The following is a 288,358-nucleotide window of genomic DNA, read 5'->3' as shown; positions in this document are numbered from 1 at the left end:
TGTATAGAGGGGATGTAATTGGGTAGGATAGCTTATGGAGGATATGTGAGTGCTGTATAGTGGGGATGTAATTGGGTAGGATAGCTTATGGAGGATATGTGTGTGTGCTGTATAGAGGTGAAGTAATTGGGTAACATATCTTATGGAGAATATGTGTGTGCTGTATAGAGGTGATGTAATTGGGTAGGATAGCTTATGGAGGATATGTGTGTTCTGTATATAGGAGATGTAATTCGGTAGGATAGCTTATGGAGGATATGTGCGTGTGCTTTATAGAGGGGATGTAATTGGGTAGGATAGCTTATGGAGGATATGTGTGTGCTGTATAGAGGAGATGTAATTGGGTAGGATAGCTTATGGATGATATGTGTGGGATGTATAGAGGGGATGTACTTGGGTAGGATAGCTTATGGAGGATATGTGTGTGCTGTATAGAGGGGATGTAGTTGGGTAGGATAGCTTTATGGGGGATATGTGTGTGCTGTATAGAGGGGATGTAATTGGGTAGGATAGCTTATGGAGAATATGTGTGTGCTGTATAGAGGGGATGTAATTGGGTAGGATAGCTTATGGAGGATATGTGTGTGCTGTACGTGTAAGCTGTACAGAGGGGATGTAATTGGGTAGGATAGCTTATGGAGGATATGTGTGTACTGTATAGAGGGGATGTAATTGGGTAGGATAGATTATGGAGGATATGTGTGTGCTGTATAGTGGGGATGAAATTGGGTAGGATAGCTTATGAAGGATATGTGTGTGCTGTATAGAGGGGATGTAATTGGGTAGGATAGCTTATGGAGGATATGTGTGTTCTGTATAGAGGGGATTTAATTGGGAAGGATAGATTATGGAGGTTATGTGTGTGCTGTATAGTGGGGATGTAATTGGGTAGGATAGCTTATGGAGGATATGTGTGCTGTACGTGTGTGCTGTACAGAGGGGATGTAATTGGGTAGGAAAGATTATGCAGGATATGTGTGTGCTGTATAGTGGGGATGTAATTGGGTTGGATAGCTTATGGAGGATATGTGTGTGCTGTATAGTGGGGATGAAATTGGGTAGGATAGCTTATGGAGGATGTGTGTGTGCTGCATAGAGGGGATGTAATTGGGTAGGATAGCTTATGGAGGATATGTGTGTGCTGTATAGAGGGGATGTAATTGGCTAGGATAGCTGATGGAGGTTATGTGTGTGCTGTATAGAGGAGATGTAATTGGGGAGGATAGATTATGGAGGATTTCTGTGTGCTGTATAGAGGAGATGTAATTGGGGAGGATAGACTATGGAGGATTTGTGTGTGCTGTATAGAGAAGATGTAATTGGGTAGGATAGCTTATGGAGGATATGTGTGTGCTGTATAGTGGGGAGGTAATTGGGTAGGATAGATTATGGAGGATATTTGTGTGCTGTATAGAGGGGATGTAATTGGGTAGGATGGATTATGGAGGATATGTGTGTGCTGTATAGAGGAGATGTAATTGGGTAGGATAGCTTATGGATGATATGTGTGGGATGTATAGAGGGGATGTACTTGGGTAGGATAGCTTATGGAGGATATGTGTGTGCTGTATTGAGGGGATGTAATTGGGTAGGATAGCTTATAGAGGATATGTGTATGTGCTGTATAGTGGGGATGTAATTGGGTAGGATTGCTTATGGAGGATATGTGTGGGCTGTATAGAGGGGATGTAATTGGGTAGAATAGATTATGGAGGATATGTGTGTGCTGTATAGTGGGGATGTAATTGGGTAGGATAGGTTATGGAGGATATGTGTGTGCTGTATAGAGGGGATGTAATTGGGTAGGATAGCTTTTGTAGGTTATGTGTGTGCTCTATAGAGGAGATATAATTGGTAGGATAGCTTATGGAGGATATGTGTGTGCTGTATAGTGGAGATGTAATTGGGTAGGATAGATTATGGAGGATATGTGTGTGCTGTATAGAGGGGATGTAATTGGGTAGGATAGCTTATGGAGGATATGTGTGTGTTGTATAGTGGGGATGTAATTGGGTAGGATAAATTATGGAGGATATGTGTGTGCTGTATAGAGGGGATGTAATTGGGTAGGATAGCTTATGGAGGATATGTGTGTGCTGTATAGTGGGGATGTACTTGGGTAGGATAGCTTATGGAGGATATGTGTGTGTGCTGTATAGAGAGGATGTAATTGGGTAGGATAGCTTATGGAGGATATGTGTGTGCTGTATAGAAGGGGTGTAATTGGGTAGGATAGCTTATGGAGGATATGTGTGTGCTGTATAGAGGGGATGTAATTGGGTAGGATAGATTATGGAGGATATGTGTGTGCTGTATAGAGGGGATGTAATTGGGTAGGATAGCATATGGAGGATATGTGAGTGCTGTATAGTGGGGATGTAATTGGGTAGAATAGCTTATGGAGGATATGTGTGTGTGCTGTATAGAGGTGAAGTAATTGGGTAACATATCTTATGGAGAATATGTGTGTGCTGTATAGAGGTGATGTAATTGGGTAGGATAGCTTATGGAGGATATGTGTGTTCTGTATATAGGAGATGTAATTCGGTAGGATAGCTTATGGAGGATATGTGCGTGTGCTTTATAGAGGGGATGTAATTGGGTAGGATAGCTTATGGAGGATATGTGTGTGCTGTATAGAGGAGATGTAATTGGGTAGGATAGCTTATGGATGATATGTGTGGGATGTATAGAGGGGATGTACTTGGGTAGGATAGCTTATGGAGGATATGTGTGTGCTGTATAGAGGGGATGTAATTGGGTAGGATAGCTTATGGAGGATATGTGTGTGTGCTGTATAGTGGGGATGTAATTGGGTAGGATTGCTTATGGAGGATATGTGTGGGCTGTATAGAGGGGATGTAATTGGGTAGAATAGATTATGGAGGATATGTGTGTGCTGTATAGTGGGGATGTAATTGGGTAGGATAGCTTATGGAGGATATGGTGTGTGCTGTATAGAGGGGATGTAATTGGGGTAGGATAGCTTATGGAGATATGTGTTGTGCTGTATAGAGGGGATCTAATTGGGTAGGATAGCTTATGGAGGATATGTGTGTGCTGTATAGAGGGGATGTAATTGGTAGGATAGCTTTGGAGGTTATGTGTGTGCTCTATAGAGGAGATATAATTGGTAGGATAGCTTATGGAGGATATGTGTGTGCTGTATAGAGGGATGTAATTTAGTAGGATAGCTTATGGAGGATATGTGTGTGTTGTATAGTGGGGATGTAATTGGGTAGGATAGCTTATGGAGGATATGTGTGTTCTGTATAGAGGAGATGTAATTGGGTAGGAAAGCTTATGGAGGGTATGTGTGTGCTGTAATGTGGGGATGTAATTGGGTGGGATAGCTTATTGAGGATATGTGTGTGCTGTATAGTGGAGATGTAATTGGGTAGGATAGCTTATGGAGGATAGTGTGTGTGCTGTATAGTGGGGATGTAATTGCGCAGGATAGATAATGGAGGATATGTGTGTGCTGTATAGAGGGGATGTAATTGGGTTGGATAGCTTATGGAGGATATGTGTGTGCTGTATAGAGGGGATGTAATTGGGTAGGATAGCTTAAGGAGGATATGTGTGTGCTGTATAGTGGGGATGTGATTTAGTAGGATAGATTAAGGAGGATATGTGGGTGCTTGTATAGAGGGGATGTAAATTGGGTAGGATAGCTTATGGAGGATATGTGTGTGCTGTATAGAGGGGATGTAGTTGGGTAGGATAGCTTTATGGAGGATATGTGTGTGCTGTATAGAGGGGATGTAATTGGGTAGGATAGCTTATGGAGAATATGTGTGTGCTGTATAGTGGGGATGTAATTGGGGAGGATAGCTTATGGAGGATATGTGTGTGCTGTACGTGTGAGCTGTACAGAGGGGATGTAATTGGGTAGGATAGCTTATGGAGGATATGTGTGTGCTGTATAGAGGGATGTAATTGGGTAGGATAGATTATGGAGGATATGTGTGTGCTGTATAGTGGGGATGAAATTGGGTAGGATAGCTTATGGAGGATATGTGTGTGCTGTATAGAGGGGATGTAATTGGGTAGGATAGATTATGGAGGATATGTGTGTTCTTGTATAGAGGGGATTTAATTGGGGAAGGATAGATTATGGAGGTTATGTGTGTGCTGTATAGTGGGGATGTAATTGGGTAGGGATAGCTTATGGAGGATATGTGTGTGCTGTATAGTGGGGATGTAATTGGGTAGGATAGATTATGCAGGATATGTGTGTGCTGTATAGTGGGGATGTAATAGGGTAGGATAGCTTATGGAGGATATGTGTGTGTGCTGTATAGAGGGGATGTAATTGGGTAGTGATAGCTTATGGAGGATATGTATATGCTGCATAGAGGGGATGTAATTGGGAAGGATAGATTATGGAGGATATGTGTGTGCTGTATAGGGGGGATGTAATTGGGTAGGATAGCTTATGGAGGATATGTGTGTGCTGTACAGAGGGGATGTAATTGGGCAGGATAGCTTAGGGAGGATATGTGTGTGCTGTATAGAGGGGATGTAATTGGTTAGGATAGCTTATGGAGGATATGTGTGTGCTGTATAGTGGGGATGTAATTGGGTTAGGATAGCTTATGGAGGATGTGTGTGTGCTGCATAGAGGGGATGTAATTGGGTAGGATACTTAGAGGATATGTGTGTGCTGTATAGAGGGGATGTAATTGGCTAGGATAGCTGATGGAGGTTATGTGTGTGCTGTATAGAGGAGATGTAATTGGGGAGGATAGATTATGGAGGATTTGTGTGCGCTGTATAGAGGAGATATAATTGGGGAGGATAGATTATGGAGGATTTGTGTGTGCTGTATAGAGAAGATGTAATTGGGTAGGATAGCTTATGGAGGACATGTGTGTGCTGTATAGTGGGGATGGATAGCTTATGGATGATATGTGTGTGTGATGTATAGTGGGGATGTAATTGGGTAGGATAGCTTATGATGTTATGTGTGTGCTGTATAGAGGGGATGTAATTTAGTAGGATAGCTTATGGAGGATATGTGTGTGTTGTATAGTGGGGATGTAATTGGGTAGGATAGCTTATGGAGGATATGTGTGTTCTGTATAGAGGAGATGTAATTGGGTAGAAAAGCTTATGGAGGATATGTGTGTGCTGTAATGTGGGGATGTAATTTGGTTGGATAGCTTATGGTGGTTATGTGTGTGCTGTATAGTGGAGATGTAATTGGGTAGGATAGCTTATGGAGGATATGTGTGTGCTGTATAGTGCGGATGTAATTGCGCAGGATAGATAATGGAGGATATGTGTGTGCTGTATAGAGGGGATGTAATTGGGTTGGATAGCTTATGGAGGATATGCGTGTGCTGTATAGAGGGTATGTAATTGGGTAGGATAGCTTAAGGAGGATATGTGTGTGCTGTATAGTGGGGATGTGATTTAGTAGGATAGATTAAGGAGGATATGTGTGTGCTGTATAGAGGGGATGTAATTGGGTAGGATAGCTTATGGAGGATATGTGTGTGCTGTATAGAGGGGATGTAGTTGGGTAGGATAGCTTTATGGGGGATATGTGTGTGCTGTATAGAGGGGATGTAATTGGGTAGGATAGCTTATGGAGAATATGTGTGTGCTGTATAGAGGGGATGTAATTGGGTAGGATAGCTTATGGAGGATATGTGTGTGCTGTACGTGTGAGCTGTACAGAGGGGATGTAATTGGGTAGGATAGCTTATGGAGGATATGTGTGTACTGTATAGAGGGGATGTAATTGGGTAGGATAGATTATGGAGGATATGTGTGTGCTGTATAGTGGGGATGAAATTGGGTAGGATAGCTTATGGAGGATATGTGTGTGCTGTATAGAGGGGATGTAATTGGGTAGGATAGCTTATGGAGGATATGTGTGTTCTGTATAGAGGGGATTTAATTGGGAAGGATAGATTATGGAGGTTATGTGTGTGCTGTATAGTGGGGATGTAATTGGGTAGGATAGCTTATGGAGGATATGTGTGCTGTACGTGTGTGCTGTACAGAGGGGATGTAATTGAGTAGGAAAGATTATGCAGGATATGTGTGTGCTGTATAGTGGGGATGTAATTGGGTAGGATAGCTTATGGAGGATATGTGTGTGTGCTGTATAGAGGGGATGTAATTGGGTAGGATAGCTTATGGAGGATATGTATATGCTGCATAGAGGGGATGTAATTGGGAAGGATAGATTATGGAGGATATGTGTGTGCTGTATAGTGCGGATGTAATTGCGCAGGATAGATAATGGAGGATATGTGTGTGCTGTATAGAGGGGATGTAATTGGGTTGGATAGCTTATGGAGGATATGCGTGTGCTGTATAGAGGGGATGTAATTGGGTAGGATAGCTTAACGAGGATATGTGTGTGCTGTATAGTGGGGATGTGATTTAGTAGGATAGATTAAGGAGGATATGTGTGTGCTGTATAGAGGGGATGTAATTGGGTAGGATAGCTTATGGAGGATATGTGTGTGCTGTATAGAGGGGATGTAGTTGGGTAGGATAGCTTTATGGGGGATATGTGTGTGCTGTATAGAGGGGATGTAATTGGGTAGGATAGCTTATGGAGAATATGTGTGTGCTGTATAGAGGGGATGTAATTGGGTAGGATAGCTTATGGAGGATATGTGTGTGCTGTACGTGTAAGCTGTACAGAGGGGATGTAATTGGGTAGGATAGCTTATGGAGGATATGTGTGTACTGTATAGAGGGGATGTAATTGGGTAGGATAGATTATGGAGGATATGTGTGTGCTGTATAGTGGGGATGAAATTGGGTAGGATAGCTTATGGAGGATATGTGTGTGCTGTATAGAGGGGATGTAATTGGGTAGGATAGCTTATGGAGGATATGTGTGTTCTGTATAGAGGGGATTTAATTGGGAAGGATAGATTATGGAGGTTATGTGTGTGCTGTATAGTGGGGATGTAATTGGGTAGGATAGCTTATGGAGGATATGTGTGCTGTACGTGTGTGCTGTACAGAGGGGATGTAATTGGGTAGGAAAGATTATGCAGGATATGTGTGTGCTGTATAGTGGGGATGTAATTGGGTAGGATAGCTTATGGAGGATATGTGTGTGCTGTATAGTGGGGATGAAATTGGCTAGGATAGCTGATGGAGGTTATGTGTGTGCTGTATAGAGGAGATGTAATTGGGGAGGATAGATTATGGAGGATTTGTGTGTGCTGTATAGAGGAGATATAATTGGGGAGGATAGATTATGGAGGATTTGTGTGTGCTGTATAGAGAAGATGTAATTGGGTAGGATAGCTTATGGAGGACATGTGTGTGCTGTATAGTGGGGATGGATAGCTTATGGATGATATGTGTGTGTGATGTATAGTGGGGATGTAATTGGGTAGGATAGCTTATGATGTTATGTGTGTGCTGTATAGAGGGGATGTAATTTAGTAGGATAGCTTATGGAGGATATGTGTGTGTTGTATAGTGGGGATGTAATTGGGTAGGATAGCTTATGGAGGATATGTGTGTTCTGTATAGAGGAGATGTAATTGGGTAGAAAAGCTTATGGAGGATATGTGTGTGCTGTAATGTGGGGATGTAATTTGGTTGGATAGCTTATGGTGGTTATGTGTGTGCTGTATAGTGGAGATGTAATTGGGTAGGATAGCTTATGGAGGATATGTGTGTGCTGTATAGTGCGGATGTAATTGCGCAGGATAGATAATGGAGGATATGTGTGTGCTGTATAGAGGGGATGTAATTGGGTTGGATAGCTTATGGAGGATATGCGTGTGCTGTATAGAGGGTATGTAATTGGGTAGGATAGCTTAAGGAGGATATGTGTGTGCTGTATAGTGGGGATGTGATTTAGTAGGATAGATTAAGGAGGATATGTGTGTGCTGTATAGAGGGGATGTAATTGGGTAGGATAGCTTATGGAGGATATGTGTGTGCTGTATAGAGGGGATGTAGTTGGGTAGGATAGCTTTATGGGGGATATGTGTGTGCTGTATAGAGGGGATGTAATTGGGTAGGATAGCTTATGGAGAATATGTGTGTGCTGTATAGAGGGGATGTAATTGGGTAGGATAGCTTATGGAGGATATGTGTGTGCTGTACGTGTGAGCTGTACAGAGGGGATGTAATTGGGTAGGATAGCTTATGGAGGATATGTGTGTACTGTATAGAGGGGATGTAATTGGGTAGGATAGATTATGGAGGATATGTGTGTGCTGTATAGTGGGGATGAAATTGGGTAGGATAGCTTATGGAGGATATGTGTGTGCTGTATAGAGGGGATGTAATTGGGTAGGATAGCTTATGGAGGATATGTGTGTTCTGTATAGAGGGGATTTAATTGGGAAGGATAGATTATGGAGGTTATGTGTGTGCTGTATAGTGGGGATGTAATTGGGTAGGATAGCTTATGGAGGATATGTGTGCTGTACGTGTGTGCTGTACAGAGGGGATGTAATTGGGTAGGAAAGATTATGCAGGATATGTGTGTGCTGTATAGTGGGGATGTAATTGGGTAGGATAGCTTATGGAGGATATGTGTGTGTGCTGTATAGAGGGGATGTAATTGGGTAGGATAGCTTATGGAGGATATGTATATGCTGCATAGAGGGGATGTAATTGGGAAGGATAGATTATGGAGGATATGTGTGTGCTGTATAGTGCGGATGTAATTGCGCAGGATAGATAATGGAGGATATGTGTGTGCTGTATAGAGGGGATGTAATTGGGTTGGATAGCTTAACGAGGATATGTGTGTGCTGTATAGTGGGGATGTGATTTAGTAGGATAGATTAAGGAGGATATGTGTGTGCTGTATAGAGGGGATGTAATTGGGTAGGATAGCTTATGGAGGATATGTGTGTGCTGTATAGAGGGGATGTAGTTGGGTAGGATAGCTTTATGGGGGATATGTGTGTGCTGTATAGAGGGGATGTAATTGGGTAGGATAGCTTATGGAGAATATGTGTGTGCTGTATAGAGGGGATGTAATTGGGTAGGATAGCTTATGGAGGATATGTGTGTGCTGTACGTGTAAGCTGTACAGAGGGGATGTAATTGGGTAGGATAGCTTATGGAGGATATGTGTGTACTGTATAGAGGGGATGTAATTGGGTAGGATAGATTATGGAGGATATGTGTGTGCTGTATAGTGGGGATGAAATTGGGTAGGATAGCTTATGGAGGATATGTGTGTGCTGTATAGAGGGGATGTAATTGGGTAGGATAGCTTATGGAGGATATGTGTGTTCTGTATAGAGGGGATTTAATTGGGAAGGATAGATTATGGAGGTTATGTGTGTGCTGTATAGTGGGGATGTAATTGGGTAGGATAGCTTATGGAGGATATGTGTGCTGTACGTGTGTGCTGTACAGAGGGGATGTAATTGGGTAGGAAAGATTATGCAGGATATGTGTGTGCTGTATAGTGGGGATGTAATTGGGTAGGATAGCTTATGGAGGATATGTGTGTGCTGTATAGTGGGGATGAAATTGGGTAGGATAGCTTATGGAGGATGTGTGTGTGCTGCATAGAGGGGATGTAATTGGGTAGTATAGCTTATGGAGGATATGTGTGTGCTGTATAGAGGGGATGTAATTGGCTAGGATAGCTGATGGAGGTTATGTGTGTGCTGTATAGAGGAGATGTAATTGGGGAGGATAGATTATGGAGGATTTCTGTGTGCTGTATAGAGGAGATGTAATTGGGGAGGATAGACTATGGAGGATTTGTGTGTGCTGTATAGAGAAGATGTAATTGGGTAGGATAGCTTATGGAGGATATGTGTGTGCTGTATAGTGGGGAGGTAATTGGGTAGGATAGATTATGGAGGATATTTGTGTGCTGTATAGAGGGGATGTAATTGGGTAGGATGGATTATGGAGGATATGTGTGTGCTGTATAGAGGAGATGTAATTGGGTAGGATAGCTTATGGATGATATGTGTGGGATGTATAGAGGGGATGTACTTGGGTAGGATAGCTTATGGAGGATATGTGTATGTGCTGTATAGTGGGGATGTAATTGGGTAGGATTGCTTATGGAGGATATGTGTGGGCTGTATAGAGGGGATGTAATTGGGTAGAATAGATTATGGAGGATATGTGTGTGCTGTATAGTGGGGATGTAATTGGGTAGGATAGGTTATGGAGGATATGTGTGTGATGTATAGAGGGGATGTAATTGGGTAGGATAGCTTTTGTAGGTTATGTGTGTGCTCTATAGAGGAGATATAATTGGTAGGATAGCTTATGGAGGATATGTGTGTGCTGTATAGTGGAGATGTAATTGGGTAGGATAGATTATGGAGGATATGTGTGTGCTGTATAGAGGGGATGTAATTGGGTAGGATAGCTTATGGAGGATATGTGTGTGTTGTATAGTGGGGATGTAATTGGGTAGGATAGATTATGGAGGATATGTGTGTGCTGTATAGAGGGGATGTAATTGGGTAGGATAGCTTATGGAGGATATGTGTGTGCTGTATAGTGGGGATGTACTTGGGTAGGATAGCTTATGGAGGATATGTGTGTGTGCTGTATAGAGAGGATGTAATTGGGTAGGATAGCTTATGGAGGATATGTGTGTGCTGTATAGAAGGGGTGTAATTGGGTAGGATAGCTTATGGAGGATATGTGTGTGCTGTATAGAGGGGATGTAATTGGGTAGGATAGATTATGGAGGATATGTGTGTGCTGTATAGAGGGGATGTAATTGGGTAGGATAGCTTATGGAGGATATGTGAGTGCTGTATAGTGGGGATGTAATTGGGTAGGATAGCTTATGGAGGATATGTGTGTGTGCTGTATAGAGGTGAAGTAATTGGGTAACATATCTTATGGAGAATATGTGTGTGCTGTATAGAGGTGATGTAATTGGGTAGGATAGCTTATGGAGGATATGTGTGTTCTGTATATAGGAGATGTAATTCGGTAGGATAGCTTATGGAGGATATGTGCGTGTGCTTTATAGAGGGGATGTAATTGGGTAGGATAGCTTATGGAGGATATGTGTGTGCTGTATAGAGGAGATGTAATTGGGTAGGATAGCTTATGGATGATATGTGTGGGATGTATAGAGGGGATGTACTTGGGTAGGATAGCTTATGGAGGATATGTGTGTGCTGTATAGAGGGGATGTAGTTGGGTAGGATAGCTTTATGGGGGATATGTGTGTGCTGTATAGAGGGGATGTAATTGGGTAGGATAGCTTATGGAGAATATGTGTGTGCTGTATAGAGGGGATGTAATTGGGTAGGATAGCTTATGGAGGATATGTGTGTGCTGTACGTGTAAGCTGTACAGAGGGGATGTAATTGGGTAGGATAGCTTATGGAGGATATGTGTGTACTGTATAGAGGGGATGTAATTGGGTAGGATAGATTATGGAGGATATGTGTGTGCTGTATAGTGGGGATGAAATTGGGTAGGATAGCTTATGAAGGATATGTGTGTGCTGTATAGAGGGGATGTAATTGGGTAGGATAGCTTATGGAGGATATGTGTGTTCTGTATAGAGGGGATTTAATTGGGAAGGATAGATTATGGAGGTTATGTGTGTGCTGTATAGTGGGGATGTAATTGGGTAGGATAGCTTATGGAGGATATGTGTGCTGTACGTGTGTGCTGTACAGAGGGGATGTAATTGGGTAGGAAAGATTATGCAGGATATGTGTGTGCTGTATAGTGGGGATGTAATTGGGTTGGATAGCTTATGGAGGATATGTGTGTGCTGTATAGTGGGGATGAAATTGGGTAGGATAGCTTATGGAGGATGTGTGTGTGCTGCATAGAGGGGATGTAATTGGGTAGGATAGCTTATGGAGGATATGTGTGTGCTGTATAGAGGGGATGTAATTGGCTAGGATAGCTGATGGAGGTTATGTGTGTGCTGTATAGAGGAGATGTAATTGGGGAGGATAGATTATGGAGGATTTCTGTGTGCTGTATAGAGGAGATGTAATTGGGGAGGATAGACTATGGAGGATTTGTGTGTGCTGTATAGAGAAGATGTAATTGGGTAGGATAGCTTATGGAGGATATGTGTGTGCTGTATAGTGGGGAGGTAATTGGGTAGGATAGATTATGGAGGATATTTGTGTGCTGTATAGAGGGGATGTAATTGGGTAGGATGGATTATGGAGGATATGTGTGTGCTGTATAGAGGAGATGTAATTGGGTAGGATAGCTTATGGATGATATGTGTGGGATGTATAGAGGGGATGTACTTGGGTAGGATAGCTTATGGAGGATATGTGTGTGCTGTATTGAGGGGATGTAATTGGGTAGGATAGCTTATAGAGGATATGTGTATGTGCTGTATAGTGGGGATGTAATTGGGTAGGATTGCTTATGGAGGATATGTGTGGGCTGTATAGAGGGGATGTAATTGGGTAGAATAGATTATGGAGGATATGTGTGTGCTGTATAGTGGGGATGTAATTGGGTAGGATAGGTTATGGAGGATATGTGTGTGCTGTATAGAGGGGATGTAATTGGGTAGGATAGCTTTTGTAGGTTATGTGTGTGCTCTATAGAGGAGATATAATTGGTAGGATAGCTTATGGAGGATATGTGTGTGCTGTATAGTGGAGATGTAATTGGGTAGGATAGATTATGGAGGATATGTGTGTGCTGTATAGAGGGGATGTAATTGGGTAGGATAGCTTATGGAGGATATGTGTGTGTTGTATAGTGGGGATGTAATTGGGTAGGATAAATTATGGAGGATATGTGTGTGCTGTATAGAGGGGATGTAATTGGGTAGGATAGCTTATGGAGGATATGTGTGTGCTGTATAGTGGGGATGTACTTGGGTAGGATAGCTTATGGAGGATATGTGTGTGTGCTGTATAGAGAGGATGTAATTGGGTAGGATAGCTTATGGAGGATATGTGTGTGCTGTATAGAAGGGGTGTAATTGGGTAGGATAGCTTATGGAGGATATGTGTGTGCTGTATAGAGGGGATGTAATTGGGTAGGATAGATTATGGAGGATATGTGTGTGCTGTATAGAGGGGATGTAATTGGGTAGGATAGCATATGGAGGATATGTGAGTGCTGTATAGTGGGGATGTAATTGGGTAGAATAGCTTATGGAGGATATGTGTGTGTGCTGTATAGAGGTGAAGTAATTGGGTAACATATCTTATGGAGAATATGTGTGTGCTGTATAGAGGTGATGTAATTGGGTAGGATAGCTTATGGAGGATATGTGTGTTCTGTATATAGGAGATGTAATTCGGTAGGATAGCTTATGGAGGATATGTGCGTGTGCTTTATAGAGGGGATGTAATTGGGTAGGATAGCTTATGGAGGATATGTGTGTGCTGTATAGAGGAGATGTAATTGGGTAGGATAGCTTATGGATGATATGTGTGGGATGTATAGAGGGGATGTACTTGGGTAGGATAGCTTATGGAGGATATGTGTGTGCTGTATAGAGGGGATGTAATTGGGTAGGATAGCTTATGGAGGATATGTGTGTGTGCTGTATAGTGGGGATGTAATTGGGTAGGATTGCTTATGGAGGATATGTGTGGGCTGTATAGAGGGGATGTAATTGGGTAGAATAGATTATGGAGGATATGTGTGTGCTGTATAGTGGGGATGTAATTGGGTAGGATAGCTTATGGAGGATATGTGTGTGCTGTATAGAGGGGATGTAATTGGGTAGGATAGCTTATGGAGGATATGTGTGTGCTGTATAGAGGGGATCTAATTGGGTAGGATAGCTTATGGAGGATATGTGTGTGCTGTATAGAGGGGATGTAATTGGGTAGGATAGCTTTTGGAGGTTATGTGTGTGCTCTATAGAGGAGATATAATTGGTAGGATAGCTTATGGAGGATATGTGTGTGCTGTATAGTGGAGATGTAATTGGGTAGGATAGATTATGGAGGATATGTGTGTGCTGTATAGAGGGGATGTAATTGGGTAGGAAAGCTTATGGAGGATATGTGTGTGCTGTACAGAGGGGATGTAATTAGGTAGGATAGCTTATGGAGGATATGTGTGTGCTGTATAGAGGGTATGTAATTGGGTAGGATAGCTTATGGAGGATATGTGTGTGCTGTATAGAGGGGATGTAATTGGGTAGGATAGCTTATGGAGGATATGTGTGTGTGCTGTATAGTGGGGATTTAATTGGGTAGGATAGCTTATGGAGGATATTTGTGTGCTGTATAGTGGGGATGTAATTGGGTAGGATAGCTTATGGAGGATATGTGTGTGCTGTATAGAGGGGATGTAATCGGGTCGGATAGATTATGGAGGATGTGTGTGTGCTGTATAGTGGGGATGTAATTGGGTAGGATAGGTTATGGAGGATATGTGTGTGCTGTATAGAGGGTATGTAATTGGGTAGGATAGCTTATGGAGGATATGTGTGTGCTGTATAGAGGGGATCTAATTGGGTAGGATAGATTATGGAGGATATGTGTGTGCTGTATAGAGGAGATGTAATTGGGTAGGATAGCTTTTGTAGGTTATGTGTGTGCTCTATAGAGGAGATATAATTGGTAGGATAGCTTATGGAGGATATGTGTGTGCTGTATAGTGGAGATGTAATTGGGTAGGATAGATTATGGAGGATATGTGTGTGCTGTATAGAGGGGATGTAATTGGGTAGGATAGCTTATGGAGGATATGTGTGTGTTGTATAGTGGGGATGTAATTGGGTAGGATAGCTTATGGAGGATATGTGTGTGCTGTATAGATGGGATGTAATTGGGTAGGATAGCTTATTGAGGATATGTGTGTGCTGTATAGAGGGGATGTAATTGGGTAGGATAGCTTATGGAGGATATCTGTGTGCTGTATAGAGGGGATGTAATTGGGTAGGAAAGCTTATGGAGGGTATGTGTGGGCTGTATATTGGGGATGTTATTGGGTAGTATAGATTATGGATGATATGATGATATGAGTGTGTGCTGTATAGAGGGGATGTAATTGGGTAGGATAGCTTATGGATGATATGTGTGTGTGCTGTATAGTGGGGATGTAATTGGGTAGGATAGATTATGGAGGATGTGTGTGTGCTGTATAGTGGGGATGTAATTGGGTAGGATAGGTTATGGAGGATATGTGTGTGCTGTATAGAGGGTATGTAATTGGGTAGGATAGCTTATGGAGGATATGTGTGTGCTGTATAGAGGGGATCTAATTGGGTAGGATAGATTATGGAGGATATGTGTGTGCTGTATAGAGGGGATGTAATTGGGTAGGATAGCTTTTGTAGGTTATGTGTGTGCTCTATAGAGGAGATATAATTGGTAGGATAGCTTATGGAGGATATGTGTGTGCTGTATAGTGGAGATGTAATTGGGTAGGATAGATTATGGAGGATATGTGTGTGCTTTATAGAGGGGATGTAATTGGGTAGGATAGCTTATGGAGGATATGTGTGTGTTGTATAGTGGGGATGTAATTGGGTAGGATAGATTATGGAGGATATGTGTGTGCTGTATAGAGGGGATGTAATTGGGTAGGATAGCTTATGGAGGATATGTGTGTGCTGTATACAGTGGCTGTAATTGGAAAAGATAGAATATGGAGGATATGTATGTTCTTTATAGTCGGGATGTAATTGGGTAGGATAGCTTATGGAGGATATGAGTGTGCTGTATAGAGGGGATGTAATTGGGTAGGATAGATTATGGAGGATATGTGTGTGCTGTATAGAGGGGATGTAATTGGGTAGGATAGCTTATGGAGGATATGTGAGTGCTGTATAGTGGGGATGTAATTGGGTAGGATAGCTTATAGAGGATATGTGTGTGCTGTATAGAGGGGATGTAATTGGGTAGGATAGCTTATGGAGGATATGTGTGTGCTGTATAGAGGGGACGTAACTGGGTAGGAAAGCTAATGGAGGATATGTGTGTGCTGTATAGTGGGGATGTAATTGGGTAGGATAGCTTATGGAGGATATGTGTGTGCTGTATAGAGGGGATGTAACTGGGTAGTATAGCTTATGGAGGATATGTGTGTGCTGTATAGATGGGATGTAATTGGGTAGGATAGCGTATTGAGGATATGTGTGTGCTGTATAGAGGGGATGTAATTGGGTAGGATAGCTTATGGAGGATATCTGTGTGCTGTATAGAGGGGATGTAATTGGGTAGGAAAGCTTATGGAGGGTATGTGTGGGCTGTATGTTGGGGATGTTATTGGGTAGTATAGATTATGGATGATATGATGATATGAGTGTGTGCTGTATAGAGGGGATGTAATTGGGTAGGATAGCTTATGGATGATATGTGTGTGTGATGTATAGTGGGGATGTAATTGGGTAGGATATCTTATGATGTTATGTGTGTGCTGTATAGAGGGGATGTAATTTAGTAGGATAGCTTATGGAGGATATGTGTGTGTTGTATAGTGGGGATGTAATTGGGTAGGATAGCTTATGGAGGATATGTGTGTTCTGTATAGAGGAGATGTAATTGGGTAGAAAAGCTTATGGAGGATATGTGTGTGCTGTAATGTGGGGATGTAATTTGGTTGGATAGCTTATGGAGGATATGTGTGTGCTGTATAGTGGAGATGTAATTGGGTAGGATAGCTTATGGAGGATATGTGTGTGCTGTATAGTGGGGATGTAATTGCGCAGGATAGATAATGGAGGATATGTGTGTGCTGTATAGAGGGGATGTAATTGGGTTGGATAGCTTAAGGAGGATATGTGTGTGCTGTATAGAGGGGATGTAATTGGGTAGGATAGCTTAAGGAGGATATGTGTGTGCTGTATAGTGGGGATGTGATTTAGTAGGATAGTTTAAGGAGGATATGTGTGTGCTGTATAGAGGGGATGTAATTGGGTAGGATAGCTTATGGAGAATATGTGTGTGCTGTATAGTGGGGATGTAATTGGGTAGGATAGCTTATGGAGGATATGTGTGTGCTGTACGTGTGAGCTGTACAGAGGGGATGTAATTGGGTAGGATAGCTTATGGAGGATATGTGTGTGCTGTATAGAGGGGATGTAATTGGGTAGGATAGATTATGGAGGATATGTGTGTGCTGTATAGTGGGGATGAAATTGGGTAGGATAGCTTATGGAGGATATGTGTGTGCTGTATAGAGGGGATGTAATTGGGTAGGATAGCTTATGGAGGATATGTGTGTTCTGTATAGAGGGGATTTAATTGGGAAGGATAGATTGTGGAGGTTATGTGTGTGCTGTATAGTGGGGATGTAATTGGGTAGGATGGCTTATGGAGGATATGTGTGTGCTGTACGTGTGTGCTGTATAGTGGGGATGTAATTGGGTAGGATAGCTTATGGAGGATATGTGTGTGTGCTGTATAGAGGGGATGTAATTGGGTAGGATAGCTTATGGAGGATATGTATATGCTGCATAGAGGGGATGTAATTGGGAAGGATAGATTATGGAGGATATGTGTGTGCTGTATAGGGGGGATGTAATTGGGTAGGATAGCTTATGGAGGATATGTGTGTGCTGTATAGAGGGGATGTAATTGGGCAGGACAGCTTATGGAGGATATGTGTGTGCTGTATAGAGGGGATGTAATTGGGTAGGATAGCTTATGGAGGATATGTGTGTGCTGTATAGTGGGGATGAAATTGGGTAGGATAGCTTATGGAGGATGTGTGTGTGCTGCATAGAGGGGATGTAATTGGGTAGGATAGCTTATGGAGGATATGTGTGTGCTGTATAGAGGGGATGTAATTGGCTAGGATAGCTGATGGAGGTTATGTGTGTGCTGTATAGAGGAGATGTAATTGGGGAGGATAGATTATGGAGGATTTCTGTGTGCTGTATAGAGGAGATGTAATTGGGGAGGATAGATTATGGAGGATTTGTGTGTGCTGTATAGAGAAGATGTAATTGGGTAGGATAGCTTATGGAGGATATGTGTGTGCTGTATAGTGGGGATGTAATTGGGTAGGATAGATTATGGAGGATATTTGTGTGCTGTATAGAGGGGATGTAATTGGGTAGGATGGATTATGGAGGATATGTGTGTGCTGTATAGAGGAGATGTAATTGGGTAGGATAGCTTATGGATGATATGTGTGGGATGTATAGAGGGGATGTACTTGGGTAGGATAGCTTATGGAGGATATGTGTGTGCTGTATTGAGGGGATGTAATTGGGTAGGATAGCTTATAGAGGATATGTGTGTGTGCTGTATAGTGGGGATGTAATTGGGTAGGATTGCTTATGGAGGATATGTGTGGGCTGTATAGAGGGGATGTAATTGGGTAGAATAGATTATGGAGGATATGTGTGTGCTGTATAGTGGGGATGTAATTGGGTAGGATAGATTATGGAGGATATGTGTGTGCTGTATAGAGGGGATGTAATTGGGTAAGATAGCTTATGGAGGATATGTGTGTGCTGTATAGAGGGGATCTAATTGGGTAGGATAGATTATGGAGGATATGTGTGTGCTGTATAGAGGGGATGTAATTGGGTAGGATAGCTTTTGTAGGTTATGTGTGTGCTCTATAGAGGAGATATAATTGGTAGGATAGATTATGGAGGATATATGTGTGCTGTATAGAGGGGATGTAATTGGGTAGGATAGCTTATGGAGGATATGTGTGTGTTGTATAGTGGGGATGTAATTGGGTAGGATAGATTATGGAGGATATGTGTGTGCTGTAAAGAGGGGATGTAATTGGGTAGGATAGCTTATGGAGGATATGTGTGTGCTGTATAGTGGGGATGTACTTGGGTAGGATAGCTTATGGAGGATATGTGTGTGTGCTGTATAGAGAGGATGTAATTGGGTAGGATAGCTTATGGAGGATATGTGTGTGCTGTATAGAAGGGGTGTAATTGGGTAGGATAGCTTATGGAGGATATGTGTGTGCTGTATACAGTGGCTGTAATTGGAAAAGATAGAATATGGAGAATATGTATGTTCTTTATAGTGGGGATGTAATTGGGTAGGATAGCTTATGGAGGATATGTGTGTGCTGTATAGAGGGGATATAATTGGTAGGATAGCTTATGGAGGATATGTGTGTGCTGTATAGAGGGGATGTAATTGGGTAGGATAGCTTATGGAGGATATGTGTGTGCTGTATAGAGGGGATCTAATTGGGTAGGATAGCTTATGGAGGATATGTTTGTGCTGTATAGAGGGGATGTAATTGGGTAGGATAGCTTTTGGAGGTTATGTGTGTGCTCTATAGAGGAGATATAATTGGTAGGATAGCTTATGGAGGATATGTGTGTGCTGTATAGTGGAGATGTAATTGGGTAGGATAGCTTATGGAGGATATGTGTGTGCTGTATAGAGGGGATGTAATTGGGTAGGATAGCTTATGGAGGATATGTGTGTTGTATAGAGGGGATGTAATTGGGTAGGATAGCTTATGGAGGTTATGTGTGTGCTGTATAGTAGGGATGTAATTGGGTAGGATACTTTATGGAGGATATGTGTGTGCTGTATAGTGGGGATGTAATTGGGTAGGATATATTATGGAGGATATGTGTGTGCTGTCTAGTGGGGATGTAATTGGGTAGGATATATTATGGAGGATATGTGTGTGCTGTATATTGGGGATGTAATTGGGTAGGATAGTTTATGGAGGATATGTGTGTGCTGTATAGTGGGGATGTAATTGGGTAGGATAGCTTATGGAGGATATGTGTGTGCTGTATTGTGGGGATGTAATTGGGTAGGATAGCTTATGGAGGATATGTGTGTGATGTATAGAGGGGATGTAATTGGGTAGGATATATTATGGAGGATATGTGTGTGCTGTATAGTGGGGATGTAATTAGGTAGGATATATTATGGAGGATATGTGTGTGCTGTATATTGGGGATGTAATTGGGTAGGATAGTTTATGGAGGATATGTGTGTGCTGTATAGTGGGGATGTAATTGGGTAGGATAGCTTATGGAGGATATGTGTGTGCTGTATAGTGGGGATGTAATTGGGTAGGATAGCTTATGGAGGATATGTGTGTGATGTATAGAGGGGATGTAATTGGGTAGGATAGCTTATGGAGGATATGTGTGTGATGTATAGAGGGGATGTAATTGGGTAGGATAGCTTATGGAGGATATGTGTGTGCTGTATATTGGGGATGTAATTGGGTAGGATAGTTTATGGAGGATATGTGTGTGCTGTATAGTGGGGATGTAATTGGGTAGGATAGCTTATGGAGGATATGTGTGTGCTGTATAGTGGGGATGTAATTGGGTAGGATAGCTTATGGAGGATATGTGTGTGATGTATAGAGGGGATGTAATTGGGTAGGATAGCTTATGGAGGATATGTGTGTGATGTATAGAGGGGATGTAATTGGGTAGGATAGCTTATGGAGGATATGTGTGTGCTGTATAGTAGGGATGTAATTGGGTAGGATAGCTTATGGAGGATATGTGTGTGCTGTATAGTAGGGATCTAAATGGGTAGGATAGCTTATGGAGGATATGTGTGTGCTGTATAGTAGGGATGTAATTGGGTAGCATAGCTTATGCAGGATATGTGTGTGCTGTATAGAGGGGATATATTTGGGTAGGATAGCTTATGAAGGTTATGAGTAGATCTGGAATCTGATAAGTTTGTTGTAAGAAATTAGTATTCAAGGAACGCTTGAAGCTTAAGAGACTAGAGGAAAGTCTTATTGTGCGTGGGAGGGCATTCCACAAAGGAGGTGCATCCTGAATTGTGTCCTGTAACTTTTAATGGGAGCAGATCTTGCATGTGGATGAGAGATGCAGAGCTGAGAGTTTGGTTTTCGAGATGTTTTCAGAAAGGTGAAGAGATGAATGTTAGTGCACACTTCCCGACATTCATCTCCCTTCTTCCGGTAGGGAGCTGAATGTCTGTTTACAGTGGGGGGCATGATCAGGCGATGATAATATATTGGGCGTGGGGCCAGTGGCGTGACCGCATCATTGTTATCCTGCAATGCTGCGCTTAATGGCATTGCGAAGCAGGGGGGCTGGTCCACGATTCTGCAATTCAACGTGAATCGCGTCATCGACCAGCCCCGCTGTGGAGGGGGGGGGTTCGGTGTGATGTGGGGGGGTGCAGGGGAGTGACAGTGGCTGGGAGATTTGCCTACTTTTCCGGGGGGCCGGGAGCGCAACCCGATATTCGGGAGACTCGTGGCCATCCCGGGAGAGTAGGCATGTATAGTATGTGTTAGTGCAGTTTGGTTAATAACTTTATGTGTAAGTAAACGTATTTTATATATGATAGAATACAGGCAACCAATGGAGGCACTGATGGAGCGCAGCAGCAGATGATGAACTTTTAGCGAGGAAGATCAGCCTCGCAGCTGCATTGAAAATGGATTGTAGGGGTAAGTGTCAGTTTTGGGGATGACAGTAAGAAGACTAGTGCATTAATCTATGCAGGCGATAATGGTGAAATAGATTAGACTTTGTGCAGTGGTTTGTGTAAGATATGGTCGTATTCTGGATAGATGTTTTGTAGATGTACAGTATGTAACGGGATCCGGTCTATAAATGGACTGTAAAAAGGTCGACAATCTCTAGATAGACACCAGATATTAGACAGTCAATAAGTCGACAGGGACAAAAGGTTGCCAAACTGAAGGTCGACATGTAAGAAGGGCGACCGGTACAAATGTTCAACAGGGTCAAATGTAGACACAAATTGTCAACACAAAAATGGTCGACACATTTCTTTTTTTTTAAGGGTTAGTGTTAGGGTTAGGTTTGGGGTTAGGCACATACCGGAGGGCTAGGAACTTACTTGAAGGTTAGGGTTAGGAACTTACCCCAATGGTTAGGCTCCAGTAGGGAGGGTTAGGCACTTGCCGGAGGGTTAGGGTTAGCTACTTACCAGAGGGTTAGGAACTTACTGGAAGTTTAGGGTAAGGTACTTACCGGAGTGTTAGGAACTTACTGGAGGGTTAGGAACTTACCGGAGTGCTAGGGTTAGGAACTTATTGGAGGGTTAGGGTTAGGCACTTACCGAAGGGTTAGGGTTAGGAACTTATTGGAGGGTTAGGGTTAGGTACTTACCGAAGGGTTAGGAACTTACTGGAGGGTTAGGAACTTACTGGAGGGTTAGGGTTAGGCACTTACTGGAGGGTTAGGGTTAGGCACTTACTGGAGGGTTACGGTTAGGCACTTACCTGAGGGTTAGGAACTTACTGGTGGGTTAGGCACTTACCGAAAGCTTATGGTCAGGCACTTACTGGAGGGTTAGGAACTTACTGGAGGGTTAGGGTTAGGGACTTACTGGAGGGTTAGGGACTTACTGGAGGGTTAGGGTTAGGGACTTACTGGAGGATTAGGGTTAGGGACTTACTGGAGGGTTAGGAACTTACTGGAGGGTTAGGGACTTACTGAAGGGTTAGGGACTTACTGGAGGGTTAGGGTAGGCACTAGAAGGGTCAGGCACCTTCCCAGATGATTATTCTTAGGCACCAGGAGGGTGGGTTAGGGTTAGGCACCACGGTTAGAGTGAAGATTAGGGTAGTGTTACATGTGCCGCTGATTGGCTCTCAGCGGTTATCCTAACTACCTGGACTCTGGCTGCCACATGCAGTTACTCACCTGTTAATAGTCTCGTTACCGGACCTCAGCCTGATGGACCAATCACAGGAGACCTCTCCCTGTATTAGAGATTGTGGTCAGTACCTGCCTGCCGGTGATATTACTATTTCCTGCGCCTAGTGGAGCCTCACGTGGTCGCTGTATAGTTCCTCACTCCCTAACCTTTGTTCCTGTGTCCAGTATCCTGCTATGGCATACCCTTACTCATAGACTCTGTCCTCGATGTCCTGTCCCTGCCAATCCTACTCCTGTGTCCTGCTGGATTCTGCCTGTTCCCGTGTCCATTCCTGCTATGTGTCTGTGCCTTACCAAGACTCTCTAGCTTACCTTCTGTGTCCCCTCCGGTTTGTGTCTAGTCCAGCGTGTACCTGTGGCTTAATCCTGCCTGTTCAACTACATAAAGAACTGGTTCTGCTACAACCTGCATCCTGAGTAACTGGTCTGCCATAATCTAATCCATTTCCAGCATTGCAGGTTCAACAGTATTCCCACCTGCATCCTGAGTAGCTGGCCTGCCACAACCAAGTTCATATACAGCATTACAGGTACAACATTATTCCTACCTGCATCCTGAGTAGCTGGCCTGCCACAACCAAGCCCATATCCAGCATTACAGGTACAACATTATTCCTACCTGCATCCTGAGTAGCTGGCCTGCCACAACCAAGCCCATATCCAGCATTACAGGTACAACATTATTCCTACCTGCATCCTGAGTAGCTGGCCTGCCACAACCAAGTTCATATACAGCATTACAGGTACAACATTATTCCTACCTGCATCCTGAGTAGCTGGCCTGCCACCACCAAGCCCATATCCAGCATTGCTGCTCTGACAGTGTTCCAGCCTGCATCATGTAAAGTTGCTACAGTCCAGATCTGCATCCTAAGTGATTTTGTGCATATCCACCTGTGCCACGTAATTACTTCCAGCAGCAGCAGTCTCCAGCACACACCTGCATCAGCTAATTACCCCCTACCCTGCCTGCTGCTTTACTCCAGGTAAATTATTCTCTGTGTATCCCTGCCTATTGCATGAGCCCCGTCTGCGAGCTATAGGGGTCTCATGCAAATAGTGGAGGTACATTCATAACAGGTAAAAAAAAAAAAGTGTCGACCTTTTTACCCTGTCGACCATTTGTACAAGTCAACCTCCTTACATGTTGACTTTTAGTGCATCGACCTTTTGTCCCTGTCGATCCATTGACTGTCTAACATCTGGTGTCGATCTTTTTACTGTCGATCTTTTAATCCTCACCCGTATGTAACATGATTTGGAGAGATACTTAATTTGGGAAACAGAGGACGGCTCAGAGACCAGGAGACACCTAGGCAGTGCTTGTGGGGTGAGTTTTATTGTCCAGTTATCAACGGTGACAGAGATATCAGGCTGGTAACTACTATAGGCCGGTGTAAATATATACTGACTTCTATTGTGACAATGTTGTTTTATGCGCCGAGATGATGTCTAAGATGATATAACTGAGACATTTAGTGACAGACACATAGGGGCAGATTCAATTACCCGCGGGACTTCTTCCGCGAGTAATTGTGGGGTGACAGTCCCGCGGCGCGGGGTTAAGCTATTCAATAGAATAGCTTTTTCCCCGCGTACAGAAACGGGACTTCCATGCGAGAACTGCGGAATCAGTGTGTTATTATTGCTCAAGGCCGAATAGGGTGGCCTCACGCTGATTTTACCTCGCACCTACATGAGGTGCGAGGTAAAAATCAAACAGCGGACACCCGCGCATGGAATCCCCGCTAAATGAATCCCATCCAGCGCGCTAATTAGCCGTGGGGTAAACCCCACGGCTAATTGAATATGCCCCATAGTACACAGTATACAGATAGTGATACAGACATAGTAGACACACAGTATACAGACAGTGATACAGTATACAGACAGTGATACAGATAGTGATACAGTATACAGACAGTGATACAGACATACTGAATGCTGCCCCCTGTGGTAACTGTACAGGTACTGCGGCCCTTTCCTGCTGGTGCTGAATACTGCCCCCTGTGGTAACTGTACAGATACTGCCGCCCTTTCCTGCTGGCGCTGAATACTGCCCCCTGTGGTAACTGTACAGGTACTGCGGCCCTTTCCTGCTGGAGCTGAATACTGCCCCCTGTGGTAACTGTACAGGTACTGCTGCCCTCTGCTGCTGGCGCTGAATACGGCCCCCTGTGGTAACTGTACAGGTACTGCTGCCCTCTGCTGCTGGCGCTGAATACGGCCCCCTGTGGTAACTGTACAGGTACTGCGGCCCTCTGCTGCTGGCGCTGAATACGGCCCCCTGTGGTAACTGTACAGGTACTGCGGCCCTCTCCAGCTGGCGCTGAATACTGCCCCCTGTGGTAACTGTACAGGTACTGCGGCCCTCTCCTGCTGGCGCTAAATACTGCCCCCTGTGGTAACTGTACAGGTACTGCGGCCCTTTCCTGCTGGTGATGAATACTGCCCCCTGTGGTAACTGTACAGGTACTGCGGCCCTTTCCTGCTGGCGCTGAATACTGCCCCCTGTGGTAACTGTACAGGTACTGCGGCCCTTTCCTGCTGGCGGTGAATACGGCCCCCTGTGGTAACTGTACAGGTACTGCGGCCCTTTCCTGGTGGCGCTGAATACGGCCCCCTGTGGTAACTGTACAGGTACTGCGGCCCTTTCCTGGTGGCGATGAATACGGCCCCCTGTGGTAACTGTACAGGTACTGCGGCCCTTTCCTGCTGGCGATGAATACTGCCCCCTGTGGTAACTGTACAGGTACTGCGGCCCTTTCCTGCTGGCGCTGAATACTGCCCCCTGTGGTAACTGTACAGGTACTGCGGCCCTTTCTTGCTGGCGCTGAATACTGCCCCCTGTGGTAACTGTACAGGTACTGCGGCCCTTTCCTGCTGGCGCTGAATACTGCCCCCTGTGGTAACTGTACAGGTACTGCGGCCCTCTCCTGCTGGCGCTGAATACAGTGTTATGGTGTTCTCTGTAGAGCGCTGCGGAATGTGTGTGAGCACTATATAAATAACTGGTAATAATAGTAAATGGTGGAGAAATAGGTAGTGATAATTAGGTGTAATTGGAGGGTAATGGAGAGTACGATGGGGAGTATGTGGTATATAAGTGCTGCAGGTATTACACAGTATAATAGGAAGGTATGTGTAATAGGTAGGATAATATGGTATATAATGGCTATCGGTATGTTTTGCTTACACCAGTGTTTATTGCTGATGGGGCGGGATAGTTCCCGGCAGCCTTGGACAGGGATAAATAACTCTATTGTCTCAGTAATCAGAGCCTAATGTAAGGAAAACACAACTAATTGTGCTGCGGAGGAGTGATGGGAAAACCGCGAGCAGAGAGGGTGTAACCTGTTATTCCTCCCCCACCGACTAATTATAGTATTATATCATCACATGCTAATGTATACTGCACTATATGGTGTCATTATAGTATTATATCATCACATGCTAATGTATACTGCAGCGTATGGTGTCATTATAGTATTATATCATCACATACTAATGTATACTGCAGTGTATGGTGTCATTATAGTATTATATCATCACGTCACCATAGGGATCACAGAGTAATGTATACTGCAGTGTATGGTCTGTATGGTGTAATTATCCCTAGCGTGTGCCACCCACACGGCTGTACTACACTCTTATCCCTAGCGTGTGCCACCCACACGGCTGTACTACACTCTCTTATCCCTAGCATGTGCCACCTACACGGCTGTACAACACTCTCTTATCCCTAGCGTGTGCCACCTACACGGCTGTACAACACTCTTATCCCTAGCGTGTGCCACCTACACGGCTGTACTACACTCTCTTATCCCTAGCGTGTGCCACCCACACGGCTGTACTACACTCTCTTATCCCTAGCGTGTGCCACCCACGTGGCTGTACAACACTCTCTTATCCCTAGCGTGTGCCACCCACACGGCTGTACTACACTCTCTTATCCTTAGCGTGTGCCACCCACATGGCTGTACTACACTCTCTAATCCCTAGCGTGTGCCACCTACACGGCTGTGCTACACTCTTATCCCTAGCGTGTGCCACCCACACGGCTGTGCTACACTCTCTTATCCCTAGCGTGTGCCACCCACAACATCCTGACTACCCGTATATACATTAGGCGTAAATTTACTAAGAATTGTGTTGGTCCCGATTTGCATTCTTGGGTGAAAATATCGGGAATTTATGATCATTAAAGTCGGGTGATTTGTGTTAGTTTTGGGTTTGAATTCGGGTGGTTTAATGCCGCTAATTCATCTATTTTTTGCAATAGAAATGATATCACCATCGACTCTATTCAGAAGTACTTTTCACTCTTTTATTCCTAAATCGGGAATTTACCATTATTCGTTTTGCTCAATTCGGCCGTTTTACACTCAAATCGGGGACTGAATAGAAGTTTTATTTGCACCACCTCCAGAGCTGGGAGTTGCATTCCAACATACACAAATTAGTGTGATTTGTGTATGTTTATGAAAGGAAAGTGTGTTGTAAGGGTTAAGTTTAATGGAAAAATTGATGTGGGGTCCCCCCAAAAGGCTAACCAGATCCGCTCTTGCCAGCCAGTCCTGGTTCTTAAAATTACGGGGAACAAAATGATTAGGCTTCCACCGTAATTTAAGAACCAGCACCAGGTTTTGGCCAGTCCTGGTTTTAAATATAGGGGGGAAAAAAATTGCGTAGGGTTCCCCCTATATTTAAAACCAGCTCCGGACCCAAACTGAAACTCAGACCCAAACTCAGGGGAGGTGGGGACCCCCGAAAAAAGGGGTTCCCACTCTCACTTAACCCCTAGCTTGGTTTGAAGCCCGGGGCTCTTCCCCGCAACCTTGGAATGGTGGGTACGGGGGTAATGGGGTGGCCAAATAGTGTGACTATTGTACTTTACCTTGGAACTACAGGTGTCACGTGGTTCCCATCCAATGAGCGGGCACTAATGTAAAGCCGCCGCTCATTGGCTCGCGGCCTGGGAGTAATGACAGCTCATTTCCATGAGCTGTCATTCGTGTACGGGTAACTACTTCAGCATGTACTTATAGTTAGTCCGTGTCCATAATGGATTTCTGCAGAGAACATTGTGGGACAAAAGGTGAGTATTGGAACTTTTTTGCAGGTACATCCATGGATACTTTAAGTTGATAAGGTGACGTGGACATCGGGTAGCAGGTAAGTATGTGAGTGTGGTAGGTGTGCATTAAACTTCTACTTCCTACGGTGTGTGAGTAATGTGGTTTTTTAACTATTTATTTTACAGTGGAGATACAGGTACCGCACATCAGCTGGCACTTGTAGTTTAACAAGTGCCAAATGGCTGGCATGTTGGCACCTGTAGTTCCACGGTAAAATACAATAGTCACACTTTATTTGGCCTCCCATTATCCCCGTACCCATCGCTCCAGGGGTGCGGGGAAGAGCCCCGGGCTTCAGACCAAGCCTGGGGTTAAGGGAGAGGGTGGACTCCTTTTTTCGGGGGTCCCCACCTCCCCTGAGATCCCCAGCTTGGCCTGACCGGCTTGGGCTGAGAATGCTTTGGCCACGGAGCGCTGGTGATTGGGTCCCCAGGCTGTGGCATTACACCCCGGTCGGTTTGGGTCCGGAGCTGGTTTTAAATATAGGGGGAATCATACGCAATTTTTCCCCCCCCCTATATTTAAAACTAAGAATGGCCCTGCAGCCTGGTGCTGGTACCTAAATTATGGTGGAACCCTACTCATTGTGTTCCCTGTAATTTTAGGTACCAGGACAGGCTGACAAGTCCGGGACTGGTTAGGCTTTTTTGGGTGGGTGGGGGGGGGGGGAACCTCACGTCATTTTTTTTTTTTTTAACAATTTAATCCTTAAAGTATAAAAAAAATGAAATAAACAAGCAGCCTGCACATATTTCACTGATATGTGCAGGCTGCTTGTTCGGGAGAGAAATTTGGGCGGTTAAATCGGGTCTTCAAAACGGACAGGATCGACCAAATACACCATCAATCAAAACGATCCTGTCAAAAGCGGGAGCTTGGTATACTCCTGACTTTTTTTTATTTTTTAAGTGAAAAAAGCGGCCGTTTTTGACCGATTCTATCCAAGTTGAAAAATGGGACAAATTGGGACCAAATGGAATCTTAGTAAATTTACCCCTAGGACCCTAACTCTCGGTGACGGACACTGAGGGCCTGATTCAGACCCGGTCGCAAGCACTGAGCGCTCGCAACCAGGTCGATGGTGGCCCAGAGCACTTGCGCACGACTAAGCCGGCTCCGTCGTGCGCATGCGTGAGACCCGGATAGCGACGGGCAAACAGTCGCTCCGGGTCTCGTACCAAAGGGGGCGTGCTGTCGATGGTTGAGTGACAGCTCGCCCCCTTTGGTAGGCGGGTCGGGAGGGTGACTGGCCAAACGGAGGCGTTCCCATGTGAACGCCTACCGTTTGGGGCCGGTCCCACTGACCTCACAAGTGATGTCAGTGGGGAGATTCTGGCTCTGTTAGAGCTGAAATCTCTCTGGGGCTTGCGGCAATGAGACCCTACCACAAGGGTCTCGTCGCAAGCCCGATGGTCGTGATGGTCTTGACCATCGCGACAATCTTCCTGGCCGCTCGCAATAGCTGTGGGTGGTCACCCACAGCTATGCGAGCGGCCAGGATGCTGTTTAAAAAAAAAAAAAGACCGGCCCTGATTCACAGCGAGCGCTCTGTCAGAGCGCCCGGCTCTGAATCAGGGCCTGAGTGTGGTGCAGTCCCTATCACACACTGTCCCTATACTCCCCAACAAAGCATCTACACACCAACAATGCAGTTATAGCTATAAATGACAATGGATCAGTACAGTGACAGAATAAACAGGTACTGTACCTTACCAACTGCCTATCTATTATGTGAGATGCAATACTAGGTGACAAGGCCACATAACATGGAACATGTCCTATTAACGGGGCTCACACACTAAACTGGCCTCTGGTACCCATCTAGATATGCACCAATTACTATGATACCGGGCCTAGTGCCTGTTTATCAATGGGACCGAACAATGGCCCTCATTCAGAGCCGCATGTTAACAACAGTACGCTCGTTGCATTCCGATGTTGACTAACCGCGCATGCGTCGGTGTTACACTGCGCATGTGCGTACGGCAGATTGCGTTTTTTTTTTCTCTCGTTCCTAAAATAGCGTACAGGAAGTGACATGTCAAATGTGATTGACAGAACAGGGCGTTTTTGGGTGTTGACGGGGGTGGAGATGAAAAAACGCAGGCGTGGCGAGGCGTTTTTGGGGCGTACATACATTAGCAGATGCGAACGTCAAATGTGTTCGGACCGTCTCATACGTCACTGGAACATCCGCTTTCCCTTCAAAATGCTCGCACAGCTTAGGGTCAGGATTACTCGACCACATTGGCGATGGCCTTCTCCTCCGTCCCGGGACTCCACGATGGTGCTGCGATTAATCGCGGCTGGTCAGTAAAGTAATTAGTGTTGAATTGAAAACCGGCTTGGTATGTGTTTGGAAAGCAGTTTATTGGGATAGCACAAAAGCGTACGCAGGTGGAAATCAGAGCTGCTAATGTCATGATTACACAATCAATTAGCGTACATTTGTGGTGTTTGATTTTGGCCACAATTTGTTGGTTATGGCCTATTGTAACAATAATGTCATCATGTTTTAATTAGCTCCCCTTTTTTTTGGTTTACTGTGGAATTTGCATCGCTATGTGATTTTTGAAACGTTCCTTAAAGAGGCCTTTTTTTTGTTTTAAGAGGGTCAGTTTTTGCCTTTAGGGCCAGGATTAAATGTAACCCATTTGTACAATAATGTCACAATACAATGTCAGTGTTTTGTTTTAAATTTATTGTTTAAACACAAACAAATTGGCCTAATATTTTTTGGCCTTTTTTTGTGGCAAAGATATTTGTTATAAAAAAAAAAAAACCCAAAAAATAAGCCAAATAGGAGTAGAATGAATAAATCAGAAAGAGAGGGAAAACATGCACACGCAGATATGAGTACAAATAAGAAATAGGACAGACAGGAAAACATGCACACGCAGATATGAGTACAAATAATAAATAGAACAGACAGGAAAACATGCACACGCAGATATGAGTACAAATAATAAATAGAACAGACAGGAAAACATGCACACGCAGTTTGCCCCACAAACACAAACATTAAAACCACAATACATAACACTTACTTGCCAGGATCTGCATGCGAAAGCATGCCAGCAAGCGGGGCGTTCGCCGTTGCAGGTCGGACCACCTGCGCTCCAGCTGCCCGATGTTGCGGCGTGAGCCGAAGGACCGCAGGCGGGACCGTGCCTCCGCATACGCGGAGCGCTTCTGCCGGTTGGTCATGGGTTGAGGTTGGCTGGTGATCCGGCGATCCATGACCTCCGTAAGCACCAGCAGCTCACGCCTGGTGAATGCGGAGGCTCTCATGATGGCAATGGTGTTTTTCTTAAAAAACATTTTTGATAAAGTGTGTAAAAATTTACTGATTGGCTAATGTATTTTGGAAATTAACAGGAGCAATTTTATTGGTTAGTGTATGAGTCATGTGTTCGACAGGGCCAGAAATCTCTGGAGAGTTAGGATAGGCTTGATGCAGTGACATGCGTAAGCAAATTTAAATAAAGAAATGAACCCAGGGAAATATGCGGGGATACACAGCAATAGAACAATTGTTTAATTGTGGTTCACATGTTTTTTGAACAATAAAAGCGAATGTTTCATCCGTACGTATTCTGCGGGTAAACACAAACACGGACAAGAGTAAAGTTTCTTGCATTGTGTTGAAAAAAAACAAACAATTAAGCTAATTGATACATTGATTGGCATGATACGATTGATGGAGGTAGGCAGAATAAAGGAGCAGGTAATCGACATCTGACAAGGCCACTTCCTGTTTATACTTGTGCGTGCGTTCCTTTCAAGCCATTTCGGGGATGTACGCTCGCTATTTCATACGCTCGTTAGTTAGAGGAGGGGTCGTCAGAGTTTAGGGAGGAATTTTAGATGCGAACGAAAATACGAGCGAGCCATTGAATTTAAATATTTTTGTACGTACGCCTAACGGACGTGCGCCCGCTTGCGAGTGGGTCTGAATGAGGGCCAATATCTCTAGGGCATGATGCGCTCTGCAGCCTCTGGCCTAATGCCTGCCTATTAATGGGGGTAAATCAATACTTATGGGGGCCTATTGCCCGCCCAAAAGGGGCCAATAATAATATGATACAGGCCCTAATGCCATTGGTGGCTTGGTCCTACTGCCTGCCTATCCAGGGGCCAAATATGCTTCCTATAGGGCTTAATACCCACCTATCAAAGGATATCAATACCTATGGGGCCCATAGCCTGCCCAACAGGGGCCAATACCAATACGGGACCTAAAGCCCTTTGTAGTTTGGGCCTGCTGCCTGCCTATCCAGGGGCCAAATATGCTTACTATAGGGCCTAATGCCCTCCGTGCATTGGGCTTGCTGCCTGCCTAACAAGGGCCTCGAATAAAGCTACTGGGCATACTGCCCCCTTATCCCCTCCCAAGCCTAATGCCCACCTACAGCGCTCCAGGCCTAGTGCCCTCGGGCCTGGTACCCAAACTCTGGTGGTCATGGGGGGATACAAAGCAATGGACTTACCAGTCCTGTAGTCTTTGGTTTGTAGCCTGGTTCAGCCATGACCATCGCACACTCTTCGCTGGAGGCAGACCTCACCAACTCCGCACTTCCACTGTCTTAGGGACCCCAGCAATCATCACCCAAGGAGCAGTGACAGGGGACAAGCGTTTATTAGTGGCCGCTGCTGCCATGGGACTCAATCGGGTGTCAGCAGTCTGAGCGTCACCTGGGTAGCGGCATCCTGTGTATAACTCTGAATGGCCGCTGTTAGCTCAGGACGTCCAACATTTTCTTAGGGTTCTCTGGCTACTTCTTCTTCGTTTTGCTTTTCCTCGCTCTCTCAGCGCTGTTAAACTGCTCCCCACCACCATGTGCCAGATGTTATAAGGCAGCGATAGCCAGAAGGGTGATGGTGGGCGAGCAGCGAATAGTTCGCCATCTTGAATTTGCGCCGCGGTCAGCTATGATTGGCTCACTCACATGGGTTGGGTATGAAATCCCGGCAGTTGAGATGCCTGTCAAAATGCCGACAGCGGCATCCCGATGCTGGGAATCCTGACAGGAGTTGGGTAAGCATATTGACCCTCCTCCCTTCTCCCCCTAACCCTCCCTTCTTGCACCCTAATCCTAACCCTCCCCACCTCGGATCCTAACCCACCCCGTTACTGCCTAAACCTAACCCTCTCCCCTTAGTGCCTAACTCTAACCCTCCCGTGGTGCCTAAAGCTAACCCTCCCCCCCCCCCCCATGGCTAATGGCACCCCGGCTTACCATCGATCAGGATGCTGTCTGTCATGATTCCAGTGTCTGTCTGTGGGCTGGCGTTGGGATTTAGCCGACATATGTTAAATCAAGGGTCGGGATTGCGACGGTGAGATTTCAACAAATGGCGTCCTGGTCGTCAGTATTTTATTTACCTCCCCACTCCCAGTGCCTTGTCTGATTGGTGGGGCCTGAATCCCTGCATACTCAGGCCTGCCGTTATTATTCACTCCATCACTGCACCCACAACCGCTGCCGACCTCAGCAAGGCTGTTGTGAGGAGGCTGGGTCCTTCAGGAGTCAGGCCTGCCATTATGCCCGTGGTTCATGTCCCACCGAATCTGGAGATTGGGTTCATTCCGATTCCTGGCTGCCACCATGCCTGGGACCTCCATTAGACACCTGGGGACTCAGGCCCACCATCCTGCACCATGCCCGGGACCTCCATTAGACACCGGGAATCAGGCCTGCCATCCTGCCCGGGACCTCAATTGATATGCTTAGGGAATGTTCTGGGAACCTCCCAACATTGTAACTTACCTAGGTGGCCGAAAAGGGGGTATGGCTTGCGCACAAAGGGGCAGAGTCTATGAAAAATGGGACGGAGTTTCGCGGCTTCCCCCATTTTCGGCACTTTGGGGACGTGCCCAGCACTCTCCGAGATGCTGGGCAGCCCATACACAAGAGAACAGATGCTTGCACACGGCATCTGTTCTCCTCCTGCACACCCGCTGCTCTGCTCTGCATGTGCTCTCCCCAACTAACCCCCCCCCCCCCCCACTGAGGGACACTGTGGGCTGGATGCGGGACAGTTGGGAGGTTTGCTTTAAGCCTGTGAGCTAGCAGACCTAAGCCCATGAAAATTGGGTGTTTAAAACTATGAAGTGAAATGTTGGTAAACGATTGTGTAACTTCCTTTTCTACATGTATCCCGGAGCGCTGCCACGCGGCCTCTCTATGTATCATTTACCATCTTGGGTTATGGTGGACAGCAGCCTCTGTGTAGCTGACCCTTCCTGGCTAGTTTAGTGACGTATAGCCCATCGCATACTTGCCTACTTTTGAAAAAGCATTTGAGGGAGATTGTGAAAGTAACACCTATGAGCGCGGGGAAGTAAAGTGGGCGTGTCCTGCTACATCTGAGAGGCGTGTCATCAAATTGATGTACATCCACATGTAAATGAGCCCCAAAAGCAGTTAGTAAGATCTACTTGTTGATGAAAACACTCTGATACTTCTCAGACAATACATGTAGCCATAGGGATCATTGGCCCTCATTCAGAGCCGTTCGCTATTTGTGGTCGTTCGTTCAAAAACAAGGGGTGGCTATTCAAATGATCCGTTCGCAAATTGCAGTCTGTTCCCACCTCTAAGTCTGAATGAGCGAGCAAAACATACGCTCGTTTTTTTGATAAAAACGCCCCCTGGCCGCTCGCACCATACGTCATGTCCGCTATTTATTAGATTAATCGAGTACATCGTACAGCGTATGAACGGCTCGCTATTCTTGTGGTTGGTGTTTTCAACCGCTATTTTGCCAGCAGTTCTGAGTTAAAAAAAACCAAGTGACGTGGGCAATGACGCTGCTGTATTAATTATGCACTCCCTTAAAACGCCCGTTTTGACCTTTAAGCACGCCTGCGTTCGGATCACCACTCCCCGTTTTGAAGCACCTTCCCCTGTTACCACCCACATACGCCTCATTCTGTCACTCAAAATAGCAGGCCCTCGCTATATTGCGTACCAACGATTTTCGGCCGCGCTGACTGGTTCGCGCATGCGTACTAAAAAACGTACGCATGCGCAGATGTGCGAACATCGCTCGGAACGAGCGTACTGCCGCTAGCGAGTGGCTCTGAATGAGGGCCATTGTGCCTTATAACCAATGCAGGGAAATTATACTAATGATCCCATTATAATGTATATATCTCTGTTTTTTCTTTTATATAACAGTGTCATAATGGGGGTAAGGTAAAATGAGGGAGATTGGTAGACTCTTCAGGGAGATTGCTACTATTTCAGGGAGTCTCCCTGACAATCAGGGAGAGTTGGCAAGTATGGCCCATCGGCGCCGCGCAGCAGCACAACGCCATCTTCCCATGTGGGGGCCAAGCTTTGCATTCTGGAGCTTGGTAAATCTGACAGCATCACATCCCCCATACAAACCCATACAGACCTATGGGGGCTGCGGTGCTGTCATAAATGGAGGCACCACAGCAGATATCGGAGCCATCCCTCCATAACACATTCGGGGGATACTACATTTCTGCGAGTATTCCATGTAAACTGGTGTTTTCGGGGAATGAGCTGCAAATATTTAATGATAAACCACATAAGGAGCTGCTGCCTGTTCCTGCGTCTCTTACTATTGTCATGGAATAGTAACATGTTCATTCAGAAAGTCCATGAACAGCTTATTACTCCCGCAATGTACACAGCGAGATATGGATGGACGTCGGTGGGTCTGGGGTATTCATTATTGGGCCACGTTACAGGAGAGCAGAGACAGTACCACAGGATGAAGATGGATTATAGCGCTCACCTACCTGTACAGGACACAACTATTAGTGACACGGGAGGAGGGGGCTAGCGGGGGTAACTACATGTATACTGAATCCGTCCCCGCAGAGCCCCTCCCCAGATTACTGCCCACCGTGCCTGTTTCTGCCATGTTTGGTGTCTCTGCCTACCCAGCACCTGCAGCAGCACAGAAATGGCTCCGGCTGCTTTATTACTAGAGGCCCATCTGCGCTGTCCGCACACCACTTAGAGTGTAAGCTCCTGTGCTAGGTCCATCTCTCCCTTCTGTATATAAGGTAAACATGTCATCTTCCCTCACTGTACAGTGCTGCTTGTACAAATAGCAGAAAGTGTCCTCTCTATGCGATATACTGAGTTCTGATCACAGTACCGCACAGCTGCCAGTCAGGATGGAGACCCCAGGCTGTGAGAGGAGCGGGGTCTACAGCCTTATTTGGTATAAATAATATCACATCCAGAGGAAGCCATGGCGTCTCCTCCCCCCCAGACAGAGATATTTCTGGCAGTTCCTGGACTCTGAGAGAAATGCAGACCCCCCACCATATGCACACGTGTCATACATGTACACAGGCCGCTTCCTGCTGTTATTCTATACACAGAGAGTAACCTACACTGCCTAGGAAGCTGTCTCTCTGTGCTAATGTGGGTCAGCCTGTCTGTCCAATTGTGCTACTGTCAGTCAATCTGATTCTTTTTGGTCTATTTACTAAGCAGTGTTAGGAGACAGAGTGAAAAGTGATCAGGTACCAGCCAATCAGCTCCCAACTGTCATCTCACAGGCAGTGCTTCGAAAATGACAGTTAGGAGCTGATTGGCTGGTATCTTATCACTTTCTTATCACTTTTCACTCTGTCTCCTAACACTGCTTAGTAACTAGACCCCTATATGTGTTAGTCGGTCTGTCTGTGTGCTGGGTATGATAGTCTGTGTGCTGGGTATGATAGTCTGTGTGTCGGTCTGTCTGTGTGCTGGGTATGATAGTCTGTGTGTCGGTCTGTCTGTGTGCTGGGTATGATAGTCTGTGTGTCGGTCTGTCTGTGTGCTGGGTATGATAGTCTGTGTGTCGGTCTGTCTGTGTGCTGGGTATGATAGTCTGTGTGTCGGTCTGTCTGTGTGCTGGGTATGATAGTCTGTGTGTCGGTCTGTCTGTGTGTCGGTCTGTCTCTTTTTTGGCAGGATGCATGACGCATTGTAATTTGCATGTGATCCCGCCCTATCGGTGTTAGTTACGTCGGTATGCATGAAGATAATCACAAAGGACAGCTCCCTCGGTAAGAGCTGTCCTTTGCGAGAGAGGGGCTTCCAGGTCTATTACCCAGAAGTCCCTCGCGGGGGGTGCTGGGAAGGATCTGATTGGACTCCTCTCACATCACTTTGCGAATAGAAGCCCATAGGCTTCTATTGGGCAATGCCACCTAAAGATGGTGTTGCCCACCACAGCCAAGCCCCTGTATTCTCCCGCACTTCCCTGGCAAAGTGGACCAGTCCGGAGCTGGCCGATGATGCGATTCACACCACCCACCATTGCAGCTGCCACACCCCCTGCAGCGCCTACCTGGCTGCCCCCCTTGCTGGAGCATATATGCTTCGGGGAGGCTTCATGCCCTGTTCAAAGATGGCCACCGAGATTACTACTGAGCATGTGCAGAGGCCATCTTTACTGAGCATTGTGAAGACAGTGGTCTCATACTTGGCTATAACAGTGGTTCCCAAACTTTTTCGAGTCACGGCACCCTAGACTATCGGCATTTTTTCTATGGCTCCCCTGGGCCAAAAGTTTCTTATTGAGAAATTCAGCAAAAACTGAATGAAGTAAAATGTGCTTCTATGTCACCCTTAGGTGCAGTCATGTGCTGGGGGACAGGGATGTGCTTCTTTATGTCCACATTGTGTGATTGGCAAAACCAGTGCTAACTGCTGCCAATCACACTGGCTAAAAATCATTTTATTTGGTACTGGACCACCAACCAGAGGCACCCCTGCAACAGCCTTGAGGCACCCCAGGGTGCCACTGCATCCAGTTTGGGAACCACTGTCCTATGAGATAAGTATGAGACTGCTATAAACATGTTCCAGCATTCTACCTGTTCTCAGCATATACTCACCAGCTGGTGAGCTGTATAGGACCCCGTTTCCCAACTACACCAGTATACATGGTACGGCTGTACCCGCTGTCTATCAATACCCCAACACCACTGGGTAAGTAACTGGGTTGTTCATAGTGCGAGTCGTGTGTGCCTTCATAACTCTGCAATATCAACACCACACACACACACCATCCCCAACACCTGTACACACACCATCGCCAACACCTGTACACTCACACCATCCCCAACACCTGTACACACCATCCCCAACACCTGTACACTCACACCATCCCCAACACCTGTACACTCACACCATCCCCAACACCTGTACACACACACCATCCCCCACACCTGTACACACACACCATCCCCCACACCTGTACACACACACCATCCCCCACACCTGTACACACACACCATCCTCAACACCTGTACACACACACCATCCCCCACACCTGTACACACACACCATCCCCCACACCTGTACACACACACCATCCCCCACACCTGTACACACACACCATCCCCCACACCTGTACACACACACCATCCCCCACACCTGTACACACACACCATCCCCAACACCTGTACACTCACACCATCCCCAACACCTGTACACACACACGCCATTCCCAACACCTGCACACAGACGCCATTCCCAACACCTGCGTACACACGCCATCCCCAACACCTGCGTACACACGCCATCCCCAACACCTGCGTACACACGCCATCCCCAACACCTGCGTACACACGCCATCCCCAAAACCTGCGTACACACGCCATCCCCAACACCTGTACACACACCATCCCCCCAACACCTGTACACACACACATCATCCCCAACACCTGTACACACGCACATCATCCCCAACACCTGTACACACGCACATCATCCCCAACACCTGTACACACGCGCCATCCCCAACACCTGTACACACACACCATCCCCAACACCTGTACACACACCATCCCCAACACCTGTACACACACCATCCCCAACACCTGTACACACACCATCCCCAACACCTGTACACACATCATCCCCAACACCTGTACACTCACACCATCCCCAACACCTGTACACACACGCCATCCCCAACACCTGTACACACACATCATCCCCAACACCTGTACACACACCATCCCCCACACCTGTACACACACCATCCCCAACACCTGTACACACACCATCCCCAACACCTGTACACACACCATCCCCAACACCTGTACACACACCATCCCCAACACCTGTACACACACCATCCCCAACACCTGTACACACACACCATCCCCCACACCTGTACACACACACCATCCCCCACACCTGTACACACACACCATCCCCCACACCTGTAGACACACACCATCCCCAACACCTGTACACTCACACCATCCCCAACACCGGTACACTCACACCATCCCCAACACCTGTACACTCACACCATCCCCAACACCTGTACACACACATCATCCCCAACACCTGTACACACACCATCCCCAACACCTGTACACACACCATCCCCAACACCTGTACACACACGCCATCCCCAACAACTGTACACACACGCCATCCCCAACACCTGTACACACACATCATCCCCAACACCTGTACACACACCATCCCCCACACCTGTACACACACCATCCCCCACACCTGTACACACACCATCCCCCACACCTGTACACACACCATCCCCAACACCTGTACACACACCATCCCCAACAAATGCTGCAGAAGACATCACTGATATATTCTGCACCGATAACTATAGTACTACATAGTCCCCATATTATAGTACTATATATGCCCCATACTATAGTACTATATATGCCCCATACTATAGTACTATATATGCCCCATACTATAGTACTATATATTCCCCATACTATAGTACTATATCATCCCCCATACTATAGTACTATATATTCCCCATACTATAGTACTATATATTCCCCATACTATAGTACTATATATTCCCCATACTATAGTACTATATATTCCCCATACTATAGTACTATATATTCCCCATACTATAGTACTATATATTCCCCATACTATAGTACTATATATGCCCCCATACTATAGTACTATATATTCCCCATACTATAGTACTATATATGCCCCATACTATAGTACTATATATTCCCCATACTATAGTACTATATAATCCCCATACTATAGTACTATATCATCCCCCATACTATAGTACTATATATTCCCCATACTATAGTACTATATATTCCCCATACTATAGTACTATATATTCCCCATACTATAGTACTATATATGCCCCCATACTATAGTACTATATATGCCCCATACTATAGTACTATATATGCCCCATTCTATAATACTATATAATCCCCATACTATAGTACTATATATTCCCCATACTATAGTACTATATATTCCCCATACTATAGTACTATATATTCCCCATACTATAGTACTATATATTCCCCATACTATAGTACTATATATTCCCCATACTATAGTACTATATATTCCCCATACTATAGTACTATATCATCCCCCATACTATAGTACTATATCATCCCCCATACTATAGTACTATATCATCCCCCATACTATAGTACTATATATTCCCCATACTATAGTACTATATATGCCCCCATACTATAGTACTATATATTCCCCATACTATAGTACTATATATTCCCCATACTATAGTACTATATATGCCCCATACTATAGTACTATATATGCCCCCATAGTATAGTACTATATAATCCCCATACTATAGTACTATATCATCCCCATACTATAGTACTATATATGCCCCCATAGTATAGTACTATATCATCCCCCTACTATAGTACTATATATTCCCCATACTATAGTACTATATATGCCCCCATAGTATAGTACTATATCATCACCCTACTATAGTACTATATATTCCCCATTCTATAATACTATATATTCCCCATACTATAGTACTATATATTCCCCATACTATAGTACTATATAGGCCCTGATTCAGACCCACTCGCGAGCGGCTGTCCGCTCGCAAGTGGGTCGATGTTCTGCACTGAGCATGCGCACGACGGAGGGAGCTCCGTCGTGCGCATGCGCCAGACGCGACGAGCGAAGGAAAGTCCTTCGCTCGTTGTGTCTGATCAAAGGGGGCGTGCTGTTAATGTTGATTGACAGCACGCCCCCTTTGGTGGGCGTGCCAGGGGCGTGCCTCCCTGACGGGGGAGTTCCCACGGGAACGCCTCCCGTCAGAAGCCGGCCCACTGACATCACTAGTGATGTCAGTGGGAGTGATTTTGGCTCTGATAGAGCCAAAATCACTCCGGAGCTTGCGGTTGAAAACCTCAACCGCAGGCTCTGGCTCGCAGTTTCGATGGTCGCGATGGTCAAGACCATCGCGGCCATCAAACTGCACGCTCGTATAGGCTGTGGGTGGTGACCCACAGCTATACGAGCGTCCAGGAGGATGCTCCATTTTTTAGGAGGGCGGCCCTCATTCAGAGCGTGCGCTCTGCTCAGAGCGTACGGCTCTGAATGAGGGCCTATAGTCCCTATACCATAGTATTAAACGGACCCCATACTATATTACTCTACAGTCCCCATACTATAGTACTATACAGTCCCCATACTAATGCTAATTACCGTACATTTATACCCCTTACTGTATGCTAATCACCGTACATTTATACCACTTACTGTATGCTACACAATTCATTTATACCGCTTACTGTATGCTAATCACCGTACATTTATACCCCTTACTGTATGCCAATCACCGTACATTTATACCCCTTACTGTATGCCAATCACCGTACATTTATACCCCTTACTGTATGCCAATCACCATACATTTATACCCCTTACTGTATGCTAATCACCCTACATTTATACCCCTTACTGTATGCTAATCACCGTACATTTATACCCCTTACTGTATGCTAATCACCGTACATTTATACCCCTTACTGTACGCTAATCACCCTACATTTATACCCCTTACTGTATGCTAATCACCGAACATTTATACCCCTTACTGTATGCTAATCACCGTACATTTATACCCCTTACTGTATACTAATCACTGTACATTTATACCCCTTACTGTATACTAATCACCGTACATTTATACCCCTTACTGTATGCTAATCACCCTACATTTATACCCCTTACTGTATGCTAATCACCCTACATTTATACCCCTTACTGTATACTAATCACTGTACATTTATACCCCTTACTGTATGCTAATCACCGAACATTTATACCCCTTACTGTATGCTAATCACCGTACATTTATACCCCTTACTGTATACTAATCACTGTACATTTATACCCCTTACTGTATGCTAATCACCGTACATTTATACCCCTTACTGTACGCTAATCACCGTACATTTATACCCCTTACTGTATGCTAATCACCGTACATTTATACCCCTTACTGTATGCTAATCACCGAACATTTATACCCCTTACTGTATGCTAATCACCGTACATTTATACCCCTTACTGTATACTAATCACTGTACATTTATACCCCTTACTGTATGCTAATCACCGTACATTTATACCCCTTACTGTATACTAATCACCGTACATTTATACCCCTTACTGTATGCTAATCACCCTACATTTATACCCCTTACTGTATGCTAATCACCGTACATTTATACCCCTTACTGTATGCTAATCACCATACATTTATACCCCTTACTGTATACTAATCACCGTACATTTATACCCCTTACTGTATGCTAATCACCATACATTTATACCCCTTACTGTATGCCAATCACCGTACATTTATACCCCTTACTGTATACTAATCACCGTACATTTATACCCCTTACTGTATGCTAATCACCGTACATTTATACCCCTTACTGTATACTAATCACCGTACATTTATACCCCTTACTGTATACTAATCACAGTACATTTATACCCCTTACTGTATGCTAATCACCCTACATTTATACCCCTTACTGTATGCTAATCACCATACATTTATACCCCTTACTGTATGCTAATCACCGTACATTTATACCCCTTACTGTATGCCAATCACCGTACATTTATACCCCTTACTGTATACTAATCACTGTACATTTATACCCCTTACTGTATGCCAATCACCGTACATTTATACCCCTTACTGTATGCCAATCACCATACATTTATACCCCTTACTGTATGCCAATCACCGTACATTTATACCCCTTACTGTATGCTAATCACCGTACATTTATACCCCTTACTGTATGCTAATCACCCTACATTTATACCACTTACTGTATGCCAATCACCGTACATTTATACCCCTTACTGTATGCCAATCACCGTACATTTATACCCCTTACTGTATGCCAATCACCGTACATTTATACCCCTTACTGTATGCTAATCACTGTACATTTATACCCCTTACTGTATGCTAATCACCGTACATTTATACCCCTTACTGTATGCTAATCACCATACATTTATACCCCTTACTGTATGCTAATCACCATACATTTATACCCCTTACTGTATGCTAATCACCATACATTTATACCCCTTACTGTATGCTAATCACTGTACATTTATACCCCTTACTGTATGCTAATCACCATACATTTATACCCCTTACTGTATGCTAATCACCATACATTTATACCCCTTACTGTATGCTAATCACCATACATTTATACCCCTTACTGTATGCTAATCACCATACATTTATACCCCTTACTGTATACTAATCACCATACATTTATACCCCTTACTGTATGCTAATCACCGTACATTTATACCCCTTACTGTATGCTAATCACCGTACATTTATACCCCTTACTGTATGCTAATCACCATACATTTATACCCCTTACTGTATGCTAATCACCCTACATTTATACCCCTTACTGTATGCTAATCACCGTACATTTATACCCCTTACTGTATACTAATCACCGTACATTTATACCCCTTACTGTATACTAATCACCGTACATTTATACCCCTTACTGTATGCTAATCACTGTACATTTATACACTTTACTGTATACTAATCACTGTACATTTATACACTTTACTGTATACTAATCACTGTACATTTATACCCCTTACTGTATACTAATCACCGTACATTTATACCCCTTACTGTATGCTAATCACCGTACATTTATACCCCTTACTGTATACTAATCACCGTACATTTATACCCCTTACTGTATGCTAATCACCATACATTTATACCCCTTACTGTATGCTAATCACCGTACATTTATACCCCTTACTGTATGCTAATCACCGTACATTTATACCCCTTACTGTATGCTAATCACCGTACATTTATACCCCTTACTGTATACTAATCACCGTACATTTATACCCCTTACTGTATACTAATCACCGTACATTTATACCCCTTACTGTATACTAATCACTGTACATTTATACCCCTTACTGTATACTAATCACCGTACATTTATACCCCTTACTGTATACTAATCACCGTACATTTATACCCCTTACTGTATGCCAATCACCGTACATTTATACCCCTTACTGTATGCTAATCACCGTACATTTATACCCCTTACTGTATGCTAATCACCGTACATTTATACCCCTTACTGTATGCTAATCACCCTACATTTATACCACTTACTGTATACCAATCACTGTACATTTATACCCCTTACTGTATACCAATCACTGTACATTTATACCCCTTACTGTATGCCAATCACCGTACATTTATACCCCTTACTGTATGCTAATCACCGTACATTTATACCCCTTACTGTATGCCAATCACCGTACATTTATACCCCTTACTGTATACTAATCACCCTACATTTATACCCCTTACTGTATACTAATCACCATACATTTATACCCCTTACTGTATACTAATCACCGTACATTTATACCACTTACTGTATTATTATTATTATTATTATTATTATCGTTTATTTATATGGCGCCACAAGTGTTGGGCAGCGCCTTACAAGGTACATATCCAAAAAGTGACTTACAGTAAAATACAATACAATGAAGGACAAGGACATGGATAATATACATTGATTTATAGGTGGCCATAACACCCACATAAGCAGCAAAGCATAGGCACCAAGTGTTAGGTGTCCTAGTGGTGAGTAAGAGGTAGATGAACATATAGTAAGGAGAAGCACAAGAGGGTAGAGGGCCCTGCTCGCAAGAGCTTACATTTTCAAGGGGAGGGGCAGACAGATGGGTGTGATACAGATGGGGAAGACAGGGAGGAGGGAGCATGTAGTAGCAAGTTAGGATGGGAGCTGGAAAGCGTTGATGAAGTAGTGGGTCTTGAAAGCCCGTTTGAAGGATTGTAGAGAGGTGGAGAGTCTGATGGGGAGAGGGAGAGAGTTCCAGAGGTGGGGAGCGGCACGGGCAAAGTCTTGGAGGCGGGAGTGGGAGGAAGTAATCTGCTGGCATGAGAGGAGGTGTGCATTTGTTGAACGAAGAGGGCGGACAGGAAAGTGAAGGGAGATGAGGTCAGAGATGTAAATGGGAGAGGAGTGTGTGAGGGCTTTGTAAGTGAGTGTGAGAACCTTGAATTGGGCTCTGAAGGGGAAGGGGAGCCAGTGGAGGGCTTGTAGGAGAGGGGAGGCAGATGTAGAGCATTTGGAGAGGAAGATAAGCCGTGCAGCAGCATTAAGGATAGACTGGAGAGGAGAGAGATGGGATTTGGGGAGGCCAGATAGGAGAAGGTTACAGTAATCCAATCTTGAGATGACCAGTGAGTGTATTAACGTCTTAGTTGCATCCTGGGTGAGAAAGGGTCTGATCCTGGACTGTATACCAATCACCGTACATTTATACCCCTTACTGTATGCCAATCACCGTATATTTATACCCCTTACTGTATACTAATCACCGTACATTTATACCCCTTACTGTATGCCAATCACCGTACATTTATACCCCTTACTGTATGCCAATCACCGTACATTTATATCCCTTACTGTATGCTAATCACCATACATTTATACCCCTTACTGTATACTAATCACCGTACATTTATACCCCTTACTGTATGCTAATCACCATACATTTATACCCCTTACTGTATGCTAATCACCATACATTTATACCCCTTACTGTATGCCAATCACCGTATATTTATACCCCTTACTGTATACTAATCACCGTACATTTATACCCCTTACTGTATGCCAATCACTGTATATTTATACCCCTTACTGTATACTAATCACCGTACATTTATACCCCTTACTGTATGCCAATCACCGTACATTTATATCCCTTACTGTATGCTAATCACCATACATTTATACCCCTTACTGTATACTAATCACCGTACATTTATACCCCTTACTGTATGCTAATCACCATACATTTATACCCCTTACTGTATGCTAATCACCATACATTTATACCCCTTACTGTATACTAATCACTGTACATTTATACCCCTTACTGTATACTAATCACCGTACATTTATACCCCTTACTGTATGCTAATCACCATACATTTATACCCCTTACTGTATACTAATCACCGTACATTTATACCCCTTACTGTATACTAATCACCGTACATTTATACCCCTTACTGTATGCTAATCACCGTACATTTATACCCCTTACTGTATGCTAATCACCGTACATTTATACCCCTTACTGTATGCTAATCACCGTACATTTATACCCCTTACTGTATGCTAATCACCATACATTTATACCCCTTACTGTATACTAATCACCGTACATTTATACCCCTTACTGTACGCTAATCACCGTACATTTATACCCCTTACTGTATGCCAATCACCGTACATTTATATCCCTTACTGTATGCTAATCACCATACATTTATACCCCTTACTGTATACTAATCACCGTACATTTATACCCCTTACTGTATGCTAATCACCATACATTTATACCCCTTACTGTATGCTAATCACCATACATTTATACCCCTTACTGTATACTAATCACTGTACATTTATACCCCTTACTGTATACTAATCACCGTACATTTATACCCCTTACTGTATGCTAATCACCATACATTTATACCCCTTACTGTATACTAATCACCGTACATTTATACCCCTTACTGTATACTAATCACCGTACATTTATACCCCTTACTGTATGCTAATCACCGTACATTTATACCCCTTACTGTATGCTAATCACCGTACATTTATACCCCTTACTGTATGCTAATCACCGTACATTTATACCCCTTACTGTATGCTAATCACCATACATTTATACCCCTTACTGTATACTAATCACCGTACATTTATACCCCTTACTGTATGCTAATCACCGTACATTTATACCCCTTACTGTATGCTAATCACCATACATTTATACCCCTTACTGTATACTAATCACCGTACATTTATACCCCTTACTGTATGCCAATCACCGTACATTTATACCCCTTACTGTATGCTAATCACCACATTCATTTATACCCCTTACTGTATACTAATCACCGTACATTTATACCCCTTACTGTATGCCAATCACCGTACATTTATACCCCTTACTGTATGCTAATCACCACATTCATTTATACTGCTTACTGTATACTAATCACCGTACATTTATACCCCTTACTGTATGCCAATCACCGTACATTTATACCCCTTACTGTATGCTAATCACCACATTCATTTATACTGCTTACTGTATACTAATCACCAGGGGCGTATCAGGGCATGTCAGGGGAGTGTCATGGGTGTGTCACGGGTGTTTCTGAGCTGTTACATTCCCAACACATATCCATTGCTCCAGGGGCCATGTTTAGTTGGATATGAGGAGATTAGAGTAGACAAAACAAGAAAAAGAAGGAAAAACTCTGTTTGGTGAGCACTCTTATTTTAGAAAATATTGATAAATTAATGCATAACTTTTATTGAAAAACTATTCGATTAAAAATATATTATTACCGGCAGCTGTATATGATAACACAAATCAAATATGGTATGTCTCACATAGAAAATAGGTGAAAGAATACAAATAACCAAAAAGTATAAAGACATGAAAAAGAGAAAATTTATTCAAAATGAAAAGATAGAGTCCTGATTTACAATTGTTTTCTATGACTGTGTGTAAATACAAAATCATATACATAAATCAATCCTTATGCATCTAAGGCCAGATGCACAATAAACGTAGCTTATATATCAAAAAAAGTCACATAACATAATTAGACATATATCGAAACATAAAAGATAATGGCGAAATAAAAATAAAGATAATATACATATATAGCCTCTATGGCATCATTGGAAAAAGTACCAGTTTGTATCTATAGTGCCCTCATTAATGTGAAATATCAGAATAGTCAGGGTAAAGATGCCGTTTCTCTAGATTCTACTTCTCCCTACTTGACCTCAAGTCATCGGTAGGGATTGAGAGATCACCTGGGAACGGTTTGACCTTTAGAAACAACAGAATAACCGCAACGTTTCTCAATATTTCGCTTCTGCTGTTGGGGGTCTTACAAAGAGCATTGGACCCCCAATGAGAGAGTTACTCTGATTGAGATTGTCATCAGTTAATAGAGAGGATACAAGAAAATATAAGAGTGTTATATATTAATAACTATTAAATTTCTACAAATATATACAATAATAGCTTCTGATTAGTGATTACCACAGGGCTAACAATACCATGTGCATATGTATAGGTGTCCTCTTGGTTAATTGTTAGGAAAAAAAATAATCTGTATGTCGGACATAAATCATAATAGACCAAAAATAATGAAAGAATATGAGCTTTAAAAATTCAATTGCCTATACAAGGTAATAAATAATTGCTCTCTTTATACATAAACAACCAATTGAGAATATTATGCTAGGTTCCCTAGGCATATATTAATTTTAATATGTTCTCAACATAAAAGACAGATAAGACAATGTTGAGGTATATTGTAATGTCATTAAATGATACGTTTTTAGTAATATCTGTGCAATTAAACACACAATTATACCATATAACCAAACAGATTTAAACATAAACACATATTAAAACCTGTGCAAAATTTCTACGATGAATCACCTACACATTGCATATAAAAGTATGGTAATATAAATGAGTATCAGATCAGGACCATTTAATCCTTTAATACAAATTTAGTGCCATTGTACATATAGGGTTAACATAATCAGCAATAGATGCTCACACCCAAAAATACTATGGTAGGTCATAGAGCAAAAACCCGTATGAGTCCGTGTGAATGAATCAAGTGTAAGTAATACTGACCAAACAAGTGTATGATAAAGGTGTGAAGAAAATACAAAGGGTACAAACTGGTAGTTGGAGTGTCATGCGCTGCGCGCACACAGACACCCGTCCTGCCGACTCGCGTTTCGCCGAATGGCTTGTTCACGGAGGAGACAGCTGCAGAAGCCGGTCTCCGTTGCCTTAGATTAAGTACTACAGGGGACCAATCCCAATACGTTATGTCCATAATGACAGGACAAAACCAATAAGAATCCTAAGAGTACTAGAGCAGTCAGAGAAGGGGGTGTGTAAATATCCTCCTATCTCTATGTCTCACATTGATTGTAATGGGACAGCAGGTCAGTTGATTTCCTGTGAATATCAATGAAGGGGGTGTGTAAACGTTCTCCTCTCACTTAGCCTTATAGTAATAAGGACTGGTCACATGTCCTGCCGGCATTCATGTTGCCGCTATAATACACTGGAAGTTGTGAAATCCGTGCTAAAATTAGCAAGTTTTTAGCCATCCTAAACTAGTGAATGTTATTCACTTGTTTATAGCATATTTATTTTTATTTCATTTTCATATTTATTTAATTTTTAATTTCATCTATATGATTCACATTATACACATCATGTTATATTTATATTCACTATTTTGGCAACTTTGTGCATCCATCTTATTTAGTTTTATTCTATCAGTAAAACATTTTTTTATTTTATTCACCCCCCTTTTTTTCATGTATCATCACTTTATATTTTCATTCACCATTTTCACATAATCACCATTCATATATTATCTTCATTGTATCACATCGAATATTTACTTGATCATCACTTCCACAATAAATAAAAAATGTTTTGGTCATATTCACATAGGCATTATATTTCATTATCTGTCATTATTATTATTTTATTAATTTCTATTCAATACTTATTATTTTATTACTTTTTTAACACCCCTTTTTATTACTACTTAATAGTTCTTAATAGTAGTTATGATAGTATACAGTCACTTTCCTCTTTTTTAGTCCCAAGGGACGGTCTTACCATACTATAAACAAGTGAATAACATTCACTAGTAAGTTATGCGGAAACCTGCTAAATACAGCACAAGACCGCACAACATTAGTATAATTATACTCTGTTTATGAATATACGGGAAAGATGCTTGCCTGCCCTCCCCCATCATAGAATAGGGTTATAGGAGGATTTCTGTATGTTTCTCCTTTAAATAGATTTGATATGTCGGGACTCCGTTCGGCTATCTAATCTGTTACTATGTACTCAGCGTCTGATGATGACGCTGTCCCTAAACTCATGGCAGCAGTGACTAGTCACTGTAATCATTATGCATGTGAACTGAATATGGGGGTCACATATACAGCAAGAACTCCTGTATTTTCTGTACTCCTCCGGTCCCGATTTTACGAGGACACCTTTTAATAGGTAACCCCCCTTTTTTTAGTTTCATCATATTTGCTTATGGAGTCTGTCACTTTTCAGATTAGGATGGCTAAAAACTTGCTAATTTTAGCACGGATTTCACAACTTCCAGTGTATTATAGCGGCAACATGAATGCCTGCAGGACATGTGACCAGTCCTTATTACTATAAGGCTAAGTGAGAGGAGGACGTTTACACACCCCCTTCATTGATATTCACAGGAAATCAACTGACCTGCTGTCCCATTACAATCAATGTGAGACATAGAGATAGGAGGATATTTACACACCCCCTTCTCTGACTGCTCTAGTACTCTTAGGATTCTTATTGGTTGTTTGTCCTGTCATTATGGACATAACGTATTGGGATTGGTCCCCTGTAGTACTTAATCTAAGGCAACGGAGACCGGCTTCTGCAGCTGTCTCCTCCGTGAACAAGCCATTCGGCGAAACGCGAGTCGGCAGGACGGGTGTCTGTGTGCGCGCAGCGCATGACACTCCAACTACCAGTTTGTACCCTTTGTATTTTCTTCACACCTTTATCATACACTTGTTTGGTCAGTATTACTTACACTTGATTCTTTCACACGGACTTATACGGGTTTTTGCTCTATGACCTACCATAGTATTTTTGGGTGTGAGCACCTATTGCTGATTATGTTAACCCTATATGTACAATGGCACTAAATTTGTATTAAAGGATTAAATGGTCCTGATCTGATACTCATTTATATTACCATACTTTTATATGCAATGTGTAGGTGATTCATCGTAGAAATTTTGCACAGGTTTTAATATGTGTTTATGTTTAAATCTGTTTGGTTATATGGTATAATTGTGTGTTTAATTGCACAGATATTACTAAAAACGTATCATTTAATGACATTACAATATACCTCAACATTGTCTTATCTGTCTTTTATGTTGAGAACATATTAAAATTAATATATGCCTAGGGAACCTAGCATAATATTCTCAATTGGTTGTTTATGTATAAAGAGAGCAATTATTTATTACCTTGTATAGGCAATTGAATTTTTAAAGCTCATATTTTTTCATTATTTTTGGTCTATTATGATTTATGTCCGACATACAGATTATTTTTTTTCCTAACAATTAACCAAGAGGACACCTATACATAAGCACATGGTATTGTTAGCCCTGTGGTAATCACTAATCAGAAGCTATTATTGTATATATTTGTATAAATTTAATAGTTATTAATGTATAACACTCTTATATTTTCTTGTATCCTCTCTATTAACTGATGACAATCTCAATCAGAGTAACTCTCTCATTGGGGGTCCAATGCTCTTTGTAAGACCCCCAACAGCAGAAGCGAAATATTGAGAAACGTTGCGGTTATTCTGTTGTTTCTAAAGGTCAAACCGTTCCCAAGTGATCTCTCACTCCCTACCGATGACTTGAGGTCAAGTAGGGAGAAGTAGAATCTAGAGAAACGGCATCTTTACCCTGACTATTCTGATATTTCACATTAATGAGGGCACTATAGATACAAACTGGTACTTTTTCCAATGATGCCATAGAGGCTATATATGTATATTATCTTTATTTTTATTTCGCCATTATCTTTTATGTTTCGATATATGTCTAATTATGTTATGTGACATTTTTTTATATATAAGCTACGTTTATTGTGCATCTGGCCTTAGATGCATAAGGATTGATTTATGTATATGATTTTGTATTTACACACAGTCATAGAAAACAATTGTAAATCAGGACTCTATCTTTTCATTTTGAATAAATTTTCTCTTTTTCATGTCTTTATACTTTTTGGTTATTTGTATTCTTTCACCTATTTTCTATGTGAGACATACCATATTTGATTTGTGTTATCATATACAGCTGCCGGTAATAATATATTTTTAATCGAATAGTTTTTCAATAAAAGTTATGCATTAATTTATCAATATTTTCTAAAATAAGAGTGCTCACCAAACAGAGTTTTTCCTTCTTTTTCTTGTTTTGTCCATGTTACCTAACTCTAGTGAGCACCACCACTGCATTGTGTATCTTTTTTCTGGTTTCAGATATTTATTGATAGGATTTGTGGTACTAATAATTATTTTGTCATATACAGTCAGTGCGACGATATCCCATTTCCATTTTCCCCATAGTTTTGAGATTAGAGTAGACCCCTAGGCTACCACAAATGTCAATGGCGTGACCGATGTTGAAGTGTTAAGGTGCCCACACAAATAGCGATATTTTACCCGAACTGGCCGATTCCGATGCATTGGAATGACACATCGTGTAAAATATGGCCAAATCCTGAGTAAATCTTGAGTCCCCACTCACGATCACGATGCGATGCGCCTCCCCGCTGGTCGCACATCGCATCGTCAGATCTGCCGAGCTGTAGGGCAGATCTGACAATCTAGGAGGCGATGCACTGTGACAGTCTAACTGCAGGAGAGATCGTGTGTCACATTGGCAGCTTTTTCATACCAAATCGTGTGCAGCACTGCCGAGGAACTCCCGGGGAGAGTTCAGGGGGAAATCGTGTGCAGGTCTGCCGAGGAGCTCCCGGGGAGAGTTCAGGGGGAAATCGTGTGCAGGACTGCCGAGGAGCTCCCAGGGAGAGTTCAGGGGGAAATCGTGTGCAGGTCTGCCGAGGAGCTCCCGGGGAGAGTTCAGGGGGAAATCGTGTGCAGGACAGCCGAGGAGCTCCCGGGGAGAGTTCAGGGGGAAATCGTGTGCAGGACTGCCGAGGAGCTCCCGGGGAGAGTTCAGGAGGAAATCGTGTGCAGGGCTGCCGAGGAGCTCCCGGGGAGAGTGCAGGGGGAAATCGTATGCAGGACTGCCGGGGGGAGTTCAGGGGGAAATCATGTGCAGGTCTGCCGAGGAGCTCCCGGGGAGAGTTCAGGGGGAAATCGTGTGCAGGACTGCCGAGGAGCTCCCGGGGAGAGTACAGGGGGAAATCATGTGCAGGACTGCCGAGGAGCTCCCGGGGAGAGCCGAGGAGCTCCCGGGGAGAGTTCAGGGGGAATTCGTGTGCAGGTGTGCCGAGGAGCTCCCGGGGAGAGTACAGGGGGAAATCGTGTGCAGGTCTGCCGAGGAGCTCCTGGGGAGAGTTCAGGGGGAAATCATGTGCAGGTCTGCCGAGGAGCTCCCGGGGAGAGTACAGGGGGAAATCATGTGCAGGACTGCCGAGGAGCTCCCGGGGAGAGCTGAGGAGCTCCCGGGGAGAGTTCAGGGGGAATTCGTGTGCAGGTGTGCCGAGGAGCTCCCGGGGAGAGTACAGGGGGAAATCATGTGCAGGTGTGCCGAGGAGCTCCCGGGGAGAGTTCAGGGGGAAATCGTGTGCAGGACAGCCGAGGAGCTCCCGGGGAGAGTTCAGGGGGAAATCGTGTGCAGGACTGCCGAGGAGCTCCCGGGGAGAGTTCAGGAGGAAATCGTGTGCAGGGCTGCCGAGGAGCTCCCGGGGAGAGTGCAGGGGGAAATTGTATGCAGGACTGCCGGGGAGAGTTCAGGGGGAAATCATGTGCAGGTCTGCCGAGGAGCTCCCGGGGAGAGTTCAGGGGGAAATCGTGTGCAGGACTGCCGAGGAGCTCCCGGGGAGAGTACAGGGGGAAATCATGTGCAGGACTGCCGAGGAGCTCCCGGGGAGAGCCGAGGAGCTCCCCGGGAGAGTTCAGGGGGAATTCGTGTGCGGGACTGCCGAGGAGCTCCCGGGGAGAGTACAGGGGGAAATCGTGTGCAGGACTGACGAGGAGCTCCCGGGTAGAGTGCAGGGGGAAATCGTGTGCAGGACTGACGAGGAGCTCCCGGGGAGAGTTCAGGGGGAAATCATGTGCAGGACTGCCGAGGTGCTCCTGGGGAGAGTACAGGGGGAAATCGTGTGCAGGACTGCCGAGGAGCTCCCGGGGAGAGTGCAGGGGGAAATCATGTGCAGGACTGCCGAGGAGAGTTCAGGGGGAAATCGTGTGCAGGACTGCCGAGGAGCTCCCGGGGAGAGTTCAGGGGGAAATCGTGTGCAGGACTGCCGAGGAGCTCCCGGGGAGAGTACAGGGGGAAATCATGTGCAGGACTGCCGAGGAGCTCCCGGGGAGAGCCGAGGAGCTCCCCGGGAGAGTTCAGGGGGAATTCGTGTGCAGGACTACCGAGGAGCTCCCGGGTAGAGTGCAGGGGGAAATCGTGTGCAGGACTGACGAGGAGCTCCCGGGGAGAGTTCAGGGGGAAATCATGTGCAGGACTGCCGAGGTGCTCCCGGGGAGAGTACAGGGGGAAATCGTGTGCAGGACTGCCGAGGAGCTCCCGGGGAGAGTGCAGGGGGAAATCATGTGCAGGACTGCCGGGGAGTTCCCGGGGAGAGTGCAGGGGGAAATCGTGTGCAGGACTGCCGGGGAGAGTTCAGGGGGAAATCGTGTGCAGGACTGCCGAGGAGCTCCCGGGGAGAGTTCAGGGGGAAATCGTGTGCAGGACTGCCGAGGAGCTCCCGGGGAGAGTTCAGGGGGAAATCGTGTGCAGGACTGCCGAGGAGCTCCCGGGGAGAGTTCAGGGGGAAATCGTGTGCAGGACTGCCGGGGAGAGTTCAGGGGCAAATCGTGTGCAGGTCTGCCGAGGAGCTCCCGGGGAGAGTTCAGGGGGAAGTCGTGTGCAGGACTGCCGAGGAGCTCCCGGGGTGAGTGCAGGGGGAAGTCGTATGCAGGACTGCCGAGGAGCTCCCGGGGAGAGTTCAGGGGGACATCGTGTGCAGGACTGCCGAGGAGCTCCTGGGGAGAGTTCAGGGGGAAATCGTGTGCAGGACTGCCGAGGAGCTCCTGGGGAGAGTTCAGGGGGAAATCGTGTGCAGCACTGCCGAGGAGCTCCCGGGGAGAGTGCAGGGGGAAATCGTGTACATATCGTGTACATCTGCTGATCGGGAACACATCACTGTGTGTGGGCACCTTCACAGTTACCAATGCGGGCATGCATGACTATCACCGCAAAGAATCACTCTCGCTATGACCCAGAAGCGCCTCCAGCGTCCTTCTGCGCATGCAGAGGGGGTTGCTCGGGGGTATCCAATCGGATCCCTCTTACAGCACTTTTGCTTCTATGGGTAACGTCGTTCAGAAGATGGAATTACCCACCGCAACCAAGCGCCGCATTCTGGGGCTTAGTGCATATGAGAAATGTGGTCACTCCTGCGTTTTCGGGGGTGGGCCGCATTTCTCCCCTTGCTGCTCCCCGCACGAGGCTCATCTCATTATAGATAACGGAAATGCAGACTGTATACTGTATATATTATTCTGATTCCTGTAATTGTCAGTTATACCATAATAACACCCTGCTAAGACCCCATCACCGACCCTTGGTCATCGCATAATATATAAGCGCCAGATAAAGCACCAAGCGGTAAATAATAAGAGACTCATACACTGCTGAGCTGTTCAGTCACAATACAGGATCATTTGCAGTGAGTGGCCTGATCACAAGAGCTTACAATCTAAAGCTGGGTACATACTGATGGATATATTGGCTGATTAATTGGTCAGCCAATATACAGTATCTGGTGCCCCTCGGTCAGTGTGTACCAGCAATATGTCTGTGATTGATGTCGTTCACAGACCTGTCGCTTCGGCTGTGCTGCAGATATTTCTGTCCATCTTGCAGTCTGCCGACCGCCCATGCACATGCAGAAGATGCCGCGGAGAGGGTGGCGGGAGCCGCGGCCAAGAGCAGGTGATGGTTGGTCAGTGTGTATGAACGACCATCATCAGCAGATATATATGTGCAGTGTGTACCCACCTTACCATTACTGATGATGATGAGAGAGCAGGTGATGACCTGTGAGATATATATGTGCAGTGTGTACCCACCTTACCATTACTGATGAGAGAGCAGGTGGTGGCCTGTGAGATATATATGTGCAGCGTGTACCCACCTTACCATTACTGATGATGAGAGAGCAGGTGGTGGCCTGTGAGATATATATGTGCAGCGTGTACCCACCTTACCATTACTGATGATGATGAGAGCAGGTGGTGGCCTGTGAGATATATATGTGCAGTGTGTACCCACCTTACCATTACTGATGAGGAGAGAGCAGGTGGTGACCTGTGAGACATATATGTGCAGCGTGTACCCACCTTACCATTACTGATGATGAGGAGAGCAGGTGGTGACCTGTGAGATATATATGTGCAGCGTGTACCCACCTTACCATTACTGATGATGAGGAGAGCATGTGGCCGCCCTGTGAGATTAGGTGTCTCGGTAGCATATGGTAGTATGTGCCGTCTTTGTGGAATATTAATGAGAGTTTGGCTGGTGTCCGGTGTCTCCCATCAGTACAGGAAGCGTCTGCTGTCTCCTCACAGACTCATTCCATATCTGTCTAAGTGTATATATACTAATAATCATGTCTGTCTGAGATGTAGCATGCCGGGCATCGCAGGGGCATCACAGGGACACGAGTGAGTTTTTCTCATAAAGGGCGGGATGTACTAAAAGTGAAAATGTGGTAAAACCCTTGAAAATGCCGTCTCCAGGGGCTTTACTGCAATCCCCAAATGTACTGGGCACCAGAATGCATTGTCCCAATAGATAACCTCACCCGTTATGCTATAGAGGCCTATGGGCTTCTTATCGGGACGCTCCCCCTCGGATCCCTCCCATCACCCCCAGCAGCCTCCTGTGAATGCGCAGATGGGCGCTAGAGTGACTTTTGGGTGTTAAGCCAGGAAGTCTCTGTCCGGAGCCATCGCAAAGGAAAAGCTCTAATCGGGAGAACCGTCTTTTGCGATATTCTTAGTACATTTGGGTGTTTGGGCAGGATGTACTAAGAGCGTTTGTCAGTGGTCCATGGAATCGTGTTTGATTATGTGCGAATTCAGGAGTATTTGGACTGAAATGAATAAGTGCCTGTGAGCTGCGTGTTTAGCAGAAGCGCTACACAGATCACGTCGCTATGAATGAACAAGAACGCAAAGGACAACTCCCCCCGGTAAGAGTTCCCCCCCCCTCCCCCGGTAAGAACTATCCTTTGCAAGCGAGGAACCTCCGGGTCTTCATACAGTGATAAAGGCTGTTTTGTGCTGTCACACCCTTATCACATTATTTTAGTATCACCTATAGTTCTTACAGGGCAATTGGAGTAGAATTCGTAAAATTCTACTCCAAACCCCTAATTATCACTTATTAGTAGTAATCAGATCACATTTCCCATAACTGTAATGGGAAATGTGATCGGGCCAAAGTTACTTAACATAAATTGTGAAAAAATACCGGGGAAAGCCCTGTGATAATAACGTTACCTGGAGGTGGCGTTATCCAGGGTCTCCCCCGGTTACCCGACTTCTGCTCCGCTATGACGGGGAGAGCAGAGCCCGGATCGGCCCCAGTGCAGATTGTAGTGTGATATTATCGACAATTCGCTTTGTGAATCCAGACAATATCACAGGGATTTATTAAAATTCCCTTGCAGGGAGAGAGCTTGCGATAAAGCTCTGTCCCTGCGAATCCCCTACGCAGTCTTATCACCGTATTTTTCAGAAGAAATACAGTGACAACCGGCCGCCACTACCCCCCTGCGACCACCCCCCCTCCCCCACCTGCGGCCCTTCCCCTGTTAATTTTACTTTCCTCCAGTCAGGTCATCAGTGCTCCGGTGATGTCCTCCCTCCGGTCAGTTGGTCTCCCATCCTGCACTCTGACCAGGTCAGCTGTCCTATGCAGATGCAGGATGGGAGACCAGCTGACCGGAGGGAGGACATCACCGGAGCACCGATCTCTATATATTTTTTTGGGGCAGTGATCAGGGGTCTGTTTAGACCATACATGCCTACCCTCCCGGTTTTTGCGGGAGGCTCCCGATTTTTCGGGTAACCCCCCGCACCCCCGGAAGGGTAGGCATTTCTCCCGCATTCTGCCCACTTCCTAGTGAAGTGGGCAGAATTAGGAGAATACCGGCGGCAATCGCGGGTCTCCGTGAAGGGGACGGGGCTTAAGCTGTGATTCTGCATGAATCACAGCATTTGGCCCCGCCCCCTATGTAAATTGTGCCCAATCGCGGCAATTTTACCGTGAGGGGGCGGGGCTTAATGACGCGAATCGTCAAGCCCCGCCCCCGTCGGGCCCCCTGCTGCATCTCTTACCCGGGCTTCTCCCGGGAAGAGAATGTTAAAGGTAGGCAACCCTAGTTTAGACCACACAGCTGATCACTGGGGCCGGCTCCGGGCTCTGCTCTGCATGTTAGAGCGGAGCAGGAGTCCAGTAACCGGGGGAGACCCTGGATAACGCCACCTTAGTAACTACCAGGCAGATCGGATTTCCCATTACATTACATTACATTACATTACAATTATGGGAAATGTGATCTGATTACTAATAATAAGTGATACTTAGGGGTTGGAGTAGAATTTTACGAATTCTGCTCCAATTGCCCTTTAGTAACTATAGGTGATACTAACATAATGTGATAAGGGTGTGACAGCACAAAACAGCCTTTATCACTTTATATTAGTAATTATAATGATAATAAATAGAGCCCAGTCAGAGAGGATGCGAGACACAGGGTGACTGTGAGAGACAGTCAAAGAGGATGTGAGAGACAGTAAGAGAGGATATAAGAGAAAGTCAGAGAGGATGTGAGACAGTAAGAGAGGATGTGAGAGACAGTGAGTATGTAAGTGGCAGTCGGAGAGGATGTGAGAGACAGTCAGAGAGGATGTGAGAGACAGTCAGAGAGGATGTGAGAGACAGTCAGCGAGGATGTGAGACACAGGGTGACTGTGAGAGACAGTCAAAGAGGATGACGGAGACAGTCGGAGAGGATGCGAGAGACAGTCGGAGAGGATGTGAGAGACAGTCAGAGAGGATGTGAGAGACAGTCAGAGAGGATGTGAGAGACAGGGTGACTGTGAGAGACAGTCAAAGAGGATGAAGGAAACAGATAGGATGTGAGAGACAGTCAGAGAGGATGTGAGAGACAGTTAGCGAGGATGTGAGATACAGGGTGACTGTGAGAGACAGTCAAAGAGGATGAAGGAAACAGAGAGGATGTGAGAGACAGTCAGAGAGGATGTGAGAGACAGTCAGAGAGGATGTGAGAGACAGTCAGCGAGGATGTGAAACACAGGGTGACTGTGAGAGACAGTCAAAGAGGATGAAGGAGACAAAGAGGATGTGAGAGACAGTCAGAGAGGATGTGAGAGACAGTCAGAGAGGATGCGAGAGACAATCAGAGAGGATGTGAGACACAGGATGACTGTGAGAGACAGTCAAAGAGGATGAAGGAAACAGAGAGGATGTGAGAGACAGTCATAGAGGATGTGAGAGACAGTCATAGAGGATGTGAGAGACAATCACAGAGGATGTGAGACACAGGGTGACTGTGAGAGACAGTCAAAGAGGATGAAGGAGACAGAGCGGATGTGAGAGACAGTCAGAGAGGATGCGAGAGACAGTCAGAGAGGATGTGAGAGACAATCACAGAGGATGTGAGACACAGGGTGACTGTGAGAGACAGTCAAAGAGGATGAAGGAGACAGAGCGGATGCGAGAGACAGTCGGAGAGGATGCGAGAGACAGTCGGAGAGGATGCGAGAGACAGTCGGAGAGGATGCGAGAGACAGTCGGAGAGGATGCGAGAGACAGTCAGAGTATGTGAGACACAGGGTGACTGTGAGAGACAGTCAAAGAGGATGAAGGAGACAGAGCGGATGCGAGAGACAGTCGGAGAGGATGCGAGAGACAGTCGGAGAGGATGCGAGAGACAGTCGGAGAGGATGCGAGAGACAGTCGGAGAGGATGCGAGAGACAGTCGGAGAGGATGTGAGAGAGTCAGAGAGGATGCGAGACACAGGGTGACTGTGAGAGACAGTCAAAGAGGATATGAGAGACAGTCAGAGATGATGTGAGACACAGGGTGACTGAGAGACAGTCAAAGAGGATGAAGGAGACAGAGAGGATGTGAGAGACAGTCAGAGAGGATGTGAGACACAGGGTGACTGTGAGAGACAGTCAAGAGGATGAAGGAGACAGAGAGGATGTGAGAGACAGTCAAAGAGGATATGAGAGACAGTCAGAGATGATGTGAGACACAGGGTGACTGAGAGACAGTCAAAGAGGATGAAGGAGACAGAGAGGATGTGAGAGACAGTCAGAGAGGATGTGAGACACAGGGTGACTGTGAGAGACAGTCAAGAGGATGAAGGAGACAGAGAGGATGTGAGAGACAGTCAAAGAGGATATGAGAGACAGTCAGAGATGATGTGAGACACAGGGTGACTGAGAGACAGTCAAAGAGGATGAAGGAGACAGAGAGGATGTGAGAGACAGTCAGAGAGGATGTGAGACACAGGGTGACTGTGAGAGACAGTCAAGAGGATGAAGGAGACAGAGAGGATGTGAGAGACAGTCAAAGAGGATATGAGAGACAGTCAGAGATGATGTGAGACACAGGGTGACTGAGAGACAGTCAAAGAGGATGAAGGAGACAGAGAGGATGTGAGAGACAGTCAGAGAGGATGTGAGACACAGGGTGACTGTGAGAGACAGTCAAGAGGATGAAGGAGACAGAGAGAATACGAGAGACAGTCGGAGAGGATGCGAGAGACAGTCGGAGAGGAGGCGAGAGACAGTCAGAGTATGTGAGACACAGGGTGACTGTGAGAGACAGTCAAAGAGGATGAAGTAGACAGGATTTGAGAGACAGTCAGAGAGGATTTGAGACAGTCAAAGAGGATGCGAGAGACAGTCAGAGAGGATGCGAGAGACAGTCAGAGAGTATGTGAGAGACAGGGTTCAAGAGACAGTCAGAAAGGATTTGAGAGACAGTAAGAGAGGAAGTGAGAGACAGTCAGAGGGGTTGTGAGAGACAGTCAGAGAGGTTGTGAGAGACAGTCAGAGGGGATGTGAGAGACAGTCAGAAAGGGTGCAAGAGACAGAGAAAATTTGAGAGACAGTAAGAGAGGATATAAGAGACAGTCAGAGAGGATGTGAGAGACCGTAAGAGAGGATGTGAGAGACAGATTATGTAAGAGACAGTCAGAGAGGTTGTGAGAGACAGTGAGTATGTCAGTGGCAGTCAGAGTGGATTTGAGAGACAGTAAGAGAGGATGTCAGAGAGGATGCGAGAGACAGTCAGAGAGGATGTGAGACACAGGGTGACTGTGAGAGACAGTCTAAGAGGATGAAGGAGACAGTCAGAGAGGATGTAAGAGACAGTCAGAGGGGATGTGAGAGGCAGTCAGGGTGCAAGAGACAGTCAGAAAGGATTTGAGAGACAATAAGAGAGGAATTGAGAGACAGTCAGAGGGGATGTGAGAAACAGTCAGAGAGGTTGTGAGAGAGAGTCAGAAAGGGTGCAAGAGACAGTAAAAGAGGATTCAAGAGACAGTGAGTATGTAAGTGACAGTCAGAGAGGATGTAAGTGACAGAGAGGATTGTTGAGAACTGAGAGGGTGTGAGACTCAGGGTGACTATAAGAGACAGTCAGAGAGGGTGAGAGAGAGAGACAGAGACAGGCGTGAGATGAGAGGCTGGGAGAGAGCTCAGGGGCACCTTGAGAGAGAAAGTCAGAGAAATGACAAAGTTTGGAAAGAAAGTGGAAGAGGCCGGAGGGAGGAGGGAGGTGGAGGGAGAGGAGGGGGTGAGAGGAGGAGGAGGAGGAAAACCATTATACAGACATTGTACATTGTACAAGGAAAGAGAGGACAGAAGTTCCCAGTCACCCAGAGACTGATGACAGGACTCACAGATATGGACAATCTGAACCTGGACACGTACAATCTCTCCCTTATCACAGCCAAGGAGGATATACTGAGTGACAGGACCTCCACTGACTGGTGAGACACTGGGAGGGGGCTGCAGGTACAGGGGATGGGGGACTGGGGAGCTGGGGGGGGGTCACAGGATGGGTGTACAGAACAGAGAGGGAAGTGAGAGCTGGGGGAAGGGGGGTGGTCTCACAGGATGGGGGGTAAGGAGTAGGAGAGGGATGTGAGAGCTGAGGGGGTGGGGGTCACAGGTACAGTGGAGGGGGGGCAGGATAGCTGGTGGGTCACATGATGGGGGTATAGAATAGGAGAGAGGGAGAAAGCTGTGTGGGGGGAATCACAGGATGGGGGGTATAAAGAATAGGAGGGGAAGATGAGAGCTGGGGAGGGGGTCACAGGTTGGGGGTATAAGCACAGGAGGGGGAGATGAGAGCTGGGAGGGGGTCACAGGTTGGGGGTATAAGCACAGGAGGAGGATATGAGAGCTGGGGAGGGGGTCACAGGTTGGGGGTATAAGCACAGGAGGGGGAGATGAGAGCTGGGGAAGAGATCTTAGGATGGGGGTCTGGAACAGGAGAAAACAGGGTTCTTCAGGAGTGTTGATGCATATTAATATGTATATTGTATATGTGAGGAGGGACCGGTGTGTGTGTGTCAGGGTGAGGAGGGACCGGTGTGTGTGTCAGGGTGAGGAGGGACCGGTGTGTGTGTGTCAGGGTGAGGAGGGCCCGGTGTGTGTGTGTCAGGGTGAGGAGGGACCGGTGTGTGTGTCAGGGTGAGGAGGGACCGGTGTGTGTGTGTGTCAGGGTGAGGAGGGACCGGTGTGTGTGTGTCAGGGTGAGGAGGGCCCGGTGTGTGTGTCAGGGTGAGGAGGGACCGGTGTGTGTGTGTGTCAGGGTGAGGAGGGACCGGTGTGTGTGTGTGTCAGGGTGAGGAGGGACCGGTGTGTGTGTGTCAGGGTGAGGAGGGACCGGTGTGTGTGTCAGGGTGAGGAGGGACCGGTGTGTGTGTGTGTCAGGGTGAGGAGGGACCGGTGTGTGTGTGTCAGGGTGAGGAGGGACCGGTGTGTGTGTGTCAGGGTGAGGAGGGACCGGTGTGTGTGTCAGGGTGAGGAGGGACCGGTGTGTGTGTGTCAGGGTGAGGAGGGACCGGTGTGTGTGTGTGTGTCAGGGTGAGAAGGGACCGGTGTGTGTGTGTCAGGGTGAGGAGGGACCGGTGTGTGTGTGTCAGGGTGAGGAGGGACCGGTGTGTGTGTCAGGGTGAGGAGGGACCGGTGTGTGTGTGTGTGTCAGGGTGAGGAGGGACCGGTGTGTGTGTGTGTGTCAGGGTGAGGAGGGACCGGTGTGTGTGTGTGTGTCAGGGTGAGAAGGGACCGGTGTGTGTGTGTCAGGGTGAGGAGGGACCGGTGTGTGTGTGTCAGGGTGAGGAGGGACCGGTGTGTGTGTGTCAGGGTGAGGAGGGACCGGTGTGTGTGTGTGTCAGGGTGAGGAGGGACCGGTGTGTGTGTGTCAGGGTGAGGAGGGACCGGTGTGTGTGTGTGTCAGGGTGAGGAGGGACCGGTGTGTGTGTCAGGGTGAGGAGGGACCGGTGTAGGGTGCAGGGGGCCAGACTGTGGTCTGTGTTAGGAGGTGTATACTGTGCAGATATATAGGTGACAGTAAATGGAAGAATTAATGTATCTATTCCTTTGTTATAATCACTTAGGGGGAGAATGAGGGTAATTATTAGTGTCAGCGGGGGCACCTATCTTGCCAGTTTATACATGAATGTGCGCGGCCTGATTGACAAACCACCGTGATAAGTACTGATATAGATACGCGGCGGCTTCAGTTGCGCCAAACAGCCCCTCTCAGATCGCCAGGTCCCGGATAACTCAGCCGTAGCCAGCGTCTTTCTCGCTCAAAATGTGCGTCATTCACATAAATAAAACAACTGGGAGACAAAGCTACTTCGCCAGATTGCGCCAATTAACTTCATGTGAAACGTTTGTACATCTGTGTACGACAGACTGAATCTGAACACGCAGTGCCGCGATGCCAAGTTCTGTTCCAACTTTCTATGTCTTTAAAATGAAATCCTGTGCAGGTAAAGTCTGAGCCCAGAGTCTCTAGTACACGGTCAGCGGCGTTTCCCTGCTCAGCTACGCCAATAAGAGGCAACATTTATAGAAAAAGATATGGTACAGCTGATGCTGGGTGTATGAGGGCACATCTGTAATCTGCCAGGTACCTCACGCTGTATGGTACATAGATGCTGGGTGTATGAGGGCACATCTGTAATCTGCCAGGTACCTCACGCTGTATGGTGCATAGATGCTGGGTGTATGAGGGCACATCTGTAATCTGCCAGGTGCCTCACGCTGTATGGTGCATAGATGCTGGGTGTATGAGGGCACATCTGTAATCTGCCAGGTGCCTCACGCTGTATGGTACATAGATGCTGGGTGTGTGAGGGCACATCTGTAATCTGCCAGGTGCCTCACGCTGTATGGTGCATAGATGCTGGGTGTATGAGTGCACATCTGTAATCTGCCAGGTGCCTCACGCTGTATGCTACATAGATGCTGGGTGTATGAGGGCACATCTGTAATCTGCCAGGTGTCTCACGCTGTATGGTGCATAGATGCTGGGTGTATGAGGGCACATCTGTAATCTGCCAGCTGCCTCACGCTGTATGGAACATAGATGCTGGGTGTATGAGGGCACATCTGTAATCTGCCAGGTGTCTCACGCTGTATGGTACATAGATGCTGGGTGTATGAGTGCACATCTGTAATCTGCCAGGTGCCTCACGCTGTATGGTACATAGATGCTGGGTGTATGAGGGCACATCTGTAATCTGCCAGGTGTCTCACGCTGTATGGTACATAGATGTCTGGTGTATGAGGGCACATCTGTAATCTGCCAGGTGCCTCACGCTGTATGGTGCATAGATGCTGGGTGTATGAGGGCACATCTGTAATCTGCCAGGTGCCTCACGCTGTATGGTACATAGATGCTGGGTGTATGAGGACTTCTGTAATCTGCCAGGTGCCTCACGCTGTATGGTACATAGATGTCTGGTGTATGAGGGCACATCTGTAATCTGCCAGGTGTCTCACGCTGTATGGTGCATAGATGCTGGGTGTATGAGGGCACATCTGTAATCTGCCAGGTACCTCACGCTGTATGGTGCATAGATGCTGGGTGTATGAGGGCACATCTATAATCTGCCAGGTGTCTCACGCTGTATGGTGCATAGATGCTGGGTGTATGAGGGCACATCTGTAATATGCCTGGTGTCTCACGCTGTATGGTACATAGATGCTGGGTGTATGAGGGCACATCTGTAATCTGCCGGGTGCCTCACGCTGTATGGTGCATAGATGCTGGGTGTATGAGGGCACATCTATAATCTGCCAGGTGTCTCACGCTGTATGGTGCATAGATGCTGGGTGTATGAGGGCACATCTGTAATCTGCCAGGTGTCTCACGCTGTATGGTACATAGATGCTGGGTGTATGAGGGCACATCTGTAATATGCCTGGTGTCTCACGCTGTATGGTACATAGATGCTGGGTGTATGAGGGCACATCTGTAATCTGCCAGGTGCCTCACGCTGTATGGTACATAGATGTCTGGTGTATGAAGGCACATCTGTAATCTGCCAGGTGCCTCACGCTGTATGGTACATAGATGCTGGGTGTATGAGGGCACATCTGTAATCTGCCAGGTGTCTCACGCTGTATGGTACATAGATGCTGGGTGTATGAGGGCACATCTGTAATCTGCCAGGTGCCTCACGCTGTATGGTACATAGATGCTGGGTGTATGAGGGCACATCTGTAATCTGCCAGGTGCCTCACGCTGTATGGTGCATAGATGGGTGTATGAGGGCACATCTGTAATCTGCCAGGTGCCTCACGCTGTATGGTGCATAGATGCTGGGTGTATGAGGGCACATCTGTAATCTGCCAGGTGCCTCACGCTGTATGGTGCATAGATGCTGGGTGTGTGAGGGCACATCTGTAATCTGCCGGGTGCCTCACGCTGTATGGTGCATAGATGCTGGGTGTGTGAGGGCACATCTGTAATCTGCCGGGTGCCTCACGCTGTATGGTGCATAGATGCTGGGTGTGTGAGGGCACATCTGTAATCTGCCAGGTGCCTCACGCTGTATGGTGCATAGATGCTGGGTGTGTGAGGGCACATCTGTAATCTGCCAGGTACCTCACGCTGTATGGTGCATAGATGCTGGGTGTATGAGGGCACATCTGTAAGCTGCCAGGTGCCTCACGCTGTATGGTGCATAGATGCTGGGTGTATGAGGGCACATCTGTAATCTGCCAGGTGTCTCACGCTGTATGGTACATAGATGCTGGGTGTATGAGGGCACATCTGTAATCTGCCAGGTGCCTCACGCTGTATGGTACATAGATGTCTGGTGTATGAAGGCACATCTGTAATCTGCCAGGTGTCTCACGCTGTATGGTACATAGATGCTGGGTGTATGAGGGCACATCTGTAATCTGCCAGGTGTCTCACGCTGTATGGTACATAGATGCTGGGTGTATGAGGGCACATCTGTAATCTGCCAGGTGCCTCACGCTGTATGGTACATAGATGCTGGGTGTATGAGGGCACATCTGTAATCTGCCAGGTGCCTCACGCTGTATGGTGCATAGATGCTGGGTGTATGAGGGCACATCTGTAATCTGCCAGGTGCCTCACGCTGTATGGTGCATAGATGCTGGGTGTATGAGGGCACATCTGTAATCTGCCAGGTGCCTCACGCTGTATGGTGCATAGATGCTGGGTGTATGAGGGCACATCTGTAATCTGCCGGGTGCCTCACGCTGTATGGTGCATAGATGCTGGGTGTGTGAGGGCACATCTGTAATCTGCCAGGTGCCTCACGCTGTATGGTGCATAGATGCTGGGTGTGTGAGGGCACATCTGTAATCTACCGGGTGCCTCACGCTGTATGGTGCATAGATGCTGGGTGTATGAGGGCACATCTGTAATCTGCCAGGTGTCTCACGCTGTATGGTACATAGATGCTGGGTGTGTGAGGGCACATCTGTAATCTGCCAGGTGCCTCACGCTGTATGGTACATAGATGCTGGGTGTAGGAGGGCACATCTGTAATCTGCCAGGTGCCTCACGCTGTATGGTACATAGATGCTGGGTGTATGAGGGCACATGTGTAATCTGCCAGGTGCCTCACGCTGTATGGTGCATAGATGCTGGGTGTATGAGGCTGTAATCTGCCAGGCGCCTCACACTGTATGGTACATAGATGCTGGTTGTATGAGGGCACATCTGTAATCTGCCAGGTGTTTCACGCTGTATGGTATATAGATGCTGGGTGTATGAGGGCACATCTGTAATCTGCCAGGTGTTTCACGCTGTATGGTACATAGATGCTGGGTGTATGAGGCACATCTGTAATCTGCCAGGTGCCTCACGCTGTATGGTACATAGATGCTGGGTGTATGAGGACTTCTGTAATCTGCCAGGTGCCTCACGCTGTATGGTACATAGATGCTGGGTGTATGAGGGCACATCTGTAATCTGCCAGGTGCCTCACGCTGTATGGTACATAGATGCTGGGTGTATGAGGGCACATCTGTAATCTGCCAGGTGCCTCACGCTGTATGGTACATAGATGCTGGGTGTATGAGGCACATCTGTAATCTGCCAGGTGCCTCACGCTGTATGGTACATAGATGCTGGGTGTATGAGGACTTCTGTAATCTGCCAGGTGCCTCACGCTGTATGGTACATAGATGCTGGGTGTATGAGGGCACATCTGTAATCTGCCAGGTGCCTCACGCTGTATGGTACATAGATGCTGGGTGTATGAGGGCACATCTGTAATCTGCCAGGTGCCTCACGCTGTATGGTACATAGATGCTGGGTGTATGAGGGCACATGTGTAATCTGCCAGGTGCCTCACGCTGTATGGTGCATAGATGCTGGGTGTATGAGGCTGTAATCTGCCAGGCGCCTCACACTGTATGGTACATAGATGCTGGTTGTATGAGGGCACATCTGTAATCTGCCAGGTGTTTCACGCTGTATGGTATATAGATGCTGGGTGTATGAGGGCACATCTGTAATCTGCCAGGTGTTTCACGCTGTATGGTACATAGATGCTGGGTGTATGAGGCACATCTGTAATCTGCCAGGTGCCTCACGCTGTATGGTACATAGATGCTGGGTGTATGAGGACTTCTGTAATCTGCCAGGTGCCTCACGCTGTATGGTACATAGATGCTGGGTGTATGAGGGCACATCTGTAATCTGCCAGGTGCCTCACGCTGTATGGTACATAGATGCTGGGTGTATGAGGGCACATCTGTAATCTGCCAGGTGCCTCACGCTGTATGGTACATAGATGCTGGGTGTATGAGGGCACATCTGTAATCTGCCAGGTGCCTCACGCTGTATGGTACATAGATGCTGGGTGTATGAGGGCACATCTGTAATCTGCCAGGTGCCTCACGCTGTATGGTGCATAGCTGCTGGGTGTATGAGGGCACATCTGTAATCTGCCAGGTGCCTCACGCTGTATGGTGCATAGATGCTGGGTGTATGAGGGCACATCTGTAATCTGCCAGGTGCCTCACGCTGTATGGTGCATCGATGCTGGGTGTATGAGGGCACATCTGTAATCTGCCGGGTGCCTCACGCTGTATGGTGCATAGATGCTGGGTGTATGAGGGCACATCTGTAATCTGCCGGGTGCCTCACGCTGTATGGTGCATAGATGCTGGGTGTGTGAGGGCACATCTGTAATCTGCCAGGTGCCTCACGCTGTATGGTGCATAGATGCTGGGTGTGTGAGGGCACATCTGTAATCTGCCGGGTGCCTCACGCTGTATGGTGCATAGATGCTGGGTGTGTGAGGGCACATCTGTAATCTGCCAGGTGTCTCACGCTGTATGGTACATAGATGCTGGGTGTATGAGGGCACATCTGTAATCTGCCAGGTGTCTCACGCTGTATGGTACATAGATGCTGGGTGTGTGAGGGCACATCTGTAATCTGCCAGGTGCCTTACGCTGTATGGTACATAGATGCTGGGTGTAGGAGGGCACATCTGTAATCTGCCAGGTGCCTCACGCTGTATGGTGCATAGATGCTGGTTGTATGAGGCTGTAATCTGCCAGGCGCCTCACACTGTATGGTACATAGATGCTGGTTGTATGAGGGCACATCTGTAATCTGCCAGGTGCCTCACGCTGTATGGTACATAGATGCTGGGTGTATGAGGGCACATCTGTAATGTGCCAGGTGTCTCACGCTGTATGGTACATAGATGCTGGGTGTATGAGGACTTCTGTAATCTGCCAGGTGCCTCACGCTGTATGGTACATAGATGGTGGGTGTATGAGGGCACATCTGTAATCTGCCAGGTGCCTCACGCTGTATGGTACATAGATGCTGGGTGTATGAGGGCACATCTGTAATCTGCCAGGTGCCTCACGCTGTATGGTACATAGATGCTGGGTGTATGAGGGCACATCTGTAATCTGCCAGGTGCCTCACGCTGTATGGTACATAGATGCTGGGTGTATGAGGGCACATCTGTAATCTGCCAGGTGTCTCACGCTGTATGGTACATAGATGCTGGGTGTGTGAGGGCACATCTGTAATCTGCCAGGTGCCTCACGCTGTATGGTACATAGATGCTGGGTGTATGAGGGCACATCTGTAATCTGCCAGGTGTCTCACGCTGTATGGTGCATAGATGCTGGGTGTGTGAGGGCACATCTGTAATCTGCCAGGTGCCTCACGCTGTATGGTACATAGATGCTGGGTGTAGGAGGGCACATCTGTAATCTGCCAGGTGCCTCACGCTGTATGGTACATAGATGCTGGGTGTATGAGGGCACATCTGTAATCTGCCAGGTGTCTCACGCTGTATGGTGCATAGATGCTGGGTGTGTGAGGGCAGTAATAAGAGATGATAGTTATTGGGGTATTATTGCGGGGTATGATATAGTCCCTATGCCATGCTCTGCTTTCCAGGGGTAACACAACAAACAGCTTGCACGAAAAGTTTATAATAACCTTATAGTAAGTTGTGTGAAGCTATTTCAGTATGTTTATATGCACTAGAACATTAAGGCTTTATTATTCTCTGCTTTATTGGTTAATTTGATAATGTGTAGATTGTGACACAGAGATACCTGGACCCTCAAACTGAATAACCCCCAACACCTACTCAACTAGGCTTCACCACCAGTGACACCACTATTCACTACTATAGTATATAATGTGTGCATAGTGACCTACTGACATAATTATTCACTACTATAGTATATAATGTGTGCATAGTGACCTACTGACATAATTATTCACTACTATAGTATAAGGTGTGTGCACATTTATCCACTGACACCATTATTCACTACTATAGTATAAGGTGTGTGCACATTTATCCACCAACACCATTATTCACTACTATAGTATAAGCTGTGTGCACATTTATCCACCAACACCATTATTCACTACTATAGAATAAGCTGTGTGCACATTTATCCACCAACACCATTATTCACTACTATAGTATAAGATGTGTGCACATTTATCCACTGACACCATTATTCACTACTATAGTATAAGATGTGTGCACATTTACCTACTGACACCATTATTCACTACTATAGTATAAGGTGTGTGCACATTTATCCACTGACACCATTATTCACTACTATAGTATAAGATGTGTGCACATTTATCCACTGACACCATTATTCACTACTATAGTATAAGATGTGTGCACATTTACCTACTGACACCATTATTCACTACTATAGTATAAGGTGTGTGCACATTTATCCACTGACACCATTATTCACTACTATAGTATAAGATGTGTGCACATTTATCCACTGACACCATTATTCACTACTATAGTATAAGATATGTGCACATTTATCCACTTACACCATTATTCACTACTATAGTATAAGATGTGTGCACATTTATCCACTGACACCATTATTCACTACTATAGTATAAGTTGTGTGCACATTTATCCAATGACACCATTATTCACTACTATAGTATAAGCTGTGTGCACATTTAGCCAATGACACCATTATTCACTACTATAGCATAAAGATGTGTGCACATTTATCCATTGACACCATTATTCACTACTATAGTATAAGATGTGTGCACATTTATCCACTGACACCATTATTCACTACTATAGTATAAGATGTGTGCACATTTATCCAATGACACTATTATCTCCTACTATAGTATAAGTTGTGTGCACATGTTTCCAATGACACCATTATTCACTACTATAGTATAAGGTGTGTGCACATTTATCCACTGACACCATTATTTACTACTATAGTATAAGGTGTGTGCACATTTATCCACTGACACCATTATTTACTACTATAGTATAAGGTGTGTGCACATTTATCCACTGACACCATTATTTACTACTATAGTATAAGATGTGTGCACATTTATCTACTGACACCATTATTTACTACTATAGTATAAGATGTGTGCACATTTATCCACTGACACCATTATTTACTACTATAGTATAAGGTGTGTGCACATTTATCCAATGACACTATTATCTCCTACTATAGTATAAGTTGTGTGCACATGTTTCCAATGACACCATTATTCACTACTATAGTATAAGGTGTGTGCACATTTATCCACTGACACCATTATTTACTACTATAGTATAAGATGTGTGCACATTTATCCACTGACACCATTATTTACTACTATAGTATAAGGTGTGTGCACATTTATCCACTGACACCATTATTTACTACTATAGTATAAGATGTGTGCACATTTATCTACTGACACCATTATTTACTGCTATAGTATAAGATGTGTGCACATTTATCCACCAACACCATGATTCACTACTATAGTATAAGATGTGTGCACATTTATCCACTGACACCATTATTCACTACTATAGTATAAGATGTGTGCACATTTACCTACTGACACCATTATTCACTACTGTAGTATAAGATGTGTGCACATTTATCCACTGACACCATTATTCACTACTGTAGTATAAGATGTGTGCACATTTATCCACTGACACCATTATTTACTACTATAGTATAAGGTGTGTGCACATTTATCCACTGACACCATTATTCACTACTATAGTATAAGATGTGTGCACATTTATCCACTGACACCATTATTCACTACTATAGTATAAGATGTGTGCACATTTACCTACTGACACCATTATTCACTACTATAGTATTAGGTGTGTGCACATTTATCCACTGACACCATTATTCACTACTATAGTATAAGATGTGTGCACATTTATCCACTGACACCATTATTCACTACTATAGTATAAGATATGTGCACATTTATCCACTGACACCATTATTCACTACTATAGTATAAGTTGTGTGCACATGTTTCCAATGACACCATTATTCACTACTATAGTATAAGGTGTGTGCACATTTATCCACTGACACCATTATTTACTGCTATAGTATAAGATGTGTGCACATTTATCTACTGACACCATAATTTACTGCTATAGTATAAGATGTGTGCACATTTATCCACTGACACCATTATTCACTACTATAGTATAAGATGTGTGCACATTTATCTACTTGCACCATTATTTACTACTATAGTATAAGATGTGTGCACATTTATCCAATGACACCATTATTCGCTACTATAGTATAAGATGTGTGCACATTTATCTACTTGCACCATTATTCACTACTATAGTATAAGATGTGTGCACATTTATCCACTGACACCATTATTCACTACTATAGTATAAGATATGTGCACATTTATCCACTGACACCATTATTCACTACTATAGTATAAGTTGTGTGCACATGTTTCCAATGACACCATTATTCACTACTATAGTATAAGGTGTGTGCACATTTATCCACTGACACCATTATTTACTACTATAGTATAAGGTGTGTGCACATTTATCTACTGACACCATAATTTTCTGCTATAGTATAAGATGTGTGCACATTTATCCACTGACACCATTATTCACTACTATAGTATAAGATGTGTGCACATTTATCTACTTGCACCATTATTTACTACTATAGTATAAGATGTGTGCACATTTATCCAATGACACCATTATTCGCTACTATAGTATAAGGTGTGTGCACATTTATCTACTGACACCATTATTTGCTACCAGTGTGCGATGTATGCACACTTACTGACACCATCCTGTAATAATATACTGTACATGTGCACACTTATCCACCTTTTATATACTGTACGGGTATGGGTGGGTGGTGTGGATATATGTCAGGTAAGTGGTCAGGGTGTGTGGTACAGAAAAAGACATAGCATGTAGAAAGCTGTCAGAAAGAGATTTATTAAATTCTACAGGTTGGATCTTTGTTCAGGGCAAAGGTTTCTGTGTCATAGCTCAGTGACTTATAGAGGGGAGGGGAAGGGAAACCAGAGAAAGAAGAGAATGAGCAACATACATGGCAGAGACATTTATACCGTCCTCTGAATAGGATATACTGTAGTTACTGAAGGATTTTAATGCAAAGGAAGAGAATAATGAGGAAAGGAAAAAATACGTACGAGAGACAAACGATATGGGCAGAGAATGAAGGAACAGGAGAGAGAGTGTGAGAAGAGGAGACAGAAGGAGGAAGGATTAGAGATAGTGGGCCTCATTCAGAGGCGGTCGTTAGATGCAAGCGGTCGCTCTGAATCAGGGTGGGCCGCTTGCATCCTGAACAGCCGCCTCCTTGTCGATCGTTAAGCTGTGGGTTACCACCCACAGCTCTAACGACGGACATGGGTGATGGTTGCGATGGTCAAGACCATCGCTACCATCGGGGCTTATGACCAGACCCTAGGGTAGGGTCTGGGCACTTGTACACCCCAGGGAACTTCCTGCTCTGTTTGAGCAGGAAGGTCCCCACTGACATCAGCAATGATGTCAGTGGGGCCGCCCCCAAACGGCAAGCATTCTGACTGGAACGCCTTTGTTTGGCCGGGCACGCCCCCGGCCTTCCCAGCAAACAGAGCGAGCTGTCACTCAACATCGACAGCTCGCCCCATCTGCTACGAGACCCCTAGCAATGGAGCGCCCGTCGTTAGCCAGGTCATGCGCACGACGGAGCCGGCTCTGTTGTGCGCATGCGCTGTGGGGCAACATCGAGTCGGTTGCGAGCGCTCAGCGCTCACGACCGACTCTGAATAAGCTCAAGTATGTGGGAAGAGTATGAGAGGAGGAGATAGACTATGAGGGAAGAAGAGACAGAGTATGAGGGAGGAGAAGAGAGAGTATGGGAGAGATAATGAGAGAGGTATGAGGGAAGATGAGAGAGAGAGAATGGGAAGAGGAGAGCGTGTGAGGGAAGAGAAGAAAGAATGGAGAGAGTATGAGGAAGAGGAGAGAGAGTATGAGAAGAGGAGAGAGAGTATGAGAAGAGGAGGGGAGTATGAGGAAGAGTAGAGAGAGTATGAGAAGAGGGGGGGAGTATGACAGAAGAAGAGAGAATAAGATTATAGAGCATGTGAGGGAAGAGGAGATAGAATGAGAAGAGGAGAGAGTATGGGAAAAGGAGAGAGAGAATATGGGAAGAGAAGAGCGCATGGGAAGTGGAGGGGAGTATGAGGGAAGCAGAGAGAATAAGAGAAGATTATAGAGCGTGTGAGGGAAGAGGAGAAAAAATGGAGAGAATATGAGAAAAGGAGGGAGAATATGGGAAGAGGATGGAGAGTATAAGAGGAGAGAGAGTATGAGAAAAGGAGAGAATATAGGAAGAGGATGGAGAGTATAAGAGGAGAGAGTATGAGAAGGAGGTATTATGGGTAGAGGAGAGAGAATGAAGAAAGAGGAGAGAGAATGTTGGATGAGGACAGACTATGGAGGTGAGAGGGTATAGCAAAAGGAGAGAGAGAGAGACAGAATTAAAAAGAGAATATAAGAAGAGGAGATAGAAAGTATGAGAAGAGGTGAGAGAGTATGGAAAGTGGAGAGAGTATGAGGAAGAGGAGAGAGTGTTTAAGAATAGGAGGAAAAGTATTGGAAGATAAGAGACAGTATGAGGGAAGATGAGAGAGAGTTTGGGACGAGGATAGAGCATGGGAAGAGGAGAGGAATTATGGAAAGATGAGAGAGAATGAGAAGGAGCGTATGAGGGAAGAGAAGAAAGAGTATGAGGGAAGAGAGTATGAGAAGAAGAGAGTATGAGAGAAGAGAGTATAGAGAAGAGAGTATGAGAAGGAGAGTATAGGGAAAGAGTATGAAGAGGTGAGAGAGTGAGAAGAGGGGAGGACATGAGGGAAGAGGAGAGAGTATGAGGAAGAGGAGAGGAAGTATGAAAAGATGAGAGAGTGAGTGTATGAGGGAAGAGAAGAAAGAGTATGGGAAGAGATAGTATAGGGAAGAGAGAGTATGAGGGAAGAGGTGAGAGAGTATGAGAAGAAGAGAGTATGAGGGAAGAGAGTATGAGAAGAAGAGAGTATAGAGAAGAGTATGAGAAGAAGAGAGTATAGAGAAGAGAAGAGAGTATGAGGGAAGAGGAGAGTATGAGGAAGAGGAGAGGAAGTATGAAAAGATGAGAGAGAGTGAGTGTATGAGGGAAGAGAAGAAAGAGTATGAGAAGAGATAGTATAGAGAAGAGAGTATGAGGGAAGAGGTGAGAGAGTATGAGAAGAAGAGAGTATGAGAAGAAGAGAGTATGAGAAGAAGAGAGTATGAGAAGAAGAGAGTATGAGAAGAAGAGAGTATGAGGGAAGAGAGTATGAGAAGAAGAGAGTATAGAGAAGAGTATGAGAAGAAGAGAGTATAGAGAAGAGAAGAGAGTATGAGGGAAGAGGAGAGAGTATGAGGAAGAGGAGAGGAAGTATGAAAAGATGAGAGAGAGTGAGTGTATGAGGGAAGAGAAGAAAGAGTATGAGAAGAGATAGTATAGGGAAGAGAGAGTATGAGGGAAGAGGAGTGAGTATGAGAAGAGGGGAGGGAATGAGGGAAGAGGAGAGAGAGTATGAGAAGAGGGGAGGGAATGAGGGAAGAGGAGAGAGAGTATGAGAAGAGGGGAGGGAATGAGGGAAGAGGAGAGAGAGTATGAGAAGAGGGGAGGGAATGAGGGAAGAGGAGAGAGAGTATGAGAAGAGGGGAGGGAATGAGGGAAGAGGAGAGAGAGTATGAGAAGAGGGGAGGGAATGAGGGAAGAGGAGAGAGTATGAGAAGAGGGGAGGGAATGAGGGAAGAGGAGAGAGAGAGTATGAGAAGAGGGGAGGGAATGAGGGAAGAGGAGAGAGAGTATGAGAAGAGGGGAGGGAATGAGGGAAGAGGAGAGAGGGTATGAGAAGAGGGGAGGGAATGAGGGAAGAGGAGAGAGAGTATGAGAAAGAGGAGAGGAAGTTTGGAAAGATGAGACAGAATGAGTGTATGAGGGAAGAGAAGAAAGAGTATGAGAAGAGATAGTATAGAGAAGAGAGAGTATGAGGGAAGAGGTGAGAGAGTATGAGAAGAGAGAATAGAAAGAGAAAAGAGTATAGAAAGAAGAGAGTATGAGAAGAGGGGAGGGAATGAGGGAACAGGATATGAAGTATGGAAAGATGAGAGAGAATGAGTGTATGAGGTAAGAGAAGAAAGAGAGTGTGAGAAGAAGAGAGAGAATAGAAAGAGTATAGAAAGAAGAGAGTATGAGAAGAGAGGAGGGAATGAGGGAATAGGAGAGAGCGTATGGGAAGGGGAGAGTATGGGAAGAGGAGAGAGTGTATAAGAATAGGAGAGAGAGTATTGGAAGAGGAGATAGAGTATGAGGAAGTGTAGAGGGAGTATGGGAAAAGGAGAGCGTATGAGAAGAGGAGGTATTATAGGTAGAGTAGAGAGATTGTCTGATGTAGAGAGAGAGAGAGAGAGAGAGAGATGGATGAGGACAGACTATGGAGGTGGGAGAGTATAGCAAAAGGAGAGAGAGTAATGAGAAGAAGAGAGAATATAGGAAGATGTGTGAGAATGAAGAAATTGGGGAAATAATGTGGGAAGAGGAGAGAGAATGAAGAAGAGGAGATAGATAGTAGGGAAACATTGTGAAGTAGAGTAGGGACAGTGTATGATGGGGGTAGACAGTAATAAATAGGGATAATAAGATGAATGGTAACCGGGCATGGAGGGGAGCTGGGGATAGTAGAGGAAGAGCAGAGTTAATACTGGAGAAGCTACATGTTAGGGATATAGATATGTTCTCTTTTACTAAACAAAACAAAATGTATCTCAGACGCTATAACAAAGACCTACTTTTTCCTGCAGCTCTTATTTGGAGAGTACTCAGCCCTTAAGTATTAGTCAAACAAGAAAAGGATAAGAGCGCATGGAATATTGATCATTTTAATATGGCATTAAAACATTAAGATATAATATTGACATACACCAGCCGGTATATAGAAAAACCCCAATCAATTAGCAGCAAAAATGCATTAAATTAGTCTTAGTGACATAACATCTTGTCAATCTAATTATTTCCAAATTTATGGCCTATTTAAAGTATCCAATTATCAGTTTTACTATTAGCAACGATACCTTACAATATATACCTCTACAGTGCACATAAAGGTTAAATAGCAGTAATTTATATTAGCAGCAATTTTCTGAGTCCACAGTCCATTGCAGTGATCTATAGAGCATATGTACGTTCATGTTATTGCCCAAACATTTCTAATGCTGGGCATACACTATACACTTATCTGTCACATATCTGTCTATCACTAATGCTGGGTATACACTATACACTTATCTGTCACATATCTGTCTATCACTAATGCTGGGCATACACTATACACTTATCTGTCACATATCTGTCTATCACTAATGCTGGGTATACACTATACACTTATCTGTCTATCACTAATGCTGGGTATACACTATACACTTATCTGTCTATCACTAATGCTGGGTACACTATACACTTATCTGTCACATATCTATCACTAATGCTGCGTATACACTATACACTTATCTGACACATATCTGTCTATCACTAATGCTGGGCATACACTATACACTTATCTGTCACATATCTGTCTATCACTAATGCTGGGCATACACTATACACTTATCTGTCACATATCTATCACTAATGCTGGGTATACACTATACACTTATCTGTCACATATCTGTCTGTCACTAATGCTGGGCATACACTATACACTTATCTGTCACATATCTGTCTATCACTAATGCTGGGTATACACTATACACTTATCTGTCACATATCTGTCTATCACTAATGCTGGGTATACACTATACACTTATCTGTCACATATCTGTCTGTCACTAATGCTGGGCATACACTATACACTTATCTGTCACATATCTGTCTATCACTAATGCTGGGCATACACTATACACTTATCTGTCACATATCTGTCTATCACTAATGCTGGGTATACACTATACACTTATCTGTCACATATCTGTCACTAATGCTGGGTATACACTATACACTGATCTGTCACATATCTGTCTATCACTAATGCTGGGTATACACTATACACTTATCTGTCACATATCTATCACTAATGCTGGGTATACACTATACACTTATCTGTCACATATCTGTCTATCACTAATACTGGGCATACACTATACACTTATCTGTCACTAATGCTGGGCATACACTATACACTTATCTGTCTGTCTATCACTAATGCTGGGTATACACTATACACTTATCTGTCACATATCTGTCTATCACTAATGCTGGGTATACACTATACACTTATCTGTCACATATCTGTCTATCACTAATGCTGGGTATACACTTATCTGTCACATATCTATCACTAATGCTGGGTATACACTTATCTGTCACATATCTGTCTGTCACTAATGCTGTGCATACACTATACACTTATCTGTCACATATCTGTCTGTATATCACTAATGCTGGGCATACACTATACACTTATCTGTCACATATCTGTCTATCACTAATGCTGGGCATACACTATACACTTATCTGTCACATATCTGTCTATCACTAATGCTGGGCATACACTATACACTTATCTGTCTGTCTATCACTAATGCTGGGTATACACTATACACTTATCTGTCACATATCTGTCTGTCACTAATGCTGTGCATACACTATACACTTATCTGTCACATATCTATCACTAATGCTGGGCATACACTATACACTTATCTGTCACATATCTGTCTGTCACTAATGCTGTGCATACACTATACACTTATCTGTCACATATCTGTCTGTATATCACTAATGCTGGGCATACACTATACACTTATCTGTCACATATCTGTCTATCACTAATGCTGGGCATACACTATACACTTATCTGTCACATATCTATCACTAATGCTGGGTATACACTATACACTTACCTGTCACATATCTGTCTATCACTAATGCTGGGTATACACTATACACTTATCTGTCACATATCTGTCTATCACTAATGCTGGGTATACACTATACACTTATCTGTCACATATTTGTCTATCACTAATGCTGGGCATACACTATACACTTATCTGTCACATATCTGTCTATCACTAATGCTGGGCATAAACTATACACTTATCTGTCACATATCTGTCTATCACTAATGCTGGGCATACACTATACACTGATCTGTCACATATCTGTCTATCACTAATGCTGGGTATACACTATACACTTATCTGTCACATATCTGTCACTAATGCTGGGTATACACTATACACTTATCTGTCACATATCTGTCTATCACTAATGCTGGGTATACACTATACACTTATCTGTCACATATCTGTCTATCACTAATGCTGGGCATACACTATACACTTATCTGTCACATATCTGTCTATCACTAATGCTGGGCATACACTATACACTTATCTGTCACATATCTGTCTGTCTATCACTAATGCTGGGCATACACTATACACTTTTCTGTCACATATCTGTCTATCTCTAATGCTGGGCATACACTATACACTTATCTGTCACATATCTATCACTAATGCTGGGTATACACTATACACTTATCTGTCACATATCTGTCTATCACTAATGCTGGGCATACACTATACACTTATCTGTCACATATCTATCACTAATGCTGGGTATACACTATACACTTATCTGTCACATATCTGTCTATCACTAATGCTGGGTATACACTATACACTTATCTGTCACATATCTGTCTATCACTAATGCTGGGCATACACTATACACTTATCTGTCACATATCTGTCTATCACTAATGCTGGGTATACACTATACACTTATCTGTCACATATCTGTCTATCACTAATGCTGGGTATACACTATACACTTATCTGTCACATATCTATCACTAATGCTGGGTATACACTTATCTGTCACATATCTGTCTGTCACTAATGCTGGGCATACACTATACACTTATCTGTCACATATCTGTCTGTCACTAATGCTGGGTACACTATACACTTATCTGTCACATATCTATCACTAATGCTGCGTATACACTATACACTTATCTGTCACATATCTATCACTAATGCTGGGTATACACTATACACTTATCTGTCACATATCTGTCTATCACTAATACTGGGCATACACTATACACTTATCTGTCACTAATGCTGGGCATACACTATACACTTATCTGTCACATATCTGTCTATCACTAATGTTGGGTATACACTATACACTTATCTGTCATATATCTGTCTATCACTAATGCTGGGCATACACTATACACTTATCTGTCACATATCTGTCTGTCACTAATGCTGTGCATACACTATACACTTATCTGTCACATATCTGTCTGTATATCACTAATGCTGGGCATACACTATACATTTATCTGTCACATATCTGTCTATCACTAATGCTGGGCATACACTATACACTTATCTGTCACATATCTATCAGTAATGCTGGGTATACACTATACACTTATCTGTCACATATCTGTCTATCACTAATGCTGGGTATACACTATACACTTATCTGTCACATCTGTCTGTCTATCACTAATGCTGGGCATACACTATACACTTATCTGTCACATATCTGTCTATCACTAATGCTGGGTATACACTATACACTTATCTGTCACATATCTGTCACTAATGCTGGGTATACACTATACACTTATCTGTCACATATCTATCACTAATACTGGGTATACACTATACACTTTTCTGTCACATATCTATCACTAATGCTGGGTATACACTATACACTTATCTGTCACATATCTGTCTATCACTAATGCTGGGTATACACTATATACTTATCTGTCACATATCTGTCTATCACTAATGCTGGGTATACACTATACACTTATCTGTCACATATCTATCACTAATGCTGGGTATACACTATACACTTATCTGTCACATATCTATCACTAATACTGGGTATACACTATACACTTATCTGTCACATATCTGTCTATCACTAATGCTGGGTATACACTATACACTTATCTGTCACATATCTGTCTGTCTATCACTAATGCTGGGCATACACTATACACTTATCTGTCACATATCTATCACTAATGCTGGGTATACACTTATCTGTCACATATCTGTCTGTCACTAATGCTGGGTACACTATACACTTATCTGTCACATATCTGTCGGTCACTAATGCTGGGCATACACTATACACTTATCTGTCACATATCTGTCTATCACTAATGCTGGGTATACACTATACACTTATCTGTCTATCACTTATGCTGGGTATACACTATACACTTATCTGTCTATCACTAATGCTGGGTACACTATACACTTATCTGTCACATATCTATCACTAATGCTGCGTATACACTATACACTTATCTGACACATATCTGTCTATCACTAATGCTGGGCATACACTATACACTTATCTGTCACATATCTGTCTATCACTAATGCTGGGCATACACTATACACTTATCTGTCACATATCTATCATTAATGCTGGGTATACACTATACACTTATCTGTCACATATCTGTCTGTCACTAATGCTGGGCATACACTATACACTTATCTGTCACATATCTGTCTATCACTAATGCTGGGTATACACTATACACTTATCTGTCACATATCTGTCTATCACTAATGCTGGGTATACACTATACACTTATCTGTCACATATCTGTCTGTCACTAATGCTGGGCATACACTATACACTTATCTGTCACATATCTGTCTATCACTAATGCTGGGTATACACTATACACTTATCTGTCACATATCTGTCTATCACTAATGCTGGGCATAAACTATACACTTATCTGTCACATATCTGTCTATCACTAATGCTGCGTATACACTATACACTTATCTGTCACATATCTGTCACTAATGCTGGGTATACACTATACACTGATCTGTCACATATCTATCACTAATGCTGGGTATACACTATACACTTATCTGTCACATATCTGTCTATCACTAATGCTGGGTATACACTATTCACTTATCTGTCACATATCTATCACTAATGCTGGGTATACACTATACACTTATCTGTCACATATCTGTCTATCACTAATGCTGGGTATACACTATACACTTATCTGTCACATATCTATCACTAATGCTGGGTATACACTATACACTTATCTGTCACATATCTGTCTATCACTAATACTGGGCATACACTATACACTTATCTGTCACTAATGCTGGGCATACACTATACACTTATCTGTCTGTCTATCACTAATGCTGGGTATACACTATACACTTATCTGTCACATATCTGTCTATCACTAATGCTGGGTATACACTATACACTTATCTGTCACATATCTGTCTATCACTAATGCTGGGTATACACTATACACTTATCTGTCACATATCTGTCTATCACTAATGCTGGGTATACACTATACACTTATCTGTCACATATCTATCACTAATGCTGGGTATACACTTATCTGTCACATATCTGTCTGTCACTAATGCTGTGCATACACTATACACTTATCTGTCACATATCTGTCTGTATATCACTAATGCTGGGCATACAATATACACTTATCTGTCACATATCTGTCTATCACTAATGCTGGGCATACACTATACACTTATCTGTCACATATCTGTCTATCACTAATGCTGGGTATACACTATACACTTATCTGTCTATCACTAATGCTGGGTATACACTATACACTTATCTGTCTGTCACTAATGCTGGGTACACTATACACTTATCTGTCACATATCTATCACTAATGCTGCGTATACACTATACACTTATCTGTCACATATCTGTTTATCACTAATGCTGGGCATACACTATACACTTATCTGTCACATATCTGTCTATCACTAATGCTGGGCATACACTATACACTTATCTGTCTGTCTATCACTAATGCTGGGTATACACTATACACTTATCTGTCACATATCTGTCTGTCACTAATGCTGTGCATACACTATACACTTATCTGTCACATATCTATCACTAATGCTGGGCATACACTATACACTTATCTGTCACATATCTGTCTGTCACTAATGCTGTGCATACACTATACACTTATCTGTCACATATCTGTCTGTCTATCACTAATGCTGGGCATACACTATACACTTATCTGTCACATATCTATCACTAATGCTGGGTATACACTATACACTTACCTGTCACATATCTGTCTATCACTAATGCTGGGTATACACTATACACTTATCTGTCACATATCTGTCTATCACTAATGCTGGGTATACACTATACACTTATCTGTCACATATCTGTCTATCACTAATGCTGGGCATACACTATACACTTATCTGTCACATATCTGTCTATCACTAATGCTGGGTATACACTATACACTTATCTGTCACATATCTGTCTGTCACTAATGCTGGGCATACACTATACACTTATCTGTCACATATCTGTCTATCACTAATGCTGGGTATACACTATACACTTATCTGTCACATATCTGTCTATCACTAATGCTGGGCATACACTATACACTTATCTGTCACATATCTATCACTAATGCTGGGTATACACTATACACTTATCTGTCACATATCTGTCTATCACTAATGCTGGGCATACACTATACACTTATCTGTCACATATCTGTCTATCACTAATGCTGGGCATACACTATACACTTATCTGTCTGTCTATCACTAATGCTGGGTATACACTATACACTTATCTGTCACATATCTGTCTGTCACTAATGCTGGGTATACACTATACACTTATCTGTCACATATCTGTCTGTCACTAATGCTGTGCATACACTATACACTTATCTGTCACATATCTGTCTGTATATCACTAATGCTGGGCATACACTATACACTTATCTGTCACATATCTGTCTATCACTAATGCTGGGCATACACTATACACTTATCTGTCACATATCTATCACTAATGCTGGGTATACACTATACACTTATCTGTCACATATCTGTCTATCACTAATGCTGGGTATACACTATACACTTATCTGTCACATATCTGTCTATCACTAATGCTGGGCATACACTATACACTTATCTGTCACATATTTGTCTATCACTAATGCTGGGCATACACTATACACTTATCTGTCTATCACTAATGCTGGGCATACACTATACACTTATCTGTCACATATCTGTCTATCACTAATGCTGGGCATACACTATACACTGATCTGTCACATATCTGTCTATCACTAATGCTGGGCATACACTATACACTTATCTGTCACATATCTGTCTATCACTAATGCTGGGTATACACTATACACTTATCTGTCACATATCTGTCACTAATGCTGGGTATACACTATACACTTATCTGTCACATATCTGTCTATCACTAATGCTGGGTATACACTATACACTTATCTGTCACATATCTGTCTATCACTAATGCTGGGTATACACTATACACTTATCTGTCACATATCTATCACTAATGCTGGGTATACACTATACACTTATCTGTCACATATCTATCACTAATGCTGGGTATACACTATACACTTATCTGTCACATATCTGTCTATCACTAATGCTGGGCATACACTATACACTTATCTGTCACATATCTATCACTAATGCTGGGTATACACTATACACTTATCTGTCACATATCTGTCTATCACTAATGCTGGGTATACACTATACACTTATCTGTCACATATCTGTCTATCACTAATGCTGGGCATACACTATACACTTCTCTGTCACATATCTGTCTATCACTAATGCTGGGTATACACTATACACTTATCTGTCACATATCTGTCTATCACTAATGCTGGGTATACACTATACACTTATCTGTCACATATCTATCACTAATGCTGGGTATACACTTATCTGTCACATATCTGTCTGTCAGTAATGCTGGGCATACACTATACACTTATCTGTCACATATCTGTCTGTCACTAATGCTGGGTACACTATACACTTATCTGTCACATATCTATCACTAATGCTGCGTATACACTATACACTTATCTGTCACATATCTATCACTAATGCTGGGTATACACTATACACTTATCTGTCACATATCTGTCTATCACTAATACTGGGCATACACTATACACTTATCTGTCACTAATGCTGGGCATACACTATACACTTATCTGTCACATATCTGTCTATCACTAATGTTGGGTATACACTATACACTTATCTGTCATATATCTGTCTATCACTAATGCTGGGCATACACTATACACTTATCTGTCACATATCTGTCTGTCACTAATGCTGTGCATACACTATACACTTATCTGTCACATATCTGTCTGTATATCACTAATGCTGGGCATACACTATACACTTATCTGTCACATATCTGTCTATCACTAATGCTGGGCATACACTATACACTTATCTGTCACATATCTATCAGTAATGCTGGGTATACACTATACACTTATCTGTCACATATCTGTCTATCACTAATGCTGGGTATACACTATACACTTATCTGTCACATCTGTCTGTCTATCACTAATGCTGGGCATACACTATACACTTATCTGTCACATATCTGTCTATCACTAATGCTGGGTATACACTATACACTTATCTGTCACATATCTGTCACTAATGCTGGGTATACACTATACACTTATCTGTCACATATCTATCACTAATACTGGGTATACACTATACACTTTTCTGTCACATATCTATCACTAATGCTGGGTATACACTATACACTTATCTGTCACATATCTGTCTATCACTAATGCTGGGCATACACTATACACTGATCTGTCACATATCTGTCTATCACTAATGCTGGGTATACACTATACACTTATCTGTCACATATCTGTCACTAATGCTGGGTATACACTATACACTTTTCTGTCACATATCTATCACTAATGCTGGGTATACACTATACACTTATCTGTCACATATCTATCAGTAATGCTGGGTATACACTATACACTTATCTGTCACATATCTGTCTATCACTAATGTTGGGTATACACTATACACTTATCTGTCATATATCTGTCTATCACTAATGCTGGGCATACACTATACACTTATCTGTCACATATCTGTCTATCACTAATGCTGGGTATACACTATACACTAATCTGTCACATATCTATCACTAATGCTGGGTATACACTATACACTTATCTGTCACATATCTATCACTAATACTGGGTATACACTATACACTTTTCTGTCACATATCTATCACTAATGCTGGGTATACACTATACACTTATCTGTCACATATCTGTCTATCACTAATGCTGGGTATACACTATATACTTATCTGTCACATATCTGTCTATCACTAATGCTGGGTATACACTATACACTTATCTGTCACATATCTATCACTAATGCTGGGTATACACTATACACTTATCTGTCACATATCTATCACTAATACTGGGTATACACTATACACTTATCTGTCACATATCTGTCTATCACTAATGCTGGGTATACACTATACACTTATCTGTCACATATCTATCACTAATGCTGGGTATACACTTATCTGTCACATATCTGTCTGTCACTAATGCTGGGTACACTATACACTTATCTGTCACATATCTGTCGGTCACTAATGCTGGGCATACACTATACACTGATCTGTCACATATCTATCTATCACTAATGCTGGGCATACACTATACACTTATCTGTCACATATCTGTCTATCACTAATGCTGGGTATACACTATACACTTATCTGTCACATATCTATCACTAATGCTGGGTATACACTTATCTGTCACATATCTGTCTGTCACTAATGCTCGGTATACACTATACACTTATCTGTCACATATCTGTCTGTCACTAATGCTGGGTACACTATACACTTATCTGTCACATATCTATCACTAATGCTGCGTATACGCTATACACTTATCTGTCACATATCTATCACTAATGCTGGGCATACACTATACACTTATCTGTCACATATCTGTCTGTCACTAATGCTGTGCATACACTATACACTTATCTGTCACATATCTGTCTGTATATCACTAATGCTGGGCATACACTATACACTTATCTGTCACATATCTGTCTATCACTAATGCTGGGCATACACTATACACTTATCTGTCACATATCTATCACTAATGCTGGGTATACACTATACACTTATCTGTCACATATCTGTCTATCACTAATGCTGGGTATACACTATACACTTATCTGTCACATATATGTCTATCACTAATGCTGGGTATACACTATACACTTATCTGTCACATCTGTCTGTCTATCACTAATGCTGGGCATACACTATACACTTATCTGTCACATATCTGTCTATCACTAATGCTGGGTATACACTATACACTTATCTGTCACATATCTGTCTATCACTAATGCTGGGCATACACTATACACTTATCTGTCAGATATCTGTATATCACTAATGCTGGGTATACACTATACACTTATATGTCACATATTTGTCTATCACTAATGCTGGGTATACACTATACACTTATCTGTCACATATCTGTCTATCACTAATGCTGGGCATACACTATACACTTATCTGTCACATATCTGTCTATCACTAATGTTGGGTATACACTATACACTTATCTGTCATATATCTGTCTATCACTAATGCTGGGCATACACTATACACTTATCTGTCACATATCTGTCTATCACTAATGTTGGGCATACACTATACACTGATCTGTCACATATCTGTCTATCACTAATGCTGGGCATACACTATACACTTATCTGTCACATATCTGTCTATCACTAATGCTGGGCATACACTATACACTTATCTGTCACATATCTGTCTATCACTAATGCTGGGTATACACTATACACTTATCTGTCACATATCTGTCACTAATGCTGGGTATACACTATACACTGATCTGTCACATATCTGTCTATCACTAATGCTGGGCATACACTATACACTTATCTGTCACATATCTGTCACTAATGCTGGGCATACACTATACACTTATCTGTCACATATCTGTCTATCACTAATGCTGGGCATACACTATACACTTATCTGTCACATATCTGTCTATCACTAATGCTGGGCATACACTATACACTTATCTGTCACATATCTATCACTAATGCTGGGTATACACTATACACTTATCTGTCACATATCTGTCTATCACTAATGGTGGGTATACACTATACACTTATCTGTCACATATCTGTCTATCACTAATGCTGGGTATACACTATACACTTATCTGTCACATATCTATCACTAATGCTGGGTATACACTATACACTTATCTGTCACATATCTATCACTAATACTGGGTATACACTATACACTTATCTGTCACATATCTATCACTAATGCTGGGTATACACTATACACTTATCTGTCACATATCTGTCTATCACTAATGCTGGGTATACACTATACACTTATCTGTCACATATCTGTCTATCACTAATGCTGGGTATACACTATACACTTATCTGTCACATATCTGTCTATCACTAATGCTGGGTATACACTATACACTTATCTGTCACATATCTATCACTAATGCTGGGTATACACTATACACTTATCTGTCACATATCTATCACTAATACTGGGTATACACTATACACTTATCTGTCACTAATGTTGGGTATACACTATACACTTATCTGTCACATATCTGTCTATCACTAATGCTGGGCATACACTATACACTTATCTGTCACATATCTGTCTATCACTAATGTTGGGTATACACTATACACTTATCTGTCACATATCTGTCTATCACTAATGCTGGGCATACACTATACACATATCTGTCACATATCTGTCTATCACTATTGCTGGGCATACACTATACACTTATCTGTCACATATCTGTCTATCACTAATGCTGGGCATACACTATACACTTATCTGTCACATATCTATCACTAATGCTGGGCATACACTATACACTTATCTGTCACATATCTATCACTAATGCTGGGTATACACTATACACTTATCTGTCACATATCTGTCTATCACTAATGCTGGGTATACACTATACACTTATCTGTCACATATCTGTCTATCACTAATGCTGGGTATACACTGTACACTTATCTGTCACATATCTATCACTAATGCTGGGTATACACTATACACTTATCTGTCACATATCTATCACTAATGCTGGGTATACACTATACACTTATCTGTCACATATCTGTCTATCACTAATGCTGGGTATACACTATACACTTATCTGTCACATATCTGTCTATCACTAATGCCGGGTATACACTATACACTTATCTGTCACTTATCTATCACTAATGCTGGGTATACACTATACACTTATCTGTCACATATCTATCACTAATACTGGGTATACACTATACACTTATCTGTCACATATCTATCACTAATGCTGGGTATACACTATACACTTATCTGTCACATATCTGTCTATCACTAATGCTGGGCATACACTATACACTTATCTGTCACATATCTATCACTAATACTGGGTATACACTATACACTTATCTGTCACATATCTATCACTAATGCTGGGTATACACTATACACTTATCTGTCTCATATCTGTCTATCACTAATGCTGGGCATACACTATACACTTATCTGTCACATATCTGTCTATCACTAATGCTGGGCATACACTATACACTTATCTGTCACATATCTGTCTATCACTAATGCTGGGCATACACTATACACTTATCTGTCTATCACTAATGCTGGGCATACACTATACACTTATCTGTCACATATCTGTCTATCACTAATGCTGGGCATACACTATACACTTATCTGTCACATAACTATCACTAATGCTGGGTATACACTATACACTTATCTGTCACATATCTGTCTATCACTAATGCTGGGTATACACTATACACTTATCTGTCACATATCTGTCTATCACTAATGCTGGGTAAACACTTATCTGTCACAAATCTATCACTAATGCTGGGTATACACTATACACTTATCTGTCACATATCTGTCTATCACTAATGCTGGGCATACACTATACACTTATCTGTCACATATCTATCACTAATGCTGGGTATACACTTATCTGTCACATATCTGTCTGTCACTAATGCTGGGTATACACTATACACTTATCTGTCACATATCTGTCTATCACTAATGCTGGGTATACACTATACACTTATCTGTCACATATCTATCACTAATGCTGGGTATACACTTATCTGTCACATATCTGTCTGTCACTAATGCTGGGTATACACTATACACTTATCTGTCACATATCTGTCTGTCACTAATGCTGGACATACACTATACACTTATCTGTCACATATCTATCACTAATGCTGCGTATACGCTATACACTTATCTGTCACATATCTATCACTAATGCTGGGCATACACTATACACTTATCTGTCACATATCTGTCTGTATATCACTAATGCTGGGCATACACTATACACTTATCTGTCACATATCTGTCTATCACTAATGCTGGGCATACACTATACACTTATCTGTCACATATCTATCACTAATGCTGGGTATACACTATACACTTATCTGTCACATATCTGTCTATCACTAATGCTGGGTATATACTATACACTTATCTGTCACATATCTGTCTATCACTAATGCTGGGCATACACTATACACTTATCTTTCACATATCTGTCTATCACTAATGCTGGGTATACACTATACACTTATCTGTCACATATCTGTCTATCACTAATGCTGGGCATACACTATACACTTATCTGTCACATATTTGTCTATCACTAATGCTGGGTATACACTATACACTTATCTGTCACATATCTGTGTATCACTAATGCTGGGCATACACTATACACTTATCTGTCACATATCTGTCTATCACTAATGTTGGGTATACACTATACACTTATCTGTCACATATCTGTCTATCACTAATGCTGGGCATACACTATACACTTATCTGTCACATATCTATCACTAATACTGGGTATACACTATACACTTATCTGTCACATATCTATCACTAATGCTGGGTATACACTATACACTTATCTGTCACATATCTGTCTATCACTAATGCTGGGCATACACTATACACTTATCTGTCACATATCTGTCTATCACTAATGCTGGGCATACACTATACACTTATCTGTCACATATCTGTCTATCACTAATGCTGGGCATACACTATACACTTATCTGTCTATCACTAATGCTGGGCATACACTATACACTTATCTGTCACATATCTGTCTATCACTAATGCTGGGCATACACTATACACTTATCTGTCACATAACTATCACTAATGCTGGGTATACACTATACACTTATCTGTCACATATCTGTCTATCACTAATGCTGGGTATACACTATACACTTATCTGTCACATATCTGTCTATCACTAATGCTGGGTAAACACTTATCTGTCACAAATCTATCACTAATGCTGGGTATACACTATACACTTATCTGTCACATATCTGTCTATCACTAATGCTGGGCATACACTATACACTTATCTGTCACATATCTATCACTAATGCTGGGTATACACTTATCTGTCACATATCTGTCTGTCACTAATGCTGGGTATACACTATACACTTATCTGTCACATATCTGTCTATCACTAATGCTGGGTATACACTATACACTTATCTGTCACATATCTATCACTAATGCTGGGTATACACTTATCTGTCACATATCTGTCTGTCACTAATGCTGGGTATACACTATACACTTATCTGTCACATATCTGTCTATCACTAATGCTGGGTACACTATACACTTATCTGTCACATATCTATCACTAATGCTGCGTATACGCTATACACTTATCTGTCACATATCTATCACTAATGCTGGGCATACACTATACACTTATCTGTCACATATCTGTCTGTATATCACTAATGCTGGGCATACACTATACACTTATCTGTCACATATCTGTCTATCACTAATGCTGGGCATACACTATACACTTATCTGTCACATATCTATCACTAATGCTGGGTATACACTATACACTTATCTGTCACATATCTGTCTATCACTAATGCTGGGTATATACTATACACTTATCTGTCACATATCTGTCTATCACTAATGCTGGGCATACACTATACACTTATCTTTCACATATCTGTCTATCACTAATGCTGGGTATACACTATACACTTATCTGTCACATATTTGTCTATCACTAATGCTGGGTATACACTATACACTTATCTGTCACATATCTGTGTATCACTAATGCTGGGCATACACTATACACTTATCTGTCACATATCTGTCTATCACTAATGTTGGGTATACACTATACACTTATCTGTCACATATCTGTCTATCACTAATGCTGGGCATACACTATACACTTATCTGTCACATATCTGTCTATCACTAATGCTGGGTATACACTATACACTTATCTGTCACATATCTGTCTATCACTAATGCTGGGTATACACTATACACTTATCTGTCACATATCTGTCTATCACTAATGCTGGGCATACACTATACACTGATCTGTCACATATCTGTCTATCACTAATGCTGGGCATACACTATACACTTATCTGTCACATATCTGTCTATCACTAATGCTGGGTATACACTATACACTTATCTGTCACATATCTGTCACTAATGCTGGGCATACACTATACACTTATCTGTCACATATCTGTCTATCACTAATGCTGGGCATACACTATACACTTATCTGTCACATATCTATCACTAATGCTGGGTATACACTATACACTTATCTGTCACATATCTATCACTAATACTGGGTATACACTATACACTTATCTGTCACATATCTATCACTAATGCTGGGTATACACTAAACACTTATCTGTCACATATCTGTCTATCACTAATGCTGGGTATACACTATACACTTATCTGTCACATATCTGTCTATCACTAATGCTGGGTATACACTATACACTTATCTGTCACATATCTGTATATCACTAATGCTGGGTATACACTATACACTTATCTGTCACATATCTGTCTATCACTAATGCTGGGTATACACTATACACTTATCTGTCACATATCTATCACTAATGCTGGGTATACACTTTACACTTATCTGTCACATATCTATCACTAATACTGGGTATACACTATACACTTATCTGTCACATATCTATCACTAATGCTGGGTATACACTATACACTTATCTGTCACATATCTGTCTATCACTAATGCTGGGTATACACTATACACTTATCTGTCACATATCTGTCTATCACTAATGCTGGGTATACACTATACACTTATCTGTCACATATCTGTCTATCACTAATGCTGGGTATACACTATACACTTATCTGTCACATATATGTCTATCACTAATGCTGGGCATACACTATACACTTATCTGTCACATATCTGTCTGTCACTAATGCTGGGCATACACTATACACTTATCTGTCACATATCTGTCTATCACTAATGCTGGGTATACACTATACACTTATCTGTCACATATCTATCACTAATGCTGGGCATACACTATACACTTATCTGTCACTAATGCTGGGCATACACTATACACTTATCTGTCACATATCTGTCTATCACTAATGCTGGGCATACACTATACACTTATCTGTCACATATCTGTCTATCACTAATGCTGGGCATACACTATACACTTATCTGTCACATATCTGTCTATCACTATTGCTGGGCATACACTATACACTTATCTTTCACATATCTGTCTATCACTAATGCTGGGTATACACTATACACTTATCTGTCACATATCTGTCTATCACTAATGCTGGGCATACACTATACACTTATCTGTCACATATCTGTCTATCACTAATGCTGGGTATACACTATACACTTATCTGTCACATATCTGTCTATCACTATTGCTGGGCATACACTATACACTTATCTGTCACATATCTGTCTATCACTAATGCTGGGTATACACTATACACTTATCTGTCACATATCTGTCTATCACTAATGCTGGGTATACACTATACACTTATCTGTCACATATCTGTCTATCACTAATGCTGGGCATACACTATACACTTATCTGTCACATATCTGTCTATCACTAATGCTGGATATACACTATACACTTATCTGTCACATATCTGTCTATCACTAATGCTGGGCATACACTATACACTTATCTGTCACATATCTGTCTATCACTAATGCTGGGTATACACTATACACTTATCTGTCACATATCTGTCTATCACTAATACTGGGCATACACTATATACACTTATCTGTCACATATCTGTCTATCACTAATGCTGGGTATACACTATACTCTTATCTGTCACATATCTGTCTATGACTAATGCTGGGTATACACTATACACTTATCTGTCAAATATCTGTCTATGACTAATGCTGGGCATACACTATACACTTATCTGTCACATATCTGTCTATCACTAATGCTGGGCATACACTATACACTTATCTGTCTATCACTAATGCTGGGCCTACTCTATACACTTATCTGTCACATATCTGTCTATCACTAATGCTGGGTATACACTATACACTTATCTGTCACATATCTATCACTAATGCTGGGTATACACTATACACTTATGTGTCACATATCTATCAATGCTGGGTATACACTATACACTCATCTGTCACATATCTGTATATCACTAATGCTGTGCATACACTATACACTCATCTGTCACATATCTGTATATCACTAATGCTGGGCATACACTATACACTTATCTGTCTATCACTAATGCTGGGTATACACTATACACTTATCTGTCACATATCTATCACTAATGCTGGGTATACACTATACAGTTATCTGTCACATATCTGTCTATCACTAATGCTGGGCATACACTATACACTTATCTGTCACTAATGCTGGGCATACACTATACACTTATCTGTCACATATCTGTCTGTCACTAATGCTGGGTATACACTATACACTTATCTGTCACATATCTGTCTATCACTAATGCTGGGCATACACTATACACTTATCTGTCTATCACTAATGCTGGGTATACACTATACACTTATGTGTCACATATCTATCAATAATGCTGGGTATACACTATACACTTATCTGTCACATATCTGTCTATCACTAATGCTGGGCATACACTATACACTTATCTGTCACATATCTATCACTAATGCTGGGTATACACTATACACTTATCTGTCACATATCTGTCTGTCACTAATGCTGGGTATACACTATACACTTATCTGTCACATATCTGTCTATCACTAATGCTGGGTATACACTATACACTTATCTGTCACATATCTGTCTATCACTAATGCTGTGCATACACTATACACTTATCTGTCTATCACTAATGCTGGGTATACACTATACACTTATCTGTCTATCACTAATGCTGGGTATACACTATACATTTATGTGTCACATATCTATCAATAATGCTGGGTATACACTATACACTTATATGTCACATATCTGTCTATCACTAATGCTGGGCATACACTATACACTTATCTGTCACATATCTGTCTATCACTAATGCTGGGTATACACTATACACTTATCTGTCACATATCTGTCTATCACTAATGCTGGGTATACACTATACACTTATCTGTCACATATCTGTCTCTCTAATGCTGGGTATACACTATACCCTTATCTGTCACATATCTGTCTATCACTAATGCTGGGTATACACTATACACTTATCTGTCTATCACTAATGCTGGGCATACACTATACACTTATCTGTCACATATCTGTATATCACTAATGCTGGGCATACACTATACACTTATCTGTCACATATCTGTCTATCACTAATGCTGGGCATACACTATACACTTATCTGTCACTAATGCTGGGCATACACTATACACTTATCTGTCACATATCTGTCTATCACTAATGCTGGGTATACACTATACACTCATCTGTCACATATCTGTATATCACTAATGCTGGGCATACACTATACACTGATCTGTGGCATATCTATCACTAATGCTGAGTATACACTATACACTTATCTGTCTGTCACTAATGCTGGGTATACACTATACACTTATCTGTCACATATCTGTCTATCACTAATGCTGGGTATACACTATACACTTATCTGTCACATATCTATCACTAATGCTGGGTATACACTATACACTTATCTGTCACATATCTGTCTGTCACTAATGCTGGGTATACACTATACACTTATCTGTCACATATCTGTCTATCACTAATGCTGGGTATACACTATACACTTATCTGTCTATCACTAATGCTGGGTATACACTATACACTTATCTGTCTCATATCTGTCTGTCACTAATGCTGGGTATACACTATACCCTTATATGTCACATATCTGTCTATCACTAATGCTGGGCATACACTATACACTTATCTGTCACATATCTATCACTAATGCTGGGTATACACTATACACTTATCTGTCTATCACTAATGCTGGGTATACACTATACACTTATCTGTCACATATCTATCACTAATGCTGGGTATACATTTATCTGTCACATATCTGTCTCTCACTAATGCTGGGTATACACTATACACTTATCTGTCACATATCTATCACTAATGCTGGGTATACACTATACACTTATCTGTCAAATATCTGTCTATGACTAATGCTGGGTATACACTATACACTTATCTGTCACATATCTGTCTATCACTAATGCTGGGTATACACTATACACTTATCTGTCACATACCTGTCTATCACTAATGCTGGGTATACACTATACACTTATCTGTCACATATCTGTCTATCACTAATGCTGGGTATACACTATACACTTATCTGTCACATATCTGTCTATCACTAATGCTGGGTATATACTATACACTTATCTCTCACATATCTGTCTATCACTAATGCTGGGCATACACTATACACTTATCTGTCTATCACTAATGCTGGGCCTACTCTATACACTTATCTGTCACATATCTGTCTATCACTAATGCTGGGTATACACTATACACTTATCTGTCACATATCTATCACTAATGCTGGGTATACACTATACACTTATGTGTCACATATCTATCAATGCTGGGTATACACTATACACTCATCTGTCACATATCTGTATATCACTAATGCTGTGCATACACTATACACTCATCTGTCACATATCTGTATTTCACTAATGCTGGGCATACACTATACACTTATCTGTCACATATCTATCACTAATGCTGGGTATACACTATACAGTTATCTGTCACATATCTGTCTATCACTAATGCTGGGCATACACTATACACTTATCTGTCACTAATGCTGGGCATACACTATACACTTATCTGTCACATATCTGTCTGTCACTAATGCTGGGTATACACTATACACTTATCTGTCACTAATGCTGGGCATACACTATACACTTATCTGTCACATATCTGTCTGTCACTAATGCTGGGTATACACTATACACTTATCTGTCACATATCTGTCTATCACTAATGCTGGGCATACACTATACACTTATCTGTCACATATCTGTCTATCACTAATGCTGTGCATACACTATACACTTATCTGTCTATCACTAATGCTGGGTATACACTATACACTTATGTGTCACATATCTATCAATAATGCTGGGTATACACTATACACTTATCTGTCACATATCTGTCTATCACTAATGCTGGGCATACACTATACACTTATCTGTCACATATCTGTCTATCACTAATGCTGGGTATACACTATACACTTATCTGTCACATATCTGTCTATCACTAATGCTGTGCATACACTATACACTTATCTGTCTATCACTAATGCTGGGTATACACTATACACTTATCTGTCTATCACTAATGCTGGGTATACACTATACATTTATGTGTCACATATCTATCAATAATGCTGGGTATACACTATACACTTATCTGTCACATATCTGTCTATCACTAATGCTGGGCATACACTATACACTTATCTGTCACATATCTGTCTATCACTAATGCTGGGTATACACTATACACTTATATGTCACATATCTGTCTATCACTAATGCTGGGCATACACTATACACTTATCTGTCACATATCTGTCTATCACTAATGCTGGGTATACACTATACACTTATCTGTCACATATCTGTCTATCACTAATGCTGGGTATACACTATACACTTATCTGTCACATATCTGTCTCTCTAATGCTGGGTATACACTATACCCTTATCTGTCACATATCTGTCTATCACTAATGCTGGGTATACACTATACACTTATCTGTCTATCACTAATGCTGGGCATACACTATACACTTATCTGTCACATATCTGTATATCACTAATGCTGGGCATACACTATACACTTATCTGTCACATATCTGTCTATCACTAATGCTGGGCATACACTATACACTTATCTGTCACTAATGCTGGGCATACACTATACACTTATCTGTCACATATCTGTCTATCACTAATGCTGGGTATACACTATACACTCATCTGTCACATATCTGTATATCACTAATGCTGGGCATACACTATACACTGATCTGTGGCATATCTATCACTAATGCTGAGTATACACTATACACTTATCTGTCTGTCACTAATGCTGGGTAAACACTATACACTTATCTGTCACATATCTGTCTATCACTAATGCTGGGTATACACTATACACTTATCTGTCACATATCTATCACTAATGCTGGGTATACACTATACACTTATCTGTCACATATCTGTCTGTCACTAATGCTGGGTATACACTATACACTTATCTGTCACATATCTGTCTATCACTAATGCTGGGTATACACTATACACTTATCTGTCTATCACTAATGCTGGGTATACACTATACACTTATCTGTCTCATATCTGTCTGTCACTAATGCTGGGCATACACTATACACTTATCTGTCACATATCTATCACTAATGCTGGGTATACACTATACACTTATCTGTCTATCACTAATGCTGGGTATACACTATACACTTATCTGTCACATATCTATCACTAATGCTGGGTATACATTTATCTGTCACATATCTGTCTCTCACTAATGCTGGGTATACACTATACACTTATCTGTCACATATCTATCACTAATGCTGGGTATACACTATACAGTTATCTGTCACATATCTATCACTAATGCTGGGTATACACTATACACTTATCTGTCACATATCTGTCTGTCACTAATGCTGGGTATACACTATACACTTATCTGTCACATATCTGTCTATCACTAATGCTGGGCATACACTATACACTAATCTGTCACATATCTGTCTATCACTAATGCTGGGCATACACTATACACTTATCTGTCACATATCTGTCTATCACTAATGCTGGGCATACACTATACACTTATCTGTCACATATCTATCACTAATGCTGGGTATACACTATACACTTATCTGTCACATATCTGTCTGTCACTAATGCTGGGCATACACTATACACTTATCTGTCACATATCTGTCTATCACTAATGCTGGGTATACACTATACACTTATCTGTCACATATCTGTCTATCACTAATGCTGGGTATACACTATACACTTATCTGTCACATATCTGTCTATCACTAATGCTGGGTATACACTATACACTTATCTCTCACATATCTATCACTAATGCTGGGTATACACTATACACTTATCTGTCACATATCTGTCTCTCTAATGCTGGGTATACACTTATCTGTCACATATCTGTCTATCACTAATGCTGGGCATACACTATACACTTATCTGTCTATCACTAATGCTGGGCATACACTATACACTGATCTGTCTATCACTAATGCTGGGCATACACTATACACTTATCTGTCACATATCTGTCTATCACTAATGCTGGGCATACACTATACACTTATCTGTCACATATCTGTCTATCACTAATGCTGTGCATACACTATACACTTATCTGTCTATCACTAATGCTGGGCATACACTATACACTGATCTGTCACATATCTGTCTATCACTAATGCTGTGCATACACTATACACTTATCTGTCACATATCTATCACTAATGCTGGGCATACACTATACACTTATCTGTCACATATCTATCACTAATGCTGGGTATACACTATACACTTATCTGTCACATATCGATCACTAATGCTGGGCATACACTATACACTTATCTGTCACATATCTGTATATCACTAATGCTGGGCATACACTATACACTTATCTGTCTATCACTAATGCTGGGCATACACTATACACTTATCTGTCACATATCTGTCTATCACTAATGCTGGGTATACACTATACACTTATCTGTCACATATCTGTCTATCACTAATACTGGGCATACACTATATACACTTATCTGTCACATATCTGTCTATCACTAATGCTGGGTATACACTATACACTTATCTGTCAAATATCTGTCTATGACTAATGCTGGGTATACACTATACACTTATCTGTCACATCTGTCTATCACTAATGCTGGGTATACACTATACACTTATCTGTCACATATCTGTCTATCACTAATGCTGGGTATACACTATACACTTATCTGTCACATATCTGTCTATCACTAATGCTGGGTATATACTATACACTTATCTGTCACATATCTATCACTAATGCTGGGCATACACTATACACTTATCTCTCACATATCTGTCTATCACTAATGCTGGGCATACACTATACACTTATCTGTCTATCACTAATGCTGGGCATACACTATACACTTATCTGTCACATATCTGTCTATCACTAATGCTGGGTATACACTATACACTTATCTGTCACATATCTATCACTAATGCTGGGTATACACTATACACTTATGTGTCACATATCTATCAATGCTGGGTATACACTATACACTCATCTGTCACATATCTGTATATCACTAATGCTGGGCATACACTATACACTTATCTGTCTATCACTAATGCTGGGTATACACTATACACTTATCTGTCACATATCTATCACTAATGCTGGGTATACACTATACAGTTATCTGTCACATATCTGTCTATCACTAATGCTGGGCATACACTATACACTTATCTGTCACTAATGCTGGGCATACACTATACACTTATCTGTCACATATCTGTCTGTCACTAATGCTGGGTATACACTATACACTTATCTGTCACATATCTGTCTGTCACTAATGCTGGGCATACACTATACACTTATCTGTCACATATCTGTCTATCACTAATGCTGTGCATACACTATACACTTATCTGTCTATCACTAATGCTGGGTATACACTATACACTTATGTGTCACATATCTATCACTAATGCTGGGTATACACTATACACTTATGTGTCACATATCTATCAATAATGCTGGGTATACACTATACACTTATCTGTCACATATCTGTCTATCACTAATGCTGGGCATACACTATACACTTATCTGTCACATATCTGTCTATCACTAATGCTGGGTATACACTATACACTTATATGTCACATATCTGTCTATCACTAATGCTGGGCATACACTATACACTTATCTGTCACATATCTGTCTATCACTAATGCTGGGTAAACACTTATCTGTCACAAATCTATCACTAATGCTGGGTATACACTATACACTTATCTGTCACATATCTGTCTCTCTAATGCTGGGTATACACTATACCCTTATCTGTCACATATCTGTCTATCACTAATGCTGGGTATACACTATACACTTATCTGTCTATCACTAATGCTGGGCATACACTATACACTTATCTGTCACATATCTGTATATCACTAATGCTGGGCATACACTATACACTTATCTGTCTCATATCTGTCTATCACTAATGCTGGGCATACACTATACACTTATCTGTCACTAATGCTGGGCATACACTATACACTTATCTGTCACATATCTGTCTATCACTAATGCTGGGTATACACTATACACTCATCTGTCACATATCTGTATATCACTAATGCTGGGCATACACTATACACTGATCTGTCGCATATCTATCACTAATGCTGAGTATACACTATACACTTATCTGTCTGTCACTAATGCTGGGTATACACTATACACTTATCTGTCACATATCTGTCTATCACTAATGCTGGGTATACACTATACACTTATCTGTCACATATCTATCACTAATGCTGGGTATACACTATACACTTATCTGTCACATATCTGTCTGTCACTAATGCTGGGTATACACTATACACTTATCTGTCACATATCTGTCTATCACTAATGCTGGGTATACACTATACACTTATCTGTCTATCACTAATGCTGGGTATAAACTATACACTTATCTGTCTCATATCTGTCTGTCACTAATGCTGGGTATACACTATACCCTTATATGTCACATATCTGTCTATCACTAATGCTGGGCATACACTATACACTTATCTGTCACATATCTATCACTAATGCTGGGTATACACTATACACTTATCTGTCTATCACTAATGCTGGGTATACACTATACACTTATCTGTCACATATCTATCACTAATGCTGGGTATACATTTATCTGTCACATATCTGTCTCTCACTAATGCTGGGTATACACTATACACTTATCTGTCACATATCTATCACTAATGCTGGGTATACACTATACACTTATCTGTCACATATCTATCACTAATGCTGGGTATACACTATACACTTATCTGTCACATATCTGTCTGTCACTAATGCTGGGTATACACTATACACTAATCTGTCACATATCTGTCTATCACTAATGCTGGGCATACACTATACACTTATCTGTCACATATCTGTCTGTCACTAATGCTGGGTATACACTATACACTTATCTGTCACATATCTGTCTATCACTAATGCTGGGTATACACTATACACTTATCTGTCACATATCTGTCTATCACTAATGCTGGGTATACACTATACACTTATCTGTCACATATCTATCACTAATGCTGGGTATACACTATACACTTATCTGTCACATATCTGTCTATCACTAATGCTGGGTATACACTATACACTTATCTGTCACATATCTGTCTATCACTAATGCTGGGTATACACTATACACTTATCTGTCACATATCTATCACTAATGCTGGGTATACACTATACACTTATCTGTCACATATCTGTCTATCACTAATGCTGGGTATACACTATACACTTATCTGTCACATATCTATCACTAATGCTGGGTATACACTATACACTTATCTGTCACATATCTGTCTATCACTAATGCTGGGTATACACTATACACTTATCTGTCTATCACTAATGCTGGGCATACACTATACACTGATCTGTCACATATCTGTCTATCACTAATGCTGTGCATACACTATACACTTATCTGTCACATATCTATCACTAATGCTGGGCATACACTATACACTTATCTGTCACATATCTGTCTATCACTAATGCTGGGTATACACTATACACTTATCTGTCACATATCTATCACTAATGCTGGGCATACACTATACACTTATCTGTCACATATCTGTATATCACTAATGCTGGGCATACACTATACACTTATCTGTCTATCACTAATGCTGGGTATACACTATACACTTATCTGTCACATATCTATCACTAATGCTGGGTATACACTATACACTTATCTGTCACATATCTGTCTCTCTAATGCTGGGCATACACTATACACTTATCTGTCACATATCTGTATATCACTAATGCTGGGCATACACTATACACTTATCTGTCTATCACTAATGCTGGGTATACACTATACACTTATCTGTCACATATCTATCTCTAATGCTGGGTATACACTATACACTTATCTGTCACATATCTGTCTATCACTAATGCTGGGTATACACTATACACTTATCTGTCACATATCTGTCTATCACTAATCCTGGGTATACACTATACACTTATCTGTCACATATCTGTCTATCACTAATGCTGGGTAAACACTTATCTGTCACAAATCTATCACTAATGCTGGGTATACACTATACACTTATCTGTCACATATCTGTCTCTCTAATGCTGGGTATACACTATACCCTTATCTGTCACATATCTGTCTATCACTAATGCTGGGTATACACTATACACTTATCTGTCTATCACTAATGCTGGGCATACACTATACACTTATCTGTCACATATCTGTATATCACTAATGCTGGGCATACACTATACACTTATCTGTCACATATCTGTCTATCACTAATGCTGGGCATACACTATACACTTATCTGTCACTAATGCTGGGCATACACTATACACTTATCTGTCACATATCTGTCTTTCACTAATGCTGGGTATACACTATACACTCATCTGTCACATATCTGTATATCACTAATGCTGGGCATACACTATACACTGATCTGTCGCATATCTATCACTAATGCTGAGTATACACTATACACTTATCTGTCTATCACTAATGCTGGGTATACACTATACACTTATCTGTCACATATCTATCACTAATGCTGGGTATACACTATACACTTATCTGTCACATATCTGTCTGTCACTAATGCTGGGTATACACTATACACTTATCTGTCACATATCTGTCTATCACTAATGCTGGGTATACACTATACACTTATCTGTCACATATCTATCACTAATGCTGGGTATACACTATACACTTATCTGTCACATATCTGTCTCTCTAATGCTGGGCATACACTATACACTTATCTGTCACATATCTGTATATCACTAATGCTGGGTATACACTATACACTTATCTGTCACATATCTGTCTGTCACTAATGCTGGGTATACACTATACACTTATCTGTCACATATCTGTCTATCACTAATGCTGGGTATACACTATACACTTATCTGTCTATCACTAATGCTGGGTATACACTATACACTTATCTGTCTCATATCTGTCTGTCACTAATGCTGGGTATACACTATACACTTATATGTCACATATCTGTCTATCACTAATGCTGGGCATACACTATACACTTATCTGTCACATATCTATCACTAATGCTGGGTATACACTATACACTTATCTGTCTATCACTAATGCTGGGTATACACTATACACTTATCTGTCACATATCTATCACTAATGCTGGGTATACATTTATCTGTCACATATCTGTCTCTCACTAATGCTGGGTATACACTATACACTTATCTGTCACATATCTGTCTATCACTAATGCTGGGTATACACTATACACTTATCTGTCACATATCTATCACTAATGCTGGGTATACACTTATCTGTCACATATCTGTCTGTCACTAATGCTGGGCATACACTATACACTTATCTGTCACATATCTGTCTATCACTAATGCTGGGTATACACTATACACTTATCTGTCACATATCTATCACTAATGCTGGGTATACACTATACACTTATCTGTCACATATCTGTCTGTCACTAATGCTGGGTATACACTATACACTAATCTGTCACATATCTGTCTATCACTAATGCTGGGCATACACTATACACTTATCTGTCACATATCTGTCTATCACTAATGCTGGGCATACACTATACACTTATCTGTCACATATCTGTCTATCACTAATGCTGGGTATACACTTATCTGTCACATATCTGTCTATCACTAATGCTGGGCATACACTATACACTTATCTGTCACATATCTATCACTAATGCTGGGTATACACTATACACTTATCTGTCACATATCTGTCTGTCACTAATGCTGGGCATACACTATACACTTATCTGTCACATATCTGTCTGTCACTAATGCTGGGTATACACTATACACTTATCTGTCACATATCTGTCTCTCTAATGCTGGGCATACACTATACACTTATCTGTCACATATCTGTATATCACTAATGCTGGGCATACACTATACACTTATCTGTCTATCACTAATGCTGGGTATACACTATACACTTATCTGTCACATATCTATCTCTAATGCTGGGTATACACTATACACTTATCTGTCACATATCTGTCTATCACTAATGCTGGGTATACACTATACACTTATCTGTCACATATCTGTCTATCACTAATCCTGGGTATACACTATACACTTATCTGTCACATATCTGTCTATCACTAATGCTGGGTAAACACTTATCTGTCACAAATCTATCACTAATGCTGGGTATACACTATACACTTATCTGTCACATATCTGTCTCTCTAATGCTGGGTATACACTATACCCTTATCTGTCACATATCTGTCTATCACTAATGCTGGGTATACACTATACACTTATCTGTCACATATCTATCACTAATGCTGGGTATACACTATACACTTATCTGTCACATATCTGTCTGTCACTAATGCTGGGTATACACTATACACTAATCTGTCACATATCTGTCTATCACTAATGCTGGGCATACACTATACACTTATCTGTCACATATCTGTATATCACTAATGCTGGGCATACACTATACACTTATCTGTCACATATCTGTCTATCACTAATGCTGGGCATACACTATACACTTATCTGTCACTAATGCTGGGCATACACTATACACTTATCTGTCACATATCTGTCTATCACTAATGCTGGGTATACACTATACACTCATCTGTCACATATCTGTATATCACTAATGCTGGGCATACACTATACACTGATCTGTCGCATATCTATCACTAATGCTGAGTATACACTATACACTTATCTGTCTATCACTAATGCTGGGTATACACTATACACTTATCTGTCACATATCTATCACTAATGCTGGGTATACACTATACACTTATCTGTCACATATCTGTCTGTCACTAATGCTGGGTATACACTATACACTTATCTGTCACATATCTGTCTATCACTAATGCTGGGTATACACTATACACTTATCTGTCACATATCTATCACTAATGCTGGGTATACACTATACACTTATCTGTCACATATCTGTCTCTCTAATGCTGGGCATACACTATACACTTATCTGTCACATATCTGTATATCACTAATGCTGGGTATACACTATACACTTATCTGTCACATATCTGTCTGTCACTAATGCTGGGTATACACTATACACTTATCTGTCACATATCTGTCTATCACTAATGCTGGGTATACACTATACACTTATCTGTCTATCACTAATGCTGGGTATACACTATACACTTATCTGTCTCATATCTGTCTGTCACTAATGCTGGGTATACACTATACACTTATATGTCACATATCTGTCTATCACTAATGCTGGGCATACACTATACACTTATCTGTCACATATCTATCACTAATGCTGGGTATACACTATACACTTATCTGTCTATCACTAATGCTGGGTATACACTATACACTTATCTGTCACATATCTATCACTAATGCTGGGTATACATTTATCTGTCACATATCTGTCTCTCACTAATGCTGGGTATACACTATACACTTATCTGTCACATATCTGTCTATCACTAATGCTGGGTATACACTATACACTTATCTGTCACATATCTATCACTAATGCTGGGTATACACTTATCTGTCACATATCTGTCTGTCACTAATGCTGGGCATACACTATACACTTATCTGTCACATATCTGTCTATCACTAATGCTGGGTATACACTATACACTTATCTGTCACATATCTATCACTAATGCTGGGTATACACTATACACTTATCTGTCACATATCTGTCTGTCACTAATGCTGGGTATACACTATACACTAATCTGTCACATATCTGTCTATCACTAATGCTGGGCATACACTATACACTTATCTGTCACATATCTGTCTATCACTAATGCTGGGCATACACTATACACTTATCTGTCACATATCTATCACTAATGCTGGGTATACACTATACACTTATCTGTCACATATCTGTCTGTCACTAATGCTGGGTATACACTATACACTTATCTGTCACATATCTATCACTAATGCTGGGTATACACTATACACTTATCTGTCACATATCTGTCTATCACTAATGCTGGGTATACACTATACACTTATCTGTCACATATCTATCACTAATGCTGGGTATACACTATACACTTATCTGTCACATATCTGTCTATCACTAATGCTGGGTATACACTATACACTTATCTGTCACATATCTGTCTATCACTAATGCTGGGTATACACTATACACTTATCTGTCACATATCTATCACTAATGCTGGGTATACACTATACACTTATCTGTCACATATCTGTCTATCACTAATGCTGGGTATACACTATACACTTATCTGTCACATATCTATCACTAATGCTGGGTATACACTATACACTTATCTGTCACATATCTGTCTATCACTAATGCTGGGTATACACTATACACTTATCTGTCTATCACTAATGCTGGGCATACACTATACACTGATCTGTCACATATCTGTCTATCACTAATGCTGTGCATACACTATACACTTATCTGTCACATATCTATCACTAATGCTGGGCATACACTATACACTTATCTGTCACATATCTGTCTATCACTAATGCTGGGTATACACTATACACTTATCTGTCACATATCTATCACTAATGCGGTGCATACACTATACACTTATCTGTCACATATCTGTATATCACTAATGCTGGGCATACACTATACACTTATCTGTCTATCACTAATGCTGGGTATACACTATACACTTATCTGTCACATATCTATCACTAATGCTGGGTATACACTATACACTTATCTGTCACATATCTGTCTCTCTAATGCTGGGCATACACTATACACTTATCTGTCACATATCTGTATATCACTAATGCTGGGCATACACTATACACTTATCTGTCTATCACTAATGCTGGGTATACACTATACACTTATCTGTCACATATCTATCACTAATGCTGGGTATACACTATACACTTATCTGTCACATATCTGTCTATCACTAATGCTGGGTATACACTATACACTTATCTGTCACATATCTATCACTAATGCTGGGTATACACTATACACTTATCTGTCACATATCTGTCTATCACTAATGCTGGGTATACACTATACACTTATCTGTCACATATCTATCTATCACTAATGCTGGGTATACACTATACACTTATCTGTCACATATCTATCTATCTATCACTAATGCTGGGTATACACTATACAATTATCTGTCACATATCTATCACTAATGCTGGGTATACACTATACACTTATCTGTCACATATCTGTCTGTCACTAATGCTGGGTATACACTATACACTTATCTGTCACATATCTGTCTATCACTAATGCTGGGTATACACTATACACTTATCTGTCACATATCTGTCTATCACTAATGCTGGGCATACACTATACACTTATCTGTCTATCACTAATGCTGGGTATACACTATACACTTATCTGTCAGATATCTGTATATCACTAATGCTGGGTATACACTATACACTTATATGTCACATATCTGTCTATTACTAATGCTGGGTATACACTATATACTTATGTCACATATCTGTCTATCACTAATGCTGGGCATACACTATACACTTATCTGTCACATATCTGTTTATCACTAATCCTGGGTATACACTATACACTTATCTGTCACATATCTTTCTATCACTAATGCTGGGTAAACACTTACCTGTCACAAATCTATCACTAATGCTGGGTATACACTATACACTCATCTGTCACATATCTGTATATCACTAATGCTAAGCATACACTATACACTTATCTGTCACATATCTGTCTCTCTAATGCTGGGTATACACTATACACTTATCTGTCTATCACTAATGTTGGGTATACACTATACACTTATCTGTCACATATCTGTCTATCACTAATGCTGGGTATACACTATACACTTATCTGTCACATATCTGTCTATCACTAATGCTGGGCATACACTATACACTTATCTTTCACTAATGCTGGGTATACACTATACACTTATCTGTCACTTATCTGTCTATCACTAATGCTGGGCATACACTATACACTTATCTGTCACTAATGCTGGGCATACACTATACACTTATCTTTCACTAATGCTGGGTATACACTATACACTTATCTGTCACATATCTGTCTATCACTAATGCTGGGTATACACTTATCTGTCACATATCTATCACTAATGCTGGGCATACACTATACACTTATCTGTCACATATCTGTCTGTCACTAATGCTGGGTATACACTATACACTTATCTGTCACATATCTATCACTAATGCTGGGCATACACTATACACTTATCTGTCACATATCTGTCTATCACTAATGCTGGGTATACACTATACACTTATCTGTCACATATCTATCACTAATGCTGGGCATACACTATACACTTATCTGTCACATATCTGTATATCACTAATGCTGGGCATACACTATACACTTATCTGTCTATCACTAATGCTGGGTATACACTATACACTTATCTGTCACATATCTATCACTAATGCTGGGTATACACTATACACTTATCTGTCACATATCTGTCTCTCTAATGCTGGGCATACACTATACACTTATCTGTCACATATCTGTATATCACTAATGCTGGGCATACACTATACACTTATCTGTCTATCACTAATGCTGGGTATACACTATACACTTATCTGTCACATATCTATCACTAATGCTGGGTATACACTATACACTTATCTGTCACATATCTGTCTATCACTAATGCTGGGTATACACTATACACTTATCTGTCACATATCTGTCTCTCTAATGCTGGGTATACACTATACACTTATCTGTCACATATCTGTCACTAATGCTGGGCATACACTATACACTTATCTGTCACATATCTGTCTATCACTAATGCTGGGCATACACTATACACTCATCTGTCACATATCTGTATATCACTAATGCTGGGCATACACTATACACTTATCTGTCTATCACTAATGCTGGGTATACCCTATACACTTATCTGTCACATATCTATCACTAATGCTGGGTATACACTATACACTTATCTGTCACATATCTGTCTGTCACTAATGCTGGGTATACACTATACACTTATCTGTCACATATCTGTTTATCACTAATGCTGGGTATACACTATACACTTATCTGTCACATATCTATCACTAATGCTGGGTATACACTATACACTTATCTGTCACATATCTGTCTGTCACTAATGCTGGGTATACACTTATCTGTCACATATCTGTCTATCACTAATGCTGGGTATACACTATACACTTATCTGTCACATATCTGTCTATCACTAATGCTGGGCATACACTATACACTTCTCTGTCACATATCTGTCTATCACTAATGCTGGGTATACACTTATCTGTCACATATCTGTATATCACTAATGCTGGGTATACACTATACACTTATCTGTCAGATATCTGTATATCACTAATGCTGGGTATACACTATACACTTATCTGTCACATATCTGTCTATCACTAATGCTGGGCATACACTATACACTTATCTGTCTATCACTAATGCTGGGTATACACTATACACTTATCTGTCAGATATCTGTATATCACTAATGCTGGGTATACACTATACACTTATATGTCACATATCTGTCTATTACTAATGCTGCGTATACACTATACACTTATATGTCACATATCTGTCTATCACTAATGCTGGGTAAACACTTATCTGTCACAAATCTATCAATAATGCTGGGTATACACTATACACTTATCTGTCACATATCTGTATATCACTAATGCTGGGCATACACTATACACTTATCTGTCACATATCTGTCACTAATGCTGGGTATACACTATACACTTATCTGTCACATATCTGTCTCTCTGATGCTGGGTATACACTATACACTTATCTGTCACATATCTGTCTATCACTAATGCTGGGTATACACTATACACTTATCTGTCTATCACTAATGCTGGGTATACACTATACACTTATCTGTCACATATCTGTCTATCACTAATGCTGGGCATACACTATACACTTATCTGTCACTAATGCTGGGCATACACTATACACTTATCTGTCACATATCTGTCTATCACTAATGCTGGGTATACACTATACACTTATCTGTCTATCACTAATGCTGGGTATACACTATACACTTATCTGTCTATCACTATTGCTGGGTATACACTATACACTGATCTGTCACATATCTGTCTATCACTAATGCTGGGCATACACTATACACTTATCTGTCACTAATGCTGGGCATACACTATACACTTATCTGTCACATATCTGTCTATCACTAATGCTGGGTATACACTATACACTTATCTGTCTATCACTAATGCTGGGTATACACTATACACTTATCTGTCTATCACTAATGCTGGGCATACACTATACACTTATCTGTCACATATCTGTCTATTACTAATGCTGGGTATACACTATACACTTATCTGTCACATATCTGTCTATCACTAATGCTGGGTATACACTATACACTTATCTGTCTATCACTAATGCTGGGTATACACTATACACTTATCTGTCACATATCTATCACTAATGCTGGGTATACACTTATCTGTCACATATCTGTCTGTCACTAATGCTGGGTATACACTATACACTTATCTGTCACATATCTGTCTGTATATCACTAATGCTGGGTATACACTATACACTTATCTGTCACATATCTGTCTATCACTAATGCTGGGCATACACTATACACTTATCTGTCACATATATGTCTATCACTAATGCTGGGCATACACTATACACTTATCTGTCTATCACTAATGCTGGGTATACACTATACACTTATCTGTCACATATCTGTCTGTCACTAATGCTGGGTATACACTATACACTTATCTGTCACATATCTGTCTATCACTAATGCTGGGTATACACTATACACTTATCTGTCACATATCTGTCTATCACTAATGCTGGGTATACACTATACACTTATCTGTCACATATCTATCACTAATGCTGCGTATACACTATACACTTATCTGTCACATATCTGTCTGTCACTAATGCTGGGCATACACTATACACTTATCTGTCACATATCTATCACTAATGCTGGGTATACACTATACACTTATCTGTCACATATCTGTCTGTATATCACTAATGCTGGGCAGACACTATACACTTATCTGTCACATATCTGTCTATCACTAATGCTGGGCATACACTATACACTTATCTGTCACATATCTATCACTAATGCTGGGTATACACTATACACTTATCTGTCACATATCTGTCTGTATATCACTAATGCTGGGCAGACACTATACACTTATCTGTCACATATCTGTCTATCACTAATGCTGGGTATACACTATACACTTATCTGTCACATATCTGTCTATCACTAATGCTGGTCATACACTATACACTTATCTGTCACATATCTGTCACTAATGCTGGGTATACGCTATACACTTATCTGTCACATATCTGTATATCACTAATGCTGGGTATACACTATACACTTATCTGTCACATATCTGTCTGTATATCACTAATGCTGGGCATACACTATACACTTATCTGTCACATATCTGTTTATCACTAATGCTGGGCATACACTATACACTTATCTGTCACATATCTGTCTATCACTAATGCTGGGTATACACTATACACTTATCTGTCACATATCTGTCACTAATGCTGGGCATACACTATACACTTATCTGTCACATATCTGTCTATCACTAATGCTGGGCATACACTATACACTTATCTGTCACATATCTGTCTATCACTAATGCTGGGTATACACTATACACTTATATGTCACATATCTGTCTGTCACTAATGCTGGGCATACACTATACACTTATCTGTCACATATCTGTCTGTATATCACTAATGCTGGGCATACACTATACACTTATCTGTCACATATCTGTCTGTCACTAATGCTGGGTATACACTATACACTTATCTGTCACATATCTGTCTATCACTAATGCTGGGCATACATTATACACTTATCTGTCACATATCTATCACTAATGCTGGTCATACACTATACACTTATCTGTCACATATCTGTCTATCACTAATGCTGGGCATACACTATACACTTATCTGTCACATATCTGTCACTAATGCTGGGTATACACTATACACTTATCTGTCACATATCTGTCTGTATATCACTAATGCTGGGCATACACTATACACTTATCTGTCACATATCTGTCTGTATATCACTAATGCTGGGTATACACTATACACTTATCTGTCACATATCTGTCTATCACTAATGCTGGGTATACACTATACACTTATCTGTCACAAATCTGTCTATCACTAATGCTGGGTATACACTATACACTTATCTGTCACATATCTGTCTATCACTAATGCTGGGCATACACTATACACTTATCTGTCACATATCTATCACTAATGCTGGTCATACACTATACACTTATCTGTCACATATCTGTCTATCACTAATGCTGGGTATACACTATACACTTATCTGTCACATATCTATCACTAATGCTGGGTATACACTATACACTTATCTGTCACAAATCTGTCTATCACTAATGCTGGGCATACACTATACACTTATCTGTCCACATATCTGTCTATCACTAATGCTGGGCATACACTATACACTTATCTGTCACATATCTGTCTATCACTAATGCTGGGCATACACTATACACTTATCTGTCACATATCTGTCTATCACTAATGCTGGGCATAAACTATACACTTATCTGTCACATATCTGTCTATCACTAATGCTGGGCATACACTATACACTTATCTGTCACATATCTGTCTATCACTAATGCTGGGCATACACTATACACTAATCTGTCACATATCTGTCTGTCACTAATGCTGGGTATACACTATACACTTATCTGTCACATATCTGTCTATCACTAATGCTGGGCATACACTATACACTTATTTGTCACATATCTGTCTATCACTAATGCTGGGCATACACTATACACTTATCTGTCACATATCTGTCTATCACTAATGCTGGGCATACACTATACACTTATCTGTCAATATCTATCATTAATGCTGGGTATACACTATACACTTATCTGTCACATATCTGTCTATTACTAATGCTGGGTATACACTATACACTTATCTGTCACATATTTGTATATCACTAATGCTGGGCATACACTATACACTTATCTGTCACATATCTGTCTATCACTAATGCTGGGTATACACTATACACTTATCTGTCACATATCTGTCTATCACTAATGCTGGGCATACACTATACACTTATCTGTCACATATCTGTATATCACTATTGCTGGGTATACACTATACACTTATCTGTCACATATCTGTCTGTCTATCACTAATGCTGGGTATACATACACTATGACACTTATCTGTCACATATCTATCACTAATGCTGGGTATACACTATACACTTATCTGTCACATATCTATCACTAATGCTGGGTATACACTATACACTTATCTGTCACATATCTATCACTAATGCTGGGTATACACTTATCTGTCACATGTCTGTCTATCACTAATGCTGGGCATACACTATACACTTATCTGTCACATATCTGTCTATCACTTATGCTGGGTATACACTATACACTTATCTGTCACATATCTGTCTATCACTAATGCTGGGTATACACTATACACTTATCTGTCACATATCTATCTATCACTAATGCTGGGTATACACTATACACTTATCTGTCACATATCTGTCTATCACTAATGCTGGTCATACACTATACACTTATCTGTCACATATCTGTCTATCACTAATGCTGGGCATACACTATACACTTATCTGTCACATATCTGTCACTAATGCTGGGTATACACTAAACACTTATCTGTCACATATCTGTCTGTCACTAATGCTGGGTATACACTATACACTTATCTGTCACATATCTGTCTCTCTAATGCTGGGCATACACTATACACTTATCTGTCACATATCTGTATATCACTAAAGCTGGGCATACACTATACACTTATCTGTCTATCACTAATGCTGGGTATACACTATACACTTATCTGTCACATATCTGTCTATCACTAATGCTGGGCATACACTATACACTTATCTGTCACATATCTGTCTATCACTAATGCTGGGCATACACTATACACTTATCTGTCACATATCTGTCTATCACTAATGCTGGGTATACACTATACACTTATCTGTCTATCACTAATGCTGGGCATACACTATACACTTATCTGTCACATATCTATCACTAATGCTGGGTATACACTATACACTTATCTGTCACATATCTGTCTATCACTAATGCTGGGCATACACTATACACTTATCTGTCTATTACTAATGCTGGGTATACACTATACACTTATCTGTCAGATATCTGTATATCACTAATGCTGGGTATACACTATACACTTATCTGTCACATATCTGTCTATCACTAATGCTGGGCATACACTATACACTTATCTGTCTATCACTAATGCTGGGTATACACTATACACTTATCTGTCACATATCTATCACTAATGCTGGGTATACACTATACACTTATCTGTCAGATATCTGTATATCACTAATGCTGGGTATACACTATACACTTATCTGTCAGATATCTGTCTATCACTAATGCTGGGTATACACTATACACTTATCTGTCACATATCTGTCTATCACTAATGCTGGGTATACACTATACACTTATCTGTCTATCACTAATGCTGGGTATACACTATACACTTATCTGTCACATATCTATCACTAATGCTGGGTATACACTATACACTTATCTGTCACATATCTGTCTCTCTAATGCTGGGCATACACTATACACTTATCTGTCACATATCTGTATATCACTAATGCTGGGCATACACTATACACTTATCTGTCTATCACTAATGCTGGGTATACACTATACACTTATCTGTCACATATCTATCACTAATGCTGGGTATACACTATACACTTATCTGTCACATATCTGTCTATCACTAATGCTGGGCATACACTATACACTTATCTGTCACATATCTGTCACTAATGCTGGACATACACTATACACTTATCTGTCACATATCTGTCACTAATGCTGGGCATACACTATACACTTATCTGTCACATATCTGTATATCACTAATGCTGGACATACACTATACACTTATCTGTCTGTCACTAATGCTGGGCATACACTATACACTTATCTGTCACATATCTGTCACTAATGCTGGGTATACACTATACACTTATCTGTCACATATCTGGTCTATCACTAATGCTGGGTATACACTATACACTTATCTGTCTATGACTAATGCTGGGCATACACGATACACTTATCTGTCACATATCTGGTCACTAATGCTGGGCATACACTATACACTTATCTGTCACATATCTATCACTAATGCTGGGTATACACTAAACACTTATCTGTCACATATCTGTCTGTCACTAATGCTGGGGTATACACTATACACTTATCTGTCACATATCTGTCTATCACTAATGCTGGGTATACACTATACACTTATCTGTCACATATCTGTCTATCACTAATGCTGGGCATACACTATACACTTATCTGTCTATTACTAATGCTGGGTATACACTATACACTTATCTGTCAGATATCTGTATATCACTAATGCTGGGCATACACTATACACTTATCTGTCTATCACTAATGCTGGGTATACACTATACACTTATCTGTCAGATATCTGTATATCACTAATGCTGGGTATACACTATACACTTATATGTCACATATCTGTATATCACTAATGCTGGGCATACACTATCCACTTATCTGTCCTATCACTAATGCTGGGTATACACTATACACTTATCTGTCACATATCTATCACTAATGCTGGGTATACACTATACACTTATCTGTCACATATCTGTCTCTCTAATGCTGGGTATACACTATACACTTATCTGTCACATATCTGTCTATCACTAATGCTGGATATACACTATACACTTATCTGTCACATATCTGTCTATCACTAATGCTGGGCATACACTATACACTTATCTGTCTATCACTAATGCTGGGTATACACTATACACTTATCTGTCACATATCTGTCTATCACTAATGCTGGGCATACACTATACACTTATCTGTCACATATCTGTCTATCACTAATGCTGGGCATACACTATACACTTATCTGTCACATATCTGTCACTAATGCTGGGCATACACTATACACTTATCTGTCACATATCTATCACTAATGCTGGGCATACACTATACACTTATCTGTCACATATCTGTCTATCACTAATGCTGGGTATACACTATACACTTATCTGTCACATATCTATCACTAATGCTGGGCATACACTATACACTTATCTGTCACATATCTGTATATCACTAATGCTGGGCATACACTATACACTTATCTGTCTATCACTAATGCTGGGTATACACTATACACTTATCTGTCACATATCTATCACTAATGCTGGGTATACACTATACACTTATCTGTCACATATCTGTCTCTCTAATGCTGGGCATACACTATACACTTATCTGTCACATATCTGTATATCACTAATGCTGGGCATACACTATACACTTATCTGTCTATCACTAATGCTGGGTATACACTATACACTTATCTGTCACATATCTATCACTAATGCTGGGTATACACTATACACTTATCTGTCACATATCTGTCTATCACTAATGCTGGGCATACACTTTACACTTATCTGTCACATATCTGTCTATCACTAATGCTGGGCATACACTATACACTTATCTGTCACATATCTGTCTATCACTAATGCTGGACATACACTATACACTTATCTGTCTATCACTAATGCTGGGCATACACTATACACTTATCTGTCACATATCTGTCACTAATGCTGGGCATACACTATACACTTATCTGTCACATATCTATCACTAATGCTGGGCATACACTTTACACTTATCTGTCACATATCTGTCTATCACTAATGCTGGGTATACACTATACACTTATCTGTCACATATCTGTCTATCACTAATGCTGGGTATACACTATACACTTATCTGTAACAAATCTGTCTATCACTAATGCTGGGTATACACTATACACTTATCTGTCTATCACTAATGCTGGGTATACACTATACACTTATCTGTCACTTGTCTGTCTGTCACTAATGCTGGGCATACACTTATCTGTCACATATCTGTCTGTATATCACTAATGCTGGGCATACACTATACACTTATCTGTCACATATCTGTTTATCACTAATGCTGGGCATACACTATACACTTATCTGTCACATATCTATCACTAATGCTGGGTATACACTATACACTTATCTGTCACATATCTGTTTATCACTAATGCTGGGCATACACTATACACTTATCTGTCACATATCTGTCTATCACTAATGCTGGGTATACACTATACACTTATCTGTCACATATCTGTCTATCACTAATGCTGGGTATACACTTATCTGTCACATATCTATCACTAATGCTGGGTATACACTTATCTGTCACATATCTGTCTATCACTAATGCTGGGTATACACTATACACTTATCTGTCACATATCTGTCTATCACTAATGCTGGGTATACACTATACACTTATCTGTCACATATCTATCACTAATGCTGGGTATACACTATACACTTATCTGTCACATATCTATCACTAATGCTGGGTATACACTATACACTTATCTGTCACATATCTGTCTGTCACTAATGCTGGGAATACACTATACACTTATCTGTCACATATCTGTCACTAATGCTGGGCATACACTATACACTTATCTGTCACATATCTATCACTAATGCTGGGTATACACTAAACACTTATCTGTCACATATCTGTCTGTCACTAATGCTGGGTATACACTATACACTTATCTGTCACATATCTGTCTCTCTATTGCTGGGCATACACTATACACTTATCTGTCACATATCTGTATATCACTAAAGCTGGGCATACACTATACACTTATCTGTCACATATCTGTCTATCACTAATGCTGGGCATACACTATACACTTATCTGTCACATATCTGTCACTAATGCTGGGCATACACTATACACTTATCTGTCACATATCTATCACTAATGCTGGGCATACACTATACACTTATCTGTCACATATCTGTCTATCACTAATGCTGGGTATACACTATACACTTATCTGTCACATATCTATCACTAATGCTGGGCATACACTATACACTTATCTGTCACATATCTGTATATCACTAATGCTGGGCATACACTATACACTTATCTGTCTATCACTAATGCTGGGTATACACTATACACTTATCTGTCACATATCTATCACTAATGCTGGGTATACACTATACACTTATCTGTCACATATCTGTCTCTCTAATGCTGGGCATACACTATACACTTATCTGTCACATATCTGTATATCACTAATGCTGGGCATACACTATACACTTATCTGTCTATCACTAATGCTGGGTATACACTATACACTTATCTGTCACATATCTATCACTAATGCTGGGTATACACTATACACTTATCTGTCACATATCTGTCTATCACTAATGCTGGGTATACACTATACACTTATCTGTCACATATCTGTCTATCACTAATGCTGGGCATACACTATACACTTATCTGTCACATATCTGTCTATCACTAATGCTGGACATACACTATACACTTATCTGTCTATCACTAATGCTGGGCATACACTATACACTTATCTGTCACATATCTATCACTAATGCTGGGTATACACTATACACTTATCTGTCACATATCTGTCACTAATGCTGGGAATACACTATACACTTATCTGTCACATATCTATCACTAATGCTGGGCATACACTTTACACTTATCTGTCACATATCTGTCTATCACTAATGCTGGGTATACACTATACACTTATCTGTCACATATCTGTCTATCACTAATGCTGGGTATACACTATACACTTATCTGTAACAAATCTGTCTATCACTAATGCTGGGTATACACTATACACTTATCTGTCTATCACTAATGCTGGGTATACACTATACACTTATCTGTCTATCACTAATGCTGGGTATACACTATACACTTATCTGTCACATATCTGTCTCTCTAATGCTGGGCATACACTATACACTTATCTGTCACTAATGCTGGGCATACACTATACACTTATCTGTCACATATCTGTCTATCACTAATGCTGGGTATACACTATACACTTATCTGTCTATCACTAATGCTGGGTATACACTATACACTTATCTGTCTATCACTATTGCTGGGTATACACTATACACTGATCTGTCACATATCTGTCTATCACTAATGCTGGGCATACACTATACACTTATCTGTCACTAATGCTGGGCATACACTATACACTTATCTGTCACATATCTGTCTATCACTAATGCTGGGTATACACTATACACTTATCTGTCTATCACTAATGCTGGGTATACACTATACACTTATCTGTCTATCACTAATGCTGGGCATACACTATACACTTATCTGTCACATATCTGTCTATTACTAATGCTGGGTATACACTATACACTTATCTGTCACATATCTGTCTATCACTAATGCTGGGTATACACTATACACTTATCTGTCTATCACTAATGCTGGGTATACACTATACACTTATCTGTCACATATCTATCACTAATGCTGGGTATACACTTATCTGTCACATATCTGTCTGTCACTAATGCTGGGTATACACTATACACTTATCTGTCACATATCTGTCTGTATATCACTAATGCTGGGTATACACTATACACTTATCTGTCACATATCTGTCTATCACTAATGCTGGGCATACACTATACACTTATCTGTCACATATATGTCTATCACTAATGCTGGGCATACACTATACACTTATCTGTCTATCACTAATGCTGGGTATACACTATACACTTATCTGTCACATATCTGTCTGTCACTAATGCTGGGTATACACTATACACTTATCTGTCACATATCTGTCTATCACTAATGCTGGGTATACACTATACACTTATCTGTCACATATCTGTCTATCACTAATGCTGGGTATACACTATACACTTATCTGTCACATATCTGTCACTAATGCTGGGTATACGCTATACACTTATCTGTCACATATCTATCACTAATGCTGCGTATACACTATACACTTATCTGTCACATATCTGTCTGTCACTAATGCTGGGCATACACTATACACTTATCTGTCACATATCTATCACTAATGCTGGGTATACACTATACACTTATCTGTCACATATCTGTCTGTATATCACTAATGCTGGGCAGACACTATACACTTATCTGTCACATATCTGTCTATCACTAATGCTGGGCATACACTATACACTTATCTGTCACATATCTATCACTAATGCTGGGTATACACTATACACTTATCTGTCACATATCTGTCTGTATATCACTAATGCTGGGCAGACACTATACACTTATCTGTCACATATCTGTCTATCACTAATGCTGGGTATACACTATACACTTATCTGTCACATATCTGTCTATCACTAATGCTGGTCATACACTATACACTTATCTGTCACATATCTGTCACTAATGCTGGGTATACGCTATACACTTATCTGTCACATATCTGTATATCACTAATGCTGGGTATACACTATACACTTATCTGTCACATATCTGTCTGTATATCACTAATGCTGGGCATACACTATACACTTATCTGTCACATATCTGTTTATCACTAATGCTGGGCATACACTATACACTTATCTGTCACATATCTGTCTATCACTAATGCTGGGCATACACTATACACTTATCTGTCACATATCTGTCTATCACTAATGCTGGGTATACACTATACACTTATATGTCACATATCTGTCTGTCACTAATGCTGGGCATACACTATACACTTATCTGTCACATATCTGTCTGTATATCACTAATGCTGGGCATACACTATACACTTATCTGTCACATATCTGTCTGTCACTAATGCTGGGTATACACTATACACTTATCTGTCACATATCTGTCTATCACTAATGCTGGGCATACATTATACACTTATCTGTCACATATCTATCACTAATGCTGGTCATACACTATACACTTATCTGTCACATATCTGTCTATCACTAATGCTGGGCATACACTATACACTTATCTGTCACATATCTGTCACTAATGCTGGGTATACACTATACACTTATCTGTCACATATCTGTCTGTATATCACTAATGCTGGGCATACACTATACACTTATCTGTCACATATCTGTCTGTATATCACTAATGCTGGGTATACACTATACACTTATCTGTCACATATCTGTCTATCACTAATGCTGGGTATACACTATACACTTATCTGTCACAAATCTGTCTATCACTAATGCTGGGTATACACTATACACTTATCTGTCACATATCTGTCTATCACTAATGCTGGGCATACACTATACACTTATCTGTCACATATCTATCACTAATGCTGGTCATACACTATACACTTATCTGTCACATATCTGTCTATCACTAATGCTGGGTATACACTATACACTTATCTGTCACATATCTATCACTAATGCTGGGTATACACTATACACTTATCTGTCACAAATCTGTCTATCACTAATGCTGGGCATACACTATACACTTATCTGTCACATATCTGTCTATCACTAATGCTGGGCATACACTATACACTTATCTGTCACATATCTGTCTATCACTAATGCTGGGCATACACTATACACTTATCTGTCACATATCTGTCTATCACTAATGCTGGGCATAAACTATACACTTATCTGTCACATATCTGTCTATCACTAATGCTGGGCATACACTATACACTTATCTGTCACATATCTGTCTATCACTAATGCTGGGCATACACTATACACTTATCTGTCACATATCTGTCTATCACTAATGCTGGGTATACACTATACACTTATCTGTTACAAATCTGTCACTAATGCTGGGTATACACTATACACTTATCTGTCACATATCTGTATATCACTAATGCTGGGCATACACTATACACTTATTTGTCACATATCTGTCTATCACTAATGCTGGGCATACACTATACACTTATCTGTCACATATCTGTCTATCACTAATGCTGGGCATACACTATACACTTATCTGTCACATATCTATCATTAATGCTGGGTATACACTATACACTTATCTGTCACATATCTGTCTATTACTAATGCTGGGTATACACTATACACTTATCTGTCACATATTTGTATATCACTAATGCTGGGCATACACTATACACTTATCTGTCACATATCTGTCTATCACTAATGCTGGGTATACACTATACACTTATCTGTCACATATCTGTCTATCACTAATGCTGGGCATACACTATACACTTATCTGTCACATATCTGTATATCACTATTGCTGGGTATACACTATACACTTATCTGTCACATATCTGTCTGTCTATCACTAATGCTGGGTATACATACACTATACACTTATCTGTCACATATCTATCACTAATGCTGGGTATACACTATACACTTATCTGTCACATATCTATCACTAATGCTGGGTATACACTATACACTTATCTGTCACATATCTATCACTAATGCTGGGTATACACTTATCTGTCACATGTCTGTCTATCACTAATGCTGGGCATACACTATACACTTATCTGTCACATATCTGTCTATCACTTATGCTGGGTATACACTATACACTTATCTGTCACATATCTGTCTATCACTAATGCTGGGTATACACTATACACTTATCTGTCACATATCTATCTATCACTAATGCTGGGTATACACTATACACTTATCTGTCACATATCTGTCTATCACTAATGCTGGTCATACACTATACACTTATCTGTCACATATCTGTCTATCACTAATGCTGGGCATACACTATACACTTATCTGTCACATATCTGTCACTAATGCTGGGTATACACTAAACACTTATCTGTCACATATCTGTCTGTCACTAATGCTGGGTATACACTATACACTTATCTGTCACATATCTGTCTCTCTAATGCTGGGCATACACTATACACTTATCTGTCACATATCTGTATATCACTAAAGCTGGGCATACACTATACACTTATCTGTCTATCACTAATGCTGGGTATACACTATACACTTATCTGTCACATATCTGTCTATCACTAATGCTGGGCATACACTATACACTTATCTGTCACATATCTGTCTATCACTAATGCTGGGCATACACTATACACTTATCTGTCACATATCTGTCTATCACTAATGCTGGGTATACACTATACACTTATCTGTCTATCACTAATGCTGGGCATACACTATACACTTATCTGTCACATATCTATCACTAATGCTGGGTATACACTATACACTTATCTGTCACATATCTGTCTATCACTAATGCTGGGCATACACTATACACTTATCTGTCTATTACTAATGCTGGGTATACACTATACACTTATCTGTCAGATATCTGTATATCACTAATGCTGGGTATACACTATACACTTATCTGTCACATATCTGTCTATCACTAATGCTGGGCATACACTATACACTTATCTGTCTATCACTAATGCTGGGTATACACTATACACTTATCTGTCACATATCTATCACTAATGCTGGGTATACACTATACACTTATCTGTCAGATATCTGTATATCACTAATGCTGGGTATACACTATACACTTATCTGTCAGATATCTGTCTATCACTAATGCTGGGTATACACTATACACTTATCTGTCACATATCTGTCTATCACTAATGCTGGGTATACACTATACACTTATCTGTCTATCACTAATGCTGGGTATACACTATACACTTATCTGTCACATATCTATCACTAATGCTGGGTATACACTATACACTTATCTGTCACATATCTGTCTCTCTAATGCTGGGCATACACTATACACTTATCTGTCACATATCTGTATATCACTAATGCTGGGCATACACTATACACTTATCTGTCTATCACTAATGCTGGGTATACACTATACACTTATCTGTCACATATCTATCACTAATGCTGGGTATACACTATACACTTATCTGTCACATATCTGTCTATCACTAATGCTGGGCATACACTATACACTTATCTGTCACATATCTGTCACTAATGCTGGACATACACTATACACTTATCTGTCACATATCTGTCACTAATGCTGGGCATACACTATACACTTATCTGTCACATATCTGTATATCACTAATGCTGGACATACACTATACACTTATCTGTCTGTCACTAATGCTGGGCATACACTATACACTTATCTGTCACATATCTGTCACTAATGCTGGGTATACACTATACACTTATCTGTCACATATCTGTCTATCACTAATGCTGGGTATACACTATACACTTATCTGTCTATGACTAATGCTGGGCATACACGATACACTTATCTGTCACATATCTGTCACTAATGCTGGGCATACACTATACACTTATCTGTCACATATCTATCACTAATGCTGGGTATACACTAAACACTTATCTGTCACATATCTGTCTGTCACTAATGCTGGGTATACACTATACACTTATCTGTCACATATCTGTCTATCACTAATGCTGGGTATACACTATACACTTATCTGTCACATATCTGTCTATCACTAATGCTGGGCATACACTATACACTTATCTGTCTATTACTAATGCTGGGTATACACTATACACTTATCTGTCAGATATCTGTATATCACTAATGCTGGGCATACACTATACACTTATCTGTCTATCACTAATGCTGGGTATACACTATACACTTATCTGTCAGATATCTGTATATCACTAATGCTGGGTATACACTATACACTTATATGTCACATATCTGTATATCACTAATGCTGGGCATACACTATCCACTTATCTGTCTATCACTAATGCTGGGTATACACTATACACTTATCTGTCACATATCTATCACTAATGCTGGGTATACACTATACACTTATCTGTCACATATCTGTCTCTCTAATGCTGGGTATACACTATACACTTATCTGTCACATATCTGTCTATCACTAATGCTGGGCATACACTATACACTTATCTGTCACATATCTGTCTATCACTAATGCTGGGCATACACTATACACTTATCTGTCTATCACTAATGCTGGGTATACACTATACACTTATCTGTCACATATCTGTCTATCACTAATGCTGGGCATACACTATACACTTATCTGTCACATATCTGTCTATCACTAATGCTGGGCATACACTATACACTTATCTGTCACATATCTGTCACTAATGCTGGGCATACACTATACACTTATCTGTCACATATCTATCACTAATGCTGGGCATACACTATACACTTATCTGTCACATATCTGTCTATCACTAATGCTGGGTATACACTATACACTTATCTGTCACATATCTATCACTAATGCTGGGCATACACTATACACTTATCTGTCACATATCTGTATATCACTAATGCTGGGCATACACTATACACTTATCTGTCTATCACTAATGCTGGGTATACACTATACACTTATCTGTCACATATCTATCACTAATGCTGGGTATACACTATACACTTATCTGTCACATATCTGTCTCTCTAATGCTGGGCATACACTATACACTTATCTGTCACATATCTGTATATCACTAATGCTGGGCATACACTATACACTTATCTGTCTATCACTAATGCTGGGTATACACTATACACTTATCTGTCACATATCTATCACTAATGCTGGGTATACACTATACACTTATCTGTCACATATCTGTCTATCACTAATGCTGGGCATACACTTTACACTTATCTGTCACATATCTGTCTATCACTAATGCTGGGCATACACTATACACTTATCTGTCACATATCTGTCTATCACTAATGCTGGACATACACTATACACTTATCTGTCTATCACTAATGCTGGGCATACACTATACACTTATCTGTCACATATCTGTCACTAATGCTGGGCATACACTATACACTTATCTGTCACATATCTATCACTAATGCTGGGCATACACTTTACACTTATCTGTCACATATCTGTCTATCACTAATGCTGGGTATACACTATACACTTATCTGTCACATATCTGTCTATCACTAATGCTGGGTATACACTATACACTTATCTGTAACAAATCTGTCTATCACTAATGCTGGGTATACACTATACACTTATCTGTCTATCACTAATGCTGGGTATACACTATACACTTATCTGTCACTTGTCTGTCTGTCACTAATGCTGGGCATACACTTATCTGTCACATATCTGTCTGTATATCACTAATGCTGGGCATACACTATACACTTATCTGTCACATATCTGTTTATCACTAATGCTGGGCATACACTATACACTTATCTGTCACATATCTATCACTAATGCTGGGTATACACTATACACTTATCTGTCACATATCTGTTTATCACTAATGCTGGGCATACACTATACACTTATCTGTCACATATCTGTCTATCACTAATGCTGGGTATACACTATACACTTATCTGTCACATATCTGTCTATCACTAATGCTGGGTATACACTTATCTGTCACATATCTATCACTAATGCTGGGTATACACTATACACTTATCTGTCACATATCTGTCTGTCACTACTGCTGGGAATACACTATACACTTATCTGTCACATATCTGTCTATCACTAATGCTGGGTATACACTATACACTTATCTGTCACATATCTGTCTATCACTAATGCTGGGTATACACTATACACTTATCTGTCACATATCTATCACTAATGCTGGGTATACACTATACACTTATCTGTCACATATCTATCACTAATGCTGGGTATACACTATACACTTATCTGTCACATATCTGTCTGTCACTAATGCTGGGAATACACTATACACTTATCTGTCACATATCTGTCACTAATGCTGGGCATACACTATACACTTATCTGTCACATATCTATCACTAATGCTGGGTATACACTAAACACTTATCTGTCACATATCTGTCTGTCACTAATGCTGGGTATACACTATACACTTATCTGTCACATATCTGTCTCTCTATTGCTGGGCATACACTATACACTTATCTGTCACATATCTGTATATCACTAAAGCTGGGCATACACTATACACTTATCTGTCACATATCTGTCTATCACTAATGCTGGGCATACACTATACACTTATCTGTCACATATCTGTCACTAATGCTGGGCATACACTATACACTTATCTGTCACATATCTATCACTAATGCTGGGCATACACTATACACTTATCTGTCACATATCTGTCTATCACTAATGCTGGGTATACACTATACACTTATCTGTCACATATCTATCACTAATGCTGGGCATACACTATACACTTATCTGTCACATATCTGTATATCACTAATGCTGGGCATACACTATACACTTATCTGTCTATCACTAATGCTGGGTATACACTATACACTTATCTGTCACATATCTATCACTAATGCTGGGTATACACTATACACTTATCTGTCACATATCTGTCTCTCTAATGCTGGGCATACACTATACACTTATCTGTCACATATCTGTATATCACTAATGCTGGGCATACACTATACACTTATCTGTCTATCACTAATGCTGGGTATACACTATACACTTATCTGTCACATATCTATCACTAATGCTGGGTATACACTATACACTTATCTGTCACATATCTGTCTATCACTAATGCTGGGTATACACTATACACTTATCTGTCACATATCTGTCTATCACTAATGCTGGGCATACACTATACACTTATCTGTCACATATCTGTCTATCACTAATGCTGGACATACACTATACACTTATCTGTCTATCACTAATGCTGGGCATACACTATACACTTATCTGTCACATATCTATCACTAATGCTGGGTATACACTATACACTTATCTGTCACATATCTATCACTAATGCTGGGTATACACTAAACACTTATCTGTCACATATCTGTCTGTCACTAATGCTGGGTATACACTATACACTTATCTGTCACATATCTGTCTCTCTATTGCTGGGCATACACTATACACTTATCTGTCACATATCTGTCACTAATGCTGGGAATACACTATACACTTATCTGTCACATATCTATCACTAATGCTGGGCATACACTTTACACTTATCTGTCACATATCTGTCTATCACTAATGCTGGGTATACACTATACACTTATCTGTCACATATCTGTCTATCACTAATGCTGGGTATACACTATACACTTATCTGTAACAAATCTGTCTATCACTAATGCTGGGTATACACTATACACTTATCTGTCTATCACTAATGCTGGGTATACACTATACACTTATCTGTCTATCACTAATGCTGGGTATACACTATACACTTATCTGTCACATATCTGTCTCTCTAATGCTGGGCATACACTATACACTTATCTGTCACATATCTGTATATCACTAATGCTGGGCATACACTATACACTTATCTGTCTATCACTAATGCTGGGTATACACTATACACTTATCTGTCACATATCTATCACTAATGCTGGGTATACACTATACACTTATCTGTCACATATCTGTCTATCACTAATGCTGGGCATACACTATACACTTATCTGTCACATATCTGTCACTAATGCTGGACATACACTATACACTTATCTGTCACATATCTGTCACTAATGCTGGGCATACACTATACACTTATCTGTCACATATCTGTATATCACTAATGCTGGACATACACTATACACTTATCTGTCTGTCACTAATGCTGGGCATACACTATACACTTATCTGTCACATATCTGTCACTAATGCTGGGTATACACTATACACTTATCTGTCACATATCTGTCTATCACTAATGCTGGGCATACACTATACACTTATCTGTCACATATCTGTCTATCACTAATGCTGGGTATACACTATACACTTATCTGTCTATGACTAATGCTGGGCATACACTATACACTTATCTGTCACATATCTGTCACTAATGCTGGGCATACACTATACACTTATCTGTCACATATCTATCACTAATGCTGGGTATACACTAAACACTTATCTGTCACATATCTGTCTGTCACTAATGCTGGGTATACACTATACACTTATCTGCCACATATCTGTCTATCACTAATGCTGGGTATACACTATACACTTATCTGTCACATATCTGTCTATCACTAATGCTGGGCATACACTATACACTTATCTGTCTATTACTAATGCTGGGTATACACTATACACTTATCTGTCAGATATCTGTATATCACTAATGCTGGGCATACACTATACACTTATCTGTCTATCACTAATGCTGGGTATACACTATACACTTATCTGTCAGATATCTGTATATCACTAATGCTGGGTATACACTATACACTTATATGTCACATATCTGTATATCACTAATGCTGGGCATACACTATCCACTTATCTGTCTATCACTAATGCTGGGTATACACTATACACTTATCTGTCACATATCTATCACTAATGCTGGGTATACACTATACACTTATCTGTCACATATCTGTCTCTCTAATGCTGGGTATACACTATACACTTATCTGTCACATATCTGTCTATCACTAATGCTGGATATACACTATACACTTATCTGTCACATATCTGTCTATCACTAATGCTGGGCATACACTATACACTTATCTGTCTATCACTAATGCTGGGTATACACTATACACTTATCTGTCACATATCTGTCTATCACTAATGCTGGGCATACACTATACACTTATCTGTCACATATCTGTCTATCACTAATGCTGGGCATACACTATACACTTATCTGTCACATATCTATCACTAATGCTGGGCATACACTATACACTTATCTGTCACATATCTGTCTATCACTAATGCTGGGTATACACTATACACTTATCTGTCACATATCTATCACTAATGCTGGGCATACACTATACACTTATCTGTCACATATCTGTATATCACTAATGCTGGGCATACACTATACACTTATCTGTCTATCACTAATGCTGGGTATACACTATACACTTATCTGTCACATATCTATCACTAATGCTGGGTATACACTATACACTTATCTGTCACATATCTCTCTCTCTAATGCTGGGCATACACTATACACTTATCTGTCACATATCTGTATATCACTAATGCTGGGCATACACTATACACTTATCTGTCTATCACTAATGCTGGGTATACACTATACACTTATCTGTCACATATCTATCACTAATGCTGGGTATACACTATACACTTATCTGTCACATATCTGTATCACTAATGCTGGGCATACACTATACACTTATCTGTCACATATCTGTCTATCACTAATGCTGGGCATACACTATACACTTATCTGTCACATATCTTTCTATCACTAATGCTGGACATACACTATACACTTATCTGTCTATCACTAATGCTGGGCATACACTATACACTTATCTGTCACATATCTGTCACTAATGCTGGGCATACACTATACACTTATCTGTCACATATCTATCACTAATGCTGGGCATACACTTTACACTTATCTGTCACATATCTGTCTATCACTAATGCTGGGTATACACTATACACTTATCTGTCACATATCTGTCTATCACTAATGCTGGGTATACACTATACACTTATCTGTAACAAATCTGTCTATCACTAATGCTGGGTATACACTATACACTTATCTGTCTATCACTAATGCTGGGTATACACTATACACTTATCTGTCACTTGTCTGTCTGTCACTAATGCTGGGCATACACTTATCTGTCACATATCTGTCTGTATATCACTAATGCTGGGCATACACTATACACTTATCTGTCACATATCTGTTTATCACTAATGCTGGGCATACACTATACACTTATCTGTCACATATCTATCACTAATGCTGGGTATACACTATACACTTATCTGTCACATATCTGTTTATCACTAATGCTGGGCATACACTATACACTTATCTGTCACATATCTGTCTATCACTAATGCTGGGTATACACTATACACTTATCTGTCACATATCTGTCTATCACTAATGCTGGGTATACACTTATCTGTCACATATCTATCACTAATGCTGGGTATACACTTATCTGTCACATATCTGTCTGTCACTAATGCTGGGAATACACTATACACTTATCTGTCACATATCTGTCTATCACTAATGCTGGGTATACACTATACACTTATCTGTCACATATCTGTCTATCACTAATGCTGGGTATACACTATACACTTATCTGTCACATATCTATCACTAATGCTGGGTATACACTTATCTGTCACATATCTGTCTGTCACTAATGCTGGGAATACACTATACACTTATCTGTCACATATCTGTCACTAATGCTGGGCATACACTATACACTTATCTGTCACATATCTATCACTAATGCTGGGTTTACACTAAACACTTATCTGTCACATATCTGTCTGTCACTAATGCTGGGTATACACTATACACTTATCTGTCACATATCTGTCTCTCTAATGCTGGGCATACACTATACACTTATCTGTCACATATCTGTATATCACTAAAGCTGGGCATACACTATACACTTATCTGTCACATATCTATCACTAATGCTGGGCATACACTATACACTTATCTGTCACATATCTGTCTATCACTAATGCTGGGTATACACTATACACTTATCTGTCACATATCTATCACTAATGCTGGGCATACACTATACACTTATCTGTCACATATCTGTATATCACTAATGCTGGGCATACACTATACACTTATCTGTCTATCACTAATGCTGGGTATACACTATACACTTATCTGTCACATATCTATCACTAATGCTGGGTATACACTATACACTTATCTGTCACATATCTGTCTCTCTAATGCTGGGCATACACTATACACTTATCTGTCACATATCTGTATATCACTAATGCTGGGCATACACTATACACTTATCTGTCTATCACTAATGCTGGGTATACACTATACACTTATCTGTCACATATCTATCACTAATGCTGGGTATACACTATACACTTATCTGTCACATATCTGTCTATCACTAATGCTGGGTATACACTATACACTTATCTGTCACATATCTGTCTATCACTAATGCTGGGCATACACTATACACTTATCTGTCACATATCTGTCTATCACTAATGCTGGACATACACTATACACTTATCTGTCTATCACTAATGCTGGGCATACACTATACACTTATCTGTCACATATCTATCACTAATGCTGGGTATACACTATACACTTATCTGTCACATATCTGTCACTAATGCTGGGCATACACTATACACTTATCTGTCACATATCTATCACTAATGCTGGGCATACACTTTACACTTATCTGTCACATATCTGTCTATCACTAATGCTGGGTATACACTATACACTTATCTGTCACATATCTGTCTATCACTAATGCTGGGTATACACTATACACTTATCTGTAACAAATCTGTCTATCACTAATGCTGGGTATACACTATACACTTATCTGTCTATCACTAATGCTGGGTATACACTATACACTTATCTGTCACTTGTCTGTCTGTCACTAATGCTGGGCATACACTTATCTGTCACATATCTGTCTGTATATCACTAATGCTGGGCATACACTATACACTTATCTGTCACATATCTGTTTATCACTAATGCTGGGCATACACTATACACTTATCTGTCACATATCTATCACTAATGCTGGGTATACACTATACACTTATCTGTCACATATCTATCACTAATGCTGGGTATACACTATACACTTATCTGTCACATATCTGTTTATCACTAATGCTGGGCATACACTATACACTTATCTGTCACATATTTGTTTATCACTAATGCTGGGCATACACTATACACTTATCTGTCACATATCTGTCTATCACTAATGCTGGGCATACACTATACACTTATCTGTCACATATCTATCACTAATGCTGGGCATACACTATACACTTATCTGTCACATATCTGTCTATCACTAATGCTGGGCATACACTATACACTTATCTGTCACATATCTGTCTATCACTAATGCTGGGCATACACTATACACTTATCTGTCACATATCTGTCTATCACTAATGCTGGGCATACACTATACACTTATATGTCACATATCTATCACTAATGCTGGGCATACACTATACACTTATCTGTCACATATCTGTCTGTCACTAATGCTGGGCATACACTATACACTTATCTGTCACATATCTGTCTGTCACTAATGCTGGGTATACACTATACACTTATATGTCACATATCTATCACTAATGCTGGGTATACACTATACACTTATCTGTCACATATCTGTCTGTCTAGGGATTAATTAGCAGTTTGTTAGTATAGGCAGCAATATCCAAGTTCCTTATAACTTTCTATCCCTATGTATCCAGCATTCGTGAATCTCACAACAATCCAGCAGCACCTTGGCTTCACAATTAGCAATATTATACCCCTTTTCCTCCAAAAAGCTGGGTGCGACCCGTGTTTTCTAACATGGCTCCAACCTGTGTCAGAGCCAGGTCAGATCCCGTTTACACTGCTCCTTTGACCCGGGTTATACCCAGGACGGCCCCATTTACACTGATCCCGGGTCTACCCTGCAAAATCTTTGTAGGTCATTAGAAATTGGCTTTTTCAGGCTCACAAAGATGAGGTCATAAAAAGTGTGTGGGGACTGCTCACTGAAGCTCCAATCAGCAGCTTTTTCACGTGACCTGGGTCAGATAACCCAGGTCACGCTGTTTACACTGCACCATTACCCAGGTCCTTCCCGGGTTCGACCCTGGTAACTATTAGGGTCTGATTCCCTGGTCACTCGACCTGGGTTATTTTTTAAGGACCCTTTTACACCAAGCCTTGACCCGGGTACACCAGGCAATAACCAGGGTTATTTGGGCAGTGGAAAAGGGGTATAACTTTCTTTCAACTGTATTCAGCAATTGCAACAAATAGTTACAATCTGTTATTTGCAGTTTTAGTAATTGTAGCAACAGGACGGCAACAAAGTAACTAATAATCCATGCTCTGTGTCACTGTGGTACAACAACCATTCCTGGCCAGGCAATGTATAGATCAGCCCCTGCGAACTGGTTACTTCTCTTTCCCTGGGGGTCACATGCATGATATCTCTCCAGTGCTGCTAAAATCCTGTGCTGCGTCGTGATCTTCCAATTGCTGTGATTAGCGAGATCATATACTGTATACTGTGCTCTGCTGAGCGTTTATGATCTGGCTAAATCACAGCAATGCAAAGAAAACTATTATTGCTAATTGCCAAGCTGAGGTGCAGCTGGATTGTTGTTTGAGATTCACTAATGCTGTATACATAGGGATACAGGGTCTATTTACTAAGCTGTGTTAGGAGACAGAGTGAAAAGTGATAAGATACCAGCCAATCAGCTCCCACCTGTCATCTCACAGGCTGTGTTTGAAAAATGACAGTTGGGAGCTGATTGGCTGGTACCTTATCACTTTCTTATCACTGTTCACTCTGTCTCCTAACACTTCTTAGTAATTAGACCCCTGAAAGTTATAAGGAACTTGGATATTGCTGCCTATACTAACAAGCGGGAATCGGTATTATATCCCGGCGGATGTCAGCCCGGCGGATGTAATACTGATGCCGTAAGCTAGAAAGGAACAGATCCCGACAGGTTAAGTATCTAATCTATCCTTAACCTTCCCCCACCCCCCGTAATCCTAATCCTCCCCTAGGGGTTCCTAAACCTAACCTCCCCTCCGCACACCCTAAACCTAACCTCCCCTCCGCACACCCTAAACCTAACCTTCCCTCCCCACACCCTAAACATAACCTCCCCTCCGCACACCCTAAACCTAACCTCCCCTGCGCACACCCTAAACCTAACCTTCCCTCCCCACACCCTAAACCTAACCTCCCCTCCCCACACCCTAAACCTAACCTCCCCTCCGCACACCCTAAACCTAACCTCCCCTCCGCACACCCTAAACCTAACCTCCCCTCCCCACACCCTAAACCTAACCTCCCCTCCCCACACCCTAAACCTAACCTCCCCTCCGCACACCCTAAACCTAACCTCCCCTCCCCACACCCTAAACCTAACCTCCCCTCCACACACCCTAAACCTAACCTCCCCTCCCCACACCCTAAACCTAACCTCGCGCCGGGGGTACCTAATCCCCCCTTCCTCTAGCCTAACTCCCACCCTCCCGGGGGGGTGCCTAACCCTGAGTTCTCCCCGGCTGCCGCCGCCCGGCTTGCCTTCGTTCAGTATGCCAGGCGTCGGTCTCGCAGCGTAGTGCTAATTATACAGTAGGCATCGGCATTTCGGTGCCTATCATTAGCCCCTTGTCGGGTTATGGCGGTCGGGAAGCCGGTGCTCAGCATTACGACCATCTGCTTCCTGACTGCATTCCCTAACAAGCTGCTATGTAATCCATAAGGAATGTTTGGGCAATAACATGAACGTACATATGCTCTATAGATCACTGCAATGGACTGTGCACTCAGAAATTGCTGCTAATATAAATGACTGTTATTTAACCTTTATGTGCGCTGTACAGGTATATATTGATTAACACGGAGGATGGAGTTTTGTAAGGTATCGCTGCTAATAGTAAAATTGATAATTGGATACTTTAAATAGGCCATAAATGTGGAAATAAATAGATTGGCAATATTTTATGTCTCTGAGACTAATTTCATGTATTTTTGCTGCTAATTTAATTATTATTTTTTTTTATATGTTTTGTATATACCGGCCGGGGATTGTCAATATCATATCATAATGCAGTGATTCCCAAACGTTATTTTCCCACGGTGCCCTAGATTATTAGTATTATTTTCACGGCACCCCTAAGCCAAAAGCTTGTTACTGAGAAATTCAGAAAAAAATGAAGGTAAAGTAGTGAAGTAAATTGTGCTGACCGGTCATCCTTAGGGTCAGTTATGTGGTGGGGACAGGGATGTGCTGACCGGTCATCCTTAGGGTCAGTTATGTGGTGGGGACAGGGATGTGCTGACCTGTCATCCTTAGGGTCAGTTATGTGTTGAGGACAGGGATGTGCTGACCTGTCATCCTTAGGGTCAGTTATGTGGTGGGGACGGGGATGTGCTGACCGGTCATCCTTAGGGTCAGTTATGTGGTGGGGACAGGGATGTGCTGACCGGTCATCCTTAGGGTCAGTTATGTGGTGGGGACAGGGATGTGCTGACCTGTCATCCTTAGGGTCAGTTATGTGTTGAGGACAGGGATGTGCTGACCTGTCATCCTTAGGGTCAGTTATGTGGTGGGGACGGGGATGTGCTGACCGGTCATCCTTAGGGTCAGTTATGTGGTGGGGACGGGGATGTGCTGACCGGTCATCCTTAGGGTCAGTTATGTGGTGGGGACAGGGATGTGCTGACCGGTCATCCTTAGGGTCAGTTATGTGGTGGGGACAGGGATGTGCTGACCGGTCACCCTTAGGGTCAGTTATGTGGTGGGGACAGGGATGTGCTGACCGGTCATCCTTAGGGTCAGTTATGTGGTGGGGACAGGGATGTGCTGACCGGTCATCCTTAGGGTCAGTTATGTGGTGGGGGACAGGGATGTGCTGACCGGTCATCCTTAGGGTCAGTTATGTGGTGGGGACAGGGATGTGCTGACCTGTCATCCTTAGGGTCAGTTATGTGGTGGGGGACAGGGATGTGCTGACCTGTCATCCTTAGGGTCAGTTATGTGGTGGGGACGGGGATGTGCTGACCTGTCATCCTTAGGGTCAGTTATGTGGTGGGGACGGGGATGTGATGACCTGTCATCCTTAGGGTCAGTTATGTGGTGGGGGACAGGGATGTGCTGACCGGTCATCCTTAGGGTCAGTTATGTGGTGGGGACAGGGATGTGCTGACCTGTCATCCTTAGGGTCAGTTATGTGGTGGGGGACAGGGATGTGCTGACCTGTCATCCTTAGGGTCAGTTATGTGGTGGGGACGGGGATGTGCTGACCTGTCACCCTTAGGGTCAGTTATGTGGTGGGGATGGGGATGTGCTGACCTGTCATCCTTAGGGTCAGTTATGTGGTGGGGACGGGGATGTGATGACCTGTCATCCTTAGGGTCAGTTATGTGGTGAGGACAGGGATGTGCTGACCTGTCACCCTTAGGGTCAGTTATGTGGTGAGGACAGGTTTGCGCTTCTGTTTGTCCTCATATTTACATTACATTGACCATAAATAATTTGAATTGCGGGTAGACCACCTACCTGAGGCTCCCCTGCAAGTGTCCCGAGGCAGCCCAAGGTGTCACGGCGCAGAGTTTGGGAACCACTGACTTAATGTTTTAATGCCATATTAAATTGCTCACTATTGCATGCGCTCTTATCCTTTTCTTGTCCTCATTTGCCTCTCATTTTAGGAGAACAATATCTATATAATAAGCAAGAAAGTGTGTGTATGTGTCTGTCTGTTTGTCCCTTATGCACGTCCAGAGTTTTGTACCTAGCTCCACCAAATTTGGCATGGTGGTGTAGTTTGACCAAGATTAGGTTTTTGGCTATGTTCGTTGGGGCTATGGAGGTCTACATGGTCCCACCAAGTAGTCCGTTGAATCTCTGAGGTGAAATTTTGGTTTAAGCAAGTTCACTCAGGATGTCTTCCAGTACCTAAAACTGCCCTGATCTGAAGGCACAGGCTGATACGTACCAGTGGGGGGCAGGCAAAGCTCCAATGGAAGAGCAGTGAGTTGCAGGATCAACTGTCACACTGCACCTGCACTGACAGTTACTCATTTCCTCCAAGCACATTGTCATATGCCATGCTCTCCTATGCTGGTCTGCAGAGATTTCTGCTCTGCAGTGATTTGGGAAGCTATACCGATTTCTGTCCTGTAAGTCACTCTGCTCCTGATATACCTCATTCCAACAGTCTTTTCATTCTGGCTCCTAATAGCAAAAAACAAACACTGGTTATACCTCAGTGTTGAGGTAACCGTGTCTATATACTCTATATAAATAGATAGATCCTTTTCAAGGCAAAACCATGTTAGTAAACAGGGGCATCCTTTTCAGGATCAGTGGAATTGTGTTATAGGCGAGGACAATGTAAAAAATAAGGGCTGCAGATGTACTTCAAGCAGGATTGTGTGGTGAGGTCACTGGATGGGGAGGCACTGACTTATATCAGAGCCAGATTTACACACACACTACACACACACTATACACACACACACTCTACACACACCTTTTTATCCTTTGTGGGTTTCCTGTGACTGCATATTCCAATTTCCTTCCCTCCTCGCTGCTGCTGAGCTCCGATGCCTGATATTTCTGCTATGTCAGGGAGACGGGGAGATTTCTGCTATGTCAGGGAGACGGGGAGATTTCTGCTATGTCAGGGAGACGGGGAGATTGCTGCTATGTCAGGGAGACGGGGAGATTGCTGCTATGTCAGGGAGTCGGGGAGATTGCTGCTATGTCAGGGAGTCGGGGAGACTGCCGCTATGTCAGGGAGACGGGGAGATTGCCGCTATGTCAGGGAGACGGGGAGATTGCCGCTATGTCAGGGAGACGGGGAGATTGCCGCTATGTCAGGGAGTCGGGGAGATTGCCGCTATGTCAGGGAGTCGGGGAGATTGCCGCTATGTCAGGGAGACGGGGAGATTGCCGCTATGTCAGGGAGACGGGGAGATTGCCGCTATGTCAGGGAGACGGGGAGATTGCCGCTATGTCAGGGAGACGGGGAGATTGCCGCTATGTCAGGGAGACGGGGAGATTGCCGCTATGTCAGGGAGTCGGGGAGATTGCCGCTATGTCAGGGAGTCGGGGAGATTGCCGCTATGTCAGGGAGTCGGGGAGATTGCCGCTATGTCAGGGAGTCGGGGAGATTGCCGCTATGTCAGGGAGTCGGGGAGATTGCCGCTATGTCAGGGAGTCGGGGAGATTGCCGCTATGTCAGGGAGTCGGGGAGATTGCCGCTATGTCAGGGAGTCGGGGAGATTGCCGCTATGTCAGGGAGTCGGGGAGATTGCCGCTATGTCAGGGAGTCGGGGAGATTGCCGCTATGTCAGGGAGTCGGGGTGACTGCCGCTATGTCAGGGAGACGGGGAGACTGCCGCTATGTCAGGGAGACGGGGAGACTGCCGCTATGTCAGGGAGACGGGGAGACTGCCGCTATGTCAGGGAGACGGGGAGATTGCCGCTATGTCAGGGAGTCGGGGAGATTGCCGCTATGTCAGGGAGTCGGGGAGATTGCCGCTATGTCAGGGAGTCGGGGAGATTGCCGCTATGTCAGGGAGACGGGGAGACTGCCGCTATGTCAGGGAGACGGGGAGACTGCCGCTATGTCAGGGAGACGGGGAGACTGCCGCTATGTCAGGGAGACGGGGAGATTGCCGCTATGTCAGGGAGTCGGGGAGATTGCCGCTATGTCAGGGAGTCGGGGAGATTGCCGCTATGTCAGGGAGTCGGGGAGATTGCCGCTATGTCAGGGAGTCGGGGAGATTGCTGCTATGTCAGGAAGTCGGGGAGATTGCTGCTATGTCAGGGAGACGGGGAGATTGCTGCTATGTCAGGGAGTCGGGGAGATTGCTGCTATGTCAGGGAGACGGGGAGATTGCTGCTATGTCAGGGAGTCTCAGAGACAATGAGGGAGAGTTGGCCAGTATGCTGCACAAGTATTCCATGAAGTCTGAGAAGTATCAATGCTGCTGACTTGCACATGTTACTGCTTGATTTAATTATGCACTTTTCTTGGCTTGTGACTGTGATATGAAGCGATGCTCAGATGTATAACGGGAACTAAAAGATTTCTCCTTAAAGCAAATTTGGTGTGTTGGTCTATTGGATATTGATTTATATATATAGTGTGTGTGTGTATATATATATATTATGATGATGAAGGAGGGCGCTAATTGGGGTGCGGTATAACTTGTTGAAATTCAGAAGGCAAGCAGCATGTCGACAGTCCAGTCATTAGGTCGACATTCAATATGTAGACATGATTTTATTAATTTTGTAAATGTTTTTATTTGTTCTGAAGCACGGGAAAAACAAAGTACAACCTACAGTGCATTATAAATGACAGAATGAGTAAATCAACAAATTGAATCTATTCAGTGAACATGAAATACATTGTCAGTAAATAAGGGAGTGAATGAAGAGGATGGTTCATCAGGCCATGGGGGATCATTGTCACCCAGCCGCATTAGGTGCCCTGAGGTAGACGAGGAGCACGGAGGGAGCAGTTGTTGCGTCTGTGTAGCGAGTATAGAAACGCCCGACTCCTCTGGACTCCTGAGCCAATGAAGCCTCCATCCTGAATAGATACAATCATTTTTATTGAAATAGAGACAAAGCGGGTTCTTCACGCTGTATCCAGACTCGTAAAATGTTTTTATTAGCGGCTGCACCCGGTGCCAGTAAAAGTTTACGACATGACACCTGCTGACTCCGCAGTAACGCTCTCAGTATGGTCGACGCAGGATCAAAGGCAGAAAGTGAACCACACACTCCAGGGCGTTTCTACGGACCCGGAGCCAGAAAATTCTGATCAGGCTGAAGACCATAAGCAATAAAATATGTCGGCGTTACTCTACCGATACCAGGGGGGGGGGGGGGGGGCACATGTGCGAGGAGGAGGGGCCCATTAAAAAAACATGGTGTTGGCTAATATACGTTCTATGGTATAGATTCAGCAACAGCTCTGAAGAATAATCCAGCATGTGTCAGCGGATATTAAGTAATATGTCTACAGTGAGGCTGGGAGAGTGGTGCAGCCACTGGGGCAAATCCGTCCGGAGGGTACTGTAATGTAAGTTGCTACGTAAGAACAAATAATGAGGAGAAATTGCCCCATACACCGGTGGTGTAGCAGAGAAAAGTGTATCTAGTACTACCCCAATGTAATAATAATATGTCTCACGTAGTGTTGTGCATGGTGATAGGCGAGAGGGAATGAGGACATAAAATCATATTTCTCAGATGGCTGATGGATGTGAGGGGCCTCTAAATGTAGACACGTAATATGTAGCCGAACCCTAATCCTAACCCCAAACCTAATCCTAACCCTAGCCCCAAACCTAATCCTGACCGCAAACCTAATCCTAACCCCAAACCTAACCCCTAACCCCAAACCTAATCCTAACCCCAAATCTAATCCTGACCCCAAACCTAACCCCAAACCTAATCCTAACCCTAGCCCCAAACCTAATCCTAACCCTAGCCCCAAACCTAATCCTGACCGCAAACCTAATCCTAACCCCAAACCTAACCCTAACCCCAAACCTAATCCTAACCCCAAATCTAATCCTGACCCCAAACCTAACCCCAAACCTAATCCTAACCCCAAACCTAATCCTGACCGCAAACCTAATCCTAACCCCAAACCTAATCCTAAACCTAATCCTAACCCCAAACCTAATCCTAAACCTAATCCTAACCCCAAACCTAATCCTAACCTTTCAACCTAATCCTAAACCTAATCCTAACCCCAAACCTAACCCTAACCCAAACCTAACCCCAATCCTGACCCCAAACCTAATCCTAACCCCAAACCTAATCCTGACCCCAAACCTAATCCTGACCCCAAACCTAATCCTAACCCCAAACCCAAACCTAATCCTAACTCCAAACCTAACTCCAAACCTAACCCCAAACCTAACCCCAAACCTAACCCTAACCCCAAACCTAATCCTAACCCCAAACCTAACCCCAAACCTAATCCTAACCCCAAATCTAATCCTAACCACAAACCTAACCCCAAACCTAATCCTAACCCCAAACCTAACCACAAACCTAATCCTAACCCCAAACCTAACCCCAAACCTAACCCCAAACCTAATCCTAACCCCAAATCTAATCCTAACTGGAAACCTGACCCCAAACCTAACCCTAACCACAAACCTAATCCTAACCCCTAACCTAACCCCAAACCTAATCCTGACCCCAAACCTAATCCTAACCCCAAACCTAACCCCAAACCTAATCCTAACCCAAACCTAATCCTAACCCCAAACCTAACCCAAAACCTAATCCTAACCCCAAACCTAACCCTAACCCCAAACCTAATCCTAACCCCAAATCTAATCCTAACCGCAAACCTAACCCCAAACCTAATCCTAACCCCAAACCTAATCCTAACCCCAAACCTAACCCCAAACCTAATCCTAACCGGAAACCTAACCCCAAACCTAACCCTAACCACAAACCTAATCCTAACCCCTAACCTAACCCCAAACCTAATCCTAACCCCAAACCTAATCCTAACCCCAAACCTAACCCCAAACCTAATCCTAACCGGAAACCTAACCCCAAACCTAACCCTAACCACAAACCTAATCCTAACCCCTAACCTAACCCCAAACCTAATCCTAACCCCAAACCTAAAACTAACCCCAAACCTAATCCTAACCCCAAACCTAACCCCAAACCTAATCCTAACCGGAAACCTAACCCCAAACCTAACCCTAACCACAAACCTAATCCTAACCCCTAACCTAACCCCAAACCTAATCCTAACCCCAAACCTAATCCTAACCCCAAACCTAACCCCAAACCTAATCCTAACCGGAAACCTAACCCCAAACCTAACCCTAACCACAAACCTAATCCTAACCCCTAACCTAACCCCAAACCTAATCCTAACCCCAAATCTAATCCTAACCGCAAACCTAACCCTAACAATCAACAAAGAAACATATATTGTCATTTTAGTGTTGGCATGTTAAATGAACATGTCGACGTTTTAACCATGTCGTCCTAAATGCATATCTATATATTGATTGTTGACCTACTGACTGTGTTGACATTCTCACATCCAACATTCAGAACTTTTCGACATTCTGGTGTTTAATATTATGCCTGTCGACCTTCTGAATGTCAACAAGTTGACCAGATGGCGCTAATTGCTGCCCTTACGTATGGCGCGCTGGGGCATCGGATGTGAGATATTGCGCTTATAGGGAAAAGAGCGATGAGCTAGTTATTAGCATATTAAGGTTTATATCATTCCGTCTGCTGCTAACCCTGTGCCCTCTGGCGACTGTCCCCACCCCGAGGACGTCCATATAAAGTTACTGATGAAGTCACATGACTAATGACATCATGATTTTAATGAGTGATGATGCTGGAGTCCTCTGTGCTGCAGCCAGTAAGAACCATAGCTGCTTCCTCAGGTCTCTGGGATGGGGTCACTGGCTACGTATACAACAAAGGACCCATCTTTTGTGGCATCTCGCCCACGGTGTACGGCTCTGAGATGGAAAGGACTGGCTCCAGCACATGGGCGGAGACGGACATTCCCAGGTCTGCGTCACGGGGGCGACTAGTTTTTCCTTCTCTCCTTGGACCATTCTACGGGGTAAATTTACTAAAGTGAGAGTTTTTAGAAGTGGAGATGTTGCCCATAGCAACCAATCAAATTCTACTTTTAACTAGCGCCATCTAGAGGTTAATAGCTAGAACCTGATTGCTTGCTATGGGCAACATCTCGTCTTCTAAATCCTCTCACTTTAGTAACTATACCCCTCTGTCTCCTGTTTCTATTTCTTTTTTAAATCCCATTTATTCCAGTACTTGTACCTCCTCCGCTAGATTGTGAGCTCTGAGGGTTCTCTCTATCACCTCTGCCAGTCTGTAACTGTGGACATCGCTCTGAGGGCTCGATTCAGACCCGTACGCTAGCACCCAGCGTATGCAAATCCGGCACACACCCAGCAAGGTAGGCGATCGCACGGCAAGGCATTAGCAAGCCCACCATGTCTTGGCGTGCGATCGTTTTGTGTATGCAGACGCCCACCAGCCTGTCTTAGGACGCCCACTTGCGCATGTCATCTCCAGGAAGTGTATGTAACCATCTGTACATCGAGGACCATTGGAAGCGAACGCAGCGTTTGAGGTTGATTATACCCTACCGCAAGCACTGCGATCACTTCAGTGTAAAATCCAGCCAGGTGACGTGTACTATGACGCTGCCTGTTAATTATACACGCCTCAGAAAAGACGCTCACACCTCCACTCCCCCATTGTTAATGGCCAGCCCCTGTCACCACCCACAATTGGCCTCTCCTGTCACTCACTCTGCTGGGTAGTCTATGCGCAGTGAGCGAACGCTTCCCGATCTCTCCCATTGGTTCGCGCATGCGCACTGCGACGTGTATGCATGCACAGAGAACGACTGTCGTCCAGCTATGAGTGAACGCATCCTAGCGAGCGGGTCTGAATCAGGTCCTGAGGGTCTTTGCAGACCCTGCAGCACTACAATGCCCAGCATGCCATGTGACTGATTGGGAGCTGTGGTGAGTGTTAGTAAATAGGCCACTGAGAATGAATTGTACACGCTGTATCTAACATGCAGAGCGGGTTATTTTGGGGCATATGGAAAAGCAGAAATCCCTAAAGGACGGTCCCTGCTCATTGGGACCCCCTGGCAGCTGTACATCACTGTGGGCTGTATACTGAGGGTATAGGTGGGTAACTGCTGACACAATGGCCGGGAAGGGGGCGGCAGGATCAGGGCTGCATGCTGTACATCACTGTGGGCTCTATACTGGGGGTATAGGGGGTAAGTGATGACACAATGGCCGGGAAGGGGGCGGCAGGATCAGGGCTGCATGCTGTACATCACTGTGGGCTCTATACTGGGGGTATAGGGGGTAAGTGATGACACAATGGCCGGGAAGGGGGCGGCAGGCTCAGGGCTACATGCTGTACATCACTGTGGGCTCTATACTGGGGGTATAGGTGGTAAGTGCTGACACAATGGCCGGGAAGGGGGTGGCAGGATCAGGGCTGCATGCTGTACATCACTGTGGGCTCTATACTGGGGGTATAGGTGGGTAAGTGCTGACACAATGGCCGGGAAGGGGGCGGCAGGATCAGGGCTGCATGCTGTACATCACTGTGGGCTCTATACTGGGGGTATAGGGGGTAAGTGCTGACACAATGGCCGGGAAGGGGGCGGCAGCATCAGGGCTGCATGCTGTACATCACTGTGGGCTGTATACTGGGGGTATAGGGGGTAAGTGCTGACACAATGGCCGGGAAGGGGGCGGCAGGATCAGGGCTGCATGCTGTACATCACTGTGGGCTGTATACTGGGGGTATAGGTGGGTAAGTGATGACACAATGGCCGGGAAGGGGGCGGCAGGCTCAGGGCTGCATGCTGTACATCACTGTGGGCTCTATACTGGGGGTATAGGGGGTAAGTGATGACACAATGGCCGGGAAGGGGGCGGCAGGATCAGGGCTGCATGCTGTACATCACTGTGGGCTCTATACTGGGGGTATAGGGGGTAAGTGATGACACAATGGCCGGGAAGAGGGCGGCAGGCTCAGGGCAGCATGCTGTACATCACTATGGGCTCTATACTGGGGGTATAGGTGGGTAAGTGCTGACACAATGGCCGGGAAGGGGGCGGCAGGCTCAGGGCTGCATGCTGTACATCACTGTGGGCTGTATACTGGGGGTATAGGGGGTAAGTGCTGACACAATGGCCGGGAAGGGGGTTGCAGGATCAGGGCTGCATGCTGTACATCACTGTGGGCTCTATACTGGGGGTATAGGGGGTAAGTGCTGACACAATGGCCGGTAAGGGGGCGGCAGGATCAGGGCTGCATGCTGTACATCACTGTGGGCTGTATACTGGGGGTATAGGGGGTAAGTGCTGACACAATGGCCGGGAAGGGGGCGGCAGGATCAGGGCTGCATACTGTACATCACTGTGGGCTCTATACTGGGGGTATAGGTGGGTAAGTGCTGACACAATGGCCGGGAAGGGGGCGGCAGGCTCAGGGCTGCATGCTGTACATCACTGTGGGCTGTATACTGGGGGTATAGGGGGTAAGTGCTGACACAATGGCCGGGAAGGGGGCGGCAGGCTCAGGGCTGTATGCTGTACATCACTGTGGGCTGTATACTGGGGGTATAGGGGGTAAGTGATGACACAATGGCCGGGAAGGGGGCGGCAGGCTCAGGGCTGTATGCTGTAGCTCCTGCTTCCGGTGCTGGCTGGGGGACAATGGGACATTCCAGGGATATTTACATCTTCTGGAATCTTAAGTGAAATATAAGTAACCCTGTGGTTATAAAAGAGTCCGGGAATGAGTGTTTAACCCATGGAGGGCAGGACAATCTAACACAGCAGTACTAGGGACAGAACACAGGGTGCATAGAGGCGGTATTGGGGATGCAGGACACTGGGTGTATAGAGAGGGGTATTGGGGATGCAGGACACTGGGTGTATAGAGGGGGGTATTAGGACTGCAGGACACTGGGTGTATAGAGGGGGGTATTGGGGATGCAGGACACCGGGTGTATAGAGGGGGGTATTGGGGATGCAGGACACTGGGTGTATAGAGGGGTATTGGGGATGCAGGACACTGGGTGTATAGAGGGGTATTGGGGATGCAGGACACTGGGTGTATAGAGAGGAGTATTGGGGATGCAGGACACTGGGTGTATAGAGTGGGGTATTGGGGATGCAGGATACTGGGTGTATGGAGGGAGGGGAGGTGTTGGGGATGCAGGACACTGGGTGTATAGAGAGGGGTATTGGGGATGCAGGACACTGGATGTATAGAGAGGGGTATTGGGGATGCAGGACACTGGGTGTATAGAGGGGGGTATTGGGGATGCAGGACACTGGGTGTATAGAGGGGTATTGGGGATGCAGGACACTGGGTGTATAGAGATGAGTATTGGGGATGCAGGACACTGGGTGTATAGAGAGGGGTATTGGGGATGCAGGACACTGGGTGTATAGAGTGGGGTATTGGGGATGCAGGATACTGGGTGTATGGAGGGAGGGGAGGTGTTGGGGATGCAGGACACTGGGTGTATAGAGGGGGGTATTGGGGATGCAGGACACTGGGTGTATAGAGGGGTATTGGGGATGCAGGACACTGGGTGTATAGAAGGGGGTATTGAGGATGCAGGACACTGGGTGCATAGAGTGGGGTATTGGGAATGCAGGACACTGGGTGTATAGAGGGGGTATTGGGGATGCAGGACACTGGATGTATAGAGAGGGGTATTGGGGATGCAGGACACTGGGTGTATAGAGGGGGGTATTGGGGATGCAGGACAATGGGTGTATAGAGGGGGGTATTGGGAATGCAGAACACTGGGTGTATAGAGGGGTATTGGGGATGCAGGACACTGGGTGTATTGAGGGGGGTATCGGGGATGCAGGACACTGGGTGTATAGAGAGGGGTATCGGGGATGCAGGGCACTGGGTGTATAGAGAGGGGTATTGGGGATGCAGGACACTGGGTGTATAGAGGGGTATTGGGGATGCAGGACACTGGGTGTATAGAGAGGGGTATTGGGGATGCAGGACACTGGGTGTATAGAGGGGTATTGGGGATGCAGGACACTGGGTGTATAGAAGGGGGTATTGGGGATGCAGGACACTGGGTGTATAGAGAGGGGTATTGGGGATGCAGGACACTGGGTGTAGAGGGGGGTATTGGGGTTGCAGGACACTGGGTGTATAGAGGAGGGTATCGGGGATGCAGGACACGGTGTATAGAGAGGGGTATTGGGGATGCAGGACACTGGGTGTATAGAGGGGGGTATTGGGGATGCAGGACACTGGGTGTATAGAAAGGGGTATTGGGGATGCAGGACACTGGGTGTATAGAGGGGTATTGGGGATGCAGGACACTGGTTGTATAGAGGGGGGTATCGGGGATGCAGGACACAGATAATGGTTTTAGGGAAGTTGGTACCTGGCATTATAAAGTGGAGTTATGAAGGTAACTGGGCATTGGCAGCTAAGCTGGGTACACATTAGACAATATATTGGACGATTTGTTAATTTCCGACGAATCAGAACAACTAAATCGTCCCCATCATCCTTTGTGTACTCACTATTGCGCGCTCCCGAGCAGTGTGTACAGACCATCTGATATATAGTGCCGTCCGTGGGTACACACGTTGTCTAGTGTGTACTTCGCTTTAGAGCAGTTGCAGTATAGTATAGCAGAAAGGGGTGTCACGGCTATTGCAGTATACAGAAAGGGGTGTCACGGCTATTGCAGTATACAGAAAGGGTGTCACGGCTATTGCAGTATACAGAAAGGGGTGTCACGGCTATTGCAGTATATAGAAAGGGGTGTCACGGCTATTACAGTATACAGAAAGGGTGTCACGGCTATTGCAGTATATAGAAGGGGTGTCACGGCTATTGCAGTATACAGAAAGGGGTGTCATGGCTATTGCAGTATATAGAAAGGGGTGTCACGGCTACTGCAGTATACAGAAAGGGGTGTCACGGCTATTGCAGTATATAGAAAGGGGTGTCACGGCTATTGCAGTATATAGAAAGGGGTGTCACGGCTATTGCAGTATACAGAAAGGGGTGTCACGGCTATTGCAGTATATAGAAAGGGGTGTCACGGCTATTGCAGTATACAGAAAGGGGTGTCACGGCTATTGCAGTATATAGAAAGGGGTGTCACGGCTATTGCAGTATACAGAAAGGGGTGTCACGGCTATTGCAGTATTCAGAAAGGGGTGTCACGGCTATTGCAGTATACAGAAAGGGGTGTCACGGCTATTGCAGTATATAGAAAGGGGTGTCACGGCTATTGCAGTATACAGAAAGGGGTGTCACGGCTATTGCAGTATACAGAAAGGGGTGTCACGGCTATTGCAGTATATAGAAGGGGCGTCACGGCTATTGCAGTATATAGAAGGGGTGTCACGGCTATTGCAGTATATAGAAGGGGCGTCACGGCTATTGCAGTATATAGAAGGGATGTCACGCCTATTGCAGTATACAGAAGGGGTGTCACGGCTATTGCAGTATACAGAAAGGGGTGTCACGGCTATTGCAGTATATAGAAGGGGTGTCACGGCTATTGCAGTATACAGAAAGGGGTGTCACGGCTATTGCAGTATACAGAAAGGGGTGTCACGGCTATTGCAGTATATAGAAGGGGTGTCACGGCTATTGCAGTATATAGAAGGGGTGTCACGGGTATTGCAGTATATAGAAGGGGTGTCACGGCTATTGCAGTATACAGAAAGGGGTGTCACGGCTATTGCAGTATACAGAAAGGGGTATCACGGCTATTGCAGTATACAGAAAGGGGTATCACGGCTATTGCAGTATATAGAAGGGGTGTCACGGCTATTGCAGTATATAGAAGGGGTGTCACGGCTATTGCAGTATACAGAAAGGGGTGTCACGGCTATTGCAGTATATAGAAAGGGTGTCACGGCTATTGAAGTATATAGAAAGGGGTGTCACGGCTATTGCAGTATATAGAAGGGGCGTCACGGCTATTGCAGTATACAGAAGGGGGCGTCACGGCTATTGCAGTATATAGAAAGGGGTGTCACGGCTATTGCAGTATATAGAAGGGGTGTCACGGCTATTGCAGTATACAGAAAGGGGTGTCACGGCTATTGCAGTATATAGAAGGGGTGTCACGGCTATTGCAGTATATAGAAGGGGTGTCACGGCTATTGCAGTATATAGAAGGGGTGTCACGGCTATTGCAGTATATAGAATGGGTGTCACGGCTATTGCAGTATACAGAAAGGGGTGTCACGGCTATTGCAGTATACAGAAAGGGTGTCACGGCTATTGCAGTATACAGAAAGTGGTGTCACGGCTATTGCAGTATACAGAAAGGGGTGTCACGGCTATTGCAGTATACAGAAAGGGGTGTCACGGCTATTGCATAATACGTGCATTATATCGGAGCGTGTACAGTACATATGTCAGCTACAGGCAGAGCATTGCGTGTGAACATTACACAGTGGAGCGGAGCCATGTACAGTATGTTTGTGCTATGTGTGGACCTGGTAACTTTGCAGAGTGTTCTGTGTGCACATTCCCGGCATTGCAGAGCTGTTTCTACGTAGCACATTTCTCATCATTGCTTTTCCTGCCCGGTAGGACATCTATTAGAATCCCTATTTTCTCTAAAGTGGCCCCTTAAGCCCCAAACATAAAGCATTGCTGATTGCTGGCTTGTTACAGAGTTAAAAGTAAAATGGGCTAATTACTGATACTAATTACACTGTTCGGAAGATAAGACAAAGGACTTCATTCAGAGTCGGTCGTTGCGGCGGCACGGTCGTATAGGAAAAGGGGCCGGATATGCAAATGATGCACACGCATGTTGCGTCCCTAAGGTTGGATCGCTAAAAAAACGCCCACATCTCGTACGCATAACACGTCATCTTCGGCTATATAAGGATTAATCGCGAGCATCGGAAACCATCGGAACTGGTCGTAGAGCTAAAGGTTGACCATACCCTCTCTTAAGCTCTACGATCATGTCAGTGTAAAACCTCCCATGTCACGTGTGCCATGACACTACTTTGTAATTTATGCACTCCCATAAAACGCCGTTTGCATAATTAGGCACGCCTGCGTTCGGATCTCCACTCCCCCGTTTTCAAGCACCTTCCCCTGTTACCACCCACAAACGCCGCAATCTGTCACTCAAACTACCGACCTGGCGGTGTTCTAGGAGAGAGAACTTTCTGATCGTAGCGGCTAGTTTGCGCACGCGCATTGCGAACTGTACGCATGCGCAGTTTAGCGAACATCGGCTGCGTACGACCATGCGGCCGCTTCGACCGACTCTGAATGAGGTCCAGATTGTATAGAGAGAGAACAAGAATATATATCAGAGAGCCATATACAAATGCCTGCTCTTTATTAGGAAGAGCCCTGTCCAGTAATGAGAGGGTTCTGTCCAGTAATGAGAGGGTTCTGTCCAGTAATCTGAGGGTTCTGTCTAGTACTCAGAGAGTTATGTCCAGTAATTGGAGTTCTGTCCTGTAATTAGTAAGTTCTGTCCAGTAATTAGTAAGTTCTGTCCAGTAATCAGAGAGTTCTGTCCAGTAATTAGTAAGTTCTGCCCAGTAATTAGTAAGTTCTGTCCAGTAATCAGAGAGTTCTGTCCAATAATTAGTAAGTTCTGTCCAGTAATCAGAGGGTTCTGTCCAGTAATCAGAGGGTTCTGTCCAGTAATCAGAGAGTTCTGTCCAGTAATCAGAGAGTTCTGTCCAGTAATTAGTAAGTTCTGTCCAGTAATCAGAGAGTTCTGTCCAGTAATCAGAGAGTTCTGTCCAGTAATCAGAGAGTTCTGCCCAGTAATTAGTAAGTTCTGCCCAGTAATTAGTAAGTTCTGTCCAGTAATCAGAGAGTTCTGTCCAATAATTAGTAAGTTCTGTCCAGTAATCAGAGGGTTCTGTCCAGTAATCAGAGGGTTCTGTCCAGTAATCAGAGGGTTCTGTCCAATAATTAGTAAGTTCTGTCCAGTAATCAGAGGGTTCTGTCCAGTAATCAGAGTTCTGTCCAGTAATCGGAGTTCTGCCCAGTAATTAGTAAGTTCTGCCCAGTAACTAGTGAGTTCTGTCCAGTAATCAAATAATTACGTCCAGTAATCAGAGAGTTCTGTCCAGTAATCAGGGAGTTATGTCCAGTTATTTGTGGGGTTTGTCTATTCTACCCAGTAATCAGAGAGTTCTGTCCAGTAATCAGAGTTCTGTCCAGTAATTAGTAAGTTCTGCCCAGTAATCAGAGAATTATGTCCATTACTCAGAGAATTATGTCCAGTAATCAGAGGGTTCTGTCCAGTAATAAGGGAGTTCTGTCCAGTAATCAGAGGTTCTGTCCAGTAATCAGAGAGTTCTGTCCAGTAATTAGTAAGTTCTGCCCAGTAATTAGTGAATTATGTCCAGTAATCAAAGAATAATGTCCAGTAATCAGAGAGTTCTGTCCAGTAATCAGAGGTTCTGTCCAGTAATCAGAGAGTTCTGTCCAGTAATCAGCCGGGGGCGTGCCTCCCTGACGGGGGCGTTCCCACAGGAACGCCTCCCGTCAGAAGCCGGCCCACTGACATCACTAGTGATGTCTGATAGAGCCAAAATCACTTCGGGGCTTGCGGTTGAAAACCTCAACCGCAGGCTCCGGCTCACAGTTTCGATGGTCGCGATGGTCACGACCATCGCGGCCATCAAACTGCACGCTCGTATAGGCTGTGGGTGGTGACCCACAGCTATACGAGCGTCCAGGAGGACGCTCCATTTTTATGGAGGACGGCCCTCATTCAGAGCGAGCGCTCTGCTCAGAGCGTCCGGCTCTGAATGAGGGCCTAAGTTCTGTCCAGTAATCAGGGAGTTATGTCCAGTTATTTGTGGGGTTTGTCCATTCTGTCCAGTAATCTGTGTGTTCTGTCCATGTTATATAGTTATTTCTCCTGTGTCCCTTGTCCAGTCTGTCTTAGTGTCACTTCTATAAATTCCCCCGTGTAATAACCAGGAATTCTGCACTCTCCTGTCCTGGCTGAGTAATACTGGGGCAATAATTTGGGCATGTCTTTCTCCCTAGGGCTGCTTTCACCTATGAGAAGAAGTGGAGCCTGAAGTTATTGGATTCTGGAGGTAAGAGACAGCAGAAGGTGATATGTGTCCCCCACCCTTACTTCTCCTGCTGGGAGTCAGGAACGCTCTGCACATGCTATGCACAGTGTACGTTACAGCGTAGCCTCCTTGTGCGTTAAACAGCCCCTCTAGTCACGCCATGCCGTGGAGCAACTCAGTAGCACCGAGCGTCTTTTCGTGCGACTCTTTTCCTTAAAATGCATCTTATTTGCAAAGTGATGTGAATGGGACACACAAGCAGTTTACGCTGAATAAAATGATATGCGACATGCCTATATTCTCTGCGCAAATGCGGCTGTATCTGCATGCGAAACGCCATGTTACAGTGTCCCAGCCAATGACATTGTGGCGTAGCATTTCACATTCAGATACACCCGCAGTCACATACCAATTTAATCAGCAGAAGCCCCTGGGGTGTCCTAGTCGCATCACTATGTGAAAAAGTCGCACAAAAAGACGCTAATCGCTACAGATTCGCACAGCGCTAGATAGATGTGGACACATTTATATTGTTGTCACACTAAGGGAGCAGAGGTACTTGCAGTTTACGGCATAACATCCTACACTGAGATGAGGAAAGCACCTGACCCTGTGTATGTATAAGTGACCAGTTATACCAGGAGCCTTCATAGAACCCAGCAATAATGCTCTGACATCTGTCCATAGCACCGAATAGGAAGCACGGCATAACTGGACATCAGACAGCGATCAGCACACTGAATGTTTTGTCTGTAGACCGACAAGTTCCGGTCAGTCCACAAACAGGAACCCAGTGGACACGTCTGGCATTTGGTGAAGTCTAATAGACACAACATCACTCATAGTTCTACATAGATGATTTTTCTAGGGTCCATGACAGAGGACGGTATCCTACAGGCTCCTCACAGACCACAAGGGAGGGTGACAGGCTAATATATAGGCACTCTCTAAACATAGAAACAAGTGGGAATTTGGTAATAACATCAGTTTTGTTGGATTAACCAATAGCTTTTCATTTAATCCTTAAATACAAAATTGTTCCATATTTCTTACTGGACTAATAAATTATGTGAACACACAATGGGGCAAATGTAATAGGGTGAGAGTTACAGTAAGATAATGTGCCAGTCTGAGAACGTGGAAACTCGCCCAATGTAATAGAGACAGAGAGCATGGAAACTCGCCCAATGTAATAGAGACAGAGAACATGGAAACTCACCCAATGTAATAGAGACAGAGAGCACGGAAACTCGCCCAATGTAATAGAGACAGAGAACATGGAAACTCGCCCAATGTAATAGAGATAGAGAACATGGAAACTCGCCCAATGTAATAGAGTCAGAGAACATGGAAACTCGCCCAATGTAATAGAGTCAGAGAACATGGAAACTCGCCCAATGTAATAGAGTCAGAGAACATGGAAACTCCCCCAATGTAATAGAGTCAGAGAACATGGAAACTCGTCCAATGTAATAGAGACAGAGAACATGGAAACTCGCCAAATGTAATAGAGTCAGAGAACATGGAAACTCTCCCAATGTAATAAAGACAGAGAACATGGAAACTCGCCCAATGTAATAAAGACAGAGAACATGGAAACTCACCCAATGTAATAGAGACAGAGAACATGGAAACTCGCCCAATGGAATAGTCAGAGAACATGGAAACTCACCCAATGTAATAGAGTCAGAGAACATGGAAACTCGCCCAAAGTAATAGTCAGAGAACATGGAAACTCACCCAATGTAATAGAGTCAGAGAACATGGAAACTCACCCAATGTAATAGAGAACATGGAAACTCTCCCAATGTAATAAAGACAGAGAACATGGAAACTCTCCCAATGTAATAGAGTCAGAGAACATGGAAACTCGCCCAATGTAATAGAGTCAGAGAACATGGAGACTCACCCAATGTAATAGAGACAGAGAACATGGAAACTCGCCCAATGTAATAGAGTCAGAGAACATGGAAACTCGTCCAATGTAATAGAGACAGAGAACATGGAAACTCGCCAAATGTAATAGAGTCAGAGAACATGGAAACTCTCCCAATGTAATAAAGACAGAGAACATGGAAACTCGCCCAATGTAATAAAGACAGAGAACATGGAAACTCACCCAATGTAATAGAGACAGAGAACATGGAAACTCACCCAATGTAATAGAGTCAGAGAACATGGAAACTCACCCAATGTAATAGAGTCAGAGAACATGGAGACTCACCCAATGTAATAGAGTCAGAGAACATGGAAACTCGTCCAATGTAATAGAGACAGAGAACATGGAAACTCGCCCAATGGAATAGTCAGAGAACATGGAAACTCACCCAATGTATTAGAGTCAGAGAACATGGAAACTCGCCCAATGTAATAGAGTCAGAGAACATGGAGACTCACCCAATGTAATAGAGTCAGAGAACATGGAAACTCGTCCAATGTAATAGAGACAGAGAACATGGAAACTCGCCAAATGTAATAGAGTCAGAGAACATGGAAACTCTCCCAATGTAATAAAGACAGAGAACATGGAAACTCGCCCAATGTAATAAAGACAGAGAACATGGAAACTCACCCAATGTAATAGAGACAGAGAACATGGAAACTCACCCAATGTAATAGAGTCAGAGAACATGGAAACTCACCCAATGTAATAGAGTCAGAGAACATGGAGACTCACCCAATGTAATAGAGTCAGAGAACATGGAAACTCGTCCAATGTAATAGAGACAGAGAACATGGAAACTCGCCCAATGGAATAGTCAGAGAACATGGAAACTCACCCAATGTATTAGAGTCAGAGAACATGGAAACTCGCCCAATGTAATAGAGTCAGAGAACATGGAGACTCACCCAATGTAATAGAGTCAGAGAACATGGAGACTCGCCCAATGTAATAGAGTCAGAGAACATGGAGACTCACCCAATGTAATAGAGTCAGAGAACATGGAGACTCGCCCAATGTAATAGAGTCAGAGAACATGGAAACTCACATGTTTTTAGACTAAAAAGACTCTCACGATTTAAACTCTCATCCAGATGTTTCTCAGTTTGAAAATAAGACTCACCCAATGTAACAGTGTTACTGCTAAACTCTCCCATTTTCTACACTCTCACCCTATTACATTTGGCCCAGTGTCTTTTCCTTCTGATTCTCATTTCCATCTCCTCAATCTAAATGATCGTGGACATTTTTTCAGCTAAAGCACATTCACTTTTCCCAAAAATACTCAGACAGTTTATGAGCACAGAGGGGCCTGATTCAGCTCATGAGGGAATTGCAAAGCTTCATGCACTGGGGATAGGGATCAGGGGCGGTTTATCATAGGGATCAGAGGATAGGGAGCTGAGGGAGGCTCAGAGGAAATGTGAGGAGAAATTACGTCACAGAGAGGTTAGTGGATAAGTGGAATAGCCCCATCAGATGTGGTTGAAGCTAAGACGGTGGAACCATGTAAACACGCTTGGGATAGGCATAAGGATATCCTTAAGAAAGACGTAAGGAGCAAATAGGGTTGAAGTTGCCAAAAGGATAAATGAAAAGGGGCAGACTAGATGGGACAAGTGGTTCTTATCTGCCGTCACATTCTATGTTTCTATGATAGCCTTCCTTTATTACCCTAGGTTACAGGCATTCTCTTTATTGATCATGTCACCCATCTCTGAGCAATCTAATATTCTCCGGAGTCTCTGGGCCTGATTCAGAGCCGGACGCTCTGACAAGAGTGCTCGCTCTGAATCAGGGCCGTCCTACCTAAAATTGGAGCGGTCACCCACAGCTTATGCGAGCGGCCAAAAAGATGGTCGCGATTGTCAAGACCATCGTGCTTGCGACGAGACCCTTGCAGTAGGGTCTCGTTGGCCGCAAGCCCGGAGTGCTTTTGGCTCTATCAGAGCCAAAAACACTCCCACTGACATCACTAGTGACATCACTAGTGACGTCACTAGTGATGTCAGTGGGGCCAGACCCAGACGGTAGGCGTTCCCATGGGAACGCCTCCGTCTGGGCAGCGACGCCCCCGCACGCCCACCAAAGGGGGCGTGTTGTCACTCAACATCGACAGCACGCCCCCTTTGGTGCATGGCCGTCGTTATTCGGGTCTCGCGCATGCACACTTGGGCAACATCGACCCGCTTGCAAGCGGGTCTGAATCAGGCCCTCTGTGCGGGTTCTGCAGCTCTCTCTTTCACTAGTAAAGCTAATGTTGGAGGTGGTGTTGTGTGGACAGATATCTGGGGTCTGCAGACTTAAGGTGCATACATACTGGGCGATTAAACTGGACGACTGAACGATAATGATATTGTTATCGTTCAGTCGTCCACTTTATCGTCCATTTTTAACACCAAAACGATGAACGATAACGACGATGCGCGTTCCCGCGGGTCGTTCATCATTATCGTTCATCGGGTAAACATGCAGGCCAACCTGACGATATTGTCAGGTTGCTGCATGTTGGGGAATGGGGGAGAGAGCCCCGGCACTGAACGATATCGTTAATGATATCGTTCAGCGGCTGTGCTCAATGTCATGAACGACATTGAGCACACCCTGCCAGGGACACACTAGACGATATCGCTCAGGGAGCTGCATACACACACGATTTTGTTACCAACGATTTTATGAACGATTTTCTGTCAGATTATCTGTCAGATTTTTTTAAAGTGTAATGAACGATTTTTTTGAGCTACAAACGATTTTTGCATATTCCCTTAATGAAAATCGTTCAGTTGGTCAGTCTGAACTACAAACGTGAACGCGGATGAACGATAATCGTTCATCGTTTTAACTCAGAAAGTGAACGATTTTATCAACGATTGAACGATAAACGATATCTTTATCGATAATCGTTCAAAAAATCGTTGTGTGTATATGCACCTTTAGGTCTATATTTATCAAAGTTAGATTTAGCTCCCCTGAAATTGACTCAATGGAATGTAGATCTCACTGTCAGAATCCCACATTTATAAAAAGTCAGTTTTCTAAGCCTTTTCTAAATCGCATATGATGTGATTAGATTTTGACTAGTGATTCGATTTTGCATGCCCATGTCCAAGTCATACACAAAACCGAACTTAAAATAAATATAGACCTGTTTCACGCTGGCGATCTGTGAGATCCGTGCATGCTTCTGTGTAAAAAAAAAATTTATTAAAAGTGTAAAATAATTGAAAAAAAAAGAAAGACGTGAGGTCCCCCCCAATTGCTCTACCAGCACCTGGCTTTTCTGAGCCGGTCCTGGTTGTGAAAATACGGGGGTAAAAAGATCTAGGGATACTTCATATTTTCAACAACCAGTACCAGGCTAAGTGAGTTCGTCCTGGTTTTGGAAATATGGGGGAAAAAATGAGTAGCGGTCCCCCGTATTTTCCAAAAGCAGTACCAGACTTTTTCTAGGGGAGGGGAGGATGTAATGTTGTAGCTGGGTACCCTTTCACTGGGTCTCCCGGCCAAAGCATTACGCATGACTGCTAGTCAGCCCAGGCCAGGGAACCCTGGGGAGGTGGGGACCCCAATGTATGGGCTCCACCCTCTACAGCGCACCTGGCTATTCCTGGCACCCTTGAGCGATGTGTGCTGGGTTGATTGTATCAAAAATTATAAGAAAGTAATATTATATTTTACAGTAGAACTAGAGGTCCCAGCAAGCCTCCCCCACATGCTGGTACTTGGAGAACCACAAGTACCAGCATTCGTGGCATTAAGGGCCCTCTGTTATCTCCAGTTCACGTGCAAAAGAAATATAAAAAAAAGACAAGCCTCACACACCGAGAAAGTATAACTTTGTTACACTCACACTGACACATACCTACAATCCCTGTAGCTATACACGTCCTCTCCTCCATGTAGGCATCCACGTCTTCACAAAACAAGAAAACGCAAAGATCCGAGCCACAGACTTCTAAGGATGGATCTTCACGAATGACAGCTCAGCTGCGGCATTTCAGATAGAAATGCATGGGCTGAGCATTTATTGGCTTAGAGAGGCGAGTCTCTGCCTCTCTCAGCCAATGAGCGGTTCCCACCATTGACTTCAATGTTGGGAACAGCTAGGTAACATTTAGTAAGAGAGGCCTTTCTCCCCAGTGCAACATTACACCCCACCACTAGAAAGAGTCTGGTGCTGGTTTCGGAAAATATGGGGGACCCCTACTCATTTTGTCCCTGTATTTCCAAAACCAGGACTGAGTCACTTAGCCTGGTGCTGGTTGTTGAAAATACGGGAGACCTCTACATCTTTTCTCAGAAAAGCCCAGTACTGGTTGGGCATTTAACGGGGGAGGGGCACGTCTTTTTTTATACTTTTAATAGTTCTTTTCACACAGAAGCATGCACGGATCTTGTAGATCTGTGCATGTTTTAATGTAACTTGCACCTACTCGTGCTAAAATCGCCAGCGTGAAACAGGTCTGTTATTTTGGGGATTTTGAGCTCGATTTGGTGTTAGATTTCAAATCGAATATTAGTAAATCAGAGAGTCCTATGTTGGTCTATGTAAAAGTACTGATGTTTAGACAATATTAGATTTTGAAGGGGATTCGGTATTATATTCGATTTTGACTTTAGTAAATCTCTGATGCTCAAAATCAAATGCAAAATCACCAAAAACATAAAATCGAACTTTGACGAATATACCCTTAGTGTGTAATTACCCACGATGCCCTCCTGGTACTTCTGTATAACGGAGTCTCACGATGTTCTGTGAAACGCTGATTATGGCTGTGGGGACGTTTACTCTCAGCTGCGCTTATTAGAACCGAAGGAACCACCACAAAATGCTTCTGTGACTGTGACATTGCTTAGTCCCACGCACATCCCATGGGTGCGCCATTTTCACTGAGCATGTCTCATGGTATCAGCATTAATCTCCGTGGGAATGAGCAGATAACAAGTCCCGTTCCCCTGAGATGGAGACATACAGGATGTCCTCTCAGCACAGATCAGAAGTGATTGGCTGAATCATGGAGTCCTCTGTATTCCTACCAGAGACTGTGACTATTTATCTGTCTGGGGAAGTTATTACATAGATGAGTTGTCGCCCTCAGCTCGCCCTGGTGTCAGTCTATAGGACAGCTGGACTCCGTCACCCCCAGAAGTTCTGTCTCCCAATGTTACAGTCTATAGGACAGCTGGACTCCGTCACCCCAAGAAGTTCTGTCTCCCAATGTTACAGTCTATTCCCCTGAAGCAATTTGTCACCATGTTAATGGCCGCTGTGTCCCAGATCTGCCCCAGCCTGGAAGCTTCTGTGGTTTTCAGCATTTTGGAGGATTTCTCACCCACTGAATTCATCCTCAGGCTCATTTATCTTCTAGCTGAGATGTTTTATTTAGCTACAGCAGGGTCCTTCCTCCCCCAGCATTTCCCAACACAAGACGGAGGCTGAAATGATGATCCCCAAATCTATATGTGCGGAGAACAGGAATGCCAAACAGATCTACAATGCCCACTCTGCCCTCCATGACGCGATCACCATCTTACACACGTACAGCGCTGTCCCCGGCCACCCAGACTCCACCCTCCGTGCCACGATCACCATCTTACACACGTACAGCGCTGTCCCCGGCCACCCAGACTCCGCCCTCAGTGCTGCCGTCACCATATTACACACGTACGGCGCTGTCCCCGGCCAACCAGACTCCACCCTCCGTGCCACGATCACCATCTTACACACGTACAGCGCTGTCCCCGGCCACCCAGACTCCGCCCTCAGTGCCGCCGTCACCATCTTACACACGTACAGCGCTGTCCCCGGCCACCCAGACTCTGCCCTCAGCGCTGCCGTCACCATATTACACACGTACAGCGCTGTCCCCGGCCACCCAGACTCCGCCCTCAGTGCTGCCGTCACCATCTTACACACGTACAGCGCTGTCCCCGGCCACCCAGACTCCGCCCTCAGTGCTGCCGTCACCATATTACACACGGACGGCGCTGTCCCCGGCCACCCAGACTCCGACCTCAGCGCTGCCGTCACCATCTTACACACGTACGGCGCTGTCCCCGGCCACCCAGACTCCGCCCTCAGCGCTGCCGTCACCATCTTACACACGTACGGCGCTGTCCCCGGCCACCCAGACTCCGCCCTCAGCGCTGCCGTCACCATCTTACACACGTACGGCGCTGTCCCCGGCCACCCAGACTCCGCCCTCAGTGCTGCCGTCACCATATTACACACGTACGGCGCTGTCCCCGGCCACCCAGACTCCGCCCTCAGCGCTGCCGTCACCATCTTACACACGTACGGCGCTGTCCCCGGCCACCCTGACTCCGCCCTCAGCGCTGCCGTCACCATCTTACACACGTACGGCGCTGTCCCCGGCCACCCAGACTCCGCCCTCAGTGCTGCCGTCACCATATTACACACGTACAGCGCTGTCCCCGGCCACCCAGACTCCGCCCTCAGGGCTGCCGTCACCATCTTACACACGTACAGCGCTGTCCCCGGCCACCCAGACTCCGCCCTCAGCGCTGCCATCACCATCTTACACACGTACAGCGCTGTCCCCGGCCACCCAGACTCCGCCCTCAGCGCTGCCATCACCATCTTACACACGTACAGCGCTGTCCCCGGCCACCCAGACTCCGCCCTCAGCGCTGCCGTCACCATCTTACACACGTACAGCGCTGTCCCCGGCCACCCAGACTCCGCCCTCAGTGCACGAACATAAACAAATGGCTCTAGAAGGAATTTGTGCCTGAGGAATGTGGTGGAGAAATCCAGGGTCCTATGGAGGGTGTATGGGAATATCTGATAGAGCCAAAACTTAGAGACATGAAGAGATGAAGGTGTCACAATACAGCTGCTCCAGTGCTTAGACCGAGGGTTATCTGGAAGAGAGATGCTGCAAGGGTTCCGAAGGAGCCAGTGTGTTGGCTGAAAGACTGCCAGCCGTGATATTTATGACTTCAGCGGAGTGCCTCTGGAAATGGTGACAGGATGAGCAGTCTACATGGGCACACAAGTCAAAGGGGGCCCTGTATCCTCAATGCTGCTGCTCCACCACATGGACTGAGGATGACGCAATACAGCTGCTCCACCACATGGACTGAGGATGACGCAATACAGCTGCTCCACCACATGGACTGAGGATGACGCAATACAGCTGCTCCACCACATGGACTGAGGATGACGCAATACAGCTGCTCCACCACATGGACTGAGGATGACGCAATACAGCTGCTCCACCACATGGACTGAGGATGACGCAATACAGCTGCTCCACCACATGGACTGAGGATGACGCAATACAGCTGCTCCACCACATGGACTGAGGATGACGCAATACAGCTGCTCCACCACATGGACTGAGGATGACGCAATACAGCTGCTCCACCACATGGACTGAGGATGACGCAATACAGCTGCTCCACCACATGGACTGAGGATGACGCAATACAGCTGCTCCACCACATGAACTGAGGATGACGCAATACAGCTGCTCCACCACATGGACTGAGGATGACGCAATACAGCTGCTCCACCACATGGACTGAGGATGACGCAATACAGCTGCTCCACCACATGGACTGAGGATGACGCAATACAGCTGCTCCACCACATGGACTGAGGATGACTCAATACAGCTGCTCCACCACATGGACTGAGGATGACGCAATACAGCTGCTCCACCACATGGACTGAGGATGACGCAATACAGCTGCTCCACCTGGAACCTGGAAGAGGGAATCTGTAAGGGCCCGGTGTGTTGGCTGCAATACTGCTGGACGTGATGTGTATGACACGTACTTGGTTTATAACTGTACCACCTATGGGCTTCTGTGATCTGCTGCTGTGTCTGAGGACTCGGCATCGGATCACTTGTGTGACAATCTGGTTACTCAGGATGTACGGTGTAATCACACTGCAGAGACCAGGAAGATGCAGCCACTGGCCGACACTCCCCTGTTTTCATGAATGCTGACCCCCTCGCCACCACCACACGGCGGCAGCATAGGGGGCACTGTGACCGTCCTCACAGACACCGATCGGCACAGATAAAACATCAGAGTTGTTTGTAAACCTTCGGGTTTGTGTACATCGCTGTACCAGGCCCCAATAATGTGTGATGGGTTTTCCACCTGCAGACAACTTTATTCATGTGTTTGAGCGCCCTGCTACGGCTTTTACTACCAGACACGCTGCCTATCGTTGTGTCCGTGATGCGAGTTGTTTGTATTTCTGGTCCTAGGTTCCAGAGTACATTTAAGTAGATGAAACTAGTGGATCTAGCCTGATGATATAAACGTCCTGGTGAAGTCCACAGAGCAATGTGAAAGTTGCCAGTGGACATGCACAAACCGTTATATTAGAAGATGATACTTCAGGTTACAGCAGGAATGATTTGGGGCACTCAGCGCCCGTCCTCCTTGTCCCCCCCCCCTGGTGTATCACCTCTCCCGCATTTTCTCTTTCTGCAGTTGGTAGATTGGAAGAATTCACCAAGAAATGTAATAAGAACCAGATTCTGTACGGGTTGTGCCGAGTGAGTGACCCTAACACCGGAGTGCCACGGTTTATCCTCATACACTGGGTATGTACCCGCTTACCAACACAGCCAGTACTCTCATGGTACCACTCAGCATGTACCCTCTGACACCCATTACTGCAGTTATCACCCCAAACACAAAGTCACCGAGAACACGGAGAGTCTCCCACAAATACGGCATAACCTTATTCCAGGGTAATCTACCACCTGGGGTACACTGATATACAGATGTACACGGGCGTGCGCCCCTCAGCACACACAGGGCCCGGGCTCAGATGGCGGATGGGGTGGAGCGATCCTTTGCTACTGCGCATGCACCTGAAGTGGCTCCGCGAGTGCGTCCCGATTGTGTCCGTACAGAGTCGCAGTTATGTTCTCAGGCGCACGCAGGCAGAAGTGTATTGAAGATGTAGCGGCCGTTCCTGGGCGGGCGGTAACTAGTTTGTCTTATGGGCGGGTTATAGGCATGTTATAGGCGTGGAGCAAATTCAGATGCTGCGACCAATGGTGGCATCTAAAGCGGTTTTTCACCGTATGTAGACACTGAAAGTGGGCGTTTCAGTCCTTGCACATTCGGAAGCTCAGATGTCCACCGGGGAAGGGGGTTACCCTAAGCCAGGGGTTCCCAACCACGGTCCTCAAGGCACACTAACAGTCCATGTTTTAAGGATAGCCATAGTTGAGCACAGGTGACTTAGGGCCTGATTCAGACCCACTCGCGAGCGGCTGTCCGCTCGCAAGTGGGTCGATGGTCTGCACTGAGCATGCGCACGACGGAGGGAGCTCCGTCGTGCGCATGCGCCAGACACGACGAGCGAAGGACTTTCCTTCGCTCGTTGTGTCCGATCAAAGGGGGCGTGCTGTCAATGTTGATTGACAGCACGCCCCCTTTGGTGGGCGTGCCGGGGGCGTGCCTCCCTGACGGGGGCGTTCCCACGGGAACGCCTCCCGTCAGAAGCCGGCCCACTGACATCACTAGTGATGTCAGTGGGAGTGATTTTGGCTCTGATAGAGCCAAAATCACTCCGGAGCTTGCGGTTGAAAACCTCAACCGCAGGCTCCGGCTCGCAATTTCGATGGTCGCGATGGTCACGACCATCGCGGCCATCAAAATGCACGCTCGTATAGCCTGTGGGTGGTGACCCACAGCTATACGAGCGTCCGGGAGGACGCTCCATGAAAATGGAGCCCGGCCCTCATGCAGAGCGTGCGCTCTGCTCAGAGCGTACGGCTCTGAATGAGGGCCTTAATTAGTACCTTAGGTATTTTGATTTAACCATCTGTGCTTAAGCATGGATATCACTAAAACCAGGAATGTTGGTGTGCCTTGAGGACCGAGGTTGGGAATCACTGCCCTAAGCACAGATGCACATCGGGAAGGTGGTTACCCTAAGCACAGATGTACCCCGGGGAAGGGTGTTACCCTAAGCACAGATGTACACCGGGGAAGGGCTGTACCCTAAGCACAGATGTACACCGGGGAAGGGCTGTACCCTAAGCACAGATGTACACCGGGGAAGGGCGTTACCCTAAGCACAGATGTACACCGGGGAAGGGCGTTACCTTAAGCACAGATGTACACCGGGGAAGGGCGTTACACTAAGCACAGATGTACACCGGGGAAGGGCTGTACCCTAAGCACAGATGTACACCGGGGAAGGGGGTTACCCTAAGCACAAATGTACACCGGGGAAGGGCGTTACCCTAAGCACAGATGTACACCGGGGAAGGGCGTTACCCTAAGCCCAGATGTACACCGGGGAAGGGCTGTACCCTAAGCACAGATGTACACCGGGGAAGGGGGTTACCCTAAGCACAGATGTACACCGGGGAAGAGCTGTACCCTAAGCACAGATGTAAACCGGGGAAGGGCGTTACCCTAAGCCCAGATGTACACGGGGAAGGGGATTACCCTAAGCACAGATGTACACCGGGGAAGGGGATTACCCTAAGCACAGATGCACACCAGGATATTACACACGCTGCTACTCCAACTATGTAACATACATAAAACACGCTAATAACACTGAAAATACTTGACCCTGTTACTCCCACTGCAGGTCGGGGAGAATGTGGACCCGTCTCAGAGGGAGGTCAGCGCCCAGCACCTTCCAGCCATCCGCAGATTCTTCAAGGTGGGTGTCACAATGCTGGGGAGAGGGCTACTTATAGAGGAATGAATATTTATCAGCTGATCTGATACAGCAGAACTTCAGTCTGGAAAAAGGATGATAAATACTCAGCAATAGCCCGGGAGAAACGGCCCAGGCGACTAAGACATTATAATATGTACTCTGTATCAAGGCCGTAGCTAGGGTAGTGCGGACGGTGCCATCGCACAGGGCACCACAGGTCAGGGGGCGCTGTTTGGGCTTGTAAAATTTCTGTTTATTATCATTCTCACTTATAGCTTCCTCTTATTTCATCCCCAGCATCTCCTGGCCTCCCCTATCTCTTCCCTGGCCCTTCCCCATGAGGCCAAGGCCCTCTCTCAGGTGCACTATATTATGTCCCTATTTATCCCCAGCATCTCCTGGCCTCCCCTATCTCTTCCCTGGCCCTTCCCCATGAGGCCATGGTCCTCTCTCAGGTGCACTATATTATGTCCCTATTTATCCCCAGCATCTCCTGGCCTCTCCTATCTCTTCCCTGGCCCTTCCCCATGAGGCCAAGGCCCTCTCTCAGGTGCACTATACTGTGTCCCTATTTATCCCCAGCATCTCCTGGCCTCTCCTATCTCTTCTCTGGCCCTTTCCCATGAGGCCATGGTCCTCTCTCAGGTGCACTATATTATGTCCCTATTTATCCCCAGCATCTCCTGGCCTCCCCTATCTCTTCCCTGGCCCATCCCCATGAGGCCATGGCCCTCTCTCAGGTGCACTATATTATGTCCCTATTTATCCCCAGCATCTCCTGGCCTCCCCTATCTCTTCCCTGGCCCTTCCCCATGAGGCCATGGCCCTCTCTCAGGTGCACTATATTATGTCCCTATTTATCCCCAGCATCTCCTGGCCTCCCCTATCTCTTCCCTGGCCCTTCCCCATGAGGCCATGGCCCTCTCTCAGGTGCACTATATTATGTCCCTATTTATCCCCAGCATCTCCTGGCCTCCCCTATCTCTTCCCTGGCCCTTCCCCATGAGGCCATGGCCCTCCCTCAGGTGCACTATATTATGTCCCTATTTATCCCCGGCATCTCCTGGCCTCCCCTATCTCTTCCCTGGCCCTTCCCCATGAGGCCATGGCCCTCCCTCAGGTGCACTATATTATGTCCCTATTTATCCCCGGCATCTCCTGGCCTCTCCTATCTCTTCCTGGCCCTTCCCCATGAGGCCAAGGCCTTCTCTCAGGTGCACTATATTATGTCCCTATTTATCCCCGGCATCTCCTGGCCTCCCCTATCTCTTCCCTGGCCCTTCCCCATGAGGCCATGGCCCTCTCTCAGGTGCACTATACTATGTCCCTATTTATCCCCAGCATCTCCTGGCCTCTCCTATCTCTTCCCTGGCCCTTTCCCATGAGGCCATGGTCCTCTCTCAGGTGCACTATATTATGTCCCTATTTATCCCCAGCATCTCCTGGCCTCCCCTATCTCTTCCCTGGCCCATCCCCATGAGGCCATGGCCCTCTCTCAGGTGCACTATATTATGTCCCAATTGATCCCCAGCATCTCCTGGCCTCTCCTATCTCTTCCCTGGCCCTTCCCCATGAGGCCACGGCCCTCTCTCAGGTGCACTATATTATGTCCCTATTTATCCCCAGCATCTCCTGGCCTCTCCTATCTCTTCCCTGGCCCTTCCCCATGAGGCCACGGCCCTCCCTCAGGTGCACTATATTATGTCCCTATTTATCCCCAGCATCTCCTGGCCTCACCTATCTCTACCCTGGCCCTTCCCCATGAGGCCATGGCCCTCCCTCAGGTGCACTATATTATGTCCCTATTTATCCCCAGCATCTCATGGCCTCTCCTATCTCTTCCCTGGCCCTTCCCCATGAGGCCATGGCCCTCTCTCAGGTGCACTATATTATGTCCCTATTTATCCCCAGCATCTCCTGGCCTCCCCTATCTCTTCCCTGGCCCTTCCCCATGAGGCCATGGCCCTCCCTCAGGTGCACTATATTATGTCCCTATTTATCCCCAGCATCTCCTGGCCTCTCCTATCTCTTCCCTGGTCCTTCCCCATGAGGCCAAGGCCCTCTCTCAGGTGCACTATACTATGTCCCTATTTATCCCCAGCATCTCCTGGCCTCCCCTATCTCTTCCCTGGCCCTTTCCCATGAGGCCATGGTCCTCTCTCAGGTGCACTATATTATGTCCCTATTTATCCCCTGGTCCTTCCCCATGAGGCCATGGCCCTCTCTCAGGTGCACTATATTATGTCCCTATTTATCCCCAGCATCTCCTGGCCTCCCCTATCTCTTCCCTGGCCCTTCCCCATGAGGCCATGGCCCTCTCTCAGGTGCACTATACTATGTCCCTATTTATCTCCAGAATCTCCTGGCCTCTCCTATCTCTTCCCTGGCCCTTTCCCATGAGGCCATGGTCCTCTCTCAGGTGCACTATATTATGTCCCTATTTATCCCCAGCATCTCCTGGCCTCCCCTATCTCTTCCCTGGCCCTTCCCCATGAGGCCATGGCCCTCTCTCAGGTGCACTATATTATGTCCCTATTTATCCCCAGCGTCGCCTGGCCTCCCCTATCTCTTCCCTGGCCCTTCCCCATGAGGCCATGGCCCTCTCTCAGGCGCACTGTATTATGTCCCTATTTATCCCCAGCGTCTCCTGGCCTCCCCCATCTCTTCCCTGGCCCTTCCCCATGAGGCAATGGCCCTCTCTCAGGTGCACTATACTATGTCCCTATTTATCCCCAGCATCTCCTGGCCTCCCCTATCTCTTCCCTGGCCCTTTCCCATGAGGCCATGGTCCTCTCTCAGGTGCACTATATTATGTCCCTATTTATCCCCTGGTCCTTCCCCATGAGGCCATGGCCCTCTCTCAGGTGCACTATATTATGTCCCTATTTATCCCCAGCATCTCCTGGCCTCCCCTATCTCTTCCCTGGCCCTTCCCCATGAGGCCATGGCCCTCTCTCAGGTGCACTATACTATGTCCCTATTTATCTCCAGAATCTCCTGGCCTCTCCTATCTCTTCCCTGGCCCTTTCCCATGAGGCCATGGTCCTCTCTCAGGTGCACTATATTATGTCCCTATTTATCCCCAGCATCTCCTGGCCTCCCCTATCTCTTCCCTGGCCCTTCCCCATGAGGCCATGGCCCTCTCTCAGGTGCACTATATTATGTCCCTATTTATCCCCAGCGTCGCCTGGCCTCCCCTATCTCTTCCCTGGCCCTTCCCCATGAGGCCATGGCCCTCTCTCAGGCGCACTGTATTATGTCCCTATTTATCCCCAGCGTCTCCTGGCCTCCCCCATCTCTTCCCTGGCCCTTCCCCATGAGGCCATGGCCTTCTCTCAGGCGCACTGTATTATGTCCCTATTTATCCCCAGCATCTCCTGGCCTCTCCTATCTCTTCCCTGGTCCTTCCCCATGAGGCCATGGCCCTCTCTCAGGTGCACTGTATTATGTCCCTATTTATCCCCTGCATCTCCTGGCCTCTCCTATCTTTTCCCTGGTCCTTCCCCATGAGGCCATGGCCCTCTCTCAGGTGCACTGTATTATGTCCCTATTTATCCCCAGCATCTCCTGGCCTCCCCCATCTCTTCCCTGGCCTTTCCCCATGAGGCCATGGCCCTCTCTCAGGTGCACTGTATTATGTATATATCTATTTTTAGATTGTAAGCTCTCACGAGCAGGGCCAGCTACCCTCCTGTGCTTCTCCTTACTATAGTGTAATTTACTTCTTACTCACCACTAGGGCACCTAACACTTGGCTGCTTATGCTCTGTTGCTTATCTGGGTGATATGGTCGCTAATGTAGCAATATATATTATCCATGTCCTGGCCCTGTATTGTATTGTTCTGTAAGTCACTTGTATACAATTTGTTTTTGTACTTTGTAAGGCGCTGCGGAACACTTGTGGCGCCATATAAATAAATGATAATAATAATAATAATAATAATGTCCCTATTTATCCCCAGCATCTCCTGGCCTCCCCCTTCTCTTCCCTGGCCCTTCCCCATGAGGCTGTCACACGCCCCTCTGGAGACCCCAGAATCTGACCCCGTTACTTACCTTTGCGGGCCCTGACCCGCGCTGTCTTCCAGCTCCCACGCTGTGCGCTGCTTCCTCCTCTCTCAGGGCGACCTCCACTGTTGTCCTCCGGCGGGTCCAGCTGCTGTGCTGATTCCACGCCGGCTCCTGCTGATCGCTGGTCCCCGCTGATTACTCCCAGGAAGCGCTGTCCTCCGGTCCATGGGCGCGGCCATCTTGGATTGCCCATGTGACTCCACTACCACCAATGAAGAGTCTTCTCCTTCTCCCTCAGCCTATCCGCTCCCAGCGTCCACTATAAAAGGATCCCCAATGCTGACACAAGTTGCCAGTGCAACAAGTCCCTTAGGTCTACTAAGTGAGTCTCCCCACTGCGCTCCACGGCTATCCAGCCGCTCCACATAGCCACCCAGCTACCAGCGTCTACCCACGGCTATCCAGCCGCTCCACGTAGCCACCCAGCTACCAACGTCTACCTACGGCTATCCAGCCGCTCTACCTAGCCACCCAACTACCAACGTCTACCCACGGCTATCCAGCCGCTCCACGTAGCCACCCAGCTACCAACATCTACCCACGGTTATCCAGCCGCTCCACGTAGCCACCCAGCTACCAACGTCTACCCACGGCTGTCCAGTCGCTCCACGTAGCCACCCAGCTACCAACGTCTTCCCATGGCTATCCAGCCGCTCCACGTAGCCTACCAGCGTCTACCCACGGCTATCCAGCCGCTCCATGTAGCCACCCAGCTACCAGCGTCTACCCACGGCTATCCAGCCGCTCCACGTAGCCACCCAGCTACCAGCATCCACCTACGGCTATCCTGCCACTCCACGTAGCCACCCAGCTACCAACGTCTACCCACGGCTATCCAGCCGCTCCACGTAGCCACCCAGCTACCAACGTCTACCCACGGCTATCCAGCCGCTCCACATAGCCACCCAGCTACCAGCGTCCACCTACGGCTATCCAGCAACTCCACGTAGCCACCCAGCTACCAACGTCTACCCACGGCTATCCAGCCGCTCCACGTAGCCACCCAGCTACCAACGTCTACCCACGGCTATCCAGCCGCTCCACGTAGCCACCCAGCTACCAGCATCCACCTATGGCTATCCAGCCGCTCCACGTAGCCACCCAGCTACCAACATCTACCCACGGCTATCCAGCCACTCCACGTAGCCACCCAGCTACCAATATCTACCCACGGCTATCCAGCCGCTCCACGTAGCCACCCAGCTACCAGCGTCTACCCACGGCTATCCAGCCGCTCCACGTAGCCACCCAGCTACCAACGTCTACCCCCGGCTATCCAGCTGTTCCAAGTAGCCACCCAGCTACCAGCGTCTACCCACGGCTATCCAGCTGCTCCACGTAGCCACCCAGCTACCAGCGTCTACCCACGGCTATCCAGTCGCTCCACGTAGCCACCCAGCTACCAACGTCTACCCACGGCTATCCAGCCGCTCCACGTAGTCACCCAGCTGCCAACATCCACCCAAGGCTATCCAGCTGTTCCAAGTAGCTTCCAAGCTACCACCTCTTCTATACGGCTCCTTAGCCGCACCACGCTACTTCTGCATTATTCAAACTCCTTATCAGTTTTCTGCATCCTCTCATGCGGAGAAACTTTATCAAGCCAAGTCTCCTCCAGTGAGCGTCTGTGCCAAGTAATACAGGTCCAAGGCCCAGTCCGGGAACACAGCCTCTAAATCCCACGATTGTGACAATTTGCACTGGCACGATGGACTCGGCAAGTGGTCAAGGATCTGGGGTAGATTCCTCGCAGGATGTACTATCTCGTCTGGAAAGACAGGAGACCTCTCAGGCCCAGTTGATCCAATTCATCGAAGATATGTCATCACGCCTGGACAACATTCAGTCCTTACTGGCTCATCCCGCTCCCGCTGGCCCCCAAGCCACCTCCCTTCCTGTGGTATCACCTGCTCCCCTGGTTCTGCCTCCTGCTCGTCTTCAGCTCTCCCCTCCGAGCAAGTTCGATGGCAGCCCCAAATTATGCAGAGGGTTCTTAAACCAATGCGAAATCCAGTTTGAGCTACAATCCGCCAACTTTCCGACAGCCAGAACCAGGGTGGCATATATCATCTCTCTACTCTCTGGTCAAGCACTCGACTGGGTCTCGCCCCTTTTGGAGAAGTCGGATCCTCTGCTCTCTAACTACCCTGAATTCATTGCCACATTTCGCAATATTTTTGACGAACCTGGAAGAACCACTTCCGCATCAGCTGATATTCTACGCCTCCGTCAGGGCAGCAGGACCGTCGGCCAATATGTAGTCCAGTTCCGAACTCTGGCTTCGGAACTCAATTGGAATGAGGATGCCCTCATCACTGCCTTCTGGGGTGGCCTTTCAGAAAGACTCAAAGACTACCTAGCTTCCCGTGACCTTCCAACCAATTTTGATGATTTAATCTCCCTTTGCAACAAGGTGGATCTTTGTCACAGGGAGCGTGCCTTGGAAAGAGGCAGACTTGATCGTGGAAGGCCACGTCCAGCTTCCCGACTACCTTCTCCTCCTGTAGGCGAAGAACCCATGCAGGTCAACCGCTCTCGTTTATCGGCTGAGGAACGACAGAAAAGGCAGAGACAGAACCTCTGTATGTACTGCGGATCTCCTCAACATTTAGTTAAACACTGTCCCATTCGTCCGGGAAACGCCTCCTCCTAACTTATGACAGAGAGGTTAAGTTAGGAGTTGCGATTGATTCACATAGGAATTCTGATTCCACCATCCAGGCTCATTTAAAGCTTCCTCGAGGTTCCAAAGCTGTATTAGCTCTTCTGGATTCTGGAGCGGCAGAGAACTTTGTCACTACGGACTTTGCCCTGAAACATCAAATTTCCATAGAAGCGTTGCCTCGAGTCATCACTTTAACCGCCATCGATGGTAGTTGCATTACTAGTGGAACCATCACCCATCATACAACACTACTTAAACTTACCATTGGGGTGCTCCATTCCGAACAACTGTCCTTCCTAGTGATTCCCAAAGCCTCTCATTCTTTAGTCCTCGGATTACCCTGGCTACAGAGACATTCACCACAAATTGATTGGACGAAACCATGCAAATAACCTCCTGGGGTTCCATTTGTTTCAAAGGCTAGTACCTGTTCGACCTTCTGTCGTACAGGATTCTACAGACCTGCCCAAAGCCTATGATGGGTTCCTGGACGTCTTTAGCAAACAGAGCGCAGATCTTTTACCTCCCCATCGTGATTGAGACTATCCCATAGATCTGATTCCTGGTAAGAATCCTCCTAGAGGCAGAACCTATCCTCTATCTCTCCCTGAGACTCAAGCCGTGTCGGAGCACATTAAAGAAAACTTAAGTAAAGGCTTTATTCGTCCCTCCACGTCTCCAGCCTGGGCTGGATTTTTCTTCGTAAAAAAGAAAGATGGTGGGCTGCGCCCGTGTATTGACTACCGGGGTCTTAATGAAATAACTATTAAGAATCGCTACCCTCTTCCACTCATAACAGAGTTATTCGATTGAGTCAAGGGAGCCACAGTTTTTACCAAGCTCGACCTAAGAGGAGCCTATAATTTAATTTGTATCCGCCCAGGAGATGAATGGAAAACGGCCTTCAACACCAGGGATGGGCACTATGAATATCTCGTTATGCCCTTCGGCCTCTGTAATGCTCCGGCCGTCTTCCAGTTTTTCATCAACTAAATCTTCCGGGATCTTTTGTACAAGTGTGTGTTCGTTTACTTGGACGACATTTTGATTTTTTCTCAAGACCTCCAAACTCATCGAGATCAGGTGAAAGAAGTCCTTCTGAGGTTACGGTCCAATCAACTTTTTTGCAAATTAGAGAAGTGCCTATTTGAAGTCTCAAGTGTACCATTCCTGGGGTACATCATCTCCGGAACAGGCCTTCAAATGGATTCTTCAAAACTACAAGCCATTCTTGATTGGTCTCTTCCTTCTTCCTTAAAATCCATACAAAGGTTCCTAGGATTCGCCAACTATTATCGCAAGTTTGTGCAGGGTTTTTCGACACTGGTAGCTCCTATTACAGCCCTCACCCGCAAGGGAGCAGATCCAACTAAATGGCCTGTCGAAGCTACCTCTGCATTCCAACTTCTTAAGCAAGCTTTCATCTCCGCTCCCATCTTAAAGCAACCGGATTCCACCCGGCCATTTATCCTGGAGGTGGATGCATCCTCCGAAGGTGTCGGTGCAGTGCTCTCCCAGCGATTTGAAGATGAAAAACTTCATCCCTGCGGTTTCTTTTCCCATAAGTTTTTGCCTGCAGAAAAGAACTACACCATCGGAGATCAAGAGTTGCTCGCCATGAAACTAGCCCTCGAAGAATGGCGATATCTTCTAGAAGGAGCTCAATACCCCATTACCATTTTTACAGACCACAAGAATCTGCTTTATCTTAAATCTGCAAATTGCTTGAACCCTCGTCAAGCCCGGTGGGCGATGTTTTTCTCCAGATTTTATTTTAAACTCTCCTACCGTCCCGGCTCACAAAACCTCAAAGCCGACGCACTCTCTCGTTCCATGATGAGCGACCCTGATCTACCCATGGAGCAGCCCCATCCAATCCTGAATCCAGCTTTCTTCGCCTCCACCAAGTTATCTTCAATACCCCCTGTTGGGAAGACTTTCGTCGCTCCAGAACTCCGCAAGAGGTTACTGCTTTGGGCCCATTCTTCCCGGTTCTCTAGTCACTTGGGTATGGATAAAACCCTTGAATTCATCCAGCGGTCCTATTGGTGGCCTTCGATGAGACAGGACGTCAGGTCTTACGTGTCGTCATGCATCAAGTGTGCCCAACACAAAATACCTCGGCAGGTTCCACACGGTCAACTCCAGCCTCTTGCAATTCCATTTAAGCCATGGACTCACCTATCTATGGACTTCATCTCTGATCTTCCTCCATCTCGGAACCACAACACAATTTGGGTTATCGTGGATCGCTTTTCCAAAATGGCTCATTTTGTCCCTCTTATTGGGCTTCCGTCTGCATCTCTACTTGCCCAGACCTTTATAAAAGAGATCTTCAAGCTCCACGGCCTTCCTCAAGAGATCATCTCCGACAGGGGAGTACAGTTCGTAGCGAAGTTCTGGAGGTCACTCTGCTCAGCCCTTCAAGTAAAATCAAATTTTCTACCGCTTATCATCCCCAGACCAATGGTCAGACCGAAAGGGTCAGTCAAGACCTGGAACAATTCCTGCGCACTTTTATCTCCTCCTCCCAAGATGACTGGATTGAACTTCTTCCTTGGGCCGAATTTGCTCACAATAACCATTATCACACGTCCACCAATTCAACTCCTTTTTTTACAGTTTTTGGTCATCATCCTCGGGTGCCAGATCTCCCTCTTCTTCCAACATTAGATGTGCCTGCAGCCAAGATGTCTCTTCAACGGTTCTCCAATATCTGGGAAAAGGTTCGTTCCTCTCTGACTAAAACCTCAGTCCGGTACAAGAAATTTGCTGGCCGCCAAAGACGAGCGGTTAAAAATCTCCAACCTGGAGATATGGTCTGGCTCTCTACCCGAAACCTAAGACTCAGAGGGGGTCATTCAGACCCGGTCGTTAGCGCCGATGTGCTCGGACCGGGTCGATGGCCCCCCACAGAGCATGCGCACAACGGCGCCGGCGCCATCGTGCGCATGCGTGAGACCCGCTACGACCGACAGCACCGGTCGTAGCGGGTCTCGATCCAAAGGGGGCGAGCTGTCGAGGTTGATTGACAGCTTGCCCCGTTTGGAAGGCGGGCCGGGGGGGTGGCAGCCCAAACGGAGGCATTCCCATTGGAACACCTACAGTTTGGGGGAGGCCCCACTGACATCACTAGTGATGTCAGTGGAGAGCTTCCGGCTCAGACAGAGCCAGAAGCTCTCCGGGGCTTACGACAAGGGAGACCCTACCCTAGGGTCTCGTCGTAAGCCCCGATGGTCTCTGACCATCGCGACCATCACCCGAGCGGTCGTTAGAGCTGTGGGTGTAAACCCACAGCCTAACGACCGCAACAGAGGCGGGCAGTCAGGATGCAAGTGGCCGCCCAGTTTCTGAGCGACCGCTTGCATCCTCCGTCCGCCTCTGAATGAGGTCCAGAGTACCCTCAATGAAATTTACCCCGCGATACATTGGTCCATTCCCAATCATCAAAGTCTTGAACCCTGTGGCTTACAAGCTAAAGCTTCCTCCATTTCTTCGCATTCCAAGATCATTCCATATTTCTCTTCTAAAACCACTGGTCTTAAACAGATTTCAGAAGGTCCTTCCTAAACCTTCTAGTGTTCAAACACAGCAAGGAGAGGAGTTCGAAGTTGACAGAATCCTAGATTCCTGTTGCCGTTACAACCATCTTCAATACCTCATCGACTGGAAAAATTATGGGCCGGAAGAACGAGTCTGGATAAATGCCTCCGATGTCCATGCGCCCCGTCTGGTCAAAGCGTTCCATATGAAATTTCCTCATAAACCAAGGAAGTGTCCGGTGGCCACTCATGAAGAAGGGGGTACTGTCACACGCCCCTCTGCAGACCCCAGAATCAGACCCCGTTACTTACCTTTGCGGGCGCTGACCCGCGCTGTCTTCCAGCTCCCACGCTGTGCGCTGCTTCCTCCTCTCTCAGGGCGGCCTCCACTGTTGTCCTCCGGCGGGTCCCACTGCTGTGCTGATTCCACGCCGGCTCCTGCTGATCGCTGGTCCCCGCTGATTACTCCCAGGAAGCGCTGTCCTCCGGTCGATGGGCGCGGCCATCTTGGATTGCCCATGTGACTCCACTACCACCAATGAAGAGTCTTCTCCTTCTCCCTCAGCCTATCCGCTCCCAGCGTCCACTATAAAAGGATCCCCAATGCTGACACAAGTTGCCAGTGCAACAAGTCCCTTAGGTCTACTAAGTGAGTCTCCCCACTGCGCTCCACGGCTATCCAGCCGCTCCACGTAGCCACCCAGCTACCAGCGTCTACCCACGGCTATCCAGCCGCTCCACGTAGCCACCCAGCTACCAACGTCTACCCACGGCTATCCAGCCGCTCCACGTAGCCACCCAGCTACCAGCGTCTACCCACGGCTATCCAGCCGCTCCACGTAGCCACCCAGCTACCAACGTCTACCCACGGTTATCCAGCCGCTCCACGTAGCCACCCAGCTACCAACGTCTACCCACGGCTGTCAAGTCGCTCCAATTAGCCACCCAGCTACCAACGTCTTCCCACGGCTATCCAGCCGCTCCACGTAGCCACCCAGCTACCAACTTCTACCCACGGCTATCCAGTCGCTCCACGTAGCCACCCAGCTACCAACGTCTACCCACAGCTATCCAGCCGCTCCACGTAGCCACCCAGCTACCCACGGCTATCCAGCTGCTCCATGTAGCTTCCCAGCTACCAACATCCACCCAAGACTATCCAGCTGTTCCAAGTAGCTTCCAAACGAACTTCATTCAGAGCCGCTCGTAAACGGCCGCTCGTTCGTTCCGAGCGATGTTCGCACATCTGCGCATGCGTATGGACTGTAATACGCATGCGCGAACCAGTCAGTGCGGCTGAAAATCGTGTGCTCGCTAAATAGCGAATGCCTGCTAATTTGAGTGACAGAGTGAGGCGTTTGTGGGTGGTAACAGGGGAAGGTGCTTGAAAACGAGGAGTGGAGATCAGAACGCAGGCGTGCCTAAAGGTCAAAACGGGCTTTTTAAGGGTGTGCATAATTAACAAAGCAGCGTCATCGACCACGTCAGTTGGGTGTCTTTTTTAGCCAGAACTGCTCGCATGATTGAGGTAGGAGAAACCAACCACAAGAATAGCGAGCAGTTCATTCGCCGTTCGATGTACTCGATTAATCTAATAAATAGCGGACATGACGTATGATGCGAGCGGCCAGGGGGCGTTTTTTTCAAAATAACGACCGCATGTTTAGTTCGCTCGTTCAGACATAGAGGCGTGAACAGACCGCAAAGAGTGAATGGTTCATTTAAATAGCCACCCCCTTTTTCTGAACGAGCGAGTGCAAATAGCGTCCGGCTCTGAATCAGACCCACAGCCTCTAAATGCCACGATTGTGACAGAGGCCAGCATCTCCTGGCCTCTCCTGTCTCTTCCCTGGCCCTTCCCCGTGAGGCCATGGCCCTCTCTCAGGTGCACTATACTATGCCCCTATGTATCCCCAGCATCTCCTGGCCTCCCCTATCTCTTCCCTGGCCCTTCCCCATGAGGCCATGGCCCTCTCTCAGGTGCACTATATTATGTCCCTATTTATCCCCAGCATCTCCTGGCCTCCCCTATCTCTTCCCTGGCCCTTCCCCATGAGGCCATGGCCCTCTCTCAGGTGCACTATATTATGTCCCTATTTATCCCCAGCATCTCCTGGCCTCCCCTATCTCTTCCTTGGCCCTTCCCCATGAGGCCATGGCCCTCTCTCAGGTGCACTATATTATGTCCCTATTTATTCCCAGCATCTCCTGGCCTCCCCTATCTCTTCCCTGGCCCTTCCCCATGAAGCCATTCCCCTTTTTGGGTGCATTATGTCCCTTTGAAAAATGAGGGGGCGCCAATGCTCTTTCTGGAACAGGGCACCAAAAAGTCTAGTTACGGCTCTGCGCTGTATGTCAGGTGCTGGTAATGACAACGAGGGGACACAGAATAAACACGCTGAGGCACTGGCCATATGGTCACAGACCTCCCGCGCATTTCTGGAGTTTTAAGTCTGAATTTTGGAGCTAAATTTGCTTTAGACACTGGATACACTCTATAGGTGATTCCTGTCTTTATAATCCCATCTCCCTGTCTTATCTAGGAGGCCAGTATGGTGCTCAGTGCCCAGCGGGTAGAGGACATATCGGAGGAGGTGGTGGTACAGGCACTGAGCAATGTGCCCCAGCCTGCCAGAACGTTTCAGAAATCTCGTATTCCAGGTTCTCATGAACTGGTGGTAAGTGACGCTCACTATTTATGTAGTATGATCAGGGAAACTGGCGCTGGGTCTTCAGTACGATTAGAGAGACTGGCACTGGGTCTACGGTACAATCGGGGAAACTGAGTCTTTTGCACAATCAGGAAGCTGGCACTAGGTCTGTTATATGTTTGGAGAGACTGGCGCTGGGTCTGTGATACGATTGGAGAGACTGGCGCTGGGCCTGTGATACGATTGGGGAGACTGGCGCTGGGCCTGTGATACGATTGGGGAGGCTGGCGCTGGGCCTGTGATACGATTGGGGAGGCTGGCGCTGGGCCTGTGATACGATTGGAGAGGCTGGTGCTGGGCCTGTGATATGTTCCCTGTCCCATCCATAATGATAGTCAGACCCTTCTCCTCCCTACATCTCCACACATGCACCCTCCTGCCCACTCCACTCTGCCAATCACTGCCAGGGGTGCTGAGCTGCTCTGCATTTTTCTCATCCCCGTTAATGTCCACCATGCGCAATCTGTCTTTCATCCATTGTGGTCATCTCATCACCTCCTCCTCCCCACCCTGCAGCCTCTGCTTCCCCTTCTCCTGTGTCCACCCACATTTCCTATAGAGTGTAAGCTCCTGCGTGCAGGGTCCTCTCATGGTAAATATGCTAAGAGTCATGTTTACTAACAATCGTGTTGACTAAATAGTCGATGGTGTACGTAACCGTGTGCGATGGTGTACGTAACCGTGTGCGATGGTGTATGTAACCATGTGCGATGGTGTACGTAACCGTGTGCGATGGTGTATGTAACCGTGTGCGATGGTGTATGTAACAGGGGGCCTGATTCAGGCGCGCTCGCAAGCGGGTCGATGGTGGCCCAGTGCGCAATCTGTCGCTCCGGGTCTCGTACCAAAGGGGGCGGGCTGTCGATGTTGAGTGACAGCACGCCTCCTTTGGTTGGCGGACCGGGGCGTGGCTGCCAGACGGAGGCGTTCCCATGGGAATGCCTACCGTTTGGGGCCGGCCCCATTGACATCACTAGTGATGTCAGTGGGAGAGATTTCGGCTCTGATAGAGCCAAAAGCACTCCAGGGCTTGCGGCAACGAGACCCTACCACAAGGGTCTCGTCACAAGCCCGATGGTCGCGATGGTCTTGACCATCGCGACCATCTTCCTGGCCGCTCGCTATAGCTGAGGGTGGTCACCCACAGCTATACGAGTGGCCAGGAGGCTGTTCCAAAAAAAAAAATAGGCCGGCCCTGATTCAGAGCGAGCGCTCTGTCAGAGCGTCCGGCTCTGAATCAGGGCCAGTGTGCGATGGTGTATGTAACAGTGTGCGATGGTGTAACAGTGTGCGATGGTGTATGTAACAGTGGGCCTGATTCAGAGCCGGACGCTCTTTGAGAGCACTCGCTCTGAATCAGGGCGTCCCTTTTTTTTTTTTTTAAAGACGGCCTCCTAGCCGCTCGCATAGCTGTGGGTGACCACCCACAGCTTGTGCAAGCGGCCTGGTGATGGTTGCGATTGTCAAGATCATCGCGACCATCGGGCTTGCGACAAGACCCTTGTGGTAGGGTCTCGTGACTGCAAGCCCCAGTGGACTTCATGCTCTAATAGAGCAGGAAGTCCACCTACTGACATTACGAGTGATGTCAGCAGGGCCGCCCACAAACGGCAGGCGTTCCTTCAGGAACGCCTCCGTTTGCCCAGCCACCCCCCCTGCCCGCCTCCAAAACGGGGCAAGCTGTCAATCACCATCGACAGCTGCCCCGCTTTGGTGCAAGACTCGTAGTGACGGAGTGCCCGTTGCTGGCCGGGTCTCGCGCATGCGCATGCCGGCTCCGGCGTGCGCATGCGCAGTGGGGGGACCATCGACCCGCTTGCAAGCGCTGTGCGCTCGCGAGTGGGTCTTAATCAGGCCCAGTGTGCGATGGTGTATGTAACCGTGTGTGATGGTGTATGTGACCATGTGTGATGGGGTATGTAACCGTGTGTGGACGGATATGTTATGTTATCGCAGCTGCTGACATGTTAGTAGCTGCGATAGCTGTAATATGGTAATATCGCAGGAGGTGCCACGCGTCCAAGGACACAGCATCAGATCATGTGCGATCCCTTTGTTGGGCTGAGTCACCATGGGGTCACACAAGCCGTCCGCAGCAGATGAGTAAAAGAGACCAGGAAATGTCCGTCAGCCGCTGGAGACCCTCCCCACTCCCACCCAATGGCAGCGACATGCCTTTGTTTTGGGAATTGGAGGCCATCGCTGCCCCCTCCTCACCCACACATGGCAGCAGAATGTCACTCACTGCTGTGGGGATAGGGCAGCGCCAGGCTGTAGCTGTCCGAACGGTCAGGCGATCTGACCATTCATACATGGCCCAGACTATAATGACAGGGGAGCATATTCGCCCAGACCCCCGAATATACATTGGAGAGAAGCGGTATCAGCGCACATAACGTGCGCTAATACCGCTTCTGAGCTTCATACATCTCCCCCCTGTCTCTTAGCTGCTCCCTCCGGACTAACAACCGCTCACCAACTGCCGCTCCTCTTCTCCCAACTGTCCCCAGCCATCCAGCTGACCTATCACAGGGCATCTCTACGTCTGCCTGTATAGGTAAACACAGTGTAGAGCAGCAGGCATAATACCTCAAACATTCGGGGTATTAGATTAGTAAATAGACCCCTTAGGTGGAGATGTGCTAACCTCTAAAAAGTGATAAATTGGAGATTGATAAACTTCCAGCAACTCAGCTCCTAACTGTCATATTACAGGCTGTGGCGTCTATTTACTAATCTGTGTTAGGAGATAAAGTGAACGGTAATAAGGTACCAGCCAATCAGCTCCTAACAGTCATTAATGATGTTACAGATTTGTTATCACAGGTAGCAGGTGACCCAGGAGGTGTTATGTAATTCTGTACATAGGGCCTGATTCTGACCCGCTCGCGAGCGCTGAGCGCTCGCAAGCGGGTCGAAGGGATCTCCGTCGTGCGCATGCGCGAGACACGGCGAGCGACGGGGAATCCGTCGTTCGGGGTCTCGCACCAAAGGGGGCGTGCTGTCGATGGTGAGTGACAGCGCGCCCCCTTTAGTGGGCGTGCCGGGGGCGTGGCTGCCAGATGGAGGGGTCCGGCCCCACTGACGTCTGGGTCCGGCCCCACTGACATCACTAGTGATGTCAGTGGGAGTGATTTTGGCTCAGATAGAGCCAAAATCACTCCTGGACTTGCGGCAGCGAGACCCAACTGCAGGGTCTCGTCGCAAGCCCGATGGTCTTGACCATCGCGACCATCTTTTTGGCCGCTCGTATATGCTGTGGGTGGTCACCCACAGATATGCGAGCGGCCAGGAGGACGCTCCAAGTTTAGGTAGGAGGGGCCTGATTCAGAGCGAGCGCTCTGGTCAGAGCGTCCGGCTCTGAACAAGGTCCTTAGAGAGATGTGCGGCACACCAGTCATTAATGATGTTACAGATTTGTTATCACAGGTAGCAGGTGACCCAGGAAGTGTTATGTAATTCTGTACATAAAGAGATGTGCGGCTTACCAGTCATTATTGATGTCACAGATTTGTTATCACAGGTGACCAGGAGGTGTTCTGTAATTCTGTTACTGTTCTGAGCTAAGGGAACAATAATTGGGGTGATAACAGACACTGATCATCTAATACAGTGATTTTCAACCTTTTCAACTCGAGGCACACTACAAAAGATTTTAAAATTGCCAAGGCACACCATCCGGCTATGCGGTGTGCGTGACCAATGAAAATACATAAACATTGGCTCCCAAATAAAAATATACACACATATTGGCCTCCACAGGAATAAAATACAATAAATTGGCCTCCACAGGAATAAAATACAATAAATTGGCCTCCTCAGAAATAAAACACACTACAGTACAAGTGCGCTGAGCTGACCACCGCGGTACACTTGACAACCGCTCATGGCACAGTGGTTGAAAAACGCTGATCTAATAGATGGGCTCATTCTGTGACATATACAGTATATACTATGTCAGTAGTAATAATATCTACCCTCTTCCCAGGGAACAAATTATATGAAGACAAACCCAGCAATAGAGATGAAGTTCAGCCGGAGAGACGCCTTCTGGCAGAGATCTGAGGTGAGAACCTACTGTTATTACATGACCCTAAATACAAATTATATTTCTACCAAGGAGGGAAAACTTTACAACACATAAACTAATAAATATTATATATAACAATGCATAATAATAACATAATATATAAAATAATGCATAATAACATGTATTGCAGCTACCGTAAGTATTACCAGCAGCATGTATACAGTAGCTGCAATACAAATCTCTCATTCATGATTCCCCTGCACATCCCAGGGGCCGGGCCCCAGCCAGAAGCAGGGTAGCAGCCATGGGTGTTGTGGTGACACTGGTGAGAGATGCAGGGGGCAGGAGTGAGAGATGCAGGGGGCTGTGGTGACATGGTGTAGGATGGTATGAGATGCAGGGACTGTGGTGACATGGTGTAGGATGGTATGAGATGCAGGGGGCTGTGGTGACATGGTGTAGGATGGTATGAGATGCAGGGACTGTGGTGACATGGTGTAGGTGGGTATGAGATGCAGGGGGCTGTGGTGACATGGTGTAGGATGGTATGAGATGCAGGGGACTGTGGTGACATGGTGTAGGATGGTATGATATGCAGGGACTGTGGTGACATGGTGTAGGTGGGTATGAGATGCAGGGGGCTGTGGTGACATGGTGTAGGTGGGTATGAGATGCAGGGGGCTGTGGTGACATGGTGTAGGTGGGTATGAGATGCAGGGGACTGTGGTGACATGATGTAGGTTGGTATGAGATACAGGGGGCTGTGGTGACATGGTGTAGGAGGGTATGAGATGCGGGGGGCTGTGGTGACATGGTGTAGGATGGTATGAGATGCAGGGGGCTGTGGTGATATGGCGTTGGATGGTATGAGATGCAGGGGGCTATGGTGACATGGTGTAGGATGTTATGAGATGTAGGGGGCTGTGGTGACTGCTCATGATCCAAAACATACCACCTCATTATTGAAGCATGGTGGTGGTAGTGTCATGGCGTGGGCATGTATGGCTGCCAATGGAACTGGTTCCCTTGTATTTATTGATGATGTGACTGCTGACAAAAGCAGCAGAATGAATTCTGAAGTGTTTCGGGCAATATTATATGCTCATATTCAGTCAAATGCTTCAGAACTCATTGGACGGCGCTTCACAGTGCAGATAGACAATGACCCGAAGCATACTGCAAAAGCAACCAAAGAGTCTTTTAAGGCTAAAAAGTGGAATGTTATGCAATGGCCAAGTCAATCCCCTGACCTGAATCCGATTGAGCATGCATTTCACTTGATGAAGACAAAACTGAAGGGAAAATGCCCCAAGAACAAGCAGGAACTGAAGACATTTGCAGTAGAGGCCTGGCAGAGCATCACCAGGGATGAAACCCAGCGTCTGGTGATGTCTATGCGTTCCAGACTTCAGGCTGTAATTGCCTGCAAAGGATTTGCAACAAAGTATTAATAAGTGAAAGTTAGATTTAGGATTGTTTAGTTTGTCCCATTACTTTTGGCCCCTTAAAAAGTGGGGGGCACATATAGAAACCGTTGTAATTCCTACACCGTTCACCTGATTGGATGTAATTACCCTCAAATTAAATCTGAAAGTCTGCAGGTAAAGCTCATCTTGTTTGTTTCACTTCAAAGCCATTGTGATGGTGAATAGAGGCCAAGATATGACAATTCTGTCACTGTCCCAATATTTATGCACCTGACTGTATATTATGTAACTATAACATAATGCATAGTAACATAAAACAGAATATATAACATAATGCATAACATAATACTTGATATATAACATAATGCATAATAATATAATACAAAGTTACATAATATATAACATAATGTATAGTCACATAATACATAGTTATATTATTATTATCGTTTATTTATATGGTGCCACAAGTGTTCCGCAGCGCCTTACAAAGTACATAAACAAATAGGTTGATTTACATTCACGTACAGTACAATACAATACATTACAGGACATGGATAATATACATTGATACATTCGCGACCATAACACCCAGATTAGCAACAATGCAAAGCAACCAAGTGTTAGGTGCCCTGGTAGAGAGTAAGAAGTAGATGAACGTAGAGTAAGGAGAAGCACAAGAGGGTAGAGGGCCCTGCTCATAGGAGCTTACATTCTAAAGGGGAGGGACAGACAGACAGGGGTCACACAGATGGGGAGGAAGAAGCATGTAGCATGGAGTTAGGATGGGAGCTGGAAGGCTGTGATGAAGTAGTGGGGTCTTGAGAGGCCGTTTGAAGGATTGTAGAGAGGTGGAGAGTCTGATGGGAAGCGGGAGAGAGTTCCAAAGGTGGGGAGCAGCGTGGGCAAAATCTTGGAGGCGGGAGTGGGAGGAAGTAATCAATTGGCATGAGAGGCAGCGTAATGCATAGTCACAATACATAAAATATAACATAATACATAGTAACATAATACAGAATATATAACATAATGCATAGTCACATATTACTTGATATATAGCATAATAACATAATACATAGTTACATAATATATAACATAATACATAGTAAAATAATACATTATATATATATAACATAATGCATAATAAAATACTTAATATATAACAATGGGTAATAACATAATGCATAGTAACATAATACAGAATATATAACATAATACATAGTCACATAATACTTGTTATATAACACAATGCATAGTTACACAATACTTTACATACTGTATAACACAATACATAGTCACATAGTACTTGATATATAACAATGTATAATAGCATAATACATAAAATATAACAGAACGCATGATAACATAATACATAGTAACATAATACATAGTACAGTTGTTCCCAAACTGTGCGCCGTGGCACCCTGGGCTGCCTTGGGACACGTGCAGGGGTGCCTCAGGTTGGTGGTCCAGCACCAAATAAAATTATTTATGGTCAATGTAATGTAAATATGAGGACACACAGAAGTGTAAAACCTGTTCACCACTATATAACTGAGCCTAAGGATGATAGGTCAGCACAATTTACTTCATTTTACTACTTTACTACATTTCTCAATAACAAACTTTTGCCTTAGGGGTGCCATGGAAACAATACCGATACTCTAGGGTGCACTGGTTCATAAAAGGTTGGGAACCACTGACATAGTATATAACAATGTATAATAACTTTATACATAAAATATAACAGAATGCATGATAACATAATACATAGTAACATAATACATAACATAATGTATAATATAATACATAAAATATAACAGAATGCATGATAACATAATACATAGTAACAATACATGACATAATGTATAATAATATAATACATAAAATATAACAGAATGCATGATAACATAATACATAGTAACATAATACATAGTATATAACATAATGTATAACATAATACATAAAATATAGCAGAATTCATGATAACATAATACATAGTAACATAATACATGACATAATGTATAATATAATACATAGTAACATAATACATAATATATAACATAATGCATAGTCACATAGTAGTCGATATATAACATTATACATAGTCACATAATACTTGATATATAACAATGTATAACAACATAATACATAAAATAACAGAATGCATGATAACATAATACATAGTATATAACATAATGTATAATAACATAATACATAAAATATAACAGAATGCATGATAACGTAATACATAGTAACATAATTAGTATTATTATCATTTATTTATATGGCGCCACAAGTGTTCCGCAGCGCCTTACAAAGTACATAGACAAAAAAGTAACCATTGACTTACAATACAATACAGGACATGGATAAACATTGCTATATTAGTGACATTAACGCCCGCATAAGCAGCCAAGTGTTAGTTGCCCTAGTGGCTAGTAAGAGATAAATTAAATTACAGTAGGGAGAAGCACAAGAGGGTAGAGGGCCCTGCTCGAAAGAGCTTACATTCTTTAAGGGAGGGGAAGATAAACAGGAGTGACACATATATAACATAATGCATAGTCACATAGTAGTCGATATATAACATTATACATAGTCACATAATACTTGATATATAACAATGTATAACAACATAATACATAAAATAACAGAATGCGTGATAACATAATACATATTAATATAATACATAGTATATAACATACTGTATAATAATATAATACATAAAATATAACAGAATGCATGATAACATAATACATAGTAACATAATACATAGTATATAACATAATGCATAACATAATACATAAAATATAACAGAATGCATGATAACATAATACATAGTAACATAATACATGGTATATAACATAATGCATAACATAATACATAAAATATAACAGAATGCATGATAACATAATACATAGTAACATAATACATAATATATAACATAATGCATAGTCACATAGTAGTTGATATATAACATAATACATAGTCACATAATACTTGATATATAACAATGTATAACAACATGATAACATAATACATATTAATATAATACATAGTATATAACATACTGTATAATAATATAATACATAAAATATAACAGAATGCATGATAACATAATACATAGTAACATAATACATAGTATATAACATAATGCATAACATAATACATAAAATATAACAGAATGCATGATAACATAATACATAGTAACATAATACATGGTATATAACATAATGCATAACATAATACATAAAATAACAGAATGCATGATAACGTAATACACAGTAATATAATACATAGTATATAACATAATGTATAATAACATAATACATAAAATATAACAGAATGCATGATACCGTAATACATAGTAACATAATACAGAATATATAACATAATACATAGTCACATAGTAGTTGATATATAACAATGTATAATAACATAATGCATAAAATAACAGAATGCATGATAACATAATACATAGTAATATAATACATAGTATATAACAATGTATAATAACATAATACATAAAATATAACAGGATGAATGATAACACAATAAATAATATATAACAATGTATAATAACATAATACATAAAATATAACAGAATGCATGATAACATAATACATAGTAACATAATACAGAATATATAACATAATGCATAGTCACATAGTAGTTGATATATAACAATGTATAATAACATAATGCATAGTCACATAGTAGTTGATATATTACAATGTATAACAACATAATACATAAAATCACAGAATGCATGATAACATAATACATAGTAATATAATACATAGTATATAACAATGTATAATAACATAATACATAAAATATAACAGGATGAATGATAACAGAATACATAATATATAACAATGTATAATAACATAATGCATAAAATAACAGAATGCATAATAACATAATACATAGTAACATATTACATAATATATAACATAATACATAGTAGTTGATATACAGTATAACATAATACATAGTCACATAGTACTTGATATATAATATAATGCATAATAACATAATACTTGATGTATAAGATAATAGCATGTCAGTAAGATGTGAATCACCTGTACTGTCCCCTATGATCATCCTGCAGAGAGAGGAGGAGCGGAGGAAGGAGACGGAGAGGCTGCGGATACAGGAGGAGCGCATCGCGCTGGAGAGAGAGAGAATACAGAGAGAGAGAGAGGAGGAAGATGAACGAGACCGCAGAATCCAGGAGAAGGAGCAACTGGTGAATGAGCAGAGGTGACGCTGTTATACTGTCTATTACACCTTCTACTACACAGGTTATTATTACACCATCTACTACACAGGTTATTATTACACCATCTACTACACAGGTTATTATTACACCATCTATTACACAGGTTATTATTACACCATCTACTACACAGGTTATTATTACACCATCTACTACACAGGTTATTACATCATCTACTACACAGGTTATTACACCATCTACTACACAGGTTATTATTACACCATCTGCTACACAGGTTATTATTACACCATCTACAACACAGGTTATTATTACACCATCTACTACACAGGTTATTACATCATCTACTACACAGGTTATTACACCATCTACTACACAGGTTATTATTACACCATCTGCTACACAGGTTATTATTACACCATCTACTACACAGGTTATTATTACACCATCTACAACACAGGTTATTATTACACCATCTACAACACAGGTTATTATTACACCATCTACTACACAGGTTATTATTACACCATCTACAACACAGGTTATTATTACACCATCTACTACGCAGGTTATTATTACACCATCTACTACACATGTCATTATTACACCATCTACTACACATGTCATTATTACACCATCTACTACACAGATTATTACACCATCTATTATACAGTATACAACACAGTCTATAACAAGTTATTACACCATCTACTACACAGGTTATTATTACACCATCTACTACACAGGTTATTATTACACCATCTATTATACAGTATACAACACAGTCTATAACAAGTCTATTACACCATATACTATACAGTATACAACACAGTCTATAACAAACAACGTCAAATGGTCCCGCTACGATTGTATTTATTGATTCACAAAAACCAAGGCACTGCCTTGAAAAATCGGCTATATGGCGAAATGCGCGTTGGCGGTCCCCACGCTACCGCCGGACACAGCAACATTGTGCTGCTAATATAGGTCAATACAATTTGTTTAGCATTCTAATACCAGGGCTTCCTGGCTCGAGCATACACCAAGAGACGAGAGTTATTAAGAGCAATACGGAGATCAGCTCCGGAGAACGATACCTGTAACAGGGGCATAATCAGAGAGAGTACATATTCTGCTACAAATTAACAACGGCACTGAACGAATAAAAGAGATACATTTGGCTACCATCATTGAGGATGGAGCAATAAATGTCACTTTCTTTGCAACAAAATAACAGAAGTATTGTATGAATTAAAAAAAGATGACTTTTACATTAATATGCCTTCAGTAATTGTGGAGATATACTGTGATTGCTCAGCATTAGTTATCATAACACCTTTCTGAATCACAATCAGTGGTAATCATTGTTGGAGCAGAATAATAGTACTAAAAATTATTTATATTATATATAAACTCTGCTACCATAATAGATAATGACACATTGATATAGAGATCGAAATACTTCTCTCTAAGATGATTAAATTATTGCTGTAGCAGATTAATAGCAATATTACAGAAATTGGGCAATACATTTGGAAACCATTACATGACAACTAATCTTTGCTACTGCAGTAAATGAGAAAAAATATTTACATATAAATTATGGTCATTTTCTCTGAATAATAAAGAGAATATAATAATATAACTGTCAGAGCCCAAATATTGAGGAAACGAGTTCTATTAAATATGGATTAACTAATACCCTACTGTTCCTTAATATCAGTCCATACATTAATATTGAAATGCTATAAACAAGACTATAAATAGTCCGACGGCAGCAAGGACAACACAGTCTATAACAAGTCTATTACACCATCTACTATACAGTATACAACACAGTCTATAACAAGTCTATTACACCATCTGCTATACAGTATACAACACAGTCTATAACAAGTCTATTACACCATCTACTATACAGTATACAACACAGTCTATAACAAGTCTATTACACCATCTATTATACAGTATACAACACAGTCTATAACAAGTCTTTTACACCATCTACTATACAGTATACAACACAGTCTATAACAAGTCTGTTACACCATCTACTATACAGTATACAACACAGTCTATAACAAATCTATTACACCATCTACTATACAGTATACAACAGTCTATAACAAGTCTATTACACCATCTATTATACAGTATACAACAGAGTCTATAACAAGTCTATTACACCATCTACTATACAGTATACAACACAGTCTATAACAAGTCTATTACACCATCTATTATACAGTATACAACAGAGTCTATAACAAGTCTATTACACCATCTATTATACAGTATACAACACAGTCTATAACAAGTCTATTACACCATCTGCTATACAGTATACAACACAGTCTATAACAAGTCTATTACACCATCTGCTATACAGTATACAACACAGTCTATAACAAGTCTATTACACCATCTACTATACAGTATACAACAGAGTCTATAACAAGTCTATTACACCATCTACTATACAGTATACAACAGAGTCTATAACAAGTCTATTACACCATCTATTATACAGTATACAACAGAGTCTATAACAAGTCTATTACACCATCTACTATACAGTATACAACACAGTCTATAACAAGTCTATTACACCATCTGCTATACAGTATACAACACAGTCTATAACAAGTCTATTACACCATCTGCTATACAGTATACAACACAGTCTATAACAAGTCTATTACACCATCTATTATACAGTATACAACACAGTCTATAACAAGTCTATTACACCATCTATTATACAGTATACAACACAGTCTATAACAAGTCTATTACACCATCTATTATACAGTATACAACACAGTCTATAACAAGTCTATTACACCATCTATTATACAGTATACAACAGAGTCTATAACAAGTCTATTACACCATCTATTATACAGTATACAACACAGTCTATAACAAGTCTATTACACCATCTATTATACAGTATACAACACAGTCTATAACAAGTCTATTACACCATCTATTATACAGTATTCAACAGAGTCTATAACAAGTCTATTACACCATCTATTATACAGTATACAACAGTCTATAACAAGTCTATTACACCATCTATTATACAGTATACAACACAGTCTATAACAAGTCTATTACACCATCTATTATACAGTATTCAACAGAGTCTATAACAAGTCTATTACACCATCTATTATACAGTATACAACACAGTCTATAACAAGTCTATTACACCATCTACTATACAGTATACAACACAGTCTATAACAAGTCTATTACACCATCTACTATACAGTATACAACAGTCTATAACAAGTCTATTACACCATCTACTATACAGTATACAACAGTCTATAACAAGTCTGTTACACCATCTACTATACAGTATACAACAGAGTCTATAACAAGTCTATTACACCATCTATTATACAGTATACAACAGAGTCTATAACAAGTCTATTACACCATCTACTATACAGTATACAACAGAGTCTATAACAAGTCTATTACACCATCTACTATACAGTATACAACAGTCTATAACAAGTCTATTACACCATCTACTATACAGTATACAACAGTCTATAACAAGTCTGTTACACCATCTACTATACAGTATACAACAGTCTATAACAAGTCTATTACACCATCTACTATACAGTATACAACACAGTCTATAACAAGTCTATTACACCATCTACTATACAGTATACAACACAGTCTATAACAAGTCTATTACACCATCTACTATACAGTATACAACAGAGTCTATAACAAGTCTATTACACCATCTACTATACAGTATACAACAGAGTCTATAACAAGTCTATTACACCATCTACTATACAGTATACAACAGAGTCTATAACAAGTCTATTACACCATCTACTATACAGTATACAACAGAGTCTTTAACAAGTCTATTACACCATCTATTATACAGTATACAACACAGTCTATAACAAGTCTATTACATCATCTGCTATACAGTATACAACACAGTCTATAACAAGTCTATTACACCATCTGCTATACAGTATACAACACAGTCTATAACAAGTCTATTACACCATCTACTATACAGTATACAACAGTCTATAACAAGTCTATTACACCATCTACTATACAGTATACAACAGTCTATAACAAGTCTGTTACACCATCTACTATACAGTATACAACAGTCTATAACAAGTCTATTACACCATCTACTATACAGTATACAACACAGTCTATAACAAGTCTATTACACCATCTACTATACAGTATACAACACAGTCTATAACAAGTCTATTACACCATCTACTATACAGTATACAACAGAGTCTATAACAAGTCTATTACACCATCTACTATACAGTATACAACAGAGTCTATAACAAGTCTATTACACCATCTACTATACAGTATACAACAGAGTCTTTAACAAGTCTATTACACCATCTATTATACAGTATACAACACAGTCTATAACAAGTCTATTACATCATCTGCTATACAGTATACAACACAGTCTATAACAAGTCTATTACACCATCTACTATACAGTATACAACACAGTCTATAACAAGTCTATTACACCATCTGCTATACAGTATACAACACAGTCTATAACAAGTCTATTACACCATCTATTATACAGTATACAACACAGTCTACGACATGTCTATTACACCACCTGATACACAGGTTATTACACCATCTATTACTGAGGTTACCTATTATACAATATACTGTACAACACAGTCTATGACACGTATATTGCACCATCTAATACACAGGTTATTACACCATCTATAACACAGGTTATTAAACCATCTACTTTACAGTATACAACACAGTCTATTACACCATCTAATACACAGGTTATTGCACCAGCTATTATACAGTATACAACACAGTCTATGACATGTCTATTACACCATCTACTACACAGGTTATTACACCAGCAAAATTATACAGTATACAAGCCTGATTCTGCATGGATCACAATTGCAAAGCTGCACGCAGGCTATAGATATATGATGTATGCACGCAGACTATAGCTATATGATGTATGCACGCAGGCTATAGCTATAATGTATGCACGCAGGCTATAGATATATGATGTATGCACGCAGGCTATAGATATATGATGTATATATGCAGGCTATAGATATATGATGTATGCACGCAGGCTATAGCTATATGATGTATGAACGCAGGCTATAGATATATGATGTATACACGCAGGCTACAGATATATGATCTATGCACGCAGGCTATAGATATATGATGTATACAAACATCCTATAGATATATGATGTATACACGCAGGCTATAGATATATGATGTATGCATGCATGCTATAGATATATGATGTATGCACGCAGGCTATAGCTATATGATGTATGCATGCAGGCTATAGCTATATGATAATACTTCATTTATTAAAACTTGCAACATAAAATACATAAATATCATAAATAAAATATATATAATATACAGTAATAAATAGTATAATAAACATAACCACAACGAAACTTAAATACACACAATATTACTTCATATTGTGCTCCCCCAAACAAATATTACCTAACTTATACATCAACTAACCCCTACAAAGGAAAACTAAGCAAGGATTTAAAACACACGCCTATTCAATATCAAACAATAAACTTAGCAAAACTCCAATACTTCCAACCACCATTACCTACCACCACCAGGCAGATGTATGCAAAACCTTCTCATAAAAAAATAACAACAACAAAATCTACGGGGCATGTAAGAAGAAAAGATTCCCAGCTGAACAAGAAGAGGCTATCCACCACCTACTCAAGGGGGCTTCAGCTGACCCCACCGACTGAACCAACTGACAGCGTCCAGCCTCCCCCTATGCAGATCCATCATCCTATTCACCTCTTGAAGGATTGAACCCACCACCACTTCACAGAGGAGGACCTTTCGCCATATGGAGACATGACACCGTGCACACCACGTGTGGTACCTGACCGCTAAACTAACTAAAAAAATTGTGGTCAAATCAAATCCACCGTACCTTCTGACTACCCCATAAACCCACTTAGGGTAACTAAGACCCGAAAGGCACGGGATTCCAATGGCCCTTGATACATCCTCATAAACTTTTACATTAAAGAGACACTCAAGCAGGAAGTGGTCCATCGTCTCTTCCACCCCTGGACATTCCTCATGTGGACAACCACGTTCACTGGCGCTCCTCCACTTGAGGTTCCCTCCAACATAAAGCTTTCCATGAAAAGAGAGCCAAGCAATATCCTTGAACTTTGGCGGTATCCTCTGTGAATTTAACAGAGCTAACCCGTCCGAAGCGTTACTATCCGGGCAGTCCCTTAGTGACAGCGGGACATGAAAGTGAGGCCCTGATTCAGACCCACTCGCAAGCGGCTGTCCGCTCGCAAGTGGGTCGATGGTCTGCACTGAGCATGCGCACGACGGAGGGAGCTCCGTCGTGCGCATGCGCCCGACGCGACGAGCGAAGGAAAGTCCTTCGCTCGTTGTGTCTGATCAAAGGGGGCGTGCTGTCGATGTTGATTGACAGCACGCCCCCTTTGGTGGGCATGCCAGGGGCGTGCCTCCCTGACGGGGGCGTTCCCACGGGAACGCCTCCCGTCAGAAGCCGGCCCACTGACATCACTAGTGATGTCAGTGGGAGTGATTTTGGCTCTGATAGAGCCAAAATCACTCTGGGGCTTGCGGTTGAAAACCTCAACCGCAGGCTCCGGCTCGCAGTTTCGATGGTCGCGATGGTCACGACCATCGCGGCCATCAAACTGCACGCTCGTATAGGATGTGGGAGGTGACCCACAGCTATACGAGCGTCCAGGAGGACGCTCCATTTTTATGGAGGGCGGCCCTCATTCAGAGCGTGTGCTCTGCTCAGAGCGTGCGGCTCTGAATGAGGGCCAGAGTCCGCAAAATTCTGCTCCCCAACTCCCTCCTGGAACAGTTTTTGACTTCACTCACCCCCACAACATATCACTTTATCACCTTCAAGCTCTGGATGACATAGATTGGAAAGTAACCATGCCGAATCTGAAAACTTTTCACTTGGCCACCATCTATCCATAGACTAAGGAAGGGAGACACCCATGGTCTAAATCCCTCTACCCACTGAGGGGGAGCATCTAAAAACATGCTCCCAATATTGAATTTTATAAAGGCTGTTACAAAAAAGACCACTGGGTTTACCATATCTAAGCCCCCGTCTTTCCTCGGTTTGTAGGTAATACTCCGCTTGACTATGTTGGTCCTATTCCCCCACAACAGCAGAAAGAATAAGGAATTCAACTTAGACCACATGGATTGAGGCAAAAAGCACACATAACTGACATACAAAAATATAGGGACCAGGTAAGTTTTGCACAGGTCAACCTTTTCCCTAAAAGACAACTTCCATCTTTTCCAACACTCCACCTTCTTGGCAGCATCTTCCAGTCTTTTAACCCAGGTTAAGGTGGCATAATCACCATGATCGAATTTGATGCCTAGGATTTTAATCTGATCACTGACATGAGGAAGCTTTCCGGAAGGGAAAATTCATCCCCTTCCTCCCCCATCCAAAAAACTTCACACTTTTCCCGATTTACCCTGGAGCACGAGGCCTCAGAATATTCACAGATAAGATGTACCATGTTACTGGCCTCTGCTTGATAAGACAGAACCACAGTGACATCATCTGCGTAGGCTATTACCTTCAAGGGACACTCCGGACTCAGCAGCACCCCTCCCACAGTTCCACTCTCTACCCTTCTGATAAAGGGGTCAATCGCAAAAACATATAAGAGAGGGCTCAGGGGACAACCCTGACGAACTCCAGAGCATACCTCAAAGGCAGGGCCCACCCAACCGTTCACAAGTGGGAAGCTTTTGGCCAGCCGATAAAGAGTCTGTAACCAATTAAGCAACCATCCTGGAATACCATACCATTCCAGCAAAGCCCAAAGGTACTTATGGTTTACCTGGTCAAACGCCTTAGACTGATCCAATGCCAGTAGGTACTTTCCCCACTTCTCAGCCCTGCACCGCTCAATGGCCTCCCGGACACCAAGTACAACACTAAATGTGCTTCGACCCTTCACAGTACAGTGCTGAGAAGGTGAAAGCAGACGCTCAGAAAATTCCGAAAGCCTATTAAAGAGCACTTTTGCCAAAATCTTTCTGTCAGTATTAAGAAGGGCTATGGGGCGCCAACGCTCAATATGTGACGGGTCTTTCCCTTTGCATAGCAAAATAAGCACAGATAACCTCATGGAAGGAGGGAGAATTCCCTCATCCAGGCTCACGTTAAATACTTCCACAAGCAGGGAATTAGGAAGTCTGAAAAGAACTTATAAAACTCAGATGTTAAGCCATCTGGTCCTGGTGATTTTTTGGGGTTCAACCCCTTTATCGCTTTCCTAACTTCCTCTGCCGTTATATCACAAGCCAAAGGGTCAAGAGAATTACCTTGAGAATACACACCAGGGGTCTCCCTCAGAAATGCCTCCATCCTCTCTCTAATAAGTGGCTGATCAGACAACAGATCCGAATAGTAGGACACTACTACGTCCAGAATGCCCTTCCTATCACTACGAAGGACACCCTGTCTGTCAACCAGTCCCTTAACATGTTTGGCATCGACCGACACCCTACAGCTCTGGTAAGGATCTGGCGAGTGGTAAGAACCATAATCCCTCTCCAAAACCAAAGATGTCAATTGGTTATACTGAAATTCCCTCATCTGAGCCTTCACTTGTGAGATTTCCCCACAATCTCCCTCCTCAGAGATCAAGAGATCCAATTTCCTTCTTAAACTATAGTAGATATTTCTACTTCAGGGTCCATAGGGGTCCACAGGGTGACCTTGGGGTATAGCTGGATCCTGGATCCTCGGGCACCACGGAGTTAAAGCTTTTAGCTGCTCCCAGGATGCACTTGGGTCCAACCTCCCCTATACCCCGCCCCCGAGCCACAGGCACCTCAGTTTTAGATGGTGCCCGGCCGGAGTCGGGTCACCCTGCGGGGGGGGGGGGCTGCAGGAGCAGCCCCCTAAAGCTTTTTATTTAACTAGGTTAAATTTATTTTTACATTAGTTTTTTTTTTTTTTCTCCAGAGCGGCAGCGCTGGGCTGTCTGTAAGACGCCCACGCTGCCGCTCCTTCTCCCTGCTGGCGCCGCGACGCCAGCACTGAACTGGGGATCGCGGCGGGGGAAGCCAGAGTCTGTACTAGCCGGACTCTGGCTTCCCCCGGGACTGCTGCCGGAAGACGCCGGGGAGATCAGGTAAGCCGCGCACCGCTGATTAGCGGCGGTGCGCGGGTAATGCCTTTCATATGCAGTCCCATGCCCCCGGTCTAGGGGACAGACCGGGGGCGCTAGCGGTGGCGGCGGGCCCCCCCTCCATCGGAGGCATACCCCGCCAGACCACTAGACCACCAGGGTAATTAAGCGGCAAGCGGGATGCCGCAACCTTGGGGGTTAAATATGCTAGCCAGGGGAGGAAGCCTTCCCTGTCAGCGGCTCCTCCCCTCAGCTCAGCGCGCCTTTCAGCTCGGAGTCTGGCGTCGCTGAGCTGCAGCTACTCGGCCACTCCTCCTCTGAGGTCTCCAGCGGCCATTTTCTCTGTGGCAGCGTGGATACTCTCAGGGAACACGCGGACCGGTCCCCCTGTGTACCTCTCCCCCGACAAGGACAGTGTACACAGCGCTATAGCCCTCCCAGACACTGAATCTGGGAGGTTGATTGTAGTGGAAAGGTGCAGTGAGTATATCTTCCTGCATGGTATGTGACTTTTGCTAGTGCTGCCTGTCTGTGTCTTTTTTCTACTTACTGTCAGCCTGTACCTATCCCTTTCCTTCTCCTACAAGCCCTACAGGTGTGCGGAGGAAGGGTGTTTCTACTGACCTCACCTATATAGATCACGTATTTGTGAGGTCCGTCACATACAGTTGTGTGCTACACGGTGCCATATTGTGGGCTGTTGTTCAGCACACTGGTGAGTGCGCACGTTTTCTTCCTAAGTCATGTCTGAGGAGGAGATTGAGCACTCCGGGGCTCCAGCATTGTTCTCCTGCAGGCGCTGTTCTGCAGGAGTGGATAGGGAGGATTTGTCACAGGACGCCCTGTGCGGACGGTGCCAGGCGGTCCCTGGTATGTCTAAACCTCCCATTTCGCAGGAGCCACCATGGGCGATGTTTTCCCAGGTGCTGGTGTCCATCACGGACCGTCTGTCGGTCCCGACTGCCGCCCCTACTAGGGCGTTGCCCCAGCCTGCCATCCCCCATTCCCCGGGTGTCCCACAATTATTGCAGACTCCCCCGGGGTCTCAGCCTGTTGGTCCCTATGCGGGGTTGCCAATGTATATTCAGTCCACCCCTGTGGCACAGCCGGCTGTGGTGCCGTTTCAGGCTCCTGTGACAGCTCCTCCACCCTGGGTGGATGCGCTTTCCCACACTGTCCAAGATTTGGCGGCAGCATCTTCGGCTTTTCAGTCGATGTTGCGCAGTGACGTGCCCTCCAGGGCGTCTAAACGCTCAGTCATGGCACAGGCTGCGCATCTTTCGGATTCTGAGGGGTTCTCGGATGATGGTGAGGTACAGGATGACTCAGCCTCAGATGCCTCAGTCCAGGAGGTAGACACTAAGTCTTCCATCAATGTGCGGGCTCTGGTTAAGGCGGTGCGGGCTATTCTTCTGATTGAGGATGAGGCACCCGCTCCCAAGTCAAGGTATCCTAGTTTTAAAAAAGCTAAGGTTACTTCTACAGCGTTCCCCTTGTCTGATCAGTTGACTGATCACATGGCGGTGGCCTGGCAGACGCCCAGTAAGCGTTTCCTGCCACAGAAACGCTTGGCGTCCAATTATCCATTCCCGGAAGCGCATTGTAAGAAATGGGAAACTCCGCCTGCAGTCGATTCCCATGTAACACGCCTCATCAGGAGTGCTACTTTGCCATTGCCGTCTATATCCTCGCTGAAGGATCCTACGGACAGGAAGGTGGAGACTTGTCTAAAGTCTATTTATTCTCTCTCAGGGGCTGTAGCCCGGCCGTCCATGGCCATCTCCTGGGTGGCCAAGGCCATTGAGGGGTGGGCCAACGCCTTGGAGGACACGTTTACGGATGAATCTCCGGACGTCCAGAGGGCGTTGTTAGGACAGATGAGAGATGCCGCCTCCTACATTGGAGAAGCATCTTTGGATGCTAGCCTGTTGACCTCTAGGGTTTCAGCGGCAGCAGTGTCTGCTCGTAGATCCTTGTGGTTGCGGTCTTGGAGAGCAGACGTGGATTCAAAGAAAGGCTTGGAGGCCTTACCTTTTAATGGGGAATTACTATTTGGTCCGGACCTGGACAAAATAGTAGATACCCTGGCAAAATCCAAGTCAGCCTTCCTCCCTTCAGCTACTACACCTGCTAAGGTCCGGAGCTCGGCGTTTCGTTCCTTTCGGGTTCAGGGCAAGGCAAAGGGTCAGTCCTTCCCGAGGCAGTCCGCACCCAAGACCGCCTCAAAGCCAAAGAAGCAAGCCTGGAGTGCTAGGCGCCCTTCTTCCAAGCCAGAAGATAAGCCTTCTGCGTGATGGGACGGGCCTCCCTCTGGGGGACCCCAGAGTGGGAGGCCGACTTCTTCAATTCGCCCAGTGCTGGCACAATACAACCACGGATGCCTGGGTGCAAGAAGTGGTCTCCCAGGGGTACGCCCTGTCTTTTCGGCACAGGCCGCCTTGCCAGTTTTTTTGCACAAGTCCTTCTCAGGACAAAACCAAGGCCTTGCAGGTTCAGGAAGCCATAGAGGCCTTGCTGACGGCGGGGGTCATTATACCCGTACCACAGTCTCAACGTGGGATGGGGTATTACTCTACGCTGTTTCTGGTGCAGAAACCCAATGGCTCTCATCGCCCCATCCTCAATTTGAAGTCCCTGAACAGGTTTCTCAGGGTTCCCAAATTCAGGATGGAAACTTTGCGTTCCATCATACTGGCGATGGAACCGGGGGATTATATGGTCTCCCTGGATATCCAGGACTCCTACCTCCATGTGCCTATAGCAACATCGCACCAACGGTTTCTGCGGTTTGCTATTCTCCACAACCACTACCAATTCAGGGCTCTACTCTTTGGTCTCTCCACGGCACCAAGGGTATTTACCAAGGTGATGGCGGTCATGGCGGCTCACCTTCGGAGCCAGGGGATACGGTTGCTACCGTATCTAGACGACCTCCTCTTGCTGGCAAGCTCCCCGGAGGTACTGATCCAGCATCTCCACCTGACGGTCGCTTGTCTACAGGCGCACGGCTGGTTGATCAACTGGAAGAAATCCTCCCTCATCCCATCACAACGGATGGTTCATTTGGGGGCCCTGCTGGACTCTCGTCAGCAACGGATTTTTCTGACTCCGGAGAAGGTCTCCTCCTTACAGCTGCGGATTCACAGTTGTCTGAGCAGTGGCAGAGTGTCGGTGCACTCAGCGATGAGAGTTTTGGGGTCCATGGTGTCGGCATTCGACATGGTGGAGTTTGCCCAGTTCCATTCCAGGCCCCTGCAGGGGCTGATTCTTTCAGAATGGAACGGATTGCCACACAGGATCCACTCTCAGATGCTGGTGTTGTCCTCGGAGGTGCGTCTGTCCCTAGCCTGGTGGCTGCAGACAGCGCATCTCCTGGAGGGGCGCCCCTTTTGGATCCCGGAATGGGTTCTGCTCACGACAGATGCCAGTCTCCGGGGTTGGGGGGCGGTGACAGGCTCCTTGTCACTTCAGGGTCGTTGGTCGGTTGAGGAAGCGATTCTTCCCATCAACATCCTGGAACTGCGGGCAGTATACAGAGCCCTGCAGTCGTCCGGCACCGCTCTTCACGGAAGGGCCGTTCAGGTGCAGTCAGACAACGCCACCACGGTGGCGTACATCAATCACCAGGGAGGGACTCGCAGTCGAGCTGCGATGTCGGAGGTGTCCCGCGTCCTGGCTTGGGCGGAGCGCTATCTTCCAGCTCTCTCGGCAGTTTTCATCCCAGGAGTCCTCAATTGGGAGGCAGACTTCCTCAGCCGTTATGATGTGCATCCCGGGGAATGGTCGCTTCATCCAGAGGTATTCCAACTACTCGTGGACAAGTGGGGGCTGCCAGAGCTGGACCTGATGGCGTCCCGTTACAATCACAAGCTGCCTGTGTACGGGTCATGGACAAGGGACGCAGGCGCAAGTCTGATAGACGCGCTGTCGGTGAAATGGCTGTTTCAACTGGCTTACTTGTTCCCTCCGATATCTCTGCTGCCTCGGGTCCTGCGCAAGTTCAAACAGGACGGAGGCACACTGATCCTGGTGGCCCCAGCGTGGCCCAGAAGGCCGTGGTACTCCGATCTGCGGAGCCTGTCCATCGACGCTCCGTACCTCCTACCTTAATGCCGGGACCTGTTGTCTCAGGGGCCCTGTCTTCACCCGGATCTGGGTCGACTATCTTTGACGGCGTGGCTCTTGAGACAGCCGTCCTGAGGTCTCGGGGCTTTTCTAGCTCCGTTATTACCACCATGCTGAGGGCGCGCAAGCCTGCTTCCGCGAGGATCTATCACAGAGTGTGGCACACTTACTTTCAGTGGTGCGAGGCCAGAAACTATGATCCCCAGGTGTTCCGAGTTTCGCGTATTCTGGCTTTCCTTCATTCCGGTTTGGGCTTAGGATTACGTCTTTCTTCACTGAAGGTACACGTGTCTGGTCTGTCGGTGTGGTTCCAGCGCAGGATCGCTGCTATGCCGGACGTACACACCTTTTTCCAGGGTGTTTTGAGAATCCAGCCTCCCTTTGTGCCACCTGTGGCCCCGTTGGATTTGGCGGTGGTTCTTAGGGCCTTACAGGGTCCTCCTTTTGAGCCCTTGGAGTCAGTGGAGCTCAAGTGGCTAACTTTTAAAACTGTTTTCCTCTTGGCAATTGCTTCTGCCAGGAGGGTTTCAGATTTGGGGGCGTTTTCTTGTCGTCCCCCTTTTCTGATTTTTCATCAGGACAGAGCGGTGCTTCGCACTCGTCCTGATTTCCTGCCTAAGGTGGTTTCCAGGTTCCACATTAATCAGGAAATTGTTGTACCAGCCTTTCAGTCACCTGATCTTTCGGCTGGGGAGACTTCCTTAGACGTTGTAAGGGCACTCCAGGTTTATGTGGACCGGACTAGTTCTGTGAGGAAGTCGGATTCTTTGTTTATCCTCTTTGGTTTTCACAAGAGGGGTTGGCCTGCCAACAAACAGACTCTAGCCCGTTGGCTTCGTTCTGTTATTATTGAGGCTTATATGCAGGAGGGTTTACCTGTTCCAGCCTCTGTTAAGGCTCATTCCACTCGGTCCGTGGGCCCTTCTTGGGCTGCTAGCCGTGGCACCTCTGCTGTTCAGCTCTGTAAGGCGGCCACCTGGTCTTCCATTCAGACCTTTTTGAGGTTCTATGCGTTTGACACCTTTGCCTCTCAGGATGCATCCTTTGGGCGCCGGGTTCTCCTATCAGCACAGGAGCGTCCCCGCCCTTAGTTGGACTGCTTTGGGACATCCCCAAGGTCACCCTGTGGACCCCTATGGACCCTGAAGTAGAAAACAAGAGATATGGTAAGAACTTACCTTTGTTATCTCTGTTTCTACGAAGTCCATAGGGTCCACAGGGCACCCGCCCTGACGCACCTGGCTTCATATGGGCTCTGTGACTGGTCACCGGTTTTCCGTCTCCCATTTCTGTGAGTATGGTTCTTGTGTGTTCCAGTCTTCCTTCTCTCTGTTTCGTCTCCTCCTCCGGCCTGGGCTGCTTACCAACTGAGGTGCCTGTGGCTCGGGGGCGGGGTATAGGGGAGGTTGGACCCAAGTGCATCCTGGGAGCAGCTAAAAGCTTTAACTCTGTGGTGCCCGAGGATCCAGAATCCAGCTATACCCCAAGGTCACCCTGTGGACCCTATGGACTTCGTAGAAACAGAGATAACAAAGGTAAGTTCTTACCATATCTCTTGTTTTTTCTTTATTAAGTTTCTCTTAGCTATGAGACCACGGAAAAACTTTTAGATTCTCTTTTTGATCACCTCCCACCACTCCGACCTACTTCAACCAGCCTCCAGAAGCGTCTCCTGAGATTGAAAGAAGACCCCAAAGGACTGCCTAACTCCCTCTATTTCTAGAAGCTCTGAGTTCAAACGCCAAAGACCCCGCTCTTTCTGAGGGGTTCCTGAGGTATTCAAAGCTACTGTGAGAAAACCGTGATCGGAGAACTCCACCAACCTCACCCCTAAAGATGAAGTTACTGAAGTCTCCTTAACAAAAAACCTATCTATCCTAGACCTATGATTGTCACTAAAGAAAGTGAAACCCGTGAGGTCCGGGGAGTGATGAATATGCACATCCACCAGTCCCGCCTGTCTAGCCATACTAACTAAAAAATTAGAGTCATAGCCCAGAGGTCTCCTTGAGCCTCCTCTGTCTTTTGGCCTAGTTATGGTATTAAAATCACCACCAAAGATAACCTGCTGGGCCGAAAAAAGATAAGGTTTTATCTCCATGAAGAGACATTTCCTCTCCCATTGTGACTGAGGACCATAGACATTAATTAACCTAAGATCCTGTCCCTTCATGTTAACATCCAAAATCATACATCTGCCTGCTTGTAACTCTATAACCTTGTGCACAGTTACCATATCAGTAAAAAGAACTGCCACCCCACCGTATGGCTTGGCGACAAGAGACCAGTAAGAAGGACCTCCCCTCCACTCCTGCTTCGCCCTATGGAGGAGATCCAATTTACTAATCCGAGTCTCCTGCAAAAATAACAAAATCAATCTCAACCGTGCTGACAAAATCAAAGGCCATTTTACGAGCACATTCGGAAATCACGGAAGCCACATTAATCGTGGCACATCTACGGCCAATTCCTCAAACATTTGTACTGCTTCCTCCTGCCGATCACTATTTTGTGCAATCCTAATCTTAGCCCTTCTTTTTGCATCTCTACCACCTCTCCCTGAAACCAGTCTAAACTCCTCTCCATCCCTAACTATCTCTTCACCTTCGTCCGATGTGAAGACATCAAACCGGTTTGACAAGACTATTTGCTCCTCATTTTTCCTTTTTTTCTTTTTCTTTTTCCCTATTACCACCTCAAAAGGCACCTCCTCTACGTTTATCTTACTTGTTCCACTACTCCCTTGTTTTTCCTTCGACACCACTTTATCCACTACTACTGGGCTTTCAACAACGCTTACTGCTGCCTTTTCTTGCCTAAGTTGCCGCGATTCTATGTTATGGCTAGCTTTAGGACACCTGCTATATGGGTGACCTTCCTCTCCACACAGGTTACACCTCACCATGTTACATAACATTGACACATGTCCAATTTTACCACACAAAGAACATTTGGTCACATCACAATCCCCACTGAGGTGCCTAAAGTCACTGCATTTAAAACACGTCCTCGGCTGCCCAGGATAGAAGCACTGCACTCTATTACGTCCTATGTAGGCAGCCGAGGGAACATGTATCATACCATTATTCACCAAACGTAGCTTAACCGTAGCTTCCCAAGCACCACCCCAAACCCCCAACGTATGACCCGATTTGACCAGATCGGACTGTAATTCACAGTACCTTGATAACCAGAAGGAGATATCCTCTGGTGGCAATGATTCGTTTCTAACCAAAACAGTAATTTTTACTTTATTCTGATGAGTAATTAAACTTGCAACATAATCTTATAAGGATTTCTATATGGTTGCCATACCTCCCAAAAATCTTGTAAACCCTGGTACGATAAAAAACTCACATCATAATCAGGGATCTTACAGGGTGTATACAAGCATAAAGATCACTAGCAGCAAAACCCATAGCAAAAATCATTTTCAAAAATGCCTCAGTATTTGGGCCCTCCCCCTCCCCCACCCACTTAAACTGGATGAGATTCCGTCATTTTCCCACATTCCCAAACCCCACATTCACAACTTGCTGTACATTAGTATTGTGCCTAGACACCATGTTTGCATATGATATCCCACTTGACACTTCCTTGTTTCCCGTATCACCACCACCAGCCGATCTCAAAGTCCAAGATGCAAAGTCCTTTGCGATTATTTCAGCTGCCTTCTTTGCCCTTATTGGAACGGACATCTGGTCACCATATATAGTCTCTATCACCGTTTTCTCCGCGCTATAAACCTTATCCATATCCAACACCGGCATACCTTGCGCCCTCTCCACCGTACTCAACGCTCTCCGACATATAACGTTAGCGCCCTGCACTTCACAGGGACCGACCCCAGGTGTCTCCCCAGCTGCCTGCAAATTACAAACAACGGCCGACTCGTCTTTGGGGCCCCCCTCCATGCTACTCTCAGCTAGTACCACCGCTTGTACAAGCTCTATATCAGTGGCTTCCTCACGCCCTTTGGAACTGGCACCCGCCTGTTCCCCTACGCCACCTGCCTTTTCTGATTGCGGGACTGATTCACATGAGGCCTCTAGGACATATACCCTCCCATCCGAGCACCCCATGCATCGTCTCTCGCCAAACAGCCGGCATCATGATCTCCCTTTTCATCGCGCCCTGCTTCCTGTACCACCATCTGGGACTCCCCCACCATTTTCTCTGGGACTTCCAGCTCCACTGACACTTCTATTTCTTCATCAGACGCTGCATTTAAATTCTTCTCCACTAATGACGCCGCCATATTTTCCATCATCTTTTCACCAACCGGGAGCAAGTTTTTCAACTTGGCTTCTTTTCTCTCAGATGAAATAATTTCCTCCTAGCAATTTCCAACGTTTTCTCTAGAGCATCAATTTCCTCTGTCAACACCTCTCGCTCCCATTTAAAGCCAGAGGCCCTGATTCAGAGCCGGACGCTCTGACAGAGCGCTCGCTCTGAATCAAGGAGTCTTTTTTTTCTTCTTATGGAGCGGCCTCCTGGCCGCTCGCATTGCTATGGGTTGCCATCGCGACCATCGGGCTTGCGCCGAAACCCTTGTGGTAGGGTCTCGTCGCCGCAAGCCCCAGAGAGCTTTCGGCTCTAACAGAACCGAAAGCTCTCCCACTGACATCACTTGTGATGTCAGTGGGGCCGCCCCCAGACGGTAGGCGTTCTCATGGGAACGCCTCCGTCTGGGCAGCCACCCCCCCCGGCTCGCCCACCAAAGGGGGCGTGCTGTCACTCAACATCGACAGCACGCCCCCTTTGGTGCGAGACCCGGAGCGACTGCTTGCCCTTGGCTATCCGGGTCTCGCGCATGCGCACGACGGACCGGCTCTGAATCATGCCCAGAGTTCCTTTTCTTCCTTCTCTTATTGTTGATTTTTGCACTTATCCTCCTTGTTTCCTTCCGCATATCTTCAATACTATAAGAAGCGTACACATCCATCACTACTTCTTCCTCTGAGGATTGCTCTCCACTATCCACCATATTCTGCCGCAGATCACCTTCTGCCATGCTACTAGTGGGTTCCAGCAACCCCATCCGGGCTTCATTATTCAGGAGATCACTCTCCAGTAAACCAGAGGGTCCTGCTTTCCCAGGGTTCCCCCATCCATAATCCAGCACAATGTCTTCCGGGGTACTTGGCATGGAATGGGTATGCGGCCGGCGGTTCGATTCCCGTCAGCGGCAGCCCGATATGAGCAGAGTTCGAAGCAGCGGAAGCCCAACAGTGCTGGAAATCCCGATCGTCCGTAGGATAAGTAAAAACTAACCTAACCCCCCTAACCCTAACCCTCCTTAGGGGTGCCTAACCTTAACTTCCCCCCCAAGTGCCTAACCCTAATCCCCCCTCTAAGTGCCTAACCCTAACCACCCCCTTCCCCGCTGCCTAAACCTAAGTCCCCCGGGGGGGTGCCTAACCCTAACCCTCCCTCCCCCTAGCCTAACCCTAACCCTCCCGGGGGGTGCCTAACCCTAATTCCCCCCCGGGAGCCCTAAACCTAACCCTCCCCCCCCCCGCAGCGCCCAGCATCACTACGATCGTGATGCCGGGCGCCGGTCTCCCGGCTTCGGAGAAATGCGGGCGTCTACATCTAGACGCCCGGCATTTCACCCTTGCCGGGATATGACAGTCGGGAAGCCGGCTGCCGGTATTTAGGCAGTCGGCTTCCCGATTGCATACCCTTGGCACCACTACCTCTGTTGCCACCAACAGAACCCCTCCATTTTCTTCACACAAGACATACTTGTCCTGGTCTAAACTTAGAAGGGGCCTACACAGCCTGTGTCGTCCCCCCAGCACCCGCTCGAACCCCCTCACCAGCGTCACTCCCCGCCGGGAGCAGAGTCCCTGACGCCGGGGTCACCTGACCGGTTCCTTCCAGATCACGTGCCCCCACTCTCACCGCCTCCAGGACACTCGCGGCTGTAGATTCCGGCGGACACATCGCGGCTGTTGCCGCCTCTTCCATACCCACAGCAGGGCTCATTCCCCGCTACCTCCATAGAAGGCACCGCTGTTACATCCGGAGCCTCCTCCGGCAGACCTTGGATAGGCTCAGCTAGTATTAACCCACCAGCTCTATCTGGTCCACCAGACAGCCCCGCGGCCACATGTACCCGGGATTTGGATTTCTTAGGGGTCTTAGGCATTTTTCCTTATGCCTCCCCAGCCAAGTACAGTCACTAGCCCCACAGGGGGGGAATCCTCAATATGGAAAACAAGTAAACGGCAGTCCATAAGCCAAAAAAGGTCAAATAAGCTGCCCCAGAGCAGCGGCCACACTTCCCCCAGGCAGAGGCAGCCTTCCTGGGGAAGCCTGCAGAGGAACCTCCCTCTCACACAGCCACAGAAATAAGCTGTATAGGCCGCACCAGGATTACAGCCACACTTTCCAAAATACTTCCCCCAGGCAGAGGCAGCCTTCCTGGGGAAGCCTGCAGGGGAACCTCCCTCTCACACATTCACGGAAGTAGAGCAGGAGCAACAGCACACACACCCTCTCCTGATGGATGCACGCAGGCTATAGATATGATGTATACATGCAGGCTATAGCTATATGATGTATGCACTCAGGCTATAGCTATATGATGTATGCACGCAGGCTATAGATATGATGTATACATGCAGGCTATAGCTATATGATGTATGCACTCAGGCTATAGCTATATGATGTATGCACTCAGGCTATAGCTATATGATGTATGCACTCAGGCTATAGCTATATGATGTATGCACTCAGGATATAGCTATATGATGGATGCACGCAGGCTATAGATATATGATGTATACACTCAGGCTATAGCTATATGATGTATGCACGCACGCTATAGATATATGATGTATACATGCAGGCTATAGCTATATGATGTATGCACTCAGGCTATAGCTATATGATGTATGCACTCAGGCTCTAGATATATGATGTATGCACTCAGGCTATAGCTATATGATGTATGCACGCAGGCTATAGATATATGATGTATGCACGCAGGTTATAGATATATGATGTATGCACGCAGGCTATAGATATGATGTATACACGCAGGCTATAGCTATATGATGTATATACGCAGACTATAGCTATATGATGTATACAGAGGCTATATATATATATATATATATATATATATATATGATGTATGCATGCAGGCTATAGATATATGATGTATACACGCAGGCTATAGATATGATGTATACACAGGCTATATATATATATATATATATGATGTATGCACGCAGGCTATAGATATATGATGTATGCACGCAAGCTATAGCTATATGATGTATGCACGCAGGCTATAGATATATATATATATATATATATATATAAATAAATCCATGCCCTCCCTCTCCCTTGGGCCCCACAATTTCTGATGGCAACCCTGCATGTCATTATACCAGGTACGAAAGTATCTAGACCGTCTATAACACGGTATAACAGTCTATTACGCCATCTATTGCACACGTTGACACACAATCTAATATGCAGGTTATTACACCCTCTGTTACACAGTCTAATATACAGGTTATAACATCATATTATGTGATGCTTATTTATAATCTGACTTTCCGTCTTATTAATCACTCAGGTAGGTCTGTTTAACTGAACACAGAAAAAAGGGATTTGCCCCCCAGCACACTGCAGCAAAATCAACAAAAAATACTTAAATCCTACATAATAATAGAGATTCAGAGGTATTGGTTACATACATTTGCAAATATATGAATAAGTGCCAGGCCATCGTCAAGGCTCCTCTGTAGTGGCGTCCCTAACATTAAGGGGTTCACGTCCGAGTAGCAAGGTACCCCAAAAAATTCCAGCCAAGGACCATACCCAGGGCATCACACGAAAAGGGGAAAAAGGTGATAGTGAAGTGTAAGGAATAGATGTGTAAGGATAAATCAATAAGTGTTAATGAAATGTGAAAGAATTAAAATGACATAAATAATAAACAAACAAATAGAGAAGTGCTAAAAATATTCTATGTGAATTAAGTGGTGATGCCTGAAAAAGACCCAGCCAGAACAACCTCGGGGGCCCCACTCCCAAACGCTCACCCCAAAATAATTATTGCTACATAATGGTAGCACCCACTCTTGGTCATATAATTACAAATTAATGTATTGCATAATAACAGTACATATATAAGCTGAGAGCTGACTCACCTTGGAGGTACCCCAGAAACCTCCTAATGGCACTATAAGGACCAGCACCTCCTCCCAATGCTGGCTCCCTTCATGCCTCCAAACTGCAAACAAAAAATACAGTGGTCGCTCAAATCGGCTTAATGACAGCACAGGTGCTTGTACAGGGCGGGGGTTATACTGAGCACAGAAATAAAAGGGATTTGCCCATAGAATATTCTTATCACTTTTCTAATTGATTTCAAGCAAGTCTGCACCTTCCTGTCCGTGGAATAATTTAGGGATGGAATGGAAGCATAGGCAGTGTAGCATCGTGATTAAGTGAGTAACGTGAGAATCTACCGCAGGCGGAGTTTCCCACTTTTTGCAATGACCTGCAGGAAACTGATAACTAGAAGCTAAACGTTTCTGCGGCTGAAACCTCTTACTAGGCGATTGCCAGTCCTCCGCCATGTGGTCTGTCAGCTGGTCAGAGAGGAAAGACTGCTGAAGTCACTTTTGCCTGTTTGAAATTCGGGTATTTGGATTACGGGCCGGAACGTCATCCTTTATGTCAAGAATGGATCGAACCGCCCTTACCAATGCCGGCACATTAATAGAAGATTTAGGTTCCACCTCCCGGACAGGGGAATCAGAGTCAGACGCCTCAGGCATTTCCCCATCATCCGAGGACGCATCCGTGTCTGACAGTTGCTTAGATTGGGATGACATAACCTGGCGTTTAGATGCCTCCTGAGGCTTTAGCATGGTCTAAAAGGCGGAAGATGAGGCCGCTAAACTCTGGACTGAACTAGAGAACACATCCACCCAAGGTGGCTGACCAGATTGCGAAAGTCCCTGGAAGGGAGCAACACTGTTGAGTCACCGGAGGAGACAGAATATAGAGCGGTAACCCCTGATAGGGAGTTACTGTCTGAGGCCCAGGAGTAGACTGCAGTAACTGCGGAATACCCTGAGAGGGGAGGATGGATGTTGGGGGTAACCCCATATGGGGGAGAACGGTCGGGACCGCCAGGCAATCCGCAATGGAGGCCAGCACCTGAGAAAACAATGCCCAAGGAGGGTCCTGTCCCATATTTGGGGGCTTGGAGGGACCAGACAACTGATAACCCATCCTGTGATAACTCCTCCTTACACTCCCCTGCAGGAGAGCCGAGTGGGAGCAGCGGAGCGCTCGACTTCCTTGTCAGACATGGCTGACTAAATTAAAATATATATATATATGTATAAAATGGGAAGTCTGGTAGCGCTCATCAACTGGGGAACCCACAAGCATGCAACACACAGGTCCACAGATATGGTACCGTGTAGCACACAACCGTATGTGACCGACCTCACAAATACCTGAATTTATATAAGTGAGATCAAAGAAAAGCCCCTTCCCACACACACCTGTCAGGGCTGTCGGAGAAGGAAAGGGATAGGTATAGACTGACAGTTTTAGAAATAAAGCACAGACAGGCAGCACTAGCAAAAGTCACATACGATGTAAGTAATACTCATTGCACCTTTCCCTACAATCACCCTGCCCAGAGTCAGTGTCTGGGAGGGCTATAGTGCTGTGTACACTGTCCTAGCAGGGGAGAGGTACACAGGGGATGCTGCCCAGATTCAGTGTCTGGGAGGGCTATAGTGCTGTGTACACTGTCCTAGCAGGGGAGAGGTACACAGGGGACGCTGCCCAGAGTCAGTGTCTGGGAGGGCTATAGTGCTGTGTACACTGTCCTAGCAGGGGAGAGGTACACAGGGGACGCTGCCCAGAGTCAGTGTCTGGGAGGGCTATAGTGCTGTGTACACTGTCCTAGCAGGGGAGAGGTACACAGGGGGCGCTGCCCAGATTCAGTGTCTGGGAGGGCTATAGTGCTGTGTACACTGTCCTAGCAGGGGAGAGGTACACAGGGGACGCTGCCCAGAGTCAGTGTCTGGGAGGGCTATACCGCTGTGTACACTGTCCTAGCAGGGGAGAGGTACACAGGGGATGCTGCCCAGATTCAGTGTCTAGGAGGGCTATAGTGCTGTGTACACTGTCCTAGCAGGGGAGAGGTACACAGGGGATGCTGCCCAGAGTCAGTGTCTGGGAGGGCTATAGTGCTGTGTACACTGTCCTAGCAGGGGAGAGGTACACAGGGGACGCTGCCCAGAGTCGGTGTCTGGGAGGGCTATAGCGCTGTGTACGCTGTCCTAGCAGGGGAGAGGTACACAGGGGGACGCTGCCCAGATTCAGTGTCTGGGAGGGCTATAGCGCTGTGTACGCTGTCCTAGCAGGGGAGAGGTATACAAGGGACGCTGCCCAGAGTCAGTGTCTGGGAGGGCTATAGCGCTGTGTACACTGTCCTAGCAGGGGAGAGGTACACAGGGGATGCTGCCCAGATTCAGTGTCTGGGAGGGCTATAGTGCTGTGTACACTGTCCTAGCAGGGGAGAGGTACACAGGGGATGCTGCCCAGATTCAGTGTCGGGGAGGGCTATAGTGCTGTGTACACTGTCCTAGCAGGGGAGAGGTACACAGGGGACGCTGCCCAGTCAGTGTCTGGGAGGGCTATAGTGCTGTGTACACTGTCCTAGCAGGGGAGAGGTACACAGGGGATGCTGCCCAGATTCAGTGTCTGGGAGGGCTATAGCGCTGTGTACGCTGTCCTAGCAGGGGAGAGGTATACAAGGGACGCTGCCCAGAGTCAGTGTCTGGGAGGGCTATAGTGCTGTGTACACTGTCCTAGCAGGGGAGAGGTACACAGGGGATGCTGCCCAGATTCAGTGTCGGGGAGGGCTATAGTGCTGTGTACACTGTCCTAGCAGGGGAGAGGTACACAGGGGACGCTGCCCAGAGTCAGTGTCTGGGAGGGCTATAGTGCTGTGTACACTGTCCTAGCAGGGGAGAGGTACACAGGGGACGCTGCCCAGAGTCAGTGTCTGGGAGGGCTATAGCGCTGTGTACGCTGTCCTAGCAGGGGAGAGGTATACAAGGGACGCTGCCCAGAGTCAGTGTCTGGGAGGGCTATAGTGCTGTGTACGCTGTCCTAGCAGGGGAGAGGTATACAAGGGACGCTGCCCAGAGTCAGTGTCTGGGAGGGCTATAGTGCTGTGTACACTGTCCTAGCAGGGGAGAGGTACACAGGGGATGCTGCCCAGATTCAGTGTCGGGGAGGGCTATAGTGCTGTGTACACTGTCCTAGCAGGGGAGAGGTACACAGGGGACGCTGCCCAGAGTCAGTGTCTGGGAGGGCTATAGTGCTGTGTACACTGTCCTAGCAGGGGAGAGGTACACAGGGGGCGCTGCCCAGAGTCAGTGTCTGGGAGGGCTATAGTGCTGTGTACACTGTCCTAGCAGGGGAGAGGTACACAGGGGATGCTGCCCAGATTCAGTGTCGGGGAGGGCTATAGCGCTGTGTACGCTGTCCTAGCAGGGGAGAGGTATACAAGGGACGCTGCCCAGAGTCAGTGTCTGGGAGGGCTATAGTGCTGTGTACACTGTCCTAGCAGGGGAGAGGTACACAGGGGATGCTGCCCAGAGTCAGTGTCTGGGAGGGCTATAGTGCTGTGTACGCTGTCCTAGCAGGGGAGAGGTACACACGGGACGCTGCCCAGAGTCAGTGTCTGGGAGGGCTATAGCGCTGTGTACGCTGTCCTAGCAGGGGAGAGGTATACAAGGGACGCTGCCCAGAGTCAGTGTCTGGGAGGGCTATAGCGCTGTGTACACTGTCCTAGCAGGGGAGAGGTACACAGGGGACGCTGCCCAGAGTCAGTGTCTGGGAGGGCTATAGCGCTGTGTACGCTGTCCTAGCAGGGGAGAGGTATACAAGGGACGCTGCCCAGAGTCAGTGTCTGGGAGGGCTATAGCGCTGTGTACGCTGTCCTAGCAGGGGAGAGGTATACAAGGGACGCTGCCCAGAGTCAGTGTCTGGGAGGGCTATAGTGCTGTGTACACTGTCCTAGCAGGGGAGAGATACACAGGGAGACTGGTCCACGTGAAGCCTGGGAGATCTGCGCTGCCACTATGAACAAAGATGGCCGCCGTAGACCTCAGAGGGGGAGTGGTCATTGGAAGAGAACAGCTCCGCGACGCCAGATCTGAGCTGAGGGGAGGAGCCGCTAAACAGGGATGGCTGCCGGGCACCAACTTATTCTGAGGTGCCTGTGCCTCGGGGGTAAGGTACCGTATAAAGGAGGATGGACCCAGTGCATCCTGGGAGCTAAAGTTTTTAACTGCGTAGTGCCCGTGGATCCAGATACAGCTATACCCCAAGGTCATCCCTGTGGACCCCCTATGGACCCTGAAGAAGAAATAAGCGATAATAATATTAGGTGACTGATTGGCTGCTGCTATGTCATGTGATGGAGCTCTGACTCACCCCAATGCTTTACCTCTTGTATCTCCATAGGAAGCAGCAGGCGCAGCTGGAGGCCGATCAGCGGAGAATGGAGAAAGCGCGATGGGTGAGTCTCTGACATCATTATAGTCACTCTGCCGCCATTCCGGGACCAGTATATTATATATTGGGAATTCCCCCAGACTAGCAGTATAACGGGGCAGAGCGCGCAGCTCCCCCCTACCCTGAGCACTGACAGGGGGCATCGTACAATGAGCTAACTAAGGGCATGGTACCTGCCTACTGCCGCTGCCAGCGATATACAGCATAACCACTAATATAGGTAGAACTCCCCCCTACTCTGCACGATTATATAATACTCACCCGATATGTACACGATATGTACCGCTCTCTGTACACCCCCCAGTGATACATACCCCCCTATATGTACCGCTCTCCATACACCCCCTAGTGATGCATACCCCCCTATATGTACCACTCTCCATAAACCCCCCAGTGATACATACCCCCCTATATGTACCGCTCTCCATACACCCCCCAGTGACACATACCCCCCTATATGTACCGCTCTCCATACACCCCCTAGTGACACATACCCCCTATATGTACCGCTCTCCATACACCCCCCAGTGATACATACCCCCCTATATGTACCGCTCTCCATACACCCCCCAGTGACACATACCCCCTTTATGTACCGCTCTCCATACACCCCCCAGTACCACATACCCCCCCTATATGTACCGCTCTCCATACACCCCCCAGTGACACATACCCCGCTATATGTACCGCTCTCCATACACCCCCCCAGTGACACATACCCCCCTATATGTTCCGCTCTCCATACACCCCCAGTGACACATACCCCCCTATATGTACCGCTCTCCATACACCCCCCCAGTGATGCATACCCCCCTATATGTACCGCTCTCCATACACCCCCCCAGTGACACCTACTCCCCTATATGTTCTGCTCTCCATACACCCCCCCAGTGACACCTACTCCCCTATATGTACCGCTCTCCAAACACCCCCCCAGTGATACATACCCCCCTATATGTACCTCTCTCCATACACCCCCCCAGTGATACATACCCCCCTATATGTACCGCTCTCCATACACCCCCCAGTGCCACATACCCCCTATATGTACCGCTCTCTATACACCCCCCAGTGACACATACCCCCTATATGTACTTCTCTCCATACACCCCCCAGTGATACATACCCCCCTATATGTACATCTCTCCATACACCCCCCAGTGACACATACCCGCTATATGTACTACTCTCCATACACCCCCTAGTGATACATACCTCCCTATATATACCGCTCTCCATACACCCCCCAGTGACACATACCCCCTATATGTACCGCTCTCCATACACCCCCCAGTGATGCATACCCCCCTATATGTACCGCTCTCCATACACCCCCTAGTGACACATACCCCCCTATATGTACCGCTCTCCATACACCCCCCAGTGACACATACCCCCTTATATGTACCGCTCTCCATACACCCCCTAGTGTCACATACCCCCCTATATGTACTGCTCTCCATACACCCCCCAGTGACACATACCCCCTATATGTACCGCTCTCCATATACCCCCCCAGTGACACATACCCCCTATATGTACCGCTCTCTGTACACCCCCCAGTGACACATACCCCCTATATGTATCGCTCTCCATACACCCCCCCAGTGATGCATACCCCCCTATATGTACCGCTCTCCATACACCCCCTAGTGACACATACCCCCCTATATGTACCGCTCTCCATACACCCCCCCAGTGATGCATACCCCCCTATATGTACCGCTCTCCATATACCCCCCCAGTGACACATACCCCCCTATATGTACAGCTCTCCATACAGCCCCAGTGACACATACCCCCTATATGTACCGCTCTCTGTACACCCCCCAGTGACACATACCCCCTATATGTATCGCTCTCTGTACACCCCCCAGTGACACATACCCCCTATATGTATCGCTCTCCATACACCCCCCCAGTGATGCATACCCCCCTATATGTACCGCTCTCCATACACCCCCCAGTGACATACCCCCCTATATGTTCCGCTCTCCATACACCCCCCCAGTGATACATACCCCCCTCTATGTACGCTCTCTGTTTACCCCCCAGTGATACATACCCCCCTATATGTACCGCTCTCCATACACCCCCCCAGTGATACATACCCCCCTATATGTACGCTCTCCGTACACCCCCCAGTGACACATACCCCCCTATATGTACCGCTCTCCATACACCCCCCAGTGACACATACCCCCCGTATATGTACCGCTCTCCATACACCCCCCAGTGACACATACCCCCCTATATGTACCGCTTTCCATACATCCCCAGTAACACATACCCCACTATATGTACCGCTCTCCATATACCCCCCCAGTGACACATACCCCCCTATATGTACCGCTCTCCATACACCCCCTAGTGACACATACCCCCCTATATGTACCGCTCTCCATACACCCCCCAGTGACACATACCCCCCTATATGTACCGCTCTCCATACACCCCCTAGTGACACATACCCCCCTATATGTACCGCTCTCCATACACCCCCCAGTGACACATACCCCCTATATGTACCGCTCTCCATACACCTCCCAGTGACACATACCCCCCTATATGTACCGCTCTCCATACACCCCCCAGTGACACATACCCCCCTATATGTACCGCTCTCCATACACCCCCAGTGACACATACCCCCTATATGTACCGCTCTCTGTACATCCCCCAGTGACACATACCCCCTATATGTATCGCTCTCTGTACACCCCCCCAGTGATGCATACCCCCCTATATGTACCGCTCTCCATACACCCCCCCAGTGACGCATACCCCCCTATATGTTCCGCTCTCCATACACCCCCCCAGTGATACATACCCCCTCTATGTACGCTCTCCGTACACCCCCCAGTGATACATACCCCCCTATATGTACGCTCTCCGTACACCCCCCAGTGACACATACCCCCCTATATGTACGGCTCTCCATACACCCCCCAGTGATACATACCCCCCTATATGTACCGCTCTCCATACACCCCCTAGTGACACATACCCCCCGTATATGTACCGCTCTCCATACACCCCATAGTGACACATACCCCCCTATATGTACTACTCTCCATACACCCCCTAGTGACACATACCCCCTATATGTACCGCTCTCCATACACCCCCCAGTGACACATACCCACCTATATGTACCGCTCTCCATACACCCCCCCAGTGACACATACCCCCCTATATGTACCGCTCTCCATACACCCCCCAATGATACATACCCCCCTATATGTACCGCTCTCCATACACCCCCCAGTGACACATACCCCCCTATATGTACCGCTCTCCATACACCCCCCAGTGACACATACCCCCTATATGTACTGCTCTCCATACACCCCCCAGTGACACATACCCCCCTATATGTACCTCTCTCCATACACCCCCCAGTGACATGTACCCCCTATATGTACTGCTCTCCATACACCCCCCAGTGATACATACCCCCCTATATGTTCCGCTCTCCATACACCCCCCAGTGACACATACCCCCTATATGTACCACTATCCATACACACCTCCACTGATACTTACCTCCCCGATATGTACCACTATCCATACACACCTCCACTGATACTTACCTCCCCAATATGTACCACTATCCATACACACCTCCACTGATACCTGCCTCCCGGATATGTACCACTATCCATACATACCTCCACTGATACATACCTCCCCGATATGTATCGCTATCCATACATACCTCCACTGATACCTGCCTCCCAGATATGTACCACTATCCATACATACCGCCACTGGTACCTACCTCCCGGATATGTACCGCTATCCATACATACCTCCACTGATACCTACCACCCAGATATGTACGACTATCCATACATACTTCCACTGATACCTACCTCCCCGATAGGTACCGCTTTCCATACATACCTCCACTGATACCTATCTTCCCGATATGTACCGCTTTCCATACATACCTCCTCTGATACCTACCTTCCCGATATTTACCGCTATCCATACACACCTCCACTGATACCTACCTTCCCGATATGTACCGCTATCCATACATACCTCCACTGATACATACCTCCCCGATATGTACCGCTATCCATACACACCTCCACTGATACCTACCTCCCAGATATGTACCGCTATCCATACACACCTCCACTGATACCTACCTCCCTGATATGTACCGCTATCCATACACACCTCCACTGATACCTACCTCCCCGATATGTACCGCTATCCATACACACCTCCACTGTTACCTACCTTCCCGATATGTACCGCTATCCATACACACCTACACTGATACCTACCTTCCCGATATATACCACTATCCATACACACCTACACTATGAAGACCCCACCCCATAAATCTCTCCACTGGTACCTCCCTCTCTGGTGTAAGTTGACTGCTGGCTGTAGTGTAACCTGTGGATTCTTCTACAACAGATGCAGCAGCAGAAGGAATACGAGGAGGAGGAGCGAGGAAGATTTAAGCGCAGTCAGTCTATTGAGATGGCCGCAGTGAGTATCTCTATATACAGCCTCAGATATGAGAGTAGAGCATTGTGGTGTGAAATGAATGGTACGAGACAGACAATATATAGATCCATATTAAATGATGCTGAGAAATGTAATGTTTAACATGTAAGTTGTCCAGGTATAATGTGAGGTCATCATGTCCCTAATATATGTTTTACATATTCCCACAGGAGGCAGCTACACTTCTATCCCACAGGTCCATGAATCCTCGGGAGTTCTTTCGCCAGCAGGAACGCTCAGTGTCCACTTCATTCTCGCCCCCATCCACACCCAACTCTCCATCTAAATCCCCTTCAGGTAAGGACTTGTCTACATGTTACCACTCAGATGGTCATCCAAAGTCTATTCTGCTGATCAATGATCAGCCTATGAATGGGGTAAATGATCAGCCTATGAATGGGGTAAATGGTCAGTGTATGAATGCGGTAAATGTTCAGCCTATGAATGGGGTAAATGATCAGCCTATGAATGGTGATCAGCCTATGAATGGGGTAAATGATCAGCCTATGAATGGGGTAAATGATCAGCCTATGAATGAGGTAATTGGTCAGCCTATGAATGGGGTAAATGATCAGCCTATGAATGGGGTAAATGGTCAGTCCATGAATGGGGTAAATGATCAGCCTATGAATGAGGTAAATGATCAGCCTATGAATGGGGTAAATGGTCAGTGTATGAATGAGGTAAATGGTCAGTGTATGAATGGGTAAATGATCAGCCTATGAATGGGGTAAATGGTCAGTCTATGAATGAGGTAAATGGTCAGTCTATGAATGAGGTAAATGGTCAGCCTATGAATGGGGTAAATGGTCAGCCTATGAATGGGGTAAATGGTCAGTCTATGAATGGGTAAATGGTCAGTCTATGAATGGGGTAAATGGACAGGCTATGAATGGGGTAAATGGTCAGTCTATGAATGGGGTAAATTGTCAGCCTATGAATGGGGTAATATGAATGGGGTAAATGGTCAGTGTATGAATGGGGTAATTGGTCAGCCTATGAATGGGGTAATTGGTCAGCCTATGAATGGGGTAAATGGTCAGTCTATGAACGTGGTAAATGGTCAGTCTATGATGGGTAAATGGTCAGTCTATGAATGGGGTATATGAGTGGGGTAAATGGTCAGTCTATGAATGGGTAAATGGTCAGCCTATGAACGGGGTAATATGTGTGGGGTAAATGGTCAGTCTTTGAATGGGGTAAATGGTCAGTCTTTGAATGGGGTAAATGGTCAGTCTATGAATGGGTAAATGGTCAGTCTATGAATGGGGTAAATGATCAGCCTGTGAATGGGGTAAATGGTCAGTCTATAAACGGGGTAATATGAATGGGGTAAATGGTCAGTCTATGAATGGGGTAAATGGTCAGTCTAGGAATGGGGTAAATGATCAGCCTGTGAGTGGGGTAAATGGTCAGCCTATGAATGAGGTAAATGGTCAGTCTATAAATGAGGTAAATGGTCAGTCTATGACTGGGGTAAATGGTCAGCCTATGAACGGGGTAATATGAGTGGGGTAAATAGTTAGCCTAAGAACGGGGTAATATGAGTGGGGTAAATGGTCAGTCTATGAATGGGTAAATGGTCACTGTATGAATGGGGTAAATGATCAGCCTATGAATGGGGTAAATGGTCAGTGTATGAATGAGGTAAATAGTCAGTGTATGAATGGGTAAATGATCAGCCTATGAATGGGGTAAATGGTCAGTCTATGAATGAGGTAAATGGTCAGCCTATGAATGGGGTAAATGGTCAGTCTATGAATGGGGTAAATGGACAGGCTATGAATGGGGTAAATTGTCAGCCTATGAATGGGGTAACATGAATGGGGTAAATGGTCAGCCTATGAATGGGGTAAATGGTCAGTGTATGAATGGGGTAATTGGTCAGCCTATGAATGGGGTAAATGGTCAGTCTATGAATGGGGTAAATGGTCAGCCTATGAACGGGGTAATATGAGTGGGGTAAATGGTCAGCCTATGAACGGGGTAATATGAGTGTGGTAAATGGTCAGTCTATGAATGGGGTAAATGGTCAATCTATGAATGTGGTAAATGGACAGGCAATGAATGGGGTAAATGGTGAGCCTGTGATTGGGATAAATGGTCAGTGTATGAATGGGGTAAATGGTCAGTCTATGAATGGGGTAATATGAGTGGGGTAAATGGTCAGCCTATGAACGGGGTAATATGAGTGGGGTAAATGGTCAGTCTATGAATGGGGTAAATGGACAGGCTATGAATGGGGTAAATGGTGAGCCTGTGATTGGGATAAATGGTCAGTGTATGAATGGGGTAAATGGTCAGTCTATGAATGGGGTAAATGGTGAGCCTGTGATTGGGATAAATGGTCAGTGTATGAATGGGGTAAATGGTCAGTCTATGAATGGGGTAAATGGTCAGCCTATGAATGGCGTAAATGGTCAGCCTATGAATGGGGTAAATGGTCAGTGTATGAATGGGGTAATATGAATGGGGTAAATGGTCAGCCTATGAATTAGTTAAATGGTCAGTCTATGAATGGGGTAAATGGTCAGTGTATGAATGGGGTAAATGGTCAGCCTATGAATGGGGTATATGGTCAGTCTATGAATGGGGTAAATGGTCAGTCTATGAATGGGTAAATGGTCAGCCTATGAACGGGGTAATATGAGTGGGGTAAATGGTCAGCCTATGAATGGGGTAATATGAGTGGGGTAAATGGTCAGTCTATGAATGGGGTAAATGGTCAGTCTATGAATGAGGTAAGTGGTCAGTCTATAAATGGGGTAAATGGTCAGCCTATGAATGGGGTAATATGAGTTTTATTAAATGGTCAGCCTATGAATGGGGTAAATGGTTTGTGTATGAATGTGGTAATATGAATGGGATTGTCAGCCTATGAATGGGGTAATATGAATGGGGTAAATGGTCAGCCTGTGAATGTGATAAATGGTCAGTGTATGAATGGGGTAAATGGTCAGTGTATGAATGGGGTAAATGGTCAGCCTATGAATGAGGTAAATGGTCAGCCTATGAATTAGTTAAATGGTCAGCCTATGAATTAGTTAAATGGTCAGTCTATGAATGGGGTAAATGGTCAGTGTATAAATTGGGTAATTGGTCAGCCTATGAATGGGGTAAATGGTCAGCCTATGAATGGGGTAAATGGTCAGTCTATGAATGGGGTAAAAGGTCAGTGTATGAATGGGGTAAATGGTCAGTGTATGAATGAGGTAAATGGTCAGTGTATGAATGGGGTAAATGGTCAGTGTATGAATGGGGTAAATGGTCAGTCTATGAATGGGGTAAATGGTCAGTCTATGAATGGGGTAAATGGTCGGTCTATGAATGAGATAAATAGTCAATCTATGAATGGGGTAAATGGTCAGTCTATGAATGAGAAATTGTCAATCTATGAATGGGGTAAATGGTCAGTGTATGAATGAGGTAAATGGTCAGTGTTTGAATGGGGTAAATGGTCAGTGTATGTATGGGGTAAATGGTCAGTGTATGAATGTGGTAAATGGTCAATCTATGAACGTGGTAAATGGTCAGTCTATGAATGGGGTAAATGGTCAGTCTATGAATGGGGTAAATGGTCAGTCTATGAATGGGGTAAATGGTCAGTCTATGAATGGGGTAAATGGTCAGTCTATGAATGAGATAAATAGTCAATCTATGAATGGGGTAAATGGTCAGTCTATGAATGAGATAAATGGTCAGCCTATGAATGAGGGAAATGGTCAGTCTATGAATGAGGTAAATGGTCAGTCTATGAATGGGGTAAATGGTCAGCCTATGAATGGGGTAATATGAGTGGGGTAAATGGTCAGCCTATGAATGAGGTAAATGGTCAGTGTATGAATGGGGTAATATGAATGTGGTAAATTGTCAGCCTATGAATGGGGTAATATGAATGGGGTAAATGGTCAGCCTGTGAATGTGATAAATGGTCTGTGTGTGAATGGGGTAAATGGTCAGTCTATGAATGAGGTAAATGGTCAGCCTATGAATGAGGTAAATGGTCAGTCTATGAATGAGGTAAATGGTCAGCCTATGAATTAGTTAAATGGTCAGCCTATGAATTAGTTAAATGGTCAGTCTATGAATGAGGTAAATGGTCAGTGTATGAATGGGGTAATTGGTCAGCCTATGAATGGGGTAAATGGTCAGTCTATGAATGGGGTAAATGTTCAGTCTATGAATGGGGTAAATGTTCAGTGTATGAATGGGGTAAATGGTCAGTGTATGAATGAGGTAAATGGTCAGCCTATGAATGGGTAAATGGTCAGTCTATGAATGTGGTAAATGGTCAGCCTATGAATGAGGTAAATGGTCAGTCTATGAATGAGGTAAATGGTCAGTCTATGAATGGGGTAAATGGTCAACCTATGAATGGGGTAATATGAGTGGGGTAAATGGTCAGCCTATGAATGGGGTAAATGGTCAGTGTATGAATGGAGTAATATGATTGGGGTAAATTGTCAGCCTATGAATGGGGTAATATGAATGGGGTAAATGGTCAGTGTATGAATGGGGTAATTGGTCAGCCTATGAATGGGGTAATTGGTCAGCCTATGAATGGGGTAAATGGTCAGTCTATGAACGTGGTAAATGGTCAGTCTATGATGGGTAAATGGTCAGTCTATGAATGGGGTATATGAGTGGGGTAAATGGTCAGTCTATGAATGGGTAAATGGTCAGCCTATGAACAGGGTAATATGTGTGGGGTAAATGGTCAGTCTTTGAATGGGGTAAATGGTCAGTCTTTGAATGGGGTAAATGGTCAGTCTATGAATGGGTAAATGGTCAGTCTATGAATGGTGTAAATGATCAGCCTGTGAATGGGGTAAATGGTCAGTCTATAAACGGGGTAATATGAATGGGGTAAATGGTCAGTCTATGAATGGGGTAAATGGTCAGTCTATGAATGGGGTAAATGATCAGCCTGTGAGTGGGGTAAATGGTCAGCCTATGAATGAGGTAAATGGTCAGTCTATAAATGAGGTAAATGGTCAGTCTATGACTGGGGTAAATGGTCAGCCTATGAACGGGGTAATATGAGTGGGGTAAATAGTTAGCCTAAGAACGGGGTAATATGAGTGGGTTAAATGGTCAGTCTATGAATGGGTTAATGGTCACTGTATGAATGGGGTAAATGATCAGCCTATGAATGGGGTAAATGGTCAGTGTATGAATGAGGTAAATAGTCAGTGTATGAATGGGTAAATGATCAGCCTATGAATGGGGTAAATGGTCAGTCTATGAATGAGGTAAATGGTCAGCCTATGAATGGGGTAAATGGTCAGTCTATGAATGGGGTAAATGGACAGGCTATGAATGGGGTAAATTGTCAGCCTATGAATGGGGTAACATGAATGGGGTAAATGGTCAGCCTATGAATGGGGTAAATGGTCAGTGTATGAATGGGGTAATTGGTCAGCCTATGAATGGGGTAAATGGTCAGTCTATGAATGGGTTAAATGGTCAGTCTATGCTGGGTAAATGGTCAGCCTATGAACGGGGTAATATGAGTGGGGTAAATGGTCAGCCTATGAACGGGGTAATATGAGTGTGGTAAATGGTCAGTCTATGAATGGGGTAAATGGTCAATCTATGAATGGGGTAAATGGACAGGCTATGAATGGGGTAAATGGTGAGCCTGTGATTGGGATAAATGGTCAGTGTATGAATGGGGTAAATGGTCAGTCTATGAATGGGGTAAATGGTCAGCCTATGAATGGGGAAAATGGTCAGCCTATGAATGGGGTAAATGGTCAGTGTATGAATGGGGTAATATGAATGGGGTAAATGGTCAGCCTATGAATTAGTTAAATGGTCAGTCTATGAATGGGGTAAATGGTCAGTGTATGAATGGGGTAATTGGTCAGCCTATGAATGGGGTAAATGGTCAGCCTATGAATGAGGTATATGGTCAATCTATGAATGGGGTAAATGGTCAGTCTATGAATGGGTAAATGGTCAGCCTATGAACGGGGTAATATGAGTGGGGTAAATGGTCAGCCTATGAATGGGGTAATATGAGTGGGGTAAATGGTCAGTCTATGAATGGGGTAAATGGTCAGTCTATGAATGAGGTAAGTGGTCAGTCTATAAATGGGGTAAATGGTCAGCCTATGAATGGGGTAATATGAGTTTTATTAAATGGTCAGCCTATGAATGGGGTAAATGGTTTGTGTATGAATGGGGTAATATGAATGGGATAAATTGTCAGCCTATGAATGGGGTAATATGAATGGGGTAAATGGTCAGCCTGTGAATGTGATAAATGGTCAGTGTATGAATGGGGTAAATGGTCAGTGTATGAATGGGGTAAATGGTCAGCCTATGAATGAGGTAAATGGTCAGTCTATGAATGAGGTAAATGGTCAGCCTATGAATTAGTTAAATGGTCAGCCTATGAATTAGTTAAATGGTCAGTCTATGAATGGGGTAAATGGTCAATGTATAAATTGGGTAATTTGTCAGCCTATGAATGGGGTAAATGGTCAGCCTATGAATGGGGTAAATGGTCAGTCTATGAATGAGGTAAATGGTCAGTCTATGAATGAGGTAAATGGTCAGCCTATGAATTAGTTAAATGGTCAGCCTATGAATTAGTTAAATGGTCAGTCTATGAATGGGGTAAATGGTCAGTGTATGAATGAGGTAAATGGTCAGTGTATGAATGGGGTAAATGGTCTATCTATGAATGTGGTAAATGGTCAGTCTATGAATGGGGTAAATGGTCAGTCTATGAATGGGGTAAATGGTCAGTCTATGAATGGGGTAAATGGTCAGTCTATGAATGGGGTAAATGGTCAGTCTATGAATGAGATAAATAGTCAATCTATGAATGGGGTAAATGGTCAGTCTATGAATGAGATAAATGGTCAGCCTATGAATGAGGGAAATGGTCAGTCTATGAATGAGGTAAATGGTCAGTCTATGAATGGGGTAAATGGTCAGCCTATGAATGGGGTAATATGAGTGGGGTAAATGGTCAGCCTATGAATGAGGTAAATGGTCAGTGTATGAATGGGGTAATATGAATGGGGTAAATTTTCAGCCTATGAATGGGGTAATATGAATGGGGTAAATGGTCAGCCTGTGAATGTGATAAATGGTCTGTGTGTGAATGGGGTAAATGGTCAGTCTATGAATGAGGTAAATGGTCAGCCTATGAATGAGGTAAATGGTCAGTCTATGAATGAGGTAAATGGTCAGCCTATGAATTAGTTAAATGTTCAGCCTATGAATTAGTTAAATGGTCAGTCTATGAATGAGGTAAATGGTCAGTGTATGAATGGGGTAATTGGTCAGCCTATGAATGGGGTAAATGGTCAGTCTATGAATGGGGTAAATGGTCAGTCTATGAATGGGGTAAATGGTCAGTGTATGAATGGGGTAAATGGTCAGTGTATGAATGAGGTAAATGGTCAGTGTATGAATGGGGTAAATGGTCAGTGTATGAATGTGGTAAATGGTCAGTCTATGAATGGGGTAAATGGTCAGTCTATGAATGAGATAAATGGTCAATCTATGAATGGGGTAAATGGTCAGTCTAGGAATGAGATAAATAGTCAATCTATGAATGGGGTAAATGGTCAGTGTATGAATGAGGTAAATGGTCAGTGTATGAATGGGGTAAATGGTCAGTGTATGAATGGGGTAAATGGTCAGTGTATGAATGTGGTAAATGGTCAGTCTATGAATGTGGTAAATGGTCAGTCTATGAATGGGGTAAATGGTCAGTCTATGAATGGGGTAAATGGTCAGTGTATGAATGTGGTAAATGGTCAGTCTATGAATGTGGTAAATGGTCAGTCTATGAATGGGGTAAATGGTCAGTCTATGAATGAGATAAATAGTCAATCTATGAATGGGGTAAATGGTCAGTGTATGAATGAGTTAAATGGTCAGTGTATGAATGTGGTAAATAGTCAGTGTATGAATGGGGTAAATGGTCAGTGTATGAATGGGGTAAATGGTCAGTCTATGAATGTGATAAATGGTCAGTGTATGAATGGGGTAAATGGTCAGCCTATGAATGGGTAAATGGTCAGTCTATGAATGTGGTAAATGGTCAGCCTATGAATGAGGTAAATGGTCAGTCTATGAATGAGGTAAATGGTCAGTCTATGAATGGGGTAAATGGTCAACCTATGAATGGGGTAATATGAGTGGGGTAAATGGTCAGCCTATGAATGGGGTAAATGGTCAGTGTATGAATGGGGTAATATGATTGGGGTAAATTGTCAGCCTATGAATGGGGTAATATGAATGGGGTAAATGGGCAGCTTGTGAATGTGATAAATGGTCAGCCTATGAATGAGGTAAATGTTCAGTTTATGAATGAGGTAAATGGTCAGCCTATGAATTAGTTAAATGGTCAGCCTATGAATTAGTTAAATGGTCAGTCTATGAATGGGGTAAATGGTCAGTGTATGAATGGGGTAAATGGTCAGTGTATAAATGAGGTAAATGGTCAGTGTATGAATGGGGTAAATGGTCAGTGTATGAATGTGGTAAATGGTCAGTGTATGAATGTGGTAAATGGTCAGTCTATGAATGAGGGAAATGGTCAGTCTATGAATGAGGTAAATGGTCAGTCTATGAATGGGGTAAATGGTCAGCCTATGAATGGGGTAATATGAGTGGGGTAAATGGTCAGCCTATGAATGAGGTAAATGGTCAGTGTATGAATGGGGTAATATGAATGGGGTAAATTGTCAGCCTATGAATGGGGTAATATGAATGGGGTAAATGGTCAGCCTGTGAATGTGATAAATGGTCTGTGTGTGAATGGGGTAAATGGTCAGTCTATGAATGAGGTAAATGGTCAGCCTATGAATGAGGTAAATGGTCAGTCTATGAATGAGGTAAATGGTCAGCCTATGAATTAGTTAAATGTTCAGCCTATGAATTAGTTAAATGGTCAGTCTATGAATGAGGTAAATGGTCAGTGTATGAATGGGGTAATTGGTCAGCCTATGAATGGGGTAAATGGTCAGTCTATGAATGGGGTAAATGGTCAGTCTATGAATGGGGTAAATGGTCAGTGTATGAATGGGGTAAATGGTCAGTGTATGAATGAGGTAAATGGTCAGTGTATGAATGGGGTAAATGGTCAGTGTATGAATGTGGTAAATGGTCAGTCTATGAATGGGGTAAATGGTCAGTCTATGAATGAGATAAATGGTCAATCTATGAATGGGGTAAATGGTCAGTCTAGGAATGAGATAAATAGTCAATCTATGAATGGGGTAAATGGTCAGTGTATGAATGAGGTAAATGGTCAGTGTATGAATGGGGTAAATGGTCAGTGTATGAATGGGGTAAATGGTCAGTGTATGAATGTGGTAAATGGTCAGTCTATGAATGGGGTAAATGGTCAGTCTATGAATGAGGTAAATGGTCAGTGTATGAATGAGGTAAATGGTCAGTGTATGAATGGGGTAAATGGTCAGTGTATGAATGTGGTAAATGGTCAGTCTATGAATGGGGTAAATGGTCAGTCTATGAATGAGATAAATGGTCAATCTATGAATGGGGTAAATGGTCAGTCTAGGAATGAGATAAATAGTCAATCTATGAATGGGGTAAATGGTCAGTGTATGAATGAGGTAAATGGTCAGTGTATGAATGGGGTAAATGGTCAGTGTATGAATGGGGTAAATGGTCAGTGTATGAATGTGGTAAATGGTCAGTCTATGAATGTGGTAAATGGTCAGTCTATGAATGGGGTAAATGGTCAGTCTATGAATGGGGTAAATGGTCAGTGTATGAATGTGGTAAATGGTCAGTCTATGAATGTGGTAAATGGTCAGTCTATGAATGGGGTAAATGGTCAGTCTATGAATGAGATAAATAGTCAATCTATGAATGGGGTAAATGGTCAGTGTATGAATGAGGTAAATGGTCAGTGTATGAATGTGGTAAATAGTCAGTGTATGAATGGGGTAAATGGTCAGTGTATGAATGGGTTAAATGGTCAGTCTATGAATGTGATAAATGGTCAGTGTATGAATGGGGTAAATGGTCAGCCTATGAATGGGTAAATGGTCAGTCTATGAATGTGGTAAATGGTCAGCCTATGAATGAGGTAAATGGTCAGTCTATGAATGAGGTAAATGGTCAGTCTATGAATGGGGTAAATGGTCAACCTATGAATGGGGTAATATGAGTGGGGTAAATGGTCAGCCTATGAATGGGGTAAATGGTCAGTGTATGAATGGGGTAATATGATTGGGGTAAATTGTCAGCCTATGAATGGGGTAATATGAATGGGGTAAATGGGCAGCTTGTGAATGTGATAAATGGTCAGCCTATGAATGAGGTAAATGTTCAGTTTATGAATGAGGTAAATGGTCAGCCTATGAATTAGTTAAATGGTCAGCCTATGAACTAGTTAAATGGTCAGTCTATGAATGGGGTAAATGGTCAGTGTATGAATGGGGTAAATGGTCAGTGTATAAATGAGGTAAATGGTCAGTGTATGAATGGGGTAAATGGTCAGTGTATGAATGTGGTAAATGGTCAGTGTATGAATGTGGTAAATGGTCAGTCTATGAATGAGGGAAATGGTCAGTCTATGAATGAGGTAAATGGTCAGTCTATGAATGGGGTAAATGGTCAGCCTATGAATGGGGTAATATGAGTGGGGTAAATGGTCAGCCTATGAATGAGGTAAATGGTCAGTGTATGAATGGGGTAATATGAATGGGGTAAATTGTCAGCCTATGAATGGGGTAATATGAATGGGGTAAATGGTCAGCCTGTGAATGTGATAAATGGTCTGTGTGTGAATGGGGTAAATGGTCAGTCTATGAATGAGGTAAATGGTCAGCCTATGAATGAGGTAAATGGTCAGTCTATGAATGAGGTAAATGGTCAGCCTATGAATTAGTTAAATGTTCAGCCTATGAATTAGTTAAATGGCCAGTCTATGAATGAGGTAAATGGTCAGTGTATGAATGGGGTAATTGGTCAGCCTATGAATGGGGTAAATGGTCAGTCTATGAATGGGGTAAATGGTCAGTCTATGAATGGGGTAAATGGTCAGTGTATGAATGGGGTAAATGGTCAGTGTATGAATGAGGTAAATGGTCAGTGTATGAATGGGGTAAATGGTCAGTGTATGAATGTGGTAAATGGTCAGTCTATGAATGGGGTAAATGGTCAGTCTATGAATGAGATAAATGGTCAATCTATGAATGGGGTAAATGGTCAGTCTAGGAATGAGATAAATAGTCAATCTATGAATGGGGTAAATGGTCAGTGTATGAATGAGGTAAATGGTCAGTGTATGAATGGGGTAAATGGTCAGTGTATGAATGGGGTAAATGGTCAGTGTATGAATGTGGTAAATGGTCAGTCTATGAATGTGGTAAATGGTCAGTCTATGAATGGGGTAAATGGTCAGTCTTTGAATGGGGTAAATGGTCAGTCTATGAATGGGGTAAATGGTCAGTCTATGAATGTGGTAAATGGTCAGTCTATGAATGGGGTAAATAGTCAATCTATGAATGGGGTAAATGGTCAGTGTATGAATGAGGTAAATGGTCAGTGTATGAATGTGGTAAATAGTCAGTGTATGAATGGGGTAAATGGTCAGTGTATGAATGTGGTAAATGGTCAGTCTATGAATGGGGTAAATGGTCAGCCTGTGAATGTGATAAATGGTCAGTGTATGAATGGGGTAAATGGTCAGCCTATGAATGGGTAAATGGTCAGTCTATGAATGTGGTAAATGGTCAGCCTATGAATGAGGTAAATGGTCAGTCTATGAATGAGGTAAATGGTCAGTCTATGAATGGGGTAAATGGTCAACCTATGAATGGGGTAATATGAGTGGGGTAAATGGTCAGCCTATGAATGGGGTAAATGGTCAGTGTATGAATGGGGTAATATGATTGGGGTAAATTGTCAGCCTATGAATGGGGTAATATGAATGGGGTAAATGGGCAGCTTGTGAATGTGATAAATGGTCAGCCTATGAATGAGGTAAATGTTCAGTTTATGAATGAGGTAAATGGTCAGCCTATGAATTAGTTAAATGGTCAGCCTATGAATTAGTTAAATGGTCAGTGTATGAATGGGGTAAATGGTCAGTGTATGAATGTGGTAAATGGTCAGTGTATGAATGTGGTAAATGGTCAGTCTATGAATGGGGTTAATGGTCAGTCTATGAATGGGGTAAATGGTCAATCTATGAATGGGGTAAATGGTCAATCTATGAATGGGGTAAATGGTCAGTGTATGAATGAGGTAAATGGTCAGTGTATGAATGAGGTAAATGGTCAGTGTATGAATGAGGTAAATGGTCAGTGTATGAATGGGGTAAATGGTCAGTCTATGAATGGGGTAAATGGTCAGTCTATGAATGGGGTAAATGGTCAGTCTATGAATGAGATAAATAGTCAATCTATGAATGGGGTAAATGGTCAGTGTATGAATGGGGTAAATGGTCAGTGTATGAATGAGGTAAATGGTCAGTGTATGAATGGGGTAAATGGTCAGTGTATGAATGGGGTAAATGGTCTGCCTATGAATGTGGTAAATGGCCAGTCTATGAATGGGGTAAATGGTCAGTGTATGAATGGGGTAAATATTGATAGCGTCTGATATTTTCTTTTTCACTTGAAGGTATTTTCAGCAGACCGACACCGCGATACCAGCGCAGTAATACAGAATCTATTTTGTCCTCCATGTCCCGAAGTCCAACTTACATGTATGGTTTTCAAAAAAGAGACTCATTCAGTTCTCCTTCACCTTACACCCCCCAACCATGTTCTCCTGCCTTCATCTTCTCCAAGTCTCCTCTGCCTGTCACCTCTCCCAAGGTGGACTCTTTACCTACATTCATACCCCCTCCTATTACCACCACTCGAGTCAGTCAATCACATTTTAAAGGGAGTTCTCCAACTCAGACGCATAATACATCACCAAAGACTGTGTCTAGTGATTTCCTATTTAGAGCTGAATATATACCCCCAGAAGATCCTCAGCAACACACTAACTCCCCCCCAAACACCGACCCTCAGACTAGACCTGTATCCCTCAACAGTATACCACAAGCAAACCTAGAGGAAACTTCTCTCTTGTCAAGTGGTATATACAAAGCCGAGCTTGTGCCTGTTGATTCTTCATCAACATCTCAACCTAAGGTCCAGGAAGACCCAAAAAAAACTATTATGGTACAGTCGTACAGCATAAAATCACCAACAGCCAGCAAACCAACTGCAATAAAAGCCACCGTCTCTATCTCCACTCCTCTGACAGAGATAGCTTTTGCTAGTCCAACACCTCTTACAGATGATAGAATTTCTACTGACCTCCCCAACACAGAGGTAGCAGTGTCAAAATCTACCACAGATGCTACATGGACAACTACTAAACCTGCTGTAGATATCACTCTACCTACTCCTGCCGCGCTGGTCTCAGTTCCTTCTGCTCCAGCCACTGAAGAGGCGACTTTCCAATCTTCTTCAATGGTCAATGTCACAGAGACTAAATCAAATTTGATTATACCCACCAGAGATGACACATTTGCTACTACTACCACAGAAGTTCTGCCCGCATATTCTGTCCCACCCGCTGCTTCACTGATAGCAGACAAACGTTCTCCTGTTTCATCCCCTTTGGCATCTTTATTATCCTATGTGAGTCCCCAACCCTATGCCCCTTTTAATACAGAGACAACTATCCCTAAGACTTTCAAGACCTCACCAGTTGCTTTGGCATTACGTGATGATGCTCTACTTTTTTCCACAGGTTCCACAAAGAACTTTAATGAGATTCTACCCTTTAATACCCTAGATAATTCAAACCTAGAGACTTTACCCAAATCTCATATCCGTCCCTATATACACTCACTTGAATCTCAAGGTGAACTCCATGATAACCAAGCTGAGCATCCACTATCTGAATCATTACCTATAGCCATCTCCTTTACCACTGATGCCTCACCTAAACCAGAACCCAATAATAATCAAACTGAGGTTCCACTACCTGAATTTTTACCTGTTGCTGTATCCTCTCTCACCAATGAATCACCTCAACCCGATAAACACCAAACTGATATTCCTCTACTTTCATCTTTACCTTTAGCCAATACCTCACCTGAGCCCGATAACAACCAAACTGAGGTTCCACTACCTGAATCTTTACTTATATCCGTCTCCCTGCCCACTGATGCCTTACATGAGCCTGAACCAGATAACAAAACTGAGGGTCCACTACCTGAATTTTTACCTGTTGCTGTATCCCCTCTCACCAATGAATCACCTGAACCCGATAAAATCCAAACTGATATTCCTCTACTTTCATCTTTACCTTTAGTCAATACCTCACCTGAGCCTGAACCCGATAATAACCAAACTGAGGTTCCACTACCTGAATCTTTACCTATAGCCAACTCCCTGCCCACTGATTCCTTACCTGAGCCTGATCCCGATAATAGCAAAACTGAGGTTCCACTACCTGAATCTATACCTATAGCCAACTCCCTGCCCACTGATTCCTTACCTGAGCCTGATCCCGATAATAGCAAAACTGAGGTTCCACTACCTGAATCTATACCTATAGCCAACTCCCTGACCACTGATTCCTTACCTGAGCCTGAACCCGATAATAACAAAACTAAGGTGCCACTACCTGAATTTGTACCTGTTGCCAACTCCTTTCCCACCGATGCCACACCTGCGCCTGAAACTGCTAATAACCATATTGAGGTTCCACTACCTGAATCTTTACATGTATCTGCCTACCTTCCCACCGATGCCTCACCTAAATCAGAATCCAATAATAGTGAAACTGAGGTTACTCTACCTGAATCTTTACCTATAGCCATCTCCCTGCACACTGATGCCTCACCTGAGTCTGAACCCGATAATAACAAAACTGAGGTTCCAATACCTGAATTCTTACCTGTTGCCATCTCCTTTCTCACTGATGCCTCATCTGAATCTGAATCCGATAAGAACCAAACTGAGGTTGCACTCCCTGAATCTTTACATGTATCTGAATACCTTCCTACTGGTGCATCACCAAAATCTGAACCTGTGAATAACCAAACTGAGGTTCCTCTACCTGAGTCTTTACCTGTATTTTTCTACCTTCCTACTAATACCTCACCTACATCAGAACCTGATAATAGCCAAACTGAGGTTACTCTACCTGAATCTTTACCTATTGCCATCTCCCTGCCCACTGATTCTTCACCTGAGTCTGAACCCGATAATAACCAAACTGAGGTTCCACTACCTGAATCTTTACCTGTATCTGCCTGCCTTCCCACCTATGCCTTTCCTAAATCTGAACTGAATAATAATAAAACCGAGGTTCCACTGTTTGGCTCTCTACCTATTTTTGACCCCCTTCCCTTCAATGAGGCATCTGAATCTAGACCCAATTATAATGAATCTGAGGTTCCACTAACTGAGTTTTCACCTTTATCTACCTCCATCTCCTTCAATGGCTCAACTGAATCTAAACCCTATAATAGCCAAACTGAGGTTCCACTTTCTGAACCATTACCTGTATCTACCTACCTTCTCTCTGATGCCTCACCTGAATTTGAACACAGTAAAAACAAAACTGAGGTTCCACTAATTGAATCTTTACCTATATTTGACTCCTTTCTTACTGATGGCTCATCTGAATCTAAACTCAATAATAACCAAACCGAGGCTTCACTAATTGAGTTTTCACCTTTAGTTACCTTTTTTTCCACTGACAGTTCACCTGAATTGGAACCTGATAAACAAACTGTGGTTCCACTACCTGAATCTTTAACTGTACCTGCTTACCTTCCCACTGATGCCTCACCTAAATCTGAGCTCGATAATAACCAAACAGACATTCCACTAATTGAGTCTTTACCTGTATGTGATTGCTTTCTTACTGAACCCTCACCTGAAACTCAGCCCAATAATAATCATATGGAGGCTTCTCTAATTGACTGTCTATTTTACTCTCTTCCCATCGACAACTCAACGGAATCTCAATCAAATGATAAACAAACTGAGGATCCAATAGATAAATCTTTACCTGTATTTAACTCCCTATTCACCGATAACTTACCCGAATCTCAGCCCAATAATTACCAAACTGAGGTCTCAATAATTGACTCTTTACCTATATTTGCCTCATTTACTACTGACAACTCACTGACATCTCAAACATGTAATAACCAAGCTGATGTTCTACCAATTGAGTTGCTACCTGTACATGCCTCACTTCCCGCCAATGGCTCAAAGGAATTCCACGCTCAGGTCAATGATGACTTCTTTAGCGGTTCATCTATTGAGTCTTTACCTGTATGTGTCTCCTCTCCTATGGACAGCTCACCTGAATATGAAGCCGAAACAAATAATATCCAAATTCAGGTTCCATCAAGTCAGTCTATACCTTTGTCCTCCTCTCTTCCTGCTGCCACCTCACCGAATCCTCAGCCCCTACCAATCGATGACCTCTCTATTGAAGTTGCACAACCTGTGAACACTGCTCTGATATGTGAGTCACTGCCCACCGAGAGATTAATTATGTTTGAGGACACCCACCCTGGCAGCCCACCAGTCATGGGAAATGTCTCTGCATTTGAGCCACTGAATACAGATGGCTCCAAGGACATAGTTGTTCAAAGCACAGATGATGTCATAGTTCACCATACTTTCCCCACCAGTAACTTAGCAGCTGAGACTCTACCAGCTGAAGACCTCATTTTCTATGACTCGGTGCCAAATCCCAATGACGGCTCTGCACATGGCAACCATGGACATTCAACACAGACCCAAACACTGACCCCTCTGCAGGCAATGGAAAATGCTGATCAAGGCAATAACAGTTCCTCCCAGCCTTTCCTTTCATCTACATTCTGCACTTCACATGGAGGTCTTTAGGTGTAATAGAGGTGAGTGTCAAAATCAGGGCAATTATGGTTTGAGAAGATAAAGTAGTTTTACTTAGTAAATGCTATTAATATCCAGGTGTCACCTTTTCCTTTCCTCACACCCTGGTTGGTCATCTTTAAGTCTTTACTTACTGTATTATCCTGTGTTTTCTCTCCGCACTTATGGACATGTTTAGTACATACATCCTTGGTTACACATGTGTTCCTCAAACCTATTTCCCATTCCATACACTGCAGGTTCCTGAAAGTCGCCATTGTGTCTTACACAAACAACTTCTTCCCAGTCGTTATTATCGTTGTTGTAGCAGTCATCCTCCTCTTCCTCACTGTATCATCCTCCTCTTCCTCACTGTATCATCCTCCTCTTCCTCACTGTATCATCCTCCTCTTCCTCACTCTATCATCCTCTTCTTCCTCACTCTATCATCCTCCTCTTCCTCACTCTATCATCCTCTTCTTCCTCACTCTATCATCCTCCTCCTCACTCTATCTTCCTCACTGTATCATCCTCCTCTTCCTCACTCTATCATCCTCTTCTTCCTCACTCTATCATCCTCCTCTTCCTCAAGGTATCTTCCTCCTCTTCCTCACTGTATCATCCTCCTCTTCCTCACTCTATCATCCTCTTCTTCCTCACTCTATCATCCTCCTCCTCACTCTATCATCCTCCTCTTCATCACTGTATCATCCTCTTCTTCCTCACTCTATCATCCTCCTCTTCCTCAAGGTATCTTCCTCCTCTTCCTCACTGTATCATCCTTCTCTTCCTCACTGTATCATCCTCCTCTTCCTCACTGTATCATCCTCTTCTTCCTCACTGTATTATCCTCTTCTTCCTCACTCTATCCTCCTCCTCTTCCTCACTGTATCATCTTCCTCTTCCTCACTCTATCATCCTCCTCTTCCTCACTGTATCATCCTCTTCTTCCTCACTGTATTATCCTCTTCTTCCTCACTCTATCATCCTCTTCTTCCTCACTCTATCATCCTCCTCTTCCTCACTGTATCAGCCTCCTCTTCCTCACTGTATTAGCCTCTCCTTCCTCACTGTATTATCCTCTCCTTCCTCACTCTATCATCCTCCTCTTCCTCACTGTATCATCCTCTTCTTCCTCACTGTATCATCCTCTTCTTCCTCACTGTATCATCCTCCTCTTCCTCACTGTATCATCCTCCTCTTCCTCACTCTATCATCCTCCTCTTCCTCACTGTATTATCCTCTTCTTCCTCACTGTATCATCCTCCTCTTCCTCACTCTATCATCCTCTTCCTCCTCACTGTATCATCCTCTTCCTCCTCACTGTATCATCCTCTTCTTCCTCACTCTATCATCCTCTTCTTCCTCACTCTATCATCCTCCTCTTCCTCACTCTATCATCCTCCTCTTCCTCACTGTATCATCCTCCTCTTCCTCACTCTATCATCCTCCTCTTCCTCACTGTATCATCCTCTTCTTCCTCACTGTATTATCCTCTTCTTCCTCACTCTATCATCCTCTTCTTCCTCACTCTATCATCCTCCTCTTCCTCACTGTATCAGCCTCCTCTTCCTCACTGTATTAGCCTCTCCTTCCTCACTGTATTATCCTCTCCTTCCTCACTCTATCATCCTCCTCTTCCTCACTGTATCATCCTCTTCTTCCTCACTGTATCATCCTCTTCTTCCTCACTGTATCATCCTCCTCTTCCTCACTCTATCATCCTCCTCTTCCTCACTCTATCATCCTCCTCTTCCTCACTCTATCATCCTCTTCCTCCTCACTGTATTATCCTCTTCTTCCTCACTCTATCATCCTCCTCTTCCTCACTGTATTATCCTCTTCCTCACTGTATCATCCTCCTCTTCCTCACTCTATCATCCTCTTCCTCCTCACTGTATCATCCTCCTCTTCCTCACTGTATCCCAGTCACTGAAGTCACCACAAGTCTCATCTCCACAGCACAACAAAACTGACTTCATCACTTACCGTCTCTTTCTTGTGTTTGGCGAACTCCGTTATATCTTTCTCATGTCATCAAACTCTTCAACTAAATATTGTAGGGACAGGGGTAGGGGTATTGGTAGGGGCATGGGTAGGGGAAGGGGCAGGGGTAGGGGCAGGTTTAGAGGTATTGGTAGGGGCATGGGTAGGGGAAGGGGCAGGGGTAGGGGCAGGTTTAGAGGTATTGGTAGGGGCATGGGTAGGGGTATTGCTAGGGGCAGGGGTATTGGTAGTGGCATGGGTAGGGGTAGGGGTAGGTGAAGGGGTATTGGTAGGGGCATGGGTAGGGGTATTGGTAGGGGCAGGGGTATTGGTAGGGGTAGTGGTAGGGGTATTGGTAGGGGCGGGGTAGGGGTAGGGGTATTGGTAGGGGTATTGGTAGGGTAGGGGTAGGGGTAGTGGCAGGGGTAGGGGCATGGGTAAGGGTAGGGGCATGGGTAGGTGTATTGGTGGGGGCAGGGGCATGGGTAGGAACATGGGTAGGGGCAGGGGTATTAGTAGGGGTAGGGGTATTGGTAGGGGTATTGGCAGGGGTAGGGGTTTTGGTAGGGGCATGGGTAGGGGTATTGGTAGGGATAGGGGCATGGGTAGAAGTAGGGTCATGGGTAGGGGTATTGGTAGGGGTAGGGGCATGGGTAGGGGTATTGGTAGGGGTAGAGGTAGGGTCATGGGTAGGGGTAAGTGTATTGGTAGGGGTAGGGGCATGGATAGGGGTATGGGTATGGGTAGGGGTATTTCTCTCTTTTATTTATTGTCTTACCTGTGTCAGCTGCTATATGACCATTTACCATGTCTTAGAAAAGTGATGTTATTTCTCCTGTTAGATGTCAGCTGTTGATTATATATCTGGGAACAAACGTGGAGCATTTGTGACCCTGGGAATCGTACTTTCTTCTACAAATCTCATCTCCCAGCCGGGTGACGTTGTTGGAGTTCCGGGTCACCTCACCTTTATATAGCGCCCTCACTGCTCAATATCCCAAACTGACTGGATGTGAGAGGAGCTTTCATCAGTCCAACAGATTAATCGCATTACAGGATATATTTGTGTTTTTCTTACCCATTAATGAGTAGACATCTTCATTTCTTCTTATCTATCAATAAGAGGACAACTTGTATTCTTATTATTCTTCAGCAAAACAGATTTTCAGTTCCCGTTCATCAAGGACTTCCGTTCTTTCACATCAATAAGAGAACGTGCACTATTGTAGTATCATTGCTCTTTACTCACCCACAAATGAGGGCTCACCTTCAGCTCCACTCATCTATCACTAAATGAATGTCTTCAGTTCTCCTAATCCATCAATAAGAAGATATCTACAACCATTACTGTAGGAGTGACTCCAGTTCTCCTAATCCATCAATGAGAGGATATCTACAACCATTACTATGGGATGACTCCAGTTCTCCTAATCCATCAATGAGAGGATATCTACAACCATTACTGTGGGATGACTCCAGTTCTCCTAATCTATCAATGAGAGGATATCTACAACCATTACTGTGGGATGACTCCAGTTCTCCTAATCCATCAATGAGAGGATATCTACAACCATTACTGTGGGAGTGACTCCAGTTCTCCTAATCCATCAATGAGAGGATATCTACAACCATTACTGTTGGAGTGACTCCAGTTCTCCTAATCCATCAATGAGAAGATATCTACAACCATGACTGTAGGAGTGACTCCAGTTCTCCTAATTCATCAATGAGAGGATATCTACAACCATTACTGTGGGATGACTCCAGTTCTCCTAATCCATCAATGAGAGGATATCTACAACCATTACTGTGGGATGACTCCAGTTCTCCTAATCCATCAATGAGAGGATATCTACAACCATTACTGTGGGATGACTCCAGTTCTCCTAATCTATCAATGAGAGGATATCTACAACCATTACTGTGGGATGACTCCAGTTCTCCTAATCCATCAATGAGAGGATATCTACAACCATTACTGTTGGAGTGACTCCAGTTCTCCTAATCCATCGATGAGAAGATATCTACAACCATGACTGTAGGAGTGACTCCAGTTCTCCTAATCCAGCAATGAGAGAATATCTACAACCATTACTGTGGGAGTGACTCCAGTTCTCCTAATCCATCAATGAGAGGATATCTACAACCATTACTGTGGGATGACTCCAGTTCTCCTAATCCATCAATGAGAGAATATCTACAACCTCTACTGTGGGAGTGACTCCAGTTCTCCTAATCCATCAATGAGAAGATATCTACAACTCTAATGACGAAATGACTCCAGTTCTCTTTAAACCAATGATGAGAGGATATCTACAGCTGTAACATGGGAATGACTCCAGTTCTCCTAATCCAGTGATGAGAGAACATCTTAGTTGTCAGTGTCCATCAATTTGAGAAAATCTTCCTGCTCCAGTGATCACTTTGCAGACAGGTTTAATTCTCAGGAATGCAGAACTTGATTCACAAGTGTAATAAAATTGTGTCTTTAGCTAACACAAGTAATTAATATCACATTTTCTACTGGAGTTTGAGTCACTGATGTTAGTGTATAGTGATCACACTGAAACATATTATAAGGAATGTGTAATGTCACGTCTTGGCGGGGGATGTAGTGAATATCCCGACAACTAAAGCCCGACGGGGGACTAAAGATAGGCATCGAAATACTGACGCCTCTCTTAATCCCGACGCCGGAATACAGAAGGATGCCGGATCGATCGAGGTATGTCCGGGGGGACTTAGGGTTAGGCACCCCCCCCCGGTGAGAGTTAGGCACCACTGGGAGGAGGGTGCCAGGAAGGGTTAGGTTTAGGGTGCGGGAAGGGAGGGTTAGGTACAGGCACCCCCGGGAGGGGACTTAGGGAGTGTTAGGGGGGTGGGAGAGGGGAGGGGATCTTGTCCTGTCGGGCTTCTGACATAGGGATTTCATACCCTTTCCCTTGGCGGGATGACACCATCACATGGCTGGTGTGGCTGGTTCACACAGAGTATCACCTGTTGTTTATATGTTGGAGAGTATCCTGCGTTCTCTATGACACATATATATATATTTAACCTGTCACTACAAATGTATAATATAATGAGAACATTTAATAAACACACAAATTATATGATTGCTCTGATTAATGTGGTACTTGAAATGTTGGATTGCGAGTCCTTCTGAGGCCAACTTCCACCCCCGTCACCTGTTCTACATGGTCTAGGTCAGTGTTTCCCAACCCTAGGCCTTATGGAACCCTAACGGTCCATGTTTTCCAGACCATCTAGCTGTAGCACATGTGTTAATTGACATGAGGCCCCTATATACCTGCTGGCGGATAGCCCGATCCTGCGCTGGGATCTGAATCACCGATCTACCAGTCGTAAAAGCAAACCGGTGGCCATCGATGTCCCGCGATCTGTTGCAGGATCGGTTAAATTCTCCCTGTTAAATTTTGCAGATGTGCCAACATTCTAGCAGCTCCCTCAGGGCAATACAGCAGGAGGTGTGGGGGCGGCTGAAGTGGTAGGTGCAGGTGTATGCCAGCACGATCGCGTAATCGCAGCCCCGCACCCCGCTTTATAATGCCGATATTACAGCATTATTAAGCAGGGGGCAGGGCTTAGATGACATGATTCGTCATGAAACGATTTACCGTACCCTCGGGCTGCCCACTTTTGCATGTGGGTGCGGTGGAGCGGGGTGCAGCCACCATGCCGGTGGACATCTATACTCTTGCTGGGTGGGTGGGGCAGTCCCGGGAGAGTAGGCAAGTATGAAATATATACATACATACATACTGTACATACTATACATACATACTGTACATACTATACATACATACTATACATACATACTATACATACATACTATACATACATACTGTACATACTATACATACATACTATACATGCATACTATACATACATACTGTACATACTATACATACATACTGTACATACATACTGTACATACTATACATACATACATACTATACATACATACTGTACATACTATACATACATACTATACATACATACTATACATACTATACATACATACATACTGTACATACTATACATACATACTGTACATACATACTGTACATACTGTACATACTGTACATACATACTGTACATACTATACATACATACTGTACATACTGTACATACATACTGTACATACTGTACATACATACTGTACATACATACTATACATACATACTGTACATACTATACATACATACTGTACATACATACTGTACATACATACTATACATACATACTGTACATACTGTACATACATACTGTACATACTATTCATACATACTGTACATACATACTGTACATACTGTACATACATACTGTACATACATACTGTACATACATACTGTACATACTATACATACATACTGTACATACATACTATACATACATACTATACATACATACTGTACATACATACTATACATATATACTATACATACATACTACTATACATACATACTGTACATACTGTACATACATACTATACATACATACTGTACATACATACTGTACATACTGTACATACATACTGTACATACATACTGTACATACTATACATACTATACATACATGCTGTACATACTGTACATACATACTGTACATACTGTACATACATACTGAACATACATACTGTACATACATACTATACATACATACTGTACATACATACTATACATACATACTGCACATACTATACATACATACTGTACATACTATACATACATACTGTACATACATACTGTACATACATACTGTACATACATACATACTGTACATACTATACATACATACTGTACATACTATACATACATACTGTACATACATACTGTACATACTATACATACATTCTGTACATACATACTGTACATACATACATACTATACATACTGTACATGCATACTGTACATACATACATACTGTACATACTATACATACATACTGTACATACTATACATACTGTACATACATACTGTACATACTATACATACATACTGTACATACTATACATACATACTGTACATACTATACATACTGTACATACTATACATACATACTGTACATACATACTGTACATACTGTACATACTGTACATACATACTGTACATACTATACATACATACTGTACATACTGTACATACATACTGTACATACTGTACATACATACTGTACATACATACTATACATACATACTGTACATACTATACATACATACTGTACATACATACTGTACATACATACTATACATACATACTGTACATACTGTACATACATACTGTACATACTATTCATACATACTGTACATACATACTGTACATACTGTACATACATACTGTACATACATACTGTACATACATACTGTACATACTATACATACATACTGTACATACATACTATACATACATACTATACATACATACTGTACATACATACTATACATATATACTATACATACATACTACTATACATACATACTGTACATACTGTACATACATACTATACATACATACTGTACATACATACTGTACATACTGTACATACATACTGTACATACATACTGTACATACTATACATACTATACATACATGCTGTACATACTGTACATACATACTGTACATACTGTACATACATACTGAACATACATACTGTACATACATACTATACATACATACTGTACATACATACTATACATACATACTGCACATACTATACATACATACTGTACATACTATACATACATACTGTACATACATACTGTACATACATACTGTACATACATACATACTGTACATACTATACATACATACTGTACATACTATACATACATACTGTACATACATACTGTACATACTATACATACATTCTGTACATACATACTGTACATACATACATACTATACATACTGTACATGCATACTGTACATACATACATACTGTACATACTATACATACATACTGTACATACTATACATACTGTACATACATACTGTACATACTATACATACATACTGTACATACTATACATACATACTGTACATACTATACATACTGTACATACTATACATACATACTGTACATACATACTGTACATACATACTGTACATACATACTGTACATACTATACATACTGTACATATATACTGTACATACTATACATACATACTGTACATACTATACATACATACTGTACATACATACTGTACATACATACTGTACATACTATACATACTGTACATACTATACCATACATACTGTACATACATACTGTACATACTATACATACTGTACATACATACTGTACATACTGTACATACATACTGTACATACATACTGTACATACATACTGTACATACTATACATACTATACATACATGCTGTACATACTGTACATACATACTGTACATACTGTACATACATACTGAACATACATACTGTACATACATACTATACATACATACTGTACATACATACTATACATACATACTGCACATACTATACATACATACTGTACATACATACTGTACATACATACATACTGTACATACTGTACATACATACTGTACATACATACATACTGTACATACTATACATACATACTGTACATACTATACATACATACTGTACATACATACTGTACATACTATACATACATTCTGTACATACATACTGTACATACATACATACTATACATACTGTACATGCATACTGTACATACATACATACTGTACATACTATACATACATACTGTACATACTATACATACTGTACATACATACTGTACATACTATACATACATACTGTACATACTATACATACTGTACATACTGTACATACTATACATACATACTGTACATACTATACATACATACTGTACATACATACTGTACATACATACATACTGTACATACTATACATACTGTACATATATACTGTACATACTATACATACACACTGTACATACTATACATACATACTGTACATACATACTGTACATACTATACATACATACTGTACATACATATATACTGTACATACTATACATACATACTATACATACAATACATACATACTATACATACATACATACTATACATACATACTGTACATACTATACATACATACATACTATACATACTGTACATACTATACATACATACATACTATACATACATACTGTACATACTATACATACATACTATACATACATACTGTACATACTATACATACATACATACTATACATACATACTGTACATACTATACATACATACTATACATACATACTATACATACATACTGTACATACTATACATACATACATACTGTACATACTATACATACATACTATACATACATACTATACATACATACTGTACATACTATACATACATACATACTGTACATACATACATACATATTTGTTAAATTCAATTCTTTATTCAGTGAATAACTATTTTTTCTTCAGATGGTCAGGTATTGGGGTAGATGTATTATAGCGGCACTTAACGTGCCGCTATAACGTTTCCCACTTCGCCTCTTTACCGAGCACTATCGATGAGATGTAAGAACGTCTCATCGGTCGGAGAGGGGGAGCGTTAACTCCCCCCTCCGGCGCTACCCGCTAGAGACCACAGCGCATCAGCCTAGTGCTGACGCTCTGTGTCTCTATCCAGGCCGGCTCCACTGAGCATGCGTGGGATCTCGCAAGCATCGCGAGATTCCTGCTTGCAGTCTGGAGCCGGCAGCCGCCGCAGCAGGGACAGCGCTGTCCCTGCAAGGGGATAGGCTAGCGCCAGGCTGTAGCTGTCGATAACGACAGCTACAGCGGGCCGAACCGTCAGACGATCTGACCGTTCGTACATGGCCCAGGCTATCAGCGCTGCTATCTACAAGATGTCTACAAGATAGCAGCGCTGATAATGACAGGGGCGCTTAGCTCCCCTGTCACTTACAGCCCAGACCCCCGATCATACATCGGGGAGAAGCGGTATCAGCGCACAGAACAGAGCCGGCTCCGTAGTGCGCATGCGCGAGAACCGGATAGTGACGGGGAAGCCGTCACTCTGGGTCTCGCTACAAAGGGGGCGTACTGTTGAGATGGTGAGTGACAGCACGCTCCCTTTGGTGGGCGTGCCGGGAGCCTGTCTGCCCGGGGGCGTGGGAATGCCTACCGTCTGGGGCCGGCCCCACTGACATCACAAGTGATGTCAGTGGGAGTGCTTTTGGCTCTGTCAGAGCCAAAAGCACTCTTGGGCTTGCAGCAACAAGACCCTACCGCAAGGGTCTCGTTGCAAGCCCGATGGTCACGATGGTCTTGACCATCGCGACCATCATCATGGACGCTCGCATAAGCTGTGGGTGGTAACCCACAGCTATGCGAGCAGCCAAAAGGCCGCACTATTAAAAAAACAAAAAACGCCCTGATTCAGAGCGGGCGCTCGTTCAGAGCTTCCGGCTCTGAATCAGGCCCACAGTGCCCACAGTGCAGTGCTGCCGGCTGACTTTGGGGCTGATTGGAGAACCCCGGGGGATCAATTAGCCCACAGCAAATTACCGCGACTAATATCATCCCCCTCCATAGATGACTGTAAACCTTTGAAGTAAGAAAAAGTCCAAAAGATTTATTGATGGAAACCTTGTGCTCACCTTCCATCTTAGGTCATATACGGCACAGGCCATGATCTTACCTGTGATCAGCACAGACCGTGATCTTACCTGCGATCAGCACAGACCGTGATCTTACCTGCGATCAGCACAGACCATGATCTTACCTGCGATCAGCACAGACCATGATCTTACCTGCGATCAGCACAGACCATGATCTTACCTGCGATCAGCACAGACCATGATCTTACCTGCGATCAGCACAGACCATGATCTTACCTGCGATCAGCACAGACCATGATCTTACCTGCGATCAGCACAGACCATGATCTTACCTGCGATCAGCACAGACCATGATCTTACCTGCGATCAGCACAGACCATGATCTTACCTGCGAACAGCACAGACCGTGATCTTACCTGCGATCAGCCTAGAACGTGATCTTACCTGCGATCAGCATAGACCGTGATCTTACCTGCGATCAGCATAGACCGTGATCTTACCTGCGATCAGCACAGAACATGAACTTACCTGTGATCAGCACAGACCATGATCTTACCTGCGATCAGCACAGACCATGATCTTACCTGCGATCAGCACAGACCATGATCTTACCTGCGATCAGCCTAGAACGTGATCTTACCTGCGATCAGCATAGACCGTGATCTTACCTGCGATCAGCACAGAACATGATCTTACCTGCGATCAGAACAGACCATGATCTTACCTGCGATCAGCACAGACCATGATCTTACCTGCGATCAGCACAGACCATGATCTTACCTGCGATCAGCACAGACCATGATCTTACCAGCGATCAGCACAGACCATGATCTTACCTGCGATCAGCACAGACCATGATCTTACATGCGATCAGCACAGAACATGATCTTACCTGCGATCAGCGCAGACCATGATCTTACCTGCGATCAGCGCAGACCATGATCTTACCTGCGATCAGCGCAGACCATGATCTTACCTGCGATCAGCGCAGACCATGATCTTACCTGCGATCAGCGCAGACCATGATCTTACCTGCGATCAGCCCAGACCATGATCTTACCTGCGGTCAGCGCAGACCATGATCTTACCTGCGATCAGCGCAGACCATGATCTTACCTGCGATCAGCGCAGACCATGATCTTACCTGCGATCAGCGCAGACCATGATCTTACCTGCGATCAGCGCAGACCATGATCTTACCTGCGATCAGCACAGAACGAGATCTTACCTGCGATCAGTACAGACCATGATCTTACCTGCGATCAGCACAGAACATGATCTTACCTGCGATCAGTACAGACCATGATGTTACCTGCGATCAGCGCAGACCATGATCTAACCTGCGATCAGCACAGACCATGATCTTACCTGCGATCAGCACAGACCATGATCTTACCTGCGATCAGCACAGACCGTGATCTTACCTGCGATCAGCACAGAACGAGATCTTACCTGCGATCAGCACAGACCATGATCTTACCTGCGATCAGCACAGACCATGATCTTACCTGCGATCAGCACAGACCATGATCTTACCTGCGATCAGCACAGACCGTGATCTTACCTGCGATCAGCACAGACCATGATCTTAGCTGCGATCAGCAGCCGCCAGCCAGGGAGAGCGTAGTCACAGTAGCGATGGGGGGCAGCGGTATCAGAGACGGGGATTGGTGGTCAGACGTACACAGGCATATACTGTACTGTGCAATGCGGGAAACGTGTCCATATATATTACTGCTGCGTACAGGATGAGAGAGTAAATGGTGCAGCAAATGCCGTCCTCACCAGCAGCAGGATCATATCACAGCCATCATGGGGAAAGGCCAGACCATCAGCACAAGAAATAGCCCAGAACTCGGGCAATGTCCATGCGTAGCGCCCAGGCTAATAACCGGTCTCACTACATCCAATATAAACACTGAGCAAAGTATCATTGGAATATACGCCCACAATACATGCATATAAGCACATAGACTAAATGCAGGCAGATATAAATATAGGGCCACTAAACTATTACACATTGCTGACAGTAGAGTAAGTAACAGCTGTAAGAACGCTCCAGATGGAAGAAAAAGTCATATAACTATAATAAACATAACTATAATATAATATATAACTATAACATATAACTATAATATAATATATAACTATAACATATAACTATAATATAACCTATAACTATAATAAACATAACTATAATATAACCTATAACTATAATATAACATATAACTATAATATAATATATAACTATAACATATAACTTTAATATAACCTATAACTATAATAAACATAACTATAATATAACCTATAACTATAATATAACATATAACTATAATAAATATAATTATAATATAACCTATAACTATAATATAATATATAACTAAAATGATACAAATCGATTGAAAATGTTGCCATTAGAGGAAATAACGGCATTATGTGGGTGCTCATACTTATGTGCATTATGTGGGTGCTCATACTTATGTGCATTATGTGGGTGCTCATACTTATGTGCATTATGTGGGTGCTCATACTTATGTGCATTATGTGGGTGCTCATACTTATGTGCATTATGTGGGTGCTCATACTTATGTGCATTATGTGGGTGCTCATACTTATGTGCATTATGTGGGTGCTCATACTTATGTGCATTATGTGGGTGCTCATACTTATGAGCATTATGTGGGTGCTCATACTTATGCGCATTATGTGGGTGCTCATACTTATGCGCATTATGTGGGTGCTCATACTTATGCGCATTATGTGGGTGCTCATACTTATGCGCATTATGTGGGTGCTCATACTTATGCGCATTATGTGGGTGCTCATACTTATGCGCATTATGTGGGTGCTCATACTTATGCGCATTATGTGGGTGCTCATACTTATGCGCATTATGTGGGTGCTCATACTATTGTGCATTATGTGGGTGCTCATACTTATGTGCATTATGTGGGTGCTCATACTTATGTGCATTATGTGGGTGCTCATACTTATGTGCATTATGTGGGTGCTCATACTTATGTGCATTATGTGGGTGCTCATACTTATGTACATTATGTGGGTGCTCATACTTATGTGCATTATGTGGGTGCTCATACTTATGTGCATTATGTGGGTGCTCATACTTATGTGCATTATGTGGGTGCTCATACTTATGTGCATTATGTGGGTGCTCATACTTATGTGCATTATGTGGGTGCTCATACTTATGTGCATTATGTGGGTGCTCATACTTATGTGCATTATGTGGGTGCTCATACTTATGTACATTATGTGGGTGCTCATACTATTGTGCATTATGTGGGTGCTCATACTATTGTGCATTATGTGGGTGCTCATATTTATGTGCATTATGTGGGTGCTCATACTATTGTGCATTATGTGGGTGCTCATATTTATGTGCATTATGTGGGTGCTCATACTATTGTGCATTATGTGGGTGCTCATACTTATGTGCATTATGTGGGTGCTCATACTTATGTGCATTATGTGGGTGCTCATACTTATGTGCATTATGTGGGTGCTCATACTTATGTGCATTATGTGGGTGCTCATACTATTGTGCATTATGTGGGTGCTCATATTTATGTGCATTATGTGGGTGCTCATACTTATGTGCATTATGTGGGTGCTCATATTTATGTGCATTATGTGGGTGCTCATACTTATGTGCATTATGTGGGTGCTCATACTATTGTGCATTATGTGGGTGCTCATACTTATGTGCATTATGTGGGTGCTCATACTTATGTGCATTATGTGGGTGCTCATACTTATGTACATTATGTGGGTGCTCATACTATTGTGCATTATGTGGGTGCTCATACTATTGTGCATTATGTGGGTGCTCATACTTATGTGCATTATGTGGGTGCTCATACTTATGTGCATTATGTGGGTGCTCATATTTATGTGCATTATGTGGGTGCTCATACTATTGTGCATTATGTGGGTGCTCATATTTATGTGCATTATGTGGGTGCTCATACTATTGTGCATTATGTGGGTGCTCATACTTATGTGCATTATGTGGGTGCTCATACTTATGTGCATTATGTGGGTGCTCATACTTATGTGCATTATGTGGGTGCTCATACTTATGTGCATTATGTGGGTGCTCATACTATTGTGCATTATGTGGGTGCTCATATTTATGTGCATTATGTGGGTGCTCATACTTATGTGCATTATGTGGGTGCTCATATTTATGTGCATTATGTGGGTGCTCATACTTATGTGCATTATGTGGGTGCTCATACTTATGTGCATTATGTGGGTGCTCATACTATTGTGCATTATGTGGGTGCTCATACTTATGTGCATTATGTGGGTGCTCATACTATTGTGCATTATGTGGGTGCTCATACTATTGTGCATTATGTGGGTGCTCATACTTATGTGCATTATGTGGGTGCTCATACTTATGTGTATTATGTGGGTGCTCATACTTATGTGTATTATGTGGGTGCTCATACTTATGTACATTAGGTGGGTGCTCATACTTATGTACATTAGGTGGGTGCTCATACTATTGTGCATTATGTGGGTGCTCATACTTATGTACATTATGTGGGTGCTCATACTTATGTGCATTATGTGGGTGCTCATACTTATGTGCATTATGTGGGTGCTCATACTTATGTGCATTATGTGGGTGCTCATACTATTGTGCATTATGTGGGTGCTCATACTTATGTACATTATGTGGGTGCTCATACTATTGTGCATTATGTGGGTGCTCATACTTATGTGTATTATGTGGGTGCTCATACTTATGTGTATTATGTGGGTGCTCATACTTATGTGTATTATGTGGGTGCTCATACTATTGTGCATTATGTGGGTGCTCATACTTATGTACATTATGTGGGTGCTCATACTATTGTGCATTATGTGGGTGCTCATACTATTGTGCATTATGTGGGTGCTCATACTTATGTGCATTATGTGGGTGCTCATACTTATGTGCATTATGTGGGTGCTCATACTTATGTGCATTATGTGGGTGCTCATACTTATGTGCATTATGTGGGTGCTCATACTATTGTGCATTATGTGGGTGCTCATACTATTGTGCATTATGTGGGTGCTCATACTTATGTGCATTATGTGGGTGCTCATACTTATGTACATTATGTGGGTGCTCATACTATTGTGCATTATGTGGGTGCTCATACTTATGTACATTATGTGGGTGCTCATACTATTGTGCATTATGTGGGTGCTCATACTTATGTGCATTATGTGGGTGCTCATACTTATGTGCATTATGTGGGTGCTCATACTTATGTGCATTATGTGGGTGCTCATACTTATGTGCATTATGTGGGTGCTCATACTATTGTGCATTATGTGGGTGCTCATACTATTGTGCATTATGTGGGTGCTCATACTTATGTACATTATGTGGGTGCTCATACTATTGTGTATTATGTGGGTGCTCATACTATTGTGTATTATGTGGGTGCTCATACTATTGTGTATTATGTGGGTGCTCATACTTATGTGCATTATGTGGGTGCTCATACTATTGTGTATTATGTGGGTGCTCATACTTATGTGTATTATGTGGGTGCTCATACTTATGTGCATTATGTGGGTGCTCATACTTATGTGCATTATGTGGGTGCTCATACTATTGTGCATTATGTGGGTGCTCATACTGTAACCACATCCAGTAGACTGGGATCAGTAAGACGCATCGGGAGCCGAGCAGGTGCAGAAGGTTGGTTTTCGGAGGTCACACCTCCAATCAGAGCCTCTCCGGGTCCTAGTACTGCTGTATAATGCGGTCTGGGCCTAGTACTGGTTGTACCCCCTGATGGCGGCTCTGCACATCATATAACCAGTGGAACAAACCACTTCACCTTGTTGGGGAGGGTAGCAGGTAAGTTCCAGACGACCGATGGGAGACTGAGCTGTTACATACATGTAAGCTTTTATTCCAGGCCTGATAAGGCAGAGCCAGTGTAATGGCTTCTTACATAAGGCAGAGCAAAACCTATGAGCACTGCGGTAAAGTGGCCGTGTACTGCTACATCAGAGAGGCGTGTCATACATGTGATAGGCGTGCACTGCTACATCAGAGAGGCGTGTCATACATGTGATAGGCGTGTACTGCTACATCAGGGAGGCGTGTCATACATGTGATAGGCGTGTACTGCTACATCAGGGAGGCGTGTCAAAACATGTGATAGGCGTGTACTGCTACATCAGAGAGGCATGTCATACATGTGATAGGCGTGTACTGCTACATCCGAGAGGCGTGTCATGTGATAGGCGTCTACTGCTACATCAGAGAGGCGTGTCATACATGTGATAGGTGTGTACTTCTACATCAGAGAGGCGTGTCATACATGTGATAGGCGTGTACTGCTACATTAGAGAGGCATGTCATACATGTGATAGGCGTGTACTGCTACATCAGAGAGGCATGTCATACATGTGATAGGCGTGTACTGCTACATCAGAGAGGCGTGTCATACATGTGATAGGCGTGTACTGCTACATCAGGGAGGCATGTCATACATGTGATAGGCGTGTACTGCTACATTAGAGAGGCGTGTCATGTGATAGGCGTGTACTGCTACATCAGAGAGGCGTGTCATACATGTGATAGGCGTGTACTGCTACATCAGAGAGGCATGTCATACATGTGATAGGTATGTCAGAAAATTTCTTTACATCCACAAGTAAACGAGCCCCAAAGCAATTAGTAAGATCTATTGGTTGATAAAAAAAACACTAAGGTCCGTCTTCAGTTTGATAACTCGGTGAGTTCTAGGTTTATTTATAAACCTCACTTGTTATAAAGGATAATGAAATATATCACACAAATACAGATTATAAAATAAATGACAATGCTTTTACTATTACACAGCTTAATCATACATGGATTTTGCCAGTGCAGAGTTACAACAAAAACACATAATACTTAGGTTATTTTAGCAGCAGTAGGAATACTTGTAAAATAAATTTGTGACACGTAGTGCCAGTCATACCAGTCAGCCAATGTCATACATACCACTCGGCAACCGCGCCCAGCACCCCCTTCAGACCCTCGATGTGCTCCCTCTCTCCTCTGACCGCCCGCCCCCTCCCTCTTTCTCTCATGAGCTTTATACTATACTTCCAGTTAACCCAAAGGGGGAATATTCATTTATTTAATATTCATACGTGCTAGACACTAATTGGTTATATGTCTTAACCAAAATATAATACACATCTGTACACACTGAAATTGACATAGATTAAAGCTACAATCATTTCTATTGCTGAACCAGCAAAAAACATGGCCACCTCATCAGTTCTAAGTTACCCTTATCTCCGCAGCTAATCACAGCTACATAGAGATAAACACTAATCTGTATATACTCTTTAATACATTATATAAGATACTTTTTGTCACAGCGCTGCTGAATCCAGGTTGCCCTTACCTGGTCCGGCGACGCTGGAATACGGGCTGGTGTGTGACAGCGGGCGGGAGATCCCGGCACCCGCTGTCAGCTGCTCCTCTTCTCCCCCGGCGGCTGTGTGCAGGTGGCCCCGGCTTCCTTAGAAGCGCGCGCGCCGCTCTGTTTAACATTTAAAGGGACAGGCACCTGTAAATGGAAGCGCTGATTGGCGACTAGTTGAACCCTGACCTATAAAAGGAAGTTCCTGGGAGCACTTCAGTGCCAGAGTATAGGCTCCATTACCATACTCCAGCGTTCCAGTGCCAGAGTATAGGCTCCATTACCTTACTCCAGCGTTCCTGTGCCAGAGTATAGGCTCCATTACCTTACTCCAGCGTTCCAGTGCCAGAGTATAGGCTCCATTACCATACTCCAGCGTTCCTGTGCCAGAGTATAGGCTCCATTACCTTACTCCAGCGTTCCTGTGCCAGAGTATAGGCTCCATTACCATACTCCAGCGTTCCTGTGCCAGAGTATAGGCTCCATTACCTTACTCCAGCGTTCCTGTGCCAGAGTATAGGCTCCATTACCATACTCCAGCGTTCCTGTGCCAGAGTATAGGCTCCATTACCTTACTCCAGCGTTCCTGTGCCAGAGTATAGGCTCCATTACCTTACTCCAGCGTTCCTGTGCCAGAGTATAGGCTCCATTACCTTACTCCAGCGTTCCTGTGCTAGAGTATAGGCTCCATTACCATACTCCAGCGTTCCTGTGCCAGAGTATAGGCTCCATTACCATACTCCAGCGTTCCTGTGCCAGAGTATAGGCTCCATTACCTTACTCCAGCGTTCCTGTGCCAGTGTATAGGCTCCATGACCATACTCCAGCATTCCTGTGCCAGAGTATAGGCTCCATTACCTTACTCCAGCGTTCCAGTGCCAGAGTATAGGCTCCATTACCATACTCCAGCGTTCCTGTGCCAGAGTATAGGCTCCATTACCTTACTCCAGCGTTCCTGTGCCAGAGTATAGGCTCCATTACCATACTCCAGCGTTCCTGTGCCAGAGTATAGGCTCCATTACCTTACTCCAGCGTTCCTGTGCCAGAGTATAGGCTCCATTACCATACTCCAGCGTTCCTGTGCCAGAGTATAGGCTCCATTACCTTACTCCAGCGTTCCTGTGCCAGAGTATAGGCTCCATTACCTTACTCCAGCGTTCCTGTGCCAGAGTATAGGCTCCATTACCATACTCCAGCGTTCCTGTGCCAGAGTATAGGCTCCATTACCTTACTCCAGCGTTCCTGTGCCAGAGTATAGGCTCCATTACCATACTCCAGCGTTCCAGTGCCAGAGTATAGGCTCCATTACCTTACTCCAGCATTCCTGTGCCAGTGTATAGGCTCCATGACCATACTCCAGCATTCCTGTGCCAGAGTATAGGCTCCATTACCTTACTCCAGCGTTCCTGTGCCAGAGTATAGGCTCCATTACCATACTCCAGCGTTCCTGTGCCAGAGTATAGGCTCCATTACCTTACTCCAGCGTTCCTGTGCCAGAGTATAGGCTCCATTACCATACTCCAGCGTTCCTGTGCCAGAGTATAGGCTCCATTACCTTACTCCAGCGTTCCTGTGCCAGAGTATAGGCTCCATTACCTTACTCCAGCATTCCTGTGCCAGAGTATAGGCTCCATTACCTTACTCCAGCGTTCCTGTGCCAGAGTATAGGCTCCATTACCATACTCCAGCGTTCCTGTGCCAGAGTATAGGCTCCATTACCATACTCCAGCGTTCCTGTGCCAGAGTATAGGCTCCATTACCTTACTCCAGCGTTCCTGTGCCAGTGTATAGGCTCCATGACCATACTCCAGCGTTCCAGTGCCAGAGTATAGGCTCCATTACCATACTCCAGCGTTCCTGTGCCAGAGTATAGGCTCCATTACCTTACTCCAGCGTTCCTGTGCCAGAGTATAGGCTCCATTACCATACTCCAGCGTTCCTGTGCCAGAGTATAGGCTCCATTACCTTACTCCAGCGTTCCTGTGCCAGAGTATAGGCTCCATTACCATACTCCAGCGTTCCTGTGCCAGAGTATAGGCTCCATTACCTTACTCCAGCGTTCCTGTGCCAGAGTATAGGCTCCATTACCTTACTCCAGCGTTCCTGTGCCAGAGTATAGGCTCCATTACCATACTCCAGCGTTCCTGTGCCAGAGTATAGGCTCCATTACCTTACTCCAGCGTTCCTGTGCCAGAGTATAGGCTCCATTACCTTACTCCAGCGTTCCTGTGCCAGAGTATAGGCTCCATTACCTTACTCCAGCGTTCCTGTGCCAGTGTATAGGCTCCATTACCATACTCCAGCGTTCCTGTGCCAGAGTATAGGCTCCATTACCATACTCCAGCGTTCCTGTGCCAGAGTATACACTCCATTACCATACTCCAGCATTCCTGTGCCAGAGTATAGGCTCCATTACCTTACTCCAGCGTTCCTGTGCCAGAGTATAGGCTCCATTACCATACTCCAGCGTTCCTGTGCCAGAGTATAGACTCCATTACCATACTCCAGCATTCCAGTGCCAGAGTATAGGCTCCATTACCTTACTCCAGCATTCCAGTGCCAGACTATAGGCTCCATTACCTTACTCCAGCGTTCCTGTGCCAGTGTATAGGCTCCATTACCATACTCCAACATTCCTGTGCATATCCTGATTATTGGTTCTGACCCTTGGCGTGTTTTGTGACTCTGATTCTGCCTGACCCCTGGTTCTACGTTGATATCTGGTTCTGACCTCGGCTATTCCCTGTGACCCGTTTACGTCTGCTCCCTGGTACCGCTTCGTCCGTTTGGTTCTGGCCCGGCTAAGTCGACTACGCTCCCGTATACCGACCAAGTCCCAGCACCTATATAGGGAAACCTAACCTGAGGGCCGCGACCTGTTTGTCGGACGCAGCCAAGTCCATACCTCCTTACGAGGGTCCCTGGTGAACACCGCCGGCACATTAGACTCTGCGCCTCAAGAATAGGTCTAGCCAATCCCCTGAATACGGGCAGCGTCCACTATCCGCCTGTGAGTTTGTGACACCTTTAGATTAAACATTAAACAAATAACTGATGCAACAGGGACCCATCTAGTTACTGTGGAGAGGGGAGGGGAGGCGTTATATCTCTCCAGGCCTGAGACCATTCAACAAATGAGATCCAGCTGTACCTCACACACTATACTAATACTGATCTCATCCTAATATATCTATATATTCTACATCACAATATAAGGGGAAATAAAGGAGCATAAGCATTGCATATATTCGTGTATTGCTGAGGAATATGTACGACCACATATTCCTGTTATCAGTCCCATCCTCTGAACATTCTGATCACACCTCAGAAGAAAGTTCATATCTCCCATAAATTGCATCGTCTGATTTCTTCTTAATTCATTGGAAAATCTTCCTGAAACATTTCACTAATATATAGAAAATCAACAACATCATCATGACAAAAACTATTACTCTTCCCAATATGTGCATCATATCGCTTAACCGATTTCCAACCCATGCGAGCTAGGTCCTGGGGTTCGACCAGGTGACCAGCTGTCGGGAATCGTACCCTCAAGTTTATTTGTTCAGCAAATTAATTTTTAGCCCAAGTAACTTCATTTAACCTTTATTTTATTTATTCTGCATCAGAAGAATTTGTGATGTATGTACAACACTTTAACCCATATACTGTTTGTAATGTGACACATTATCCAGAGTCACAGCTGTAAGGTAGTATGTGCTGCATTTTAATTCAGTGTTTTATTGCTTGAAACTCTCTCACCACAATGTCTGCGATATTGTTTATTAATAAGACCCATTCCAAAAGAATTCACCGGTAACCATTTATAAGCTCTAAGCCCACACACATATATATATAACGGGCCTTGTGGTAGTGTCATGGCTTATTAGACAATGTGTTAGGAAAGCTTTATAAGGAACATTACAACGGGCACCTTTTCATCCACGCTTTCTTCTTGCTTGTCACATTCTGCAATACGATGACTGTATGCAGTGATCGCGGTGAGTGAAAAAAATTGTGGGTCCTGGGGACCCCTCACTTTAAAAAATTGGGGTCCTACTTCGTGTTTTCTGGGTCCCATCACATATTATGCGGTTTGAGGGCAGGCAACAGCTGGGGTAGAGTTGTGGGTAAAGGCAGAGAGAAGTTGGGGTAGAACTAGGGGTAAAGTGCAGACAACAGTTGCAACAGTGCTGCGGGACAAGGAGGGGTTAGGGGCAGGCAGTGCTGGGAGTAAGGTGGGGGCAGGGGTAGATAGCAGCTGGCACAGTACTGGGAGGCAAGGAGGGGGCTTTTACTTGCATTGCTCAGTAGGGTCTCATCACACACTGGCAGCACCCTGGCACTGCACAGAAGGCTCTCACCATACACTGGCAGCACCCTGGCACTGCACAGAAGGCTCTCACCATACACTGGCAGCACCCTGGCACTGCACAGGAGGCTCTCACCATACACTGGCAGCACCCTGGCACTGCACAGAAGGCTCTCACCATACACTGGCAGCACCCTGGCACTGCACAGAAGGCTCTCACCATACACTGGCAGCACCCTGGCACTGCACAGAAGGCTCTCACCATACACTGGCAGCACCCTGGCACTGCACAGAAGGCTCCCATCACACACTGGCAGCACCCTGGCACTGCACAGAAGGCTCTCACCATACACTGGCAGCACCCTGGCACTGCACAGAAGGCTCTCGCCATACACTGGCAGCACCCTGGCACTGCACAGAAGGCTCTCACCATACACTGGCAGCACCCTGGCACTGCACAGAAGGCTCTTACCATACACTGGCAGCACCCTGGCACTGCACAGAAGGCTCTCACCATACACTGGCAGCACCCTGGCACTGCACAGAAGGCTCTCACCATACGCTGGCAGCACCCTGGCACTGCACAGAAGGCTACCATCACACACTGGCAGCACCCTGGCACTGCTCAGAAGGCTCTCACCATACACTGGCAGCACCCTGGCACTGCACAGAAGGCTTTCATCATACACTGGCAGCACCCTGACACTGCACAGACGGCTCTCACCATACACTGGCAGCACCCTGGCACTGCACAGAAGGCTCTCGCCATACACTGGTAGCACCCTGGCACTGCACAGAAGGCTCTCACCATACACTGGTAGCACCCTGGCACTGCACAGAAGGCTCTTACCATACACTGGCAGCACCCTGGCACTGCACAGAAGGCTCTCACCATACACTGGCAGCACCCTGGCACTGCACAGAAGGCTCTCACCATACGCTGGCAGCACCCTGGCACTGCACAGAAGGCTCCCATCACACACTGGCAGCACCCTGGCACTGCTCAGAAGGCTCTCACCATACACTGGCAGCACCCTGGCACTGCACAGAAGGCTTTCATCATACACTGGCAGCACCCTGACACTGCACAGAAGGCTCTCACCATACACTGGCAGCACCCTGGCACTGCACAGAAGGCTCCCATAACATACTGGCACCACACAGAAGAGTCCCACTACACAATAGCACCACCCTGGCATTGCACAAAAGGGTCCCACCACACACTGGGAAATGAGTTCCCAAAACACATTGGAGAAAACCTGGTGCAACACAAGGGCCTCATCTCACCCTGGTACCCCCATGTACCACACAGTAAAGCAACAATACACACTTTGGCACTGGATATCAAATGAATGCCCCATCACACACTGGCAGCCCCAGGTAAGACACTGGGCACATATTAACAAAGGATGTGGCCCTGGAGGGCAGCTACTCACAGTCCAGGTGCTTTTTCTTGGGGCAATCTCATGGTTGGTGGCCTTGCAGATGATCCTGGTATACAATCTGTGTTGCTCTGGTCGGACATTGTGGATCCGGGTGGGGGTCTGATGTGAAGAGGACCAGCCCAGGAAGATAGGGGGGGAATCTGATGTAACCTACCTGCAGACTAGGGGTGTGCACCGGCCACTTTCTTCGTGTTTTGGATCTGGAATGGTTTTGCCAAAACCACCCTTCCGTGTTTTGGGTTCTGGGTTTTGTGTTTTGGATCTGTATTTTTTTGAAAAAATGTGTGGGTTTTTCTGCTCCTATGCTATTATTAACCTCAATAACCTTACTTTCCACTCATTTCCAGTCTATTCTGAACACCTCACACCTCACAATAGTGTTTTTATGTCCAAAAGGTTGCACCAAGGTAGCTGGATGACTATGCTAAGAGATACGAGTGGGCGGCACAAACACGTGACCCATCTAGGAGTGACACTGCAGTGGCAGACAGGATGGCAATTTGAAAAACTAGGCCCCAAACTGTACATAATGCAAAAAAAAAGAGGTGCAAGATGGAATTGTCCTTGGGCCCTCCCACCCACCCTTATGTTGTATAAACAGGACATGCACACTTTAACAAACCAATCATTTCAGCGCCAGGGTCTGCCACACGACTGTGGCTGAAATGATTGGTTCGTTTGGGCCCCCACAAAACAAGCTGGCAATTAATTTGTCCCTGCACAAACTGGCTCTACGGAGGCAAGATGTCGTCCTCATCCTCCAACTCTTCACCCTCTTCAGTGTTGTGTACATTCTCATCCTCATAGAGTATTAATTCGTCCCCGCTGGAATCCACCACCACAGGTACCTCTGTACATTCTGGAGGCTGGTCTCCCTGGAAGAGTTGATAATTCATTTTTATGAACATCATCTTCTCCACAATTTGTGGAAGCAACCTCCTTCGCCTTTCACTGACAAGGTTCCCGGCTGCACTAAACACTCTTTCGGAGTACACACTGGAGGGGGGCAACTCAGGTAACATAGAGCCAGTTTGTACAGGGGCCTCCAAATTGCCTCTTTTTCCTGCCAGTACAGGTACGGATTGTCTGACATGCCTACTTGGATGCTCTCACCAATGTAATCCTCCACCATTCTGTCAATGGTGACAGTATCATATGTAGTGACAGTAGACATGTCAGAAAATGTTGCCAGGTCCTTCAGTCCGGACCAGATGTCCAAACTTGGTCTTGCCTGCCCTGCATCACCGCCAGCGGGTTGCTTAGGATACCTAAGTTGTTTCCTGGCAGCCCCAGTTGCGGGAGAAAATGAAGAAGGAGCTGTTGATGTGTCACGTTCCGCTTTAGCTGACAGTGTTTTCACCAGCATGTCTTTGCACCTCTGCAGGCTTTTGTCGGCCAGAAAGAGAGACACCACATAGGCTTTAAACCTAGGATTGAGCACGGTGGCCAAAATGTAGTGGTCTGATTTTAACAGATTGACCACCCTGGAATCCTGGCAATGCGAATGAAGGGCTTCATCCACAAGTTCCACATGCCGAGCGGAATCGCTCCGTCTTAGCTCCTCCTTCACGTTCTCCAGCTGCTTCTGAAAAATCCTGATGAGGGGAATGACCTGACTCAAGCTGGCAGTGTCTGAACTGACTTCACATGTGGCAAGTTCGAAGGGCTGGAGAACCTTGCACAACATGGAAATCATTCTCCACTGCGCTTGAGTCAGGTGCATACCCCCTCTTTTGCCTATGTCATAGGTGGATGTATAGACTTGAATGGCCTTTAGCTGCACCTCCATCCTCTGAAGCATATAGAGGGTTGAGTTCCACCGCGTCACAACCTCTTGCTTCAGGTGATGGCGGGGCAGGTTCAAGAGTGTTTGCTGGCGCTCCAGTCTTTGGCACGCAGTCGCTGAATGGTGAAAGTGGCCAGAAATTTTTCGAGCCACCCAAAGCGTCTCCTGCATGCCCCTGTCGCTTTTCAGAAAATTCTGCACCACCAAATTTATGGTGTGAGTAAAACATGGGACATGCTGGAATTTGCCCAGATGTAATGCGCGCACAATATTGGTGGCGTTGTCAGATATCACAAATCCCCAGGAGAGTCTAAGTGGGGTTAGCCTCTGGGTGATGATTTCCCTCAGTTTCTCTAATAGGTTGTCGGCGGTGTGCCTCTTACTGAAACTGGTGATACACAGCGTAGCCTGCCTTGGAACGAGCTGGCGTTTCTGAGATGCTGCGACTGGTGACGCTGCTGCTGTTGCTGCGTAAGGTGATACATACCAGTGGGCTGTCACAGTCATATAGTCCTTAGTCTGCCCTGTTCCACTTGTCCACATGTCCGTGGTTAAGTGGACATTGGGTACAACCGCATTTTTTAGGACACTGAGGACACTTTTTCTGACGTTTCTGTACAGTCTCGGTATCGCCTGCCTAGTGAAGTGGAATGTAAACACTAAGGACCTCATGCAGAGTCGGGCGTTGCGGCCACACGGTCGTACTGGAAAAGGGTCCGGATATGCAAATGATGCACTCGCATGTTGCGTCCCTAAGGTCGGATCGTTAGCTGGCTGACCAAGGGGAGGAAGCGGTCGGAACGCAAAAAAAAACGCCCACAACTCGTACGCATTACACGTCATCTCCGGCCATATAAGAATTAATCGTGAACATCGGGAACCATCGGAACTGGTTGTAGAGCTAAAGTTGACCATACCCTCTCTTAAGCTCTACGATCATGTCAGTGTTCAAACCTCCCATGTCACGTGTGCCATGACACTACTTTGTTAATTATGCACTCCCATAAAACGCCGTTCGCATAATTAGGCACGCCTGCGTTCGGATCTCCACTCCCCCGTTTTCAAGCACCTTCCCCTGTTACTACCCACAAACGCCTCAATCTGTCACTCAAACTACCGACCTGACTGTGTTCAAGGAGAGAGAACTTTCTGATCATAGCGGCTAGTTTGCGCATTGCGAACTTTACGCATGCGCAGTTTAGCGAACATCGGTGGCATACGACCGTGCGGCCGCAACGACCGACTCTGAATGAGGTCCTAAGTCCTATACACATCCGTGGTCCGGGTAACATACTACACCTACTACAATTGCTATTACCAAACGGACCCCACACCGTTGTGGACATTGTACAGGGTAAATATCCTGCTGGATACCTATTTTCTATTTATCATCATCCATTAACATGGACATTTGAACTCGTTTTCTGTATGATCAGGACTCAAAAGATGCGTGCATAATTCATTTAAAAAATGTTATGTTTCATTTATGTGACTCTACTACACTTATTAAATATTTTATTACAATTTATTACAAGAGCGCTGTTTATCTTTGTGTGTATATTGTGTTATTTATTGAGGACTGACTATCCTCATATTTACAGCTGCTCACTTTCTATTTTTAATGTTATACACCCACCTTTTAGCGCTCCATCAGTAACAATACTGTTTTCCTTTTGTGTGGCATTTTTCAGGACACTGAGGACACTTTTTCTGACGTTTCTGTACAGTCTCGGTATCGCCTGCCTAGTGAAGTGGAATCTAGACGGGATTTGGAACCGGGGACACACTACCTCCATCAACTGTCTAAATCCCACTGCACTAATGGCGGATACCGGACGCACGTCTAACACCAACATAGCAGTCAAGGCCTCAGTTATACGTTTTGCTTCAGGATGACTGCTGTCGTACTTCATCCTCATCGCTAGGGACTGTTGGAGGGTTAGTTGTTTAGTAAAAGTAGTGATGTTCCTACTTCCTCTCTGGGATGATGAACGACTCCCAGCAGCAGCACATACTTGCCTACCCTCCCGATTTGGTCGGGAGCCTCCCGAAAATCGGGTGCCGCTCCCGACCTCCCGGGAAGGCAGGCAAGTCTCCCGGAACCAGCCGCAGCCATCCCACACCCCCCCGTTGGCGGCCACATAGTATGCAGCCCGGGGGATCAGATGACGCGATTCGCGTTAAAATGCGTCATCGAAGCCCCGCCCCCCGCAGTACAGTGTCTGTATTACGGGCTCTGCACAGCGGGGGGCGGGGCCACGATGAAGTTTTGAGCCGCCACGCCCCCCGCTCCGCCCACCTGATGTGTAAAGAGCGTGGTCCAGGCTGTCCCCTCCCGGAAGGGACAGCCTAAAGGTAGGCAAGTCTGCAGCAGCAACAGCAGCAGCGGCAGCAGTAGGCGTAGCAATGCAGGATCCTCAGGAGCAGGGGCGGATTGGGCCACCGGGAAAGCGGGAGATTTCCTGCTTGGCCGGTCCCCTCTCCCCTCCGCTGGGCCGCTTAACACGGACAGGCGACTCTGTGAGGGCTGCTGCCACAATCGGAGCTGAGCTCCGATCGGGCAGCGGTAATGAGCTTCTGTGCGCAGAAGCTCATCCAGGAGAAGAATATAAAATGGCCACGGGAGCTCCTCTCATCGGCCATTGCTGAGCTCGTGAGTGACAGGCAGCTCACAGCTCCGCCTCCAGTGGTCACAAGTGTAGGAGCCGGGAAGGGCAGATGCAGTCTGTACGACTCGAGAGGCCGCGGCTGGCTCAGATACTGCGTCACAACAAAGTATGTATAGCTGATTGCTCTTTATGGATTGGGCCACCTTACAGTTACATCATGTCATGGCTGTCACTGTCATCCACATTCTATCTTACACTATAAGATTATCCTATGACAGTGACAGCCATGACATGCTGATGATTCATATAAAATATATATATATATATATATATATATATATATATATATATATATAGGAAACAAAATGAGGTGGCACTCCAAGGCTTGTAACTTGTTCAACAACGGTGCTTTATTGCTTCATAATTACAAACAACAATAGACAAAGACACACAACAAAAACAGTGAATAGTAAATATGGCTGGAGTGCACACCACAAATCAAGGACATATTCTGTCCACTATTACATTAAATACGCAAACAAATATAATAATGAATCCTGCAAATGCACTACACATGAGTATGACTCTCGATATTATGTTTAAACATATCCCTGCAATCCAGAAAACTGGAAAAAACCTACAAGATGGCAATTGCACACCCAATCAGTACTTATAGAAAGCAACTCAAACTTAATGCCTCATACAAACCCCTCGGGCTCACAGTATCTAAACCAAAGATCCACTTACATTCCAAGTGAAGCAATTTCCGCGATCTGTCTCCCCTACGTAACATAGGTGGCACATGGTCAATGATACGATAGCGCAGCATGGCCATATTATGCCTGGCCTCAGCAAAGTGTCTGGCAACTGTCTGTTCACTGGTGCCAGACATCAACGCCGATCGAATTGCTGACCTATGCTGTGCCATACGCTCCTTGAACTGCCTATCCGTCTTGCCCACGTAGTGTAACCCACATGGGCAAGACAGAAGGTAAATCACGTATTTCGTCGTACAAGTCAAAGGAAATCTGATCGTAAACACCTTGCCTGAGTAAGGATGAAAACATTTTTTGCCTGGCACCAAAAAAGAACAGGTCGCACATCCTGTGCACCTGAAACAGCCACCCTGTTTTAGATTTTGATCCCTAGTCCAACCGGTAATATCTGTCTTCACTACAAGGTCCTTGATATTGGCACCCCTAGTGAAGCTGGGCATTAATCTACTGTTCTTAAGACAAGCTAACTCAGGATCAGAGGTCACCACAGACCATAAACCTTTAGCCTTTTTACAAGTCGCATAACTCTTATTGTCAAACTGTTGGACCCAGGGTATTACCTCCTTGTCCGACTTGTGGCTACGCTCCCCCAAAAGCTCACTACGTTCCTTAGCCAGGGCCCTATTCCTGGCCTCTACAAGTATTTTTATGGGGTACCCTCTTGGCACAAATTTCTCCAACATTTGCTGGAGTTGTATATCTCTCTCTGCCGGATCACTAGTAATTCTGCAAACTCGAATAAATTGCGAATAAGGCAAACTATCAATGGTTGCTCTTGGATGAAAACTGGCAAACCTAAGCACCGTATTTCGGTCTGTTGGTTTAGAAAATAATTTAGTGTAAATTTTGCCAGATCTAATTGAAATCTGTACATCCAAAAAATTGATCATAGATTTATTGACCACCATGGATAATGTAGCTGGACATTCTGAAGCATTGTGTCTCATAATCAACTGAAATAACTCAGACTCTGTCCCCTGCCATAACAGCAAAATATCGTCTATATATCTGAAATATTTAAACACACAGTCACTAATATCGATCTGTGTAAAAAATAAATCCTGTTCCACTATATACATATACGCATTTGCGTATGACGGGGCTACGCATGAGCCCATTGCACAACCAGCTAGTTGGATCCAAAAGCGACCATCGTACATAAAATAATTCAGAGTGAGCGTGAATTCTAATAACTCAATAAAAAAATTGATATCTGGACCAACATATTTGGAATTATTTGTAATGAGGCGTTCGACCGCCACCAATCCCTTATCATGCGGTATGCACGTATATAGACTGGTGACGTCGATGCTTGCCAATATTACATTGTCAGGAATCACCCCCCATATCTCGCAGGATCTTATCAAGGATGATGTATCCTTAAGATGGGTAAATGTGCCTTGGATGCAAGGCTGTAGAAAAGCATCCAGATAGGAAGCAATCGGCTCGCACAGAGACCCCCTGGCGGAAAAAATAGGCCTACCAGGGGGGCTCTGTGCGTTCTTGTGTATTTTGGGGATTGTGTAAAAAATAGGAACCACAGGGTATTCCCTAAACAACACATTTCTGATGTCTTTGTCAATAATACCTTCTCTCACTGCTTTATCAAGAATACATCCAAGCTCTTGCTGAAAAGCTACAGTGGGATCATTGCTTAGCATTATATATGTAGAAGGATCAGATAACAACCTCTCACATTCCCTCTTATAATCAACAAGATCAACAACCACAATCGCGCCCCCCTTATCAGCCCCTCTGATAATGATATCTTTTCTAGAGCTGAGATCTTTTAATGCTATGCGTTCATTCTTAGTTAAATTATGATATCTCAACGGGGTACATTCCTTGCTCGATTGTTCCACAATCCTAGAGAATGTCCTATTAGAGGCGTTCCCGGACTGCGGATCAAATGTTGAAGAAGGATCTAATTTCTTCACCTGTGCAGGCAGTGTCTTATCAATGAGAACACCCCCCTGTGTCCTGTTCTTTCCAAAATATTCCCGGAACCGAAGTTTTCTCTGCAATTTATAATTATCCAATTTCCATTGGAACTGATCATGTGCTGTAGTTGGAACGAAACTCAACTCTCTACTCAGCACCTGCATTTCATCTGGCGTTAGGGGAGTTTGTGACAAATTGAAGATCAAATTTTGCGGCTCCTGGGTGGCCTGTTGCTTCCTCTGCCTCTGCGACTGCCCCCCTCTGCGTGTGGGCCTGATCTTGCAGAGGCACTTCTGGCCCTCGTATCCACCCCTAAAGGGATCTCTCTGCGATTACGTGAATACGTATATGTTTGTGCACCTTCCGTATCACTGGCTGATGTACTGGAAGGCAAATTTGGACGCACCATAGTTTTCCTGTTTATCCATTTGCGACTCTGGAACTCCTGAGTCGGTTTGGAGGAGTTAGATAACCATTTATACACCCGATGTGAGGCATAATCTTGTTGTACTTTATACAATTTTACTTTCTTGTATTGAATAAGTTCTCATCTATAAGTGTCAATCTGACCCTTCAATTTCTCCATCCACTGAGTGCACTGATCAGCTGTCGGCACCTGCACATGTTCCAACTCAAAAGCTGCAATCTTCTCTTTAGTGAGGTTCAATTCTTTTCACAAGCAGCATGAGGTCCATGGAACACTTACGGTATTTAAAATTGAGATCCATCTGGTACAAAAGGGTGCACTGTATCTCCCAATTGTGGGGGTATTGTGCACTCTAAACCCCCTAGGGATCTGTTTATTTCTGTAGTATTCAGACAGTGTTAACCCATGATACAGGAAGTCCACCTCCCGTTTCTTAAGTTTAAACCAGTCCTTGTACCGATCCTCATTGGATACATTTTCAATAGAATCAAACACAGGTTCCGTGTATAAAATATTACTCGCCTCTGCATCGGAGAAACTAAAAGTATCTGTTGTGTCACACTGTCACGGCCGGATTAAGACTTGTGGGGGCCCCTGGACGACCGCCCCGTTCGCCCTGCCTATAATCCGGCCCTGCACACTGTAACATGTGTAGCAAAGAGTCAGCAGACTCACGCTCCATCGTGCTAATCTACTTGTGAAAATCTTGCAGTGGACTAAGCATGATATCACACTTCTACACCACAAAAGTATCAATGCTATATAAATACACTGATCCAATAATCCAAAAATGTGCTTACGTGCCACAAACTATATGCCGTGATCGGTTAGTGAGTCCTGCTCACCATGTAAAAATCAGCTTACACAGGTGCCATGATCAGCCTTAATGAGGCGTCAGCAGATAGTCCACCCTCAGCTGGCATGTAGAAATCCAAATATCCGGCGCTCAGGCGGCCGCTGCAGCCAATGTATCCTTGCTTGGGTGCCTTCCCCGAGTGGGATCCACCCCTCTAGTGCAGGAAACAAAATGAGGTGGCACTCCAAGGCTTGTAACTTGTTCAACAACGGTGCTTTATTGCTACGTTTCGGGGTCCAGCGCCCCTTCGTCAGGACACACACAGTGAAGCATCACTCAAGATCAGCTTAGATGCCCACAGAACAACACTCACCTGTCCCGACTCACGCTGATCACCGGCGTCAAGCGCCATACTTCCGGTCTCAGCATCAACGTGGCACAGGAAATGACGTGATGCTGAGCCTAAACACGTGAGATCGGGAGAGGACACTCACAGCCCGGAGAACAGTCTGTGTACATGTAACCATGGAAACCGGTCACATGACCACGCCGCTAACTCCCGATTGTGTATACATCATTTAAAAAAAAACGTATCACTTCTATATATCATAATTACAAACAACAATAGACAAAGACACACAACAAAAACAGTGAATATTAAATATGGCTGGAGTGCACACCACAAATCAAGGACATATTCTGTCCACTATTACATTAAATACACAAACAAATATAATAATGAATCCTGCAAATGCACTACACATGAGTATGACTCTCGATATTATGTTTAAACATATCCCTGCAATCCAGAAAACTGGAAAAAACCTACAAGATGTCAATTGCACACCCAATGATTGGAGTCACTCAGGCCCCACTTCGGCAGGTAGCTATATATATATATATATATATATATATATATATATATATATATATAATATACACACACACACACACATACACACATGCACGCCTTCCATGAGTCGGTAACCCAATAACATTTTGCAAACTGGCAGCACTGAGAGACTTGTATAAAGTAAAATACTGCTTTTATTGTCCTATGTTTCAGGGGTCAGCCCGTCGCCGTTTTATACAAGTCTCTCAGTGCCGTCAGTTTGCTACATATAATATACACACATTTGTGTGTTTATATATATATATATATATATGTATATATGTGTGTATATCACATGTATATGTGTGTGTGTGTGTATCTCTCTCTCTCACTATAATATATATATATAATGTGTGTGTATATGTATATATGTGTAATCATTTGAAAATGTCCTTTGTGTGCCATTTTGTTCTTTGAAGCATTTATTACTTGAACTTTATTCGGGCACCGGAACTTGTTGTTTTCTGATATTAGGAGTGTCGGACCTCTCTTTGGATTATATATATATATGTATATCTCTTAAGGAGGTGCAGCACTCAGGATCATACATGGTATATATTCCACCTTCTGTATTATTCTATGATCCTGAGTGCCGCACCTTCTTAAGGTATTATTTGTTGTCCATCTATTCGGGCGATGATTGATATTAAAAACGACCAGCGGGCGCGCGCATCGCTGGTCGTTTTTAACCTTTTACTGCTCGATTTGCGGCCGACTACCAAGCGATGGAGCGATAACGACCGTCGTTATCGCTCGGTTTAATCGCCTAGTGGATGGGCAGCATAGCTGTGTTACAGGGAGTGCCAGACCCTGCTTCTATGTTATATGTATATATGTATATGTATATATATGTATATGTTGGTGTAGATCAAAATAGCTACAGGTAAAGTTTATTGTGTACAGTTTACTCCACTGAAACCCATAAATACAGTATAGCATATTGCAGTTTCAATTTTGAAAAAAACTCTTGCTTCTCAACAGGCCCCGCCCCCTCAACAGACCACACCCCGTACAACAGACCACACCCCATTAGGGCTGCTTCCAGAAATTTCCCGGGCTGGTTTTCCATCCCAATCCGCCCCTGCTCCGGAGGAATCCCGGATAGGAGAGTCAGTGACATGGCCTGCAGAACTACATCCGATCCTGACTAAGGAGGAAATTGACGAGGAGGGAGTTGACGGTGTGGTTTGCAGGCGCTTGGATACAGGACAACGGGATTTAGGTGTCCCTGGACTGCTTACGGTCTTAGCCAAAGTTTCTGAACTTGACAGTAACTTTTTATGAACGCGCTGCAGGTGCCGTATAAGGGAGGAAGTTCCTAGGTGGTTAACGTCCCTACCCCTACTTATTTCACCTTTACATATAGTCAGTGGTGTAACTAGAGTATTTGGAGCCCAGGGCAAATTTGAAAAGGGAGCCCCCCCCTCCCCATGTGCGCGCGCGACAAAAAAAATGGGCGTGGTCACTTAAAAATGGGGCGTGTCAACATGACACACCCCTTTATTTTCAAACTGAACATTCCTATCCATATGCACCTTAACCCCAGTAGTACCCCTTATACAGTACCCCCAGTATGCAGTTGTGGTTCCTCTATGCAGGCCTATAGTAGTGCCCCTTATACAGTGTCCCCAGTAGTGGTCCCTCTTATACAGCCCCCAATTAGTTCCCCTTACTCAGTACCCCCAGTAGTGGCCCCCCAAATGCAGTGCCCCATGTAGTGTTCCCCCTTATGCAGTGCCCCCAGTAGCAGTCCCCACAATGCAGTGCGCCCAGTAGCGGTATCCCCTTATGCAGTGCCCTTTTATATAGTGCCCCCAGCAGTAGTCCCCCCCATGCAGTTTTCCCAGTAGTGGTCCCCTTATGCAGGCACTCTGTAGTGATCCCCCCTATCTAGTGCCCCCTGTAGTGGTCCCCGCAGTGCCCCTAGCAGTGAGCCCCTTATATAGTGCCCCCAGCAGTAGTGTCCCCCCTCCCATGCAGTGCCCCCAGTAGTGGTCCCCCTGATGCAGGCTCCCAGTAGTGACCCCCCCCCTATCCAGTGGTCCCTGTAGTGGCCCTTCCTATTATTGCCCCCAGTAGTGGTCCCCCGAGTGCAGAGCCTCTAGTAATACTAGGCCCCTTTTAGAATGCCTCCAGTGGTAGTCCCCCCCCAAGTAGTAGTCCCCAGTAGAGTAGCCCCCCCCCAAAAGAGGTCCTCCCAATGGCACCCCCAGTAGAGGTCCCCCCCTTTAGTAGCCAACCCCTCCCCCGTTGTGCAGATAGGTTTAAAAATAATTATATATATAAAAATATACTTACCTGATTCCACGCTGCTCCTGCTCCTGTCCGCGATGCCGCTCCCGCCCTCCAGTCCGCCCGGGCTGGCGCGCTCAGCATTATGGGACTGACGTCATGACGTCATGATGTCTGTCCCATCACCCACTGTAGGAGCCGGACGGAAGTCCGGCTCTTGCAGTGGGTGCTGCAGCAGTCAATGAGAGTCTATCTGACTCTCATTGGCTGCTGTTTAACACACGCATCGCCGCCAGCGCTGGCGGCGATGTGTGTGTTATGCACAGCCTGAGCCTGCCTCCTGGCGCTATTGGGCAAGCGCTCAGGGGGAGGGAACGGGCTCAGGTGTGCAGCACAGGACCGGCGCTGGAAGCCTAGCGCCGGTCCTGTGCAAATGTGTAGCGCTGACCGCACTCATTGCGGTCGGTGCTACACTGGCTATCTAGGGCGGGCGGGCCGGTACCGTGGCCGGCGGCGCCCCCCCGCACCGCCGGTCCAACGGCGCCCAGGGCACGAACCCCGCTCGCCCTGCCCTAGTTACGCCACTGCATATAGTACATATGGCAAGACAGCTGTTGTCCGGATTTGGATAGAAATATTGCCAGCCCAAAGAGGTGGAATGTTTGGTCTTCTGCCCAGGCATGACCGTGATGGGCTTTTTCATCCCACGGACAACAACTGTCTCCCCCGGAGCCTGATTTAAACAAACCACATCACCATCAGAATCCTCCTCGCCAACTTCCTCCTCAGCGCCAGCTACACCAGTATCCTCATCCTGTTGTACTTCAACAGTGACATCTTCAATTTGCATATCAGCAAGTGGACTGATACGACCGTGCCAGGCAAGTGGTTAACAGACAAGCCAGCCGGCCCTTTACTTATGACACAGGCACACGCTTGGCGCTGCTCCTTTGTTGATGGACGTGTGGCTACAGCGCACACAATTCACAACACAGAAAATAATTTTTTATATTTTTTGGAGCGCACTTTTGGGGTTACACCACCCTTTAACAGACTTATGACACAGGCGCATGCTTGGCACTGCTCCTTTGTTGATGCACGTGCGGCTACTGCGCATACATTTCGTACACAAACAGAAAAAAAAGAAGAATTGTTTATTTTTTGTGGAGTGCACTTTGGGGGTTACACCACCCTTTAACAGACGAGCTAGTCGGCCCTTTACTTATGACACAGGCGCATGCTTGGTGCTGCTCCTTTGTTGATGCACGTGTGGCTACAGCGCACACAATTCACAATCACAGAAATAAATGTTTTTTTTACACTTGGGGGGCAGCACCCCTAATGAACAGATCACCCCCTGGACAACACTACAGCACCCCTTTATGACTGAGACACTGCACAACACAGCCCAGCCAGCCCCTATAGACTTTTGGAGTGGACACAGGGCCTGATTCAGACCCGCTTGCGAGCGCTGAGCGGCTCCGTCGTGCGCATGCGCGACACCCGGATAGCGACGGGCAAGCCGTCGCTCCGGGTCTCGCTACAAAGGGGGTGTGCTGTTGATGTTGAGTGACAGCACGCTCCCTTTGGTGGGTGGGCCGGGGGCTTGGCTGCCCAGACGGAGGCGTTCCCATGGGAACGCCTACCGTCTTGGGCCGGCCCCACTGACATCACAGAGCCAATAGCTCTCTTGAGCTTGCGGCAACGAGACCCTACCGCAAAGGGTCTCGTCGCAAGCCCGATGGTCGCGATCGTCTTGACCATTGCGACCATCATCCTGGCCACTCGCACTAGCTGTGGGTGGTCACCCACAGCTATGCGAGCGGCCAGGAGGCCGCTCTAAAAAATACAATAGGCGGGCACTGATTCAGAGCGAGCACTCTGAAAGAGTGTCCGGCTCTGAATCAGGCCCACAGCCCCTATGGACAACAGCAGCACAACACAGCCCAGCCAGCCCCTATGGACTTTGGAGGAGTGGACACAGCCCCTATGGACAACAGCAGCACAGCACAGCACAACACAACACAGTCCAGACAGCCCTAACTCCCACCCTCTCTCTTCACTGTCCACAGCCGGAGTGAGAAATGGCGCCGACGCGGGGACCTTTTATAGACTCCAAACCCCGCGAGGTCCGGAAAGTGGGATGATGACGTTTTGCCTCGATTTCAGTTCCGAGTCAGGAGGGAAAACCCGATCGGGGGAGGCGGGGGGGGGGTTCGGATTTCAGAAATCCGAAACCGCTCATCCCTAGTACAAAGCCATGCTGGGTTAGTAGTCTCCTTGCCATCACAGTATAAATCCAGTTCAGGTTAGTAGTCTCCTTGCCATCACAGTATAAAGTCAGTTCAGGTTAGTAGTCTCCTTGCCATCACAGTATAAAGTCAGTTCAGGTTAGTAGTCTCCTTGCCATCACAGTATAAAGCCAGTTCAGGTTAGTAGTGTCCTTGCCATCACTTACAGTATAAAGCCAGTTCAGGTTAGTAGTCTCCTTGCCATCACTTACAGTATAAAGCCAGATCAGGTTAGTAGTCTCCTTGCCATCACAGTATAAAGCCAGTTCAGGTTAGTAGTCTCCTTGCCATCACTTACAGTATAAAGCCAGTTCAGGTTAGTAGTCTCCTTGCCATCACTTACAGTATAAAGCCAGTTCAGGTTAGTAGTCTCCTTGCCATCACAGTATAAAGCCAGTTGAGGTTAGTAGTCTCCTTGCCATCACAGTATAAAGCCAGTTCAGGATAGTAGTCTCCTTGCCATCACAGTATAAAGCCAGATCAGGTTAGTAGTCTCCTTGCCATCACAGTATAAAGCCAGTTCAGGTTAATAGTCTCCTTGCAATCACAGTATAAAGCCAGATCAGGTTAGTAGTCTCCTTGCCATCACTTACAGTATAAAGCCAGATCAGGTTAGTAGTCTCCTTGCCATCACTAACAGTATAAAGCCAGTTCAGGTTAGTAGTCTCCTTGCCATCACTTACAGTATAAAGCCAGTTCAGGTTAGTAGTCTCCTTGCCATCACAGTATAAAGCCAGTTCAGGTTAGTAGTCTCCTTGCCATCAAAGTATAAAGCCAGTTCAGGTTAGTAGTCTCCTTGCCATCACAGTATAAAGTTAGTTCAGGTTAGTAGTCTCCTTGCCATCAAAGTATAAAGCCAGTTCAGGTTAGTAGTCTCCTTGTCATCAAAGTATAAAGCCAGTTCAGGTTAGTAGTCTCCTTGCCATCACTTACTGTATGAAGCCAGTTCAGGTTAGTAGTCTCCTTGCCATCACAGTATAAAGCCAGTTCAGGTTAGTAGTCTCCTTGCCATCACTTACAGTATAAATCCAGTTCAGGTTAGTAGTCTCCTTGCCATCACAGTATAAAGCCAGTTCAGGTTAGTAGTCTCCTTGCCATCACTTACAGTATAAAGCCAGTTCAGGTTAGTGTTATCCTTGCCATCACAGTATAAAGCCAGATCAGGTTAGAAGTGTCCTTGCCATCACAGTATAAAGCTAGTTCAGGTTAGTAGTCTCCTTGCCATCACTTAAAGTATAAAGGCAGTTCAGGTTAGTAGTGTCTTTGCCATCACAGTATACAGCTAGTTCAGGTTAGTAGTCTCCTTGCCATCACTTACAGTATAAAGCCAGATCAGGTTAGTAGCCTCCTTGCCATCACAGTAAAAAGCCAGTTCAGGTTAGTAGTCTCCTTGCCATCACAGTATAAAGCTAGTTCAGGTTAGCAGTCTCCTTGCCATCACAGTATAAAGCCAGTTCAGGTTAGTAGTCTCCTTGCCATCACAGTATAAAGCTAGTTCAGGTTAGTAGTCTCCTTGCCATCACAGTATAAAGCCAGTTCAGGTTAGTAGTCTCCTTGCCATCACTTACAGTATAAAGCCAGTTCAGGTTAGTAGTCTCCTTGCCATCACAGTATAAAGCCAGTTCAGGTTAGTAGTCTCCTTGCCATCACAGTATAAAGCCAGTTCAGGTTAGTAGTCTCCTTGCCATCACTTACAGTATAAAGCCAGTTCATGTTAGTAGTCTCCTTGCCATCACTTACAGTATGAAGCCAGTTCAGGTTAGTAGTCTCCTTTCCATCACATACAGTATAAAGCTAGTTCAGGATAATAGCCTCCTTGCCATCACTTACTGTATAAAGCCAGTTCAGGTTAGTAGTCTCCTTGCCATCACAGTATAAATCCAGTTCAGGTTAGTAGTCTCCTTGCCATCACATTCAGTTTAAAGCTAGTTCAGGTTAGTAGCCTCCATGCCATCACTTACTGTATAAAGCCAGTTCAGGTTAGTAGTCTCCTTGCCATTACAGTATAAAGCCAGTTCAGGTTAGTAGTCTCCTTGTCATTACAGTATAAAGCCAGTTCAGGTTAGTAGTCTCCTTGCCATCACTTACAGTATAAAGCCATTTCAGGTTAGTAGTCTCCTTGCCGTCACAGTATAAAGCCAGTTCAGGTTAGTAGTCTCCTTGCCATCACAGTATAAAGCTAGTTCAGGTTAGTAGTCTCCTTGCCATCACAGCATAAAGCCAGTTCAGGTTAGTAGTCTCCTTGCCATCACTTACAGTATCAAGCCAGTTCAGGTTAGTAGTCTCCTTGCCATCACAGTATAAAGCCAGTTCAGGTTAGTAGTCTCCTTGCCATCACAGTATAAAGCCAGTTCAGGTTAGTAGTCTCCTTGCCATCACAGTATAAAGCCAGTTCAGGTTAGTAGTCTCCTTGCCATCACAGTATAAAGCCAGTTCAGGTTAGTAGTCTCCTTGCCATCACAGTATAAAGCCAGTTCAGGTTAGTAGTCTCCTTGCCATCACAGTATAAAGCCAGTTCAGGTTAGTAGACTTCTTGCCATCACTTAAAGTATAAAGCCAGTTCAGGTTAGTAGTCTCCTTGCCATCACAGTATAAAGCTAGTTCAGGTTAGTAGTCTCCTTGCCATCACAGTATAAAGCCAGTTCAGGTTAGTAGTCTCCTTGCCATCACTTACAGTATAAAGCCAGTTCAGGTTAGTAGTCTCCTTGCCATCACAGTATAAAGCCAGTTCAGGCTAGTAGTCTCCTTGCCATCACAGTATAAAGCCAGTTCAGGTTAGTAGTCTCCTTGCCATCACAGTATAAAGCCAGTTCAGGTTAGTAGTCTCCTTGCCATCACTTACAGTATAAATCCAGTTCAGGTTAGTAGTCTCCTTGCCATCACAGTATAAAGCCAGTTCTGGTTAGTAGTCTCCTTGCCATCACAGTATAAAGCCAGTTCAGGTTAGTAGCCTCCTTGCCATCACTTACAGTATAAAGCCAGTTCAGGTTAGTAGTCTCCTTGCCATCACAGTATAAAGCCAGTTCAGGTTAGTAGTCTCCTTGCCATCACAGTATAAAGCCAGTTCAGGTTAGTAGTCTCCTTGCCATCACAGTATAAAGCCAGTTCAGGTTAGTAGTGTCCTTGCCATCACAGTATAAAGCCAGGTCAGGTTAGTAGTCTCCTTGCCATCACTTACAGTATAAATCCAGTTCAGGTTAGTAGCCTCCTTGCCATCACAGTATAAAGCCAGTTCAGGTTAGTAGTCTCCTTGCCATCACTTACACTATAAAGCCAGTTCAGGTTAGTGGTATCCTTGCCATCACAGTATAAAGCCGGTTCAGGTTAGTAGTGTCCTTGCCATCACAGTATAAAGTTAGTTCAGGTTAGTAGTCTCCTTGCCATCACTTAAAGTATAAAGGCAGTTCAGGTTAGTAGTGTCCTTGCCATCACAGTATACAGCTAGTTCAGGTTAGTAGTCTCCTTGCCATCACTTACAGTATAAATCCAGTTCAGGTTAGTAGTCTCCTTGCCATCACAGTATAAAGCCAGTTCAGGTTAGTAGTCTCCTTGCCATCACAGTATAAAGCCAGTTCAGGTTAGTAGTCTCCTTGCCATCACAGTATAAAGCCAGTTCAGGTTAGTAGTCTCCTTGCCATCACAGTATAAAGCCAGTTCAGGTTAGTAGACTTCTTGCCATCACTTAAAGTATAAAGCCAGTTCAGGTTAGTAGTCTCCTTGCCATCACAGTATAAAGCTAGTTCAGGTTAGTAGTCTCCTTGCCATCACAGTATAAAGCCAGTTCAGGTTAGTAGTCTCCTTGCCATCACTTACAGTATAAAGCCAGTTCAGGTTAGTAGTCTCCTTGCCATCACAGTATAAAGCCAGTTCAGGCTAGTAGTCTCCTTGCCATCACAGTATAAAGCCAGTTCAGGTTAGTAGTCTCCTTGCCATCACAGTATAAAGCCAGTTCAGGTTAGTAGTCTCCTTGCCATCACTTACAGTATAAATCCAGTTCAGGTTAGTAGTCTCCTTGCCATCACAGTATAAAGCCAGTTCTGGTTAGTAGTCTCCTTGCCATCACAGTATAAAGCCAGTTCAGGTTAGTAGCCTCCTTGCCATCACTTACAGTATAAAGCCAGTTCAGGTTAGTAGTCTCCTTGCCATCACAGTATAAAGCCAGTTCAGGTTAGTAGTCTCCTTGCCATCACAGTATAAAGCCAGTTCAGGTTAGTAGTCTCCTTGCCATCACAGTATAAAGCCAGTTCAGGTTAGTAGTGTCCTTGCCATCACAGTATAAAGCCAGTTCAGGTTAGTAGTCTCCTTGCCATCACTTACAGTATAAATCCAGTTCAGGTTAGTAGTCTCCTTGCCATCACAGTATAAAGCCAGTTCTGGTTAGTAGTCTCCTTGCCATCACAGTATAAAGCCAGTTCAGGTTAGTAGCCTCCTTGCCATCACTTACAGTATAAAGCCAGTTCAGGTTAGTAGTCTCCTTGCCATCACAGTATAAAGCCAGTTCAGGTTAGTAGTCTCCTTGCCATCACAGTATAAAGCCAGTTCAGGTTAGTAGTCTCCTTGCCATCACAGTATAAAGCCAGTTCAGGTTAGTAGTGTCCTTGCCATCACAGTATAAAGCCAGGTCAGGTTAGTAGTCTCCTTGCCATCACTTACAGTATAAATCCAGTTCAGGTTAGTAGTCTCCTTGCCATCACAGTATAAAGCCAGTTCAGGTTAGTAGTCTCCTTGCCATCACTTACACTATAAAGCCAGTTCAGGTTAGTGGTATCCTTGCCATCACAGTATAAAGCCGGTTCAGGTTAGTAGTGTCCTTGCCATCACAGTATAAAGTTAGTTCAGGTTAGTAGTCTCCTTGCCATCACTTAAAGTATAAAGGCAGTTCAGGTTAGTAGTGTCCTTGCCATCACAGTATACAGCTAGTTCAGGTTAGTAGTCTCCTTGCCATCACTTACAGTATAAATCCAGTTCAGGTTAGTAGTCTCCTTGCCATCACAGTATAAAGCCAGTTCAGGTTAGTAGTCTTCTTTCCATCACTTAAAGTATAAAGCCAGTTCAGGTTAGTAGTCTCCTTGCCATCACAGTATAAAGCTAGTTCAGGTTAGTAGTCTCCTTGCCATCACAGTATAAAGCCAGTTCAGGTTAGTAGTCTCCTTGCCATCACAGTATAAAGCTAGTTCAGGTTAGTAGTCTCCTTGCCATCACAGTATAAAGCCAGTTCAGGTTAGTAGTCTCCTTGCCATCACATACAGTATAATGCCAGTGCAGGTTAGTAGTCTCCTTGCTATCACTTACAGTATAAAGGCAGTTCTGGTTAGTTGTCTCCTTGCCATCACTTACAGTATAAAGCCAGTTCAGGTTAGTAGTCTCCTTGTCATCACTTACAGTATGAAGCCAGTTCAGGTTTGTAGTCTCCTTGTCATCACTTACAGTATAAAGCCAGTTCAGGTTAGTAGTCTCCTTGTCATCACTTACAGTATAAAGCCAGTTCAGGTTAGTAGTCTCCTTGTCATCACTTACAGTATGAAGCCAGTTCAGGTTAGTAGTCTCCTTGCCATCACTTACAGTATAAAGCCAGTTCAGGTTAGTAGTCTCCTTGCCATCACTTACTGTATAAAGCCAGTTCAGATTAGTAGTCTCCTTGCCATTACAGTATAAAGCCAGTTCAGGTTAGTAGTCTCCTTGTCATTACAGTATAAAGCCAGTTCAGGTTAGTAGTCTACTTGGCATCACTTACAGTATAAAGCCAGTTCAGGTTAGTAGTCTCCTTGCCATCACAGAATAAAGCCAGTTCAGGTTAGTAGTCTACTTGCCATCACTTACAGTATAAAGCCAGTTCAGGTTAGTAGTCTCCTTGCCATCACAGTATAAAGCCAGCTCAGGTTAGTAGTCTCCTTTCCATCACATACAGTAAAAAGCCAGTTCAGGTTAGTAGTGTCCTTGCCATCACAGTATAAAGCCAGTTCAGGTTAGTAGTCTCCTTGCCATCACTTACAGTAAAAAGCCAGTTCAGGTTAGTAGTCTCCTTGACATCACAGTATAAAGCCAGTTCAGGTTAGTAGTCTCGTTGCCATCACAGTATAAAGCCAGTGCAGGTTAGTAGTCTCCTTGCTATCACAGTATAAAGCCAGTTCAGGTTAGTAGTCTCCTTGCCATCACTTACAGTATAAAGCCAGTGCAGGTTAGTAGTCTCCTTGCCATCACAGTATAAAGCCAGTTCAGGTTAGTAGTCTCCTTGCCATCACAGTATAAAGCCAGTTCAGGTTAGTAGTCTCCTTGCCATCACTTACAGTATAAAGCCAGTGCAGGTTAGTAGTCTCCTTGCCATCACAGTATAAAGCCAGATCAGGTTAGTAGTCTCCTTGCCTTCACAGTATAATGCCAGTTCAGGTTAGTAGTCTCCTTGCCACCACTTACAGTATAAAGCCAGTTCAGGTTAGTAGTCTCCTTGCCATCACAGTATAAAGCCAGTTCAGGTTACTAGTCTCCTTGCCATCACTTACAGTATAAAGCCAGTTCAGGTTAGTAGTCTCCTTGCCATCACTTACAGTATAAAGCCAGTTCAGGTTAGTAGTCTCCTTTCCATCACATACATTATAAAGCTAGTTCAGGTTAGTAGCCTCCTTGCCATCACAGTATAAAGCCAGTTCAGGTTAGTAGTCTCCTTGCCATCACAGTATAAAGCCAGTTCAGGTTAGTAGTCTCCATGCCATCACAGTATAAAGCCAGTTCAGGTTAGAAGTCTCCTTGCCATCACTTACAGTATAAAGCATGTGCAGGTTAGTAGTCTCTTGCCATCACAGTATAAAGCCAGTTCAAGTTAGTAGTCTCCTTGCCATCACTTACACTATAAAGCCAGTTCAGGTTAGTAGTTTCCTTGCCATCACAGTATAAAGTCAGTTCAGGTTAGTAGTCTCCTTGCCATAACTTACAGTATAAAGCCAGTTCAGGTTAGTAGTCTCCTTGACATCACTTACAGTATAAAGCCAGTTCAGGTTAGTAGTCTCCTTGCCATCACTTACAGTATAAAGCCAGTTCAGGTTAGTAGTCTCCTTGCCATCACAGTATAAAGCCAGTTCAGGTTAGTAGTCTCCTTGCCATCACAGTGTAAAGCCAGTTCAGGTTAGTAGTCTCCTTGCCATCACTTACAGTATAAAGCGAGTTCAGGTTAGTAGTCTCCTTGCCATCACTTACAGTATAAAGCCAGTTCAGGTTAGTAGTCTCCTTGCCATCACAGTATAAAGGCAGTTCAGGTTAGTAGTCTCCTTGCCATCACAGTATAAAGCCAGTTCAGGTTAGTAGTCTCCTTGCCATCACAGTATAAAGCCAATTCAGGTTAGTAGTCTCCTTGCCATCACAGTATAATGCCAGTTCAGGTTAGTAGTCTCCTTGCCATCACAGTATAAAGCCAGTTCAGGTTAGTAGTCTCCTTGCCATCACAGTATAAAGCCAGTTCAGGTTATTAGTCTCCTTGCCATCACTTACAGTATAAAGCCAGTTCAGGTTAGTAGTCTCCTTGCCATCACTTACAGTATAAATCCAGTTCAGGTTAGTAGTCTCCTTGCCATCACTTACAGTATCAAGCCAGTTCAGGTTAGTAGTCTCCTTGCCATCACTTACAGTATGAAGCCAGTTCAGGTTAGTTGTCTCCATTCCATCACATACAGTATAAAGCTAGTTCAGGTTAGTAGCCTCCATGCCAACACTTACTGTATAAAGCCAGTTCTGGTTAGTAGTCTCCTTGCCATAACAGTATAAAGCCAGTTCAGGTTAGTAGTCTCCTTGCCATCACATACAGTATAAAGCTAGTTCAGGTTAGTAGCCTCCTTGCCTTCACTTACTGTATAAAGCCAGTTCAGGTTAGTAGTCTCCTTGCCATTACAGTATAAAGCCAGTTCAGGTTAGTAGTCTCCTTGTCATTACAGTATAAAGCCAGTTCAGGTTAGTAGTCTACTTGGCATCACTTACAGTATAAAGCCAGTTCAGGTTAGTAGTCTCCTTGAAATCACAGTATAAAGCCAGTTCAGGTTAGCAGTCTCCTTGCCATCACAGTATAAAGCCAGTTCAGGTTAGTAGTCTCCTTGCCATCACTTACAGTATAAAGCCAGTGCAGGTTAGTAGTCTCCTTGCCATCACAGTATAAAGCCAGTTCAGGTTAGTAGTCTCCTTGCCATCACTTACAGTATAAAGCCAGTTCAAGTTGGTAGTCTCCTTGCCATCACAGTATAAAGCCAGTTCAGGTTAGTAGTCTCCTTGCCACCACTTACAGTATAAAGCCAGTTCAGGTTAGTAGTCTCCTTGCTATCACAGTATAAAGCCAGTTCAGGTTATTAGTCTCCTTGCCATCACTTACAGTATAAAGCCAGTTCAGGTTAGTAGTCTCCTTGCCATCACTTACAGTATAAATCCAGTTCAGGTTAGTAGTCTCCTTTCCATCACATACAGTATAAAGCTAGTTCTGGTTAGTAGCCTCCTTGCCATCACTTACTATATAAAGCCAGTTCAGGTTAGTAGTCTCCTTGCCATCACAGTATAAAGCCAGTTCAGGTTAGTAGTCTCCTTGCCATCACATACAGTATAAAGCTAGTTCAGGTTAGTAGCCTCCTTGCCATCACTTACTGCATAAAGTCAGTTCAGGTTAGTAGTCTCCTTGCCATTACAGTATAAAGCCAGTTCAGGTTAGTCGTCTCCTTGTCATCACAGTATAAAGCCAGTTCAGGTTAGTAGTCTCCTTGCCATCACAGTATAAAGCCTGTTCAGGTTAGTAGTCTCCTTGCCATCACTTACAGTATAAAGCCAGTTCAGGTTAGTAGTCTCCTTGCCATCACAGTATAAAGCCTGTTCAGGTTAGTAGTCTCCTTGCCTTCACAGTATAAAGCCAGTTCAGGTTAGTAGTCTCCTTGCCACCACTTACAGTATAAAGCCAGTTCAGGTTAGTAGTCTCCTAGCCATCACAGTATAAAGCCAGTTCAGGTTACTAGTCTCAATGCCATCACAGTATAAAGTAGGGGTGAGCGGGTTCGGATTTCTGAAATCCGAACCCCCCCGAGCCCCCCCGATCCGAGTCCGATCCGAATCAGGCTCGACTTTTCCCGCCTGACTCGGATCTGAAATCGAGGCAAAACGTCATCATCCCGCCTTCCGAGTCTCGCGGGTTTTGGATCCTATATAAGGTACCCACGTCGGCGCCATTTTCTCACTCGGCTGTGGACAGTGAAGAGGGAGGGTGGGAGTTAGGGCTGTGTAGTGTAGTGTAGTGTAGTGCTGCTGTTGTCCACTACTTCAAAGTCCATAGGGGCTGGCTGTGTTGTGCTGTGCTGCTGTTGTTAATAGGGGCTGTGTCCACTACTTCAAAGTCCATAGGGGCTGGCTGGACTGTGTTGTGCAGTCAGTTCTCCATAGGGGCTGTGTCCACTCCAAAGTCCTGTGCAGTGTCCCAGTCCTAAAGGAGTGCTGCAGTGTTGTCCAGGGGGTGCTCTGTCCATCAGGGGTGCTCCGCCCAAGTGCTAAAAAAATAATATATTTTCTGTGTTTGTGAATTGTGTGCGCAGTAGCCGCACGTGCATCAACAAAGTAGTGCCAAGCGTGCGCCTGTGTCATAAGTAAAGGGCCGGCTGGCTTGACCGTTAAGGGTGCTGTAACCCCCGAAAGTACACTCCAGTCCAAACCAAAAAAAAAATTATTTTCTGTGTTTGTGAATTGTGTGCGCAGTAGCCGCACGTGCATCAACAAAGTAGTGCCAAGCGTGCGCCTGTGTCATAAGTAAAGGGCCGGCTGGCTTGACCGTTAAGGGTGCTGTAACCCCCGAAAGTACACTCCAGTCCAAACCAAAAAAAAAATTATTTTCTGTGTTTGTGAATTGTGTGCGCAGTAGCCGCACGTGCATCAACAAAGTAGTGCCAAGCGTGCGCCTGTGTCATAAGTAAAGGGCCGGCTGGCTTGACCGTTAAGGGTGCTGTAACCCCCGAAAGTACACTCCAGTCCAAACCAAAAAAAAAATTATTTTCTGTGTTTGTGAATTGTGTGCGCAGTAGCCGCACGTGCATCAACAAAGTAGTGCCAAGCGTGCGCCTGTGTCATAAGTAAAGGGCCGGCTGGCTTGACCGTTAAGGGTGCTGTAACCCCCGAAAGTACACTCCAGTCCAAACCAAAAAAAAAATTATTTTCTGTGTTTGTGAATTGTGTGCGCAGTAGCCGCACGTGCATCAACAAAGTAGTGCCAAGCGTGCGCCTGTGTCATAAGTAAAGGGCCGGCTGGCTTGACCGTTAAGGGTGCTGTAACCCCCGAAAGTACACTCCAGTCCAAACCAAAAAAAAAATTATTTTCTGTGTTTGTGAATTGTGTGCGCAGTAGCCGCACGTGCATCAACAAAGTAGTGCCAAGCGTGCGCCTGTGTCATAAGTAAAGGGCCGGCTGGCTTGACCGTTAAGGGTGCTGTAACCCCCGAAAGTACACTCCAGTCCAAACCAAAAAAAAATTATTTTCTGTGTTTGTGAATTGTGTGCGCAGTAGCCGCACGTGCATCAACAAAGTAGTGCCAAGCGTGCGCCTGTGTCATAAGTAAAGGGCCGGCTGGCTTGACCGTTAAGGGTGCTGTAACCCCCGAAAGTACACTCCAGTCCAAACCAAAAAAAAAATTATTTTCTGTGTTTGTGAATTGTGTGCGCAGTAGCCGCACGTGCATCAACAAAGTAGTGCCAAGCGTGCGCCTGTGTCATAAGTAAAGGGCCGGCTGGCTTGACCGTTAAGGGTGCTGTAACCCCCGAAAGTACACTCCAGTCCAAACCAAAAAAAAAATTATTTTCTGTGTTTGTGAATTGTGTGCGCAGTAGCCGCACGTGCATCAACAAAGTAGTGCCAAGCGTGCGCTTGTGTCATAAGTAAAGGGCCGGCTGGCTTGACCGTTAAGGGTGCTGTAACCCCCGAAAGTACACTCCAGTCCAAACCAAAAAAAAAATTATTTTCTGTGTTTGTGAATTGTGTGCGCAGTAGCCGCACGTGCATCAACAAAGTAGTGCCAAGCGTGCACCTGTGTCATAAGTAAAGGGCCGGCTGGCTTGACCGTTAAGGGTGCTGTAACCCCCGAAAGTACACTCCAGTCCAAACCAAAAAAAAAATTATTTTCTGTGTTTGTGAATTGTGTGCGCAGTAGCCGCACGTGCATCAACAAAGTAGTGCCAAGCATGCGCCTGTGTCATAAGTAAAGGGCCGGCTGGCTTGACCGTTAAGGGTGCTGTAACCCCCGAAAGTACACTCCAGTCCAAACCAAAAAAAAAATTATTTTCTGTGTTTGTGAATTGTGTGCGCAGTAGCCGCACGTGCATCAACAATGTAGTGCCAAGCGTGCGCCTGTGTCATAAGTAAAGGGCCGGCTGGCTTGACCGTTAAGGGTGCTGTACCCCCCGAAAGTACACTCCAGTCCAAACCAAAAAAAAATAATTATTTTCTGTGTTTGTGAATTGTGTGCACTGTGGCTGCACGTGCATCAACAAAGGAGCAGCGCCAAGCGTGCGCCTGTGTCCCATAAGTAAAGAGCCGGCTGGCTCATTTCTTAAAGGGTGGTGTAACCCACAAAGTGCACTACTCTCCAGCAAAAATAAAATAAGATTTTCTGTGTTTGTGTGCGCTTTAGGGAAAGATCAAGAACCACTTCCTCCTAGTGCTGTTGCTGCTGCTGGGAGTTGTTCATCATCCCAGAGAGGAAGTAGGAACATCACTACTTTTACTAAACAATTGACCCTCCAACAGTCCTTAGCGAGGAGGATGAAGTACGACAGCAGTCATCCTGAAGCAAAACGTATAACTGAGGCCTTGACTGCTATGTTGGTGTTAGACGTGCGTCCAGTATCCAACATTAGTGCAGTGGGATTTAGACAATTGATGGAGGTAGTGTGTCCTCGGTTCCAAATCCCGTCTAGATTCCACCTGCATCCTCAAAGCAGCAGCGACAAGCGTGCGTCTGTCTGTTAAAGGGTGGTGACACCCTCAAAGTGTGCTACACAAACAATTAAAATATTGTTCTTTTTTTTTCTGTCTTTGTGAATTGTGTGGGCTGTAGCCGCACCTGCATCCTTAAAGCAGCAGCGACAAGCGTGCGTCTGTCTGTTAAAGGGTGGTGACACCCTCAAAGTGTGCTACACAAACAATTAAAATATTGTTCTTTTTTTTTTGGTCTTTGTGAAATGTGTGGGCTGTAGCCGCACCTGCATCCTTAAAGCAGCAGCGACAAGCGTGCGTCTGTCTGTTAAAGGGTGGTGACACCCTCAAAGTGTGCTACACAAACAATTAAAATATTGTTCTTTTTTTTTCTGTCTTTGTGAATTGTGTGGGCTGTAGCCGCACCTGCATCCTTAAAGCAGCAGCGACAAGCGTGCGTCTGTCTGTTAAAGGGTGGTGACACCCTCAAAGTGTGCTACACAAACAATTAAAATATTGTTCTTTTTTTTTTGGTCTTTGTGAAATGTGTGGGCTGTAGCCGCACCTGTATCCTTAAAGCAGCAGCGACAAGCGTGCGTCTGTCTGTTAAAGGGTGGTGACACCCTCAAAGTGTTCTGCACAAACAATTAAAATATTCTTTTTTTTTTTCGGTCTTTGTGAAATGTGTGTGCTGTAGCCGCACCTGCATCCTTAAAGCAGCAGCGACAAGCATGCGTCTGTCTGTTAAAGGGTGGTGACACCCTCAAAGTGTTCTACACAAACAATTAAAATATTGTTCTTTTTTTTTCGGTCTTTGTGAAATGTGTGGGCTGTAGCCGCACCTGCATCCTTAAAGCAGCAGCGACAAGCGTGCGTCTGTCTGTTAAAGGGTGGTGTAACTCTCAAAGTGTTCCAAAAAATAAAAAACTATTTTTTTAATGTGTTTGTGACTTGTGTGCGATGTAGCCACACTTGCATCCTCAAAGCAGCAGCGACAAGCGTGCGTCCGTCTGTTAAAGGGTGGTGACACCCTCAAAGTGTGCTACACAAACAATTAAAATATTGTTCTTTTTTTTTCTGTCTATGTGAATTGTGTGGGCTGTAGCCGCACCTGCATCCTTAAAGCAGCAGCGACAAGCGTGCGTCTGTCTGTTAAAGGGTGGTGACACCTCAAAGTGTT

The 288,358-nt window shown here is 44.2% G+C and overlaps 1 protein-coding gene across 1 annotated transcript; it reads left to right on the top strand.

Moving 5' to 3' along the window:
- The first annotated feature begins 61,876 nt into the window (after positions 1–61,876).
- Positions 61,877–242,533, top strand: LOC148479678 (uncharacterized). Its single transcript, XM_088454470.1, has 12 exons — positions 61,877–62,007; positions 154,982–155,034; positions 165,431–165,543; positions 167,559–167,633; positions 180,456–180,590; positions 184,612–184,689; positions 190,195–190,346; positions 216,237–216,291; positions 220,722–220,796; positions 220,985–221,111; positions 233,442–237,708; positions 240,514–242,533. The coding sequence occupies exons 1-11, from the start codon at positions 61,904–61,906 to the stop codon at positions 237,695–237,697; spliced, it is 5,223 nt and encodes a 1,740-aa protein (XP_088310596.1). The 5' UTR covers positions 61,877–61,903; the 3' UTR covers positions 237,698–237,708; positions 240,514–242,533.
- Positions 242,534–288,358: the final 45,825 nt, after the last annotated feature.

The sequence above is a fragment of the Taudactylus pleione genome, unplaced genomic scaffold (assembly GCF_031769625.1).
Source record: "Taudactylus pleione unplaced genomic scaffold, aTauple2 ptg000618l, whole genome shotgun sequence".
In the NCBI taxonomy this organism is placed as follows: Eukaryota; Metazoa; Chordata; class Amphibia; order Anura; family Myobatrachidae; genus Taudactylus; species Taudactylus pleione.
Note: the sequence above shows the minus strand (reverse complement) of the source record. Positions and strands in the feature narration are given on the sequence as shown.

Excerpts from the sequence above, each read along its gene's own strand:
- LOC148479678 (XM_088454470.1), top strand. The coding sequence starts at position 61,904 with ATGACAGGACTCACAGATATGGACAATCTGAACCTGGACACGTACAAT. Across the intron at positions 165,544-167,558 it reads GGTTTATCCTCATACACTGG|GTCGGGGAGAATGTGGACCC; the intron begins GTATGTACCCGC and ends CTCCCACTGCAG. Across the intron at positions 220,797-220,984 it reads AGTCTATTGAGATGGCCGCA|GAGGCAGCTACACTTCTATC; the intron begins GTGAGTATCTCT and ends ATATTCCCACAG.